This window comes from Hippoglossus stenolepis, chromosome 8 (genome assembly GCF_022539355.2).
Source record: "Hippoglossus stenolepis isolate QCI-W04-F060 chromosome 8, HSTE1.2, whole genome shotgun sequence".
Taxonomy (NCBI): domain Eukaryota; kingdom Metazoa; phylum Chordata; class Actinopteri; order Pleuronectiformes; family Pleuronectidae; genus Hippoglossus; species Hippoglossus stenolepis.
In genome coordinates this window covers 7,409,412-7,674,012 of record NC_061490.1, presented here as the reverse complement: position 1 = coordinate 7,674,012, position 264,601 = coordinate 7,409,412, and the positions used below count along the sequence as shown (strand labels likewise).

Below are 264,601 nucleotides of genomic sequence, written 5' to 3'. Positions count from 1 at the left end.
CACCAATGAACTGAGAGAAGAAGAAGAGTGGTATAAAGTTTAAAACCACAACCTTCACTCAGGGGCAAATATCAATCTGTAAATGTTAAAGAAATAATAATATGATATTTATTGTGGTAATTATAAATATCGACAAATATGAATATTTTTATCTTGATATAATGTTTGGCCATATGACCCAGCCCCAATAAAAAGTCAGTAAATCTACCAAAATAAAAGGCAATAAATTAGCAACATTGTTTGTCAATGCTACCTTTCGACAATTGTTTTGAAAAAGCAACGTATCAACAGCGTAACTTTTAGTCCCTCTGTGTTTATAGGGCTGTTGTATTCGAGCCAGAGCCACGACTCAGACAGCAGCAGCTTGTGTTTACAGGAAACACATCAGGACAGCGAGTCTCCTGTCACTCCCACTGAGCCGGGGAATACACCAGACAATGCAGTTCACCTTTCAAACAGCTAATTCTGCTTGGATATATATGTGTCACGAGTCTGATTGGTCTGTATCTGTGGCACCACAGCCAAAAAAACACTTCTCATTGAGTTTTTGGTTTGTGGTTAACACTGCCATGCTTTTGTTGCTGTGAAACATGAACCACTACATTTTAGTAACTGAAATGCTGCATTAAGTCATCAGAACACTTCAGTGACAGCTCCCCTGAGGGTCTCTCAAGGCTTTGAATGCAGAACTCACATAGACCATCTGTAAACAACAGCAATCACTTTATGCAGACTGCAGAGCTGACAGGGCGGGTTAGGAAGGTGAGTGGTTTTCTCACCCTCGACTGCGATAATCCCTCTAATCTCTTCTGTCTGGAAATAGCTGACAATCAATGGCCGCAGCGTTCATCACCATCTGCACAATGAAGGGGAGACCGGGGCAGCTCAGCAGCCACACAGCAAAACCATAATTACATTAGACCTAATGGCTTTTTTTTTTAATGAAGTGTGACAGCATTATTTAGTGCCGAGTATCAGAGGTGTATTCAAGCTGATGAATATAATTTAGAAAAAAGTTGAGCCAACTTAAAAAAGTAAAGCAACCAGCTGCAATGCTTTTTTGAGATTGCTCAACTTAAGGGCTTGTGAGTTGTGTCAACTTAAAGTGTGAAGTTTGCCCAAAGCGCTATCTTAAGTTGGTCTAACTTAACATTACTATTCAGTTCTACTCATGTATCTAAGTTAAAAGTACTTAAAATATTAAATAAGGTATACTGGCATGTGTGTATTCTTATAAATTGAAAACATAAGTTGATGGCACTGCATAGTTTTAGTTGAGAGAACTATAGTTTAAACTTAAAATATTGTATTAATTCAACTTTACTGCCCATAAGTTGAGGGTACTAAAAAAAATTATTTACTCTTTTGCCTTACTTTTAAAAAGGATTAGACATTTGTCGTGAAAATTCAATACTAAAAGACAGCATAATTCTTCAAACATGATCTATTTATTATGAACAATTGGTAAACATTTGGTGCAAACCATTATAAAATCAATAACTTAACTGCCAACATAGTCAACATTGCAATAGTAACAGCAGACATTTTGAGTGTCATTATTCATCCTTATCTTAACCTAATGGTTCCATCGCACAATTATTTTCAAAACAAAGCATATGAAAATGCAAGTCACACTGTATATGTAACAGAATAACACATTACAACTTAAAGTGATAGTTCGCAGAAAAATGAAAATTCAGTCATTATCTACTCACCACTATGCTGATAGAGGGGTGGATAAAGTGTCCAGAGTCCACAAAACATTCAGTTATTTATTTTTTTAACATAACATGCCTCCATACTGCTCCTGTGGTGTCATCGACGTGTCCAGAAGACCCAACATTCACATTCGACTAGAAACAGCGTCATTTTCTGTTTCGGTTAACTATCCCTTTTAGCAAAGGATCATTACCTCATACCTACCATTTATGTATTAACTCTTTTGAGAAACAAATCCAGCAGTGAAGAAACACTGAATACAGATAGGATGGTTAAAACACACTGACATGAATGTATGGGTGTGTGCGTGTGTTTTCATGGCTGGCTACTACAACAAACTGTTCTTTAGAGCCTGATCACGGGCAGAGCACTCGTACCAAAGTTCATGAAAGGCCTCAAGTGTGCAATCCTATGGGGTAGTCCAAGTTGAGAGCGTAGATAAGTCCAAACAGAAGGATGAAGGCAGTTGTCAAGTCACAGATGACGATGAGTTCAACCCCTTTGACACACATTTCCTCCGAGTCTGTATCCTACAGAAAACAAACAGAGACTAAAATAAATATTCTTTAAAGTTTTCATCCCCCCCATTAATAGGTCTAAGTAAACATTTGTGCCAAATTTGACATTATTTTCTTGAGGTGTTCTTAAAATTCCGCTGCTCTGCAGTTTCCAGCTTCCAAGGTATACTGATCTTGCTCACTAGTGGACCAATGATTTTAGTTCTTAAAAGTGATAGAAAAATTACTTATTATTTACACACCACTATGATAGAGGGATGGGTGAAGTGTTTGAGTCCACAAAACACTTTTGGTGTTTCAGGGGTAAACAGCGTTGCAGGCAAATCCAATACAATTGAAGTAACTGGCAAAACAGAAAAAAAATGTAAAGTGCCTGATTACTGCTGCTATGGTGTCATCCAAGTATCTGTAAGCCCCATAAAACTTTTTCGACTACATGTGCTCTGATATCTTCCTCTATTGCCGCATTCACATCTGCACACAAGCTCTCGCCCCCGAGGGGCGTGTGGAGTGCGTGTTAGCATCACTACTTCCGCTAGCAGACTTTTAGACTTAAAATATGGTGTAAATGACGTTTCAAGTCGAATTTGAATGTCTGGGCTGAAGGACACTTGGATGACACCACAGGAGCAGCATGGAGGAATTTTTTTCCATTTGAAGGAGTCCACCAGTTACTTCAGTTGCATTGAATTTGGCTGCTGCACTATTTACCACTGAAACTCCAAAAGTGTTTTGTTGACTCAAACACTTCACCCACCCCTCCATCAGCATAGTGGTGAGTAAATAATGAGTGAACTTTCATTTTTTGGTGAACAATCTTTTTAAATTCAAAGATAAAAACATGGATTTGTTTTATGGCAAATTGCTATCAAATTAGTCTGTTTGCTCTCTAACCAGAGATTTACTGGCCCGTTGTATATTTATAATGGCCCAGCATTCAAAAATGAAAACAACCATAATGGCATAAACCAAAGTTGTCTTACCAGACATGTCTTCAGAAAGTTGTCTCGCTCCTCCCTCATATAGAATGTCAGACTTCTGAGATCTGTGGCCTTTCTGTGTGCAAGCTGTCTGAAAGATACAAAATGAAGATAAAGATACAAAATGAAGATAAAAAAATATCACATGGCCTGAAAATAAAATCAGTCTTTCATTTAGGCACAACTTATGTTTATTTGTTTTCTAGAGCAATTTTTATAAAGACAACAACATTGGTAGCATGTGTTTAATGCAAAGATATTCAACAACTACAAGAACAATGGTTTTCCCCATTTTAAACATGGGCAACATATTTTTTCTGATATTACTAACCATCATATTCCACAGGAAAGGTAAGGATAATGTTCAGAATGTTCAGTCACAGCATGAAGCGAAGTGTAAAAAAAGTGTTGCTTGCTTGACCACCTGTATATTAAAGCATCGTTAACCAAATATATGATGTATGAACGTAGGGGAAACCCTGCATTTATCTCCTACTTACATTTCCTGGTCATCAAAGATGTCCAGAAGGGCCCTGAGGTCTTTTCCAAGTGCTTCACGTGATCCGGACAGCTTTATCAACTGTGATGAGTGTGCGTCCAATGATAAGAACGTTTCCCAGTTCCACTTAAGTAATTCTAAAAAAGAGAGGAGACAGTGTTCAAAGATATGTGAAATATGGTTGCTGCGGTGGTCAAGACAGACACTCTGATCACTTTCTCGGCACACATTACATGACAAAGAGATCAAAATGCATACAAATCGAAGATCAATTTAACTATTTTAATTTTAAAACAATTTTAAAACTTTCACAAAAATTAAGCAATTTATTTTGTCAAGTAGTAATACCACCCTAGCTTTGAATAAAACAGGAAAGACATTAAAAGATGACTCAATTAACATAAAAAGTTACCATTATTTAAACCTTCATCGTTAGCCATTTGTAAGTCAAGAAATAATGTTTTGATCATAATATATAACTTACACAAAAGCCTCACTGCAGCCCTCTCCTCAAACTTGACATAATTTAGGGGGTGAGGGGTTAATTAAAAAACAATACATCATTATACTAATTAAAATTAAAATCATATACAAGGTTTTTATGTTGTATCACAAGGGAAGGAAAGAAAGATTACTTTAGGGTCTTATCAGTACCAGAGAGAATAGTGTGTATCACAATAAGATGAGGGGTAGAGTACCTGTAGATCAACGCCACATGCACACGGGCTAACTGTAACGTCTGGAAGTGGCACCGCTTCAACTAGCACAGCAGTTTGCAGCTAAATGTTAGCATGCTAATCAAAACAGCTAACGCTGCAATCGTCGTCAGAAAGTTGTGCATGTGCATGGAAAGTACAACCTTTAAAACACACAACAATGCGCACACTCCTTCGATAAGACAATAACGTAACACGTGGGTAGTTTATTAACTTAAGCACGGTGAGGTTGGTCTACAGGTAGTTTCTACAGGTAGCTAACAGGTAGCTAACACAGGTAGCTTCTACAAGTAGCTTTGTAAACGTTGTGAACCTTTACATTCAAAAGACTACGGGTGGCAGAATAAGCAGTAAACAAGCGGTAACTGCAGCACAGAGTCTTACCTGGTTCACGTGAGCTAGGAAAGCGAGGCGGAGCGCCAACAATACGGAACATGTGCGGACATGCCCCGTCGGGCTGACGGCGCCGGTGTTTGAAAATGCGCATGCGCGGTGATACTGACTAGGTTGTGACTTCACGTCACGCAAGTGCACTCTTAAACACACTTAAACTTTTCAGTGAGCTGCATTACTTATCTGTAAACTTGGAACTTTAAGTTAGCTCAACATTTTTCAAAAATAGTTGCTCACTCAACTCCGAAAACAAAGTTAGAACAACGATTTTGAAGTTGGGCTTTTTACAGTGTACATCAAACTTAACCTGCAATAAATATGTCATCCTTTCTATTGAAGATAATCAGGTGTAATAAAACAGCATCATTTTCATTGTTTGATTATTCCAAAACCAGATTCTTTGCTTGGTTTTCAGAAAAAAAAAGCTAAGAAAACACATCCATCAGTCGTCAGACTTGGGCAATGACAGTTAACTTCCTGCATTAGCATTAATTTGGAGCCTCATTTTATTTTTGAATTTGTCTCTTCCAACTCCTGATAAAAATGTCTTGCTCTTTATTTGCTAAATGCTCCACTACGTTCACCATATTCACGAACTGTGCAGTAATTTTATAATTCTTGGAAATTCACTTAGAAAAACACAATAAACATTATACCTGCTTAACATCAGCATGTTAGCATAGTCATTGTGAACGCTGTACAATGTAGGTTCGCCGCACTGGGTTGAGTTTGCATGGTCTCCCGTGTCCATGTGGGTTTTCTCCAGGTACTGCGGCTTCCTCCCACAGCCATGCAGATTAAGGTTAGGTTAATTGGACACTTTAAATTGTGAATGTGATTCCCTGGCGACCTGCTAAGGATGTTCCCCACCTCTTGCCAATGTCAGCTGGGATTGGCTCCAGCTCTCCCCCGGGACTCCCTAAAGCATAAACTGTATTGATGTAGGCTGTCGACTCTTATTTTGAAGGACCAGTATGTAGAATTTAGTGGCATCTAGTGGTGAGGTTGCAGATTGCAAACAACTGAATACCCCTCCCACCATCCCTCTCTTTCCAGGTAAGTGGAGAACATATGGTGGCCTTCCTGTTACATATAAACACTAAAGGGCTCTCTGGTGGCAGTGTTTGGTTTGTTTGTTCAGGGATTTGTAATTTTGATCTCATCAGAGGTTGTGAAGATCCGCTCCTATCGTGCCTCTGATTGGCTTATCCTGATAACTCTCCATAACCCCAACCAATTAGCACCCTTTTAATCTTAATTTGACCCAATCGGAGGAAGGGTCTTTGTCCTCCCTGGGTGGGAAAAAAAACCCAGCATGCCAATGAAACATAGTGGTCTCAAGACACATTCCCTATACAGATTGATTCTTGGTTTACAGATAAACAACAATTGTTAATTTCAGATCATACAGTAATGAAAACTTTATGTGTCAGTCGAGTTATTGAATATGTAGCATCTCTGCCAGCTAATAAATATTGTAATTATTCTTGTTAAAAAATCTTTATCCTTACAGTCAGAACTGACTACCAAAAAGACAGTACTTATACAATACTTCCACACCAAAGCTTTGGTAACCCACATTTGAAAAGTAGGAAAAGTAGAAATGATGTGTTTGTAAGACATTAAACATCCTAGCATTTCATCATTTAGAAAAGTGTGGGATCAGGTCTTGAGTAAACCCATCCTCTCTTTGACCAAAACTGAGCTGTGCTATTTAAAGGTGGCGTCTATAGATCACAGACACTTTTAAAATCCCTCAACTCATCTGCCACAGATCACACCTTCACTATGAGGAGAAATCAGGAGCAGATATATTCCATTTTTAATTGGGAAGGATATTATCAATTATCTGATAGAATGCAGCCAGCCACAAGCAGGACACTGCTAACCCCTGTTGGCCAACAAAATAAACTACAGCTTACTTGGTAAATAAAATAAAATAAAATAAAATGTATACCATTTAGTTGCTGTAACAACAGACAGAAAATAAAACTATAACTAACCCGTGTGAGAATTACTTTTCTTTCACAGTCTACCAATCCTATGGATTGTACTGGAAAAGTAAAAAAAAACAAAAACAGCCTTTGACGACAGCCTTTGGCTTGCAGGCAGACACAGATATTTATGAGTCAGATCAACTGACTGAAAAGAAGTGAAGCAAATAAGAGCAAAGAGAAGGTCATGGTTGACAACAACCATGCAATGTTAAAGGGATAGTTCACCCAAAAATCTAAATGAAGTCATTATCTACTCACCACTATGCTGATAAAGGGACCACAAAACACTTTTGGAGTTTCAGGGGTTAAACAGCGTTGCAGCCAAATCCAATACAATTGAAGTAACTGGCGACCACAATCCCTTTAAGCATGTTTGCACAGGAGGATTTTGGGCAGCTCAGTCAAAAGAGGGAAATAGTTCTGTCTTAACCCATCAAACTTTAAGATGTGTTAAAAAAGCTTTTGGAGAGATATACTGTACGATCTAAAAAGGTTTTCAGAGGATTTTCCATGCTGATAATATAAAATAAGAAAATGAGGAGAACCAGCCTAAGGGTGAACTTTCAGTCATGGAGCAAACATTATTTAACTCACTCTAGAAAACACTCTAATGTTCCTCAACACTGGAAGATCCAGTGACTGTGGAGAAAGGTGCTATTATCTCATAAATCCACTCGCAGCAAATGTTTCCTTTAGACCACCGGGGGGCAGTGTTGCTCTAATAAAAACGAGCTGACAGAGTGGTCAGTATTACTGCACAGCTGACTGTGGCTGCAACAGACCAACCGGTGATGAGTAGTTCTTAGTAGAGAGTTTATACAGCTTCCAGAGAATAGAGGATGTGAAGCACTACACTTAAACAGTCCTTCTCAGAACACCCAACACACGACAAGCCTTTTTCCATGTTAATCTTTCATTTACAGCACTAAGGCATCTACTACACTTCTGTCCGTCCTGGGAGGGGGGGATCCCTCACGTGTGGCTCTCTCTGGGGTTTCTATCTTTTTCCCGCTGTTTTTTTCTGATAGTATTTGTTGATGTCGCACCTTGTTAAGCCCTAAAAGACTAATTGTGATTTGTGAATATGGGCTATACAAATACAATTTGATTGATTGAAGATAATATGTTTGTCCTCTACCTTGTAAAAATGAAAGCATGAGTCATATATACAATAGAAACAGTGCACATGATGCTGCACAGCGCCTCTGTCAGCAATGTCATTAAAAAAAAATATATTATTGTCACATGTTTAAAGGTTACGCAGGATATTCTCTGCCACCAAAAGTCACACTAGCACAAATCAAATGCTTCGTCAGCCACACCACTGTCACGACTCCAGAAGCAAAGTGTCCCCGTGCAGATATTTAGACTGTTTCTGGTTTAACAGCACTGTGGTGGGCAGGTGACATCAGCAAGGAGGCAACGATTAACACGTCCAACTGGGTGTCACATCGCTGCTGAGCGGAGCTGGGGAGTGTTTCAAGAGAATTTAGGGCCAATTGATAAACGGGAACTTGGGGGCCATAAAATAAACCAAATACCAAGGAACTGATATGAAACTTCACCATTACAATCGTCAAACGGTTATTTTACTGTCACAATTACAAACAAAGCGCAAAAATAACAGTAAAGTAACTCCCCAGCACCATGCCAGGTACAAAATTATGAAGCTTCTGGCAGAAAGCTAGAGGCATGGGGCCTTGTTAGGGGGTTTCCTAACATGGTGTCATCGCAGCCCCCTGCAGGAACATAGCCAATCAAAGCATTTGAGGGTCGTTGCTATGGACTAACATTCAGCCGTTCTCTGGTGTGACAAGTGCAGAGATATTCATACATTTATACATTAAGCTTATGCATTTTTAAAGTGAGCTTACATTTAAATAAAATGTACCACCATAGAATCCAACCATACCGTATAGTTCATATCATCAAGTGGTCATTTGACCTGGTAGGAAGCCTGTCAACATCCACATCCTGATGTTTGAAGGAATTTATAAATAATTAATCTTGATTTTCTTAGGTTTAGACCTAATTTCTATGTTTTTAAATTGCATTGTTTGCTGTCATAGATTTTTTAACCACATTAAAGTACAGATTTAAATGCACCTGACGGATTATGATCCATTTGGCCACACTCGAGACTTGACCTTGTCTTGAGAAAATAAGACACAATTACTCCACTATATCTTTATACCTATAAAATAGATAAATATAGCTGCAACATTCATGCATATTGATATATCTACATATATAGTGTTTATGTTTGAGTTGTGCCGTAAATTAAAATATCACTTTGATTTGGAGCGTTTGGATGTGATTCTAATCAACATAATGATGATGTGCTCGAAAGAAACATACGTGATCTCCCCAGCAAAATATATATGTTACATCCTGCTTCTGCCTGCTGCACCCCCCCTCACCTGAATGCTCTGGAGATTTCTGTGTTGTGGGAAAACCTCCACATGTGTGAAAGCCAATCTCTGGACAAAGTCCAGACACAATTTTTCGGGACATCCTCCGGAGGTCATGTCTGAAAATGGCTTTAGTGCCCGGGAGGGTGGGGGGGCACTCTGGCAGGTCTGTGGCTTCTCATCTCTCAAGGTTGATGTGAATTCTGATCAGGTTTAGCTCAAGTTTACAGGCGCGTATTATCCGATAACACAAGTGACCACTGATTGACCTCAGAAATACGGCAAAGCTGCGTCTATGTGTTCTGACTACCACTCTGCATTCCAGACCAGAACTTGAAAAGAAGAAAAGTGCACTTAATTAATTGCCTGACATATTTTCCAGTCTTTCATGCAGCCAATTTAGTGGAAGATGTCAATCAGGCGGATTAGGCTTGTTTTTCTGTTAGCCTTGTACTGACAGTGGAAAATGATTAAAAGGGGAGATTATGTGACAGCAAATTTGTGTTGATATCATTAAACTTTCATCATGGACTGGGTTTAAAGCTCTAAATTGCTTATTAACTCAGCTTTTTGTGGCTGCTTGCCTATCAACACTTCAAATGAACCAGATACAGAGCAGCCCCCCCCCCGCCAAATCCACCACACTCTAATGCTGCTGTGGAAATATCCCTTGTAATACTGGGAGGAAAACATGTGCATGGATTTTCTCCCCTTTCACCCCCATTTCTTGTCCATGCAGAGGCTTTGCAGTCTTTGTCTTTTGTGAACAACAGAGAGATGTGTGTGGTTGTAGATCCATTCAGTAACAGTATTCCGTAAAAGTGATTCTGGGTGTTTTCGCTCAGAAAAGGTGAATGATTTTACAAAGAAGGGAACAGATGACTCTCTTTAGAATGACTAACTAACAGGAGTGTAAGTGATCATTTATTGTTGAGGATTTCTGTATAACCTGCCTTGCATTTGATTTGATTTTCTAATGTGTTAGATTAAATATGTAAATATGAATACATTATATAAACATGTTTTTGTATTGTATGTTTATATATTTTTTTTTCTTCAAAGAGGCATGTTTCTTCCCCTATAGACGACCAGCTGGCCCATTCATATAGCTGTCCATACAATGCCAAAGGGAAGTACACAGGAAATAAACCTCACCACCACGTGAACATACCAGGTTCACCAGCTGCCTGTGCTTCCTCCCTCCAGGCTCTGATGTTTGATCTCAGACAGGACCTGTGTTTGCATTAACATGATTTGATTGGCCGGTTCCCGCACTGCCTACTTGATAAATTGAGCTTTTCTCAACTTGGACCACAAAGTGAAGCCAACGGAACCACAATGCAGTTCAGCAGCACATGACATCACCCCATTCGAAGTAAATAGGTAGGAGCGGGTAACCAGACGTCAGAAGCAGGACTTACACACAGAGAAAAACATGGGTAGACATGATACAAAAGAAAGGAGAAGCAATCAACCCTAATTATTGGTTTGGCCCTTCTGCCTATTATTAAAATGATTATATATTTGACATCATTAGATAATTAATGAGAGCATTGGCATGTATGCAGCATGTTTCTCTTGTAGCTGCAGGAGGTAGAGTTACTTTGAACAACAGGTTTTTTTTAATATACCGGGCCAGTAAATCTGAGATGACTCACGTGGGAGGTAATAAATATTCTGAAACAGAAATCAGTTTTCAGTTTCTGGACTATTTCTCTGACCTTCAAGGTACAAGTTCTCCAACATTGTACAGTACTTCATGTATTTAGTTAATTTCCACCACTACTTTATGCTGAATTATTATTGTTATGGATCATTCTTCAGCAGTGCTGGTTCAAATTGTGCCTGGATGTGTATTTACAAGGACAATTTACAGGTAAGCTGAACCAGAGCCACACTGAGCCAAAGTAAACAGCCTTTACTCTCATTCTTGTAATCCCACCTTGGCTAACTTGCAATTAGCTCTGGCTGGTCTGTGTGTGGTGTATTCAGCCTGCAGGCCAGGTATCCTACACCATGGGAATATGACTTTGCCTTTGTTTGGTCTGTCAACACATAATGTCATAATTTACTAAAGACAAGAGAGCTTCAGACAGCAGCCAGCCCAGCCTCTGCAGAGGAGTTCCTGTACTGCAGGCTCAGCTTCGCCACCTGGTCCACACACACACATACACACAGACACGCACACAAATACACACACACGATGGGGTGGGTTCATCCTCAGGATATATACAGACACAATGCAACATTCTTTGAAACGTAACAAAGAGCAACAAAGAGCTTTTGTTACACAGTCCCCCAGTGACCATATACAACAGGGTTCAACAAAGACTGAACAACTGATCACATTTCTATATGTGCAACATGGCTGTGTGAACGGAGGGTTTCTGTGCCTCAGTCAGGACCGTAACTAGACCCGACGTGTCTCTAATGTTGAGGAAGCGCTTGAAGGAGGTGAATGCAGGGAGCCTGCGTGGTAATGTTACAAGGGTATCGTTACTGTGTCGTTGCTGTTTCACTCACTTTTTGCAAGGAACTAGGACATAAGCCCCTCAAGCGCTTCTCACTTTCTGATATATGACAGAAAACCGTGGCACTCAAATGCTGATGTGTTACCAGGAAATCTTGCATAAATATGTAAATCATTGACTGTCTGAAATCACTCGCTATTTTCTGTGTAAATGCACTTTATGAAACCTGCCATTTTATTTAAGTGTCCAAATTCAAGGTGTGTAACATAGTGCACATATCATGCCCTCAAACATCCACAATGAGTGCTGGCATCTTTTACATTTGCAGTCTGCGTACTAAAAGATTGGGGTTATTGCTGATACTCACTCGACCATTCAGTCATGAGTCAGTCTCAGTTGTCAATCTTTCAAACTTTTGCCTACTGAGGTGAAGTGAAATGGTGGTGAATGCAGTCAGTTTGTGGTGTGAATGTAAACGGGATGTAGATGTAAATATATATGTCAGATACATGTAACTGTAGCTGTGTCTCAATTCAGGGGCCGCGTTCTTCGGAGGACCTGGTCTACGCAGCTGATGTCGGCTGAAATGAGATGGTCTGGTCTTCTTATTGGATCACCGTTGCGTGGGGATGGAAGGAAACATTCGGAGGAGCCTTCAAATTGCAACAGTCTAGTCACACGACTATCACGCGATCGGTCTTCAAATGCAGCCTCAGAAGGACGCGGCCCTCGAATTGAGACACAGCTTGTTTAAGCAGCACATATTTAACCCTAACCCATCATTTGGTGACCTTCGTAACCCACGTGCATATTTACCTACTAATTCCACAACCTCTGTCTGTATGTGGAACGCATATCTCACAAACCGTTCATCTGACCAGCTGCAAAAGTGTATCGTAAATTACTGGAGAAAGCAGGGCGGAGTTTGGTGTGATTTGACACTCGATACTTTCAATATCAATAAAAACTGAATAAACAGGTGACCGGCACAAAAACTACTGCAGTGGTCGGTAGCTGGGTCAAAAAAAATGATTGGGAAATTGAATCCCAGCACCAGAGCCATTCTAAAAGTGGGCGGCCCACATTACGCTCTATACACAGTCTACAGGTTGAACAGTATGCATGAATTGAAAAGTGAGAACAGCTAAATTGCTGTGTGGTTGAAATGAATGTCGTGTACAGCAAACATGCAACAACCATACTTGACCTTGATTTTCAAGCCATGTTGGTATTTGACTTCATTTGAAGTGTATTGTATCAGTGCATCAGAAAACTTTACACTAACCTGCTCTGTTCATTTTGTCCAGAGTTTGCCTTTCACACACAGCAGGAGAATCTCCGGTCAGATGCTTTCACAACAACCCAAAACACTCCGAAGTATTCATGTGAGTGGTTGTGCAGCAGACAGGACGGAGCGTGTGAACTCTGCTACGGGATCACTTGTGTTTGTTAACAGCGCATCAACACTGGCATCGGCCGTTATCACCAAAATCTCTAAAATCTTGTTGTCTTTCCAGGTTAACATCATCCTTGATGTCTTCAACGTGTATGACTCCTCTTTTTCATCCCGAGATATTCTGAGGTATGCTATTTTTTTTTCCTTCAGTTTTGCATCTGTCAAATGTTCGAAAAGTCATCAACACGCCCACTCGCTTGTGATGAATCCTCCAGATAATCTCCTGCTGTATACGGGCTCTTTCTGACATTTTACTCAGGGGCTGGCCTGAGAAACTCCAGATAATGTCCACCGCAACTGACTTGGACATTTGCGTTCTCCCATACAGTCCCTCCGAATCATTCCAGGAGATTATCCTGAATTCAGCTCATGTCTGAAGGCAGCTTCAGACTCACCCATGGTCCAGGTCTACAGCTGTCTGTAACAGCATGTAGACATCATCATTCCTCACCTAGCAGACAGGACTGATTTTACCCAGAGGAGCTGTGTGAAAGGCAGGAGTGCTGACTCTGCAGCGGTTTCTGGGGACTGACATGTCCCCACAATAACACTGCACACCGAGCACCCAGTTAAACTTGAAGACTCTCAGTCGACTCAGTTGATCTTTTACTAAGGATTTGAATCCCTGACTTTCAGGGGGCAGTACTACACAGCTGAAATAATACTAAAATGTTCTGCATATTGTGGATGCAGTAAAAATAACTGCTTACCTGTAAGTGTAATGTATGTAGTGTATGTGGTTTTTTTTGGGGTCGGTGATCAGTGAGAGAAAAGTGAGGTTTTTATTTTCTGTGACAGAGACTGGCTAAGGGCAGGAACTCTATCAAGTGTGCCCTGTCTCATTTGCATGCATAGATGGCATAGTATTAGCATAGTGATAGAGAAAAAAAGCAGAGAGAACTAACAGGAGATATTTGACAGCTGATACTTAGGGCCCAATTACAAGCATTCGCCTGCATTCTCCTTTACTCAGGGGCTTTCTCACAGCCCTCTGCTCGGCTCGGCTCGGCTCGGCACAGTGGGCCTATCTTCAAACTGTCAGCCTGTTTAGAGCTGGAGATTGTGTGTGTGTGTGTGTGTGTGTGTGTGTGTGTGTGTGTGTGTGTGAGAGAGAGAGAGAGAGAGAGAGAAGGAGAGAGAGAAGGGGGATACCAGCTCTGCACTAATGAGGACAGGGACAGAGACAGCTAGAATCCTCTCTACTGCCTCACCCCTGCAGCTCTTCCCGCAGGATGGAGGAATGTAAATCAGCTTTCCATATTCTAACTCAGGGGGCAGGCTGGAGATCTGGAAGGTGGACTTGTGGTTCAAACCATTTCATAAGGCTAACTCAGCACTCCAATTACCATGATGTCATTTATACCACATTAGGACAAATGACGGGTTAATCGAATTATGCTTTAGATCATGTTAATTATAACAATCAGTCAGACAGAGATTAAATATGAAGGTTACACAACTGTTCCCGGTGTCTCTCTCTTCATCCTCTCTCTCTCTTCTATCCCCTCTTTTCCACCCTCACCCCTCTGTCTCTCTCTCTTACCCCAACCGGTCGTGGCAGATGGCCGCCCACACTGAGTCAGGTTCTGTTAGAGGTTTTTAAAAATGGATTTGATTCTCTCCATAGTCGCCAAAGTGCTCATTGTGGGAGCGATTTGGTTTTTCTAATATAATGTAAGGCTTTAACCTTATTATGCAAAGGGCCTTGAGAAAATATACGTTGTGATTTGGTGACACACACACACACACACACACACACACACACACACACACACACACACACACACACACACACACACACACACACACACACACACACACACACACACACACACACACACACACAGCGAGAGCCGCAAGGGAGGGATCCCTCTCCCTGGACGGACAGAAGTGCAAAAGATGCCGCTTGTAGCATGCATCCAATTTATTCAATAATTGCAAGTATGTCAAAGAAGGCTCCATCTCTAACCGTTTGTACCAAATTTGTGCCAAAGAAAGAAAGAGAAGGATGAATTAATGATCCGCTGATGCTAAGGCCAAAACACACCGCTGCCGAACAGTGCACATCTACACAGCCTCCCCTATTATTTTTTATGTACAACCCCCACACCAGCCGCAGCTACACCACTCTTCTATTTCCAGCCTTGTCGCCTGGTGCTACATGTGGTTCAGACACACACCAATCACATAACTTGTATAGCGGCCCCACATCTATTTAGTTTTCAGTGTTATCACGTGACGAGAGGAGAGTTGACTGACAAGGCGGAGGATTTGTTGTCAAAGCAAAAGCACCTGTTTAACGACAGGAAAACCTGATAACATTCATGCAAATTCTGTCTGATAAAGATGGCATCAACACTCATCTACATACACCAAGTGCAGCACAAGACTCGGGCTTCCCACAGCGATCTAAGGTTAAACATCAACGTGGGAGCTCACAGATACTGAGCCGACGTGTGTCTTTTCTTGTAAAATGTCTGGTGTAATCAGCAACAAGTTTAATAGCTGCTGGGAAAATGTTCACATCACAATGCTTCCTATTGGTGCATATGTGACACTTGACATGAGTCAAATGATGCGCCATGCTGTTTGGCTGCAGTGTGCTTTACAACAGCGTTATCTAGTGTAACAGCCTCCTGCATTAAGCTATTGACCTCCCAGCTTGATTTTTAGTTCTCGCAAAAATTTGTTTTGTACCTGTCACTTATATTAATAACCTTCAATTTTGTATTTTTCTTGCTCCCTTCAGCACTTCACACTTCTGAAACAAATCAGGAAGTCACCATTCTCAGCACTAATTGAGTCAATCAAATGTCAGATAAGATGCCCAAGTGAAAACAGTAAGAACAGGAAGGGGGGGGGGTCAATGCTCTTGCAGGACATGCCACCTCCTTTGTATCTGCTACAACTCAGACAGGATCCATAGGCTGCATCCATAGGATGCCTGTGCCTGTGTAGTATATAAATAAATGGACATAAAATGTAGTTTTGGATCTTTATCCAGACCAGCGTTTGGATGGAATGTTAGCTCTGTGTTTTAGTTCTGTATCATTAAAAATCACACAGCACAAAAAAATAAATAATCACACAACCATTCATTTACGCTCATGTGTAAGCTGATGTAAACAGGAAGCACATGTCTACTCCGCAGATGGTTGCTTGGTTACAGAAAAATATACTTACGAGGAACAGCAGCAGTGAAGAGTAAGATCAGGGATCTCATTTTTTGGGAGGCGACGATTATGGAGTGGTGGAGACAAATTAAAACTGATATAGTGTCCGTGGCTCAGGAAGGGAAGAAGGTCGTCCACAATCCCAGTCTCCCCCATTCCATGTGCCCCTGACAGCTGTGTCAGCAGTGCATGAGGGATGTATGATAGAGAAAGAATGTGGGTGACTGTGTCATCATTTCTAAACATCTCTGTTTCTCCCTGTCCAGAATAAAAATGCAGTCCCGTACTTTTCAAACTGAAACCGGTTCAGCAGCATTTCCGATGCTCAAAAACTCCGGAGGGACGTGGATACCAGGTGTAAACGAAGCAACAATGATTTAAAGCTCTTAAAACTGAAATCAGAATCAGTATCAGGGTTTATACATACAAGGGATCTGCTGTGGTGTGTTTTGTACAAGCGTAAATATGGATTGCGCAACATGTTGTAAACAATAAAAAAGGGTTGTGCAATATGAACGATAAGATAATAAAATTATGAAGTATGTACAGCATGTGGGGGAATTTAAGCCACGCAGGGATTGGGTCCTGAGCCTTGTTGATGAGACCAGCAGCAGTTGGGGGATGAGGTTTTGGTCCTGATGGTCCACAGCCTCCTGCCAGAGGGGAGTGGCTCTCAGAGTTCATGTCCAGGTTATACAGTGATTAAGGAGGTGAGGATGGACTCTATGATGGCAGTGTTGAAGTTGCCCATTATAGGCTTTGGTTTAGTCTTAAACATAGAAGTGTGGATGTAGAAGCACTATATGAGAAAAACATGTTTTTGCTCTTGTTAATACTCAACTTGTTGCAGTGATTTAATTTGATTCACCTATGTGCCCCTCAGAGGATCTTTTAATGGTGAATCTTGAATAAAGGAAATCATTGGTCTGCATTTATATTGTGCTTTTCCAGTCTTCACCCCTCAAAGTGCTTACTTGAACTGTGTTCAAGTCTCTGCTGGCACAGGACACTTCGGCAGGCAGACTGGAGGAGCAGGGATCAAACCACCAACCATCTCGTTAGTGGAGAACCCGCTAAGGCAGTGTTACCTTTTGTATCAGACACACTGTGGTGTCAAGGCCCAACACTCGGAGCACGGAGAGACACCGTGAGAGCCCCGCCACCTCAGGATTAGTCCAGAGAGAGTGAATTCTTAAAAACTGGCTTTTCTCTCTGTGACACTTCTCCTCAGTGTTTACCTTGCCAGCTTCAGCAGCTATAGTCTTGTAACAACTCAATTTAGTTTGGAGCAGAATATTAGGCTATATCTAGGTCTTCTAGATGATGATATTTTTACATATTCGGTTGTACAGTTACAGTTAGTTGTGTTTTGTGTCTGGTCTTGACTTATTTAAGCTCAGTCTCTATTGGGGGAAAATGTGTTTGCTGCTGCCTGTTTTCACCCTGCTACAGTTCTCTCAGAAGTTTAATGAGTCTATTCGATAAGGCCTCCTCAGCTTCCCACAATAAATAAATCATGTTGATGGAGAACGAACACTTCTCCTCTCACATTTTGAATCTGTGAAATGAATTCCAACCCTCATCACACAGCCATACATCTCAAACAGCTGTTGTAGGTAAGATATAGATGAAATTAAATTTGATAAAGACGACCCTCAAGTATCTCAATTACACAAAACGCTCTCCTTCACTCCATCTCCCTCACCTGGCTGTACTTTCTCTACTTGTTGGAGACGAAGGTGTTTGATGAACTTGCAGCAGTAGGGTGGTCTCTTTCAACATACAGCCATGTTGTTTTTCTCTTTCAACATACAGCTATGTTGTTTTTCTCTTTCAACATACAGCTATGCTGTTTTTCTCTTTCAATATACAGCTATGCTGTGGGGTAAGTCAGAATCAACTCTTCTGGGCCAAGTCACATGCTACAACTGCTCCATCTCCATTTGAACAACAAGAACAGCCCCTGCAGCCCCAGCATGGAGAGAAATGATTGGGTCACCTGGGATCTCAGTGAAGAACAGAGAAAGAAGCTCCCCCAGGACCTCAGGTCAATATCAAAACAGACAACTGCTCCTATTTACACACCATCACCCTAAGGCAACATCAAACTGACCTAGAAAGCAAAACCTGGAACAAAAAATTGGAGAATAAAAACTACTGAGTGGTATTCAGACTGAGGGCTTTATTTCAACGAAACCGGGAACAAGTGCAGTGGCGAGTGCAAGCTTATGGCACAATTAATTTTCGCAATTTTTATAGCCCGAGGCTCAAGTGAGGCCCCTGCTTTGAACAAAGGGAAAAAGGAGCTGCTCACCAATTGTGCATCGCTCTCACCCCATGTATCTCTTCTGCTATTGTTGTGTGTTATGGCCTTTTCAGACACAATTAAATTTGCACTTCACTGACTGCTAGGTTTGGTGCACAATGGATTTTCACAGTTTGACGCAAGCTAAAACCACTGGGGTGCAAGCCATAGGAAATAATGTTTTTCATAAGTGTAGTGTTGCACTGTTGTTTTGTGTTTGGAAACCCCATTTTGTGTTTGAAAACTGTTTAAGAATTTATTTAGTAATGGTGCTAGCTTACACTACTACTGGTAACATGAACATACCTTGTGAAATCTGTCTGAATGTTTGTTAACAGTATGTTTCCAAAACTTTGTTTGAATTGGTGCAACCTTAACTGTTTTTCACGATAGCCATATAGGGCATGGCCCCAAACCAAGCCGAGTAACTCACAAAAAACTTCAGCAGATTATTCACATGATAATTCTTCTTCGCCTCCCCTGGCTTCTCATTAGCGCTACAGTATATTTATTCACAGATTACGTGATTACAATCATTATATAAGTGAATTTCAGATATTTTTCCTGTATAAGGTTTAGGGAAGAGACTTTCAACACAAGAAACAAACAGCACAAAGTAAAGACAAAAGACAGGTCCTGAATTGAAGAGAATTGGGATCTGTTATCTAGGAGTTTAGAATTTAAAATCTAGTGCCAAAGACCAGTAAAGTTGACTGGTTAAATTATTGCTTCCATGAAATTTGGTACAGACATTATATTGATTTTGGTCATCTTTAGAGGTTTCCTATACTTGCATTAAAGGTGACATATATGTTTTTTGTGTGAAATGTCTCATAATAATTTTTTTCATGATCTTCTGACTTTTCAATATGTCAATTTGTCCAGTGCTGTTACCTGACATGCCATTCTGTGTTGTAGTGCTCATCTGCAAATGTTAGCATGCTTAACTAAGGTGATGAATGTGCTAAACCTAATATCTGGTTTGGACTGTTAGCATTGTGAACGTGTTCATGTTAACATGTTGACATTAGCGCATCCTATTCCTGTGAGAATCTTTTTTATTATAATATTTTTGTTCTGTTCTCCTTTAGGCATTTTTCTCTTTAGTCCAGTGGTGGCAGTTCACAAAAAGCTGCATGCTGAGTAGTTCAAACTGTTTTTTATGGTGAAAATGATCATGACCATTTCTGGAAATAAAATGGGAGTTAGAAAATCTTTCAGCATCTGTGGCCTGTCCTCAAGGGCGTCTGGGGTTCAACGTATTATTTTAATCTGTAATCTTCTGTATCCACACTAAACTGACAATAAATACACAAATGCTGATACTCCAACTTTTTCTCAAGAGACAAGTATTTTATATGAAAGAACAATACAACTGTTGCCTTAAAGCAGTTAAGCATATTTCCACTCAGTTTCAGCATTCTTCCTTTGGCGTGTTTCACATGAAAACATATAACTTACATAAACAATGGGATATTTGGTCTTCCACTGCTGTGTGGAAATTGCTGCTACGATTTCTAACAGATCATATTTTATGTAGTGCTGGGCCTCAGCCCCTGAGTGACACACATGTTCACAATTAGCTGGGAGACGAAGGTCCGGCTGTGGTCGGCCTGTGGGGAAGGAAATCATGAGTTCATGATAGTTAAAGGATTAAGGCTGTGTCTTAGGAGATGTGTGTGTGTGTGTGCACGCGTGTGTGTGTAAGAGAGAGATATGACGGAGATCCCATCTGTTTCTACATTTGACTGTCTCCTTGTTCTTGTCCAGGCTATATTGCACCTAATCATAGCATTCTGTAATTCACAACATGGGCTGCCACTGCAGATCTGTTTTACACTACATTGCAATCCACAGTAAACCTGTGTATAAACATCCCATTCATACACTAAGTGTGTGTGTAGATTATAAGTACGTCTTCATTAGTGGATGTGGACAAATGCGACTATGGCAGCTGCAACAGTCTAAATAATACATGGAAAAACTATGAGAATTGGCAACAACTGGCTCCTACTTCAGTCTGCACTCACTCACTCACTGCCACTCCCTGTTTAGCAACCACACTATCGTTAATGTCTGTTTAAAAGCAGAATAGCCCAGTTTTTTCAATGAATGTAGAGTACGAGTGTGCCTTAATAAGAGCAAACTCTCCAGAGAAGTCCTGAACTAATTATAACATCAGAATCCGGGTTAGTAAAAGTCATTAATTATGATTTGAATGTTAGCAATCATAATTAATATTAGATTTAAAGGTAACTATAGATTTAAGAATTGCATTCATGATCTTTTTTATTTCAGTTACATTTTGTGAGGCTTGATTACTGCTTCCAAGGGCACCGCTCCCATCAGAAAATGAAGAGGACAAATGTTGAGGATGTAAGACAAGGTAAGAAATACAATTAGAGATTAAACTTGCAAAAAAGTATTTTAACTTAATTTAATTATAATAATAATTATTATTATAACATAGCAAACCTGATACTGCAGACGACAGCCAATCAAATATCAGCTCCCCCTGACAGCAAAGTTGGCTCACTGACTCAAAACCCAGAATAAGTTCAGTGATTTACTGAACTTCAGACAAATACAAACAATGTCACACACTGGAAAATCAAACAGAAGAAGGACATAAACTGCATTAAACAGAAGTTTTCCCTTCCTCTGTCTTGAAAGAGACCAAAGAGAGATTTTTTTTTTTTTTGATATTTACTAAATTTTTGAGTGTGAAAGTCTTTACTGCGTTTTGTGTCATTAACGTTGGAGTTCCTCTCCGCTCAGTGCGTGTGTGCATCACCCCTCCCCACATACACAGACGGAGGAGACACATGTTGACAAGTTGTTAAGTCGAGTGCAGACGTCAACACCAAATATCTGATAGTCTGTTTGGCAACATGCTAGTTATTGCCAGAACACTAGCAGCCCTACTGTTGCTTCAGCCACATTTTTCTTGCACAAAAATTCCAATATGCTGATTGTCTTATGTGGAATGGTGAGACCGCCTGGATCCCGAAAGTAAAACACCCCAAAACTAATAAAAACTAAAACATCAGAGGACACTAAACAAAACGAAGGCAAGCGAAGAGCCATTTTACTTCCCTGACAAATCCTCTGCTGGATAACTAACTCAAAAACAAAACAAAACTGAGGGCTTTCACGTTACCCAGCAGAGGTAGCACCACCACTGATAATAAAAACCTTTTATATCAGGGACAGATTCCCACTGTAACAGCTGAGAACACATTGAGTCAGTCTACAGCAGCTTAATCTGCATTAAAAATGTAAATCTGATGTTAGCCTCCTCCTGATATTTCAGTTTGGAGGTAAAAAAAAAAAGGATTTGTTGTGGAAAGCTTAGGTGGGCTGCATCTATGGCTTCCCTTATGCATAACCTGTTGGAAACCCAAATTCATTGAGGCATTGCACCAAATATATGTTTCTTCTGTGAATGCACTGGTTCATAGTACACTTACTTCACCCCTGGCTCAACCTTACAAGAATCCGCGATGGGCAAGCGCCAAATTTGAGCAACTGCAACTGTTTTTCTTCCGTTTCACATGCTGTATGTTGCAATTTTCGACCGGCAACATGATCCATTTAGATGGTTAAATATATCAAATTTACCACTGCGTGCAATACGGAATAAGTGAAATGCATCCTGCTTATGTTTGTGACATGGAGCTGGTTGGGCTGTGCATTGTTAAATCAAAACAGATGGAAAGAACACATCCTTCTTCTCAGTGCCCACAATGCCAGCCGGGTTGGTTTGTGTTGCAACCCTGAAGGTCAGAGTTACACAAAGCCAAAGCTTAAAGTGACTGGGAAGACAGACGAACGCCCCGAGGGATGCAGTCAACTGGGATTGCTGGGCGAAGAGTCCCAATATCATGTTGCCATTTCCTTGTCAATTACTATTTACTCCTGTTTAAACAGAGCTGCTTAAACTGTGTGCTGAGACAACCGACACATATCAGGCCATGCAAGTGTGAGACTGTGATTTCATGTAAAAATAAATAATAAATAAACTTTATTTAAATAGCACTTTTTAACAACTGAATTTGCAAAGTGCTTTGACAACAAAGCAAGAAAAGTAAATTAAAACTTGAACAGGTAAAAGCAGTAAAATGACGATAAAAATAGGTGAACAATAAAATAAAAGGTGAAAAGAAAACGATAAAATCACAGCATCACATGAAAGCAAGTCTATAAAAGTGGGTTTTAAGAAGTGATTTAAAAGAAGTCACTGACTCTGCGAGCCTTATCTCCTCAGGTAGGCCGTTCCAAAGCCGAGGGGCCCTGATGGCAAAGGCACGGAAATAAATTCATTGGTCTCTTTAGCCATATTATTTCACTCTTTATATTGCTCTAATTCTGCTCACAAAGATTGTCACATCCTGGGTAATCTATATAATTATTCCAGAATTCTCTATTTGTCTGTATTTGGGACGCATATTTTGCGCACTATTCATCTTATCGTCTTCACACTTCTTAGTTGTCATGGGAAGTGCAGTTCCGAGTTTTGTGCGATTTGGACAAGCGACACATTCAATATTCATACAGTTTTAATATCCAAGTGACTAGTGCTCTGTAGTAGTCAGTATGTGTGTGTGTGTGTGTGTGTGTGTGTGTGTGTGTGTGTGTGTGTGTGTGTGTGTGTGTGTGTGTGTTAGTTGTCAGTCTGCAGACCCAGTTGAATCTTCTTCTACCTCAGATAAACTGCAGCAGTGGTTTGATAACATGTATTTTTTTTGTTTGTTAGACATAGCGGATGTAATAGTGATTTTGTTGTAATTTTAGAGGTTTGGTTGAAGGCTAAGTCTAAATGCATATGTACAATGTTGCCGGAAGATGGTGGTTCGATGTAGAGCCCAAAGGTCCTTATTTCCAGCGACCCTTGACTGAAACGCTTCTGTCATTCTCTCTTTCTACTGTGTCGCTATGGCAGAGGGCGGGACAAACTGCTAGATGTACACAATGTGATTGGATGCTGGTCATTACCTAATATCTGTAACAACCACCAAAAAATTGATGAAATCTAATTATCAAGAGAATGAGAGAGGTTGGCCATCTTAAAGAATTGAATCGCCTTTTTCAGGTCAGAGCACCATCTCGTCATTTTGTGTGACCATGTGTGCTGGCTAAACACTCAATTCCAATAAACGTCCTCTGGGACTCCTACCATCAGTGGTGTGTGCGACACATTTCTGCTGTTCTTGATCGTCCCTGTTGTGACTGCAGAGCTCACTCGGCTCAGTGATTGAAAACTTGGAGCAGCTCAGTGGGACAGAGAGGCTCAGTGGACTGCTTCTACTTTACATTGATGTTGATGGAGCAGATTGTGGAGAACATTTCAGTGCACAAGACTCACATGTAACATCCAGACATGGGTGTGCAACAAATGACTTGTTGTAACACACTACAGAGGATAGCATTAAAAAGTACTTTGTTGCCTAGCAACATGGTCTTTTGCCAGCTATGGAGCTTATGTTGTTTATACACATCCAATTTTTTTGCTGCTTTTCTTTGTTTATGCTATAAGTGGCAGACCATTGGATTTATGTTGGTTGTAAAGCTGTGTCCCAATTCAATGGCAGCCTCCTTCGTACGGAACCGGTCTTCAGCCTCCGAAGGATGCAGCCCCTGAATTAAGACACAGCATAATATGATGTCTATAGGTTTGTAGTTATCAATTATCACTTATATATGGTGGCCCCCTAAGGGCAAACAAAAATGACAAATGGGGAATCGCTACGGAAAATAACAAAACACAAAGACAAAAAGGGAAACACAACGGCAAATAGGGAAACATCATTGTCATTTGGGCCACTGTAGTTGTATGTGCAGGCTACAAGTTGCATATGAATTGAAATATTTATGCATATATATATATATATATATATATATATATAACACCTAAATCTATTATTTAGTTTATTTTTATCCAAACGATTTTACTTCTACTTAGGTCAAATGTATTTTAATGAACAGTTACTTGAGTCATTTTCTAGTTCTTTTTCCACTCCTGGTATGAATGCAGCATCACAATGAAGAGTTAGTGGAAAGAAAGCTTTGTTCATGGGGAAGTCTGCAGATGCACACTCATGGAACACTGCCTCGACAGGAATCTCACATCTTATTCCCTTGTTCTTCATGTAATTACACATTTCCTGAAAATTCTCCAACTTTGTTTATATGAGAACAGGCCAAATATGCTCTTGCAGCCTAAGCAGTCATGGGGAAATGGGGCTAATGCACATGTGGAATGACAAACATACAATCTGTCACCCCAGAAGCAAGCAATGGAAGAAACTGGAAACCTGCTGTGTTTTATTGCTCGTCGGCAGACAACATACACTTTAAATACATATATCTCAAAGATGGTCTCTGTAGATAATCTGAATTTGTTAGTAGCTCTAACACACACCTCCAATCTTGTTTCATTGATTGGATGCTAGGTTTGCAGACTCCTGAGAGTTTTTGTGTAACCTAAAAGGGATGAGGGGACAGAGAACCACCGAGTCCACAAAAGTAAAGCAATCAAAAACTTTTTGACATTACCCTACGTGATTGAAGAGCAGTTTGCAAGTTAGCCAGAAAGCTATTGTGACTTGCAGTTAGCGCCTGAGCCACATTAGTTAGTACATCTAGTACTACAGCACCAAGATTCTAGTGTCCGAAATCATTCACGAACCCCTACTTTACTATATATGGTCCTCTATGTAGAGTACTATATAGTGAGCTCAACAGAAAAAGAATAAAACACTTTCGGACACTACTCGGCACATTTTCTCTGCGCCGGTAATGACGTCACTGACGCAGGATTATGATGTACAACAATAATGTCAATAATAGTGGAAAGTGACAATACCTTTCGGTAAAAACATGTTGAATGATAATCTTTAAATGTTGAAATAAACTTATTTGCTGCAGTTTCTGCTGTGATGGTCTGCTCTGCTCGTATTTACATTTGTCCGACAGGTCGGACTGTTCCTGCTGCTCTTGCTCCTCTCGCCTCTGCTGCGAGCACAATGCATGATGGTATATATTGCTCGGGTAGTGACCATCGGTTGTACACTATTTTTTCATGATGCATTATGGGAAACAATGAGTGCACTAAATAGGGAATAAAAAAATTCACTAAACATTTGGACACAACTACAAAATGATGATTATGTAGTGGACTATATAGTGATTAGTGAGTGATTTCGGACACAGCCTAAGTCACAGATACAGATGGATGAACAGCCAATTCCTAGTGTAACAAAGGCTTCACACAAAGGCTCAGACACCCCTTTTCCATCAAGGCAGTTCCAGGGCTGGTTCGGAGCCAGTCCCTAATCTCGAACCAGTTCTTTGTATTACGACCGGCAATGAACTGGCTCTTGGCCAGTAAAACTGGTTCCAGGGTTGCACCATGTCTACGCTGGTCTAGGAGAAAGAACTGCCTACGTCAGAGGCTGGGGCAGGATTATAGTGAACAACAAGACCAACCAAAACTTTATAGTGAGGACCATTTTTTTAAAAACAGCATATTTTCTGCAGCGAAATAATTCTATATATTATTGGTCAAAGAACAAAAAACTACATTAGTGATAAATGTGGCAATCCCAGCAGATTGAGAAGTACCAAGGGCTGGAAGAACAGCTAGAACAGATGTGGAAGGTGAAATGCAATGTGATAACCATGGTAGTGGGAGAATTAGGGGCTGTGACCCCCAAACTGGGAGAGTAGCTCCAGCAGTTCCCAGGTACAACATCTGAAGCCTCTGTCCAGAAAAGCGCATACCTAGGAACAGCTTGAACAACCGAAGAACCCTCAAACTCCAACACCTAAAGAAAAGACATACCACCACATGTAAAAGATATATATATATTCATGAGTTGAACCAGTTCCTGACCAGCTCCAACAGTTGGTTCACTTCTGTGGAAATAGGGTAAAGATGTTCCATCAACAGGATTTGATCGATGGAACACTATCCATCAATAAATATTAGTGTTAAAAATTCTTTGGACCATGGACATCCGAATAATCTAATTCTAAATAATGATCTGTTACATTAAATTACTTTTTCCATAAAACCTTCAAAACATAGACTGTATGACTAACAGATGATAGATGTGATTCAGAGGGACAGATTTTCAAACTTTTGCTCCAACAGCAGCAGCCCATTGAATTTCACCTTTGTGTAAGTAAAAGTAAATCTGGACTTCTATTTCAGTAAACGTGTTTTTAGACTCTCCAGCCATTCTTGCTGTGTTCAATGAGTTTCCAGCTTTCTCAGGGAGAAACCAGCGGAGCTAGGGCTCAGTTCACTTTGACAGCCCGGCCCCAGAGAGAGGATCTGGGTTCTGAGCGCCAGATAGGCCAACACTGTGGAAGTGTGGAAGAGACAGGGCCTACAGGGTGAAAGAAAAGGAGGGCTAAAATAAAGCGGTGCCGTGAAGCTTTGGCTTACATTTCACAGACGTTGTAGAGAAACACAATACACCAGTGGGAACACCACATAGGGAAAGAGATGTGTATAGGTGTAAAAGACAGTAGACTGTTACTGTGCCTGACACATCAAAAAAGCACCAGAAAATATTTTTATGAATTGAATCAAAATGAAATCATTTTCATACACTATGTATAATATTAACATACAATAACAGTATTACCAAAGGCCAGGATAACAGCCCACCCCAGATAGCATATACGGATATGGGCAAACATATCGTGTTTTTTGGCAAACACACGGTGCTCTATAGGTCAGGTGTGATCTGGATGTGAACTTCAAGTTGCCCTTGTAGTAAATGGTGACTATGCCCCAAATAGCACAAAACAAATTTGGCCAACTTTGGCACCTTTGGTTGACATGCAGTACTGCTATGGCTTAATTGTGGCCCGGATCTGGCAAACGGGAGCAGACCGTCTAAGTGCCATCATTCCATGCGGTATGTGGGCTGGATGTGGGATGTGTGGGATGTGCGCCAAATTTGGGCCAAAAGAATTTTGCTTCGTGGGACTCAAAACAAACACTGAGCTAGTACTCAAAAATGGCAAAAATAACACCACCATGTCCCAAAGTACTGCCCATAGGCTTTACTTGAGATATCATGTATCGTTGTCCATGACTGAGGAATCTTACATTTGTAAGCCTGCTGTAACTCATCCTATTGCTTCCAAATTTGGCTGACCTGTACAAACTGAGACATAAATAAAACTACTGAGTTTGATACCGTTAAACGGTAACATTTTTAACTTGACAGAAACTCCCAGTAGCGCCACCCCATGGCCAGTTTCAGAACGTTGTCACATTCAGGAGCATATGAGCCACATTTCTGCATCAGTAATGCAAAAAATTGTGAAACAATAAGTTAGCTCAATATGTCAGAAATTAAACAGCAGCACTAATAATATGGATTTTTATCAGTAAATGCATTTGGAGGTAGATTGCATTTGGAAATTGTTATTTCGATTAGTTCGTTGAATTGGTGGTCTCTTGTCTTTTACTGATTATGAAATGCACATGAAGGAATATTATTGGAGGTGTAGTTATATCTTGAGTATCTATGATTGCCTGTTTTTGTTATTCTGTAAATAAAGACTGAGCTGTGCTACTTATACTGTAATATACTGCCAACTGGGACTGTACCCGACTAAGAACATTTTCAGCTGTATCAGATATGGATGTTGAATATAAACAATTTCTTCATATAGAGAATTATTTATTAAACTGCCAGATTTGGGGGGATGTTCACTGAGCTCTGAACTAATGCATGCTAACGACAGATGAGAAAAATGCAATGTACATTTTTTTTCCCACACTAGATATCAAAGAAAACAGTCATCTGTAGTACACATAAAATACAATAGTCCGATAAAATACAATACTTGCAGTGGTATCACATCACTGAGGCTTGCTGATGAATTTTAGTAATTGCCTCGGTTGTATGGGCCTGCAAAAATATCAAAGACTCGTAAAGGAGTTATGGAGGTTCACCTGGGAATCTGGACTGCACCATCCTGTGCAGAGCTCAGTGAAACTCATGTCATTCTAATAGCTGGTATACATTTAATAACTTTTGCACAGCTACAGCATCAGAGTTGGAGCCAGCACATCTAACACAGTGTTGAAATTACATGCCCGTCATTCTCTGAGGTATTGCGATGTGTTTGAAGTTGAGCAGCTCCAAATCGTAATTCTGTTCTACTGGAGAAAATCCTTGTCCCTGACACATCTCAGCCTCTTGAACCTCTTTTTTTCCATAATTCACAGCATGATAAATGAGCCATGCATCTGCATCTCTCCTTCTTACCTAAAAAATGCATCCTATAATTTATCTGCTTTCTACACATATGCCCACCTTTTCACCTTTTGAGCTCTACCACTGAGAGTTATGACTGAAGACATGCACTGCCTCCCCCCACCACGCCGCAGTACCCCCACCCCACCCACCTCCACGTTTAGCCCTGGGGCTGGATATCTATAATTCATCTTTTATCTGGCACTCACAGTCTTGCTTGCTGTTCCACCCAGCCGTTGCCCACTTCACAGAGTAAAACCTCCTGCTGCCGCTCGCTTTAATACAAATCTCACAGGGCACCTAGATATTGATTGTAATCCAGGGTAAACAGCCTGTTTGCATAATCATGCGTTTCACAACCGAGCATCGGCGCAAACGAGGCTGCGGCGCTCAGGCTTTGGTTTCAGGGCAGTGTAGCGTGCCAATCGGGCACCAGCACCACTGATTTAAAGGGTCTTAATATCAACGGGGGGCCTGACCCTGGACCATTTCAAAGGCAAACATGTTAATATAACAACTGTGTTGTGTGTGGAAGACGAAAGAAGAAAAGGCAAAAAGCTTGACCTCCATGTGGGTTTTCAGTGTATGACTCCCAAGCTGAGAGCACATGCAGTGTCCTGAATGCAAGCCAGGTTTGCACATGCAAATCAGGCTCCACCATTACCCTCCGTCATGATGAAGAAATAAAAGAATGGTAGAGTTGGGACGGCACTATTACTACATGAAAATGTGAGTTCTAAGAAAACAGTCGTAGGCCTATTTAGTGTGTGATTGGGAGACTGGTTTGGCTAATATGTGTGAAATGTAATGAGTTAGTCTTTTGTTGTAGTGGAAAGGATCTAAATGTATAATCGGTGTGATTCTTTCTGAATAAAAATCTCCATATGTTGCCAAACAATGCTCCGCTCATCACGTTTGAATAGCGTCACTTACACCAGCATTTGGGGTGGTTTCTTTTTTTTTCCAGGTAAGAGCACAGATAGTAGAAAAGTAGACAGTGGTAAAAAAGAGGGAAAGATAGATACCTTTAACCTCTAATTGTTGTTATGTTCCAATTATGTTCTACTGAACATAATTGGCCACTTTAATGAATAGGCAGGATTGGTATGTATCTGAAATTATTGCACAACCCTAACACTAACCCAATTATTGCACTTACTGATTAAGCCGTATATTGCAATAGACAATATATTTTCATTACAAACTTAAGATGCACGTCATTATGCCTAAGCATGTCCCACTGACGCTCTTTGTCACACTTTGCAGAGTTGCAGTTATAGAGGGATGCTTGTAAACCCACATTTCTTACCATGTTTATCAACGAAAAAAAAGTCCATATGCTGCACTTTATCCATTATGCCTGTTTTAGGACTCTTGTATTATAACAATTTCCTCCCCAAACAAATCTATTCGTAAATTCTTACTTACATATAAAATGTGAAATCTGAACTGTCTCCAGCCTGTATGAGGTCAAACTTCCATCCGTGATATGATTAGATTGTATGAGATTGTAAAGACCCAAGTACAACCAAACGACTGAAAGCGATATAGTGTTGGAGGCAAGAAGAGAAACAGAAAGTAGGAAGTTGAACTTGTGTCTTGACATGTTACTATCTCTTCCAATAATTGCCTGCAGAGCTTAATTGTTTGGTTTGGCTCAAATGAACGCCTGCTTGTTTATATTGGTTTGTTGAAACTGGTTTGAACAAGTGGGACAAGGCCACTCATCTACTATTCAATCCGCTGCAGTCATTGATAATAACAAGTCAGACACCAAAAAGACCCAAAACTTTAAAACATATGTAAACCTTTTGATTACAAAATGGCCAGATACTGTTACTGTGAGGGTGGCCCAGCTTTTCTCGCAGCAACAAGGCTCTGGCTTCAATCCTGTTGGCCTTTCTGTTTGGACTTTGCATGTCCTCTGTGTGGGTTTTCTCTGGGTACACCAGCAACCTCCCAGGGTCAAAAGAAATGCAGCTTAGGCTATTTGGGGACTCGACATTCCCCGTTGGTTTGAACGGTTGTTTGTCTCTACGTGTCAACCCAGGGTGGACTCTGCCTGGGCAGGTGGTCAGCTGTTGCCCAATGTCAGCTGGGATTGGCTCCAGCCTCCTGTGACACTCAAAGGATAAGTGGAATAGATAATGGAGTATAGATGGATCAGATGGATGAATTTTACTGTTAGGACAAACTGCTCCTTTTTGGCCCCACTAGTGGTAAGGTTTCAACATCAACTGAAATTGTCAGTATGTTGTTTCTACTTCTGTATCTAATGACCCACTAAGCCTTCAGGAGCTGCTGACAAGGACAGGGGACATTAATGGCCATTGGTTTTGTGTCACCCTCCTGTCTGCTGATCCTTGTGTGTTTGTTGTGGTGCATGAGTCTGCTTCACTCTCCATCTCACATCATCACTCAGAAACCACAGTGAAGATCAAAGACAAGTCTCCACTGACCATGAGCTCTCCAGCACATGTAAGTCAAAGTAAATGGGAAAAGAAACCTTTAAACCATGGTGTGTTTCGAATTTCAAATCACGCGAGTAACATGTTGGCTCCTTGTGTGGTTTTTACAGAATAATATGTAACAATTCGCATTTGAAAATATTTTACACCCATTTAACAACTAGTGGGGATTGTTTAGGTTTCAATGCAGAAAAAAATTGCTACTGTCTTTGCTCCAGCTGCGTACAAGCCATGACCTTGGGTGGGCTAAATTGGTTTTCAGTTGGCCTGCTTTGTTGCAGAGATTGAGTCGCTGTGAACTCCTGCCAGATCCGTTTGGCACCCTAACCCCTTCGGTGACTCTGTTTTTGTCCTTGTGCTGCCCTGCGAAGGTCAGATGGATTAGCACATACCTTTCAACTCCACAAGAGTACAAGTCGTGACCTCAGTGCTATTTCCAGTGCCGTGCATTTGTGCCATTGTCACAAGGACACACGCACACAAGTTGACTCTGGAAAACTATCACACAACATTCTATGACACAAGCACAAACTATTCAGGGTGAATGAAGTGGACATTATGTTTAAATTGTTGTAATAGTAGCATGAATAATACTTCCTGTTCTTCTTGTCCAACAAGTAAAAGGGTTCACAGTTAAGGCAAAAACTGACTGATTGGGAAAACATGCACTGTGGGAAATTCTTGGCATGTGCTACGTATTGAACACTAGAGGTCAGAGTTGAAAGGCAATCTACATCCTGACTGTACATCATCCACACTACCACAATGTGTGTTTAACTGTGTTATTGTGCAGTGAGTTTTACACTTTGTGCATATAAACCACCTATGTAACTTACTTTTTAACTTCATAACACTTGTAACAACTTTGGTCAGGCTCCACACAGGACGAGCTCCAAAACAATCTGATAGATCTCCTTGCATATCAACAGGGAGTTACCCAGCTACGGGGGCAGATGTTGCCTGATGCTTCACCGAGCTTTGACCTCAGCCCTTCATCTGCTGTTCTGTGTTTTGAATTAAGTAGAAATACACCAGGTGCTGAGGTTAAAGGACCACAAGTCAATGTCAAATGTCAAATACTTTAACGTTTATTATTTATGCTTTATTTGGTGGTAAATATGCATTTATAGAATAATCTACCAGGAATGTGTCTTTGCATCATTGGTCAATGCAGTGCCTAGCGAGATAACATCATGTTGATCCAACAGTTGAGACTGTGTTGCTGCTCTTGTAGACTGGCTCCTTCTAAGTGAATGGCAGGGCTGTGGGGGGGTTTTCACACAGGGCTGTATTTGGTCAAAATGGGTAACGTGAACTAAAACAGAAATACATTTTCTTGTATGATGCATCAGCATATTTTGTACACTATCACATATTGTTCTGTGTGGCAGGATATTGGCTAAACAATTTTATCTTCCTGAAGAATTTTCAAGATAAACACCATAAGTCTTCATTGTTTATATTTCCTCACATAAAATGTTGCGATGATTCAAAAAAATTGTGTTTGTCTTCACCCCTTTAGAGATACAGCAAAGTAATGCGATCAAAATGGTAATATGTTGCCTGCTCTGTTTCAATTCAACCTTCCATAAACTCACAGTAACTGACAAGTTGAATTACAATAATGAGAAGCAGTGCTGAGCAAACTAATGAATGATGAGGCAAAATGATGAATTTTTACATCCAAGTGGCAGCGTGATAAGATTTTTTCAATTTCATAAAGAAAACCTGTGTCACTGAACAATGAGCCATTGAGCTGAGACCAGACTACAACTGTCCCTAAAGATAAACTGATGAGACACACATGACATCCTCTATTCCAAACACTGCACTTATTGAGTTACGGGTTCGAACGGTGAAAAGCAGGATGTGATTAGAAAAGTACAACATTAAATTACACAAAAGCCAAACTGTCTGGAGTACAAGTGTTTTTTCTGTTCATGTAAAGTTCAATCTAAAGAATATTACTGTTTAAACAATACGCGATCTATACAATGTATGTACTTCGGTTACCCAAGAAGAGTTAGTTCACAACCTGCCTAATAAAATCTCATTAGCATGTGATTCTTCTTGGACTTGCTGCTAAGGAAAGGAATATAGAATGTCTCTTCAAGAAATTTATAGCACGTCATGCCTGAGTTCATAAAGAGGCCAAGCTGCTGGTTTTCAGAAAACATAGAAAAGGGAAAATCCCAGGGAACCTATATTGTTAAGTTGTGTTATATAAAAGTGAGATGAAAGGGAAACAATAACAGATGGTATGAAGTTGCTCAATATATTTGAAACAAACGTTCAGTTTACAGACCAAACATTTACAAGATGAAGCAAGATAGCAAATTAAAGACACATTGACTTTATATGCAAACACATTGCCTATGAAATTGTCAGGTTGCTCATTGGCTCTTGGCCTGCACATTACCCATGACAAGGAATCCTTGATTCATTTCTATGAAGTTTTCAGTGGATGATGGTGCCATTAGGATGATGTGGTTTTGGTGATCCCTGACATATTTGGGCCAAACGCTTTGAATTTCACACAGTAGCTGCTGTACATACTGTATATTTCCCAGAAAACAAACATTTGTATTTTTTCACTTAAGCAAGTGTTAAGTATGGTGTTCCACAAGGAACAGTTCTTGGTCTCTCTCTCTCTCTCTCTCTGCTTTTAATTTTGTATGATGATGATACTATTTTATATGACATCAGTTCACAGTTGATACATAAAATACAATTTTGTTAGTGACAAAATGGTGACAAAACAAAAAGTAAGATATTTTTAAGGACACTTAAGAGTGTAAGGCCTATGGTGATAAACAGACCTCTCACTCCACCTTAAATCCTCCTCAATACTGTATGTGTATGGCAGTTCACTGTGCACTTTATCACAGGTGAGCAATTCCTCACTCACCATTGTATCTGACATGAGAAGGAAGGATAGTCGTACCTAACTAAATTAATTTAATTGGGTGTTATTAATCTATATATCTGCAAAAAACTGACACTGACAGCTTCCTGGTGTCCTGTAAACATGTTTTGTTTTATATGAAACTCTATAAACTGTTTAAATATTCTGTGAAATGTCACCGAACATTTTAAAATACCTATGCCATACAATAAAATTGAGCTGGTTTCAGGTGCTGTACTCTTTACAAAAGAGCTACAGAAAATATCTGCCTAAAAGATACTACATGGCTTATTAATCAGGGTGTGAGAAACAAATGGCAGTTCTGCTGCCTGTGGCGGCTCAAAAAGAAGGTTGGCGGCTCGAAGCCCAGCCCATGCCGCAGTGTCCATTGGCAAGATGCTGAACCCTGAATGGCCCCTCATAGATGTTGAATGCACTAATTGGTGTCGCTTTGGATAAAAGCATCAGCCAAATGACATGTAATGTAAAAACATGTGAATGCTCCAAAGAGCATGAACCTATTTGATTTTATGACCCCACATCCTTTCCTTCAACAGCACCCTTAGGATTAACTGTACATTTTATTCTTAGTTGGCTCAGGAGGCAGCACAAACAGACACTGAACCCCAAATTGCCCCCGACAGCTATTCTGTCTGTGTGTGAATGATGAGTGAAAAAGTGTGACATATAGAAACGCTGTATATATGTGTGTGCGAATGGGTGACTAAGTGTAAAGCGCTTTGAGGGGTTGCTGAGACTAGAGAAGTGCTACATGCAGTCTATTTAACATTGCAGCATGTTTGTGGGCTGGACAAATTTAGTCTGAAGGGAACATTTACTGTGGTCATTCTTTTTTGATAATGCCATGAAAATTAATTTTAGTATATTTAATTAATTTTGGCTAGTGACAGCCAATATTGACTCTCATAAGGTTATAGAGATAAAATGTGCACACACCACATATGATACCCTGTCACTCATGAGTTTTCTCATCTCATAGTCACAGTTGTCTCCTGGTTTGCCTCTGTAATGTTGAGGTCAGGTGTTTGTTAAAGCCCTGGTCAACTAAGCTCTGTGGCTGTTTCCAGATGCATATGTCCATACTGAATAAGAGAGGCACAAGGGTGGGGGGGAAGCCAGTGTGTCATCTATCCAAGTCAACCTAGCAGCTGAACTAATAGATGTGCTGCCAAATAGACAGGAAGGCTGGATCATTCAGAAGTGTCTTTATATATGCAGCTGGAGCTGGGTTGGAGAAAAAATGTTTGGAGCCTGTGCAGAGGAGTAAATGTTTCCTTTTGTTGGGCAGGTTTATCAAAGGGAGGCCTTGATACAAATCTTAGACCCTATAAAAAAAATCACATCTGCAAACAATTTTTCAAATGTTGCTCCATGTCTTCAGTTTTCATTTGTGTTTCCAAAATGGAATCTGTTACAGGTAAACACACAGCCAGCTGCTTGGAGATCAAAAGGTATTTGATTGGGGAAAATGGAGGGTGTAATGAAGCTTGATTTGTACAACAAAGGTTTGTACACACAGATGTGAGAGGTCGGGAGTTTAAGGGTCATTTAATCAGATCATTGTGTGTTTGATAGACAGGGAGATTCATTGGTGAGGATGAACCTTTCAACAATGTGAAAATGGAGTATGATCCAAGCACACAGTATAGATGGGAATGATTAGCTCTAATGTGTTGACTGATCAGATGAACGGTTTGTTCTGCTACACAACACACACACCTCAAACACCTGTATACATGTCAAAATGTTGCGGAGATGCCCATGAATTAAAGATGAGAAGCTTTAAGCTCCAACAGTTATTGTTTTGCCATTTAGTGGGAAACATGATAGAAGTTCACACATCCATAAACATATATTCAACTACACTTACAATCGCAAATTGACTGTTCACTACCTCCGACAGCTTTATGGAACAGTTGTCAAGCACATGCAGGTTACATAGATGATGATGGAGGCAATGTTTTACATGTAGTAGACAACTAGCATTACTAACAAATATGCCGTAAAATGTGTGTGTGTAAAATGAAGCCACCCACCTACACCCTCAGGCTTGTTCTGACATCATAGAAATTCAACAATATTGCACCAAAACGCTCTTGTCTGACAATTTTTATTAAAATTTGGGTTCATGATAATGGACCACACAGAACCTTACTTTTTTCCATAAGTGTCAGTTTGTCTTGTGAATCGTGGCAGCGGCACACTGATTACTGACATGGAAAAAAGCACACAAAAAATCTAAGTACCTTACAATCAACAACAAGCAAAAATGAGGGAAGCCATCAGGCTGAGGAAGGAGGCCTTTAAGTGGCTGTTTGGCCCTGGGGTCTATACTGAAGGGCTGCAGCTTCAGCAGTTGTGGAAGCAAAAACTCAGGTGTGCAAGTAGTTCACAGGCTATTGAGAAAAAATCATTTGGTTGGCCTCAAGGAAGGTCTGGGAAACGATTAGTTGACCCTGGTATGGAAAGGCAAAAAGATGTCCAATACATCTGTGGATGAGACAGATTCTCAAGACTTGGGGGAGGCTTCACCCGTACCCCTTGTCGAGCTTTCTGAGGTTGGGGACAGTACCTGTGGAGTGGCAGAATGGGGTAATGGTTCCTGTTTTAGAAAAGGGGGACCAGACCCAAAAAGCATAGAGATATGGGCCAGTTTCACTTTGGCAAACATGCAGTGCTCTCAGCAAGGTGTAATCTGGATGTGAACCTAAAGTGGCCCATGTGGTGAATGGTGAAAATGGGCCAATCAGCACAAGCAGAATTCTGGACACTTTTGGTTGACATGCGGTACTGCTATGGCTTCCTATGGGCCAATCTCGCCAGATGTGGCAAATAGGAGCAGGCCCCAAGTGCCATCATTCCACATTGTATGTTGGTGAGATGACAGTGTTGCAGTGCGACAGTGTGGGCCAAATCTGCGTTCATAAAAACAAATTTGCTATGTGGGCAGGGTGGGGTCTAATTATTGGGAGTATCATATTCAGCCATGTAGGGAAAGTTTATTCCAGGTTACTGGAAAGGAGGCTCCCACTGATTGCCAAACCTTTGATTCAGGAGGTGCGATGTGTATTTCATCCTGGCAGCTCTTCACAGCCATGTCTGCCATCATTTCTGTAAGTAGATGTAGTGTTTTTTCCACATTTTGTTCTTCACACACTGCTCCCCATTGTACCTGCTTTATGTCTGTTATAAAGTAGTTCTCAGAAAATTTTAAAAAAAAATCCATAATAAAGAACTCTGACTTTTTCAGCATCTACCATCAAAACAATTGTGGTCCCTGAAACCAACCAAAGCTGGTTTATTTCAGATTTGAACAAACTTTCTTTGACATATAAGATAACAGATAAGGTCAATGCTTGTGTCCAATGTCCTTCCTAAACTATTTAACTCAAATTTTCTCAATAAACTCAATATACATGTTTTTGATCTTTTCTTCATCTATGTTGAACTAATTTAAACTTTATTTTTCCGTCAATATTAAACACATTTCCTCTCGATTGAACTGTTATATGATTTTGAAAATGAATTGCAACGCCACCGCCATAGCTGTTTCAAGCTTTTCTGTAAACGCAGTAACCTGATGTATGTGTACATTTTCACTATTAAACACAAAAGTCTTGATAAATCATGAGTAATTGTATGAAAAGGTAACTACCATGAATATTGAACCTGTTTTGCAAATGCCACATCTCTCATTGGTTTCAATAAGAAGACAAAACATTATTAAATGCAGTGCTTAGTGCTTCCTGCATCCTTCTTTACTGGTATGCTCCTCACGTGGTTGATGCCATTAACCACTGCTGTAGTTTAGCCTTTGCTCTGGTCATTGTGAGCTGCTTGTCAATAAACCACAGGAGTGAATCCACAATCTTATAAAAATAAAACAATAGGTCAGGGCAAAGATTTGATCCTATGTTGAAGGCTAACCCTATTTGTACAAGACTAGTTATAAATCTGACCGCTATGTTCATCTGGGAGGAATGTTATCCAGATGACTGAACACTTTGGACTAACCACCATATATGTTATATTTTTTAATTAATACTTTTAAAAATTGCATGTTATTAACGGAGGAAGTCAACATGTGTACTAGTCATAGCAGAATTCCAATAAACAGTATAATTTGGCAATTTATGTTAATAAGTTAACAGATCATTAGCTAATGGATAGTAAATAAATAGTTTTCCAGCGCTCTCCCTTTCTCTGTGGATGAGGATAAACAAAAACCACATGACGGCTTTCTAGTTACAACTCTTCACTTAGTGAAATTGAATCAAACATTCTATCACGATAGCCATTAGCCAAGTCTGTAGCAAGTCTGCAGACTTAAATTCTGCTTAAGTTAAACATGCAGGACAAAAGGCTGTGCACCATTGTGTGTGCATACAAGTTCTCTGCTGCTTGTATCTGCATTGAGCCCGAAGGAGAATAGTTCACAAACTGTTGTCTCAGTACAAGTCAGGTTGAACAACCAGGTTGTCATCTAGGTTTGTTTACACAGGCTGTCCAACCGCCACTTCAGTCATTTAAAGGCACCTTCAGACGAGTTTTTGAGGGTTATTGGCAAAATCATTCATGTCCTCTGTGTCTGACTATGTTTAAGTTCAGACATCACAAGTCCAGATTGATAAATGCACTGAAGAAAGCATCTCTTGAAGGTTTAGTTGGGAGGATTTGATCACATCTAGTGGTGACGTTGCATGTTGTAACTGAGTACCTAACCATCCCCTTCAAAATGTGTAGCAACACCAATGGTGGCTTTCAGTTATGATAAAAAGTCAAAAGGCCTTTTCTAGAGCCTGTGATCAGTTTGTCCATTCAGGGCTACTGTACACACATGGTGCAACATGGCAGCCTCCGTAGAGGAAACCTGCTCCCAAAGTAAATATGAAAGGCTCACGTTAAGGTAATGAAAACACAACAATTCGTACATTCAAGTCTTTAAACACCAATGAAAACAACATTATGCTATGATTATTTTCTTCTTAATTTTTGCCAATAGATCCCTTTAACCTAAATCTTACACACTGGACCTTTAAGATCTTATACAGTGTCTGAATCTTCACTTTATATTTTGTTTTTATTGTTGCACCTGTAAATTACCATTACTGCCATACCAACAACAAAAATCAACATGAACAAAGACCATTCAGATCAATTCACATTAGATTTAAAATATCACTTTTCATGAGGCTCTTATAAATTGAAGCATTGAAGAATATGGATGACAGGAGGCTGATGAGGTCACAGCTCACACTGCTGCCAACAGGAAGCAGGGAAATAAAAGACTTTCCTTGTTGCAGGTGCTGGTAAATATCAAAATATTGTTGATTAGGTCAAACTAAGAGAAAAAAAGTCATCAGGACAGTTTGTGTGATTTGTTAGTGATTTGCTAAACTCCGGTGCACATTCTATCTTGCTCTGTAAGAACAAAAACATTTGGCTGAGTGGCAGGGTGTCTTTGGATCTGATAACAATCTGAGCTGGCTGGAATTCCCAGGAATTCCAGTTGAGGAGACACAGAGGAGCCATGTCTCACTGGGCAGGTTTCTCTGTCTCCCTGTCAGCGGCTGGCTACGCTGACAGATCCCATCAACACTCTGCTGTCCACTTACTCGCCAACACACACACACACACACACACACACTCACACACACACACACACACACACACACACACACACACACACACACACACACACACACACACACACACACACACACACACACACACACACACACACAATCATTCACCATCCTCTGACTGCCATTGGATCTTATCTCAACAAGGGTAGAGATTAGGAAAATCTGAGTGTGGCATGAAGAATAGTATGCGTAAACAAACATACATCACATGTCGTATCTAGAACGTGCGAGGCTGTAATGTGGGCAGCTTGTTTGCGTTGTTTTTCTGAATCCGACACTCCTGTGGTTTCTCACTCACTTGGTTTGGCCCTCTCCATGTGCTGCGTCTCTTCTTCCTTATCGGTGGATTCCTATCGGGTCAGTCAGAGATGTCAGCGTACAGTGATCTAAGACTTTTCTCTGCTACTCTGCTTGCTGACGTTCAGTGAGGCTGGAGGAATGAAGCCTCGCCATCTCACTGTCTTCAATGATTACAATGCAGTGTGCCTGTCTGGGTGCATGCTTGGTATGCAGGGCAACAGGGTAAATACATCATTGCATAACATTGCATGCATAATGCTGTGCCATCCATGTCATTCACAAGTGTGACCCCTGCTAGTGCTTATTCATTACTTGTTGTTTAACAGTTTTTCTTTTATTTACACTCTAAAAGCAGGCAATTGTGTTCACCTCTGTGTGTGTGTGTTTGTGTACAAAATAACTCAACAATGCATAGACACATTCTCACCAAACCTGGTGGGAATATTAGTTGTGGGTTTATTTTTGGATTATTAATTTGTGGAGCTGATCGGTGAAAGTTCAAGGTCAAAGGTCAACACACATGATCTGAAAAATACATTTTCCGAGGTACCTCTACAACTAATAGGGAGTCTAAAGCTTTTTGGTCAGCATGTGTTCCCCATCGTATGATGTCATGTGATAAGTGAGGTCATGAAATCTCACAAAGAAGTTAGAAAATGACATCATGCATAGTTCGAAATGCATTTTTCCAGGTATCTCTGCATTCTATAGGAAATTATACAACTAACTCTAACGATTAGAGACACAATCTGCAGCTTATTTAGATTAACCACTCATCCTTCATCATCTGGTTTAAATGACATGATGAAATCATTATGAAATGGAGTAATTAGAAAGTAATAAGTAAGCATTCCCTGATTTCATGCAGGGTATGGATTGCACCTCTCTTGCTTTTCATGTCACTTTATTTCACTTGTGTTTTTTGTGTTCTGCTGAACACCACCAGACATTTCATGGTGGTTACAAGTAGATGGCACCGTTCAGAGTTTTAGCAGAGTAGAACATCACATTTTTTTATTCAGGCGGCCATGACACTCATAGTCAAAGTAATTAAAGGGTTGTGTCAGCAGCACAACCAGACTTAGTAATGCACTATAATTCTGCTCTGAGTTAATTTCTCTCCACTCCTCCATGGTATTTGCCACAATCATTCACCACCATGCTTCTGCGTGTGCATACACCCCATGAGCACCAACACACACACATGCATCGTGGTTAAGCCTTTGCACAGTATATCTCCAGCCTCGTCTGCTTTCTGTCCACATATGCAATCAGCGTGGTCCTCTGAGAGACTACAGTCACTTTGGCTTCCTAACAGGGAGAACACACACGTCTGTAAACACACACAAACAAAGCTTATCTCACTGGGAAAACATGCGCAATACTACTGAGCTACCTCCAAAAAGCAACCCGTTTGATGAGCGTGCCAAAAGAGGGGAACATTAAACACATAAAATGAAGTTTGATTCTGTTCCAGGTAAAGACAAACAGACGACCAGGACTAAAGGGGCCATATTGAAAGTCTCAGACAGTCATTGTCCCTTCTGGCTCTGGTGGTTCCACCACAGACTGACAGTAATTGAGCCTTGATTACAGCAGTGATATTGAGCTGGACACACAGAGACATTTCAGTCTGTCCCGAGGAAGCTAGAAAAATCACTCATTACTCTAAAACTGATATTTTTTTCAATGTCTTATGAGAACACTGGCTTCAGAAAGTATTCACTCTTTGCACATTTTATTATGTTGTAGATCATTTTTTAAATGGAATTTATAGTACACTCAGTAAATCATACCACCAAAGTGAAAACATGATTAAAACTTAATAAAAAAATGTATATTAAAAAAGGGAAATCTCTCATTTACTCAAGTATTCCCCTTTGTTGTGTCTCCAAACTGTGGATGAATTACCTCCGCCAGGGAGGTTATGTTTTCATCTGCATTTGTTTATTTATCTGATTGCAGGATTATCCAGGAACTACAGAACACATGACCACATCATTTAGTGGAAGGATGCTTTATGGGTCAGGATCACGTTTTGGTTGAGATCCTGAACATGGGGCAGATCCATTTTTTTCTTTTTTCACTTTCTTTAACAATGCGAGAGGCGTTTTTCAAAATTGTGAATTTCAAAAAAACTAACAAACTGATCTTTATGGGTGTGTCAAATTTGGTGCGGCTCGATTCAATTTAGGGACTGTTTGGCCTCGGCGGAGGTATGCCCTTTCTTAATGCCATTTCTTTTAATTATCCAAAAATATTTCTACAACTTGATTGTAGATTGAGTTTACCTGTGGCAAACTGAATTGTTTGGATAAAGTTGAAAAAAAGGCACATACGTGTATATATGGCCCCAAAATTCACAGTGCATTTCAGGATATACCCCAGCCATAGATTCCAAGGAACTCTATGATCAAATGAAATATCAAAAATATTGATATTTTATCAATTCTATTGAAACGTTTTTTCAATTATACTGTTTGCTTCAGTGTCACAGCTTTTATCAGGCCTTTCTACAATAGCAGCAGAAGCTGTTTTCAGTGGGAAAAATCCATGGTACACCTGGTCAGTATCAAACTGCCGACAGACGCTGTTAATGGTGAGCCAGATGTTTTAAAATAAAGTTAATGGAAGTAAAACAAAGCTAAAGGGAAAGTGAATATTGGACTTTTGTCGGATCTGCACATACATGGGAAACACTTTACGATGTGCCACAAGAAACTTGTGTGGGGAATGACTGAGGGATCTGTCAATATGTTGTTTGGAAGTATTTCAATAATGACTCAGACCTGGAGTATGAAGCAGATAATTACAGGTGGGACACATGAGCTCATTTCTCAATAACTCTGCAACACTTACTCTTTTTGTCCACTGTAATGTAAAGTGATAAATCATTCAGACTAGTTACAAAGAAGTCTCTCATTACGTCAACACACTGTTTTCTCGCGCTGACGGAGGTGATGTATCCCACAGAGTGGTTTCTGAGTAGTAGTTCATTACCTCATGGTGGCGCTATACTCAGGGATCACCAAACTCAGCATTATTCAACCTGCATGGATCATGAATCGTGAATTCCTGTGCAAAATGTCATCGCAGTGTGACTGCAGTGGGAACACTTTTTTGCATCAGATTTGTAGAATGACTGGAGGCATGTTATTATGCCCTTAAACAAAACCAGCCAAATCTCTGCCGTGACAGATCTTATACACTTCCTAAAGGAGCGGCATCTATTCATGCAGGTGTTGTCACTCTGTCATTGCATTAACATTCCTGTGTAAGCCTTATGTCAAGAAGCGGAAGAAGCATGAATTCTCCAACAAAGAAGAAGAAGCTTGATACACTCACGAGGGAACAAACAAGGAAACATTCTGGAAGTGAAAACAGGAGATTAAGAAAAGTATCATTCCTCCCAGAATGAGATTAATATCGTATTAGTGGAGGTAAAAACATGGACAAATCAGGTACAAATTACACTGACAATACAAATACAAAAATAAAAAGTCCATTTAGAGTATAAAATGCACAGCATTACATCAAATTGAGCTGATCTGACAACTCTAAACTGCCCCAAGGTGTGAAATACCTGTATTTACATATTTAAAGCTTCTCTTTATCTATTACTATTAATAGACGTACACATCACCCTCTTATCTCTCTGCAGGGACATTCCAGATGTTCCTGTCATCACCAACTGGAACAAAGAACAAGTCCACTGTTTCAGAGGTGATACACTCTGGCTCTGTATGTGTGCTCTGAGTCTGAGGACACACATTTTGATCCTGAGGTCATCTTACTGAAGGGGCTGGATGCTCGCTGGTTGGATATCCCCATTCGAAAAGTAATCAACCAAGACTGTAGCTTAAGAATCACAAAATGAGTCTATTGTGTAAAGTGTTCATCTTGTCCTCTTTCAATTTGATACTCAGACAAAAGAGGTGGGAACATGACGTATGACATCTGCCACATGACTGACTGACCTGGAAGAGGATCCTTCTGCTGCTTTTCAAATCCAAATCATGGGTTTATAGGTAAAGGTTGGACCCCCCAAAACTAATGTGAGATTTTAGACTCGAACAAAACTCAACATGCCTGGGTAATGCCCTTAAACTCTGCTTGTTTCAGATCAGGTTATATGACCTCTGACACCACCACCTGTCCGTGAGGACGCAGACACCAAGTAACAGTGAGTCCAGATGAAAGGTAGATCACAAAAAACCAAAACAAATACACTGGCAGACTTACTGTAAATTCTGTGTGATTTAGGAAAGAGAAAGGTTTATGTTCCTACAGAAAGAAAATTTGACACACTCCATAAATTTGCTTAAATGTTCAATAAAATAAGATTTTTTAAGACTATTCAAATAACAAAAATGTATTTATATCTATATTAAAAAACCAAACAGTCTTGGACAATGTTAAAACCATCTTGATCTTTGTGAATAAACTATGATGTCTGTTAGACTACAGCCATACTACAGGCTGGGCTGACCAAGAGTGAAGGGATAACCAAAGATTAATCTTCCGGGGATCAATAAGCTGTGCACAAAGTTTCATAGTAGTCCATCAAGTAGGTTCCAAGACATTTCAGCCTGGAGGAAAGTGGTCAAGATGATAGGAGATAAACAATACCTACTTCGATGACACCGACACACAAGCAGTATGGAGACATGTTATGTTTTTTTTCGGTTTTTCGTCTGAAGAAGTGGTCCCCACTTAGTTCAATTGTATTGGATTTGGCTGCAAGACTATTTACCCCTGAGAGACGCCTTAAGTATTTTGTTGACTCAAACACTTCACCCACCACTCCAAAAAAAAAAAAAATCAGTTTCATAATGAATATCTGGGGGGAAAAATATAGTATATATGGTGTATGTTATATTATATATTACATAGTAGCCTATTGTGTTGGAGAGAGCCACATGTCTAAAGGTTTAGTGTTACACATTCACCCACATCACTACCACATGTTTAGTTACTTTAATTTGCAGTCACTTAAGATCACAAAACAGTTCAGGTTTCGAATACGTTCACTAGCACCTTTACAACAAATTGTTTTCAACATTAATCACACATGTAGTTAATCTTATTTTTAATGGATAGTTTAAATAGGGGGGGATAGGGGGGGATCTTTGAGATTTAGTTACTGTTTCTGTTCTTGTCAGGTTCGATGAAGCAGGTGGACCCAGGATGCAGAGTTTAAACAAAAAGTGTCCTTTTAATAGGTGAATGTCCAACAGGAACTAAACAACAAACAAAGGAATCTCGAAATGTCAAAACAGAAAAAAACAAAAGCACATAGGGGAAAACACCAGAAGCTTATGTGGAGATGCAGAGGACAGGAGCTCAGGAGACAAGGGACACAAAAAGCACAGGAGATTACGACAGGACATAAGACAGACATTTAGACAACGAACCGACAAGGACAAGGGGAAGCACAGACACTTATATACACACAGGGAAGGCAGGGGCAATTGAACACAGGTGAAACACATGAGGACTGGTGCAGACAATCACAGAGACAGGAAGTGAAGAAAACACACTAGGAACAGAGCCCTACAAAATAAAACAGGAAACAGAACACAGGGGAAACATGCGACACCGAAACAAAGCATATACAAACATAAACACAAGGATATACAAGAAACACAAGGTAATAATTAAACAGAAAACACTCTTAATAAAGAGGCAGACAAATAAACACACTCAGAATACAAAACCATTACAGTTCTCTCCTGTGTTTGTTTATTGGTTTGGTCAGTTAGTATATATCTTGCCCTTGCCATTTTGTTAGGTCTGTTAATTGGGTTGACTTCTTCAGTTTGTATATTGTTAAACATTTTTGGAGAAATAAACCCAGACCTTTTTTTAAACTTAAAACTTGTGCTTTGTGCCTCGACTGCTTTGTCCACAACACCTTTGTTGCTTCATGTTAACTTGTAACTGACAGTTTTGAGGGGCGCAGTATGTTTATCATTGTAATTAGAAGGTTGTTTTGTTGACAATGTTATCATTATTAATGTAACTGTAATAATGATTCATAAAATTAAGTTAGTGACAGCAGAAATAAAAGGTGACACTACCCTATTTTCACAGCGGGATTAAGTACTTGTGGAAAAAAAATGCCGACCTTGCAGTACCCCCCCCTGGCATTTGTGCCCTAGGCAGCTCCCGTATGGCCTATGCCATGGGCAGCCCCAGGCTTAGCGAATACTATAATACACCCTAAACCTGCCACAAGGAACAAATCAGTAAAATCAGCTGCTGTGTATGGAGTTCCTATTTTATATTTAAACAACTTTTACGCCATCTATCCATCATGTGTATGTGTGCATACCGAGACAATGAATTTCAATAATGTCCTTACATTTGAGTACTGCATTTGTAGTGAAACATGGAGCTTCTCTTTCCGGCTTCTCTTTCATCTTCTCCCTCCTTATCACATCAAAGAAATGAATGTCTCATCAATACATGTTACTGACTTGACTTCTTCCCCGGAGTCCCGATGCCTTATCGGTCGCAGATCCAGGGCCACGGCTGCGGCCACATCGTGGATTATGATGGTGATTCGTGAATCAGAGATCATGATAATAATGGCGGATCCTGTATCGTGCTGGCATCTGATAGTGGTGGTGGACCACGATCGAGGTGGCAGCTGATGGTGGATCCTGATGGCAGCAGTGGACAATGACTGTGGACTATGGTGGCAGCCGATCGTGATGGTGGATCATGATCGTGGTGGCTGCTGACGGTGGACTATGATTACAACAAGACTGCTTGTTATACAATATGTCTCCTCAGATACTCGGCCATTACTGACAATAATCCATCAATTAATTTACCTTCCATAATGCTACAAACTGTTTCTTCTAATCAATGCTGTAAATACCCTTTTCTTTCTGATGTTCTCCATTACATGTGGCATCTATTGCACTTCTGTCCGTCCTGGGAGAGGGATCCTCACATGTGGCTCTCTCTGAGGTTTCTACTCTCTTCTTCCCCTGTTAAAAGTTATTTTTTGTTGTAGTTTTTCCTTACTCTTGTTGAGGGTTAAGGGCAGAGGATGTCACACCTTGTTAAAGCCCTATGAGACAAATCGTGATTTGTGAATATGGCTTATACAATTAAAATTTGATTGATTGATTGATTGATAGTGGCCATGCACACTGGTTTGAGAGGTCACAAACAATATTAAGTGAAACAAAATGCCGAGCTAATTCTAGGACAAGCATTTCCCACAGGAACATGCATTGAATGGTATCATTCACAGAACAAAGTACTGACAACAATACATACACCATCTATTTAGTATGTTCAACCTGTACTGGCATAAAGCAGGACCGTATCAAATGATTGCAAGATAAACAAAGTCTTTTCTCTTTGAGACAGTCCACAACATTCATCTTTGATATGCGACACTTAGGTCTCTCTTCTGGTGAGGCAGTTACTATAGCTACTCTTGGTTTGGGTTGTAAAGAACACAGCAGCCTTTACAAGCAGCAACACTCATGGGAATGATAACAAGAATATCTAAGAGCTCTGTCTTCTTTGTGTCTCTGTAGTTATGACACTTAATCATACGAATATTGATCATGTTTCACACTGATAAAGATTGTTGGATTTTTAGGTGCCTCATCCAACGATGTTTGTGAGATAGTAGATTCTGAAAACTTAAGAGTGCTCCACCAACATTCCATTGTTGGACTTAAATGAAAATAAGGATCAACATCAATGCTGCAGAATCAGAGATATCATCTTTTTCATTCAACACATTCTTTTTACTTGCCAAAACCTGTCTTTTTCATTACCCACAATGCATCTCAACTGCCAACAGTATTGTCTCGGATATTGCTTGTGTTATACTATTGGGATCTAATGTAGCCAGGAGCCTCTAGCCTCAAGCAGAGAGGAGGAGTAAGCTACAGAGACATGATAAGCTCACTAACTCCACACCTCCAGATTTTCTTTATTTTCATACTTGTAGACCTCAGCCCCAACCCACGCTGACTCCGATGACATCACGGATGTCTTTCAGACTCACTGAGACACTAAAAGCTTCATCCAACATCTTTTTACATACGCAGTGGTAGCATACTCCCCAACGCATTAAACTCAGAGGACCAGTTGTAGCCGGTGAGCTCATTTAAAAGACAGTCAGAAGTGTTTTAGAGCTAGACATGTGAATTTCCGACACATTAACGCATAAACCATTGAGTCACTGCTAAGATCTACCACTTGTTGATTTTCTCACACTTATCTGATTGTGTTTTATACTGGACTTTGGCAGGAATGAATATTCAAAAAGAAATAATATAATAATAATAAAAACACAATTTACCTATTCGTCATTCAAAAATATATCATTCTACATGATGCTGCAGTAGTACTATTGCCTAACAGCAAGAAGGATCTGGGTTTGAATGTGCCTACAGCCTCTTATGTGGAGTTTGCATGTTCTACCAGTGCATGAATGGGTTTTCACTGAGTGCTCTGGTTTCCTCCCACAATCCCAAAACATGCAGCTCGGAGAATCTAAAATTGCCTGTAGGTGTGATCGTGAGTGTGAATAGTTGTTTGTCACTACATGTCAGCCCTGTGATGATTGACTGTCCAACTGCCCATGCGTGTCTCCCAACCCTTACCCAATATCGACTGGGATTGGCTACAGATTTTGAATGTTGTTGTACGTGCAAATTGGTTTGAATAGCCATTTTCAGAATTGGAATTGGTTTCTCTGAAAATCTGGAGGCTCTCGCTCGGACAGTTGCATTCATTCACACATACAGCCCATCCAAAGAAAGTCCGGAGCATCTCTAGAGTTCCAGTGCATGTCTGAAAGCAGCCTATGACATCATCAAATTGAACACCACAGTTGAAGTAAAAATCTTTTACGTATTTTACGCGATTATTTGTTAAGTTAGAAAATCAGTAAACACAGTGCTGGACAACACAAATATTGAATGCTAGAGGTAGAAAGAGTTTTTAGGCAGAGGAACAGGTTTGGAAGTTGGTGGAGGCTGTAGTCTGATGGCTGAGACTCTTGTTTGACAGAGTGATGATTGTTGTGTTGTAACATGGAGAGCTGAGCCTCGAGGGTAAGCACAGCAAAAACGCTGGGAAGTTGACTGGCAGCGAAGGATCACAGTTACCTCAGACATGGATCTGCTTCTATGCAGGGAGAAGAAGTTCCAGTATTCCTTCAGTTCATTCTGTACTCTTCTCCAGGTCAGCTGTGGAGCCTCAAATGTGAGCATATGAAGGGTCACGCAGATATGTAATTACACATGTTAACACACAAATAAAGTGCAGTGTAATTAGAGTGCAATTACAGCAGTGGAAGTCAGTTATCTTCAGCCTACAGCTATAAGCTCTTAACACAACACCCTACCTGCGGTCTCATCTCCGGAGCTGTGATGGTGGTGAGGGACACACTGACACATGGAGGCCTATTCCTCCTGTGCACTGGAACATCCGGCACCTTGCTATGTGAGAGGGATATACTTGACTTTGCAGTGGCAGGATGAAAGATAACCGCATATCCAGGAGTCCCAGGGTTACTGCCACAGACCTGATGAGAGGAAGGAGAGGCTTTGGCAAACGGGTGAGAGATTTGTGCAGGCCGGTGAGAGGTGTGGGAACACAAGGACAGGGGACTTACGTTTGTGTGGTGTGCAGTAGTGGTGTAACAGCTGTGAGCAGCCAGGCCCCCCCTCTCTAAATGCAACTGGAAGAAATTAAGTGTAAAAAGGGAAGCTTGACTGATGCTTGCTGCCCACCTGTTCATGCTCTTATACAAACATCGGTGTGTGCCTCTCAAACAGGGCAGCCACGTCTCTCAGGGGTCCTGGGAAGGTTCAAAGATTCTGTATAAGTGTCCCAGTGTCACAAAATTCTGTCTGCACAGGTAAACTGCCCCTAAAAGAGGAACAGGTGGTAAAGGGTTACAGCAGCACTGTGCTCATCGAGGAGAGGGTTTTCTAACAGCTCTCTGGCCAGTGGACAAGAGTACAACACATTGTTCAATCAAAACTTGTGCTCATGCTACTACAGATCCAGGATTGAGGCGAGAGTAAGCGTATTGATGTCCTCAGCAAGCTGACATCCCATTATACACTAACTATCAACCTCGGACAAGACTGTGTGAAGTTGATCTAACCAAACAGCAATCAGAGAAAACTGAGATACTCCGGTTTAGAAATTCACACAGTCACACCATCTAGCCAAGGCTTTTCAAGTGTTAAGAAATGTTAGATTGCAGCACAATGAATCTCTGGTGTCTGATCTCACTTCCACCCGGGACTCTTATTATTCCTCCCCTCCGCATGTATCCACAGTGAAGAGAGCAACTCCCAATGCTGAGCTGTAACCTGAGTCTGCGCAGCTGCACTTTGAATTACACTCTTTTATCAAATCACTGCTTCAGTCCAAAGGAAACAAGGACAGCGCAATATAGTATCCATATACTGTGTGAGGAAGAACATTTATCATATTATGAACCTGAAAATTACCACAATATATCTCCTCTGAGTAAATAATCGTATGAAACAGGCCTTAGTTAGATAGAACCCTGAAAAAAGAGCTTAATGTATTCAGAAAAGTTGTAGTAAAGATTAAGTTTGATCATATACTACCTTCATACAGGTCAGTATGTCAGAGCTGTGTGGTCACAGTCTGAAGTCTTCACTGTAAATCATGTCAGAATAGTGTGCTACGAGCTCCTTTGAACTGAGTAAAGTAGAAGAGTGGTAGGTGGGGAGGATGCGTGACTGCATTAAGGATAAAGGAGGGAACAGGACAGTGGGAGGGAAGTTGAAATAAAGGAGGGGTGAAGGGGAGGCTGGGGCAGAACATATCAGATGACATGACTTCCTCCAGCAGGAGATGACCTGTCCTGATAAAGCATTGGTTTCTGCTCAGGCACAGGATCTTCCCTCTGCTGTGATCGGAGCCTGCTAGTGTCAGTGACTGACTCCAGCACCTGTTCATTCACACACAGATCGGAGGAAAGACAACAACAGACAAGCATGGACTAGCACAGTCTGCTGCCAGGCCTTACTAATATAAGGGTGTACACGGGGGGTTTACTACCCAGGGCCCTTAAAACCCTAACATGAAGAAAGTTTATTTAAGCTGGCAAAGAAAAGAAAAAACAGAAAGCAAAATGAGGGAAAAACTGCTTTTGGTATTTTTTTCCACGGTAAAGTTGAGCACAACTAAAATAGGTTAACAATGGGTTGAGCTAATGTCATCAGTTGTTTTGATTGAAGACAGTCACCCTGGAATCCTCCCTGCAGCACACTTAACATAAATGAATCAGTTTCTTACATAAATCAGCATCATCATAATTTAACTTTTCGTTTTGGTTCATGTGCAATTTGCTAACATGGAAGGGGTGGGATTTATGACCTTTACTGCAGCCAGCCACCAGGGGCCGATCCAGATGTTTTGGCTTCACTTTCAGGAGCAGTAATGTCGCCCATCTGTCTGTAACAATTCTTGGTTGTACCTAACTAAAAGCACAAAAACAACCCAAAAACATTGTAGCTCATTTGTATTGTTTGCTGTTTTTTTGCAGGTTCTGTTTACATGCTTTTTCAAGACAATTTGAATAATGCAAAGAGAGCTGAGGAATTTATCACACAATCGGCAGATGCCATTATTATTTTTCCTGCATCATGTAAGCAACAAACACATTTTTTTAAAGCCTTTTCATATCAAACTAACTATGAAATAAAATACATTTATCCATAGCTGGCACTTCAGCCAAAGACGTCAGGGGTCAGACTATGGTCTGGTTCACCACTACACTCATTCATAAGTTGATCAGATACACTGGTCTGCCACTCAGTGACAGAGACTGACTGACTGACCTCTGAAGTCTGTGGCCCCTCACTCTCCTGCAGGGCTAATGACACCATTAACCTCTGACATACAACCGTCACTCTGCTGTGTGGAAGCAGGATGTATTGCATTTCAAGGTAAACATAACTCAGATGGCCTTATCAGGCACATCTGCTCAATATCCCACTGATGTTAAAACATGCACATTTTACTGAAGGAATCTTAAAGCCAGAATGCCTTAGTTCCTCCAGGCTCAATCCTCAAACCAGCTCCTCCAGTAGCTGTGGATCGGACCTGAACAATGTCCAGTAGAACCTGTGGATCAATCTTCCTACAGAACAGCTTCAGCAAAGCCATATTTTTAGGATGTTTGGGATGAAGTGTGCTCGGACTGGTTCACCCCAACAGGAAGTACATTTCTTAGTTTGAACTAATTCTGAAGATTTTGCAAACGATTTAGTCTTAATTTATTCAGGCCACAACACATTTTCCCTCTTGTGTAGTATCCGGTTGCTCTTCAGCAGACTACAGCCCCACATGCTCCATGCAGCCAGGCACCTTTATTCTTATAGACTCATGAACAGGGCTGTTAACCACCTCTAGTCATTCCCATAATCCTTTAGGTTCTGTTTCACCTCATTGAACATTTTGTATTTTGCTTTTGGAAGCATCTGACTGGGCTCTTGCATGGTGAGAAGCCCCAGAAGAAGCTCATTTCCATTTATTAACAATTTGTCTGACTGTGGACTGATATATAATATCTAAATTCCTTCGCATTACTTTATAACACTTCTCAGCTTCATGCAAATCATCAGCTGTTGTTCATCTGTCAGATATTTGCAAAGCTATGTTGTGAATGTTTGTCTGTTGAGTTCAGTATGTACGAGAACAATACATTGTAAACTATTACTTGTTAAAATGGGTTGTATTTGTTCAAAATGGTAGAGCTAGCTTAGATAAATATATGATCATAGTTTAAGACAAATGTAAACGTAAATGCAGATAATTCCAAAGTGTTCACTTATTTTGATATATTAAATATATCAAAATAATTTTTGTACTTAAATATTTCTATCTTCATGTGAGGCACTGTAAGATCAAAACTGACACATTTATAGTTCTTAGACCTTCTTCTTAGACCATAGCACTTTATCAAATTGAAATATGCTCAACAACATATCTTAATGTGGAGCAGTACAGACAGGTGCTTCTGTGAGACAGTAAACAGAAATGCAGGTAGTCACAAAATGATTAGTAAGCTTGTTCTTCTAATTAATCAGATAAAGGCAAAATCAGGGAGCTCACAACTGTCAATCAATTCATGAACACATTTCACTAAGCATTTTATCTTACCACGAAGAGCTGTACCAAGTTCCACTAAAAGATTTTCTCAAAGCTGCTGAGATCAACTTTTACTCAGGAAAGGTGAGATCTCTTGAGCTAGGCTCGGTTGCTATGACTGACATCAGTTCTCATGGCGAGCTTGCTTGCAATAACCACATTAGTGCCAGTTAAAACACACGTGCAGTAATAAATAAAGACAGTACTGTAAAATAAAACTGTGATTATGAAACTAATGAAATAATAACATTTTAGCCGTTGTTCAAACAACAAATTCAATTCGCTCAAGAAAATAAAAACAAATGTCACAGAGTATAATCTAATTGGCAGCCTATTAGCCAAAATGTCTGGTATCATATAAAATAATGAACACAATGGATTAAAGTAGCTTCATGGCAATCAAGGTGGGATTGTTCCAAACACACATGAAACCACAGCTGGGCACAAGACCTGCTGCTGCTCCCATCTGGTGTTTCAAATAAAACACCAGAAAACAAATATCTGACACTGGTGCTACATACAAAACAAAACTCAAAGCATGGGAAGAAATAGTTTTTTATTTAAATGCAGCGTTCCCACTTGGATACTGTGAGAAGAGGTTGTACAGTCTCAGTAGAGATACTGCAGCACCTCTAAATGAGCAACAAGTAGGCATGATAACATACAAAACGTTAAATTCAACTATGATTTTTGTCATTATTTCTATGAAAGCAAATTTAATAAACATAAAGGTTTTTATTAAAAATATTATGTAATACAGACAGATCTGATAGGTTGATTATAATGATTATGTTTTTGTTGATCCTACAATGCAATTACTTATGGAGGTGCGTGGGTACTGGTATGTTCACGTGATGATTGCAATCCTGACTAAAGCATTTTGTTGGGATTTTAAATCAAAGCCATCAAGTAGCAGAAGGCCATAGCAAGCAACAGCCCCCCATGAAATATAAATGCTCACAGATTAATAGGAAATGTTTAACTGATGCTATCTCTCTCTCTCTCTCTCTCTCTCTCTCTCTCTCTCTCTCTCTCTCTCTCTCTCTCTGAGGGTAAATCAAGACCCTGCTCCTGCTGCTCTTCCTCTTCCAGCTGCTCCTCCTTCCATGGCTCCTCTCCCTCCTGCTGCCTCCAGCGGCAGTAGCTCATTACCCCTGATGGAGCAGAAGATGAGGTTGGATGATGCTGATTATGAAAATGAAAGAACTTGAACAACTCCAATAGCCAACAATTTGAATCTTGACTCCATATTAGACCGTTTACTCAAAGCATAGGTGATCCCTGTGAATCCGCATTGTTCCATGTGACAACTTGGTTTTCATCTTTATATTCATCATCATCGTCGTCGTCTTCATCAACATCAGTTTCCTGACTTTCTCCGGAGGTTGCCTTTCACACATGAACAACTCAGGATTTTCTGCTCAGATGCGTTCACAACAAGACAGAAATCTCTGCTCATTCAGGTGAGGGGGTGCAGCAGGCAGAGACAGGACCTAACGTATTAATTCTGCTCACGTGTTTTTGTTTATAACACATCGACACCAGTGTCGACCCCAATCACCGACACTATCTTGACATCTTTGTCTGTGTCTTCTATGTGTACGGCTCTGCTTTTTCATCCACAGATATTCTTTTTGTTTTGTAGTTTTTTTTCATTTTTCCATCTCTCTTGTGTTAGAAACCTCATCAACATACATAAAAACACATACACATACACATACACATACACATACACATACACATACACAAAACATACACATACACCAAAACATACACATGCAGCCTCTCTGGAAAATTGAACTGAACCCCACAGATCCAAAGGAGGAGGTGGGGGCGTGGAGGAGTGGATTGCTTTGGAGTGGCAGCTTCCTTTCTGGCTGATGATGATGTGTAGACCAGAGCATCGCATAGCGAAATGTACTTACTGCCCAATTTATTCAATTTATCTATTCATTTTGCAAACAGAGAAAAACTGCATAATGTGAGGAGTGAAAACACAATGTCTTAACTTTTGCAATGCATGTTTCTCATTTGGCTTTAATACAATATTTTAGAGCATATACAAACAAAAGGACAAAAGGGAAACATATGACGACAAGAGAGTCAAATATATTGGAATATTAGTTTATGAAACTGTCTATGCTGTACAAGGATGTATCCAATAAAACTACAATTTAAGACATATTCCCTCATCAATAAGTTAGCGTTGTCAAATGAAAGTTCCCAGTGTAACATGAAAAAAGGAAAAAAAAAAGCCAGCAGTCAAGAGTAAACAAATGTTATTTTTAAATTTTTTCCAATGTGGTATCTTAAACATGCAGATCCAGACAAGGTGTTTTCCACCTCCGGCTCATCCCACGTCTCACCATAAATGAACACAACATTAAAGTGCCCTTTAAACTGTCATGTCATGGCCTTTAACTGTGATGTGTCCATGGGGAAATCACAAGGATCAAAGACGGTAAATTCTAAAAATAAATCGCCCAAGATTTTACCCTGGATTTTAAATATAATTCAAAATAGATGGAAAAACTGTTTACGTTCCAATCTGGAACATTTTCATAGGTAAACACCAATAATGTTGATTCTGACCCAACAGCTTGTGAGTAAATACACAAATGCACTCGCAAACACACACCCACACACCCACACACACACACACACACACACACACACACACACACACACACACACACACACACACACACACACACACACACACACATGCTCACATAGAATATCAGTTAGCTTTGGGGAACTTGTGAGGGATTATCAACATCAAAGTCAATAGAAATGTCAGCCTGGCTATCTTTGGAAATGCCAGCAACCCTTTGCATATCCGCACCACGCAACCAATACTATGCACACACACACACACACACACACACACACACACACACACACACACACACACACACACACACACACACACACACACACACACACACACACACACACACACACACACACACACACACACACACACACACTGAGACTGACATACACACACACACACCTGCCCCTAGCAGAGGAGGTGATTAAAGCTGCTCTGGCGAGTGTGGCTTTTGATCTCTAAACATACTGGAAAGCACTTAAAGGCAAAGCCCAGTTAGGCAGCAGAAACAGATGACATCACACCCAATCAGGGTCTCCCATAGCACCTCGGGGCCCCTCCCTGCAGCAATATCAACTAGATTAACAGGATTAAGCAAATAGGCCCAGCTCAGGTCGGTACTCAGGCTGAATGTATTAGTAAAATCCAGGCATTTTCAGGTCATCTGAATGAGGTGCATGGACTATTAGTAGGTAACACAGTCAGGGGGTTGAGGAAGGCTTCCAGCAAATGCCAATGCTGTATGCTATGAAATACCAAACTCAAGGAATGCTGTGAAATATCTATAATATCTATATTGTTATGATTTGATTTTTAGTAAAATTGTGCACATAAAGTACAAACATTGCTCACTGGATGCAGAAAAACATAAAAACATTCTTCATGCGTCTATGCCCATGGCACACTACCGGTAAAACTCTAAGAAGAGAAACTACAGGTTGTCAGAGGCTTCTCATCACCTATGATTATCAACAGCTATTATTAGCAGTGGTTAGTTTCCTCAGCAGGATAATTGGTCAGTTCCTTGACATAGCTGTCTCTGAAATGAAGAATTAGTTTGGAATGCTTCACTGATTGAAAACCAAAAACATTCAAACCAGTTGTTCCCCATGTAAACCCCATGTAAGATATTCATGATGGTGCCATTATCCTCGTCCTCTGCACCATCGAATGTGGTTACAGTTTCATCACACTTTCCTCCACTTCCTGGCTATCGTACCTTGACGACTGCTTGTAAAGCAGCTTCTCTTTCCGTAAAGCACATGTGTTCAATTTGAGTGTAAGATGACATGGATGGTAAGTGTAACAAGGTGTGGTAGCTGGAGTGTTGCAACAGCCCACGCTTTACTGAGGGAGACCTGCTTCGAGCTCAATGCTGACACTGTGTATCCTCTGGTGACAATGAATCGCTTTACCAAATGTCATGGAAATCCTACCATTAGTTGTGGACATTGCCATCTCCAGATAAATGAGGCAAAGTTTGATGAAGCCTGTTTCATATGTTATTGTACTTATGTGCACAGGCTGAAAGGATCCACCAGACCTCCTCATCTCCTCCCTGTTTGTTGACCTCTGACCTCTGACTCACTCATCTCCATCCACAGACTGGTAACAGGAGACTGTGGAGTTTCTCACCTGGGACCTGCACTGCTCAGAGCGACCAGCCCCAACACAACTCCATCAAACATCTCCCATGTTCCCCTGCAGCTGCCCTTTCAATTTGTCAGAATTAAATAAAAAAAATTTGAATATTTTTGTATGCAGATTATATGAATTTATAGCTGCACTAATCAATACTTTTTACATGACAACAAATGGATTAATGGATGGAAAAGGATGACTCAGTATGAAAATCCCACAGAAAATGACGCATACAGTTCCTGTAATCTTGATGGAGTGTATTAGTATCTTGGCTTTCAGCTCATTTTAGGGTTTTATGGACCACTGTTATGCTTCAGTCTAATCAACGTTGTTTCCAGTGACAGAAAAACCCACTCTACGCATCCACCCATCAGCAAACAGACAAAGTTGGTAACCAGCTGGTGAACATAGAGTGAAGCATTTAGCAGCTAAATAGTCAGATGTGTTTCTCAGAGGTTGTTGGAGATCAAAACAGGAGAGTGAATACTTTCCATCCATTATATGACTTTAACTGAATGCCAGTGTTACAACTGTATGTGTCTGCTGGTCAACATTTAAATACAACCAGAATTCAATTCGTACATTTACTGTAAATGAGTAAATCATGATACCACCACAACTCTCTCTCTCTCTCTCTCTCTCTCTCTCTCTCTCTCTCTCTCTCTCTCTCTCTCTCTCTCTCTCTCCCCCTCTCTCTCCCCCTCTCTCTCTCCCTCTCTCTCTCTCTCTCTCTCTCTCTCTCTCTCTCTCTGAAACACACACGCACACACAGTATTTTATCTAAATTGAATATGGTGATATCACACTGCAGCCCGGGTTGGAAAATCCTGGGGTCTGCTCTGTGTGGCGGCTGTGAGATTTTTTTTGGAGAATATAATTGAATCCAGGAAGCTGGGAAACCCAAATCCAACCAGAGTGGTTTAGAGTTCAAACAGGTTTACCATGACACTGCATGGAGCGGTGGCCCAGCTCCTCAGTTAATTAAAATGGACTACGAGAAATTGCTTTACAGTGGTGGTCATGGCAGGTTCAAGTACAGTCTAAATCATTAAAATCTCAGCGTCAGCATGTGGGTAGAGCAAGGAGTCTCAACAGTCCACATCCAGGAACCATTTAATGTGTTAAACAGAAGAAAGGCAGTGGAAAAGTGGATATAACATACATAATGTATTTTTAGCTGCATCAAAAACCCAAGCCCAAGTCTTCGAACGTGTGAGGAAATAGGATTAGATTCGTGCTTGTCGGCCTTCACTAAGTTGTTGATATTCACAGTCACTCAGCGATGGGTTGTGAAGAGACAGAAACAGAGATAAGAAAAACGTTTACGTCAAACATGATTAGAAAAGAGATGATTGGCTGCATTTGTCATTAATAGTGACTGGTTCAGCCAAAGACAGTGACAATTTTAAAAATCAACACAAAGTTTTTTTTTAAAAAGGTCTAAATTTGTAAAGTTGGTTCTGACGGTGGGGGCCATGTGGTCTTAAGAATAGGTTCATTTCAAAACCTCATCAGTTTTAAACGTTGAGTATGATAAAAGTGTGGGTTTGATGATTTTTCTAAAAGAAGAGTCAGTGGATCACAACACAAACATTCTGAGCAGTCACAACAGGAGTCCTTAAGGTTAGGTTAGGTTAGGTAACATTTCAGAGTAACTATGACTGAGAGCAGGGGCAGACTGGGACCATAATTCTGTAATTCAGGCAAGGGAGCCAGTCTTTTTTGCTAAAAATCATTCTAAAATTAAGAACACCAGTCTCTGACATTGCTTATTTGTTCTTGCTCTCCTTTCTTGATGTGTCATGTTTGTTCCTAATTAAATCATTTGCATATAGGGATCTCATCAAATTAGAACAGAGGGAATGGGATTTCTTTCCATGAGGTGTAAACATAAAGCAATGATGTATAAACATAATTCTAATGATCATGGACATTTTGAGAAAGTGGTTTTCTGGAGGAAAATCATGGAATGGCTGGAAGAAAAGATTTTATGGGCCTGAAGGCCTGACCACAACAATGGAAAATTGCTTACCCCATGGGTGTTTCCAGAGTAAGCAACAGGCATTGGTGAGTAGGAAGAATTCCACAGCCACAATTCAGAGCGGAAAGACTTCGAACGATCCCCCTAACCCTCAGGGCAGAAAAATATCAAATGAGCGGCTGTATAATGAGAGGAAATAGTGCTTGCTCAGATTGATTAAGACTTCCTTCTTTTTATAAATGGCCTGATGTTGATATATGGGTAATTTGCTATTTGAGTGAGTGCAGAGATTTGGACGAGGTATTGTGCCAATGGCCCCGAAGTTCTCAGGTTACAGGAGATGGATGAATGAGTTTCCTGTCATTGTGAAGAAGCAGGGCCTCAGGCCTGTGCTCCAAACAAACACAACACTCAGCTAGTCATGATAAGTTTAACAGCACCAAAGATGGCAAAGGACGCCCCCCACACAAACACACGATGCTCATACGCTAATGCAAGAGAACAAAAGCAAAGATAAATCAAAGAATTAAATGCTGGTAAACCTGTAGCCTCTTAAACTCTTGAATTGCCTACATTTGCATGTTAAGTTTGAGAAGTTTATGAGGCTAGATTCAATACTCTGAACGTGTCTCATTGTTACAATGATTGATTTCAATTTTATTCAAAATACTAAATCCATTCCTCAAGGGGAAACTTAAGGAACAATTTTGTAAACAAAAACCAAGATAGTTACTGGAGGTAACTCCAGTTCTATGAATATCTACCAATCAGGGCGACCAATCACAGTAGTCCCCCAAAAACCCAGAACACAAGCTGCTCAACTCCTTTTTGCAACTGAGAAATGTATACCAAAATCGTACATGGAGTTTTGTCCAGTACATTTTCTATTTTGTGTGTGCTTCATTCTCTAAAGGGCTTTGATATTGGTTATCAATGGAAGGCAAAGGCCATAGGGATACATGTACTCCCAGCTGGACCCCAGCCCTGACCCTTTAAAGCCGGCAATATAGAAAGTAAAAAAAAAAAAAGGTCTAGTCCCAAATCTTGGGCACCACCCACCTAAGGGCCATGAGATCCACCTGCTAGGCTAAGTGAAGATTACCCCTATGTGGTAATCCCAGACCACGGCCCATGCACTGAATGAGAAACAGAAACAGCAATCATGCCTCTGAGGTACGAACCTTGGGAGATGAGAACCAAATCCCAGCCAAGCAGTTATCCACTGACACACCCCTAAACAGTGCAGACAAAGCCACAACTCCCCTAGTGGAATACGCCCTGAGGCCCACTAGTGGGGTATCATATGGTCTTGCAGGTCCTGTAGATTGCATCGCATATCCAATAAGCAATTTGCCAAGCAGACAGCTGAGCCCACTGGGTCCATGTGCCACAGCAAAGCATGAAAGTTGGGTTTAAAATGTGGAAGTGCCTCCTCTGTTCCCAATTGTGAGGTGCAGGGAAAAACTGGTCAGTTAAGTCTTGACCTTGATGACCTTGGGCTGAAAGGATGGATTAGGTTGCAGTTCCATTTCTCTGAAGACAATGAAAGGCTTCAGTGTAAAGAAGTAGCCACATGAAGTGGCTATCTTCCAAAGTTGCAGCCTTTGCAGAGCAACTTTCCCTCTGTTACACCACAACTCAAAGGGAAGCACTGTCCAGGGAAACACAACAGATTCGTGCTTCTACCTGTGTTTTAGATTGGGGAAAAGAGAGAGAATTTGTTGGGTGTCATCTGCGTAGCTGTTGTGGGAAAAGCCATGTGAGTGAATGAGCTGAGAGAGTTGGTGTACAGAGAAAATAGGAGGGGACCCAGGACGGAACCTTGAGGGACCCCAGTAGTAAGTCGACAAGGTTCTGACACAGATCTTCTCCAAGTTACCCGGTAGGTACTGTCTTTGAGGTAGGATGTGAGCAGGGAGAGTGCAGAGCCTGAGACACTGGTTGTCTGTGTCAATGGCAGCAGAAAGGTCCATAAGGATGACCACAGAGGAGAGAGGCCGCTCTAGCGGTGTGAAGTTGCTCAGTGACGACAAGGAGGGCAGCCTCAGTTGAGTGGCCTGCTCGCACGCACGCATGCACACACACACACACACACACACACACACACACACACACACACACACACACACACACACACACACACACACACACACACACACACACACACACACACACACACACACACACACACACACACACACACACACACACACACCATGGCTTCTCTTCAGCGTCTTGGAGCAATTGTTGTGAGGAATTGTTAAACCCCTAAATAAACTTTTTATTTAGGAAATGCCTGTGTGCACTCACAAAATAACAGTCTGCATGAAAATCAACATAGTGTTCAGACAAAGGAGGCATTAAATATTTCGAAGAAGCTGAAGAATGGAAAATATCAGTTCATAGCTAAAAATCTACCAGTCTGTAGGTCTGGTGTGAAGCAGCCTGGCTCACTCTGTGTTTTTCTCTTTCTTTTCTCTGGGCTGTGGCAGACTTTCTCCTCACCAGAGCTAATGATGGCCTCATTTTCGGCTAAGATTTGGAAGGAAAATCGGTCTGCCTTGTGAGAGGTGGTTATATTACTGGGACAGCACCAATAAAGGCTGGCCTGGAATTCCACTTCTTGCTCTCTCTTCCTCTGAAGTCTCTCTTTCTTTCCTCTCTCGTGGCAGAGAGAGGGGCTCATCGGAAAGCACGTCCATCTCTAATAGAGAAGACACAACTAAAATAAATAGGTCTTTGTTTGCAGAAAATCCCTGACTGCTATGTTAGCTATGATTTGACATCCCCCACCCCCCTTGACAGCTGGTCTGTATAAATAAGAACAGTCACATTGCAAATTGTTCACTTCCCAAGCCTGTGATGAAGCTTCCAGCCGCACTCTGGCACAGTCTTCTGGTCAGGCTCACACACACTCTTAATACACGCACAATCCATCTCCCTCCATCCAACTTCTTCCTGCTAAGCCAAAAAATGATATCTGAGGGATAAAGCTTTGTGAAGGAGGCCGGCTCTGCCCTCCTCTCATCTCAGGCTGGTGCAGGATATTGGGCTGCATCCCCGTCTGGAAAGTTACTATAGTCCTTAATCATAGTCAAATTCCATTTACTAACTTTTTCGTGGAACTTTTAAAAATAGTATTTGCCGGGGAAGGTCCATTATCAAGCATAGAGGTTCATGCTCAATGTTTAAATATATGAGACACAAGCTAGAAATATCTAAGAAAACATAGAAATAATATGGCCACAACTTAAAAAATAGGTTCACTAGTGCAATACCCATTCTAAATGTGCCTGTTTGGAATTGGCTGTTTGTTTGGCCTGGTGATGCTGGTTGCAATTTTCTTTCTGAAACTATAGAAGTGACCTGCAGTAATTGAGTCATGGAAAGTAAAAGACCTGCTGCGGGACAGACTCCTGAAGCTGCAGCACGGCTTCTGCACAAAGAGCTGTTCACCTGTTTATTCAAAGTTCAGTCAAGCTCAACTCAGTGCGCAAAACCACGAACTGGAGACTCCCAGCTGCCACGGCTACAGAGTGCAGGTCGCCTACAAATTCTGTCATGCCAGTTACAGTCTAACGATGTTCATTCACCTGAAGGTGAGTATAGTTTGTAACATTATGTAAACTAATTATGTACCTTTCTCCCTCGGGTGGCACACACGTCAGTCGCCAAAATTGAACATGTTAAAAACTCTTCATGGGAATGACTGGGAGCAACTGGGTTTGATGATTTAACATTACAACCTTTAAAAAAAATCTCACACTACATGGTTTTATCTGCTGATTGACTGAATGAATGAATGAAGGAACACCAACTGTCCCACTTGGTCTGATCATTTTCACAAACAAATCATATTCATAATCAGTAGTATGTCCAAAAAGAGCCAAGATTTTGAACCTGCAAAGAGATTCAGACAGGGCTGTTGATTCCCAGTATAGCATCAGCAGTTTGACTGACTCTTTCACTTTATGGGGAGACATTTTCTGCTCTCATAATGTGTGAAATGCAGATGAGGTTAGCTGTACGAGCGAGGGTAACAATCCTAACATCCTTGTCTGTTACTTCTGCTCTCTAAAGAAAATCATTTCAAAGAAACAGACTTGCTCTCTGTGCTTTCCTGTAAGTAATTAAGTTCAATCAACAGTCTATGCTGTTACCTCATTTGATTGGATTGCAATTAGATCTAACTTGGCCAATCTACATGGAACAATACGGGTGGAAAAAATAGTCGCATTTCCAAACCAGACAGGTTGCAGCCATTAGCCAATAAACACAGGAAACAGTCCTCATGCCAGACAGACACCTGTGGAGGGTGTTGAGAGAAGACCAATTGAAAATCAAGAAAAACAATAGTACAGAGTCACAAATGGCTCCGACAACATTTCCTGCTATTCTTCTATTTTGACCTTTGCTGTTGTTGTTTTCTGGAGCTGATCATAGAAGAGGAGGGTGAAGCATGAGCTGGAGTGATCCAATGTCAATGTGGGCACTGGAAACATGTAACAGACAATATTCAGGTTAGAATCATATCCAGAGAAAACATGGATACAGGACACATTTGAATGACAGGTATAAATGTAGTTTCAGATGCAGATGCTTGTCACACTGGATGTCCCCTTAAACCACATTGCAAATCTGACTCGAAAATATTAAGCAAGGAAGTGAACTGACTGCTGTGAGATCACGTCTATGATCCCACACTCCATTTTGGGTATGAACATTGTTATGGAGTGAGTCATTTAGCAAGGTCTAACCCCCACCAGTGTAGTTCTCAATACCCCTGCCACAGCAGTGACTGTGCTGGCACAACCCCACCCCTGCTCTTCCCCTTTGGCACACACACACACACACACACACACACACACACACACACACACACACACACACACACACACACACACACACACACACACACACACACAGGGGTGTGGATATTTATACCCAGGTCTGTGTTTCCCATTAGGGCGGCTGTGCCTCAGCTCCACCACACAGTGCTCACATGAGGAAATGGAGCACTAGGTTCAATCTACAACATTTATGCAACAACAGAAATCCTTCTTTGGTGTGAAGGATAAAAGACGTTAGTTTGACTTACTTCATATAACACAAGTGCAGATGAATAGAAATGTATTGTTCAATGAAAAAAGGAGCATAATGCAGCTGAATTTTAATACTATGTGAATCAAAACATTTAGGCAAATATGAAATATTATATATATAATATACTACTCTAATTCAATATCATTAGATTAGCCCATTGCTCACGCTGACTGACACTGTTTAAATACCCTCACAAACAGTGTCTGCTTGTTACAGGACCCAGAATGATGAAAAATACCGTAAGAACATTTTTATTCCAACAATAACGATTTACTCACAAACTGTTGTGTGTTCTGTGCAGAACACAAAGTGGAGGCAAGTTTACAAGGTTTAAACCCAAAAGCTCTTAAATAGAATGGATGAGTCAACACAATAAAATGTTCTCAGAGTTCCAGGTTCCGGTCGCTGAGTTTAAATCTCAGAGTCTCGATCCAGTTGAGTGAGTGCGCTGACAGAGAGGTAGACAGGGGCACCCACATGAACATTTGGCCGAGACGTTCCTTCTGTGATCTGGTGGAGTCTTGGTGTGGAACAGGTCCCTAAACACAGCAGAGTCTCGATCAGGAGATGCAGCTCAGGTGTATATTCTATTGGTGGGGATCAGCAAACCAGAAGCCTCAGCCAGCAGTGCACACAAAGCTTTAATTCCTGCTTCTTGCTTTGCTTGTTGACTGGTAGCAGGTGTAAATATCCCAGCATGAGCATTCTGGACAAGCTGCAACATAACTCATCTTCTGGACCTGCACTATAGACCATATGTGAAGATAGACGAGGCATCTCCACTTCCTCCCACTGTCCAGAAGTGAAGGCAAAATATCCCAGATATGTACGCCACCATCTTTGGAGGTAGACTCTGCACTGTAGTCATCCAGGGTTGGAGCAGGGGTAGCAATGTCTTGCCGATACACATGCTCGACCAATCGTGAGACTGACTCAGCTGTCAATCATGCCGGTTACCGCATTTTTATAGCATCAAACAAGTAATTACACCAAACTTGACATACATCAACTAAATAAGAATTACTTAAATTTACAGAAACTGTCTTTGAGAAAAAAGGATTCAAATCACTGTCACGTAGGGTTTAACAAGGTGCAACAGCCTCTGCACTTAACCCTCAGCAAGAGTGAGGAAAGACTTCCCAAACATCAAACTAAGCTATAGGCAGACTTTTCTCTGCAGGGTTGAGCATCTGTCCCACTTTGTCGCAATGGTTTTACATTATTCCCACTGAAATACCAAATGACCTATATCATATAAACTGAACTCAATGACATCAAGAAGTTTCTCTGGTTCTGAAGCAGTGGCAGCAGACATGGTAGCGCGCACACACACACACACACACACACACACACACATTGTGTATAGAGCCGCTCTCTCTCAGAATCTACACCATCGCACACTATTACAAACCTTCATTATGATTTGAGCTGAAGAATTGCCAACAATTGCCAGAATTGGTATGTTATAACCACCACGCCGGCAGTAGCAGAGAAAACAAGTCTGCACTTGGGTTTATCTTAATTGTAATTCTAATCATATGTGAACACGAGGCATGCAACCCTTGTCTTTCAGTGCATGGAAGGAAGGGAAACAAGATAAAAGGGGAACAGGTGAAAGGCAATGATCTGACTTGTGCTGCATAGTCTGTGACATATGTGGGTGTATGAGTGAGAGGCAGCCTAAGAAGTATATAAAACAACAGATCTACAGATGGAGACAGTGAGGTGGAGTTCACAGCATCAGGCAGCATGGTGTCAGCTCATTTGCCAAGATGCTGCTGCCGTAGCAGCGATGCGGCGGCAGCACACAGCTGACCTTGAGGCAGCTTGAGATTCAACAATGAGGAGTAAAATACAAATCTCTTGGGGGGTAAAAAAGAACAGTGGGGGTCCGTTTTCCTCAGGTCTGCTGTTCTTATTTATAGCTCATTCCACTCAATGTCAGGAGTACCCACATGTGTTCAAAAGATCTGTTTCATGTATAAATAGGCAACGTACATTTAGAGAAAAAAGAGGCTGGCGAGTTGCAGTTATGAACATTTTAAAGTATCATACCCATATTGATTATGTTTTATTGTTTGTAACAAATAAAGTATATTTACCTTATTTCTGAAAGATTTCCCACCATTATTTTAACATGCAGACGCTTCCAATTTCCATGAGGTAATCACCTTATGGAAGTTTATTTAGTGGTGGAAACTTCTGAAATATTTATATTTCTATGTATATGCATAATCCATAATCCGAGGTAGGCTTGTTCAGCACTAGAGGGGTGATTTCTCCTCGTCCTGACTGGGATTTGTTTGCCCATCAGCAGCGGAGGACATTTCTGACTAGCAAACAAACAAACCCTGTTGATTGGGGAGTATCCCGAAAAGAAAAAATATTGCATCTACTTATTGCTTTAAATCTTCAATCATATATTTTTTGAAAACATTCTCCTCCTGTTTTATAGTCTAAATGATCCCGATTCATAATTTCTATTTGAGTCTGCTTGTCTATTGTTTAGGCTCCTCTCCCTGACTGACTGAGGATTGTTCCACATTTTTCTCCTTGTATACTGAGTTATGCTTGGCAGCTGCTGATTGGACCAGAGACTGACGGCACCCACTTCAAAATGAAATCTACTGATGGCAGCTTCCCTTCACTTTCTCCCTGACTCCCATCCAGAACCATGCTGAGCTGATCTGCCACGTGGCGACTTACTGTTAAAATTATAGAAAATGTCTTCTAAATGCAGCTCCAGTTTATGTTGTGGAGGCAGGTGAGATTCTTGTATGTTATTTCACTTTTTCTTTTGTGGTTTAGGTAAGTTAATGGACACTGTTACAAATGGTTTTGTTCGGTGTTTTGTCCATGGTCACCCTGATGTCTATTTCTACCCTGAACGATCAATAAATCAGTTTTGTTAGGGCGGATGTTTGCTGTGGTACTGGTCGTCCTTGGGAATGGGTAAAAAGGAAGTCATTTTTTTATGTTATGCTTGGTTTTCCATATGTGGGGCTTGACAGTTGCTCACAGCTTCCTCTACACGGACAGATACTCTCACAGAGGACTTATAAGGAACACTGTACTTCCACTGGCCTCTGTCTGCTCTCAAAACAGTTTGTTCTTTATGTCAAGGATTCATCAAGATGTTGGAAACTTTCCTCTGAGATTCTGTTCCATATCGATATGACTGCAGTTGCATTCTACTGGATTCATATCTCGTGACTGTGGAGGTCACTGAAGTTCACGGAACAGCATTATCCTGCTGGAAGTAGCATTTAGAGGATGGTCAACTGTGGCTATAAAGGGATGAACATGGTCAGCAACAATAGTCACACTAATGATTGATGGTATTAATGGGCCAATCCCAGAAGAGGTGATACATCCTGCACACGTCACCAGTCCATCACAAGGTGAAAATCCCAGATGAGCAGATATACTCAAATCAGACTGTCTGGCACCAGCAATGACACCAAGGTCAAAGTCAATGAGATCAAGTTTTTCCCATGGTGGCTACAGCCCTCAAGAATTCAAGAGGAAATTGTTGTAAAGCAAGATTGTCTTAAAATAAAGTCTAATTTCCCCTTTCTTGTTGCTCTGCTTTTGGTCTCCACCAACTCTTCCGGAAAATATACGGCTCCATAGCTGCTCAATGCGTCACTATGGTCACCAGTTAGTTTCTCTGTTTGTCTGTGTGCTTCTTTTACTCAAGACAGCTGCGTGTTGTGGCCAGAAACAATGTTATGAGAGTGCTGAGAGTAACCACAACGGAAAAGCTGTGGTCTGAACAGAAAAACTGTACCTACTTCGCTATTTATTTATTTATTCAATAAATATCAACTTCAGTTCTGTCCTTGAGCAAACACTAATTTTCTTGACTAAAGTGCAGCGACCTGACACTTCATTCAACACAGGGGCATTTTTCCTAAAACAAGGAAAACTCCAATAAGAGCCATGGAATTCTCATGACCCACTGGCAAGAAAAAAGTACCCTAGCTGCAAAATGAGCTACTGTTTGATAAATGTTTGTCTTTATGCAGCAGCGGCCAGGACACGGATACAGCTCCCTGATACCCAGAAGCATGACATATGTAAAACAATATTCTGCATGTTCATATCCAGATCGTACAGTGGAACCAGATGTTAGTTTTAGAAGCTACCGAGCGGAGCAGGACTGGGAGCCTCTGACCCGACCACAGCTTCAGTTACAGGTTACTATGATGTGTACATTAGTGGAGAGAAAAGTCTAACAACAACACAGTCTTTCCAGTGTTTTCCTTTTTTCTATCCACTGTCTCTCCCAGTATTGATGATTAATTCCATGTGGGAGATGAAATTAACAAGAGGCCGTACACTGGTGGTAAACTTGTAATGAAAACCGATCGGCCACAACATTTGAACAGGCTGTGGCAGCGACTGGTTCGGCGTGACATTTCAGTGTTGCTGCATGAGAAATGTGCTCCACTTTCTAAGAAAGAGGGGCAGTTTTCACAGTTGTCAAATGCATGTGTCAATCCATGTCTGGACTCAAAGGGCCGTGTGCTTTTACAGGCTGTGTAACTGATAAAAGGCGAAGCGGCCTGGAACAATGACCCTGGCAGGGTCACCCTGACCCGTGAACATGGCAGCAACCCAAGGGTGGAAAGTTTTAAAGCTTAAAAAAAACAAACAAATCGCCCTCTCACTACATTACTGTGAAAGAAAAACATTTACTCAAGCGAGGTACTGTGCAGGTAAAGTGAAATATATTTCAAAGAGAAATGTACTTTTACCACTACATTAGATATCCGTTACTGTTCAAGTAGCGAACGTGTACAATCCTTTGGAATTTCCTTTTTATGCTTTCTTATTCTTCTGCACCTTCTTTCAGAGGCAAAGACTGTATTTTTTAATTTTAACTCCCTCTAGCTAGTTAGCTTGTAGCTTCTGAAATTAGAACAGGTACAAAGTAATCACATTTCTTACATAGCTGTATAAGTAACAATAAAATAATATAATTCTAATATTAAACCCTAATTCTGTTTAACTACTTTTACTTTTGATACTTCAAGTGCATTTAGGTAAAACCACACCTTGCTTAACCTTTACTTTTAGTGATCTATTCTGCTCAATGTGTTCTCTTCTTCTACTTCTCGATCTAAACCCTGTACATTTTCACCACTGCTGCTACAATAACAAAATTGCATGTAAAAAAAAATGTTGCCCTCCAACAACAGTTTGAGTTGTGCCTCTCCTCTGGTCTTTGAGCCAATCTATGCCAAGTTTATCTTGAAAGGGGAAAAAAAGGAGGTGAACTTGGTATCGATGTTTTCATTCTCATTTGATTTTCCAGCTTCAGGGTTTCTGTTTGCTGTTACGTTGCCCATATTGACCTTGGAGCAATCCCATCTTTTACCTTAAAATCTTTTAATAAGATTTAAGAAAAAAATTGGAATAGTTTAAAAATACCTATAACTTTTTTGGTAGGGTATGTGAGGTTTGTACATATCACACAGACATATATAGAATATACATTATATAAATATATAATTATATAGAAATCTGCCAAAAAAGCAGGTTTATGTTTCTTTGGCATTTTTACAGAACAAAAGACATTTTACAAATCATCGACAGTTACAAGGGTGAGACTGTTTTTATTCTCATAAAGAAATCGATGTAGTGTATATATATTTTTTTCTATAAATATAAAGGTTCTCTTCATAGCAAATGCAAAGGAAATTACTTCAAAGCCATGACTATTGTAGAGCTGTCAACACAATGAAAGGATTATTATGAATCGGAAGCACCATGTGGAAGAGCATTTGACAAGAACACAAGTCATGATGTGTGTGTGAGCTGAGCTGCACTGACAGCAGCTGCTCTGCATTTCAGCACAAGGCTTCCTTTCTCCTGCAGTGGAAGACATGCAAGCTGCTGGCTGCTCTTCAGTCCCACAGTGCAGACACACAGCTACGCTCACCGGGATCATATTACTCTGCATGCACCTCGACCCAAGTCGCCTCGCAGCAATAACTGACATATTCACCCTCCAGGTTAAGATCATATTCTGGAAAAATAAAACAACAATTCAAAAACATGTTTTGTTACAAACATTTGTGATATGTGCAGGACAGACAACCTCTCCTATGATCAGCTGGAGAGCCATATTCACAATGCCATGTTTCAGTCTGGACACCCCCTAAGGAAATTCTATTACTTCTAATGACCGTTACTGAATTACACTAATAGTAAAATGCTTTTAAAATGTGCCATGAGGATTTTATAAGTATATTACCTTAATAAAATAAAATAAAAAAAAATTGCAAATGCATTTACAGCTCAGTATCAGACAACATGACCTAAAGTCATCTCTTATGTCATATAAAGCAATGCCAGTGTTGCTTCTTTTCAAAACTGATCTACCCTGACCCCAAAGTTATCAATATAGCTGACATTCCTCAAAACTATTTTTTTTTTCTACGCCCCAAAATATCTCATAACTCTACTGTGATTAGTTTTTGGATTTTCCCTGGCAGTAGTCAAAATCGTTGCACATGACAGTTATGCATCATTTTCAGCACCTGCAGTTACAGCTTCAAAAAGACGTCAATAGTTTTCACTGACACATTTCATCTGATGAAGTCTCGCTCATTTTCATTAATAAATCTACAAATTTACTTATTTTATTATTTTCTATGTCAGAATCCTGACACAAATGCTCACTGAAAGGCCCGAGGTTGTGTATTGAAATAGTTTTTTTTAGTGCACTGACAATCAAAGAGCCCAAATTATTCGGCTCATACGTGACAAAAACAGGAGCAGACAATTGTCACATAGGAGAAACCAGAACCTGCAGATGTTTGGAAGTTTTGCTTGAGAAATTACTGAAATAATGAATCATTTATCCCAAAAATAGTTGCAGATTATTTCACAGATCAATTCATTTACCGATGATTTAAATTCTACACTGATGACACATTGTGAACCTATTTTTGCTCACACTACTTATTTGAATGCATGAAAATATTTTGTTCTCAGTGCTGTGGTTTTATAGAAAATTGTAAGAAAAATGTGAAATTTTAAAAACATTGACTAGTAAAACAAACTGTAAAAGGCTCAAAGGGTGTCCAATGATTTTACATAGCACTGTATGCAGAAAATGGTACAAGTTATACATGTGGTTAAACACACAGATGTCTTACGCTTTGTTTGTTTTCCAGTTTTGTATTTTAAGAACTCAAATTGCCACTGCAGTGGCTTTTCTAAATTCACTAAATACAAATACACACAGTGCTAATGCTGTTTCAAACACTGTTGTTAAGGAGCACAGTGTGTTTGCATGTTTTACACCATCACTTTCATTACAGCTGACATCACAGTATTTTTACGTTTTCCTTCCTTTCAGAAAGCCCCTGGTTCCTGCTCCTGTCATCGCAGGAAATAAATCAAATGGTCACTATAAACGTGTGATTTTTTTTCCCTATTTTGGTCAAAGTTGTGTTATTGTTGTGTCCTAACGCAGCTTCTTTTCAGTTTGGTTTGATTTGACACATGCACTGTAATGCAACAACACAATTTTAAACAAAATAGAGCTCGGCCATGAGGGACACTGTAAGCAGATTTTCATATCTGACTGAAAAAGCTGTTTCCAGGACAGCGGGAAAAAAACGCAATAAAAATCTCAATTAAAAAGACACAATCCAAAGGATTAAAACATGCAACAACACTGGTCTGGTCCTTCGATCTGTCATGAATACCTGTGTTTTATTTGGAAAGGAATGTTTTAACCGTCGCGACCTGAGCTACAGGCCACAACCCATCTGTCACAACGACTCCCATTCACAACCTGTGCACCGTCGCTTGTCCCAGACTGCTGACATTTCCCTCCAGACCCAGACAACTGCAGCTCCAACGTACAACAGACACACTGCAGCTGGTTAATCAGGGTGAAGGATGAGGAGGCAGCCACGAGGAAGCACTTGGGTTTCACGGGACTCTGCTCAGAATAGACCCCACTGCTCACAGGCAGCTCTCTGATCAAAGACGCAAACACTCAATGTGAAATGCTCCCAGTAGTGTCCACAGTGAGTCCGTGAAAAAAAAAATGTATTCTTTGAAAAAGAAAGAATCATAAAAATCTTTAAATACAAATATATACTTACAAAAATCTCACAAATGCATATGTACATTTAAAAAACATACCGAGTGTCTCAAAGACAAGTCAGATGGAAATAATAAAGAGGATTATCATTCAGTTTGTCAGTCTGTGTGCGGTGACACCACATTACACTGTGGTCTCACCCTGTTTACTGTTGGCCAGTCTCGTGTAAAACCTCCTCCAGGAGTTGAGTGTTTTCCCAGACCAAATCCAAAATCCAGACGTGATGCCCACAATGAGTGTCATGAGATACTTTATCATGAAGACAGTGAAGTCCGGGCTCATGTTGGGGTGGTTCTGGACAGGACATGGCACAGCGTACGTCTTACACGTCTGGCTGATCCACGTCCTCTCCCACTGCTCTCGGAAGGCCTGCTCGTAGAAATTGCAGGCGATGACGATGGTGGCGGGCACGGTGTAAAGCACGCTGAAGATCCCTATCCGCACCATCAGCTTCTCCAGCTTCTCCGTCTTGGTGCCGTCGTGCTTCATGATGGTCCGGATGCGGAACAGGGACACGAAGCCCGCCAAGAGGAAGGAGGTTCCGATGAATAGGTAAACAAACAGCGGTGCCAGGACAAAGCCCCGCTGGGCGTCCACACTGTTGATGCCCACAAAGCAGACGCCACTCAACACATCTCCATCTACCTGCCCAACAGCCAGGATGGTAATAGTCTTGATGGCGGGCACGGCCCAGGCTGCCAGGTGGAAGTACTGAGAGTTAGCCTCAATGGCTTCATGGCCCCATTTCATCCCTGCTGCCAGGAACCAGGTGAGAGCCAAGATGACCCACCAGATTGAGCTGGCCATGCTGAAGAAGTACAGCATCATGAAGAGGATGGTGCAGCCCTCCTTCTTAGTGCCCTGCACCACAGTCCTTATGTCGTTATCAAATCTGTCATTGCAAACCACCTTGTCCTCCAGTAAAAATCCAGTGATGTAGGCGATGGACACCATGGTGTAACACCCAGAGAGGAAGACGATCGGCCGCTCTGGGTAGCTGAAGCGCTTCATGTCCACCAGGTAGGTCAGCACGGTGAATAAGGTGGAAGCGCAGCACAGCACCGACCAGATGCCGATCCAGATTTTGGCGAATTTGAGCTCTTCCTCGCTGAAGTACATCATCCCGTGGGATCTCTTTGGCTCGCACGGGGCACCGCAGTTCTCCTGCCCGAGGAAGCGGTAGTTCAGATAGGGGGGCACCTGGAGCGAGGCCGGGCACCTGAACTGACCGCTCATGGGGTCTGCCTGCGCGCGGTCGGTGGGGTAGGGAGCGGGGGGCTCCGGCTCGGTGCGGTCAGACATGTTCTGGCCGACGCACAGCTCCCCGGCGCCGTGCACCGGGAAGGACTCGCACGCCAGGCTGTCGGGCCACTGGAAGCCGAACTTGTTCATGAGCGCCTCGCAGCCCTGGCGCGCCCGCTCGCACAGAGAGCGGCACGGCGGCAGCGCCTGCTCGAGCACCGTGCACACGGGCGCGTACATGGAGCAGAGGAAGAACTTGAGGTCCGGGGAGCACTGCACCTTCACCAGCGGGTAGAACTGGTGCACCTCCAGCCCCGCGTCCTCCTGGTTGGTGTGACCCAGCAGGTTCGGCATGATCGTCTCGTTGTACGCGATGTCCGTGCACAGCGGAATGGAGATGGGCTGACAGAACCCGTGCTCCGGTATCGACATGCCCCGGTCCCCGTACTGCCCGTTCACCCGGAAAATCCCCACGTTCAGGAACAGCAGACAGCACGACACCGTCAGGAGCGCACGCAGGAGTCTGTTGCGCACCATGTTGACGCGCGCGTCCACCGCCGCACTTTCTATTTGTTGCTGAACTAAGTTGCGTTATCGCAGCGGGCTACTTCCCGAATGCTCTTTGTTGGCGTTTCTGTGCAGCGTAAAACAAAAAGCCGCTTCTTCCACGGGGTGTTCCAGCAGTCCTCCCCCCGCCGGCTGCTTCTCAACCTGGCGGACGAGGCGACAGGAAATAAAAAAAATCCACCGGTTTTAATCACAAACGCTGAAATCAACAAAAATAACCCATATTCCTCCAGGAAAGGAGTCTCCAGTGTGCGCGACGCAGCGTCAGTCTGCTGTTCCAACCTGTTCTGCGCTCCCTCACTGCGCCTCACTGCGCTCACACTGACATCTCTGCAGCCGCGCTTCCGCTCAGGACTTTCGAAATAAAAGACCAGAACACAGAATAGCAGTACACAGTTTGGGGAAGACTCAAATAGGTTATGAGCTGCATGTGACATTTGTTCTAGCTGTGTTTGTGTATCATTTAATATCACACACACACACAGACACACAAATTTGTTTTGTGAAGCACTTTGTAACCTTGTTTAGATAAGAGATTACAAATAAAGTTATTATTATTATTATTATTATTAGTAGTATTATTTATTACTATCTATCTATCTATCTATCTATCTATCTATCTATCTATCTATCTATCTATGATAAGATAAGATAAGGAAAAAACTTTACTGATCCCATACCAGGGACACTGACTTTAGCAGCACCACTAAAATGTGGCACACAAGAGATGGAATGAAAATAAAAATGTAAAAATTTAATATATGTACATATATATATATATATATATATATACACGTATATAAGGAGGTACGCAAAAAGTTTAAAATGCTATCTATCTATCTATCTATCTATCTATCTATCTATCTATCTATTTATCATTATTTTTTTTGTTTTCCATCCCTTTTAAGAAGCGCCTGCTTCCAGCTCCTTTTAAAGCGGTAAATAAATCAATTGGCCACTTTGCACGTCTGAACCTTTTTTCTCATCTTATTTTGGTCAAAAAAGTTTTTTATTTGTGTGGCACATTGCAAGCTATTTGTGTGTTTTTCTTTAAGTTAGTTTTAAATTTACATATGCGTTTCAAAGAAGCAACAACACAAATTTAAATAAACAGAAAAATCTCGAGTAAAAACACATAAATCTAAACGATTAAAACATGCAAACACACTGGTCCTCCAATCAATCAATCAATCAATCAATCATTCAATCAATCAATCAATCATTCAATCTACATGTGATGGACACTGTTAGCAGATCTTTCATATCATACTATATAAAACTTTTTCCAGAAAAGAATCAAAAATAGACAATCGCCCGGGTCAAACTGCATAAACACTTGTCCTTTAAACTGTCATGATGACCTGTGTTTCATTTGGAAAGGAATGTTTTCACTGTGACGGCCACAACCACACACAATGACTCACATTCACAACCTGTGCACTGTCACTTGTCCCAGACTGCTGACATTTCCCTCCAGACCCAAACAACGGCAGCTCAAACGTACGACAGACACACTGCAGCTGGTTAATCAGGGTGAAGGATGAGGAGGCAGCCACGAGGAAGCACTTGGGTTTCACGGGACTCTGCTCAGAATAGACCCCACTGCTCACTGATCAAGGATGTGTGTGTGTGTGTGTGTTTGTGTGTGTGTGAATATGTAGGGAGAGAGAATAATGAGACAAATTTAGAAGCATCATGATGGAATGAAAATTAAGAATGAAAAACATTTGTGGAAATAAAAATTGAATTGAATTGAAACATTTTTAGGATTATTGGTTAATGAAGAAAACGTTTTCAATGAAGAATCGTGTTAATGATAATAAATGATTTCAACATATAGTCTGATGATGAACATGTCTCCACATTGTACCTGAAATCAATAGATAATGAAACCTAAATATCTGAAGGTGAACAGGTACTGTCATCAGTAGCAGCAGACTAGTAGATGATACAGGGAATACCCCGTTAGCTTCACTGACAACTTCCTGTTTACATCTGTCTCAGTGCCTGTAGCTTTACAGCGCTCTCTCTCTCTCTCTCTCTCTCTCTCTCTCTCTCTCTCTCTCTCTCTCTCTCTCTCTCTCTCTCTCTCTCTCTCTCATCTGTTTCCCAGTAGGACCTAACAGATGGGGGTTAGGGAGGGTCTACAGTTTCCCTGATGTTTGCCTGAATCGCAGAGGTTCATTTCAGTTCACCTCTGCACTGTTATTAGCACAGCGCTGCCGAGCCAGTTACTACCCATCATGTACACTTCTTTCTCACTGCTCATTTTCCATTTTCAAACAGGAATTTCATGCTACTAGATTGTTTTAAATGTATCCATTCATTTCTGCACGGCATAACAAAATAAAATCAACCTCTTAAAACCTGCTTGGATTGGTATAGCATTATTGTTAAACTATCAATGTGCAGTTAGGGGTGCTACAAACTGATTCATTAAGAGTTTGCGTTCAGAGTCAAGGTTTACAAAACAAAATTGTAGTTACTTCAGAATTCAAGGTTCATTGTGGACTTTGTCGTTTCGTGGTGTCCCTCTTCAAGCCAGGGTTTGGTTTGTTCATTCTGGGCTAGAGAGACATGGAGGTACAACCTGCCAGACTTTATCCAATCACGGATCTGAGATCTAGAGCTCATTCTATGGTAACAAAGCCACAATGATACTAAGTTTGAGGTGATGATACACTAATGCTAACATGATTATCAATAATATATTCCACTGGACCTTTAAATAGAAATATTGATTAAATATTAACTTGTCTGTCATCAGTTCCAAATGTTGGTACTTTAGTTTCTCTCATGAGCCTAAAATGGAAAAAATATTTGAAAGATGTATTTGAAGTCAAATATTTTGTGATCTCAGAATTAAAACTGTAAAAATGACTCACATGATTTAACAAGACATTTAACATCTGAACTCAATTTGACAGATTAAAGACAACAGTTTTGTTGATGGCAGATGATTACACAAAATGTCCACATTCAATATTTATAATTTTATAATCCAGCATAGTTATTGGTAGCTATAAGCCAATATTAAATAACTAACTTTTTAATGAACTGTGCTATTAATATTTTTAATATGAACAGTTTATTGTTTGTGCCTAAGAATCAGTAAATTCAGCTTGAAAACAGCACTTTCACAGTGTTGTTGTCTCTCTCACATCTGTAAACATTGTGTGAATTGTGTCTTTATTGGACGATTCCATTGGACTGACCTAACTTCCTCGACTCTTGCTTGCAATTTTTTTCCACACTCAGAAATAGTTTTCAGGATTTGTTAACTCGCGTTCCAAAATAAATAATTTGTTATCTTCCCAGCCAGTGTTTCCGATAAATCAAATGTGGACAATGTATCAAAAATCTGGTAAAATTTCTGCATGTGTACTTGTTATATTTTCTCTCTTCTCTATACTGCGGTGTTGCATGATTCATTGTTAGCCTGTGTGCGTAGCATGTTTCATGTCTTTTCCAAGTACCATTTAAGGCATAACTTCCTGTAATCAGCCCCTGCACGGAGAATGTTTATTACTGCGCAAAGAGAAATCAGCCGAAGGTGGAAAATACATAAACTGTGTAATGCAGACAAGATGAGAGCAATGCATTCCAGCTGTAGCCAGTCTGTCTGTGAGTGAGAGGGAAGAGGCAAGTAGCACAAAATGAACAGTGACAAAGAAACGTTAGAACTTAAATTAATATGACGTGAGACATGCCTCATTGATATGTAATGCATTATGTTAATTGCTACCTGAAGGACCACACCACCATTTTGGCATAGGGCTTATATCACAGAGGCATAGAGCGCCAGTCTACTGACTTCACCTCCCACCTACATGTTGCATTAGCTTCTTGTGAGTAAATTATTCCATTGTTTAGACATGAAAAACCTGGCTAATGACAGAATATGACACGTAAACCAAACACTGTTGAATGAAACACACTTTTCAGCTGTAAACTCTGCTGTTTAAACAAACCATATGCCTTTGTGGTCTGAATGAGGCGTGCACATTTAGTCGACACTGTTTTGTCCTTATTTGTTGTATTGATTTTGTATTTATTCAATTTTCTAACTGTTACTGCTGCTCGAGTCCTTCTTCCTGGTTTGGCCCAAAAAAGGGTGGAGTCCAATTAAATATAGAGGCCCAGTAAATTGGACAAAACCAAGGGCTGCATCAGCATGGGGGGAGATTTCTTTGTATGGAGCCAGTTTTAGGTCAGTTGTTTGAGTTAATGTCCTGTTTTGTTTGCAGTAGGTTTGACTGGAAGTCGGTGGTTGACGTCTTTTAATGGGCCATGGTCTGTACTTAATTTGCTTATTTTTTCATTCCTTTGTATTTTTGGGGAAATAAATCCCATCTTTTGAAAAGTAATCCTGTGCTTGTTTCTCCTTTGACTGCCTGGTCCGTGACAACATCATATGAGATGGTGGGTTAACACTCCCACGTCTGCCACTTTTAAGTTGAAACCCAGACAAGTATGCTCACAGAGTTGATAGTACTTACTCCTCCTCGTGCTGAGTTGTGCCTTGAGTAGAGCCAGAGTTTGCCAATGTGCTCTGTCTGCTGCACATCGCTCCAGGGAGAGCCAGGTCCATCCCTGGTTCATTTCTTTCCCTACTGTCCTCCAAGTCTCATCAGGCCTCTGTCTCTGCTGCTGCCTGGAGTCCACCTGAGGGCCATGCTCCAAAGTAACGGGGGCATAAGATCCTGAGTGACAGGTCCTCTGCAGCTCATTGCTGGAGATGGTGTCAGGTGGGACTTCCAGCTTGTGACTGATGGTCATCATACTCTACAAGGATGTGGTGTTATCAGGACATTGCTTCTGAACAGCTTTGCCCTGACTAAAGGTTAAAGATTACTATTTATAGCTTTCTACCTACTGTATATAGAGGGCAAGTCATGTTTTTTTCTTCGTGTTCACCTACTGTGTAAATAAACAATACTGGGCCATTAGTGAGGCACAGGACACACTACTGAGCCAGGTTATGTTGTAGGACTAGATTTTGGTCATGTACATTTTTTATATAAGTAATATAAAGTTTTTTAAATCGTAGTGCAGACGTTCGGATCCCTTTTATACTTAATTTATATCACTATGCCATGAAAATGTATTTGCAAACTTGAAACCAATTTAATGCTGCAATAGAAAGCTTTCCATACCACCATCTGTTTATAAAAATAAGTCTGAAATAAACTTGTAATAAAGAAGCAGGAACATGCAGAGAATACAAGCCTTGTCTTTTCAAACGGTTCCAGCTTCAGTTGGACAGATGTTGACAAAATCTTACATTCAGTGTGAAGCTGCAGCAGCAGAGGAAAGTGAATTGACGGACAAAAACCTTGTCTAATTTAATGACAGTATTTCACTGTTAATTTAAGGGTTACATTATCAAGAAAGTAACATGCTCTTGCAAAGGAGGGTGCACACAACACACACTGTACTTGTCACACACACACAGGGTGCATTTCGTAAATCCTAATAATCTCCTTTCCTAACCACTATTACTTTACCCAAATGGAATACGTCACGAGGTCAAGGAAAGATGTGAAGGAGATGCTGTAAGGAGTTAGGAAAGGAGAACCACTGTGCAGAGGAAATATAGTGTTAAAAAAAAAAAACTTCACTTATAACAGAAGATACACACAGACTAAGTATCTGTGCTATGCGCTGACAGTTTTAATGAAGTTCCCAGTCGAAAACAGAATGGTGTCGTGAGAAAATATCTTTTCAGTTTACTCAGTTTAATTTAATCATCACAGGAAATAACAACAAAACAGATTTAATTGAAAATGAAAATAAAACAAACAGGACTGAAATGTTGAAATAATAATGTGAGGGATAAATTTGGAGCAAACTTTATAAGTGGAGAAAAAAAATTAATGTGTTCATTCCACAGTCAGGGGGCTGAAATAACTTTTTATTTAGTTTGATGAAGTAAAATTTATAGAATAAAACAGCTGTTCTGTTTTTTATATTTACGTAGGTGTGTCCAGGTCCTACTACGAGGTTGTGTCGCTTTAAATGTTGCTGCCGCAAAGAATTCTGGGGCGCCATTTTCTCCTTTTCTTTCATAAAGGACGGTCCGGTGTTTCCTACGCTAAAGGAGATAATTTAGGAATTATTGAAGCTCCTTTCCTTATCATTTTGAGAATTCAAGCTCTTATTATGGCAACCGCTGAAATACTTCTGGATTATTTCACTCAGGAAGGTTCCTAAGAAAAACAGACTATTCAAATACACCCATGATCCGGTTACATGCTGTCTGTCATTTCCTCTGCAGAGAAGCTCTCTTACCTGGCAAGTCTGCCACTAGGTGCACGCTCACCTGACTTTTAAAGAGAACTGGAGATGGCTCTCTGCTCGGTTTATTGCATGTTACGCCCTCAACATACCCATGATTCATTAAGAGTCTTGAACCAAGTGCCTGCCACAGTAACCTTGTTTTCTGCCATTACACGTGTGCTGAAATTTACGCCGCCTACTTAAGACCATGAGCTTAGATTGTACCATGAGCTTAGATTGTTAAAATAGAAGTAGAGTTATATATATATATATTAAAACCGCTGGTAATATACTTTAGAAAAAAGAGAGGCAAGTCAGTGCTCCACTGAAGCATCTGAATCATATAATCAATTTTATTTCAGGTAAAACAACATTAAACAACATTTACAGAAGGACATTACATCTTCCATAATAACATTACATACAGGTTGTACCAAATAAATGCAACAGCTATTCTACTGTATAATATATTGTTTCAATTGATGAAGTGACTGATGACACTTCTGTTTTCCAAACCACATGTCAAAATGGTGAATTTGTCAGTGCAGCATACAAGAAGAAAAATAAAACGAGAGAGAAGCCTTGTTGAAACATAAATTCTTTGCTCAGCACAGCGAGGATGCAGGCTGGATGTTTCTCAACCGACGCCCCTTCTATCCACATGATAAAGAATGCCAAAAATATCTCATATTTATATTCATCATATATGTATATCCATATACGACTTCTCTTTGATAGCAGTAAGAGGACATTTGCAACCCTGTATACAAACATGATGGAAGCATCTGTGTTTCACTTCATACAAAGTGTGTCATTGCTTCTTCAATCTCCACCTTTGACATTTGTGTTGATTTTCTAATGTCTCTTCTCACAGTGCTAAATGTGCAATGTCACACAGTCTTTCCCTTCACTGGACTTTATATGAAATACATGTGGAACATTCAAGGGTTGGACCGAGTGCCATTAAGAACTCGGCCCACTCAGGAATCCAAAGTTTTACACAAGACTGCAGGCTGACAGAGCTCCACAGAAGTAAGAGTGTCGTTGGGGTGGTTGTGGGGGACAGGCGTTAGTGTGTGTGTGTGTGTGTGTGTGTGTGTGTGTGTGTGTGTGTGTGTGGGGGGTGGCTCACCAAAAATAATTATTTAGTTGCTAATACTGTCGGCAATCCCTTAAAGCCACGCAAGGCTGGGTACAGTTCGATGGTATTTAGTGTGTACTGTCACGCCGCTTTACTGGCATTACCCGCCACCTCTCCTCCCCATTTCTTTTTTTTTTGCGCTGCACAATCACAGCCTGGGGACGACACTGGAAAGCCACGAGATAAGTTCGAGAACAGCATTTCTACAAGCTCTCCTCAATCTGTGCACACGGTTCAAAACCGGGTAGAATATTAACATTTGTAAGAGGGGCTGGTTGACTCTGCCTAAGGCAAAGCAAGGGTGCCTATGTGTTGCATATACAGTGGGCTTCAAATTTTTGAGACCAGGAAAACCTATATATATTTAATTTGATCAATAAGGGCAAAGGAAGTGCTTAAAACTGACATACAGGCTGGAATGTAAGGGCTAAGTGATTTATCTTTAAAGTGCATTTTCAAAACACTATTGGGGAGAGTTTATCCCATAATTATAAAGTTTTGCCCCAAAGCCGCTGCTCTCTGTGGTCAAAAAAAGCAAGACTGGCCCACATTTATGATAATGTGTTTTAAAACTCCAATTGTATATCTTTGCTTTTCCTACTTTAAAAGATAAGTTACTCAGGATAAGAGTTAGGATAGAGGACAAAATCCACAGTCCTTGTTCTGTGACAAATGCATTCAAAAGATTAGTCAAATTTAATATTCAGCAGCAACGTTTCCATGCAATGGTTTTTGGAAAATCAGCACAACCAGGGCTGCAACCAGATTAAGAACAGTTGGTGGTAACAGTTCTCCAGTGCGGTGCCGTTAATTCCAACCCAAACTCTGGAAAAGCATGAGGAAAGTATGATGGAAATATGACATTTATGTTTCTTTCATGTAGTAATCTAGTTACTGTGTGCCACTCAGATGTAACCAAATAAGCAGTAGCATGAGAATTTCAAATCAAATCAAGTTATTTAGGACACCACAGGGTAGAGAAGAAACAAAGAACATCTTAGATTTGATCCACTTATCACGTTTTCAAAGCTAATATGACTGCCTGCTGCCAGCCCCTGCAACAGAACCACCTGGGCACTCCATCACAGCACCTAATAAAATCCAATTCCACCTAAACCCAGGTGAGTAACAACTGGCTGCTGAAGCCTCATCTGAGCTACAGCTGAACTTTGGAATGTATTTTTGAACAGCTCTCGCCTTGTAGATTTTGACAACATCTCTATATCACAGAAGAAGAGGGATGGAATTATGTGATGTATCGAGACGGACGAGTAAAAATCTGAACCTATCCATTAAATGTGACAACTTGCAAAACAAATACCAGCTGGAGGGGGGTTTGTGGGGGGGCTGCAGGGTTATACTGTACTGTAGCTAAAAGGACAATGTAGGTGAAGGTAGTTTATCCAAGCAGGCAAGACATCTATATTATAATAGTGTGTGTTTGTGTGTGTGTGCGTGCATGCGTACACACGTGTGTATTTAAAAGGCCATGGAGTGACATGACAAGTATCCACAGTTTCCAATGCTCCATTGCCTCCCATTTGCAGCCTCATCTCTCCGGCTAATCAGCAGTGTTGGGCCAATATTGGTGTTTCAGTCAATATCAATCTGATTGATAAAGAGGAAGCCATTGAATTGATAGTACTTCACAATTATTACCATATGTCTAAGCTGTAATATTCAGATATATTCACACAAAACAGCAAAAGAAAGATCAAAAACAGTATAAACATCATTGCAGATGATACTAGGTTATACCTTCATTGTAGCGTCATAAAAAGTTTAAAAACACTGAGAAGATGTAGGATGTTGAGGGGCACACATATGGGGGGGGTGGGGGGACATGTTGGCGATGGAGTGACTGATCAAAGTTACTCACCGCCGCAATTACTCATACTGCACATACACACCACTGTACAGGAATCACCTGTGCATTTGCCTAATTCATCAGAAAAGAAAAGCACCAGTTCAATAGAACATGTGACTCATGAGCTGGACGCAGGGTTGGGGTTATTGACATAGATCATCTGTTTCTGATAGAATATTGCAGATCTTTTGATGGTATCACATAAAGTGAAGGGGAGGATTGTCGTGGGCCAAATCAAACAACACGCCGCACAGCCTATTGCCTTGGTGTTTTACATTTTGTACATTAGCTCATTTACATGGATGGAAGCACCAATGCTTTGCTATTGCCCATGTTTAATACACTCACGAGGACACACACTCTCACACACACACACACACACACACACACGTCTCTATCAGACGCACACGCTTGCAGCTGTTGTCCATTACGTTATTGCGTCTATAGCCTATATTCTTACATATACAGGTTGGTGCAGTCCCTGGTATGTGTGCACCGTCAACATCTCCTGCAGAGATCATTTATGTTGGAGTGGCTTTTCGTTTGCAACACAAAGCTCATATCAGCCAGATGGGGTTCCATCATGGAGGTCCATAGGAAATTTAAAGGACAAATTGTATTACTAATGTTTTTTCCTACAAGCAAGTTCTCACTTGTGTCCTCTGATTCTGATCGATTGAGATACCATTTTAGTACCAGTATCAAATCAGATTCAGAAATAATAAATCCATATTCACTAAATTGTCCATTGTAAGGAACTGTAACTTAACTTAAATTTGACCTGTCTACTTACCGCACCCAGTTTTTAGTGCAGTATCTCAATCTCAGCATTTTAAAAACTGATGAGAACGATAGTGAAAACTGTAAAAATGCATTCACTCAAATGTCCAGATATGAGACCTTCAGCCACTCAGCTTGGGACAGATACAAAGTTTAAATCTGAGTGATGCTAAAATGATGATCTGACTAAAGCAGATGCAAATCACCCACGTCTCAACTGCTGGGTCATCCAAGTTATACATTTACAGCTGCTTTCAGGTACCAAAGCACCATGGACCTCCAATATGGCTGCCAGAGGATGTGTTCCACCCCCTGAGAGCCCGCCACTATTATTAGAACCGTAGCTTTTCCACTCACTAGAAATTAGATTAGAAAACGGAAAACTAACCAATTTGTCTTTCAATCTATGCATCTTATTTCCAAGATGCATTTTTGCTCGTATGCATGTCTCTGATATGTGTTTGTCGTGTTATGTGTCCTGGCAGAGCAGTTTAATGGTGAGGAGATGAAACAATATTAAAACTGTCCATTGTATAGTTTCTAGATGAGTATATCATACGTACAAATATACATTCTTAAATAGGAGGCTAGTTACAAACACAAAACACAATATGTACCAATAGTAAAGACCTTTCGCTTATACTGTGACAATGATATATGAGTTATTGGAGCCTTATAAAAAGTAAACAAAATTTGCAAATAATAAACTGAAATCTTACGTACCCTTCATAATGCAATAATGCATTCATATCTTCTCAATTTTCTTTCTCTCTCAGTGTCTCTTTCTTTCTCTCACACACACACACACATACAAACACACACATAAACATTGTGAAGGTAATAAATAAAGAGAACTGGGGCTCTTTCATTCATCTGGATCCTCAATCTCAGCATCTTCAGGTTTTTTTAAACCGGCAACCTGAAACACAGAAAAGAGAGAAACACATTCTGTTATTAAAACATTTGAGATTGTAAAAAGTACAAGGAAGTAGTGCACGCTGGAAATCAGCAGTTAGCTCCAAGGTTTTGGTTTGTTAGTGAGACAAAAAAAAGATTTTATGATGCACTGGCTGATTAGACGATGTTACCGCGGATTTCTGACGGTCTGACTCATAACTGATGTCGTCTCATGACAAATATTTCAGCTGACTTTTAGTCAGAGACTTTTTTTTAAAAAAATTTTAAACTCTCTTTGTCTTGGCCACTGGTCTCTCATGTTCCTGTCAGAAGTTGCAGCCGAGACCAGATGATGGAGAAATAAAATATTTTGTGTTTTATTTTTAATTGCTTGAAGATTCAGTGATGAAACGTAACTAATTTCAGTGTATTTTGATTTACATTGGATATATTGACTACATAAACACTATATAAACACATACTATATCACAGTGCACAAGCGAACATTTTTCTCTACCCCATTTATTTGATAACTTTAGTTGCAATTTGCAGATTCACATCAATAAAAATATGCACAATGATAATGATGATGTCACTGTAGTAATTCACAGTGGGGGGCTTCTGTCTGTGGTGTTGCTGTTTTCAGTATAAGTACAAAGAGAAGCTTGAGAAAGTGGAAGATGACCAAGAGTGAGTTGAATATGAGGAGGAGGAGGAGGAGGAGGAGGAGAGGAGGAGAAGGGGGATTAAAAGATTGAAAGGGAAAGACTTGGGGATGTCGAGCAAGAGGGAGTAGAGGACTGGGAGGTGGAGAGAGTCCAGCACAGAAGAACAAGGGGAGGCGTGAGCAGAGAAAGAGGAGGAGTAAAGGATGAAGGAGGGAGCTGTGGATTGATAAATAATGCATTCCTCTGTCAGGTCCCTTTCCACCCTGACTTTCCTGTTTGCTCCTTCACATTCTCTTTCTCTCTCTTCCTCTGGTTCTCTCTCTCCCTCACTTTCTCTGTGTGTCGTTTGCCCAGGCTTGGGAAGTCAGTTCCCAGTGGAAACAGGCCTGTATATGCTGGGAATCTCAAGTGTTGGATGAGCACCATGTTAATCTGCTGCTCCTGTAGCTATCTGACTCCAGACATACATTATGTGTCCGTGTGTCCATTCGTGTACACGTGTCTCTACGCTCACAGTAAATGCAGGGGAACATTAACACCCTTGTAAATGTCTGAAGGTCGGGATTGGACAGATGTGTTTGGGGATCATGCTACAGTTTAATTAAGGCTGTTGGCTGGTGAGAGAGAGAAGGTGACAGGTTAAGGGCAGAATTTTAAAGGGATTATGTATTTTAGATTGTTTTTAATCTATGGTACGAATAGAATTAAGACTTTGTTTTGCAAGTCAAAAGAAAGTCTGACGTCAAGGATCCGGCCCAAGTTTCAATAAAGTCATTATTCATCTGTGCCGGTGTGTTTCAAAGTGTATTTGGTTTATATTGTACAGTGTACTCTATCCTATATAGTAGGTACATTCTGTTAGCATTACAGTAACCTGTATGATTTCTTACACTCTTTTTCTCGAAGCAGGACAACACTAACTTCACTTAATATCTTTATATAAAACCTCTCATGGAAACTCAGCTGTCAGATTGAAGGTCAGTGAAGCAGAGTAGTACTGTCCTCTGTGTGTGAGTGACAGGTGTCATCTCCTAAATCCACTGTCATAGACTCTATAAGTCAACACACATTTCATTGTTTTATAAGGGATCTGGTGTAACAGATGTACGCATCCACTCGCTTGAGCTCAAAGAGCGCAGAATATTCTGTGTGTGTGTGTGTGTGTGTGTGTGTGTGTGTGTGTCAGGGCGTTCCACTTGGAAAGCAGATGGAGCTGGTGGTTGGGTTTTGTCGGGAGGACTTAGCAGGCGTGGCCAGCTGCTGGCTGTCCTTTGACAGAAGCACCCTCCCCCTCAACAGTGAAATCCCTAAATTGCTCTGTGTTGAAAAAAGCAACAATAAAGAAAAACTAAATTACTAATAAAAGTCATAATTTACAAAATGTATTACTGAAAGTAGTGTTATTCTGACTTTTTTTCCCACATGAAGTTAGATTCTCATCACCTATTTTTATATCTGCAAATGTATTTGTATTTTGGCAAACATTTATAATAATGCAGATTCATTTAGGAGCAATTTAAGCTTGAAGAGCACAAAGCAATTACTTAAGTATCCTCAGTACTGGTCTTCATGCTGATGCTGTATGTTATGTTTTTATAATAATCATTCTTGTTCATATTTTCCTTATTTTACCATTTATATTAACTTATGTTATTAAGTATTGGATGTCCCAGGTAAACATATATGGGAAATATTTTTCTACTAGAGTCTTCCAGTTCCTCTCCATCACTACCGTCTTTTTCTTTTGCACTTTTAAATCCTGCACTTTCTCTTTTATATGGGAATGGGATGTGTGAGTGAATCCTGTGTTCCTGAATTTATTGTTCATTTGAATATTTGATCGTTTTGCCACAAAATCAAGGAACATTGATTAGCCCACTAACATGCAAACAACACTTTAAGTTACTGTTATGTGCCATCAAACAACTTTTTAGTATATTGACAAAAATTATTTGGTTGAAATGTACGGATTTATTGTGATTGTTTTTTTCTATCCACTCAATACATGTAGACAAAAATAAGCAACAGATTTTTTACTTGTTATGTCCTTTATAACATCAGTGCAACCACACACATCTTTGAACAGCTTTGAAACAAAGTCAAGTTCTTTCCTTCTCGTTTGGCTGTTTCTTGCAAAACACGGCACAGTGGGAGTCTAAGGTGGGAAGGAATTTAATAAAGTAAATCTCTGGATGCTGACCTGCAGGTCAGTACATCATTGCAACAGACTTGTTTCTGCTCTAAATCAAATGTCTCTGTAGATACCATGAACTTTAATAACAGGTCATAGTGAAATTCTGCTGTCCACAATACTCATCTTCTTTTTTCTTCTGCTCCCCCCCCCCCCACCCCCACCATTTTCTATCATTAATCACGTCTTTTTTAAGCAGGCACAACTTCCCCTGATTTCTGATTTATTAAAGAGCTATCGCTATCAGGGAACAGCACTTGTGGAAATTTTAATAAGCCCCAGATGGGCAGCATACAATCTGCAGACAGTGGATCAGTAACATGGTTACTGTTGATTTTCTGGAGCAACTTGTTTTTAAAAAAAAAAAAGAAATCATGAAAATGTGAAATCCAGGCTCAGCCATTTGCAGCATTGGCTTTACTCTGTTTTTTTTTCAAACTAGCCGGACTGAATAAAGACCGAATCTCTCTACATCCCGACTATTCAGGGTCGGAGGTCATGCCTGGGGTCGGAGGTCTGACCGCTGTCCCTGCAGGGAGGTCCCCTTTTGTCTGATCTTGTTTAATGAACTAAGTCAGGCTGCCCTTAAATATCCCACATGGCAAACCCTGAACTGGGAATTGATGGTTCAATAAGCTGCTCTCTGACACCTTTTTGTGTAAGTATGTGCGTGTGTAACCGAGGGTGAATAGGGCTTCATTTAGGATTTGATGTGGGCGATTACACATTTAGGATTTGGAATGATTGTAACATAAAGATACTTTTCCATATGTTAAATCTGAACTTTCTGGAATTTGAGTTTTTAAATGTTTCCAGTGATGTTTAGAAGAATGTGAGCAGGTCTGTGCTGAGCTGCTTCATGCACAACAAATAAACGCTCCACTGTCTCCACAGCATATTTATAGTAAACACAATCAGGGAGGGAGACACAGTAAATGCTTCTCTTAACGGTTAACAGGCGAGAATGTTCAGTGGTCAGTGCACATGGTCGGACATTGTGCACACAGTGATTTTCTGCAGCTTGTTGCCGTATTTGACTGCTTATATGAATCAAGACAAATATGTTTCTTTAGTAGAAACCTCACTGACACAGAGGCCACTTATTTAACAAGGAAAGGACCCTTTTTGATCAGGCGTAAAGCTAACACAGTGGCACACAGACGGGCCTGGTTCTGAGGATCTGCTGCAGTACTGAACCTGGTCATTGTGCAGAGCCCAGCTGCCAGTCTAAACTGAGCAGCAGCAACAACCAAATACTGACCATGAATTGAAATGACAGGAACATGGATAAAATGAAGACAATTAAGACACACGAGGACCAAACAGTCAACGTTAAAGCTGCTTTCAGACTTTCTGCAGACTTTCTCCACCCGTCACCCTAGTGTAGAGTCTGCAGAAGGTCTGTAGAATCCGATGTGAGCGCACAGAAGGGGATCACCCGCTGGATTCAATGCGAGCGAGTTGATGACACAGATGCAAAAATTTATAAAAAAAGGAAACATAAATATCTCCAGATGAAAAAGAGGAGCCATAAAGATTGAAATCTAATTGCAGAGAAAGTCCAGACCCAGTTCTCCAGAGAGCCTCAGCAGGACACGTCTGCAAATGGCTTAAGATGCTACCTTCTTTTGACCTTTCACTGACACATCACCCTAAACCTTGTGTGCCATGTAAAAATATGCACTGTCTACATCGGACGCCTTAAACTACTGGCCGATGCCCCCAGAGACTAATTCATCATCAGACGATAGCCAATGGCCTCAGAGATTGACCAATTACATTACTAACTATGAGCAAATGTGTGGGAACAATAAATTGATGTGGAAGGTTATCTGAGATATAAAAAGTCTAAAAAACCAACAACAAATGGATGAAGAGAAGCAGACAGATGCCTTCGGGTTACTCCTGATTTCGCCGTAGTAAGACAAAGCAGAATGAACAGGAGGGCTTATGGTGAGGCAGCACCTCAGGGGCCTCCTGCTACATGAACAACAGATTCCACAGAGGCTCTGCCCGTTGAGCCACACTTTGCTTCTTTAGCTGGGAAAGTTGTTTTAGCTTCATGCTCATGGCTTACAGCGCTAACACACCAAAGTGGATAGGAGTAAAAATCAAAGTCCTCCCCCTGTGCCTGTGCCTCTGTGTTCCAGACCCAGTTGGTAGGAAAAAGGGAAAATGAACACTCAGCTCCACAGCTTGCAGACTTGCCAGTTCTCTCTGCTCTAACACAAACACTTTCTTCTTGGGTTCTCTTGCCTAAGTGACTGAATATTAGCCTTTAAAGTATGCATAGACACAACACACAACGCATGCACGCACACGCGCACACACACACACAGGTTTGTACCATAGACAGCCTACTCTACAGTGTGCTGCACATTCATGTGTTTCCTATTACCCCATGTCCTGGCAGCACACTCTCTGTTCCATTTCTCCAGAATCAGCAGTTAATAACTGGAATGGCATCACCGAACAAATTCTGCACCGACACTGAATCCCTGCACATTCACAACTATAAGTTCAAGATTCAAACACGAGTTAACAAGTGGTAGATCCAGAGAGCCTCTCTGCTCAGACACAGCTGCCCTTTGAACACATTACGGAACATTGTGGACAAGACTTTCTACTGAGATGGTTCAAACGATGAAGGGCATCCAGTGAAAGATTTGAAAGTACGATCAGTGTGTTTTTCCTGCAGAAACACATTTGTATTGCTGGTTGGTTGGGAGTGGTTCTTAAATGGAAGGTAGACCACAATGGCACATTAAACCCAGGGTACTGATATTTAACACTATGACCCATTTAAAATGCATGGTAAGTTCCTATGTGCTGTTAAAGCAGAATCACCACCATTCCACAGCTCAGCTTGTGTGGTGCTGTGGTCATGAGTGTGCACTGAGGGTCAGAGAATGCCCTGAGTGGAAACTGCAAACATACACATTTCCTGGGGTTTGCCAGGTTCCCATTCCATCAAGCCTTGTTTGGGGGTCATGTTTTTCTTGTCTGGGGCCTGGATGACTTTCCCTATACAGGAGTTTACGTGAGGTGATGGAAACAGTGAGAGGAGGGCGGAGGACGCAGATTGGAATGTGACAGGGGAAGGAAAACAAAGGGGAAAACGCTGGGTGAGTGCATTTGTCACATAAGAGGCAAGTATGGGTGATAGATGTTAAAGCAGAGAGGAGCAGCAGATAATTTGTCGAAGTCGAGATTGTATGAGAAGCCAGTGTCTGGCATACACAGCAGAGGTCTCACTGTTACTGCCTCTCACGCTGTATACCCATATATGTACACAGTATATATTCAATATTTGTGTACACAGTCACTGTTCAATGGAAAATTACAGATTGCGTTCATTTTTAAAGGAAAAGTGGAAAGAAATTGTAAGGGCTTTAAAAAATGTGCCCTTAGGAAATGTCATCTGATGAAAGTTCCACAGCTAAACTTACAATGTGTTCATAGCAGACGTATAGCATCAGCATGTTAGTGGTATTTCGGAGCATGGAAAGTGGAAGCACTTTGATAAAGCTGGAGCTTTTGCTCTACTGACAAATGGCCGTTAAAGTAAACTGTGGAGGTCATTACACTATTTGGAAGAACAAGAAAACCTCCAGATGAAAGATAAGACAAAGCAAAAACCGTACATGACTACAAATGGTGCAGGTTTATCTGTCATGGGAGTGTTGGCACACCATTTCACTTTCCAGCATGATGCACAAAGGTGGTCTATGTGGAAGAGGCATCATAAGTAAACCTTATCTGTGACCTGTGAATCTGCAAAGCAACATCTGGATAAGGTGATTTTGGAAGAGGTGCTGTGGACAGATTGAAAGATGGAAGTTCAGGAGATCTCTGACTACAATCACCGAAATTATGTTTGGCGTTTGAAAGGTCACATTTGATGATGATCCTTGTAACACTCTTAAGAATAAAAAAGCAAACCATAAAGGAAGTAATAATAAAACGATTTAGCCAGTCAAACACTGCTTTTGGAGCCAAACTAGGATGAAAACCTAAGGTAAAGAAACGGAGAGGGGTATTTACAGCTGGTAAAATAGCGGTCGTGTAGACATAAACGTTTTTACAGTGGCCCTAATGCAGAGAACAAATAACCCTGTTTTGTGTATTTGATCCTGGAGATGTTCCTCTGGTGCATTGCTCAGCATGGGAACACTTGTCTCTGCAGGGGAGGTATTTTCAATCGGCCTGTAAATCAGCCTCAGTACAATTCAGGTTTAATGAATGGTAAGGGCTTATGTTTCAGGTCTGAGTCCCGGCGGGCTGCGGGGTCTATAGTGTCTGTTATCTGAGCAGAGGAGACAGTATATGGTGCATGTAGAGCTGATGTCCTCTTACAGCCTGGGTGTGTTCGACTTCCCTATAAGACCATGTTGACAATACAAAGAGACACAGTCAGCCGACACCACCTCACCCCTTCCCTTACCCCCTCCTAACATTCGCTCCATCAGCAGCCAACTGATCATTTTAACTTCTTTATTAACATTCATAAATCATATTTCTCTGGTCAAAGCTCAAACAAAAAGATTTACTTAGCTGTGATTTCATCATTTGAGAGCATGTGTGTGTCTGTATTTTTAGCACAATAAAGTTTCTACTGGCTGCAACTCAGTGAGGATCTATACCTAGATCCTGCAGAGCTTTGAATTGGAACCTTTGGTCATAACTGAAGTGTTGGACAAACTGAAATGTTGTCATTGATTGTGCAGGAAGAAATGTCAGAGGATCCTCCAAACGGATCGCAAAAATGTCTGTGCCAAATTAATTCAACCCAGTAGGTGATGTGACATTTTACTCAACAAATTAATATAAAAAAAATAATCTAAATTTTATGCAACAAAAGAAAAACTTGATTTTTAAGGACATTTTTCATAACAGAATCATTAATCAAGTTATTTTAATTTGGGGCATCACCAAACAAATATGATTGCATTTTGAAATTGTTCTCCTGACTTCGGCTCATTTAGGATGTTTTGTCATGTTTGTTGTTAAGAACAGATTATATTGTCTGTATGTTTACATCTTGACTGTTGGAATTAAAAAAGAACATAAGTTTACTGCATTTTCGTTACATATTGTCAATTCACAAGAATCACTGGCACACAGGGCAATAACATTCTATTGTGATAACTGAAGAATTGAATCGTGCTATTTACTAGTTATTATTTAGTAATTACATGAATATTTGTTGAGTCCCTTCTGTTATAAGATACGCCTGATTGCAGGCCTTTGGCTGCTATTGGGTAGAACAAAGCCCTCTGGAAACTTGGCTTGGTTACAAGTTAGGGTGTTTCATTCGAGGGCAGTTAGTTTTGTTGAGCCAGCTGAGCGTTTGCCAAGCTTGTAGTCAAAGGCTCCATTAAATTCATCACCATTCCCATGACAGATTCAGTAGCTGTTTCAGTGTGTCGGAGCAAAATCTGCATCTTTCTGCATTTCACGCAACTGTGCCAAGAAAAACAGTCCTGCTACAGCAGCCCCTGGAGGCTGCAATGTTCATCACACCACACAAGATTAAAGAGTTGGACAAAGTCGGCAACCACTGATGATTTTTCTATAGCCTTACCATTAGATTTGATAAAATAAATAAACTGATAATTAAAAATGTAAAGGTTAGTCCTTGCAATTAAAACATTTCATCCTCTTCAGCTTACAAATCTGTTAATTAAATTGTATCTCAACCTCTTTTTGACATTTTTACATTTTTCATCTTGTGAGTTGAAATATTGGCCTTGATGAATATCCACAGCTGATTTACTCCTTATCAAAACTTGAGCCATCTCAATTCATGTGAAAGCCAGTGGATTGTCCAACATGTTAAGGGTTCACCCTCTGGGGCTCAAGAATATGCTCAGAGAAATACCTGGCAAGGTGATTCTTTACATATTTATAACATATTTTGTAATTAAATGTGTGATGAGGGTGAATGTCTGAGAGCCTCCAGTGGACTACGAGCACCTGCTGATCTACACTGTGGACTGTTTGATGACTATGCTGGTTCATCTGGAGGAGGTCTTTACTCAACATGCAGCAGGAAAGTATCACGTTCAGTAGAGAGGACACATCTTTAGATTGTTTGTGGTTTTATAGCACATTGAAACTTGTGATTCTGCTGCTGAAGAAATCCACTCACTCTGACAAGAAGAAAACAAATAACATCATAAAATATTTATATTGAAGTGAAGACTTTGCAAATTCAAATTACGACGGCTTAATATTTTATAACGCACCACAAACATGAATCAAAGATCTCAATGATCCTCTGAGTTTAACATGCATTAAACTAACTATCTACATGTGCACAACAAATTACTATAGATATTCCCTTTTGTTTTACATTGAATGTTTGTTATCAATAAATCATGTGATTGTATCTATCTACAGTATATCACACGTATTTACTTTTCCCCCTCAGAATTGACGTTGAGTATAGCTTTATTTGCTCGGAACAATCTGTTAATGAAGTTTAATATATATATGTTTGCTCAGTTGTAGTTTACTAACGTGTAATCTTACCACTGCAGGTGCAGTTACATAACTTTACATAACTTTACATACATTTACATATTTGAAATGAGCCACAACTTAACCGTCCACATGCGAGGTGTGCATTCTGGTGGTGAGATCAATAGCACTGCATTAGCTTTACATAGAGAGTTAGCACAAAGCAAGATCTGTTCTGGATAACTCAGCCAGTGAGTACTAATCAAAATAAAGTCGGTCGTGTAATGCACAGTGAGGTGTCCTGACAAAAAGCAATCAGCCGCATTACCTATCTTTGTCTAATAGAATGTATCAAAACGTTTTTTCCATGTTCACACAGAGTTGACTGCTATAAAAAGCTTCATATGATTGAATATGGTTTGGTTTAGGGCTAAAATAAAGTTTCATGGTTTCAATTTGACTTGTTGGAAAACAGAATGGGCAGAATGTGTCAGTTTCTGGTGTTCAACCAACCATTTGCTGCGATCTCCTCCCTGAGAGGTTTTGTGGTGTTAAAGTATCACCATGCTGCTGTATTTCGGTGTCAAGACGAAGAAAACATTTTGCAACAATGCTGTTCCTTTTCTGATGAAAACCCCTAAGAGGTGAATGTAAACACTGGGCTGTTGCAATCTGAGCTCCATAAAGCATTGAAATGACAGTGTGGAGAGGAGAGTCCCACTGCAGCCAAGTGCTCTGGGGTTGTATGGCCAGGCGAAGAGAGCCAGGAAGCCAGGAGGTTAAATTTGGAGCTCTGTGGTGTCAGTGGGAAATTGTGACTACCCCACTGTTAAGGCTTCTTGTACCGGCTCCACATACACACGCTGAATATATTGCACACATCAGTTTGTTCCTAGTTTCTGAAATATGTAATAGGTGGTTGGCCCCTGAGAGGACAACTGCAAGATCAGATAGTTGTGGTGACCTTCTGGCAGCTGTGGTGTCGTTTTGCAGTGAATTACAGCTTGTGCTGAAGAGACTGAAGTGCCTGGGTGGTGCCCACACTGGAGCATGGTTACCACATCTTATTCCTGAGAAAACATTTTTTGAAAGCCACCCTGACATTTTGAATTGTTTGGCCATACATGGTATCGACGGGCCGCTGTTCAAGCTTGAATGTGTAGAGAAAATGTTCCTGAAACATGCAACACAGAATATTTGTATTTTTACACATTAAAAAAAAAAATTTATATGTAGCATTTCATATACATACTTGATTGAAACAGTGATACTTTATATTATTATTTTCTAATTATAATTATTTTAACCTTATTTCAAGTTATTGATGTTTTTGATACATTGTTTCTTATGTTGTGTTTTTTTATCTGCCGTGTACTCAAGGTGACCTTGAGTGCTCTGAAAGGCGCCTATAAATAAAATGTATTATTATTATTAAATGCGTTACTGCAGCACATGTGCTCAAAACTCAAACAAGCTTGAGGTAAATCATATGCAGCAATGGCAGCTTTCTTTCCATCACAAAACAGGCTTTCTAACATGGTGTCTTCCTCCATCACAGTGGAGTAGCTGCAGTAGGTAGCTGTGCAAGCTGCTTTGTTGAGGCCTAAACGTTACAGTTAATGATAAAATAAGCTTGAAAATACCTATTTCTATCTATTTCTACACGTTCAGACCAAATGTTTTCAGTAGCCACTTGATGTTTACTTTACCATCCAGTTATGCCAAGAGTTACTGGCCCAACCCAAGTCTATTTCATTTGTCAATTATACTGGGTAGACACAATACAAATACTGCGTCTTTGGCTGAATGCTTGCATAACAGGGCTGGTCTCTTCAAGTTCACAGAGGGTTCAGAGACGCTGTGGTCGCGAGCAGACTTAACAATAACAAATAAACGCAAGACACTCTACCAAGGAACCAAAAAGTCCACCGACATATCCATATTGGGGACATTTCTATTGGCCTGTGTTTGCGTTGCCCAATAAATGTGTGGTTTGGCAAGTCAACAGGTTTCTCCCACTGGAGCAGTAATTAAAGTCTAATGTGTGGGAGTAAACCTACAAAAACTGGTGCGTTCTCTTATGTAGAGAGAACTGCAAAAACTCTCCATTCAATCCAATCACGTAGTCGTGAATATCCTTACGCCTTTTTTTTCCTGCAGAAAATAAGACTCAGTGAATTTACATTAGATTCATCCTCTGTCCTTGTTAGATGTTTTCAAGGGGAGAAGAAAGTGCAATGAGATAAGGATGGTCATTATAACACACTATGTAATTAGATAGTCCAACACCATCCCCTCCCATCAGCCATACATTCCATAATCCATATTCATATGCAGCACTGAGGAAGATGGTGTTATGGAGCAGCACTGGTGCTGTTGTGCTCTGGCCTCTGGGACGTGTTTCTGGAGTTTCTGGAAGGATTTGGACGGGTAGGGACTGTAATTTGAAGGTTTGGATAATGAGCTCTGTGTTCCTCTCTCTTGCACATAGAAATGCAGACAAACACAAAAACAACCAAATGAGAAGCTGCAGCGCTGGTCTTGATCCAAATCCTTCACTCCTTCTATTTTAACTCCTCTAACTGTACAAGGAACACTGTGTTATGATTAAACAGGGGACGTTTTTTTGAAGGCATGTGATCATCTTGTAAATTCCCCATCTTTTGTCCTCATGCAGATTCCACAAGAGAGCAGTTCGACATGCTGCTGTTTGGCCTCCGGTTTACGATTCTGTGTGATGAAGATTTAGTTCAGCCGCCCCCCCCACTCCCCTCTGGAGAACACTATTGTCAAGTGTATTAATTAGCCTATTTTGTGTAAGTATAATGATCGGCATAGTTTAGTTAATTTATGGGGTATGCATAAGAATGATGGAGGAGGATTGCAGAGCTGGAAATCTGCTTGGGAAATTTGTTTCATATTTACATAATTATTTAGAGGCTCCTGCTGATGCTGAAGCTGAAATATTGGGCTTTAATTTATTCCAAAAGGCTGGTGTTTGCTCAGGGATCGAGCGCAGGGACTCAGCTGGTTAATCAAGCATATGTATAATTCATTTTCCAAGCATGGGGTCTGTCACTGAGGCTGTTAAGATGAGCATTTTTAAATATAATATTTTCACTTTTGCCCAGTGAAGTTGGAGCCATTTACTCTAAAGACTTTGACTGTATCAACAGTAAAGACCTAAACATCGTGTATTAGGAGGATTTTCTGGTCGATGAGAATATGGCTCTGCTACCGCCTCTCCCCTCCTCCTCCTCCTCCACCCTCCATACACCCCTGCTGAGACCCCCACGAGTCAGTCTGAGGCTACTTACACAAACAATTAGGAGATATTTTTGGCTTCCAAAAAATGGAAAAAATCAGTAATTGTGCCTTCTGTTAGAGCAGTCACTTTGTTTCAAGCCCACGGCGCTGACGCATGCACACACACACACACACACACACACCAATCCAAAGACTGAAGAGCGAATAAACCCTCACGGCCCATAACAAACCACCAGAGATCCCGCTTACACAAAAAAATCATTATCAGACAGCACCGCAGCGAGCAGGCAGACGCACTTTCACTGATAACACTTTGTCAAGGCCAACACTGCTGCTGACTGAAGGTCCTGCTGAACAACTGCTGATATTCAATAAACAGAGGAACCAATGATAATCTGGGATTTTAATAAGGGAGCAGGTCCTAATAACTTTATTATTATCACAATTAACCTATTGTTAAATATATATAAATATATTGTTTTTAACTGACGCTGCTATCATCACTGCTGATGATAAGTATCACCATTCTTATTGTCATATAACAACCAGTTTGTGCTTTCATACAATTACACATCTGATCCTGGTCTCTCACCCCCCGTCTGGGCCTTGAGATAATATGTGATGTGACATACAAATACAATTGAAATGAATTAATCCTAAATAAAGAAAACGATTGTAGTTGTAGTGTATATTGATTATACAGTTATAGAGTATATATGTACAACCCTGCCTCCGGAATATAATGCTATTATACAAGAAATAGAATGTTGGCTGAATTACTTTTTGTACAAATATTTATATGCAAGATATCTGTATGCTACTGTATCTGCTAAAACCATTGCCGTCATTCTCAATGCATTACTATTGCTGCTTGGATAACATCCAGTGGCAACATTCTTTCCTAATCCAGGAAGTGTGATATCCTTACACTGCTCAGGGTCATTGTGAGGAGATCAGGGTCGGTTGTTGGGCTTAAAAGCGACTTTGACACTAAATACCAGGTTTCGCATCTCACATGTTTTAAGTTTAGGCCTCTGAAGAACTTGGATAAGTTTTGAGAGGTCTTGGCTTTTGTAGAATACTGAGAGAGTCAACACTGACTGAATTAAAGTCTGCAGCAGCTGGATACATTGACTTTATTCATATTTTACCCCAAATCACACTATTTCCTAGTCTGATGAGCGCGGGAGCTGCTGCAGTAGTTACTAAGACCAGATGATTTAGCAAAAACATATGCAAAGAAGTAATCTCATTTCATGCTTCCAAAACCCGTCTGTCTGCTAGTGTTTTGTAGTCTGTTTTATAGTTGATGTTTAATACGATCCACGCTAGTGTTTTATGTATTTTTTAGGGATGTAAGCTCATCATATTTGGTTCTACATTTCATGAAACTAGTGCAGTGGCTGTTCTAAACCTGCCTGTTTGGAATGGGCTGTTGCTTGGTCTGCAGTAGTGCATGGTTGCACCTTTATTTATGAAAAGTGATCTGCAGTAATTGAGCCATGTAGCCCTGATGCCTAACCACCGCTGCTGCACAAAGAGCTGTTCACCTGTTTATTCAAAGTTCAGGTGAAGAATCAGTTGTCGTTGCTGTTGTTGTGAACGCACTGTTGTCATGGTCGACAACACGTCACTTACATTGTGCCGCAGCTCTGGTCGCCTGTTCATTCAAACTGTATTAATATTGAACGTATCTCGTGTCCAAATGGCCCTTGGCCCTTAAACAATACACAAAAAAGGGAAATTGATAAGATGAAAGATTGTAGCGTGTAGTGTTCCACATTCAGAGATAGACAGATGTTTATTAAATAAGTCAATGCTTATCTTATCAGACACTTGATTGTTCTCTTCATATTTTATTAATTCTGATGTTAGTGCTCCATGTTTCCTTGCGTAAGCTCCATGTTTTATGTTCTATGTGCTGCTGCTCCTGTAAAACAGATTTATAATCTCACTGAGGGGATGCGTTATTGTTACATACACTGATACTGTGTGATTGCATGTGTCTGTTACAACAGCCTGGACCCTCACATTGTTTTATACAATCAATCAATCGGCTTCATATCCATTGTAAAAGAAGTAGGTCACACTGACTGGATCATATGATGAGATTAAAAATAACTACCATCATGATGAGGCATGTTATGGGTTAGAAAGCAGGAACAATTCTTCGGCTTTCTCGATTCATATCAGCCCATCCACCATCTTTACGTTAGCCTCTGGCTGCAGGTTAAAGAGTAAGGCAGTGACTTCTGGTGAGCTTAAAGTCAGCAGTGGAGAGGGAGGTAGTACATAATAACTGTTAAACTCTAATCTTTCATTAGAAGACGCTGAGCTATTCGGAGGCAAAGCATGTGAAAATGCCAACAATTCTGTCTTTGGATCAGGAAGTCAGCTTAGCAAGTAAACAGAGTAATAACATAACAACATAATCAGATTACCCAGGACGTTGGGTTGCTTTGTAGGGATAATCAGCTGCTGGGTTTTTCTTGAACGACCAAAGACTCGCTGCAACTGGGTAAACACTGCAAAGGGTTAATAAGCTGCCAAACAAACCCGGTGCTGGGCTTCACAGGAGCCTGGACGGTACTGGGAGTGGGAGGATACCCCCACCCCCACTCTCCCACTATACCACTCTCCTCTCTGTCAAAGTGCTGGGGCTTTAAGTCTGTCTCCCAGGTAACACACACACAGCTGATGACACACACACACACACACACACACACACACACACACACACACACACACACACACACACACACACACACACACACACACACACACACACACACACACACACACACAAACACACAAACACACACTTAATAACAGGCCCTGCAGTGCAGAAAGCGTAGAGCCTTGTTAGCCAACAACCAGGCGTGAAATCACTGCTCCGTACTCCCACCACGATGAGTCAATCTATACCTCCTGTTTCTCTTTGTTAGTGTGTGTGTGTGTGTGTGTGTGTGTGTGTGTGTGTGTGTGTGTGTGTGTGTGTGTGTGTGTGCGTGTGATGAAGATGAGTGTGTTTGCTGGTTTTCCTCCAGGCCACGCAGAGCTCTATCTCTGACTGTGTTGGCTGTCTTTTGTTTAGACTCCTCTCCAGCTCAGCTCTGACACACACCTCACGCTGTGCATCCTAAACACAGTATCACAGGATTAAGTTAACTTTCCAGACTTTAAATGAGAAGGTCTTAATTGAGTATGTTTTCATACACTGGTGCATATTTTGAATCCGAGCATCGAGAAGCTGAGTTAGGAAGTAGCCATATGCAATCGGAAAATACATCAACATCCTCTTCTTCCTTGCAGATGTCGATATCCTTATGTTTGCTGAAGTCTTGACATCATCTCTTGAAAGCTTTAGTTGCTATTTCATTAGCATCTATGGAACTCAAACCATCTAAGCTTGTTTTTTGTTTTCAATTGCTACATTTATGTTGTATAAAAAATGACTATCCTTGTCTAGACCATGCTGTTTATAGAGATTGACGACAAGCTCCCAAACGTGAAGCCAAAACATCTTCATCAACCCCTGGAGGTTGGCTGTAGTATAGATTATAAACCCCGCCTTCTCTGTGTTAGCAGGTGGGACATGGACCAAACTAAAAATGTCAAATACATTTCTTCGAAGATGTAATTTTAGGTAGTTCTTATTCAGGACTGCAGACTCACTTTTTACATTGGTTGCACAGATGCAACTAACTTTATCATGTAGACGCACCAGCACATAATTTAGGTGTACCCCAAATTTGTCAATGTGCCTTTTGGCATCGCAACAATACACCTATTATACCTTTTCTTGACAGTTCCCATATGCATCGGTAATATCTTAACTAGGGCTGAGTTTGATTCGATTTGATTTGTTCAAATATTGATTCAGTTCAGGATATTTCATTGTACAATACCAATTTTTCCTGGATATGAAATACATTTTCAGAGAACTTAAGCTGTAAACTGAACAAGGAACCCTCTAACTTAGTGCATTCTTAAAAATATATTACCAGCTCAGTAAACTGGTGTTGGTGACTATTGTTAGAGTGTAAAGTGAGCGCAGGTCAGCAGGAGTGTGGAGGGAGGACACTCAGACAGAGACTCTGATCCTGAAGTAGCTAATCATTTTACAGTGGTCCGTAGTGGGAACCCTGTATTCACACTTTTTGTTGCCACTGTTCCGACTTTTACCGCCTCGTTCACCTTCTCTCATCTTTGCTCCACTGTCCATGTGTCTGTGTATGAGTGAGTGGGGGCTAAATGCTAAATGCTACGCACTTCACAAATGTTTGGTCACATGAACACTCTGGAGCCCTGTTATTACATTAATATTTGTTCAACTGTTTATGTTTCTGGTTTGGTTTCTTGGTTTTAATAAGTTATTTGATGATATAAGAACGGAATCAGACATCATGCATGACAGCTGAAGGTGACTCGCAGTTGGTCAAGCACAACGAGGGGTCCCACCACTACATGTGATACTGTGGCTTCACTCCATTTAGCTTAATTTATGCACAATGAGAGGGAGTGTTATTTACTGTCTACGGGGCAATCCTGTGCCAAATGTGAATTAATCTGCAGCTGAAAATAGTCACCAGAAAATACACAATTTTCTTGTTTGAATAATAGTTACGCTAAACGGCAATAGGCTTATCTGATGGGCCTGGAGGTGAGTGCCACAGAGACCGTGGAATGACAAAATAGAGAGTTTTAGCCACTGAAACATTCCTGGTATCTTCAATATGAAAAACAAAAATGGGGCCGGCCTCATCTTTTGAGGCTTTCTTAGTTTTGGAAGAAAACCAAAGAGATTAGTTTGAGTCCATATTGCTGCCATACACCGTTACATACCTCGACTCTACCAGAAAGACAGAACTTATGTACAAACAATTTATCTTTGACAGTAACATGTATACATTAAGTTTAGGTGTGAAGCACCAGTGAAGAGTTTAGGCACTTTATGTCATCTTCTGCAGTCTGCGTCAAACTCATGTAACAATCAAACGTTTGACAGACTTTTTGCAAAATTAATAAACACTGTAAGTTGTCCAGTGTTTGGATGGAAGCATACTCATAATGATGCACTGTGTGGATTCACAACGTGAGACAGAAACCCAGCATCAAAACATAAACACCTCCTGGTATGGTCCGCTGTCATGTGCCACTGGAATTCTTTGCAGAGCCGAGCGAGCAGCAGCACTGACTGCATTGAAGCTATGTGCCGCTGGTTCCCTCTCAGTAATCACAAGGTTTCGGGCCGCACCATTATGCAAACTTACACCGGCAAAGGGGAGGGGCCAAGGGGCCGCTTTGATAAGTCGAGCATGGCGAACGTGAATGAGGCAGCGACAGGCGAGGCAAAACACACATTCATTCCTCTCACAATGCCGAGCAGCACTTTTAATTAAACCTTATCCAACATGATGAATAATGCAACAGCCTCCTTGCAATCCCCCCGTCTCCTTTCTGTTGCTCACCACGCTGTGTTCCACCATCTCACCCAGTCACATGCATACATTAAACAGAGGAATGGCAGGGAAGAAAGGATCTGCTCTTTCTGGTGCACAACATAAGAAATATCTAAAAATGTTTCATAGTTTTGCTGACGGGGGAAAAAAGTGGCGGTACATAAATGAGCAGGAAGACTTCAGATGCTCAGATTGTGTACGTGTGCATAAAGTGTCTGATGGCTGCTGTTTTGTTGCTTTGTTTAGTGTCAGAACTGACGTGGAGGGAACTGTGTCGTACAAAGTTTACACATGTTGCTGCTCAGAAAGCACTCACACTCCGAGCGGGTGTAACTTTAGAACTTGATTCAGCTTCCATTACGAGGGCAAAGGGCTCAGTATGAAGCTCGAGGAGACAAAGTCAAACATAACGTGCTCTCCGTGGGAGAGAGATGGTCTCACTGCATCAGACAAGACCAGCCGCTGAGAAACACATCAGTCCCCCTCTTCTCAACTCATGGACACAATCCTAAAAAGGGATAGAGAGAGAGGGGTGGAGGAAGGGTGAAAGGACTGGGAGGGAGGATGGGGAGGGGGCTGTCCATCAGAGAGAAAGGCAGCAAATGGGATATTCAGGGCATTGAGGAGTGAAAGGATTGTATGGGAGAGTGAACCCATTACAGGGCAGACTGGCTGGGGCATGGGAAGACATGGAGAGGGCCACAGGGAGGTGCTGGGTTGTATTTAGCCCAGAGAGGATCAGCAGAGGGAGGCTCTGCCAGGAAACCTTTGGCCTCCGAGACTCTACTGAACCCAGACAGACCACAGTGAAGCAGGAGTTCTGCTGAAAGCTCTAATATAAAACATGTATATTTTTTTCTCCTACCCCCGCTCCTGTCTGCACAGAGGTTTGGTTCTGTATGCCAACATGTCAAGCCATTTGTCTCACATCCACAAATCACACCTATTTTCAAACGGTCTTAGTTTCCAATGAAAAGTGCACACAGAGGGTTGGGGATTTACTTTGAGGATAAGGAACATTTTCTTGAAACAAAAGTGGATTTCTTTTTTTCCAGGGTAATTTTTCAAAGCTTTGAGGACTACATGCTAAACTCTATTCACCTCCATTGTATCGGGGTGAGGACAGATCAGTGAGGAAACTTCAGCCAATTAAACTGAAAACTGCATGACTCACACTTCACTGGAGCCCAGCACAAAAACACTGTCTTTTCAAGTCTGGCTTCTATTAATTCGATCAAAGACGTCCAAATAAAGTTATTTACATAACATTATTCTAATGTTTTATAATGTATTTTGTTAAAATATCATTGCTTCCACTCCACAGCTGTTAAGTTGTTTTTTTGGCATTTTAAAGTTAAACTTAGGTAACGATAGTTAGCTTCTGTTAGGGTAAGTGGCTAAATGTAAAAACATTAGACAAATTAGTTCACGTAAACCATGATGAAGAACACATTTCCTTACATCATGTCCATATTCTGGGAGGCTTTATGGGACAGATGTGGGACTTTTAACCGTGCAACTATGGAAACAACATATGAGAATTCCAAACAAAGACCATCAAGCTCATGGACTCAACAATGAATCACGATTTCAAGGCATTCCTTCACCTGAGTGGTTCAAACATGTGGAGGTTCAGGGTTATTTAAGACATATGCAGTTGTTTAATGGGTACAGTGCATTCAGTGGAGATGTTGGCACCTGCTTTTGATTTAGCAGGTTTCAGCCAATAGAAATAAAACACAATTTAGTTTTTATCAGTGAGATCTTTGGCTTGTATATCTTAGCTGTTGCTATTTTTGTGTCACCATTTTTGTCCAGCACTCATATTGTTTAAATAAGGAACACACTTGCAGCCACCTGATGACATGTGTTCAGGTACATTGTGAAAGCAAAGTGAACGTGCACATGCAGATCAGTTGAATACTTCCTAAACATACTCCATGTCCATCGGATCGCTAAAAAAAACAACCTTTCTGGATGCTGAAAAACTAGTCCATGGATCTGTTACCTCTTGACTGGACGACCCCATCTCCTCACTGAATCCAGTTATCATTGTGAACTTGCTGTGTGAACACAACCTCTCCCTCTCTGTCGGTCCAGCTACAGCATTAACCCAACTTCCTGTTCTCTCCCCAAGACAGCAGGGAATCATTCACTCACTCACTCAATCACTAACATGCTCACTTTAATCATCTTCACTGTCTGATTGGAGAACTGATATTTCTTTGGGGAATATCTCGGAGAAGATTTAGATCTCTGGCTGCTGACATTAACCACAAGAGAAATGTTAATGTTCACGCTCTACAGGACGTTACATGAGCTCACCTTCTTAAAATGTCATCTTCTGTCTCAGCTCTTTCGAGCTGATGATGTCGGGTTACAGTCAAAACAAAGAGCTACTAAATGTAAGATGCTTCTTATTAACAGTATTGCAACAGGTCAAGAGGATAAATTATCTTCTGAACTAACAAGGCAAGGAGGATGTGCTCTTACTAACTGCTAGAGTTGCTGAAGCCAGAGTCATTCCAAAAATCACGCAGGTCACTGATGACATTTTTAACTCATCTGTCCAGATTACTGTTATATTTGTGCAAGAAAAATGGCCATTTTGCAATTTGTTTTGCTTTATCAAATATTAAAAATAATATATTTTGTTGTCAGTGTTGCAGCATATTTGACACACAGATGTTCAGAAAAGGAAAAAAGGGATCAAGCAAATTAGAATGAAGCTGTAAGAGAGAGCAGAGGGATGGAGGAAGGGATGGAGGGATGGAGGAGGAAGATACAGGAACCAGACACGACAGTGGCTGTGAACCAAAACCCTGCACGGCCATGATAAACTGTGCACTGTCAGGTGGCTCCTGGATCAGATAGTCAGGCACCATACCAGGTTGGTAGAGTGTGTTCAGATGGGTGAGGACATGTTACTGAGAAAGGCACCGAATGTGTTCAATCTTTTTATACCATGTTAGTAGCTAAAGCATTATAATCCTGAATTGAACAAATATTAAAATATTGCTTTATTTTATTGTCAATTATTCTTCTTATTTTATCTTTGAAAAATGTCATGCAGTCTATCTTCCATTGATCTGTAGTTCATCCGCACGGCACATGTAATACATATTTTATAATTTTCTTTATTTTACGGACTGTAAGAAGTGTATTAATAACCTGAGTAACCCTTTACAAGTAACCTTAAGTCAACCAACAGCCTCAATGAAAAATGTGTGAAGCATTCATCCACATGTCACAGAGTGAAGGCTGATCTCACCTGCTGGTAAAATAAGCGCTCTTATCTCACTGCAGGGGCAGGTCCACTGAACACAACTTCAAAAGGGCTTTTAATAATCATAATATTTCCTTGCAGTTTCTCTAAACAGGCCAAATGGCAGGACAGCTTTCCCCCTGCTTTAACACTCCTCCCTTTCATGCACTCACATTCATTTCTCGCCACTCTCTTCTCCTGCAGTGTGGGCTCATGTATACTGGGGCCAGTGTTTCCAGGGCCCTCGCTCATATACAGGGCTGCTGTGTGCTGTTAACACGCAGACTCCCCATGAGTGTATAATTTGTGAGTCGTGTCCAATTCGGATCAAGTCAGTCTCCTGCTGACTTCCTGCTCTGGCTCGCTGATGAACGCTGGGAAAAACAGATCTGGTGCGGTACAGCGGTCACAAGATCCTCGTGCTGCGAGCCAACATGCAGCGTGAGACACTGAAGAATGACTCTTTTGGGTGAACACGTTTTGTGCTGAAAGCTGCAAAATCAAATTCGACAATTTCCCACCGTAGCTTTTGTCATCATTTTTTAGCTTTTTAAAATCATGTCAGGATGTAAAAGAACATTTTGACCGTCAGGGGGATTCCCTGTTGTATCAGAAATAGTGAGCCTTTAGAAAGCTATTGTCAAAATGACCATGAACACATCTAAAGTTCTAAGACAAGTGAGAATCAATGAGGGATGAGTGATACATTCGAAATCAAGAACTGGAAAATAGATTTTGAGTTGAGATTGTTCGCCAGGACAGAACATTTACATGTATATACATGTATCCATAAGAGTCATCAGATGTCAAAACATTTCAGAGCGTTTGATCTGTAAATCAGGGTTTTACAACTTTGTAAAGTTATCATTTTGGAAAACATTAGATTTATAGCTGTTAATGTTACAAAGCAACATCCCAGGAATTGGTGCTTATGTTTATGACTTGCCCCCATAGCTTGAAACGTGATCACAGAAACCACCAAAACTACACTGAGGAAAAAACGCGGACCATATTTTCCTGGTAGCCAATTTCAGTCAATTATCCACCAGAGTGAACATATCAGTTAACAAAACCAGTCTTGCAGCAACATCAGCTCCAAGTTTTATTATCTTAGTTGGTCGACCAGGCTTTATTGTCACTGCTTTATTGACTGTGTCGTTTTTTGTAACACCTTCCTCTGTTTTGAGCTGCAAGTCACTCCATTAAACTACATGAGGACAGTGGAGCAGCTGAAGTGGTTAGGGTTAGGTAAGCTGAGTAAACCCACACTTTGGTGTAAATGTAGATATTGCAACATACATTAACCAGATTACTATTAAATTTGATAAGACATCCATCCATCCATCTCGAGACAGGGTTCCTACATCTTAAGACAAATTAAAATGTTTAACTTCTTGAGTCCACTGAAACTCTCGAATGACATTTAAGACCAACTCGGAACTGCTTGTAAATGTGTGCACGATTTCCGACTCTGGGAACATTGCGTGCAATACCCCGTCTGATACGACCCACAGCTGCTTCTTTTGAAATGGCAGCACATGCAGCACAGTGAACAGACTGTGTCCTGGATCTTCATATTCATTATTACAATTATAAACACACAGGGTCATCGGTTTCACACGCGTTTGAACAGTTCTGTTTCAAAGTTCTTTCGGTGACCCACCCCCAACCTGCTATAACGTGGTCTTTGTCAATTTACTGCATCAGCTGACTTCCTCCGCTCCCGTCCTATTACTACGTTGCAAGAGGTCAAAAAGCCATAAAAGATGACAGTTTCATTAAAGAATTTAAAATAATGATATCTTGATTTGTACTCTTCTTCAGTGAGACTCATGCCAGCCTCAGATCGCACACTGACCAGAAGATCACGATCCAATGAGCAGATAACCCAGAACTTTGCAGAGCACATTCATGCTCCTAAGAGGACGAACTCATGATTTTGATGCTGACCTTGTGACCTCTCCAGCACCACCCTCTGGGCAAACGTTAAACTTCTGCCCTCACTACTACTAAGACCCTGAAAACATAAAAATCATCAGTATGTTGTAAACACTCATGTCCCTTGGGACCACTCCAGGGTCTTTGGGCTTTGAATCTTATTCATGAAAGCGATATAAACAGTACACACTCTATATTAGCAAACTGATGAACATGTATACATGCACTGCTCTTCTAATTGGTTTTATAGGCCCACACACACACAGAGGCAGACATAAGAGCATGTCTGCTCTCACACACACACACACACACACACACCGCTTCTCAGTTTGTTCCAACACGGAAGCTAAATGTTAAAAGGACAAAAGCTGCTCTGTCCACACGCTACATCCTTCAGACTCCTCTCAATCTAATTTTCACGTGGAAATATGTGCTGCTATGCTTTATGGAATATGGTGTGGAAGGAAAATCACATTCTTCCTGAGTGTGTGGCCATATGTGAATATGTGCGTGGGCCTGTGTCGGGGCTTTATTTGGCAGTGGCACACAAAGAGATCTTCAAAATCAAAAACTACCTTTTAAATTCAAGTGTGGCCTTTTTCCGTTTGATTCACTTTTTTCCATCTGCTGCAGATTGAGAACTATTATGAACAATATAATTCGCACTGGCGTAATCTCTGCTGGTGCTGCACCAACATGCATCATCTGTTCGCTAATTCTCCCAATTACATATCCGAGGTGAGATGTATTCATTTTTCGGGTTGTTCAAACTTTTTTTCTTTCCCTCAGAGCTCAATGTTTCTCCGTCCTTGCTGCTCTTGAAGCTGGTGGGAGGAGCTCATGTGATTGGTCCACCCGCTGGTTCTGTAATCCTCCTAATGATGCATCAGCCTTCCTTCCACTTTGTGCCCAGCTGCGCCTTGTTGCACCTGGTTTGCACCAGGGCCTGTGGTCACAAAGATTACAACCATTATTGCTGGTCACACACTGGAGATTCTGCCTGGGCCTGCATCCGAACCATATTTCACATATTTCTCATAATACTACAGCATTCGAGCCACATATCCAGTGGGGTGTGATGTTAGCAGCTATATATGATAAAGTGGTGTGATACAAGGAACATTAGGGCTTATCTTCACACCTTCACACACCAGGGTTGCTATGAGCTTGACTTGGCGTGTTGTTGGTTTTTAATGCAATTCATTGACAAATCATGAAATTAGATTGAGATCTAGTGACTGCACATGATTCTTTCTCTCTCTCTTGCGTTGCAGTGCAAAACATGTGAAGAGACAAAACAGCCAAACTGCTGTGACAAACACAAACCAACACATTGCCATGTGTCCTGTCTCACGGCCCTTTGCTTGGTGCTCCTGAACTAAAGCTCTCAGGTGTATTTCTGTAAAGTGGTGATGCTCCATTTCTCAAATTGGACCTTGCTACTACGCTCAGACAGAAAATGGGCCACTGCAGTCTGAGGTAGACATTTTGATGCTCGGGAGGAAGCTACTTTCATACAGTCCATGCAAAAACAAGAAGGTACGTCCCTCTTTGTATCAATCCGAGCCGGGCTCATTATCCCACAGCGTTTCAAATGGCAGGCAGACAAAGTTAAACTCATTAGCATCCTTCATTTGAAACTAATTCACTCAGTTGAGACGAGATGCTCCAGATCTGCTGCTGTAGAGGAGCTGTTGGCTGCCTCACATAAGAAGGAGCTGCATTTTCTTTTCTTTTTGGAGGCGCAAAAAAGAGGAGGTGCGCTGCTCATTAGGGAGAGCCATATGGCGGAGGGAAGAGGAGGAGAAGAAAACTGGGAGAAGGGGTGGAAAAGACACAGTACTTTGTTTGCATCTCTGGAAAAACATCCCCCATTGTTGAGACTTGTTAACAGATATTTGAATAGGCACCCACCAAACTGACATCATATTATTTAGTGTTTTGTTTGCTATTCTATCAGTCTTTTCCCAGATGGTTAAATGTATGGAAAAGAGGTGATCATCAGACACGAGGAGAAATATATCAAGATCAATAATCTTAACATTTCAGTGACAGATTTGATGAAAGGGGAAGGACGGATGAAGGGATGAGGGGGAAAAAGAAAGTCGTATTGTGACTAGAGGGCAGCTCATGATAATGGGAGTCAGATCACCTCCTACATGTCGGCCTGATTGTAACTGCTGCCTCAACTGATCAACAGATTAGTCATGAAATCAATCCCTGCGCCTCCTGAAACACTCCTCCCTCCTCCTCTTTTTCAGTCTCGGGGCAGCTGTGGCTCAGGGGGTAAAGCAGGTTGACCACTAATCCTCGGCTTCGATCCATCCCTGGCTCCTCTAGTGCTGCTGGTGTCCCCAAGTTGCCCCTGGCCGCTGCTCCTGCAGTGTGTGAATAGGTTGTATGATAGTGATGTGGAGCATAGAGAAGAACTGTGTGACTGTGAATGTGATATCTAGTGTAAATCCAGGCCGTCGTCCTCCTTTGCTCCATTTTCACCTCCTTTCATTCCTGATTCCCTCCTTTCTCCTCTCCTCCTTGCCTCTACAGTTCAGAGAATTTCTAAGAGGTTCACAGATAAGTCTCGGTGTGTGCTCAGGGGGAACCATGAACCGACCACAACCCTCCTCCACCTTCCCATCACCCTCTCTTCTCTTCTGTTTCTTTCTTTCCTGCCTAACTCTGCCTCTCTCCCAACCATCTGATGGAGCATGCTTCATCACATCCAATCCCCTGACCTGTCAATCATCCCAGCCCAGAGAGTGGGAGAGAGAAAGTGAAAAACAAAGAGCAGCACTTTGTTAGTTACATTTTTTAGCACTGCTACTAATGGTAATGCTACTACATCAATACTGCTGTTACTCCAACTATAGCAAGCTTGGATAGCTCTGATTGTTCTCACACTTTTGTCACCACTTCTACAAACCTGACTGCTGATACATCTTATCGCTGTTACATCCCCATTGTCTGACTACTATTACCATATTGGTAGATTATTAGGTTATCATACATAGAGGTCTTTTGGTACAAAATGTTGGAGTTTGTTTGAATGAGACACAGAAACCTACATGAACCTGATCTGCATAAAGCTGCTTTCAGACATGCAATGAACTTCTGAGGTTCTTCTAAACATTCTACAGAGGGGCTGTACGGCAAAAAACTAAAAACAAAAAACTAAATATCCATTTGGATCAACTTTATTTTAGTGTTTTAGTTAAGAGGACTGGGAGCAAAGACTTAACACACAAAGGAGGAAGGGATAATAGGATGCGGGTGAAAAACATCACCCAGGCAGTGTGGACCAGCGTTAGACCAGGTTTCTGCTGGCCAAAAATGGAATTGCGTCATCCTGCCTCAAGATACTAATGCGCTTACAATGACCACATTTTAAGACCAACATGCCCAAATGTTAGTTCATAAGCTATTTAAGTGATGTGGGTGCTGAACAGGAATATGACAACTACTTCAATCTGAATCCATCAAAGACAAGTGCGTCACACTTGGCGCCATTTTGCACCAAGTGTAAGATAAGGCCTGTCATCACAGTTGTGTCACGGACATTCTGGCTTGGCACCAAAATACCACAGAAGATGGGTGAAGCTAATTTTAATGAAAGTGTTGGAGCGCTGCTTGTGCACTGCCTCAAAAATAGGGTCCATTATCGTACAAAGGTTATCAATGCAAGTCTTCAGCTTGCAACAGTTTCCTTGTCTCTATCATCCTTGTCTGTGTCTTTACTACACTTTCCTGCAGTCTCTACTGGCATTGAAACTGGAGGTAAATTGTGAGGAGTGGAATCTCTAAATATGAAAATAACTCCTGGTTTAAGTAAAGTCAATGAACTCATCTCAAAGAATAACTTGCATGCTGTTTTTTTACATTTCAACTCCCTGCAGCATACTAAAAGTTAAAATTGAAATATGCACAAATAACTTAATTAAATATAAATGTTCAGCTTTTCCACGACACTCCACATCTCCTTCACATACACGTTTATTGAGAGCCTGTGGTGCAAACATCATGTTCATAAAAGCAGAATGTAACTGCTGAGTCAAACATAGGCGCAAAGCGACCACATAGACATACTGTAGAGGTGCAGTTAACATCTAGTATCGTCACACAGCTTTTCCATGAGGATACGTTGAAGTGAAGGCACTGAAGCTGTGGGGAGAGTAAAACCGGCTGCTTTGACTGAAGGCTCTCCATTTCTCAAAGATACGCCTCTAGTTATCTTTCCTATAGCCCCACTTCCACATCCCCACCTCCCTCAGGCTCACAGCAGGGATAGACTTGAAATCACTTTGTCCTTTACCTTGAAAAAACTTCCTGACAGGTCGTTTTGTGGACTGCACAAATCTATGTCTCCCTGCTACAGAGCCAAAAAGCTTTTGAAGCTACAAGGGTTTCCTGCATTTTTGCCCAAAAAACTGAAGCATGGTCAGTGATATGATACCTGAGGCAAGTATTAGTGTGTGTGTGTGTGTGTGAGTGTGAGTATGTGGTTAGATAAAGAGCTGGCACCTCTGCATTCCAGACACCACTGTCCAGCTTTGCCTGCAGCTGTTATCTTCAAAGTGACACAGTGACGCTTCAGGGCCTGAGTGTCCTGTCACCGACCTGCAACGGCTGACTGCACAGAAACAGTGTAGAAAGGCTGCCACTTTCTGTGAACCCCGGCCAGGCGACCAGCCGACGCCTGGAGACCATAATGACATCAGCAGTCAGCGCAGCTCGCTCAAAAATGATTTATATTTGAATTAAATTAAAGATGCCGCTTGTAGTCCATGAAAAGAAAGACCCTGCTTATGCCTGGTATTAAAGGGATAGTTCACCGAAAACGAAAATTCACTCATTATTTACCCACCACAATGCAGGATGGAGGGAGCATCGCTACCTCCTGCTAGCATCGCTAATACCGGTAGCGCACATTTAGGCTAAAAACATAAATAAATGTTAATGACACCGTTTCTAGTCGAATTTCAAAATGTCAGGCCTTACAGACACTTGGATGACACCATAGGAGCAGTATGGAGGCATTTTATTAAAATTTTTACGTTTGAAGAATTGGTCACCATTTACTTCAATTCTTTTTTATTTGGCTGAAACACTGTTTACTCCTGAGACTCCAAAAGTGTTTTGTGGACTCAAACACTTCACCCACCGCTTCATCGGCCTTGTGGTGAGTAGATAATGAGTGAATTTAATTTTTCGGGGAACTATCCCTTTAAAATCCTTCCTGAGGGATCTGATCACAAGTGTTCAGCTCCAAGTTCAGATGTGAACACACCCATAGACCAATTTGAGATCTGATCTCAGACCACATTCAGAGATGGTCTCGAACACGTCGCCCCATTCTTTTAGCGGTGTGAGCGTCATGTGACCTGGCCATGAATGGTCCAAGCTCAGAAATGAGGATGCTGCATTGTTCACGTGTGAAAAGTTAACTTCGGAGAAAGCCCGGACCCTTATCTCCAGACATCCTCCGGAGGTCATGTCTGAAAAGGGCTTGACTCATTGGACGATATGTTACACAGCAGTGACTTTCAAGATGCTGTTCGGCTAAAAAACTGAGCTGTATTTCTAAGTAACATGATCACTCAGAAAGAAAGTGAAGGGCTCAGTCACACAGTGTGAGCTGCCACGCATTCAATTGCATGATATTCATAGAAAAGTGTGCCATAAAGTCTGTAGATGTATCCTTTAAAAACCACAAAACGTGATTATATTGGCCTGAAAAGTCTTAAAAACTCCTGACGAGGTTAAACACTGCTTGTTAACACCCCCTGAAGATATAAGCTAATATAAACAGTATGTGCCGGTTCTATAGAAAAACAAACATGCCAGACAACCACCAGTGTAACTTCATCATCAGTCGTTTGGTCATTGATTGGCTCCCCAGCTGTGGCGGGCCAGCCAAAAATCACAAGTTTCACATTATATTAGCAAACCGCTGCTTGTTGAAGCATCAAGCAGACTATGTACAATATTACCATCTATTTGGACACATGTTTATGGAAACATAATGAATGTAAGTTCTGTCTTCTTTTCGCTCCTCCACCAACACTGCAGAAAAACAAGAGTTAAGCTGCTTTAAAACCAAAACAATCAGCTGAAATAAGCTGAAATGCTCTGTGGAGCGGAAGCTGCAGGATTGGATGTTAATTCTTTCAGGCTTTCTCATGATGAGCAACTCTTCCACTATTACATGTACTCATTTGACTGTATGGTCATATGAAGATATTAGCGGTGTCTCAATTCAGGGGCAAATTGCGTCATGGCGGCGCAACTAGGCTGTCACACTTTGAAGTCTCCTTTAAATGCGGCCGATAAATGCGTCCTTCTCTCGAAGAGAAACAAAGGCTGCGACGGGTGGATCCTTCCCGGCCTAACCCATCCCAGAATTCATTGTGCTTTAATGACCAAGCATTTTTTAAAGCGGTAATGGTGCTGGGAAATGCAGAGACTTCTGATGCTGGAGTATCGCGCTTAAACTTAAACAGCTAATGACACACGAGGTAAAAAACCAAGGGGCATTAAAAACTTTCTCATCGTGTCCAACTCCGGCTTTGTTGCTAGGCAACAGCAGTAAAGGAAGGACGGGCTGATGACACCGACCACGGAAACCCTCTGAAGACCAGACCGTCTCATTTCAGCTGGGCCTTCATGGACTACCCTGCTCACGAAGACCATCCCCTTCCTGGTCCGGGCAGACCGGGTGCTCTGAAAGATGCAGCCCCTGAATTGAGACACAGCTGAACATTACAATGACCTAAATCTATTATTATAAGACACCAGAATAGACCGCATTACACAATTATACAAATATATCTCAGTGAATGATGTGCAGCAATGCTTCGAGGCCTCTGAAGATTTGCTTTCAAAGTACAACCGAGTGAATTTCTGTTTGGGCCGAGGAGCTGTTGATTTTACCTCCTTCGCGTTGCTTGTTGCTCCCTGATTGAATCAATGTTTCATGTGTTGTTATGTATTCTGACTGTGAGCACGCTGTCATACAGAGTATCAGTGCACGGTGCTGATGCTCTCAGACAGGGCAGCAGGCTCCCACTTGTTGTTGTGACTCACGGTTGAACTGTGGTCACTGAGAGGATTGACGGGGGGAACCGTTGCCTACCCTCGGCAAAGAGTTGCCTCAGCTAATCTTGTGAATAATGCATAATCATGAATAAACATAGATCAGTGCGGCGCAGTACTGTAAAGGAGACCTGCCTTTTTTCCCCCCTTTCCGCCTCTTTCTTCTCCAACCCTGCCTCCATTTTGTCAATCCACTCCTCCTATCTCTTTCTGGCTTTCTCTTCACTCGCCACAAAACCCTCTTTCTTGCTTTCTTTCTTTTTTTCCCTCCCTGCCAAAATCAGACCCTCCCACTATTCCCTCATCCTCTGTCACTCTCCCTGCATCCTTTTCTTTTCCTCTCTGGCCGCGGCAGTGACAGACATTGTCGTGCTGCAGTGTTGCTGTGTCTCCGAGCGGGCGAGTCAGGCCCAGCCTTCACTCTCAGCTCAATAGCTGCCCGGGTTTCCTCAAAGGCAGCCATCCAGCCAGCACAAAGTCTGCCCACTGGGAATAGACCCACAAAAGAGAAAGGGGCTGCTCGCCTTCTTTGCTCTACTCTGTCTGAAGCAGCCTGCCTCCACCACCTCCTATAAATAATACAACGTTGCCTCAACAAAAAGAAACCCTACACTGCTCCTGCAAGCCTCTGCTTCCATTCCTCCTTTATTCCCTCGCCCTCTACCCCCCCTTTAGTCTGTTTCCTTTCTCCTCACCTCCTTTAACTCTAATTCTACTACACCAGAAAAACACTATTTTAAGAACAGGCTTACACACATTAAGTTGAATATTTTTGATATTTTTTGTAGTGCTTATAGTATCTAATATAAGCTACAGGAGAGCAGAGGAAAATACTTGTTTCCTAATGGCTTGTTAAAAATATATACATACACACTTCAAACTAAAGCTCTGCAGTCCGTACCACTTCTCAGAGGTACTGTATCTTGCATGATAGGTAACTATAGCAACAATATTTTGGTTAATGCAATTCTATAACTATTCTATTTTCCTTAATAGTGATATTACTAACTATACTAACCTAGTCTGTGACTGGAATCACTCACTAATCACTATATAGTCCACTATATAATGAATTTGCCATTTTGTAGTGCTGAATGTTTAGTTACATTTTTATATATAGTTGACTCATTCTATCCCACAATGCATCGTGAAAAGTCGTGTACAACTGATGGTCACTAGCAGAACAATATATACCATCATGCATTGCGCTTGCGGCGTTGACAATAGGAAAAATGGCAGAGAGATCTGTTTTAGCATACGTCCATAATATTTCTGAGGGCGTAGTTTGTCTATTTTATGACCGACACAAATCTGAGTTGTGTCGGTAAAATATATAATAAGAGCAGAGCATCACATCAAAGCACTTACCGCGGCAAGTAGATTAGAGCATTTAGATGCCTCCTGAATATTATTTTTAACAACAAAGTAGGGAAAACGTTTTTTTATGAATGCTCAGCATGTGCAAATGGATTTAGTTGGTTTTCCTCCAATTTCTGTTTCTGGCAACTAAAGCAAAATTAATATGTTTGCATTTATGTCCATAGCAGTTGATTAAGGTCTTTATTGGTTAAACCTGCAGTAACGTTTTTTGTTTGTGTTTCAATTTGGGGTCTGCACAAAACCAGCTGTGAACACAAATCTGACCCATCGTCACCTTTTAAGTTGATGTGATGAATTTGGCAAACAGCTTCTTATTGACACATCGTTTTCATTCATTTAGGGAGAGGTGTTAGTCCATGTGGTGAAAGTGATGGAACACACACTTGTGCTCAGCATTAAGGTCTTTCTGACCGAATATCCGCTAAATGCTCCACTATTTTCATGAGCTCGTCTCTGGCTGGTGCTCAGCAGGCAGTGGACAGTAAAGTCATGGTCTTAACTAAAACTCTCTATAAAGCTCCGTAAATTCAGCTGATCCTTCTCTTTAGATTCACCTCTTTCACACTGTCGCCCTGTTCTCACATCCATTTCTCATTGGCTGCATTGTTATTGTCAAAATCAGTCATAGTGTTGGTGTGTGTCTTGGTGCAATTTGTCGGTGTATTAAGGTGAATGTGTGCACAGGGATTAGGCTGATATCGGTGAAGCTCTCACAGTCTGTCAGGCTCTGGGACGGGCCGGGACAAAGAGACTGATTTCAATTTAAATGCAGCAGCTGAGAGGACACGTCTCTCCCAGTGGGGTGACTTCCACCCTTCACACACACACACACACACACACACACACACACACACGCTCACACACACACAGAGCCACCCACTTCAACATATTCACTAGAATAGTAAATACCGGGTATTCAACCTCCACCTCCTCCTTGTGTACGATGCATGCAGACTTTGTAGATGAAACATCAGGACATAGTTTAAAAAGCTGCAGATCTCTGTGTGAAGAGCTGATGTGTCTTGCTGTGGCTCTGCACCTGTCAGTAATTATAGATATAATCTGGTCCTCAGTGCCGTGTTGTGGCCCCACAGTGGCCCTCACAATCCAGAGTCCATCATTAGATCAGCCATTGTCACCATGCATGGCCTCTGCACCTCTTATTACATGCAAATAGTGCGGCTTTATGCGAGCAGTGAATGAGACCCCCGCCTCCAGTGAATGGGACACCCTCCTCACCCACTTAAAGCCATTCCTCCATTTATTATTGCATTCTCTGCCTCAGTGCAGAAAGCACAGATCTCATGGCGCCAGTGTTTAAAGAAACACTGTGGTGGTTGGTGGGATGCAGATAAGTGCTCGACACAGTGCTCAACATGACTACTTTACACAGCTAATGGTCAAATATGTACATTCCTGGTATATAGTACAACATGAATGTTTCCTAACATTTAATATGTATTGTAAGTTCTGCTTCTCTGTTTTGTAGTATTTAAGCTTTTTAATACTAATTTGTCCTTTAAGATATAACATGAAAAGCAATGCACAAATTGGTGGTTGATGTTACTCCTAGCATATGCTGTGATAGCTTATTAATATTAATATGGGATTGTCTTATTTTCCAATAGAAGCCGCTTTCCACCAACAAAACACAAGCACCGGGGAAAACAAAACCTTCCAAAGATCACTTTTGAGTTAGAGTCGCAATTATAGCAGATGTTGAATGATTGGTTTAATCTTAAAAAGCCTTAAATCATGTTGGCATTAACTTCATAGTGATATTATTTTAATTTGTACAAGCTGTAGATCATGTCTATAATCTTATTGGTTGAAAAAGTCCCTATCGGATGCACCTGTAAATATGGATTTGTTTAAACTATGCATGACACAATTTTGACTTCAGGGTGGTAATCAATAATCATATGACGTCATTATGAGGAATAATCTTCTGATCAATATAAATGATAAACCGTCTGTAGCTTTTCTAGTCTCTATGACTCATTTTAAAGTACAGTTGTGCCATCCACCCATTCATATACACAATCACACAGTGCATCTACAGTATGTGCAGCACTTTCTCATCATACATCACTGTTACACTGCCTGCACAGCCTTCAGGGGGATTTTTTTTGGTTCAGTAGCTTGGGATCGAACCGCCGACCTTCAGTTTAGTGGATGAACAGCTCTAACTCACCACAGCCACCAACAATATAAGACTGAGATTGTCTATTATTTGTATATATATATATTTTTGTTGACCTTGAGCTTTCCCCAATCAGCTTTGAAGGTTCGGAATCTGGAGATAAACTCCCACCAACGTTAGTATGAATCTGTTCAAACACACATGGACGAACAGGGGGGAAGACAACCCCCTGCTTGTGCTGCTATGTGGTGCAGAGTAACAAAAGACTTAACTTATATTGATTTCAAGGGCATGCAGTAGTTTTGTTGTGCTGAACCAGTCAACATCTCAGTTCATTACATTTTCACCTCAGGTTTGCTGCTCGTTTCATTTTCTCTGTGTGCTGCTGCAGCAGCTGCATAGTGTTTGTGTGTGCTTCTTGCATGGTAATGAACACATACCTGTCAGGCAGTCATGTGCAGGATACTGCCTCAGGTCAGTGTTTGCTGCCAGAGGAAGCTTTTCCATGACTGTTCCTCCGTGCACACACCTGTATGCTGTCCCCGCTCTCTGTCTGCAGCTTGACATTTGGTACAGTGAAGATAGAAGACACTGCAGGGGGAGAAGACGCAAGCGGATCAGGAGAGCGTACGCTGACATTTTCAAGGGAGCTGTTAAATATAGAGATCGTTATTCAAAAGTCTTCAGAGTTGCAATATTTTTGTCATAAGTAGTTATTGGAAATTGATACATGTAACATTTTAACATTGCTCATTTGCTTTTTGATTATGGAACATTAAGATATTGCTAAAACAACCACAATTTGAAGAATCAGAGCAGCAGATCGTAGCAGCAGGAGAGGCTGAATGGTTGGACCTAATATAAATTCAGACAATGTTTGTGTACTTTCCGCCTCCATGACGCCAAATGTAAGAACAACTTTAAGTTGCAGAAAAAACAAACACATTATGCAACATTTCTCTGTGGAATATTCCCAAAAAGAATGAAATCTATGTCTGTGGTCAAACAAGTTTTTAAAATCGGTCAAAAGTTGGAAATCTTCTAGCGTGCAGCAGCCCTAAGAGGAACCAAATGCAGTCACGGAAGATTGGTTGTTGATTGGTAATTTAATGTGAAAAATGAACAAGACAAAAGAGTCTTACAATGAAACAGCAATCAGCAAAGAAACAACAGGTAAATCCTTAGAGGAAACCAGAACCGGACCATGGGGGAAAAGCATGTGTAAACAGACAAACTGACAAAAACAAAGGGAAGCACAGAGGCCACACACACAAGGCAGGCAGGGTAATTGAACACGTGAAACACATCAGGAACAGGTGCAGATGATCACAAGGACAGGAAACAGGAAACACAAGGAGCACATTTTCAAAATAAAACAGGAAACGGAGTAAACAGAGTGCAAACACCAAAACAGAATAAAAATCCAAACACAAGGAAAAGATGTCTAATATAAGAGATCCATACAACAGAACAACTTTGGGTCGAAAACAGTCTCAATAGTTCAGAGGGCAGAATCATGACAGACTGACCTGCACCTTTAATGTCTGACCAAGACTCAGTGCTCAGGGCATTTGTGGCTATGTGGTATACGTACTGACCTTATAGCTGATGGGTCAGCCCATTCTTGATTCTTTCTAATGATATAACTTAACTTCTAAACCTGTGCCCCCCCCAAAAACCTGCACTAACCTTTCTCTTGCTTTAGGTTATTCCTTATATTCTTATATTCTATAAACCAGGCCGTTTAAAAGACTCTCCTTCATAAATACATAAAAACATGTTGTTGTTTGTCCAACAGGCAGTGTCTACTCATTCTTTGTTGTCCTTACTTATTATTCATTGGCAAAAATAATGATAATAACAATGATTCTCATCCAAGTTCTGGAAATAAAGATACTGTTTTTTCTCGGATGCTGATTTATGAACATTTATCCTCTATGGACATCAGAAATAATGTTATCATATCTGTGTTTGATGAGTTGTGACAATGGCTGTCAAACGTGTTCTGTGTTTCATTATATAAGCAAATAGGATTTTACAAAAATTCTAATCATTGTTCAACTGTACTAGCAAGCATTTTCTTTTTTAGATATTTCTCCCCCTAACTATCTGCTTAGGTAAGGCAACGAGTAAGAAAAAATACTAAAATACTATTTAGTATTTATTTGGTTTATTCTAATAAATTGCAAATTAATGTCTACATTAAACAAGTTGATCAGAGTGCATTGTATTGCATCAGGTTGTTCCATATTAAATAGTATCTATTGCATTGTCCAATAAAGGAGAGATGCACACCCCTAATGGGTTTTGTCATATTCAGAGCTATTCAGCAAGCCAACGTATTGGAGAACCTGAGTTTTCTTATAAAGTTATTACAATAAACAGATATGAAATGATAGTTTAGAGTCAACACTACCAGAACCAGTGAAACAATTAGGATATAAAGCTGTTTACTTAGCAAATCACAAATGCCAGTTGGGGCAAATGGATTCACACACTGGATCTGTTCTGAAAGGAGCACAGCCTCTTCTCTAGTTTGGAAGTTAAGACAGTGGGTTTTGCCAAGAGAACTGGAGGAGAACTGCTCTGTCTAAACACTTTGTTCCACTTCCATAATACACATAAATCTCTCTGCGAGTCCAGAGAAGCAGGAGGGTTTTTTTTTCTTTTCCGAGGCCCTCGCTCTCACTTTTTCCACTGCCAGACACCCACACACACTCTCACTGAAATCAAATTAGAAATGTCACAATCCAACCCTCACAGCTCCAGCAACCTCAGGAGCTCTATTGTCTCAGTAATTCTGTCATTGTTCCCTGTAATCTGTCTGGGTATTGTCTGGATAAATCCACGATACACATGACAATAGAGTGCACAGTGGGCCACAGACAACACTCTGGTCATTTCTATACGGATAAAGGGAACATTAACTGGAAAGTATATATAATATTATATTATATATTCAACTACAGGGTGAGTTAACTAAAGAGCAGTGTGCTGTTACTGAGCGGTTTTCCCTTTGGCCCCAGTCTTTTCTGCTGCAGGAACCTGATTACTATGCTGTGGTTGTAGCCAAATAGAACTGGAGTAATTAGCCAGTTCTTTATCTCACATTCATATCTCACTTTGTATCATTTTGACACTCGTTTGCAAGAGGCACACACACACACACACACACACACACACACACACACACACACACACACACACACACACACACACACACACACACACACACACACACACACACACACACACACACACACACACACACACACACACACACACACAGAGAGGGAATGGAGGATACTTTATGTTTATCCACTCTTGTCCTCATTTCAGGAAACTTTTTTTAATTCCCTCCCATTCTCCCTCAGTGATTCTGCTGCTGTGTCACATGTGCATGCAGAAAGGAGAGCGTCAGAGAGAGAGAGAGAGAGAGAGAGAGAAAGAGCGATAAAGAGAGCGGGGAGGGAAAGAGTGAGCGAGCGAGCGAGCGAGCATGACAAGAATCAAAATGAGCCATCTCTCTTTTCTCCCCCTCTCTCTCAGTGACCGCCGCTTTCAGACATGACAACCTGCTGGGTGCTGATAACGGGATTAATAATGCTGAAAAATCCTAATCGGGGGGAATTAAAAATGGAATTCTCCCATTAAAATTACCACCATGTCAGTGGCAGCACAGTCAGGTCTGCAGAGCGGGCTTTTCACTCCACTAATGAATAACAGCTTAAGGGATTGGTTATGTATGCATGTATGTGTTGCCTGTCAAATGATATGGATATGCAGTCATCTCTGACATGCTGTCATGTAATAACCCAATTCTGTAGCATTAATTGAAATACAGCCGCACTGTAAAGTTGTGGCTAAAGCCTCGGCACAACCATAATGTACACTGAGAAACCACTATTAATACCAATGTGCTTCTAAACTGAAGATGTTGAAAGCTAAGATGGGTGTTTTTAAGGTACTGTGCTTTTTTATTTTTTTGGAGTCAGGGCTCTTATTTAAAGAATGCCTCAGTGTGCTGTAGCTCTGGGCAAACAACAACTCAGGAAGATAGAAAATCAAACTGAGCATGTTGCAGCGGCTGAGCTCACTGTCCCACCGGCATCCACATAATAAGACAGGCTTTCTCTGCGTGAACAAAAACAAGCCAACCCCAGGTCACTGCTCGCTGCCTCCTTTACAGAGAGAGACAGAGAGAGACAGAGAGAGAGAGAGAGAGAGAGACAGAGAGAGGAGGATGCTGTAAGATCCAGTGGAGCTGAGGGAGCTAAATAAAAAAAAACACAAAGGAGAGAGGGGGAGTCAAAGCAAGAAAAGGAGAGAGAGTGGGAGAGTCAGAGCGAGAATAGAATTACTGCCTCGTGGATATATGTCTCCGCCTTACAGTCAAATTTCAGTCCAGACTCATCTAATATATACAGTGAAGACTATGAAGGAATTTATCAAAAGGTGTTATTGTAGAGTTTTCCGCCGACATAACGTACACATTCTTGAGTTGTGTTCGCAAATGTGTGATGTGGGGTCACGGTGACCTTGAACTTTTTAATATAAATTCTAATCAGGTCAAATTTTGAGACAAAGATTTGTGGAATATTTGAAAAAAAGTATGACCTTTGACAACCAAACTCTAATCAGGTCACCCTTGAGTCTGAATAAATGTTTGTGCCAAAATGCAATGAAATTCTTTCAAGGCATTCCTCATAAATTGGATTCACAAAATGTTTACTTTGAGCTGCACATTCTAATAACTTTATCTCTGAGTCCAAGTGGTTGTTTTTGCCAAATTTGAAGGTTTTCCCTGGAAGTTTGCTTGAGGTATTTGATTCTTAGGCTAAAAACCTGTTCTGTGAGGTCACAGTATTTGATCATTACAAAATGTAATCAGTAGATCGCTGAGTCCAAGCAAAACTCCCTCTTGGAGTTCCTGAGAGCGTTCAGGGAAGTTCGACACAGGTTTTCAAAGCTTTGAATGAAAAATCTAAACTGACACTGGGTCAAAGAAGTTGCCGGCGTCGCAGCATTTTTGTTGTATCATCTTAAACCAGGAGGCCAACCCGTTTGCGTTAGGATGCCCCTTCAACTTGAATGCTTCTGGCTTTGAGTGTGAACATATCAGAGTTGACATATTTCTTTGGGTTGTTCTGAACAACCTTCCAGGCAGCCTTAGTTGTTCACTGAGTTTAATTATCTAGAGCTAACGTGCAGATTCCAGCGAGTCATTGAACATCAGCTATTTTTCTATCAACTTGCTATTGAAATGAATCACCTAAATTATAAAAAAAAACTAAATGTTGTGAAGTGCAAAGCAAGATATTGTTTAATTCTTTAACAAACAAACAATTCTATATATGGCACTTATGCTGCTCGTGTACATAAAGACAACCATCCCTGTGTTGCTTTCATACTGAGGAAAACTTCAAAATAATGATTCTCTTCTTCTCTGCAGTAATAAAGAAGGAGCACATATTTTCTATGATTACTAAGTAGAATTATAATTGTTTATTTGCTGTCAACACAGTGATGTTTTCAGAAGGGTAAGTTGTGCCTGAATCTAAAAAAATCTGTCAAAGTTATGACTCACAGAATGAGGATGTGTGAGCTCATGTGTCACATCCACTGCTGCTGCTGCATCTGATGAGTGTGTTGATGAGCGGCTCAGATCACTGATCCCACCTACAATAACTAACTGCTGTTTCTAAAACACCAGCATGAACCGGCCTCGGCCTCATGCAGTGTCTTTCGCTTGCAGCCCCGCTTTTGTCCCCCTGGGTCGACCCCTACGTGAGGTGCACCTTAATCATTGTATTATGATCATTTACGTATGATGACCTGTGAACACTATTTTGAATAAAGCAGCATCAAACTTCACGTAGCATCATATTATGACGGATTATTTCCATTTAGAGTTTCTCACATTCTCCTGATACCTGCAAAAAAAACAACTGACAATCCAGAAGAAACAAAGCGGCACCTGGCTTTACAACTTGTCAGCACAGACAGGTGTGAGAGTGACAGTGTTCAGTGCGCTGGGGGACTTACTGTCCTGCAGCTCCCAGAGCCGTGGTGGAAGGTTACTGAAGTATTCCTGGTTCAACGCTGCCTGGGCTGACAGGCGGTTCTTTGGGAAGCACTGGAGGAATCTGGAGGCCAACTCCTCAGCATGGTCCACGTAACCCAACCTGCCACACACCAGCACACTTTATCAGATACAGTGACCACAGACACATATATACATACAGTAATACAGTATACACCCATCAGACGCACACACACACACACACACACACACACACACACACACGCGCACTAATGGTGATTAGTCTTACAGGCTTTAAACCGAGTATGACCCAAGGAACCACTGCTTCCCTTTCATCCAAATAAAATATAGAATAACCTTCTTTCCATTCATTCATCCCTCTGAGAAAACAAATTATTCTCTCCAATTCACAGAGCTGCTGACAACAAAAAAAATAAGCTTTTTAATTATGTTCTAGGTTTGCTGACTCAAGAGGAAAAACACTTCTCTGACACACACACACACACAAAGGAGCACACACACACACACACACACACACACACACACACACACACACACACACACACACACACACACACACACACGGTTACACCTCGAGTTTGATGACTAGGTCACCATAAGAAACAAGATGCGTTCATTAAAGCAGGAACCAAGACATGAGGAAACTGTGTGTGTGTGTGTGTGTGTGTGTGTGTGTGTGTGTGTGTGTGTGTGTGTGTGTGTGTGTGTGTGTGTGTGTGTGTGTGTGTGTGTGTGGGTGTGCACACGTGTGTATGAAGTGCGTTTGTTCTGGGAGTCACTGAACTCCTGAACCAGCCCTACCTAGCAGCGCTGAGGGGGAAAAAAAGATTGAAAAAAAAAGAAGAGCAACAAATTCAGTCAGTAATTAGGCATCCACTGCATTAAATAAACATGATGTTATTCAGCGCAGCTCGCCGGCCCGCTGCGCAGAGCACTCAGAGTGCTTCTCATGTTCTGCAGGCTTCTCATGGCTGGCTCCCTAGTCAAGCTCTCTGACAGACACTCCCATGGCTCTCAATAGGGATCTCGACTCAACTTATCAGCAAAGAGACAGAGGGAGGATAAATCTCAGTTCAGCTCATCATCGCCACTCAGCAAAGAGGCAGGGATAAAGTTAACAAAGTCCATCAGGGCCTCTTCTCGCCTCTCTCTCACACGGCTGGGATATTCTGTGGAACTCCACCGCAAAGTTTAAAGACAAACTAGTGGCTGTGAAACGATTCAGTTGGGAGAGGGACCACCCTTTGAGGTGGTTCAGTCCGATCTATCGCTAACCATTTACTTTAAAAGTTCTGCATCTGTTATTGCAATGAGTTGAATTATATTGTACTTTTTAGAACTATCCTCTTTTGTTGAGGCATGACATTGAGATTCCAAGATCTAAGTCAAAGGCTGGTGATATGTTACAAGATGTTAAAAAAAAATGGAAAGACTCAACAGATAATCCCCTGGTTCCTTCTGGCCTGTGATGGAACAATAGACATAACAAATACAGGCCAAATGGACATTTTCATGCACGGCTGGACTGTCTTTGCAAGGCATGCATGGCTCTATCCAAAGGTGGATAAAACCAGGTAAAGCAAAGCAATTCAATTTATAAAGCCCCTTTCATACAAGAGGTTGATTCAAGGTGCAGGTGTTTATAGCATCCTCCTCATCATCCTTATGATCATCATCATCATCATCATCATCATCATCATCATCATCATCATCATCATCATCATCATCATCATCACTACCATCTGACATCAGCCAAAGAGAGGTTGTTCCAGCCATTATATTGGGTTAGTGTGATACAGTATAGTTAGTATTGGTAAAGTTTAATTGTATGGCAACTTACACAAAATCACAAAGTTCTTTATATCAATAAGAAAATCCCTACTATAGAAACAATACTGAAAATAGGAAAGGTTAAAATTGCATGTATAATGTTCCCCATCCCTGCACTAAAGCAAAAACATGGCAGTTAAGGCCAGTGACAGTGTGACTCACTGACAAAGGTCTTTTGAGGTAATGTTTTGCATCAAGTATGGATGAAGGAAGGGATCATCTGCTGGGAAACATGAATGTTCCCAATTCAAAGAAGATATTGACTCCTCTTCTAACTCTTTCATGTATTTTGGTCTAATGACAGCACTAGAGGAAAGTTATATACATATAAATCCTCCTGTGTGGATGGATTAACAAGGCGTCTAAATAAGTGCAGGTGTGAGATCACGTGGAGATGAGCATGTTGGTCTCTGAAAGCTGTTGGTGCAGTGTGTGCACATTCCGTGCTGCCTTTGTGGTCAGCTAGCTTGAGTGAATAAGAGCACATCTGCGGTATGATGGATGGTATCTACTGAAACTATCAGACAGCTCCAGGTGATGACACATTCACTGCAGAGAAAAGCATTCCTTCCTCACTGGTGCATGGCGAGTGCTTCTTCATACCACAAACAGGACCAGGGAGAGGTGAGGCAGAACAAGCTGCCTGTATTGTCCCCTCACCTCGGTGGAAAGTGGCATCTTTGTTTGATCAAAGCTCCATCACACAGCTCTCAGGATCTAAGCTCAGGGTCCAAAGTTCATGGCGTGACTGATTTTAGCACGTGTCCAAATCGACTTTTGTTTTTTGGTCTAACTGTGAAGAAGGTTGCTGTGCCAGGTGCATGGGGCATGAGGGTTGCATTTAGTCACTAAATGAGTCATGGCTGTGTTTTGGGGCATAACGTGCACAAAACCAATCAGCTCCCATTCTCTGTAAGAGCCAGGTGCACTTGCACACTGGTGGATTAATATTATAAGGGCCGATTTTCGAGATAGTGAGAGAAAACACTTCTCTGCAGAGGAAAAGGTTTCACTTGACCCATGAGTGGATCATCTCTGTGTACACGTGTTGTGCACCCACCCGTTGATAATGTTTATTAAAATTTAGCCTTTAACTAATGAAACTATCTGTTGTAAAAATCACTTTCTGCTCCCGCAAGACAGCAATGTACCAGTTTTAATGTTGTGGATGATTGGTTAACATAAATCATTGCATTGAAGTTTTTGTGCAAAAAAAAGATTTAAAATGTTCCCAGCTGTGAATGTGAACTTTCCGTGGCAAATAACAGTACTGCTTCAAATTATAAATATCTATCATACTGCCACAATCCCTTTATAGTGTTTATAATTATTAACACTAGAAAAAGGAATGTGCAATATGTTGTAATTTTAATATTTTGCATTTTTGCTTGCACAAACACACCACAGCAAATTCCTTGTGTGTTAACCTACTTAGCAATAAACCCTGATTCTGATTCTAATGCCTTTTACCATTACTAACAGCAGCTACTTTATAAAACTCCTTAATTCAGATATATTGATCAGATGACTCCATTCAAAGGATAACATCAAAACCCTCAATCTTCTCAACTAAAGGCTGAACGATTCTCGGCCTGGGGCGAGGAACACAACCTGAGATTACTGAGATGCTGATTCATATGACGATAGAGTGTTAAGCTCATTAGGGTCAGTTTTATGTGGTCATTGGTAATTTTAACTTCAAGTTTACAGGTGTAGCATCTTACTCACGGATTAAGAACACAGAAGACCTTTGATAATATTCTAAATCACTCGAGGAACCAAGGTCTTGTCAGTGCTGTGTGATGGGAACCACCTGTGGCAGCTGCACTGAACTGACTCAATAACTGGAGTTTTATATGCATCACTTGCGTGGTCCTGCTTTTAATTTCCCTGTGGAAGAGAGACATGCTCCCCCTCCCTCTCTGTGGTTTCCCCTCCAGATGTAAGCCAAGAGCAAACAGTGGCACACTTCTAGTAGAAGCCCCAGACTGAACCACCGTGCCCTTTTTCTACCATCTACATAGGATGTCGCATGTGGAGCCTCACATGTGGACTCTGCAGGAAGCCTGTGAGTTAGTGGAAGAACATGTGAGCTGTACAAAGTGTGTTAAGTGTAAGTTCACACAGGAGTTTGACTTTGAAGACAGCAATGGTGGTAATAGTGTGTCTATCAGTTACAGCACCCCGTTCTGGGTTTAACAATAAATGCACAAACATTAATACGCCTGCGCACGCACGCGCACACACACACACACACCACGCAAAATATGAAGGGTGAGAACTTACTTATTCCACGCTTGTCTGAGCTTCTTAGCACTGTACACTGTAAAGCGATCTGGAATGAGAACAAACACATAATGAAGAAAGTGTGTGAACTAACTTGCTGCCTGTGCATTTATCTCATCACATTACAGTTACACATGTGCTGCAGGGGGAGCCCATCAGGAGGACACCATGCCGAATGTTAAAGCTTTTATTCATTCTTTAATGATCACATGTCATCTTGGTCTTTATGTAACTAAACGATGGAAACTATTTGAAGAAGAGACAAAATGTTCCCGTTTGAGGATCAAATATCCTCCATCTTTTCTCATCTGTTTCCATTTGAACTGGTTAGTCTTACAATAAACTTGTATTTGCATTGTTTTAACCCTAACACACCTTACTGGGTAATTATTAACACATTCTGCTGCCACAAAATGAAATGTCTGCTGTAAAAGAACGTGTCTCATTGTCATACAAACCAATTATCAAAGACTTAACAGCTTGTTGCTTCATGTATAAGTTGGTGAAATTGATGGGTGGCATATATGAATTGAGAAATGCTACACTGGGAGCTGTGTACATCTCTTTCAAAACCAGTCCACATTAAATTGTCACATTCATGAGAGGAGTTCTGTGAGGTAGTTTCTCCATATTTCCACCGCTATGTTTATTATGCTGCACTGTTCTCTCCGTCTCGGCCAAAACGGCCATGTGGACACACTGTCAAGCTGAGCTGCCAACTGACCAGCTTCCATACAAGCTAGCCAGCCACCCAGCGAGTTAGCCCACCTCTTACACTGCCAGCCTAATCCGACTAGCCGGCCATCCAACTGTCTGTCAGCGTCAACTTCCAGTCTGCCAGCTACTCAACAGTGGGTCCAGTCACCCAGCCCAGTGCCAGGAGCGGCCTGAACTGACCACAGGTCCCTGGGTGACAGAGGTAAAGGCTGCCAGACAGAGTCCTCACATGGCTCCTACCATGAAGTCAGATTGAGCCATTACCAATGCCATTATGAAAACAACATACAATCGGTGTGTGCGTTTAGTATTTGTAATGTGAGTGAGTAAATCCCATAATAATACATGTACTTTTCAGCTTTTTGGTCTTCATATTACATTTAATTCTCTCAATTTGCATACCAAATAAATGTTGATACAAAATCCAGTGTTAGAAGAATGTATTTGATGTAAAATAATACATCTGAGGTTATGTTTGGTATCTGCAGGCCATGATTTGAATGATCTGATGTCTGCATCTCCCTCAGCCTGTAACTCAACCTGACACTGTTCTTCAATATAGGTAAATATATCACAACCCCCCCCCCCCAGTCCATCATTGGAAAAGGTGGGATTGATGTGTTTATAGCAGCAGTGTATGATGTATCTGTGAAGCTGCACTCGCTGTGTGATCACATCAAAATACAACACACCGGAAAAACTTGTTTAAAAACACCTGATTGAATTACAGTAAATGTTATATTAGCATTAGCATAACATTCAAATTTTTAATTTAATATCTAAAACAAGCATTGAAATGTCACCTGCAGTTGTTTTCTGCAGTGAGCATACATGTTTGAATTGGGTCTGTCTATAATGTTAAACTGTATCTCTCTTAAAAACAAGATCTTGATGTCGGTTAAATAAACATTTATGAACTCTGACAAGGAAGTTATATTTTCGTTTTGTTTGTTTCTCTGTTGATTCACACGATTACGCAAAAACTACTGGACGGACAATGGTGTAACTATTAAATAATGGATTTTGAACGATAAACATCAGGCATGTTTAGGGGACTGATATTTAAGCGTGTGTGTAATTTGGTGCAGATCCCCCAAAAAATCTGGATCTAGTGAATTTAAATGTGGTTTCATAAGGTCACAGATGGTCCTTGGTGGAGGTACTTAACTATTTGATTCATGAGAGATGTTTGCCACATTCACCTTTTATATTCATCTGTTAAATATTGTATGTTGGGGTTTCATACTAACTTTTATATTAGTGTTTGCATTATCTTTATATAAACTTATACTGTGTTCTGTTTAATAACAAAACCAAACCAATGAAACTGTCATGATCAAGTTGAACTCATCCATCACTGATAATAGTGATGAAGTGATAAAGATTAGATTTAAAGGCAAAATGTGTCCAGCTCTGAAAGCAGTTTGACGGTAGAGTGGAGTTAAAGCAAGATATGACAAGAAGTGAGGAAGAATGTGTAGAGTCTTTTCACAACCACAGAAATGTGAAAAATAAGTGCTGCCTCCACTCTGAGGTCCAGCCACACGGACATGACTGAGATCCAAACTTTAATGATGTATTGCAAAGACTGGAGTAAAAAAAAAAAACAAGGGGAAAGTATTATGCATGTAGAAGTGATGATGAAGTGTGATGAATCATGAGAAGAGGAGTGATATAGTCACTGGGTTTTGGAAAAGTGTGCAGATAACAGTCAGCTCAGAGGAGCTCAGGGCTGCTTTGGAAACATGAGCTCAGTAGGTTTTCTTCCTGCTGCTATACTGCCATCTGCAGTTCAACGCAGGCTCCACAAGGTGATGCATTTTGTTGGTCCTGTCAAACTAACAATTGACAAAGCTACGGTCTTATGTTTGTGAAAGTAAATGTGAAGATATTAGGATGTAATAAAGGTTCCAACCCCTAACCCTAACCCTTTACCACAAATTACTTAAGGTCAAAGATATATACTAAAATAAATACAGAATAATATATTTCCAGTGCAGTGCTCAATGTGGGCCAGTACTCACTGATACACACAACCAGCACTTCCAGTATGCAGGGTTCAGGGGTCAGCATGACCTGATGATTTCATTGCACCACTCTACCAGTGTAGATAGTAAAACACTTTTTACTCTAACAATTTAAAAGGTGCTCCCCTTAACTCAATAACTTCCTGTTGTGAACATCAGCAAAACAATTTATTCATCATTAATTGGGAAGATACTTAATGATCTGCTGATAAACACACCAACAGGTTAATAAGGGAAGTACTCCTGGCACTTTCCTTACATAACGTGTTGTCCTTCCCTAGCTGCGTTTGAAGTACATTCAAATAGAAGATTCAAAGATAAAAGTACATCGTGTATTGTGATGTATAACGGGGCTAAGAATCTGACCATCTTAATTTTGGATGACGTTTGGTCACAAAAAAAACCGACTAAGCAGTTGGATGAAATGTAACAAAGAACCAAAGACAATAATGTTAAGAACAAAAAGAAGAAATAAACAAGAACAAAACAAACTTAGAAATACAATAAAATGTATTTTACTTGCATGTCCTCAGAAATTAGACTCTGAATAATAATTAACCATCAGAGAGACAATTAAAGAAAAATGAATGACCTTTATTCTTACCATAATGTAACCTCCAGGGAATTTTACTCTGAAGAGCTACCAGCTGATTATGATTCTGTTACTATACGTTTTTCATCATTCTCCCCCTCTGGTTACAATCCTTCATGATCTCCCTGCTTGATTATATGATACTCTGTGCACTGTGAGGCTTTACGCTGCTTTATGAAAACCACCATGTGGTTACATTTAACCTGATCATCTCATTCCTTCTATGTATGTTGATAACAACAAGATCAGATCTGCAGACACCATATAAACAAATGCAATGCTTAAAGGCAAACACCGGGCCTGTGTGTGTGTGTGTGTTCAGCTCAGACAGCTGCACATCTGTTCAACCCAGTGTGTGAGAGGCTAACAAGAGCCAACTGTCTCCATGGCCACGGGACCAGAGATTACATTTGTATGTGTTGTGTACATGTGTGACCACGAGGGTCACCCCAGTTGGTCCCTAATTGGCCACTGGAGATAGGAGGCTGGGTCACATAGCTCTGTGCTGCCTCGCTGCCCCGCAACATTATTCTAACGCTCTTTATGGCCGTCCTCGCCTGTCCCCTCTCCTCCACTCCAGCTCTTCTTCCCTCCATCGGCTCCAACACTAATCTGCAGTCTCTATTCATGTTCCCTCTAAAAAGCCCTAATGAGCTCCCAGAGGGCATGGCTACCCTGGCAGAGCTGCCACCCCCACTCCTGATGCTGCTGCTGCTGCATTAACATGGAGCAGAGAGAGACTGCCCCATTGGTTGTTTGTGATGGTCAGGTTACTGAGTTTATAGTCAAGTACCTGATGGTTCACAGGTTGTAGAATAGAGCCTAAACCTCAGGTGTTCACTGTCCTGGTTCAAAAGATTCTTGGAGCAAATTTTCTTTCTATACTTCTAATACTATTTTTCCATAATGTTCAACAATTATTTCCACAAAAGGCTATGTGCAATATTTACTTTTGAAATCTTAAATTAAATGTTAAAATGACCTTACTAAGAACAGCAAAGCAGTTGATAAGGTAGGTTCCATGCTAACAGTTCAGCATATGCAAAGTTGGGGGGAAATAGGCTTCATACACAGCATTTAAAGCAGCATGGCACCATGCTACTTCTTACACCATTATTTGCATTGCTCTAGGGATGAATAATTGATGATTATTCCATGTAGTAAGGATGGAAGTAAGCATGTTTGTGTCATTCAAAAGGTCTCACCTGGTTTGAAGTGAGGCAAGGAGGAAACACTTGGCCAGGTGTCCTCAGATGGAGTGCCAAGGACCTGAGGAAGAGAGTGGAATGTGAGACAGGGAAGTGAACAAGTGGGGTTAAGGGAAAATCTCACAGCACCAGTTAATAACGTGGTCACAGCCACTACAATTATTTCATCCATCCATCCATTCGCTCCTCTGAAGGTCACAGGGAGGTATAAGGGGCTGGAGGCTATCCCAGCTGACGTTGGGCAAGAGGTGGAGTACATCCTGGAAAGGAAGCGAGTCGATCACAGGGCTGACATGTAATGACAAACAACGCACAATCCCACCATGGGCAATTTAGAGTCACTAATTAACCAGCATGCCTTTGGACTGTGGGAGGAAGCTGGAGGATGTGGAGTGACCCCACGGAGGCACAAAAAGGCTCTGGTTGAATCTCTGAGGCAACAGTGCTAACCACTGCACCACTGTGCCGCCCCCTTCACTAATGTCATTCTAACCATGATTTGCATGATACGACAAACATGAAATTCAAGCACAAAAAACATCTCGTTGTTTGTGCATTACTCCTCCTGATAAGTTTATCTTTTATGGAAATGCTGCCTGAGTTCTCACGCACACGGCCCGGGGTTTATGATGACACAACCCAGAGCGGCGGACATGCCTTCGACATGATCCATCACTGCTAAGCAGCATAATAGTTTCCAGATTGTGCAGTGGTCCCTGATCTACAGCACACTCCGACAGAGTAGCTGAGCAGGGAAGTTTGATTTATACTTTCTGCTAAAGGATAATGTATACAAACACTGGATGTTACGGATGTGTTACAGGAACTTTTGAATGAAACAGTTTCAGGATAATGGTGAAAGCAACAGTTGAGGGAATCACAGTTAATGTTTCCCTAGCAGAGTATCCAGGCAGTGGGATGTTTTGGTCTGTTCTAGGTTAACCTTAACATCTGTGACTGTTTCCCTGTCAGCACATATTTAACAACTGAAAAGACTTTATTTGAGAAGTTAAAAATGATCATGTACAGAAATTAATTCTAAGTAGACGATGGGTTGTGTGTCTTCAAGTGCATCAGTGAAACCATTTTTTAAATCTAAGTAGTGGAAACTATAGGACTGTTTTAAGATCAGATGCCTGTTTAACTTATTCTATGTCAGCTTGTCTCTTACACAAATTATGTCATGGTGGTTGTAATAACCAAACGCACCACCAGAGGACAGTACAGCACCATGAGGCGGACCTCTGCAGGACTTCAATAAAATCAGTCAGGACCGAGAAGATTTTAATTGGCGAGCTCAACTTCAGCTGAACTTCACTCTTGAAAAATCCAATATTTCAGTTCTGAGAGTATATAATTATGGCAAGAAAGAGGACGATCAAATGACTACAGAGTCAAGGAGATTCAGTCATTTAAAAAAAGTTATTTCCACAAGTTTTCATTAAAAAAAAATAAGTTAACTACGAGTGTTTTTTCAGGACAGGACTTGGAGATCACAGATGAAGAAATCTGGCCGACTGTCCAACATTTACTTTGTGTCCTTGAAATAACATTCATCCAGTCTACATCTAAACTCGGTTCATGAAAACGCAATCATTACTTGAGCTTTTCCCCTTTTTTGAATGAATGACAGACTAGATTTTTTTTAACAGCAGCTGAACAAAGCACATAACTGTCACACCAGAGACCCTGAATCACATCTACAGTCCTGTCTGCTCTGATTAAGCCAAAGGAAAGATCATATTTTTTGTTAAATGTCAATGATCATGTTGTGCTGTGAGTGCCTTAAAATACATTAACTATAGCTCAATAACTCAGTTGAATTATTGTGTAGTAGGTAGATATCATACTGCAGGAGGACGCTGCAGAAAGCAACTACACTGATTGTGAAAATTAAACTTCATTAACAACATATCATCACGTGTAATTGTGTAATCCAGTCGCAATTAAGATACATTTTCTACATATGCATATGCAGTGAATGTAATCTCTAGGAGACCTGCACCTTTAACAAGCAGGACCATGAGAGGACGGGTGAATCTTTCGTGGACAAGAGTGGGGAGGATGAGTTATGAAGGAGGAAGAAAGGTTACAGAGTGTTACAGGGTGACGGAGGAAAGATCGGGCATGTGAGTGAATTATTGATGGGACAGTTCAGTGGCCTTTAAAGAGGAGAGAGGAAGTGCAAGGTGGAGGGTGGATTCGGGACCAGCAGCACTAGCCCTGAGGAAACTCTTTCAGGTTGAACTGAACTAACCTAACATTTAAAAGCCTTGTTCAGTCTTAAAAACACAATATAAAAGACCTTATCTATGCTTGGATTATCGCCATTCAAAAACAATATCTGTTATAATGAAGAAACTCATCATTGTCTTGTCCTGACAACATAAAACAACCACTATTTTTTAAAGATAAGTTTCTGAAAACAAATATATTGTTATATATTGGAGCTCATATGGTTTTTAATCGTAGGGACACCACTGTAGTGAACATATGATGACATGGCGGTCTCTCAGGGAGGGGAGGGCTGAGTGTGTGTTCTTCTCAGAACATGTGTGAGTGTATGGAGAGACAGAGATCAAACACAGAACGTCCTGCCGCAGAGGGATTTCACGAAAGGTCACAGGTCATGACCTTGAGCTTTATAAGCAAATTCTGGTGGATATACATACTCTGACCCCCCCCTCCCCCCACAACCAGCTATGTTACAGACCACCCACCCAGCCAGACACAAACAGTATGTCTGACCTTTAAACTGGAACCTCTAATCATGTATTTATATATATATATACTTGTTTCCTGAGGGGAATGAGATTCATCAGATCTGGACTGTCAGTGAGGGAAGACCCATCACAGTGACTTAAGGAGCTTCATAACGAATAATGTGATACAGATTATATCCAATCTTTAGGAGGGAGCTCTCTGAGCTCACCAGACAGAGATGTAGCTGTTTAACAGACTCAGGTTTGCTGTTCACGTGCTGCAGGAAGAGGAGGCGCTGTTGTGCTGCCTTGGCGAGACAGGAGGTATCTAGGGTTCAGGTTAAGTCATCTGTAAAGTAAACGTAAAGTAAACTCCTGACCGACGCACAGAGTTCCCTTTGATGGAGAAAGGGATGTTGGAAGACCTCAGTACAGTTATAATATCGGTGGCTCTGAAGCATGAAGAGACAGCAGCCTGGCTCAGGGACATGGTCAAAAGGTTTGTGAGAACATGTGGTAGTCGGTTCCAGATGACCTGTCACCACGGTGTCATTTCAACACAGATCAATTACTTACTCCAGACACTGACCCCGTATCCCACCCCTGCCTAATCCACACTCCTACCTCTACTCTTAATGCTGACCCTGCCTTCATCTTCTTCCCTACTCCCAAAAATCCCAGTGCCACCCCTCTGTCTCTCCCAACTCCGGTCACAGCCAGGCAGATTGGGGTCACCTCCAGGCAGGGGTCAAACACATCAGAACCAGAGCCAAGTGGATCAGCTGTCTCCCGCTGTGAGCCGGTGAAATGTGTTCAGTAAGCCCTGACTATCCAGTCTGGCTTACAGGAGATGGATGGTCATGTCACAGACACAGCGGCTGTCGGTGAAATGGCATTATCTTTCTCCCCAGCAGCCTCTTGCTCTCCCCTGAGAGGAGATCAGCTCGCATGTGCACTGGCTTAAGCTTCGTACTAGGAATAAACAGGCTTCTCCACAGAGAGAAATGGGTCTTCGCACCAAGCATCCAAGCTCCACGGCAGCTGTTGTAGGCATTTTTTTTAATGAATACAACAAAGAAAGAGTTTTTAAAGATAGATGTCTATATGGATACAGATATTGGAGATATTGTTTTTTATCTTTTATCCAGATATTTTGACAATAGTAAAAATTCAGTAAAAAAAATTTAGTACAGGAAATTGTAGTATTTTTACAGGTATTTTGTCCACAGTGTTAGACACATGGTGCTGCCGGAGGAAAATTCAAGATTCAAACTTCATATCAATTGTCACTATGCAACCCGTATGCAACAAAAGATTGTGTAACAAAATGACAGATTTAGTCCTTTTGTGCTACTTCCAAAAAAAGTTATATAAGTGAATGAATAAATAATCTAGTCAACTTTGTGTTGGAGTGTGGAGGATGGATTCAGTAGTCTCACAGCCTGAGGAAATGAAAACTGCTCTGAAGTCTGGATACTTCTATAACTTCGCCAGACAGAAGCAGAGAGAGCAGACTGTGGCTGTTGTCTTCTTTTCTGCACAGACACCTCATCTCGCCATCATCACAGACAATCAGTGGAGGGGTGAACAATGATGGTGCTTTGAATCACTTTGTGATGAGTCCAGTTGGATGCTTTGAAAAACTTAATTTAGTCCATTTTGTCCATTTGTTTGTTTGTAAGCAAGATTAAGCAAAAACTACTTGACGGATTAGGATACGGAATGGGTAAGGAAAGAACCCATTCAATGTTGGTGCAGATCCAGATAATGGGGTGGATTTCTTTTTTGCACTTTCATTTTCACTTATTTTCCGAGAAAATCCGCCAAATTTAGGGAACTGATTAATATGTACGTGTATGCAATTTTGTGCAGCTTGATTGAATATAAGGGGACTGTTGGGCGGAGGTATGCGCTCTGCTGAGTGCCATTCTAGTGTCTAAAGTCAACTTTTTGCTTCTATATTTGATGGCCCATAGGGTGGTAGGTTGCTCTCTCACATCCGCTGTGGATGCTGAAAGTGGCAGGTCCTCTGGAGGCGGAGTAGACTCTCCAGCCGACTCTTTGTTGACGAGATCAGAGCCAGTATAGAATGTAATAAGCCCAGCTGGCAACATGACCTCATATATTGTGGGGGCGCTGCTTCTTTTGTAGCCTGTGATGTTATGGATTGCCTGCCACATATCCTTGGAGTAGGTGGTGTTGAGATCTCTCTCCGGTCTCGGCTGATGTCTCTGCTTTGCCTCCTTGGTGCCAGCTTTCACTTTTGCTCTGGCAGAGCTGTCCATGCCCTTGTCACCTGAAGGACACCTTGTTTTGGCTCTGGGTAGATTCATTATAATAGTGCCATGATGTTACTGATGATGTATATTCCTTAGTGTGGATGTCCAAGTCTGTGCACTCAACACAGTCCTGCAGAGCAGCTGTAGCTTCCTCTTTCCATACTTAGTTTTTACTGATGTTTTGGGTCTTTTATCAGATGTGAGAGGAGAAGTAAACACAGTCTAATAGACCAAATGATGATAAAGGCAGGCTTTACAGCTGCCAGCAATGTTTGTTTAAACATGGTCCACGGTACTTCTTGTCCTGGGGGAGATGTAAACATGCCAGTGGAATTTAGGTAAATATTTCTCAGGTCTGCTTGATTCAAGATGATTTTCTACAATAATAAAAATACCTGCAAGTCGTAACCTCAGCCAAAAAAGTTATGTTTCACCCCTTTCTGTTTGTTTGTTTTTTGATTGGTTTATAAGCAAGATTACACAATAGTTAATGGATTGGCTACTGCAAATCTTGGTGAAAGGATGTGGTATGGGTGAGGGAGGGTCTTGTTCAAATTTGGAGATTGTGTTGGCATTTTTTTGGACATTTTCACCGATTTCCCAGGGAATAATTAATGGATTGGGAGTGTGTCAATTGGACAATTGATAAAAAAAATCAGGCATATTTAGGGAACTGATATGAGTGTGTACAATAACAGTCTCCCATTTCCTGTCCCAGCCGTCTTCCCTCTCTTTCTGAGTCAATCATGTTGTTTGGTCTGGCTGCTCAGACATGTGTCTTCCTATGCCATCATTATAACTAAATGAATAAAGGCAGTAGTAAAGGCAAAACAACTTACAGGATGGCACATGCATTACTTTTAATCGTTTGGTACCCAATTACTTGTATTTATGCCATAAGCTATTTGCTATTACCTATTATGATTAGGTACAGTTAGCCAACAAGTGAGTCATAAATCTTGTGTGGATAAATGCATAGAGACACACACACACACACACACACACACACACACACACACACACACACACACACACACACACACACACACACACACACACACACACACACACACACACACACACACACACACACACCTCTGTCTGACAGGCTATTTCCTGCAGATAGATCCGTCCATATTCATATAAGCTCTTCCAGTGGACATAATCCTCCGTGTGCTGACAGCTAGTTAACCAGCTGGAGTGAGCGTGGCCTCAACCACCACGACTTTAATCCTCACAGACATTCTTAAAAGGTTTGTGCGAGAGAAACCGGTGCAGTACAGAGAAACACAAAGCCATGTTTACACCTGTCAATGTGGAAAACCCACCACTATTTCATAACTCAGGACACCAGCACTCATCTTAAAAATGACATTTTGAATTTATAAAAGTGTGCATTTACACCTGGCTCACCTAGATGTGCATACGCATTGCTGTCGGAACGGTGATAAGCCCAGGAAATAGCACAGCCTTAACGCTGTCAGGGATAATAGAACTGCAGATGGGAAATTTACCCTGTTAAAAAAGGGTTTAACTCTGGCACCAAAGACAAAAGCCATCTGAGGAATTATTTATTAATCCATTTGCCACAGGAGCCTGATCTGATGTTTAATTGTTAATGGAAACAAGAAGGGAGGATTGGGAGGAAAAGGTCAGTGTTGCTCTTTCTTCTCCCTCTATTGACCTGTAAGCAGAACTGGAAGTCGGTGTGAATGGGTTTGTATCCATCAGGATATGAATCAAAATCACTCATAGGGAAGGAACCTCCTGAGAAATCCACCGTAAAGCACAAGGTGTCTGACAGGACAGGACGTTAATCATCAGAATGCTAATGACTGCAAAGATACAAAATACTTGTAGCTGTAATCAACACTCAAGAAGAGGGTTGCCTCCTTCAGACAGGATATGAATCCCTGAACGGTATGGTACCTGTGATATTGCAGCCCACCGCCCCTTGAGGAGTAAGTCTGATGTAAATGGAGCTTCAGCCTTCTTTATACTGCCAGGTAATTATCACTAGTGGAGTTTGATTATGAGAAACATGCAGTGAGTACTGCAGTGCACATCGGCCTTCAACCAACAATTTTATTCAAAAGACTGTGTTTAACAGCCACGTCCTACTGTGACTGTTTTCTTTGTTTGATCAACAAAGGTTTCACAGTAGCTGGAGTACTAGGGATTCAACAGCCGGCTCTAGCTAAAGGACATTCTGTGTTTTTTGTTATTTAAGGCATGGTACGATTTCACACTCCATAATCGGTGGAAAGATGAAAGTTGATATGAATTGTCTAAGTTGTCCTCCGGTCTAATTTGACCCATGCTTAAATGTTTTTATATCATGTTATCCTTTAATGTTACCAACATGGATGGTATCTTACTACAGAATAAGCGAATAAAATGAACAGCATTGGCTTGGAGACACATTGTATATACCCCAATCCGGCAATGTTACCTTATAATATTGTAATTCAACCATTTCATAATGATGTCATGATGACGTCACTGCAGTGTTTCCCTTTAATTATTTAGACTGTGGCGGTTACCAGTGTCTAATTTGTCTCGCCAGAGTTTCATGATGATATTCTATATACAAAATAAAAGATCTCTCATGTTGTGACATGTTGGGACATGACCCCTAGAGGGCTCAGATAGTGCTCTGGCTATATTTGATTGAAGCCTCATTCATAGATGGTTTGACTTAATGTATTGATTATAGATGAATGCATTTGTAATGCTACAGAAAACCATGAGTTGAATGACAGCACTAAATGGACAACTGAATTGGATTTTGACATGTATCTGTGGCCAGTTAAAACATCCATACACTTTTCACCATCTTCGGCAGGCGGACAGGATTCAGCATATACTCTGGATATAGAGGTTTCGCTGTGCACATTCACAAGCATACTGTTCCTGGCAAGCACACCTCACCCTAACACCTGATCTTAAAGTGTGTAGTATGTGCGTCTGCCGTCTGCTCTGCGCACACAGAGTAATGAACGATGACTACTCTTGAGTTGCATATTCACATCAAGCTAAAATAAAACATCTGCTGTGAAATGTTATAAAATGAGTTTCTGTAGTGAACTGATGGCTGTTGGAAACATTCACAATCTAGCCTATGGGTCAGAGCAGGTGATGATCACATACAGATATTTATCACTTATTCAGCACACAAAATTTCCCAGAAATCTGCCAGCGGACAGACCATGTGATATCTGTGCAAACGTTCCATTACACTGAAGGTGTGGCTAATCGCAGAAAAACTCCAGGCCACCTCTTGACATTCCAGCTCTGCAGGCATTGTTCAATATGCCGACCCAGCTCCTGGAAGGGTGCCTCTCAAGCGGTGATGGAAGCTGACCTTTCCCTTCCTCTCTTCAAACAAAGTGGCCTTTGAGATGCTCCTGACTCTGCATAATTCATTGACGGTGCCCTTCACATGAGTCTCTTAGACTGTGCATTCAAACTCTGACCCGTCTGACAGCCAGGCAGCAGACACACAGGCCCGCAGAGCTGCCGGGATGGAAATGTCAACATCAGGCCAACTCTGACAAGCAGGCTTGTTTTGTAATCACACACTGCCTTACCAAGCAGCACGTCTCTGCATTAACATATTCATCTGTCTTTTACCTCGAGCTGACGGCTGAATACACAACTGTGTATTCAGCCGTCAGCTGAATACACAGTCTGTGCTTCAGAAAGAGCAGAAAAGAGAGACAGATAAAATGTGTATGTATATAAATATAGTGTGCTGTTATAAACAAAAGTGAATATCAAGTAAAAATCTGTCAATATCAGTATATTCAACAGGATTCAATTTGAATGTCAGTTATAACTGATAGCTTTGATTTCACTATAATTATCTTTCAGTCATGTGACAGCTATTTATCATATTTAAACTTAACCATAGTGCTTTTTTTGTAAATCTTGATTCTGAAATTTCTAATTCGGCTGGTCTTAGATGAATACAGTTCAGAAAATGTCAACATTTTTGTATTCTTATTGGTGTTCATACTTGATTGAGAAATGTGAATACATATCATATCACTGGGTTTTAAAGGATTGCAAAGGTGGCGGCTGTGGCTCAGGAGGAGAGCGGGTCTTCCCCTTATCAGAGGCTTGGTGCTTCTATCCCAGTCTCTAAAAATAGTACTAAAAAGTCCTTGGACAAGATACTGAACCCCAATTTACCCCTGACGGCTTTGTGTGAGTGATGTATGATAGAGGAAGTGCTGCACATAGATGCACTGTGTGAATGTGTGGTGTGTGAATGGGTGTACTGTGAAGAGCTTTGAGTGGTCATCAAGACTAGGAAAGCACTATATAAATACAGACTATTTTCAAACTACTGTCAGTATCTACTATAAGTGTATATAAAAACATTATGATTTGGCTATATAACATTATACTGGTGGGGGTGTTGGGGAGACCACAACCAACTAATTCCACCACCAGGAGCAGAGTTTTCATTACTACCCTTTACCAACAATCAACAGCATCGTCAGCAGAAACCAACCAAACACAGACCATAGTCTGCTCAATCAGCATGTGTCACTTGTCACTATGACTTCCACAGAATGGATCATCAGCTCCTCCATGTTTTTCTTTAGGTACCCAGGCTGTTTCGTATCTGATTCTCCAGTGAACCTCCATGATGCCTGCAGAAAAAAAGATTTCTGAACAAACTGGAAAGCCTCTGTAGGGAAGCAATATGCAGCTGAGCCTCATTGTGAGTCTGGCCAGCGGCCATCCCACTGTTGGGCTTCTTTCCTCTCTCACACTATGATGGTGTGTCTGCGTCTGGGAGTGGAGCTGGGATCACTTAGTGCTGGAGGCTCTTGTAGATGTGTGCAGGAAGTCCCTCTTTCCCCTTCTGGCAGAAGAGACAATCAATAAGAGGTGTTTTTCTTCATCTTACTTTCCTTCTGCTAGTTTTTTTGTGCTTTGTGAGTGATCCCCTGCCTGCAGGGCTCTCTTCACCGCTCCTCATCCCTTCATTCTCATTCCACTCTCTATCTCTCGCATTCAACCCAGAGGCCAAACGTGAACATGCTTTGTCTCCATACTTGACTTTTTCTCTGGTCAAACCCCTCTCATACTCTCATCTCTGTAATTGTCTGAATTAATTATTCAGGCCCCTCCAGCCTATGAATATAAATCCATTATGTCGGCCCTGTTACATTCTGCTTCAATTAAGAGATTGGAGATGGAATTATGTCGAGGGATGGCAGATCAGGCGATGAAATGATTCATGAGACCTCACTTGACTTTAAAATATTAATGCTAGTCATCTAAGATAGATACATACATAAATGTAATTACTTATTGGAAACTGTCCTGTATTGTTCATCAGTCAAGTGCCTCCAAAATTGTTCCAGCCATGTTCCTCTGGGATTTTGCTCCACGCTGACTCAGTACCATCGTGGTAGCTGTGCTGCAAACCCAGAGTTTCCTCCCACTGAAGAGACATTCCCGAGAACATGGCTACTCTACTTTGTGACGTGGTGTGACATCCTGCTGCAAACAGACTGTGGCCACAGATGGATAAACCTGCAGTGCCTATACGTACACTGTAGAATTCAAATGAGTTTTGACTTATATTAATGGGCATAATTTGTGTGACGAAAACACATCATTAGACTCCAGCATGGACCTCGGGGACAAGACAGGATGGAGGGAATGATTCATGCTGTTTTTATCACATCCTAACCCTGGCATTAGTGGGTGATGTGAAGAGGAACCAAGATTCACAGTCCAGGTGAGATTTGAACATCCCACAGAAAATATTTGAGCCCAATTAACCTGTATGTTATTACATTTTTTTTAGTACTGCACTTTTACACAAGTATAACAAAAATATTGTATTGAACAGTTAATTCAAATGATAACATATATTGAGAGCCTGCTTATTCATATAATTTAAGTTTTGGGTGCCAGCTAAACATATATGAATCGATTACTCAATAATTTGAACCTTATTTTCTTTTCAGCAAGTAACATGGCAGCTCTGTCATGTCGCACATAACCTCACTGCGATGTTCTGTGAGAAATAAGGGAGAAGGAAGGCAGAGGCACATCCTGTTCCTACATCACCACAGTGGGGCTCTGAGCTCCACACTACTTCTGAACCAGCTCACACGCTGGCACCACTTCCTCTGTGATCAACACTTCTGCTGACAGATCTGCCCGCAGAAGGAGGATAGAAGACGTAGGAAGGTTTTATCCATTACAATTTATTCATGTTGAGTATATTAGGGAGCAAATTATTTCCTATATATCAGCGGATACATATATTAAAAAGAAAATGGCAATGATTCCTAAAATGACGCTATTAAAAGCTTTCCGACAAAGACGTGTAATTGAGGATTGATATTTCACAGTTTAACCATGAACTTCATTATAAATAACGTTTAATAAAAAAACACAAATACAACCAAAGTAGCCAAAGTAAAATAAAAATTCTCCCTTGCATTCTGAGGCAAAACCTTTGACCCTCAATACTAATTGAGTACTGATGAAAACATCATCGTGTAAATGCTCATTTAGAATTAACAACTGCTGAATATTGGAAGTTGGCATTTCTTAGTACTCAGCAAACAAGGTGGTTTGCTCTTTTTCAGGTTGGAGCAGCAGCCTCTGGAAATGTCTGTGCAGGTCCCTGGGTTGCATTGTGTCAATGTCAGTCAGTCCAATCCTGGTTCCATTTGTAACCAGGGATAATAAGGGCATGTTTCATCATTATGGTATCTTTAGTGAAATGTATTTCAGTTAATGCTCAGCCTTGTTGGACTGAAAGACAGGAGGCCCTGCAGTGCTGATGCAAGCTGCAGAGTGTGATGTTTTCTGAGACGCCTGTAGCAGAACACATACTCATTCATACACATCACACACACTTAGGCATGGCAACATCAGTGACTCACCAAGAATATCCTTTCCAGCTGGTCCTGGATGTCCTTCATCCCCGGAAAGGCAGCCACTCCTTGGATCATCTCAATGAAAATGCAGCCCACTCCCCTAAAAGACAGAGGGACACATAATGAGACCTCCTGTTTCACACAGGCTCAGCTGAAGCATTCCAATCATTCATCTCCATAATAAACAGGTGGTTTCTTAAATTTGTTCTGATATATGATTCGGATTTCCAGCAGCAAATGCAATAGTATCATCATTATAATAATTACTATACAAAACTGAAATTTAGTAAAGACTGGTTTGTTCTTCATATTTGTTTGATTTCTTGTTCCTAAAGTCTGGACTGAATTGGGAAAGAAAGCTTTTAGGTTGATGGCAGCATATGGAATAAGTTACAGACTGATTTTCAGTTTCAAAACCTGGCAACGTTGAGCAAGTTCAAAGCTCTGGTAAAAATCTCTTGTATATGATTGTTATATGATCGATTTTTAATCTGGGTTTGTCTGTTTAATCTCAGTGGGACAAACCTGGTTTATACAGGTTAACACACAAATAAATACATAAATAAAACAGAGTAGGTTAGATTGAGAAAGTGGACAATATATACTGTATGTATACAGTTTGTCTGTGTGGGTGTTCCTGTACTTCTACCTTTGTGAGGACCATTTTAAGCATAGACCCTACAGAGTGAGGACATTTTTGGAAAGTGAGGACATTTTGGCCGGTCCTCACTTCTTTAAAGGGCTGTTTGAGGGTTAAGACTTGGTTTTAAGGTTAGAATAGGGTTTAGGTTAGGGTTAGGCATTTAGTTTGGATGGTTAGGGTAAGGCGCTAGGGAATGCATTATGCCAATGAGTGTCCTCACTCCCAAGATAGAAGTACAAACGTGTGTGTGTGTTGTCAGAGCTCATTCATGCTGTTGTTTCCTCCCTGACTTTCCTTTCCTGCTCAGTGCACACTCTGAGGTCAAACACTAGACATGTGACAGGGAGGGTGAGAGAGAGATCACCAGAAATACATTTTACAAAATACTTCCCCCTGCACTCTGCCCATGTGAGAACTACTGAAGCCTGCAGTGAATGAAAGCGCTCCCTCCATCTCCAACACCCAGCTGTAACCTCAGCTTCCATATTTCTCCTGGAACATACTGAGCAGCTCTGTTTGCTGAAGTGTGAATGTGAGGGTGAACAAAGGTCATTTTTCATACAGGTTTAGCTATTTCTACCAATTCACTCTTATAGTATATCACTCATATGTTCAAACATACTATACGACATAAAGTAGATGATGAAGTTACAACCTGACAACAGTAACTAGATGAAAATCCAATTAGCCAAAGTTTGAAGTCGATCAGTTGAGAAAACCAAAAGACACACAGACACACAGACAGGCAGGCAGACACAGCTTTCACTATTCATTAGCAGGATATTACTAATATAATTGTCCTATTTCTAATTCAGTTCACGTTGCTCAATGCGTTTATTATCCTGGACACACAGTGTGTGTTTTAACCCTGCTGTTATAGTAATGATACAGTGTCAGAGGGGCTGGGACTGTAAGTTCTCAGTAAACCAGTCTGTCACTGGTTAAGATTTAGCACACAGTAAATTAGCCTCAGTAAATACAGACCGGTTTGCTCACAGACAGATAATGAACCCTCCTGCTGGCAGCAGGGTTTACTGAGAGGAGATCTGTGACAGGACTGGAAAGCCTCTGCACAGACAAATAGCACAAACAGAGAGATTCACACTGCAAAACACCCAGTCTCTACAAGTGAAGATGTATCCTGGTCATGCATAGAGACTTATGACTGATTACTTGGGACAATGCAGAAAAAAAGAGACCTAATTCCATCATAACTTGCCTTTGTCTTTTCTAAACGTTTGCTCTCTGTCAAGCTCATCTACAAATTCTACTTGTTCTTCATATTCTGACACTATCATCAGGATCATTAGCTCATGCTGCTGGGTGCACTGGTAAATGATGCTTGTGAAATGTGTTATTAATCTTCTGTGTCCCTCCCTCCCTCATTATCTGTGATGAGACAATCTGAATGATTGCTCTGCAGGCGCAGCAGAGAGAAAGGATAGAGCATCTCTACAATGTATATTTGGTTTATTTTCAAAAGAATTTCATAATAAGACCAAAACCAAAAATGAATGTTTTCTACTAACAGATATTTTTGTGTGTATCCAAAGCCAGATGTATTATTATGATATTCCGCTGACACAGAGGTCCATTATTGGCCGACAAACCCAGCGAACTCAGCCACACAGTTGCACTGGGTGACACGTTCCATAAAGGGAGAACTACCAGCATCCAAACTACTAGACTTGTCATTTAGTCGGTTTGAAATGAGACTGAACATTCACACAGTTTCTATTTTTTCTCACAATCTTACAACATAAGTCAAACACTGCTTCGGCCTGTGGTTATACGGTCGATGCTAACTACATTTTCAACAGCAAGTCCCAATGACTGACCTACTTAACAAACATTGAAACTGTTGGCAAGACTTAGATTTTAACTCTGAGATGATAACATTAAATAAAGAAATAAAATCAAGGATGCAATCCTGTGATTAAACATTTAGTAATGTGGTGGTTAGAGCCTAAAATATTACTAATAAATGAGCAAAATACAGCTTCTGTGCTGCACAGCCCCGTAAACTAAAATAAACTGTCCCGAAAAACTTTTCTGATTGAAATACGTGCAGAATGTCAAAAAAACAAATATTGCATCCAGATACACAAATTCCAGGAACTTCCAAGAGACTGCGTTGTAGTGTGAAATCTGGTGGCAGCGAATATCGTTTATATAACCTTTACAGTTGGAGATGTTTTGCAGAGCAGCCGACCGTAACTAAACAAGTACATTCAACTGAGCACGATCACACTTGACTGACTTTAGTGAAGCCGCTGTTCGATCATGTGCTTCAGAAGGTCAGCAGCTCCTCACCTGTCTTCCATCATATCCTCCCTCCCTCTTCTCAAAGCAGTAAAACAGATCTGCACAATCTCTTAGTCCTTTAGTCGTCTGTCTCATCAGACTTCTTCCTTAGTGACCAGTTGTATGTGAGTACACGTCACAGGGTGGCTCTCAGTGGGATGGAACACCACCTTGTGGATTTGTCCACCTCAACTCATTACAACAATGACATGATCTAGAAATAATGTTCTGACTGTTACAGCATCAGGACCCCCCATGGAGAAACAGTTAATTATCACTAAGATGTGAAACCTTCCTCTCACAACATGCACTAACCCAACATGACATGTCTCACCATCACTTCCCAGAGGGGGGTCGCTAAATTACTTACCAGACTGATGTCATGAATTGCACTGTATTCCAAACTGGACTGAAAACTAGCTTTCTCTATTTTCAACGCATGTATGAAACATCTGAAAATTATGTTCAACCCATTAGTAAGTTGCTCAATATCACCATTTTGAAAATAATATCATGCAATACTTGAATCTGTGGGTCTCAGGCATGGGGAGATGCAGACTGAGATCTGAACCACTGTTTATGGTACCAAAGAGAGACTGTACCAGTGTACGCATTCTCCCTATAAGACAATAGACGTAAGATATAGTTTATGTTGTGTCTTTGTTTGTCTCATCTGTTAACATGGAGGAGGAGGGGTTATACTGCAGCCAGCCACAAGGAGCTGTTTTGTCTTCCACCATTATATACAGTTATTGACACACATATACATTTTTGTTCTGCCAGCCACATGTCAGTTTTTACCATTTGCATAATTAGGAGAAAACAGGCCCAGGTCTGGGTGAGATGCAGATAAGTGGGTTTTAATAAGTTTTTTTCCACCTCAGGATTTGTTCTGCATTCCCCCTTGAACAGACATATCTAAATCTTAATGGGAAGATCTAAATGAGTCAAGGATTTATTAAACAAAGAGTGATGAGTATAATGAGTGTATGAGGGGATCTCTGGATTAGAGGTGAGGAGTACCCACCACATGTCCAGGCAGGTGGAGTAGTCTGTGGATCCCAGCAGGACATCTGGAGGCCGGTACCACAGGGTCACAACCTCGTTGGAGTACGTGTGGCTGGGGACCGACTTGGCTCTGGCCAGGCCTAGGAGAGCACAACAGCATAGAATGAGAAGGCGTGATCACTGAATGACCTCCATGGGAGAAGAAAGCTGGAGAGTGCTATGGTCCTGGTATCATCTACTTTGTCTCCAGGACCACAGGACTTTCCAGTTTTCACTTCTGATGATGACACACACAAACACAGACTAACAAATTGAAAACAATACGACAAACCACAATGCCATGCCTGGTAAAAACAATCAAACTTCGGATGAATCCTGTAAATACAAAGACTATTTATAGAACCATGCCTTTGTATGCTTCCACCAACCAGTTGAGCTGCAGTTTCCCACAAAATGTGAGTGTCACAGTGAAGTTGACCTTTGACCTCATGGATATGAAATATCATCACTTTAAAATTGTATCCTATGCCATCATCAGCAAAGTGGATCACTGACCTCCAGCACAAATACTAAACATTTGCAGTGACTGGTCCAGATGAGCCACTGTGGATACTGGTGGTTTGTATGGTACTGGTGTTGCAGCTGAGCAGTTTTACTTGTTGTCATGCAGCAGACCGCACATCCTGCAGTGATCTTTTTCAAATTAAAATCGTTCCATATTCCTTTAATGCTATTTTTTCCCCTTTATTTGTTCTGTCAAAACCTGATCATTTACATGATTGAGATTGACTGCTACTTAAGTCCCATATTGCAGTTCAATGAACCAAAGATGAAAGAATGAGCATGCTTTTTCTTCACACAGGCACTGATGGAAGAACCTAAAAATAGAGCCCTCTTTTCTGATGATTGAACTGAGATCTGTTGAATTATAAAACACTCAACACTAAAATTCCTAATATTTTCACCTGTATATTACATTGCTAATCTGTAAGCAGCAATTTTAGCCCTCAGGTGGCGCTAAAGGAAAGGTCTCGACTAGGGATGCACCGATATGGAAATTCTTGGCCGATACCGATATTTAAAACAACAATCTAGCCGATAGCCGATACCGATACCGATATTTGTTTATTACTTGCATGTGGCCTTCTTGGTGTGTAACGCCGGGTTTACACCGGGCGCTGAAGCGCCGCCCCGCGCCGCGCAGCGTTATTCTCAAGCACGCAGCCGCCTGGCTGTTCACACCAGACCCGCATTTCTGCGCGTCGGTCAGCCCGTGTTTCTCCGCTGGTTGTTCTATGTAACCCGTTCAATGTCGGGTGTCGGGGGTAAATGACGTATTCTCCAAGCAAGCCTTTAGCCCCCCCCTCTCTCTCTTTTTATCTATATGACTGCTTGTGTGGCTGTAGTGGATGGGCAGAGGGGGACATTTAATTATGTGATTGGGAAAATTGGGAAAATTAAAACTCCAGGACAACAGAAGGGAAACAAAGTATGGGATGCATATTTGATCATTTATATCATATCAAATATGTCATTTATATCATTTAAAATCATTTTCAGTCTGTTTCCTGGCGCGATACGCCGTCGCCGAAACCATCGGTGGAAGAGGCGCTGGCGCGGCGCGGCGCATCGCAGCCCATGTGAACCACAAAGGTTTAACAGGGGGATGGGAGGCGCCTGGCTTTCCTTGGCGCTGCGCGGCGCTTCAGAGCCCGGTGTAAACCCGGCGTCAGTGTACCATAATCTGGATGCCAGATTGGCAGGCTGCAGAAAACATACCAATGAATATCGGCCAATGTTATCGGTGAAAGTCAAGTTTATTGCCGATACGCCGATAGCAGTAAACGAGGCGAATATCGGCCGCTACCGATATACGGCCGATACATCGGTGCACCACTAGTCTCGACCCAACTACTATGAATATCAACTGCAAATGTCATCGATTTAATCACTTGTGTCACCTGAGAGAATCAGTGGAGCAGAGGTTGTGTAATTCCCAGATATATAAGGTTTCAGGATAAGGGCACCAATCCACAGCTGATGATGGCAAGGTTTGATGTTTGCTTGACAAAAAGCTTAATGGTCTGAATATATTCTTGTTAAATATCTAAATCTTGCAATCTCTATAATCCAATGTGTACATGTTGAAGGCATCATATTCATATCTACTTTTTGCTGTCCTGTCTTTGAACTGACTTCTGTTCATTGAACTGCGACCATTCTGTTGTTGCTTTTCCAAATGCAAAACTTGTTAGAAGATCTTTAACTTGAACAGGTGAACCCAACGGACAAAAAAACGTATTTTCCATCCAAAACGATCAGATCTAATTCTTTAGTATTTTGAACTTTTGGCTTTTTTTTTCTGGCCAACACTGTGGTAGGATTGTGTGTGTTTTTCCTGTCCTCTCTGCTCTGCCCCCTGTTAGTGTGTGCTGCTGGCTGGGCCTGACTCCAGGTTCCTGCTCCTCCAACCTGCTCCTCCATGCACCTGATCCTCATTCAAGAACATCCACCCACTCGCCCATTCAACACATGCGCCCACACTTTAGTTTGGTTGGACTTGTTGTTCACTGTCACATTTGTATTTTTGTAAATAACTCTTTCTCGACTTTCATCCACCTCCTGTTTGCCTACTGTGTTCTTCACAAATAGTCTTTCTGTGAATCCTAACACATTTGCCATTTTTATACTAGTCTGTGTTTAATCCTTGGTGATACGACAGCTGGATACATCTCTCTTTGGGAAATACACAAAGTTGCTGAATTTCAAAACCTTCTCCAGGGTTTTTATAAATGCACAAGCTTTCCCAGGTTATTCTAACCCCATTCTAGCATTTATTTCTGCAGCAACACAAAGGCAGGTTAGTTAAGTATCTGGTGCCTCCCATGGCAGCTAATTGTAGAGCAGAGTGCAGATGCAGCAAGGTTTAATGAGGCTGATGGCATTACCTCTTTGGCTCTTCCCAAGTGGTCAGAGAGGCTTAATTAAAGCATTTAGCTTGGTAAAGAAAAAGTACTTCCTGCCCTGCTGCTAGTCCCCTGTGTGTGGGAGGAAGAGGAGCACAGGGGGGAACAAATGAGATGAGGGAAGGGGTATTTAACATTTCCTTGTGTTTGAACACCCACGGGAGAAAAAGGGGTTTCAGACAGAATTCATCAAGGCCAAGCCCTGTAATTTCCACACACAGAATAGACACCATCAATACACTCACACTGAGAGGTTATCATTTCCATTGCAGGAGTTCTGTGTGTGTATGCAGGGGGCGGTGTGTGAGTTGAGACAACATGTACTCATAAAACAAGGTTCAGTAGTAGGAGGCTGGCTTGTTTGTAATATGGACAAGTTTATTCCAGAGTAAAAGGGAACAAAGCAAAATCTGTGTGAAATTACACATCATGACAAATATTATGGTTGTAGGTTAGAGGAGGTCAATGTGCAACAAACGTCAGTGTTGATCACTGACAGAGATCATATCCAAATTTGAAACACAACATTAAAAAAACTAAACTAAATTTGTTATGTTGTTTGGTAGTGATTTGAATAAGTAACCGTATGGGTTTTGTTATGGTTATTACACTCACCTATTGTGTCAAAGTAAACTAACAGGTCATATATCGTTATGAAACTATTTAACACATTGCACTAGTGTTCCAATATTTGTGTCGTTGTAGTATTTGTATTTGTACTTTCATTGTACTGGCATGCAGGTACAGCATGGCTAATGCTAACAGCAGTTCAGACGCAGCGTGGATATGCATATCAGGGATACTTGAGGGGCTTTCATGAATAAATCGGTACAGATGCAGATACAGGATCAAATATCTGCAACAAATTCAAAATGATACATTGAGTTGAAGCATCTGACCAGTCTTATCTATATTATCATTGTCAATAGCTTTCTCTTTTTAAGTGTGAACTTGCACAACACTGCCTATGACCATGATTTACGTAAAGAAACAATGTAAGCCAGATAGATATAGTGGTTCAAATACTGATTCTTTCGTACTAAGAAGCAGAGCTTGTTCTGGTGTCTTTCATGTGCTTTGACATTTGGATCACCTTGTTGTTCGCTAGATAAGTTAGCAGGAAAGGGACAGTGGTGTGGACGCTACTACTGACCTTCCCCCTCAAAACCCCACAAGTCCAAAGAGCACTACTTCAAAGACCTGACCTATGGATTCATGCACGCACACATACAGACACACACGCACTGCTCACGGGTCTCTAGTTTTTCACTATCATCAATATCTCACACAAAAACACGGGTAACAAAATATACTTCACAGTGGAAGAGGTGGGCTGGAAACTGGAGTAAGACAGGATGAACAGGGATAGAGAGAAGGACTAAAATAGTCTCTTTCCTCAGGGGAACCAGCCCAGTGTTCTTTTGAAGTTCATTTGGATTTTACCGGCAGTTTGTAGCTCCTGCCTGCTTCTCCTCCTCCTCTTCTACCAGGCAGCAGATTGGGAGCTAGACAGTTTGCTGCCAGCAGGTATTTAAATGTTGTTTGAAATCATTTCCCGGAGGGAAACAAAAACATATTCTGAACTAATTCTGACTCACTGCCACCCCTCCTAAACACATGTAGCACAAGGCACTATTTGTTGTAGTCACACGTTTGTAGACATGGGGGAAATCAGTGTGATTTCATCTGTAGGCCAAAGTAAAAATCAGACCTGAGAGCGACACTACAGGTTCACACCACAGACTGTATTTAAAGATGGACGACAAGACGGCTCCCCAATACTGATGCCAAAACTTGTTGATCACCATCTGGTGGCTGGCTCAAGTATATGTCATAGACCCTGCCTCTTCTATGTAAGTGGATAGGACATGGAACAAACTATCAAGTCAAAGTACACATCGAATTGAAGATGGTTTGGTAAGTTTGGTTTTAATTACTTATTTAATGCTATGAAAAATGTTTGACAGCGACTGACTCGTGATTGGTCGAGCGCCCCTTATCTGCATGACCTTGCTAATGTGGCTCGCTTCCCTAATCGCCACTGTGCAGACTCTGGCTTAAAATGACATCCGAGAGGTAAGATGGCAGCATTTCAAATCCAGGATATTTTGGCTTAAGGATAGGAGCAAGTCAAGTTATTCATCCATATGAACAGTTTATGGTTCAGACACTTTTGCTCTGACCTCGATTTACGAGACTCATACCCTCATATAAACCTTTTTTTGTGGGAAATACACTTTCTATTTTCTGAGTGAGCCTCACCACTGCTTCAAGCTGCACTGCTATTTCTCACTGGAATTCCATGTGCCATATCAATCTATCGAGGTAATGACGGGTGTCTGTGTAAAACTCATTAAAATGATTAAGTGTCAATGAATGCTGTGGATATGTAAATGAGAACCGTGTCTTTAGCGTAGCGCAGGTTGTCTGATAAAAAAACAGCTTCAGCACGATACTCCTTCAAAACGTCAAATAACTGTTGACAGGCGCAGGCTAACAGTTTCCCCCTGTTTCCCGTCTTTATGCTAATCTAGGCTAAAACCACGTCATGACTACGGCTTTAAAGGAACCATGCAGACAAGAGATATTGATCCTCTCAACCAACTTTTGTAAAGACAGTGAATAAGTGCTTTCCAAACTTTTGAATTACGTCTTTAATATTCATGGACCAGTACCACATCCCACATTATATCAAAAAGTCTCAACTATACTTTTAAGTGTTCTTCATTTTCAAAGCCATTTCCATGTCTGAGTAGTTTCAAAGTCTGAAACATGTGTCTCCAGGCTGCATGCAGGCAAACCGCACCAGGCTCATTCTGAGACGCTATACACCTTGTGTCCCAGATGTAATGGGAACACGTCCCCGCAAACAAGACAGAATGGCTTGTTTTTACATCTACAAAACAATCATTTTCTTACATTTTGTGTGTTATTATTTTTTCTCTCTTTTGTCAATTGTTTTGTTCTCATGAATTACCTCGTGGTCCAGATCAAACTGGCTACAAAGCTGTATTTGGCCTGGTGGCTGGACATTCCCCAGCCTCATCACCTGACCGACCAATCCAACTACTCACCTGTTTCCCTTTTTCAGTCAACTGAGCTTCCCTGTCCATTCTCCCACCTCTTCCCAGTTACCTCATTTATACTAGGAAGAAGTGAAAACCATACATTTCCATCACCTCGTCACCAGATCTATTTATGTCTCTGTCTGTGGCAGGAGGCTGGAGTTCCCCACCCACTGGATCTAAGTTTACTGTTCAGACTCAAATACTCCCATTTACTTACTAGGAGTTTATATATATGACCAGGCACAATGGCTACATCCTTGCTCCATCTGAACAGGAGAGAAGAGCAACATGGCAGGAAAGCAATAGTTTGCCCTGTGGAGGTTTCCTTGCAACATCCACCATCAGGCTGCTCAGAGATCTGGGGATCTGTGGACAAGCCCTGTGCATGACCATAAAAGAAACATCACACACTGCAGAATGCTGCAGCCAATGGCTCTGGATCAGGAGTAAAGATCCCAACTGGGCCCCACGATGCTAGGGACATGCACCCAGGTCTGATCAACCTGTGGTGGGCCTGCCTTAGAAGAGGGTGTCTTGTGATTAAAAGGCCGAAACACCTGATGACGCTAAGGTACACAACTGAAGACTGTTGGTCACTAACATCCGCCGGTGGTCACTAACATCCCATGACATCAACTGGCGGAAGGCATTAATCAGTGCGGTAGAACATACAAGGGATATTCTCCATCTTGTCCTATGTTCTAAAATGGGAAAGCGTTTAGTTTAAAAAGGCATAGAGGTAATGTTGTCTGATCTACTGAGCAGCCACATGGCTTTCATAGTACTGTCAAACAAGCCAGTAGCCAGAGTTACCTTTAGCCTGAGCGTACCCTCAAGTTCGGCCCGGATCATTGATTACGAGGCCAAAACACTTGATGATGCTAAGGTGCTCAGGGAAGTTATGTCCCGTACATCTGCTGGTGGCCCCTAACACCTGCTAACATCTACTAATAGTTAGTAACTTAAATTGTGCAGAAAACTATCAAACTTACAAGGGATATTAACCATCTAGTCATATATTCTAAAATAAAATATAAAGGATATTGCATTTGGCTCACTGAAAATAAATGTGTGTGTGTGTGTTTACACCACCTGCCATAGTCCCAGCTCATTTCCCAAAACAGAGTGGCTGGTAATGAGCTCTGCATTATAGTTGCCTACATGAAACCAATCAGGTCATTACACACACACACACACACACACACACACACACACACACACACACACACACACACACACACACACACACACACACACACACACACACACACACACACACACACACACACACACACACACACACACACATTATTTTCAGTCTGGTCTCAGGTTTGGACAGAAAAAACACAGATGCACACATTTGTAGCCTCTATTCATCTAATGGACTTCAAACGACCATCTGCAACTTCCAAAAATCCACACTCCACAAACACGCGCTCACACAGCCGAGCACCGGCCCACTCGCCCTGGTGCTACCGTGAGGCGCAGGGTGGAACAGCACACTGGGGAGAGGCGCGCAGTCTGCTGCAGATGCCGGACAAATTCCTCCAGCACCATTGTCACATTGCTTCACTCCTCACACATCATTATCCCAGCAGCTGTTACTTTACACCACAACCACGGCCCAGAAAATAAAACACACACATCTAAACACATTAGCTACTTTAGCTGTGATCATATACTGAACTACCGTTTACTTTCCTTTAATCCAACACCTGTGTCCTAAATGGTTCATAACCTATAGATTCATAAACATATTACTCTTATTATCGTTGGTGTGCAAGAAATAGAACAGGGCGATTGGCTGGTTGGTCTGTGGAAGCCTTGAGCCCTCATTCTCTCTTCCACATCCTTTAAAAGCACATAAGCAGACAGACAGCCAACGGTCTTTCAAAACAAAAATGCCAAACCAGCTTGTTGGTTCTTGGTACAGAACACTGGGTTTTTTCTGTAAACCAAATCTAACCTTGACTTTAACATTTTACATCAGTTAAATGATGTACTTGCCACATATTTACAACTTCCCAAATACCTAAATTAATAACAAATCCTCGTGAGTTTAATAGAAAATGTAATTTGATTGCAATTACGTTCCCTTCAAAACATGCTTGCTGACGCCGGTGTCATCATGCTTTAAACCAATTTGTTGCATGTTGCAGCTCAACATGCTGAATGGTTCTTGCTGTCAGGTCCAATTAAAACAAACTGGATGCTTACAGACCATATGCCCACCCCCATATTCCCTATTACTGAGGCAAGATTGTCAATTTACCCCACACATCTATCTGTCAATCTTTCTCTAGTTATGGGTAATGTACTGACTACAACAATTAGATTGTGCATTTGATTGAGATGCTGTCCTGTGAAGGTACTGTGAAGGGAGGAGACCCTGAAACATGTTTCTTACCATATTACCGGAGCCCTGAGGATTCCAGCTACTATTACCAGTGGAACTGTGAAAAGTATTTGTTTAGAGTCCAAGGAGAGAAGCTGCAGGTGGTGTACAAATTCTATCCATTACTTAAATACCAGAAAAGACCATTGTTGACACTGAAATTGACAATTATCTCAAAGCCATATTGACCTGGGGTCGACATTCCTTCCTTGTCATCTTTCAAGTCATCTGCATGTTTGTCGAAACAGTCAATGATCACATGCTAATGTTGAGCAGTGAAAAAGTTGACCATGTTCATCATTTAGTTTAAAACCTGTGGAGCCCCACACCTGTCAAACACGTTTGAGGTAGAGTGGCATGCCTTTTCCATTTTTATATAATTAAACAATCTATCAATTTTATTTATTTAGCACAAATTTAGCACCAAAAGATAACAGTAAAAATCTAATCAATGAATAAAAATTAAAAAAATGTTGTTAACGTCGATCATAGGAATTGAATAGGAGTGTGATTCTTGAATTAGCAAACACAGTGTTGTAGGTAATGTTAGTATGAAATGTCTGATCCACACCATGGTAGGCGTTTGTGTGCAGAGATAATGGTCCACACAGCTCCACTATACACAAACAATATAAATCAGCCCCCACACGCTGCTTAAGTCAGCTAGCTGCAGCCTTGATATGAAACATGTGGTCACATTTAAGTCTCTTTATGTGTTGGTTGTTTGTGCAGCTCATTAAAAAGTGAGTAAACCCACAGAAGAACAGAGGGAACCATCTGGATCACCTCCGCAACCAGCAGCAGGGGTTTGGAACCCTCACCTCTTTGGCTGAAGAAAAATTTGCCATCCCGTTAAGTCAGCTAATGGTCGGCCTAACTACTATTCTGTAAACATAAAACTTAAAAAACATCTCTTAACAGTGGAGAATGGTCAGTAGTATCATTATAAGTGTGGACATGTTGCTGCTCCTCTCCTCTTTCCAAATATGTGCAGAAAATGTCATACAAATCTGAATATACATATTTGAAACACGCAAAACATTGTTAACGTGGACATTTTAAGGTCAAAGAGGTCATTTAAAGTAAATGCAACAAGAAGAAGAATCTGCCAACTAGAGGTGAACTCCCCCATGTTTTATATGGCCCCACTGGGTGCGTGGTATAGTATACTAGCTGAGCACGCTCACATAGGTCAGGGCAGCACCACTGTTCTTCCATACATCTCGTTTGATAAGAATCTTCTGGGAACTGCAGCTTGTGGTCGAACTGTCTCTTTCGCTTCGGAAGGTTCCTGACTAAGTGCAATGACTCAGAAGTATCTAAGTGGCAGCCGTGATAAGAGCTAGAGTTCTCTAAATGCTAAGGAAAGCAGCCTCGATACTTCCTCTCTTATCTCCTTCAGCATAGGAAACACTGACTCATCATTTATGAAACCATAGGAGATGATACCGTCCCACAACGGCTTGTTGTAGCAACATTTAAAGTGATGAACCATTTCCTAATAATAAGCCTTATTAATGGACAGTTAACAATATCATCATTACAATAGACACTAAATACTATTTTGTTTCATCAAAGCCCTCTGTTTAATGCATCAACACATTTATGGATTCAATGTAAGAAAAATATCAAAAGTGCCCATGCCAGTGGAATTCTATTATGTCTGAATATAAATTACTTTGGCTCCTTTCTCTGTTCCTTATTTTCTATCTAATTTCTATTTAAATGACTCAACTTTCTCTACTTGTATTTTCCTTTTATCCTATTATATTTATTCAATCCTTTTTGTTTTGTTTATCTTGTCAACAGTCTCTCTCCCTTTTGTTGCTGCTATCTATGAATAATTGATGGTTAAATGCACCACATTTATAAACTGAAAACGTCCTGACTTGTGTGGTTCAGTTTTGCACAGAAAATTGTACTTTTATTGCAAGACTATATATCATTAATTGTCACTGTTCTTATCTTACAAGTGTTATAAAGTGTATTTAAAGAAAAACCTTGTGTAAGTGCCGTCAGATTCTCTCGGCACTGCAGTTGACTCTCCTCTGGAATTCTCCTCTCAATCCTTCCGTGATCTCATGATATTTTCCATCAAGGTCAAGGAAAAGTGGTAAGAAGAATTTTGTTTTTACTTTTCGACCACAACCAACATTTTATCCATTCTACCAGAATCCTCGTCTGTCATTTGCCCGCACAATAACATTTTTCACCAGAGCCATTCCTCATCTCTGTATCCTCCCTGCTACCAGGCTTCTTTCACACTGAGTGCTCTCCCCTCCCTCATTATACCCCTCAGCCCCTCATTTGTTGATACTCTGCCTCCATCCCTCTCAACCAGCGCCACTGGCCTCAGCTGTCAGCCGTTAGTATTCCTGCTGCCAAGGCCTGGGACCACAGGGAGCCCTGGCGGCCACACAATGCACACTCACACGCACACACACACACGCACACACACTCCCGTGGCCTTCACCTTCGTCATCTGGCACCCCTCAGGCAAAGGCTGATTCTGTGTTGTGTGCGTGTGTTTGTTGATGAGCACAGCTCCAGCGACAGACCAGGGATTTCCATTCTTGCTCTCATTTTGTATTTTGTCCATTATTTTCTCTTTCTCATTTCCCTCACGGTAATGTTTCTGCACTAATACAAGGTTTGCATTATTAATGAAGCCTCCTCCCAGCAGAGGGCGGGAGGGTGTGAGGGTGTGAGGGTGGGAGGGTGTGAGGGTGTGAGGGTGGAGCAGATGAATGGGTAAAGGAGAGGGAGAGTTTCAAGGATTTATGGATGGATGGATGGATGAAGTGTACAGAAGGCTGGATTGTCAGTCTGTCTGCCCCCCAGGATGCCAGAAGAGCCTTGTAGGCAGTGTTTACCGAGCATGGATACAAGCCATATGCTGCCACTTCAGGCAGGGTTCCTAACACACCCACACACAAACATGAAGAAACACACACACACTTACTAGGCTTTGACTCAAACAGACAGGTGCATGAATGTGCTCACTAACTTTCATGGCAATCTGCAAAGTTTATTTACATTTTTCATTAAATTTGTTGTCTGAGTGGAACACCAGATGAAAAGTCAGTCAAAGAAAAGATCAAGACGACAACTAAGTTTTCAAGATATTGTCTGGGCCAACATTTTGGAAGGATGGTCCAACAAACCACCCAAAGCCACCCCAGTTCTGGGAAAAGAGAAAAAAAAGTCTCCTGAAAACATAGAATCTTCATATGGCTGAATTAGACAAGAGGGTATTTTTAACTTCTGAGATAATCCATGTATCCGATTCTGCAGCTTGCAATCGCTCAGGGAATGGGTCACACTACAGGTGATCAAAATGTAATTACCAGGGGCTCACAGGGGAACCAACAACATCATTCCTCCTTATCTTCACCATGTTAACAGTTTTACACGGAAGAGTTTAGAGGTCTTTATGCGTCTATGCAAACCCAAGGAGCCATGACCAGCCTGGGACCCATAAAGGTTTGGAACCATGCTCGGATCCAAGCCCTTGAGTGAGAGACGGGTCTGTTTTGGGTTCAGGTCAAGCATTTCTCTGTTCTGCATGGGTTTGGATCCCAGTTTTCAGATAATAGGCAGGCTCGAGTGTGGGTGTGACATTTCCTGGTCTTTTTGAGTTAGGGCATGAAACTTTGGACCCATGAAGACTAGAGGAAAATCTCTTTGTCAGGATGTGAGGATGCTAAACAGAATTATCAGTCATCATACTGTACCATGGGATGAAATTAGTGACTAGTTGATATTGTGCAGTCTTATGCTACCATTATTACTGGTGTGGCACACCAAGCACAGTGACAGAGTTGACTTTCAGCATCATTTCCAGGTTTCACAGACACTCTAACATTTAAAATCTAAAAGCTTCCCAGAATAAGAGCACCAATCGCCTGCATAATTACCAAAGTCAGCGAGCTTGAGCTCTCCGGTGTCGCCGATGAGCAGGTTCTGTGGTTTCAGGTCGCGGTGAAGGATGTACCTCTGGTGAATGTAGGACAGGCCTCTGAGTAACTGGAACAGGAACAGCTGGAACATATACATGAACAGAGAAGAGGAAATACACTTTTTATAGGAGGAGCTTTGACTTACAAACAGACAGATTTTATAAGTAGGGCAATATTTTTCCATCACACTCTAGATAATTTCCATGAATATAAATGTTACTTTAATAACTAGCCTCCCATTCCTCTCTGGCCTAATCTACATCTCTCTGTTGAGGCACATTGACGTGTGCAGAGAGGTGTAGAAAAACCTATTGATGGATAAGGCTGTGACTTCCCTCTATTCTAAATGAGAACAGACGTGAACACCACATGTCATTTACAAATACTGTCATGAAATGCTCTCTTTCTTATAAAAGGCACACACACACACACACACACACACACACACACACACACACACACACACACACACACACACACACACACACACACACACACACACACACACACACACACACACACACACAAACAACATCTTGGAGCCATCATCAAGAACACACCCACCATTTTCTGCACTTGGACTATTGAAGAGCCATCAAACAGATGAGACATTACAGCACGTCTGATTTCACAGCTGAATCCCTGGGAAGCGCCGCACCGGTCCGAGTGATAAATGAAACTGTCTATTCCTGATTCAACACTGCCTCTTCCGTATATAAATCTTGGCTCATGATGTTTTATCGGTAATTGCCTGGTGTAGAAAAGTGTGTGTTTCTTTTTCCCGATTGCGAGACAGAGAGGTGACTGTAGAAATGTGTGTAAGTGTGAAAGACAGAGATGGACAGGGCATGCTGCCTCCTTTTTCATTTTCCGTGCGGGGCAGCAAATCGATTCCACAGCGCGTGGCAGGAACGCTGACAACAGGGGACAGGAAGGCAGCGTGGGGGGGAAAAGTTGGAATCACTGAACCTTGACCCAGAGTGGTTCAAAAGAAACACATTTTCATCCTTCATCAAAGGTGTTTCATTTGAGTTTCAGTGTATGCTATGAAGCAGAAGGAAGCTGTTGGAATTTTGTGTTGACTATCCCTTTTATACCAGATAATAAGGAATTGTATCATTGCCACTGAGATGTTTGTAAAAAGAATCCTGTACTGGATGTAAAAAAGAGCTGAAGTTAGTTACTGTAAGGCTGGAGATATAGCAGATGTGTCGTGAGAGTAATTGTCTCATACTTCGTTCTAGTTGAGGGCACACCACAGAAGTTAGACCATAAAGAATTTCAGGATGAGCATTCTGTGAATAAAAGAACCACAGCGACACTGGAGAAGGTTAGCCTACGGTTCATGGCAGATCGCAGCAGATAGAGCAATCTCAGAGCCAGATTGTGTATGAGGCCCCTATAGCAACAATGTTGTGACAATTGCGAGTATCTGCCCCTACAACAGCCCTTCTGTTCCTGTGCGTATTGCATCTTCAGACGTATAGCGTCAACTTCTGAGGATGTACACAAACAACTCATCCGAAGCAGGATACACAAGGCAGCCGTATGCCTACACATACACATAGTTTCATGTATTGTATGAAAAGGTGAAACATTTTCCTGCATTGGGTTTACAACACATAAATAAATATGCAGGCAAGAACAAAATGGGTAAAGTAATCTTTTAAATATTGTGTTGTGGATATGTTTGGCCAGAATACAGAATAGAACTGTAGCCCCAAAACACAAACTCAATGCATCAAAAGTGAGTGCACTTAACTAGGCTAGAAAATAACCTGTGAACCCAACAGATTCCTCGGTTCTGACCTGGGTTGTGTGATATGGAGCGTGACTCCACATGGTCGGGAACTGCCTCCACAAGACCTTCAGTCTGCTACTGAACATGGCGCAGTGGCCATCACAAGCTTGAAAAACAGACAGGTAAGATCCCTAAGACTTCTAACTTGGTACCAGGCTGATCGGTGCAAAGTTGTGCACTTAACCTCTACGGACAGCATCCAACAAGAAAATCATTGCTCACAAGACATGTGGAGGTGGGAGAGTGTGTTGACTGGCTGATACTGGGCCGTATGAGAGGGAATAGGTGAGAGACTATACTACTTACTACTTATGACTAACACCTACTTTGTTGGAGTGTGAACCAAAGAGTTACTGCATCATGATGGAAAGAAATGGAAATATTTTAAGAGATGCTGAATCATACACAAAATATAATATGCATATGATTAACATAAGGCCTTATTGGGGGATAATGAAAAACTCAAACAAAACTCAACTTGTATTGATTGTTCCTTTAAAGCAGAACAATCATTACTGAACTGAGAATGTATTAATTTTGCCTATCTATCTATCTATCTATCTATCTATCTATCTATCTATCTATCTATCTATCTAGAAGTCCAGTTACACATATACCTTTGATAAAATCATGTATTTCAGAGCACCCATGGGGGAACCTCTGAACCTGACATGAATAACAATAACTAGATATTTAACAAAACATAAGCTTGATTCAAATTATAGCAAATCCATTAACAACAGCCAATTATCTTACTGGTGAAATTAAACATTGTCCCTCCAACTACGTACAGAGCTCAAAAACACACACTACATCCAGAAAACAAATGTAGCTAAGAAATATGCCATAACGTGTATTTGCTGCTGTTGGGGCAAGCTTTTAAACATGGATATCCCAAAAAACCCTAAATCTACCAAATGTCAGGGCTAGAAAAAAAAAGAAAAAACTTGTTTTGCGTCTGAGATTTGATAGAACATGTCAATCAACAAATAATGAGGATCAACAGTTCAGTTTTATTCTGTTTTCAGCATTCCCCTCTCGTTTCTTTCGTGTAGTTGTGGCCAATTAGGCGGATTGAAGCACCGAGGAGTCCAATCAGGGACAGGCCCTGTCTGGCATCCAGAGTCACCGGGTCAGCGGTTTACCATACTGGCACTCAGCGGGTGAGAGATGAACTGCGGCGCCGGAAATTAGCATGAGAAATGTGTGTTTACTCATGTATATCAAACACACATATGAAAAGCCTTTGCACTGTAAAAAATGCAGCTGCGAGGCAATAATAGAGAGAAAAACAGGCATTTATTCTCTCCAGTCAGCTCTTTCATCCAAACATCAGAATCTCCTTGAAGAGGCCTTTTTTCTTTTTTTGTTTGGTTTCGACAGGAGACATCTCTGCATTCTAATGTTGAGGGGGAAACTGAGGTGCTCAGGGCTTTGGAGGAGACGTCAGAATAACTGAATTGTGACTGATTGTGACAATGATAATAATAATATTAATAATATTAATAGTGTATTGTCAAGACAGGGCCATATTCTGACAATAATTGGCCAGATTTAACCTTCAGCTCAGAAATGAAAGGGAGGTCTCCACTCTTCGTACAGGTCAAACAGCCTCAACATGGTCAGCGGTGAACGGTAGGGGTTCTTGAAACATCAGACATCTGCTTATCAGACAAACTCACTCAGCTACAAGTGAGGGGGGGTTAAAATAATTGAAAGAAACCCCTGCAGTCTAAGCTGTGAAAGAAACAGCTGGCAATTATTTTCATATCTCAAGCAAAAATGCCAAAATCCGTGGTTTCTGATGATCTAATCTGAGGATTTGTTGCATTACCAGATTGAGTTTGGGTTTTCACTTGTCAGTCAAACAAAACAAGAGCAGCTGGAACAGATGTTGACAGCACCAGGCCACAAAGCTGGTTGGTAAGTGGAGCTGTAGCCATTTCACTGAAAAGTAATTGTTTTACAGTTCAGCATTTTGATGAATGTATTTTAATATTCAGCAGGTCTTTCAGGGTCCAGCAGTTGCAGCATGGGGGATAATGGACCTCAAATATGCTGAAGGTCCTTGAACAACCTTAGGAAATTGTTCTCTGAAGCACCCTAAACATTTCCAGACCATGCTGTAAAACAGGGTTCCTCAACGGAAAAGGTTCCACAGAGAACTGATGTAAAAAGTGAATGGGTTTCTGGAGGCTTCCAGCAATGGGACTGAACCCTGAGAGGAGCCATGAGTCACCTTTCATTTTTATAGTGCAAGTGTATTTTGTTGGTAAAAAATACACAAGTGATGTCCACAATCCTTAACATGCACAGCGGCGTTATGCTCAGGGGCCGATTCCAACTGATATGCTCCATAAAAGCTGTAATTTGCAGCTGTTCCTCCTGCTTCACTAATCAAAATAAACACAATACCTACAAGTTAGTCATAAACATGCAAGGACCCTACACTACTTTTTATCTACAGTCTGTGAATGACAGTCATTTGTGAAAAGTGACAGCGCCACTGTTTGATATCTGCATATAATATTTTATATTATATCACAAATTGCTTCTGAGAAACAGGCTCATATTTCACACCTAAGATATCACTGCATATAGGTTGAGAGATTACCTTTCAGTAATTCCCTTCAGAAAGAGTACAAACTTTTCTTCAGTTCTCAATCAGGTTTTCAGGAAAGCGGTCTGCAGGAAGTTCACTGGCCGTCACTATGGAGAATATAGCGGTGGTAACGGTGTGGTTTCCACAGGTGTAAGATTTTTGTTATAAATCCAGGTTATTTCTCTCAGACTTGACAAAGCCACTCCACATTTACAGAAGACAGTACACAGCTGTTGTCGGTGGCTGGGTAGCCCTCCTCATGATCAGTTAACTGCTCTTCATTGAAACATTAATGACCCAATTCACACTGCAATTAGCTGCATAGCGACAGAATGTTAAGTGATTTGATATTTCCTACTGCAATGCGCTCTGTGACTTGGCTTCTCTCCCAAAGTTGTTAAGTATACACTGTTGTACGTTTTACTTTTTTTTTTTTTACAGTTTTTCTTTTTCCATTGCAGAGTCTCACTGTCATCAGGGGGAATTTAACACGTATCTAAGTGAAAAATCCTTCAAAGGTTTTTCAACAAACATCATACAAGGCTAAAAATCTCTTTGTCTAAAACACAATCCTGTGCTCAAATAAGAATCCTGCTAATGTGAACCTAGCTCATCACATCAACAACGAAAATACATCGTTCTGTCACTGCAGAGAAAAGCCCTGCGGAATCTCTAGAATGTGTCTGTGCATGTGTGAGAGTTTAATCATGATGCAAATAAGCAGCATGATCATATTTAAATCATCCATTAACATAATCTATCACCTGAGGAGTGACCCTACTGCCTGCACACCAATCTATCATCAGCACACCGATGAACACGCAACCATTTCTTCTAATGACGGAACTGCCATCATGCCCAGGGCCAACAGGAAGATAAGTGTTGTGAAAATGTACGGATCAGATTGGCTCTGTGTTACGTATCAGCTGGATGCAGCGGAGCTATTTGTCTGATATTCAATGAGCGGCGACGCATGAGGCAACTTATCAAAGTGACAGCGGCTGAGTGGGGTTCATTCAGTTTCACGTAACACGGGATAAAAAGAAAGGTTCAGGAGTTGTGTTAATATGCAAGACACTAAGCTAACAAGCTTAGAGGCATCAGGAATGAAGGCTGACTGAACTGGGACACAACAAAGCGAGATTAATAGTCGAAAGCTCCACTAGAGGTGGTACAAAAGTGCCGATGGACAAAACACCACTTAAATGTTTCTTCTATTAGAGCCTGAAGTTGAAGTGTATCCACTGGGGAACATGAGCACTCTCAGTAAACTCAATGAAACTCATTACAGATTAGACTTGAATAGGAGAGGAATGGACCTGATGATAAAGTCATGTGGTCATCAAAAAAAGAATAGAAAACTTACAACTGACCAACTGAAAACTTAATGAAATCAAGTCCTTCATTAACTGTCTGATTGTACCTTTTGACACGGTCACAGATAATGTTCCCCAAAACATTTTGTGTAATAGTCAATGGTAGTTTAGAGTTTGGGCTAAATGCTACATCCAGCATGGTAACATGACAAAAAACAAAGTGTGCTGATGTTTAGCAGTTATGTCTTAGCTTAGCGTGTTAGCGTGCAGGTTTTGTAGGTATTTGCCTTCAAACCAGTACAAACTGACTAATGTGAAAAAGGACACCTGACATCTGATAAAACTCATTAAGTCCTTTTAATAAAACGCACTGGCCCATAGTTGACCCTGAGTGATAACTCCTGCTGTAGATATGAATTGTGGAATACTACATAGCTGCTTATGGTTATGAGAAAAATTACTGCTAAGTAAATTATTCGTCCATAATGATGATCATACATATACTTGCATTGGAATTTTATATGCACCTCATTTAATTTCCAATTTATCTATTTTATTGATCATAATGAACAAAACTGTGCTAATGATTGAAAAGATAACTCTTCGAAACATAATTGCCTGTATGTAACAGCGAGTGTAGATTAAAATGATGTGCCTGATATCAATGTGCTTTCCTGGCATGAAACATAACATCAATGTCATTACAATATTATAATACTATTTTTATAGAATTTTGTAACAATTTAGTTTTGGTTTTGTTCGATTTTTTAAATATTCATGATGTTTTGCGACATTTACAATAATACTAGACTCATAACTGACTGACAAAGTCACGTGTTTGCCCGACTATCTTCACTGAACTCTTTCCTAGGAGGCTCATATAATGCTACACTATCAACATCACTCTGTCTCTGCCATCGCTTATCAGAAACAACTGTCGTTATTTGCAGAGCTGCCAGATATTTGAACAACAAAGTCTTGTTTTTTGGCAAGGACGTCTTTACAAACCTAGTGACAGAGAGTGAAAGTCTAATCATCATCGCCAACAGACAGACTGATATTTTGAAATTTAAGTTCACAATAATTGAGTTCAAACTGTATCAAGGAGAACATTTTAGTGAGGCCATTATGGATTGGGAAAAATTCAACATTGACAAGAGTGCTGCTCAGAGCACACACCTCTGCACCACAAACCTCCAAAGCAGCATTTTGCTGTAATGAGTACAAGTGAGGGAGGACTAAAACGAACTAGTGTTAAATGGAGTGAAAATATCCAACCATCTGCCAGCAGGCATGAAAAGATCCCTTATCTTTCAGCTCCGCCTTTACAGTGTTGTCCTTGATGGCCTGAATCAAGAGAGCAGCGCTGTGGCACTGGGCTGACACGACTATAAAGCTCCAGATATGGGCAGAGTTGTCATTGGCTTGTGTTTTAATGAGCTGCTGTGTAGTTGTACTGCAGGGCCTCTGTGTGTAAATATAGCACGACTGAAACACGACGGCACAGACCACAGAACAACACCGACTGAGTGTCTTTGTTGTCTCCCATATGTTTCTTCTTGGCACTTACTGAAGCTAGTGGATCTAGATTCGGTCAGAGTGTAGGCTGGATGGAGAGGCCCCATGCAAACAGCAAACTGATTGGATGAGAGGCCTGTCAATCACACAAACAAGTACCACGACAAGGTTCTCTTGAACCTTTAACATTCTGCATGTTTATATTCACAGTAATATCCCACTGCCTATTAGATTATCTCAATACTCATCTCCTATGCAAGACACGACTGTGAAAAGTATTAAGAGGGCTGTAATATGTATACTGAGACTCACAGATACAGGCATTTGCATTTTCACATGCATTCATTTTTATTTCATACACATGTATGTAAAGTTGCTCTTACACACAGTACATACATGTACACACACACACATCCCAGTCGCCAAAGTGCTGCTCATTGTGGGAACTGTTGGGTTTCTCTACAATGTTTCAGGTCTTCTATGTAAACTGCCTGGAGATAATGTACAGTATGATTTGGCGCTACACAAATGAAATTGAATTGAATTGTTTCAGTGAGGTGTAAAGATATTAATCAATCAAGCTAATGTATTTGTACAGCCCTTAATCATTTAAACAACCCAAAAAAAAAGCAGATAATTATGTTCCTCATATATCTGAGTCTCAGGCTACATCCACATTAACAGATTTTATTTATTAAAACACATCACTTCTGCTGTGTTCACACCTGCTGTCTACACTACACTACTCTGGAGTGGTCCAGCCCCTAAAGCGGATTCTTTTGGAAACACTGCTGGTCTCCTTTTAGTTATTAAAACTCTGGCTTCAAATTACTCTCAACATTTTCACATCGCCATCCATCCAAAAAGAGATTGATTTTTAAATCCTATTTTGTAATGTATCAGTGCGGATGTAGCCTCAGGATGCACGGACTGGCCGTCATACTGTTGATACTCTGTATATGACTTTAAATGAATTTAAACTAAAGTAGAATGGACTAGATTCCAAAATACATATTATTAATCATTGCGGTATTGACACTAATGGCAGTATATGTGAGAATAGTCTTATTGTCTATCTAAGGAATTTATTTGTAATCATAATCCACAATCAGCTGCCACCATGATCCATGATGAGGTCACTGCAGCGAACCTGGAACAATATCAACACTTAACTCTCGTACATCACCCAGATCCCTGCTGTTATCTGTCCTTCATATTGACAGGACACTGATGACTCAGTTGCTAATGTAATTATTAGAGTGGACGCTAACTGTTATTTGATCCGTGGACATGTTTGTGAGTGTCAGTGTCTCATTGATCTATAGAGATGTCATTGACATGTGGTCCTTCGGCCACAATCTAATCAGAAGAACACTTCAGCAGCAATCTGGATGAGGTCATACTCGCTTGTGTTCAATTAGAGCAGCGCTGCTAACAAACTGCAGCCAAGTTCAAGGGTGAGAAAAAAAAAGTCAACGGTGCTGAACGAGACAGTTTCCAATAGATCTGACTCTGGCTCATCAAACAGAAACTTGAATCAATCTTAAACTGCAGTGAGCAACAGAAAGACACGCACACGCGCACACGCACACGCACACACACACACACACACACACACCCCTCTCTGGTTCTTGACCAATGATTATATTAGCAGTGAGAGTTAATTTGATTGAGCAGTAGTGATAGTTTTTATTTTACTGATGACTAAGAGAGTCGAACACAAAATACACAAATGTAAAGCATTGGGGGGGCGTAATTTGCAACTTTTATATAATGTGTAAATTCAATTTCACTATGAAATCATCATGACATCATATATCTGGATAAAGTCTATAACGACTGGTTAATCTTAATAATCTGTAATCCTGTCAGTAATCTGATTGATTGCAAAATTTGCATTATTTCACTATATCATCATAGTGAGGTTTAATGACATCATTCTCATCATAAAGAATCATAAAATATTTTTGAATCCATAAAAGCTTCAGGTTGTTTTCAATTTTCTTATAGGACACCTGCAAAATACATTTTTCAACAATGCGTGATGTGAATTTCTGACGTTTTTATGACATGATCATATGGTTGTCTCTCTGTTATTCCTGCAGCCACGTAATGGATCGTGATGGTGGATCAAATCGGGACCGTAATGGCAACTGATTATGGATTATAATTACAACTTGATTGCTTAGATAAACTATATCATTACAATTGTCATCACTGCTTCCTTCATCTATGTCAGACTTTATGTTTCGTATGAAAACATTGATACACTTCTCCGTTTATGTTAGACACTGTCCTTTCTCATCCATGTATTAATAGTGTTATTTTGTTGCTCTGTTACACATGACATCTATTACACCTCTGTCTGTCCTGGGGGAGGGATCCCTCACATGTGGCTCCCTCTGAGGCTTTTATGTTGTTATGTTTTGGGTTTTTTGGGCAGTAGTTTTTCCTAACTCTTGCTGGAGGGTGAGGGCTGAGGACGTCACATCTTGTTAAGCCCGATAAAATACATTTTGATTTATGAATATTGGCAACACAAATTAAATTTGATTGATTGATTTCTGGGGAAATGTTGGAAAATGTGCTTATCTGACCATAACTTTGTTGACTTTAACCATTGACCAATAGGATTCTCAAGTGATATTCCCACCAGGTTTGGTGACAATAATAAAATGTGTATCAGCACTTCTATCCATTGACCATGTGATGCCCTTAACTATATATTTTACAATGCAATTACATTCCAGTTAGATTCTGTTGGCAATCAGACAATTCAATTCGCACTTTGAGAAGAGAGGAAGTGCCACACTCATCGTGATGAATTAACACATCCACTGAATTGATGCTGAGTGGTGTCAGCATTACATGACTGCACACAAACAGAGCCGCACAAACCCTTTAATCAGATTAGAAGTCACAACGCAGACATTTCACCAGAGAGTGACAAAGTCAGCAGGGCCCAGCAACACCTCTGCTGCACTCTCAGAATAATCCTAAATTATTCATGTGCATCTCAATGAGGCTGCTGTCAGCAGGAAAAACACAGATTACTTATGTAAATCCTCAGTGGCAAAAGGTACGAGCTGTTATTGAACAGATGAAGTCTGAACTGTCACTTCCCTGCATGACAGAACATACTAACACCCCCCCACACACCATCACATGGCCTCATTCACTCTGACACTGTTTCTTTATACCTGCTCATTTAAATGCCTCCTACACGAGAGACTGATCCCTCATCACACGAGAGAAAGTGAACGATGAGTTACACTAACACCATCTCTCTGAGTTCATGATCTGCTTAATGTCAGCTACAGAGCCAAAGTTATCATCAGGATGACGGGATTTTGTAAATAATAGAAAATCTTTGAATAAACATTTAGAAAAGAGATCTAAAAATATTTAAGTGAGGTTTAAATTGGTTTAAATATTAAGTCACTTAAGTTTTGTCCTTTAGTCAGACATTGACGATGTCCATATGATCTGTTCTATATGCTCTGAGATGTTTTCCTGACCCGTGCACTTCCACTTCCTGGAATAGGTTTTTTGTTTCAGAATAATTCAGAACAATTAGTGGCACTTTCTAAAACCTGAATTCCAAATGGGCAGTGAGGCAATTACACTCCCCAAAAGAGACATAACTTAAAAGTGTCTTTAAGCGCTTTGGATAAAAGTGTCAGCTTAATTACATGTAATGTAATGTAATAAAAAAGAAGAATACAATGGATGGAATAATGTCTAAGGCCTCAAGTTTCACTTTGGTAAATGAGTAATAATATATAACCAGTGTGTGCGGGGTATATTATGAAAATCTGAAAACTCTGTTCAGATTTGATTCCTGCAGCAGATAATTATGTTCCTCATATATCTGAGTCTCAGGCTACATCCACATTAACAGATTTTATTTATTAAAACAAATCACTTCTGCTGTGTTCACACCTGCTGTTCACACTACACTACTCTGGAGTGGTCCAGCCCCTGAAGCAGATTCTTTTGGAAACATTGCTGGTCTCCTTTTAGTTATTAAATCTCTGGCTTCAAATGACTCTCAAAATTTTCACATCGTCATCCGTCCAAGAAGAGATTGATTTTTCATATCTTTTTAAATCCTCTTTTGTAATGTATCAGTGCAGATGTAGCCTCAGGATGCACGGACTGGCCGTCATACTGTTGATACTCTGTATATGACATAATAAATTTAAACTAACGTAGAATGGACTAGATTCCAAAATATGACAGTGATAACAAAATACATATTATTAATTAGAACACTACATGCAAAAAATTGAATTGGTAAAAAAATGAGAGACTAAGACAGCATAGTGGATACATTGTTTTGCTTTCAGTCTATGGAGTCTGGGTTAAACTATGATGGGGTTCATGATATCAGAAGCTGGAATGAAATGCAAGCTGCAAGATACACCAGATGTTACTGCCTTATTGACTAATTGACTAAAAACACTCCTCCCTAAGAGAGGGAAGGCACCAGACATCTGGAAATCTAAAATGACTGTGACAGGTCCACTGCACTTTTTGGCTTGTCTCAGTTGTAGCTGTGACTCCTCATTTAAGTGACGAGTACGTCTGCAGTGAAAGCTGAAAGCAACTTTCTCCACACTGACGTAATCTGAAGACTAATCACAGGGTTTTATATTTGAAAAAAATTTAAGAAAAAAGTTTAAATGAAAGAAAAAGACAAATCTGTCATCAGACGACCATCAAACCATCAAAAAGACCAACTGCTTCAAGGTCAAACTAGTGCCTGTTTCTACTCATGCGTTCATCACGGGAGAAAACTCTTTTTATATTTAGGGACTTATTATTAGACCGTAAGATAATGTTCTTATCATGTAGTTATCATACTAAACTTCTTGAGAGCAGCATGATTAAAGGTACCGTACCTTCACATTGTCTGGATGGAGGCCCCCAGGGTGTTTGTCCATGTACTGACACAGGTCTGTGTGCTGTGAGATAAAAACAAAACAACCAAATGTTAATACAGTAACACGGAAAAGTTTGAATTGATATGGTCTGTAATTATATAAAGCTTTATAGTCTTGATGACCACTCAAATTACAGTTTTTCTCACCATTCACCCATTATCACACACATTCATACAATGCATCTATGTGCTGCACTTTTCTCGATCACACATCAGTCACACACAGCCAGCTCAGCCCTCAGGGGCAATTTGGAGTTCAGTATCCTGCCCAAGGACAGTTTGCCACTTAGAGAGGGGGAGAATGGGGTCTAACCGTCAACCTTAGAGGACGACCCGCTCTACCTCCTGAGCCACAGCATAAGCCAACATTAATCTTGATGTCATGGTGGTTGGGTGTCATTTCTCCTAACTGTGAGGCAAAAGAGGTTCTGGATGTGGAAACTCCAAATACAAAAACCAGTTGCTCTTATTGGAGTATCTGTGGGTGATTTCCTTGATAGCTGAGATCATTTATCAAGATAATCTCCATCCACTGACATGCATGCAGTGTTACACTGGCCTACCCTTCACCCCAGTGTATTGTTAACAGATTAGCATTCTCCACTGAACAAGTCACACAGATGCTTCGACGTGGATGGACAGTACCTGTCAGTGTTACTCAAACAAAGTTTTTTATCTGTTTTCATTTCCCTAAGATACATTGCATTGCCTTTTTCCCTTTGTGTCTTTATCCCCTTCCCCATATAGTTCACCCTCTTCCTGTCAGTCATAATTAGTCGGAGAGGAGAACAATAGACTCATATCTCCAGTCTGAAAAGCCCTTTATATGTAAAACAGCACAGGGTGGTTACAGTACTGAGCACAAGATGATATAACAACATGAAACCAGCAGTTCAACACATTTGTGTGGTGGAAATTCAAAAGACAGTCTTTTTGGGATTCATTATCACATGTATAACTGGGTAACTACAATCATTAAAGCATGCCACTCCAGTCCACCAGGGGGTGGTAAAGCAGAAGACTATACAACAATGATGATGGTATTTAAAATCAAGGAACTCTACAGCAACAGGAAACATTGAGTATTCAAAAACCCAAAATGCAAAACTGAAAGGAAGGAATCAGATGTAATGAGCTACGGCGGAGATTGGCTGAAATAAAACACACGAGTACTAAACCAATCAGGAATTTTCACACGTGGGGTCGTACGTTAGTATTTTTGAGTGTGATAAGTTTTCCCCAGAATTTGATTCAGACCCTGGTTCCTGCATTTGAGTTCCTGCAAATGTTTTTATTTCCTGAGGAAAGTTCCCTCGGTGGAAATGTAGCTTATCGGTTGCTCTCAGGCTGGTTTATCCATTTTAAATAGTATGTGATGTACCAGATATCAAAAAACGTAACTCATAATTTTTGACAATACAGTCTCCAGCTGTATCTTTAAACTTAATGTTGTCCAGGCTGATACAGGATGTTCCAGGCAACTTTGTATATGGGCGTTCTGCGGCGCTATGCTAGTACAGTATGGTGGTGGTGTGAAAACATGTAACTTAATGTTTTACAAGGGTTAAGGTTTAGGAGTCAGTATCGTCTTATTAAATAAACCTTCTCGTCTATATTTCAACCAGATTTGCATATTTAATAAAACAAATAGCCATAAGCCACCAGCCACCGGAAAAATTAATTCCATTCAAAGGATTATTTATTCAAATTTATGAAAGGAGTCTTTAATGAGTTATGATAAGTGACCTTGTGTGAACCAAACTGATCACTGCTCTCATTCTTCATTTAAACACGACACACCGAGCTCCACGTGAGTCTCAGCAGATCCTATTTCCAAGCTGAACCTTTGACATGTTGTTTTATCTGCCAACAAAGGCCATCACACGATCTCATTAAATGCACGGAAAGCTGAGTCGGCGAGTTCTTGTTAAGGGACTTGGCCTTGTTCAGCACTTCAGGATCAGCGACTGACCTGAATATAAATGTGACCATCACAAGTTGTTTTCAATTTGCACAGATGCAAGGAGACAACAGAGGGCTTGAACCTCTGGAATTGGAAGTCTAAAACTTGTTTTCTTTCTCAAGTCTGAAGTGAAGTGTAATTTCAAATATGAACAGGTGAAGATGTTGATTAAAATGTTCTGCGTTTGAGGCAAAAAATTGTTTAGATTTTCAGAGGATTGGGTAGAATTTTGAGTAAAAGCTCTTCATCTCAAAAGGAAAACATGAGCCCTCTTCAGACATGAACCCCAGAGGATGTCCACACAATTGGGTCGGGACTTTCTCCGGAGTTTGTTTTCACACATGAACAACGCAGCAGGAGATTCTCCGCTCAGACACGTTCATAACAGCACAGTAAGCTTCACACAGTCGACTGACAGTTTTGCAGCTTTAATTTGGTAAATACAGAATTATGGCCCATATTAATTATGCAGGATGAACTCATTACTTTTTTGGAGACACTTTCTCTAACTTTACTAACTCCTTGATCTTCATGTGGTCTTCACTGTGTGTTTGGGGTCCACATCCTGCTGCAAACATGTGTCCCTGGTCTGGGTGAAGTCTATTCATTGCAGGTGAAGGCTAAAAGAAGGCTAAACAATCCCCCGACTTGACAACTCCCACCATTTTTTCACCATCACTGATACGTTGTGGTAATGTTCTATCTCCTGCATATCTCTTTACATACAGTGTTCTGTTCCTGTCATAACTCTCAAACTCGTATTCCTCATTAAATACGACTTCTTCCACTCATCCACTGTGAGATGCTGGTGTTTTGTCTTTCTTCAAGAGTTTGGCCTCGTTTTCCAATCCTGAGAAGTGGGTTAGAAACAGCTTCTCGTCCTCTGAGACCACTTCGAGTCTTCTTTTACTTTTGCTGACTGGAGCGTTGCATTGTTAATTTAGCAGATTCTGTGATGAAGTTGCTCTTCAGTCTCTCAGAGAGCTGAGCTTGGTGTATTGATCTTGTGATGATGGTGTGGTCACTTCTGGTCTGCCAGATCGCGCTTTTGATAAAACTGATCTAGTTTCTGCAAAGAGTTTTACACGTCCATCCGCTGCCCCTTTACAAACCATTACTGTAGCCATGCTTTGAAGTTTCAATGATGCCATTTTCCCACTATCACTATCATAGAGCTACCTAATAAGCGCTGATCTAACAGCCTTATTTATTAATGGTGCTCCAATTTTTTGGGCCAATCACTGGAAGCAGTACTGGTTTAATTTTCAAAAATCGAAACTAATTTAATAATCCCTGATCATAATAAAGTGAGATTACTGTTGCTTAATTCTAGAATGGAATAAATACATTTACGAATCAGTATTGCATATAAAAACATTATAAAAAAATGTACATTCTTTAATGTTGTGTATTTTGTAGGTTATGATTAACTCTTGTTTTAATTAGTTTCCTCGTGGCATTCTCTAAATAAACATTTTTATTCTGCGGTCTTATAATAGTCTCATACAAATGTTTGTTTTTCAAGGCGACTTTCATGTATATGTTTCTGCACCCTCACACTTTATATCATTCTACAGTTTTTATTATACTAAAACATTGAATTTTTAATAAAAAGTCCCCCTGCCTTCCTGTTCTGTGCACAGACACACCAGCCATTGGTCTGGCTGGTACCGAGCAAAGAGTGGAAAAAGCAGACTGCGTTTACATTCTTCAAGTATCCAATAAACAAGAGTATGCCAGTTAAAATATCCACAGCTCACATTTATGTGGGTCAAATATTAAAAACTGACACTAAATCAGTGAGAAGACAAATCAATCAGTCATCAGTTTCTCTTAAAAGCTGGGGTGACTTTTCCTTCTAAACAAATACAAAAAACAGATTCTCAACCTGATTTCAACCCTCCGCGGTCCCCACATACGTGGCCCGAATGGGAAACGTCACTGTGGCAGATTGCAAACTCACCACATATTCAAAGACCAGAGTCAGGGTTTCCTTGGTGTGGATGATGTCATGGAGGAGCACGATGTTCGAATGCTTCAGGCCTTTCAGAAGAGACGCTGCGGTCACAGAACAGAGGGAGACAAAGAGTTTGGGTGAAGCACATTTCCAGATACCAGAGAACCAGCTAGGATCCTTCATTAGCAGCACCATCAGAATTCAACCCTACATACAGGGGATTAAAACTGATTAAAACAGACAGAGAAAATACAGGGTGGATTTACCGCTGGAAGTTCTCATACTCATTTGTTCAACATGGTTATGATGCAATAGACGGTCATAAGTGGAGTAGTGAGGTGGTGTCCAGGGAGGATGATCTAATCACCCATTACTTTACAAGCAAAGCTGTTACTGAGAAGGCCGGGTGTGATCAGCACAATCTGGGACAGACCAACTAAGACTTTCACATGTAGTTCCCTTCATCTGCTCCACAATTAGGGAAGACTGAGCAAACAATAAAGATTTCATGGATCTCACTCATTGTACCATCAACTGGATTTACAATCCAAAGGCTTATAGAGTTTACAGGGGTCAGTTTCTTATTGATTCATTAAAATGATATACCGCTCGATGAGACAAGTCTTTACACCAAGCAAAAGCTGTGTCCCTTCAGGAGGCATTGTCAACATTCAACAACATTGTCATTCAACACAGAAATACTAAAGTCATGATGGATGAATTGACGTTTTGGAAAACGTTAATAATTGTGATGATTTCATTTGTGAGATTAAAATTCTTAAATCCTTAAAATCCTTCTTCATCAAGATAATCAGCGTCATATTTATATCAATAGTAGATGGCCAAATCATTGTCATTATTTCACTCTTGCCTAGGTAAAGGTTCAAGAATATCATGCTACTTCATTAATAAGCATCTGTATTTCAATAATACTAATTGATTTGAAATATTCCACCAATACTTCCCCATAGTGGTAATTTTCAGGCCCATGAAGTTGTCGTTTTGAATGATAAAGAACGGAAAATATTTCCTAGTGCATTTTCAAATACTAATCATGCAACAAACTGAACTGTTTTGCTTCCAACAATTACCTGGACATATTTACCAACAAATAACGGCTTGGCCACAGTGGAGCAATTCAGGGAATAGTTTGACTGGGACAGAATGCCAGAGCCGCATAATAAGTTATATTTTTACTATAAGACATAAATTGGATTTTCAGATGGCTGCCAATGTCGTTAATTTAGCAAACACAAACTTCTTTTTCAAGGGCATAGGGGAGCGTCGACGGACAGATCCTCAGAGAGCTGGCGAGTAATGGAACCTCATGAATACATTCATCCTGTATGAGAACCTAAAGGTTGTTAAAAAAAAAATCACATAAGCAGATGAAAGGCAGGAGAGAAAGACACCTCAAAGATCCTGTCACCAGCTTGAAGATCATACCCTCTCCCCTGCTCTCACACATCCACCCCATCTCTGGTAATGGGCACGAGTGTGTCTAGTTTTAATAAGTATGGAGACGCACACACTCACATACACTCGCACACACTCTGCTCTCCTCTACTTGATACATTATTTCATTCAGTAGTGATCTCTCCAGCTCAGTAATTGCTGAATTAGTTCATTTCAAAGTGCCTTTCTGATCTGCTCACAGGGGAAGTGTGTGTGTGTGTGTGTCTGAGAGTGTGTGTGAGTGCATGTGTGTGATTGTAGGCCAACATCTATCTTTATGAGGACACATATGAGGTATGGACCTTATAGAATGAGAACAAGACAAAGAATTGTTTTTAGCCCAGGATGATTCTAGTTCTATCACACCATACAAAGCTCAAACATACAGAATCCTTTTCATATCTATTGTTTATTTTCATTCTCTGAGATACTTTACAGTTATTCCTTGTCATTAGTGAGTCCTCCTCAAACAGTTCTACAATATATTGACAGTTTGGTATTATTTGTTTGCTGGACACTTTGTGCAGAGCTTTTTAGAAACAATCTATGGTGCAGAGTGAAGTTAGAAAACGTTATGTTCATCCGGTTTATCTGCATTTTTCATAAAATAAAACAGAATTATCTTTGTTATAGATCACGTGTGTGGTTTAAGTTTGAATGATTGAACTGCTGTTATTTCTTCATACATGTCATTACTATTTCAGATGTTTGTTAAGCAGTTAACACAATCTTCAGGCCCAAGTTCCCAACTTTTCAAAATAAAAGCTGTGTAATTCAGCTCGGTATCAAGCATTGCAGCAACAAAATGCCAGACATAGTCTGATGGTCTGATGGACCGACTCCAATCCCTGTGCTTCCTTCTGATGTTGATGAGAGTATTTTTGTCGAAAATAATTATAAGTAATACAAGATTCATTAATAGATTCATGCGTCTCTGTCTTCATGTTCGCAACTAATGCGTCTCTGTCTTAATGTTCGCAACAACATTAGGCTGCGGACAATACGTAGATATATAATAAGAAGATTAAGGCATTGTCTTCGTGAGCATCACAGATTTAACCTTTTATCAGCTGTTGTTTGTGTAAGATTTTAAAAAGGTTCGGCTCTGAGCACACGCCTGCCTGCATCACTTCTGGGCACCTTGGATGCTGTCTCCAGTAAACAATAAAAACATAGACACACTTAAGTTCCACTGATGTAAGATGTAATAAAGATGTAATAAAGCAGGGATACAGAAATCCAGTAATGATTTATTTCTACTTAAACCTTTTACCTTCTCTTATGGCTGTGAAGGGCGTTCCCTCCTCCTCTTGTAGACGAATCACCTTCAGAGCCACCAGTTTGCCGTTCACCCTATCAGGGACGAACACACGGACAAACTTTGAGTAGGGTAATTTGGTGTTTTTGACATAATATGAGAATCTATTGAAGAATCGGTGAAGCTGTGGCACAGTAAGAAACGGTTAAGTTGATGGAATGTAATTTAGCAGCGGTGGAGTGAGACGAGGGTACGAGGCCACAGGGTTACACCTGAATGACGCGCACCAATCAAAGCTGCTGCAGCAGAATAAACATGGTTAGAGAGAAGATTAGAGTGTGGAGCTTCATACATTAAGTGGGTGGACTGTCTGGGATTTCATTAGCACAGCCTGGGAGAGGAGCACCCACAATAAAGTGGAACATAACCATAACCATCTATAGTGATTGAAATAAAAGGAACTGCAAGCAGGCAGTATACAGAAAATCTGCATAAAACTATGAAGAGTTACTGTTGTTCCTTTTTCCATTTAATCAATGTATTCAGTTATAGCAGTGCTCCTGTATAATTAAATGTAATATCCACCGCCTGCATGAGTGACTCTTATGAACTGTGAAGAAGAGAGACTGGATTAAACTGTGATTTGACATGCACACACTACTTACTTGCTCTTCCCCTTGTACACTGTAGCATATGATCCCTCTCCCAGCTTCTCCAGCTTTTCATAGGAATCTGCCTTCCCAAACTTGGGGCTTGTGGGCTGAGAGAAGAAAAAAGAGGGAAAAAAGATATGATATGAAAATGTAATATGATAGGATCAACTCAGTAACCCAGAAAAATACAAGTCCCCGAGGATTTCCCAGAAGACATTACATGCCTATGAGTGATATTAAAATCGGGAGGCTTCCCACCGCATCACCAGGGAGGTGTAATGCCAGAGAAGAGGAGGAGAGATAATTTCACAGTCTCCATGTGAGAAATATGAAGAGGACTTATAATTTATTAGTCAACTCGTAACTTTTAGCACGTTTCCCTGTCTTGATATTTCACCGAGGAAAGAATCAATAACTACAGTTCTGAGGAAATAAAACCCAAGACTGAATATCTTCATCCCAACTGGTAAGAATGTTGATTATTGTATCTGACGTAGTGAAACACAGCTGAAGAGTTCCTTTTTTTACACCTTAGAGTTCATTAACTACTTTAATCAAATGATATAGGTTGTCACGCAGAAGTTCAAAGCATTAACATGAGTGAAAGTAGAGATTTTGTAAAATAGGCTAGTTCCTTGCTTAAACTTCAGCCGATCTAATCTTCTGCTACTACTGCTGCTCTGATAAAAAATAAGATGCCTGCTGCCTAAATGTCTTCACATTGGTGTTTGACATAAATGAAGAGTACAAGATGTGTTAGCATTGTAGCTTAGTGAATACTAAAATGCCATTTGGTGGAGCACCTACCTCCGCCCAGGCCCAACGGTCCCCTCACATTCAAATCCACATTTATGTGGGTCTGCACCAAATTCCACACACTCGGATATCTGTCCCTAAACAGATTTTTTTTTTATTTGTAAGATCCATGAATTATTCCCTCGTAAATCTTACAATGTGCACAGAAAGTGATTCCTGGATCTGCCCCTTTTGTCCGAATCCATGCCAAAATTTAATGGAATCTTTCTTGACCGCTACCACACCCTTCCACCAAGTTTCAATAAAAACTGTTGAATAGTGTTTGTGTAATGTTGCTGACAAACAGACATACAGCGATGAAAACATAACCTCCTGGGTGGAGGCAACAAGCAAGTAACCTGGGAATCGGATGAAGAAAAGGAACAACATATCCGAGGAGGTCTAAATGAGGTTGTTGTTTTAAAAAGCCACGGGACTCTCTAATGGACGCCTAATGGCTAAAGTGAGAAAAGCTGGGGTGAAAAGCACTTTCTACTCGGAAGCTTCCAACTTGGCCAACTGACAGTAAGTGTCCGTGCTGATTAAAACCTGATATCTCCTAGTAAATCTGTCGAGGAGTCCACTATCCCTCATCTCAACACAAGTGCTCGTCCGTGAACTGCTCTGAGAGAGTAGAGTCGGTTGCACTGCCTGAAAACGACGGCGACAAGGCCAATTTACACATTTTCATAATCCTGGCTGAAGCTATTCATTAGTGTCCTGCAGTGATGCTGGCAGGCAGTCAGTCAAGCCTCATATCACACTTATTAAATCTTATTTGTGTGCACATTCATTAGGCATTTCCCGTTTGGTGCTAAATTAAAAGGGAACCAAATACGTATAAGAACCTGAAAATCTCATTTGCATGATTGAGAAAAGCATATTGTTTGCAAACAGACTTTAATTAACCATGTGAACGACCACAGGCTGGTACATTTGTTTCAGATGAAGAAAAGGTGCCAAAAAAAAACTGAGACCTACAGAAAGTAATTGGCACCTCGACAGCATTGGAAAATCCAGGTCAAAGCCAAAGCAAGTGCTGTGATATTCCTTTTAATTAATCTGTTTTGTAGTGATAATTTGAGCTACGGCGCATTGCGAAGCCCCATGCTAAAATTGTGTCAACTCTTTCTTTTCTTTATCAATCTACGCTCAATTAGATGGCAAAAACTATACAGAACTTTGGAAATGTTTGCAAATTTTATTAGAGAAGACAAATTAAAAGGACCTTCTGCTTCATGGTAAGTCTATTCCAGGTGTAGAGAGACAAACGCTTCACAGCTGACAATGCATATCACAGCAAAAACCAAGACATGAGGTGAAGCGAGGAGCCTGCAGAGCTCAGAGACAGAATGGTATCGAGGCTCAGTTACCGATTACAGTTATAATCGTTAGCCAATGTGAGTGAGATCAAGTAGAATAGGCAGGAAACAAACATCCCTCTGCTGAGCTGTGGAATTTTGTATTGAATTGAGCAAGGGTGTGTTTTATTGCCTCGGGAATCATTCATTAATCATTTAGAAGACAAACAAATTATTATTTTGTCTTTCAAAAGTTAAATTGGTCTACGGTAAATTTAGCCTGATGATTTAGGACATTTAAGGACAGCATAGTCTGAGATGAACCTAGATGTCTGCTAGGTTATATGGTAGATATGAGAATCAGGAATCTAAGCCACTGTCAGTTTGGCTGCAGCGTTAGTGACAAAATAACTCGGAAGGTTGAGCCGAGTCGTCTACGGACCAGGATGTCGGTTCGATCCGAGTCTCTTTCTTTCGATGTGCTGAAAGTGTCATGGGTCAAAATACTGAACCCAAACTGCCTCTGACGGCTGGGCCAAAAGTGTGATAGAGAAAGTGCGTCACATACATGCACTGTGTGAAAGAGTGTGACACTGAACTGCAAAGTGCTTTGAGTGGTCATCAACACTAGAAAAGCTCTAAATAAATGCAGACCATTTACCATGATAAATAATCATTTGTTTTCTTGAGTATTTTCTTGCTACTGATTCACGCATCATCAGCTATAGGAACATGCATGTGATTGCCATGTTTACTATTTTAACAAGCATAAAGAAAGAAAGATGCTGAATTTGTTGACTTTCGAGGCCACTTGGACAGTCACACAAACACTGTCCCGTATACGATTCTGTAAAGTTGCACTTACAGAACTGGGGCTGGAGTGTCGGCGCAGTTTGGGGGACTCCTTGCCGCTAGAGGAACTCTTGGCGCTGATGCAGGCATTGTTCTCGGAGTGGACCCTCTTCACCTGACTGGCAGGCTTCTCGAACGGGTCGAAGCCGCTCTGCGTGCGCTGAACTCTCACCTTCTTGTCCTCAGGGATGGTGTCCAGGGGCTTGATGACCGAGTCTGTTCCCTGGCAGCTGCGTGTGGACATCTTTGTGACACATATCTGTCAAAAAAGGAAGACGACAGGGAGAGAAGAAAGGGAGAGAGAAGATAAAAATGAGCATTAAAGAAAAGAAAAAAAAAATCCATCTGCGATTACCAGCGTTCAGCCAAAAATTTACTGTGCCCCTGTCTTCTGGATGCCGCCTGTGTTTCATCTCTCTGTCAGCCTTGGTCTGTTCCCTCCCTGCAGAGCATTGCTGCTACCTTTCTGCTAAGATGAGAGTCTTTTTTATCTCCATCTCTCTTTTCTCTGATCAAAACAGCTCCAGTCTCACTCGGCTCTGCTCCACACACACCACTGACTGCTGCTGGTGCTGCTTCCATACTGTGCATTCACAAAATCCCACCATATCTCTGACACACATCTACCCATCCATACGATTGTCTCCTACAAGCCCACCGGGCACACACACAAACACACACACACACACACAGCACTCCACACTCCACACTCCACATCTACTCTCCAGCACAAAGCACCTTGCCCGCCGCTCCTCCGCCATGGACTGTGTGCATTGAGCACAAAAGACGCAGGCGGCATGACATGTTTTGCCACGGCTCCCGTCAGATTAAATATTTAGGCCTAAACTCCCCTGCAGGAAGAACTTCTAATTACCCTAATACACAAGGAGGAGTCATCTTGCAGTGGGCTTGCATGGTATTTAACTTGGGCCAGGTTTCAATAGACCAAATGGAGCACAGAATTCTTTCTCTGTGACAATGTTATGTTTTTATAAGAGTTTTTGATAGTGATGATGATGATGATGATGATGTTAAACTGATATACTGGAAATTAAAGTCTTTGCTTATTGTATGAAGAGTGGCCAGTTGTGGTATTGACTGGATCTACATTTTAGAAAATTAACAACAAGTTTTTGTGTGTTTCGTATCAAGCATCCACACAACTGTTAATGGTAGACATGATAGAAAGTCAGCCGCAGGGGTGGGACATAAAGTATACTTACTAGTAGCCTACTGTTAAGTCAAATTATTTCCTCTATTATTTATTTCATATGTGTGTCCATTTTATCTTAATTCCTACTTCTACACCACTACATGTCAGTACTGGAAGATGTAGACAGAAGTAGAAGAAGATAGATTTATATTTATTTTTAACACAACAACACCGAAGTGGACATGTACTTGTTATTTCGCTGACATTTACATAAAAATAATATTATAAGCTTTTACTATGACACATTGTTACAGGTTAAACAGCTCAACAGTGTGTACATATTTAGAATTAATCTCCACCTTGACAACATTAATTTGTTGTTCACACATTAATGCATCAGTAACAATGATTTCTTAATATATATTCTGATATGTACGTTTAGCTCATAATATTATTTTAACTTAACTCAATTGAGATTTCAAATGAAGAATGTTGTAATGGGCTGATTTTATACCATGTATAACTTCTTTTAGTTATGTAAGGATTTTTAATATCCTACTTCAACTGTTGTCCAGCACATGATAGTCACATTTCCGCTGTAAATGATTTAACCTGGATAGAGTGCCAGGACATCCTGCTCTGAGTGTCAGGTTTCCAATAAAGTTCACTGCCTTTGGCGTGGCTGGGGCGTTCTCTTTATTTTATTTTATTAAACTATTTATTCATTGTAAATGACAGTAACACCATTCCGAAGTAGAAAATAATTATATTGGTTTGTTTTGGTCCTCTGTTCTGTGGCTTTTTCTTAATAACAGCCTCCGTGCTGTCTTTGGAAGACGATACCCCTGTCAGCTTCATTGTTGGTATTCATTATTGTTCTAAAACACACCTGAGCTTGGTTACAAGCGCCTGTTTGCATGAGGGATAACGTGTGAGTGCTGCGTTAATGATCAGGCTCCTTTGTATCTTAAAGAGCTCGTTGAACCCTATTATCCAAACCAAGCACCTCACTCTCAAGAGGCTTACTTCTGGGTCTCCAAGAGTAGAATAAGAAGCACAGGCCGGGGCAGATGCCCCCCCCTCCCACCTGAGACTGGTTCTCGTGGAGGTTTGTCTCCACTGTCAGTTTTTTCTTGTTTGGGGAACTGATGGGATTCTCTAAAAAATTGTAAGGTCTCAACCTTACTATAGCTGTGTCTCAATTCAGGGGCTGCATCCTTCTGAGGCTGCATATGAAGACCAAGTTAGTCACAGCGATGCGACTAGACTGTACCAATTCGAAGGCTCCGCCAAATGGGGACGACAAATGTTAATGGTGGATCCTTCCTAGCAAAACATATCCCATGATTCATTGCGCTTCAGTGACATACTGTTTTTCAAAGAGGTAATGGCGGCAAAAACTGAGGCGAAAACATCAAAAGAATTAGTTTTTAAATGTAAGTACTAAACCGAACAGCTCCTGGTACACACATTAAAAACAAACATATTTTCAACTTTTTTAATCAACAAAAGAACTTTTTCACTCGTAGCTCTGCTGCTAGACGACGCCTGTAAGAGCGGGAGATGCTGGTGATGCAATAAGAAGACCAGACCGTCTCATCGCAGTTCAGCAGATTGAGACACAACTTATCTAAAGAGCCTCAGGATAATGTACGCAATACACAATATAGGCTATAAACATTACATTAAAATAAGTGGAAGCAAAAAGTCAGTCCAGGGCATGGATTATGGGAAGGCCAAGTGATTTGTGGGAGGAAGCAGGTGCTTTGCTACATCTGTTTTCCTCTGTTGCCAGGATGGGAACGCCCCACCAAGACAGCCGAGACGCAATTACACCATATCGATTCTGGTTGAAGGACGGCCTCTTTAATCACTACCTCTCCCACCACCAATGCACACATGTACACATATAAACAAACTGTGATACATGGCATTGTTTCCCTATCTCTAATTTATTCTGTGCTGGAGCAGTGACCCTTTTGCCCCAAAGGGATCATTAAGGATTAATCTTATCTTAGGGTTGTCATACAATAATGGAAGAGGAACACAGTGGGCAGGCCCAAGCTAATGCAACTATGTCCAGAGAAGTACTTACTGATGACATTAGCTTGAACGATGACAAGAACCACAGAGGCCATAAAAGACCAATCAACCATGGAGCCTACTTATGTGCTCTGCTTACTCAAGGCTCTCAGCCATGTTAACTTGGCCTCATTCAGGGCTTGCACCCTGTGTGAACGCATTTCCATTTTACAGAGACAGAGCAGGGCTATCAGCTTGCCTGGGCTCATCATCCTGGGCTCAAAACGATTGTGAGACGACACACTAGAGTAGAGATGGAAAAAAAAAAAAAAATCCTGCCTGATCCTCCTCTCCTTCAAACCTCACTGTCTGGAGCGCACAAGCCTTTGTTTCAGTGTTCTACAATACACAGATAAAGCTGTGTGTATGTCTTGCTAAAAATAGCTGGTGCTTGCTCAAACACTGCAGCTTTTTGTGTGATGCTTCGGTCAGGCCTTCTGACAGAGATGTGAACCACAGATGGGTGAACAGAGTGATGGCCTGGTACAACAATGACTGCCTTTAACAGAAGATCTGATCCGAGGGTTAAGCTGACATGTTAGAATAGTGACGTTTCAGAAAGAATCATATCACGGTGCGGTCTACATGACTGACACACTGCTAATCACATTCCACATCAAGGAGAAAATAAGGATCAGGCATGTTGAGTAGGAATAATTTAACTTCATGTGGTGGACGGCAACATTATCATTAATTTGGAACCATGGGTCAAATTAATAAGGCCACATATTCACACTCCTTTTAGCTCTGCTTTGGTCCCCGACCTCTGGCTGCTACATGTTCCAACATGGTTGAGAAACTGTATTTCCACCCATCAATTGCATGACAATGAGGATTGCATTTTGGACACTTTGGGCTTGGGACCAAAGGTTTCAGGTTTGAAATGAGGTGGAGGAAGTTAGTAAACGACACGTTTCCCTCTCCCAAAAATCAACAGCTAATGTCCCGCTGAGCAAAGCACCAAACTTTCCAACTCTGTGTGTAAAAGTGACTATGAAGAATTCTTCTTCTTAAAAAAATCATTATCAGCATTTCACCAAATTTTCTTGCACATACAGAACATCTATATAATTAGTTCTATACACTGGACACAGTTCGATATATTGGACACAGTTCAACATACCTGGTCAACCTAACTCATTTACCAGTTCCCAAACCTTGAGATATGGGTTTGGGAAGCGACATATCACGACTGTTTGTGATGACAACTTGTGTCTCCACACAGAAACATAAATTATGAATTTGTGAGTTTTCATCCATTTTGTAATGGAATATCATAATTTATTTTTTGGCACACCTTCGTACAAAATGTCCCATATCCTTGAATTATCTTGGACTCCATTCAAAGCCAAAGTGACTTCTCTCTGCAAGTCACTTTCAGTGGGTGTACCAGCAAAACAAAATATCTAACTGCACTTTGCAATTTTTCTGCTGTGTCTCTGTATCCTTTTGAATATCATCCTTAGGATATTGGATGAGACTCTTAATTACGGGGATGAAATAAAATATTCCACAGCTAATATCCCGATATCCCCAAGATAAGAGGCTTTTCATTACATCAGTATGTGAAGTACCTCACCGCTGCAGAAAAAGCACAACTGGCCCCCCCCAAAAAAATATATACAGGTCTATACAATATTTTCAACTCAACCTTATTGAATTAGCATAGAAATGGCTGTTTACTGAACAATTTATGGTTCAGTCTCAAACACAACTCTCAAGAATGAACTGCATCACACTGCTGGTACTTGGTGATTTCTTGAAATTGAGACATTATTAATCTCTAATTCCGAAGCTGGTTGTATCATTGATATGTTTGTGATATGCATGTGGAGACTGGTGCACTTGATATTACTAAGACAGAGAAGTGGAGTGGTGTCTCGGGAGCTTCTGCTTTCTGTCGGGGAGAGGAGCTGACTTTACTGCTGACTTTGGGCTTTTCCAACTCTGCAGAACCACAAAAAAAACTATAAAACACACTAGAGGAAAGAAACACAGAATCAAGCAGACAAACACACACACACACACACACGTGTGTAACCTACAACAGAGAGAAATTACATAATGATTCAGAGAGTGTTAATATCATCTCCCTCCTGCACGCTGCTTGCATTTTTCATGCATTCCTAATGACTAAGCATCTACTGTTGGTGTCCTGACAGAACAAGATTAGTTAATAGCCCGATACATCACTGCACATCACTGTTTGTTTCTTTTAATCACAGAGACATAAAGTTAGCGTCCCTGGTCGTAGGTCAGTTAGCAAATCCCTGTGTCCCTTCTGCCCGGTAGCCGACAGTGTTGTCAGCCACTGTTAACTCAGCACAACACTGGTAGCTTCCTCTTTAGCTGTGTGCGCTCTCGTGATGGGCCTCCACTTTTACACCTGCACACTCAGCAAAAGCTAAAGCCCGGTTGATCCCAGAGGTGAAATTAAATTTTACACATTCCAAGTTGAGCTCTGTTAAACTGTAATAGAGTATCACCATGACACTACAGGCTGCCTTTGCTTTGTGATCACTACCTCGACAAGTATATGTACCTCTAAGCTCAAACTAGTTTCATAGTTGAAAGTCAATGGCAGTTCTATACAGTGTCTTCACTCAGAGGAAACTCCTGAAGGAGGTTTCTGAGGTCCAGCCACGTTCTTGAAGGATGAGGTGTTTGGTCACACATTCAACCTCCTCATTAGTACAACTGGCCATTGCTTTTGATTGAGATGCTAGAGACTAAAAAACACAGGCGTATAGATGATTAAACTGGCCGGCTTCCCAGCAGTTTCGACTTCAGGGGAGGACACAGCCACTCAGGAGAATGCTGTGGACAGACTTGATCTCACCGACTACTCTCCTTACCTCCACCCTTGCTCATCTTCAACACCACTGTCACGTATAGGACTGTGAAACCTGAGCCAGGAGCCCAGACGTACAGCGAAGATACACCCCGAAGCAGAGCAATCTTTCACTCTGCTATAATGCAAAAGTGCTGGTGGCAATTTTCTAATCCTGTCTCCCATACGACGAATACTACTCTGAGGATTCATTATAGATTCTCGGCACACCATTAGGCTGGAAAAGTATCAAAATCAGTTCTCATTACATTACAGCAATTCTGATATGAAGCTGTGCTTTTTTTTCAAAGTTATAATATTGAACTTTACACTTTCAGCATCACTGTATTTCTTTCAGAAAGCCATCCATGTACTACTCTGGTGGTCCAGCAGGGAAAACCACAGAGACTAATTTGATTTAATTTGCTTTTGTTGGGTGTTAGAAATAAAAATAAAAAGTCAGCAAATGAATCGATTTTTAGTATCACAGTCCGCTGTTCTATATAGACCATATTCACACATATTCCAAATAGACTTTGATTAAAGTTGCAGTTCTTATATTTAATTGACATTGAATTCAATGTTTATGTGTTAACATGTTAACATTAGCACTTAACACAAAGGACAGCTGCAGCCATTAGTTGTTTTTGTATTTGCTGGTAAACTGAACAAACTGAAGTGGTTATAATTCTAAATGTAGGGTGTATGAATATGGGGAGGGATGAATGTGACGAGAGGGAATTTTGCCTCAATGCCACTATTTAAATACTTTGTGACCAACTGGTGGCACTAGATGAAATGTCACAGAACCACCAAAGTCAAATGGTTTAATCCTCTGGGGACCATTAATATGTGAACTAAATTTCATCACAATTCATCCATCTGTTGTTGAGATAATTCAACCTGGACCAAAGCTGTTCACCCTCTGACAGGTCTTTTCACAGAGTAATGGCACAAGCACAGCTAATAATTAAAGCACATTTTGCAGTCCTCGTGAAATCAGCATAACACTACAGCAGTAACTGGAGCTGGTTGTCATGTGTAATAGGCCACTGCCGACTCATTAACACGAGTGCCACTTAAGCAAACACCTTCATTTTGTAGCCACTTGATATGAATCACATCACGTGCCCCCCACTGAATCTCTGGGGAATCTGAATAAAAGCATTGCTGTCAGAGGCCTGTGTGCAGGTGTTGCACTGGAGCGATCCTTCCAGAAGCCAGCACATGCTGCACCGAAGCTCGTCTGCATGTATTTTGGTTGTAACCTCAATATGAAATGAGTAAAGCATGCTCAGAGGGTGCATGGCATGAAGGGCCAGATAAAAACAAAGTAGTGGTTCAAATACAGAGCACAGACCAGTGCTTTTAACTATTTCCTGCTTGTACTGAGCCTTACGAATCCATTCTACATCCCAGAGCTCGGGTTTCACAATGTGGTAATTGTCTGGAAAACATCCACTGGAACTGTCTGAACTTGGCCACTTGAAATTCAGCTCTGGGTAGATGAGTGGCTCCTAACCAGTTTGGATGGACTGCTCCTTGTGACCCATAACAAACGGAACAGATAATGGGGCCTATAGTCAAACATCAAGTATCAATGTTTTAATCATTAATAAACACTAAAAGCAGTGGCTGAGCATCGATACTAATGGCACTAAAATAAAGCTGTAGCATCCACAGTTTTAGTTTTTGAGCAGCACAAGTCCTGTCCAGTAGTTCCCACACCATCAGAGAGCATCATCCCCAGAGCACAGACCTTTTTTGGAACCAGAGACCAGAGACCTTTTGGTACCCAGGTCCCTTGGCTTCTGGAAAAGTTCTTGCAAATCGAACAGGTCAATTGTTATAAAGCAAAGAGACATATAGCCAGAACATTGGTTTCAAATATAAATAGTGTAGAAGAGATATATACTGACTTTAGGTGCTGATATCTATAATGACTGATTTTATATATTTCTTAGTGGTTTTCATTAAGCAATACATGATCAAATATGACGAATATCTAAAAAAATTAAAAAGCTACAAGACTGGTAGCAATAGCGGCAGCATGTGTTGAGAAATGAGCCAACAGTTTTGATTTGGCTAACAGCATCCGTTAGGCCTAGTAGTCTTGTGTCTGTGGCTTCAAAAGATGATGCAAAAGAGAATGATATAGGCCCTGCCCATTTGCATGCCATTTTGATTTTTTTTTTTTGCAACACATATTTTTGACTTCCTCTCCTACATCTTTCATTCAGGCTTCAACAAACTTCAAGTAACATAATGTTTGTGCAGCCCTCAACACTAAGCAGTGTTTTCACCGCTGCAGCATCATGCATGCCTTCCAGGGGAGATTGTCTCAGAGAATGCACTCTTTCTTATTCCAATTTGTACTGTTCATCATGTCAGGCCGCCAGGAGGTGGCTATGACAGCAGACTTTTAGCCCTGCCTTCCAGTGTTGACAACAGGTATAAGCATGGTTGTTCCTTTCGAAGTCTACTGAACACTTGAGGCTAAAAACTAAAATCTGTTGTACAGCCCATTGGAAATACCATCTGTCCCAAATAAACTCAGTACCAGGCTACAATGGTAGCAACCTGAAACATGATAATACAACTGTGAGACCAAATAAACAATCTCAAAGAGGAAGTAATGTGGTTATCGCTTGTTTAATGCTTGTATTAAAGCAACCTTGGGATCTGAAGCTCAGGCGAAGACATCCTTTGTCACTTCTTTGTTACACTTAAGACTTGGCCCTGTATCCTGACAACACTCCTGCTCTCTCAAACACATGACACCCTGCAACTCCACTCCTCCTGTTTCAGTCCTCCTTCCTTGTTCCTTCCTCTCTTCTGGCCTGCTGTCTTCCCAAGGAGCTGCATATGGCCCTGCAGAAAGCCTCACTACGCGTCAACAAAGCGTAGCCACAGATGGTAATTGGCCTGTCCCTGTCTCTCTACACCTCGTCCTCCCTCCAGTACCCACGCTCCATCCTTCTGGGCACGGAGCAGACCCGGGAGTCAGTCATCACCTCCTCCCCATCGAGATGCACTAGGACTCAGGTGGCACATCCACTTTAAAGCTGTCATGCTAGCATAGAACTCATCATCACACCCCGACACCCCCAAAACAAAAACACCAGACACTTGTACACGCACAGTACACACATAACGACAACCCATATCTGCTCTATAAATGCACATGAGCTGAGATGTCTGCACATCGCCTCGTACAGTAAGTGTGTGTGTGTGTGTGTGAGTGGTATGTCTGGGGAGCACTATTCATGCTCAACGACACACACACACACACTCACACTCGCACTCAGAGAAGCAATGCATCCAAAGCAAGAGAAGACGGGGATAGGGGAGTAATGACAAGGGATGAAGAATAAAACGAGCAGCAATCTCAGTCTCCCTCTTACCTTCCAGGAAGAAAACAGCACACCTGGATGTCTCTAAAGAGCAGACAGAAAGCATTCAAGCCAAGCTCTCTCCCTGCAAACCAGCTCAAAACATCTCCCTCCCTCCCTCTCTCTCTCTTTCTCTCTCTCTCTCTTTCTCTCTCTCTCTCTGCCTCTCTCTCTCCCTCTCTCTCCCTCTTCCGCTCCCCTTTGCAAGCTGGAAATGATGAGATTGTACTATAAGCAGAGGGGGAGTGAAATCCGAGGCGGCGGAGGGTATTAGGAGGCTTGTGTTGTTTCTGGCCGACAGCCCTGAGAGACTGTGAACTCGTGGCTCGTGAGGGACAAGGGGGGGGCGGGGGTGAGGGCACGGAGGGTAAAGAATGGGTGCGCTGCAGCTGATGCGAGAGAAAAAGTCCGCCCGCCGTGACATCCTGAAACCCTCAAGGACCCCTGCTCTGCCGGAGTGGTACAGCCCAGAGGAGTTTAAGGAAGCAAACAGTGTCTGCAGCAGAGATGGCTAGCAGCTGAGGCTACAGCGAGGCAAGCACGGCATGAATGTATGTGAATGTGAGCTGGGCTCAGTGAAAATGAGCTGCGGTGGATGAAAGGTGAGAATGTGGGATTCTGGGCACACATTGGGCTGTTTCCTTAAGATGCCCCGAGACAAGACGAGAGGAGATGAGAGGGATACATACACCCAAACATCTTCATTAAACCCCCATCGTCATTCAAAACCTCCCTTTGGAATAATGCCATGTTTTTTGCTGTCATTAAGAATGTGTTTTTTTTTCTTCAAACAGGGCAGGAGAGAGCAGCATCTCTTTAGCAGCTCGCTCCTGACTTCGGAGCAGCTCCAAAAGAAATTCAATACTTTGATGTACAGCAAATATACTGCAGCATATAGGAACGGAATCATAAGTGGTCCATTAAGACAACCAGGATCATCGCATGCATATAAGGTCTCTCTGCAGAATATTTAAACCACTGTCGGAAATATTTTGTTGGCTACTAAAGCTTTACAGTAAAAACGCAATAGAAGAAGTATTTTCTAAGGCAAATAACTATTGCATCACATCACACATGAGATGCCATTTTTCTCTGTTATTGTAAATATGAACTTTTTTATTAGCTTTCATTAAAACTTGATGCCACTAAAACATTCATGATTGTGACAGTTAGAGTTATACAAATATTTTATCCACTTCCGACTCACTCAAATGTTTGGGTCTGGTCTCATCACACAAGGCAGAGGAGGTTTTCCTGCAGGTTACCTTTCCAAACCAGATCAGGGTGAAAAGATTTCTTCATTGTATATGTAGAGAAAGTTCGCAGGGAGAGTCTGGAGAACAGCTTAATGTGTTTAGTCATCATACATCAGTGGCATGTCAGTCTGCAGCTCTGCTGGCTTACATCTAAAAGTACAACACGGCAATGACATATATTGAAAATGAACTGCAGAGGGATGCAGAATGTGATGGTCACCACATTACTGCAATACCGCGGTCATGTGATGCCTGCCATATGATTGAGCTCATAACCGTCATCGCCACAACTTTTTTTTTTTTGCTTGCTGGTGAAAGTTACAGGAGTGCACATGCAGGGTTTTTCCTTGCCGGAAAGTAGGCAGGGGGGGTTCTGAGCCGTCAGACTGGGGAGGGGATGGTTGTACCAAGCCCAGGGCACGGACACAGGGACCCATACCCAGCTCCACTGGGTCTGCTTACAGTGTTCATTTTGGGTCTTTTCATACATGTTTGGACATTCAAAATGTATATATGCTCTGTCAGTAATTTACTACTCCTCTCTGTGCCTCTGTCAGCACTCCATCCAATGCCTAAGTTAAAATGTTTAAACTTAGGCATCAGTTCATCATTGAGTCCGTGTGAATGTTTGTGCTAAAATTGGAGAAATTCCCTCAAAAAGTTTGCTTCACAAGAATGGGAGGGACAGACAGACAACCCAAAACCACGGTGCCATATAACATAAAGGCATACAAATATCGCTTTGATATGAGAGAGAATACATTTACAGGCTGATAGAATTGTTTTTTGTAAGAATTCATATGGACTTCAATGAGAAGCACATCAGGCTTCCCACTTTGTCTTCACAACACAGATTATAGCAAACAGACATAATCTACTCAGGAAATGTAGGCTACTTAACCCAAATTAACTTCAGATTCACACTAACTGCACTGGACTCTTTCACAGCATTGCTGAGAGTGCAGCTTACTTTATTCATGTTCCATTACTGCAGCTCTGAGATACATAATAGTTCACAGAAAATCCTTCTGAGATTTCTGTTATTATATCCACTCTGCTTCTGTTTTCAATACAGTGTTTGGTGCTTTAATACAACAGCCATTTATTCAGAAGACAATATGGACAAAGGCTTGAATAAAAAATGATTATTCTATTGAACAATTGCATATTAAATTACTGGCATATGGCACATATGCATTAATAATGTGATCAGGCTACTGAAATTCTATTTATCTTGTCATACATTATCTGATTAGAATACTGATTATTGATTATCATCCACCCGAGGCCTGTACTATGAGACAGGATTTGTGGTAAGTGAGGTAACTTGGTGGTTTATTACCTACCAGTCGCCATGGTAACTCGTGTTGAGCACCTAACCTGCTCCAGGGCCAGATTATGTTTGAGATAACAGATCAACATGTCTCAGAGCACCACCTACTGACCAGTCAGTTGGAACATGGTGTCACCATTCGAGGAAGATGGTGTGGAGGGTCTCTTATAGGGCACAGTGCTCATAGACCTGGGAACCCTTTTGGCTTCCCTAACAGTCTTTACATAAGTGACTCTCATTATTGCAGAGGACCAGCTCCTCAGCAGGAGTGCACTCCTGTGTGGGAGGGCCCCCTCCTGTCTTCCTTATTTCATTTTTTTTATATTGGCTGTAGTAATGTCTAAGCTGCTGCATTGTGCTTTTCTGTATCCACATCATCAGAGAGTGACTGAAGCACTAAAGTCATACGTGTACTTGTTTTATTGTTGCATTCAGAAAGAATTCAGACCCCTTTACTTTTACTCACATTTGCTTCTGTTGATTATGTTGTATAACTGAATGAGCTCAGTCCCTTCAACCTCATGGTATGATGTAAGCTTTTCGGTCCCTCCCTTGTGTTTGCAAATTTACAGCAGTGTCAAAATACATTTAAAGAGAACAGTGGAATTTACTGGTCCGCATATTTGATGTAGTATGAGTATAAGCCCACTCTTAAGTCTCTTATTTTTTTTTCAGACATGACCTACGGATAAAATCCAGAGAATTGGTTAAGGAGTTTAGCCGCAGTTTGTCTTTCACATATGCACAACACAATGGGAGGTTCTCTGCATGGACGCGCTCACAACAGCAACAAATCCTCCGCATTATTCAAGCAAGAGGTGGAGCAGAAGGGTGCAGCAGGCAGAGGAAGGAAGTGACGTATTAACTCTGCATCGGAGATCACGTGACTTTCTTGACAAAGCACAGACACCCGTGTCATCTTATCACCACAAGCTCTCTACACATCTTCGTCTGTGTCTTCTACGTGTATGTCACCGCTTTTTTACCCGGAGGTATTTGTTTTCTTTCTTTTTCAACCCCGCACTCACTCACGGTGAATCCAGTGTGGGATCCCCGGATGTTTTCACATATCGACTCTACGGACTTAGGAGGCCAGTCCGCAGAAACTGTGGAGCTTCTCACTCTGACATTTGCGTTCACGCATGCACCTTCTCCGGAGAAAATACTCCGGAGCTCAGTTCATGTCTGAAAGCAGTTTTCCTGTCCTCATCTGGGCATCTGGTTTGATCCCCAGCTGTGCCAATACTGTATGAATGGTGTGTGATAGAAATGTGCTGTGTGAATGAGTGAATGCGACCTGTACAGTAGATAGACCAACCCAGGTTTTATTTATAGGTACATCTTATCTTCGGTAGGAAGCCCGTGTTTTCTGACCTATTTCCATTTTTTCATTTGCAGTAAATACAAACTAATTCTTAGATGATTGCATGTTGTCGTATGTGTGCTATGTTCCCAGCACTAATTCCTACAGTACAACAACAGAGGTTAGACTAGGACAGGTTATACGACTGCAGGAGTTATTGTATATATGAATGTATATGTTAATTGAGTACAACTACTTGACCTGTTTCCTCAGCTCATCTGCATCATCAGGCTTGCCTCCCAAGTCATCTGCCACTCAGCATACAAGTCATTAGACACAGGAGACTTCTCCTTTGTTCACAATCTCTCTCACATTCACTCTAACCCCTGCTTGTTTTTTTTTCGCCTCTCTCCTTCTTTCTCTCTGTCATGGATGACCTTGACTGACAGGCTTGTTGCCACAGGAACCACACTATAGCTGTTGTGTTCAGCCGAGGCAGGAAGGTGTGAAATCCTCAATAAAATGTCTCAGATTGGATCCGAACAAGAGCTGATTTCCAATCCACAGCAGACAATGAACAGTTCAAACCATGACACACACACACACACACACACACACACACACACACAGTTTAATGTGTGCAAGAGTGGTACAGTGGGGGGAAAAGCCTGTAGGTCATTCATTATTCAATGTAACACACAAATGGCTCTGCCAGCAGATGGAAGTAGAGGCCGAATACACACACACCACCACACACACACACACACACACACACACACACACACACACACACACACACACACACACACACACACACACACACACACACACACACACACACACACACACACACACACACACACACACACACACACACAGTATACAGGCCACTGGGCTGAATGGGGGATCCATCGGGGGGTAAGAAGTGAGACAGGGCAGAGAGACAATGCACAGCTGCCCGGATGTACTGTATTTTGAGCACAAGACTAAGACTCTAGCTAAACAGGTTACATACAGATGAACATACAGCGGCAGGCCAGGAACAAATGTAGAAACTGAATTAAAAATGTGCCTGTTAAGAATACACATACACAAAAAATATTTAAAGACCCCAACCCACTGCCACACTGAAATACATCACATGGCCTTAAGTATGAGGAAACCCCTGTCAGCATGATTTGGTTCAGTCCACACACTATCATTTGAATACAATTTAAATGATGCAGCATGCAAGTCTGTTTTGTTCCTCCAGCTTTGTGGAAACAGTTCGGTTTTGTGTCAAGATAACTCCAGTATATGTAGTGTACAGCCCAGACAACACATCTGGGATAAAACAGAATGCAGAATGATGTGATCAGGCCTCACCACTCAACAACAGAATAGGACCTGGAATGAAGATAGTAATGCATTCCTCCTTCTATAAAACTGAAATATTGTTTTGACATTTGTTTTCTTAACAAGCAAGATATGTCTCAGCAAAGAGCAATAGAGGTGCTGTTAGGTGTTAGCGAGTTTTATGCAGAGATCCCAGTAGGTTTCAAAAACTATTTCTTTGAGCAAAGCACCAACACAGTTTTGTATATACATTTGTGTGCATTGATTTAGTTCAGCACTACTTGTATCGGTAGCCCAAGGATATGCGTGCGTGCGTGTCCACAGTATATATGTTTTCCTGTCTTAGCCATGGTTTTTATCAATTTGCAGAAAGCATTGGAGCTGCATCATCTATTACACCATGTACTGTTTACTGTAGATATATTGTTCCCCTTCATTCTGTCATTGTATGGTAACACAAATGAAAACACAGGATCATTTAGAGTTGGCTCCTCAACTATATTGCAATACTGCAATAACCAACATGGAAGTATTATGGATTTTACAGCAGGTTGTAAAAAACTTTTGATCAGTAGGTAATTGATATCATAAGTGTTATTTTAGAATGATTCTTTTTTTGAACGCACACATGTTATGTGCATGACATTAGATACTGTCTCTACAAAAGCATTTTTGTAAAAAAGCAACATTCCTGACTTGCTTGGTTCACTGCAGTGTTCTAACTGGCTCAAGTGTTTCTGCTTAATGCATTCTGCAGCTGGAGCCTGAAACTGCTGAATTCTTGTCACTGCTGAATGTCATGAGGTCACAATGACAGGAGTCTGTGGGGGACCCAAAAAGTTGAAAAAGGTGGCGGCACCTCGCCACGGTGAGAAAGAGGAGAAAATGACAAGAGAGAGAAAGTTAGATTTAACTGTATTACCATTGATATTCAGTCTGGCCACCAGCATGCATGCACCACTCAGGTACAACAACTCTCTTCCCAGTCACACTGTCCCTCAGGAGCATCTTAACAAATACTGGTGGGCCACTACATCAACAGACTGCTGGACCCTCCACTGACCCATAAAGTTTTTACAGGCCCAGTGAGCCCCTCTTTGTGCCTATCACTCAGGGTGGGCATGAGAGCACCTCCCCACCCTCCCATCACACACTGGTTTCAGTGCAGTTTTGTACCTTGGTTCATAAACCTGAGGGACTTTGTTAAATATGGATCCTTGTTAATGTGAGACACTTAAGTGCAGTACCCATCCTAAACCTGCCTGTGTGGAATGGGCTGTTGTCTTGGTCTGCGTTAATGCTCTGGGGCTACTTAAGAATTATTCCTTGTCATTAGTGAGTCATAACAGATGTCACTTTTTATTGTTTGTGTGCTGAACGTTGTGTGCAGAGCTTAAAGTCTATGTTGCAGAGGGAAGTTAGAAGACATTGCGTACATCCTACCTGGTTTATCATTTATTATTGTTATCAATGTATTTCATTAAAATTTAACTGAATTTGCTTTATTGTTCAGGTGTGTTGTTTATATAAAAATTATTTGTACCTACTTAACTGGTATTATTTTATCATACATTGCATTTCGGCTATTTCAGAGGTCTGTTAAGCAAGTAGCGCAATCTTCAGACTCGGGTATAAAGCATTGCCACAAAAGAAAAAAACATGTTTTACTTTTACTTTGTAGAGAAATTACCAAAGAGCAAGTGATACTATGGTGCTGTGACGAAGCTCAGCTCTTGCGGCGCATGTAAATGTCTGTGTCAGTCTGATATGGTGATATAAAGATAATCAAATTATCAAAATGATCTGGATGGCCAGTTTTGACCCAGGGGCAGCAGGGTGTCACTGCCACTGCTGTATTTGATTCAAGGACATAGAAGAGAACATGTTATACTCTATCCACAGAATGACCGTTAAGCCCCGCCCCCCATGACTGCAGGGTGCTGGCCGTCTGTTCATTAACATTTTATTAATATTGAACGTATCACATGTCCAAGTCACACTTCATCATCCATCTCTGCTAACGTCATTTAATAAAACATCAAGACATTTTCTTGTTCCTCTCACAAATGTCCACTTTCCCCTGGAGTCTTTTTTACGCCGTCTCTCATGAGCCATGACGAACACCACGGACTCACAGGGTCTCGTGTGCAGAGGCTTCTTTGCCTCAGCAGCAAACAGGCCCACATCAGCTTCATAGTACAATTCATTCAGCTGAGTCACATGATCACACAGGCTAACCCCTGGTCCACGTCCATGACCTGAAACGAGTGATGAATTTCTCTGACCTGGACATATCCCAGTTTTATTGGAGCCTGTCAAATCACAGCCAGAGTTTCAAACAAAAACAATCTTTTGTTTTTTCAAGAGGACTATCAAAAGATAGCACAAAACACTGTTTAATCTTTTCCATTTAATCTAGTGACGGCAGCCAAACAAAATACATTTGGCTTGTAAAGTGTGTAGATCCCCATAGCAGAATGAAAATGGTTTACTGTCTTTTCACTCAAACAATAGGCGTGTGCGTTGCATTTCCACATGTATTCATCTTATTGAAACCAGCATCCTTGACGCCTCTTCTTTCGCGAGAAATCTATAAATCCTTTTTGAAAACACTGCGGATGAACTTTGTCTAATTAAGCCTTGTATTGCTTCAGAAGCACAGTAGTGGCTAATTTTCCTCCACCTCCCACAAGGCTCCTGTTTATCCTCATCAAGCTAATTGGCTCTTGAACAGTGATATGTTAATCCTGCATTAGCAATAACAATCCACTTTTATTCTGAAATCAGAAATACTGCACAGAAGAAATAAACGCAAGATAAACAATAGAGAGTTGACAGCATGAATTCATGTGACACAGTGTGTAGTTGTGCTCCGAGCATATGGGGCAATATTTTCCGTGTTCTTTTATTGTACATTCAGCTCCACAGCGTTTCTGCCCTTTTATCACTTCCATTATTCATTATTAGTTGAAATGTTATTTGTCCTTTGTGATGCACTTTGTGGCCGCTCTTTTGAAAGGTGCTATATACATAAAGTTATTACGATATTATTATTATTCCCAGTGAATGTGATCAGACTACAAGTGGTGTTGCTTGCATGGTTGTTGGGGTTCACCCCCACAGAAAGACTGGACACTTTTCAAAAGATAAACTCATGAACAGGCTATAATGATGATATCGTTGTAGTTATCATTTTAGTATTAATCATGAGTTCTATTATTATCATTACTGTGCTTCGTAGTAGTATCTATTATTAGTCTTCTGCCATGAGGTGGAATGAGCTCGAAACAGGAAACTTGGCCCAATAGCTTGAAATGATGATGCATGTGCTTCCAGAGAAATGTGAGACCAGTTGACCAGATGGTAGCGCTGTAATTAAGGTCCCAAAATCCAATTTTGAAAAGGCCACGCCCCTCACACCATGTGTGAAATTTGACACAAGCTCACGAAGACAGCATTTCTTTCAGTGCACACTTTGAACTTGGTGAGACAGTGTAGCGAGCCTAAAAGAAATGTCATAACTAAACCCATGTCCAAATGCAGCTGGAGGCTACTTGAAAGGCCATAAAGACTCACATTCTCATCAACTACAGATAGACATTTTGTCTTGGCTGGTCTCCCACTGTATAAACCCAAACATCACTGCTTCTACAATCCAGACACTCTTCACCCGAACATCAACTGCTCCACTTCATATTACATAGTACTATAGTACTATAAAAATGTCTTTTATCACCATTAATCTCTTTATTATTGTAATATGTTGCTCTTTTAATCCCTTTTATTTTGCTTGAATATAGTTTTAAACAGTGTTTTCGGATTTAAAAATGATTTATTTTCATTTTGACTGTGTTGTTTTCAATGTCCATGTAAAGCCCCTTGATTTACCTCTGTGCATGAAATGTACTTTATATATAAAACTGGTTCCACCTCTGATGTTCTGCATTTTTGGGTCCAAAACTGATTTTCATTTAAACAACCAACCTCCCTCTGCAAATGACTTTAACATAAAATATATTATATGGGACTGTAAAAAAGTATGCACAAATAAAGTTTTGTTACTGCTTTGAAGTGACTAAAAATTTAAGAGCAAATTCAAGATTCATGAGATTTAAATCACATCAAAAATTTAAAGAAACGCATGCCTGGGATCCGATCATGTCAGACAAACAGCTGCTGCATGTTACCCGAGGAAACTCTGCACTGACTACATATCAACTTTGTGTGTAGTCAACAAGGTCAAGAAGCAGAACATGCCAGAGAAATTAGACATCATTACAGGAGATAAACCTGAGCCGGAGAAGTCCGGAGTGAGAGCACAGAGGCAGAGTCTGCCTCAGGTGTCTATTAAAATGAGCGGAGTGTTTTCAAACTCAGAGCGGAGGCATACCTCACGCTGCCTGCATGGTATAATTGGCTGCAGACCCTGCATGGGCACGGACACGCTGAGTTGTGAAACCCATTTCATCAGACTCTTTAAAGAGTGTGTAACAGAAACTACCAAGAATACACAGGAGTCTTTTTTGACCTGCTTATGACATTGACTCCTCCTTTTTAATTTAGAAAAGAAAAAAAGCCTTGACAGCAAACCGGCACCTACCTCTCGAAGAAATGTGCCAATCGATTGACAAGGACAAAAGCGAATAATGCCGCAGAAGCACCATATCCAGTTAACGCTGGCCATGACGAACAGCTGAATGACCTAGAGAGGATGAAGCGTGTTGCTGCTGTTTGCAGAGCTCCAGATGTTTATATGGTTTTCCGTGTCTGCGTCTTTTTGTGCGCATGATTGTGTGTGTGTGTGTATGTGTGCGTGTGTGCGTGTGGACAAATGTTCAGTGATATTCACACCCCTGCCTGGCCTAAATTCCCCTCGAACTGAGACGGCACATCTGTGCACTGTCCTTCCCACCAACTGTCTGTATTAGAACTGGATCCCGCTGATGCCTGTGGCTTCTCTCCAGAGGAGAGCGTCCATGTTGCTTCTCCATCACTCTATCATTATAAATCATCCAATGTGTTCCAAATTGCCCTGCCACCTCTGGGCCCTCCCGATCAATAGAAGAGGAGAATAAAATCAACACACACAAACACACGCACACACCCAGAAATGAAACTTCTCATTGGAAAACATTTAGTCTCGCGAGCTCAGTGTTGCAATTAATTTTAGGACTAATTCATAAAACAACAGCCAGCCTGCAGGGGAATGAGCCTTCTGACGATTACTGCTTCATAGCGGTGGTCAAACAGCTCATCAGTTTGCATTGCCGTGAGGGATAAACTGCAGCTTTGTGCTGCAGACAAGCATCAGAATGCAAATCAGTAGGATGATACAGCACAAGCACATAAAACAGACAGGGCTGCTGCAGAATTTAAAGAAGCTCTTTAATCCCCAGTCAACATTAAACACATTGCTTCAGGCCCTCAGATTAGAACGCACATTTTACTGACGCCAACCAGCACAAAGTGGCGAAGTCTCAAAGCGTATTGGTGATGTAGAAGTGTGACTTCTAAAGCTAAATTGACCTTGTTTTGACTTGCTGTGTTTACTGGCTGCTTGTCAGTGATGTAAATAATGACTCCCTGACAGAAGCATGGACAGGATTAGGCCTTAGCTTGGCCAGCAGATGGCAATGAGTCTCCTGCAGGATTGAACAATGAGCCCTCAAAGACCTGATGCATCAATACACTGAACATCAAGAGTGAGGTGAAACCATATCTTCTGGTAGGATCAGATTCCTCCACCACAGTAAGTGACCATAAACCCTTCAGCAGCATCTGGACAACAACAGAAACCAGAGGGAAGTCTACGAAGCAGCTGAGGCAGACAGTGAATAGACGACTTAATGAGCCTGTTTCCTGATCAAAGAGATGCTTGGTATACAACATGGCATACTTCCATCTCCCCATCACTACACAATGACCTTCTTAAGACCTCAGTATCATTAAAATGAAATGCATCGCAGATTATTACAGCATCTGAAACTTCCCTTTGAGAACAGTCTGACGGCCACGTTACACAGCTATTGGTCGGGTATGTGTAGGTGTGAAGAACTGCAGGTTTAGAACTTCTCTCTCGACTATTTATCATTCTTCATACAACAGTTTGCGTCATGTTTTCAGGTGTACAAATGGGTGACACATTATAAATGACTTTGGGGACACACTGTCATAAAGAATAAATCATTGCCTCTTGGACAATCGAGGCCACCACAATGATTTTATTTTGATAATTTACATAATGTGAGAAACCGTCTTTAGGACACAGACGTGCACAACTGAGTTACACATTATATAACCTATTATACTTGTGTAAGATCATTAAAAAAACATGGCTGCCATCAATCACAGTATTTCGCGAAGGGCAAATCAAATTTACCATAACACTGTTTTCTTATTGCGACCCAGTGGAGTCATCCAGAACTGTGTATAGAACATATATACCAATACACTTTAGTTATACACAAAAATGTGGACCAATTGTAACTGCAACAGGGCAAACAAACAGCTTACCATCATGACAGCCACTTCCATTGCATTTAAAGTTTTAAGCATTCTAAGTATGTACTCATGTAAATAACTTGCTAATTCACTTTCAGCGGAAATATATATAAACAGCACTGAAGTAGTTTGTTTTTCTTCAATGAGCTCCTGGTGCTTGTTCATGGTGTGATCCCTCTATAAAATTACCTTATTCTTCAAAGTGTCTTGAGATAGTGTACATTATCATCTGTTGGTATACAAACTGAATTTATTGAATACTGTCAAAGATAGGAACAACATGAGGAGACATTAAAAAACCCTTTGATGTCTTATTCCCAAAAAATATTCACACACTGTTCAATATTTCTCATGATTATGAATGAACGGTTCAGACTGACCTCATTTCTCCTTCTCTCTTCTCTGCTTCGGCAGCAGAAACACTCTGATATTAACATTTTATCACATGTTCATAAAATGTGTTCATCATGAGACAAAAGAGCAAAACTTACTCACGAATGAAAACATCTAATTATAATAACAATCATAGTATTATATAATGCATCACTAACCTTTACTAACTGAATTATTTCTAGTGTTTCCTTTGTATTCTAGCTGATCACATTGTTTATGTTTCACTTCGTTGAACGTCACTTTAGCCTGTGTTTGCTCTCATATCATATTAAGTACGTTATTCATGGTTCTGAAAATGCTGCTCGTAATGAACAACTCCTCGATCACTTGATAAACAACCAAGTGACAAGAGCCTGACTATGGATTTTTTGGGGGCTGATGCAAATACTAATATTAGGGAGTAAAACATTTCCAATACTAATAAACTGCCAATATATACATTAGAAATAAAGTGGCTGTGATTCCTAAGATGCTGATTTCAAATCCTTATGACAAAGAAACACAATTGAAGCTTGACATTTGACAGTATAACCATAAACTCGATTATGAATAACTACAAATAAAAAGAAAGCGTGTGTCTGTGTGTGTGTGTGTGTGTGTGTGAAATAGACTGCAATAAACAACTTCATAAAAAAAGACAATGAGCTACTGCCACAAATATTAAGTATCTATAGAGTTTCAGTCACATTATGTGTGTCGTAATGTTTGATTATCGGTTGTAATTTTCAGACATTCAGTCGTATTACTGTGGGATTTATAGGTTATTGGTAAGAGTGAGTGTCAGTAATCTATATCTTTGTGATATGTAGATGCTAAATTAATATTATCTGAAGTATTAACTCTTCAGCTGTGAATCCAAGTCTGGATTGATCAGCTGCTCGGCAGTGGAGAAATCAAATCGTTGCTCCTGTCACACAGAGCAAAACGCAGACTGGTTACTTGTTTATCCTTTCTTAAATACATGTTGACTAAAGGTAAAAGAGTGATCCAAATGAATAAAATATGATTATAACAAACTTATGACTAAATCAAAAGCAGTTGCCTGAATGTGCCCCGGAGCTTAAATCCCCATGTGAGATCCCACAGGCTTAAACAAAACATATTTTTGTTGTTATATTTGAGAACCCTCTTGCTGTGAGGCTACACTAACCACTGGGAGACGAGAAAGTGTCTGTAAGTGTGAACGAATGAATGCTTGTTTTTATCTGTATGTCCAGGATGTACCCCTCCAATGTCAGCTGGGATTGGTTCCACCACCTTGCAACCCTCAAAGGATAAGCCACAAAGATGAATATGGATGGATGGATAAATGGATGGATGGATGGATGATTTTAGAACTATCAGTTCTTCCTTATTGCCAGTATTTGGGCTAAAAAAAATGAGTAAATTCTGTGAACCCAATTTTAAAACCTACAAAACAAAAGTTCAGAAGTTCATTGGCCCCAAAAGATCCAATCTGAGAGAAAGATGTGTCGAAAATCGACTACTTTTAGAGTAAAACCAATACAAACAACAATGTTCCCATTTCAGTGACAGAGGGACAATCTAAAAGCAGTTTGGGTTTTACTGGGATTGTGTGGCTATAAATGTGAAGCTCTGCATCTCAAATAGCTGTCCAGCCTTGAATCCTCAGGCTCTGGTAGCAGGGAAGGGAAGGTTGCAGCCTCCTGCAGATAACAACACAGTCACTGAGGATGAAAGACATCCTTTGTTGCCAACCCAGATTCAGCAAGGGAGCCCGTCAACAAAGCAGCTTTTACTAGTTTTCTGCAGCCGACGAGAAAAAAAACAGTGATTGTCATATGGCCCGCCTCACTCCTGTGTGGGCTTATTGTGCGGATATGTGATGTGCAGAAGTTAATTCCATTGGGCATATGAGAAGTGTTTACCAGTCAGAGTGAGTTAAGTGTATCCTTACAGTCGTGTCCCTGACTTTGTCAATTATACACCAGTATATCAGCTTATTTATATTTAAATATTTGACAAAATAATAGAGATAAGTTTGGTTAAAGAAATGTTATTTGTGAGTCAAACAACGATAAGATTGTGTTGATATTAGTGATACACAATTTCTTAGGTCAACACAGGTCTACAGCATCAAGGAGACTGCTAAAAAAATGTTAACACAGTGAAAAGTAGAAAAGGAAGACGTGACTGAGCTGTGGATGATATGAGAATATACAGCATTGGTGTATTTTTTTGGTCCGAGAAAGGAAAATGCTTGCAGCCTGTTGCAACAGGACTCTTACCCTTGGTGATGGCCGCAGTGTTTCCCACGGGCGAGTCACCTGTGGCGGGGGGCACAGCGTGTCACCAAAATGCATAGAGGGACTTAGAGGCTTAGAGTATCGCAAAGGTCGTTTTCTGTAGCTACAATTCCCAGAAGTCACCTGAATGTCTCACATGCAGGATATTCAGTAAACGCCATTTGGGCCGGCTGTGCAAAGAGCAGCCTCTCCTTCCCACTCGGTTACTGCAGTGTTTTGCATCTTAGACAGGTGTGTGGGCAGAAAGGAGTTTGATTGAAAAGCGTTAAATGAGGTGTTCTAATGTAAGATTTACCTAAAATGAAACCAAGTGATTTCATCTACATGGTGGGACCTGATGTAAGTGGGCGGGCCGCCTACGTCTATGCTGATCCACTCAGGGGCCACGTTCTCTGGCTAAAGAGATTTTTGACGTTGATTAAGGCTCTGTGACATGAATTATAATTTTTTTGAATTTGAAAATTAATGTAGCAACACCTCATTTAGCTCTAAATAACACCGGCTGTACATGTTATAGTGCAGTGGTATGCAGGGGTATGCCTGCCTGCAACCTAACACACATGCATCGTGTTTGATTTATTGAGCTGCCTAATTAGCAGCTCATATATTCAGCATTCTGCAGTCGTGTCAGCGTGTGTTGCAGTGCTTATTAAATATTCACACTTCTTTCTGTTGTGCGTTTGGCGCGTTTACAGAGTGCAACAGTCTGGGGCCATCAACACATATCGTCCATGTTTACGCTTGTTGCTTTGATTTAAATGAGCTTTGAATGAGGAGGCATCGTGTGGCTCCACCATCATTCAGGGGTGATTAGATGCTTTAATATAGGCACCAGCTGCTGCATACCATTTAATCATCAATACCGACAGGAGAGCTGTGCACCTCCAGCTCTGCACAGCGACCCATCACCTACAGGGGTCTGCCAGGCTGCACTGCCCCTCACTCACACGTCCAATCCTCTCTGCATTACAGGCTCACCTCTTTGGCGACATCCCAGTCACATACTATTGTTGGTTAGTCTTTAAACTGTAGACACACAACTTGCCAATAAATGTATCATAACCAGTATCTCATAACACTTCCAATGTAGAAATCTGGAAACATTGATCTATTTAATCTGCTCTACAGTCTCTCTTTTCCGCCTCGATCTCCTGTCTCCCCTTATTCAGCTCACCTGCTGCTGTTTTTAAAACAGCAGCATAGATCGTTCAGCCACTAACATCTGTGCTTACCTTGGTTTTTGATGTCCTGCCAGTTTACCTATCTGCCTTTGAGTAATTACTGCTTGGCTTTGCCTCAGGTTCAATGTTCATGCCAGTTTTCAGTCACATCCAGCATTGTCTTTGTCTCCCTGCTTAGTTGGTCTTTTAAAGGAAATGTAGGTCAAATCAATATATAGTTTTTTTAAGAGTTTGGAACATAGACTGTGTATCAAGATGCACCACATAACAGTTTTTCCCAAAAAGTGAAGCCAAATCATTTCACCCCCTTGTGGCTGGCTGCAGTACAGGTTATATACCCCACCACCTGTGCAGTGGATGTAGTTAAAGCAAATGTTTTCTCAAAAAAAGGTTTCTCTCATTTTAGGTAGATTTTTATCACACTAATGAATGTCCAAGTGTTTAATGTTTTCAATATGTTTGGTTTTAAATAGTTGATGCGATTAAAAACATCATCCACACACACATCACTACTGTGCAAACTCTAGCTTCGGATGTTGTTAATTGTGCAAGGTGGTGGCAACCATATCTGAGATGTATTAGCTTTGTTTTTGTACGGGAGGAAGTTGTGATGCATTGTCCATCAACATCTATCTATTAATATCATCTATCATCATTATCGTCTTGAAAGCCTTTAGGCGGAGCTTCATTTTGGACTTGCTTGTGTTTCTTGAAGATGTTTCACCTCTAATCCAAAAGGCTTCTTCAGTTCTGAAGAAGAAACACAAGCAAGTCCAGTTGCCTATGTACACTTGTACAACTTCTGAAGATACCATGACTTGGATAACTGAGAATCTCCACAGATACCCTCGGACCTTTTAAAAAACATCCAAACCAGCTAAGCAGAGATCTGACAGAGATTCTCAGTCACTGCTTATAAAACGAGCGATGGGGGACCATGGTGGCCTTTGGCTTTAGGATGCTGACCACATAATCACGTACTCAGTTTGTGTGTGGCGAGGGAATTGTTGTTTGTCATTCACCACATTTCCTGTCAGCTCTCTGTTTACTATCTAACATGGCGAAAATGCTTGAAAAATGTACAGTCCAAAGTTAGGGAAAGCTCTTTGTCTGGCTTTAACTAGATCTACTAAAATAAAGCATGGGATTGTGCCTGTAGTCAACTTGCAGTTTACACCCAGCACAGCCCACAACAGAGAAGATATGTATAATCCCCACAGTTTCAAGGTGGGACCTAAGATTACTGTGACCAACAATCAGTAGCCAACCAAATGTGAAATGAATATCAAACTCTCCATTTGTTCCTGAGTTATGGTGCTGAATAATGTCCAGAACAGTGTTTTTGCAGAACTTTGTGATGCTACAGTGGAGTTGACCTTTTGGATATAAATGTCAGCATTTCATCACTTAAATCCTATTTCTATGAATTTTTATATTATATATGTGAATTATTATGGTCAAAACATATGCAGTTCCTCTCCTATCTTAATTTTAGAGCGTGAAATGAAGAAATAGTAATAACACCATAACAACTTCCTGAGGTCACAGTGACCTTTAACCAAAGAATTGTTATCAGTTCAATGAATCAAAGTGAATGTTTCACTAGACTGGGATGGACTGGGAAATGCCTCCTTCTCCAGCCAAGGCTATTGCTGGTGTGTAGCATAAAAGGTTATGTAGTTCCACTGATGTATATTTACATATTGATCATGGCTGAGACATAGTTGCTCATGACAAACACAGAAACAATGACAATCCAGCTCTGCAGTTCCCCTCAGCTCTACTGAGAATCTTTCAGCTTATTGTTTTGTTTTTTTCGTTTTTTTGCTCAGCAATAAATGGCAGACAAAGTTAGCATCTTGCTAGTTTACCTAGTAGGTAAATAGCAAAGTAGAGACTAAAATCAGCTAAAAGAGAACAAATACTGGACTTACGCTCATCAATTGACTAGTAACATGGCTCCCAATTAATGTATATGATGCTATGTGTATATCGGAGAATGTTTGCTTATGTATTCACCATATCAACTCTAAGGTTATATTTACATCTCCAAAGGCTGTAGAATTAGATCAATGTGTCATAATCCTATTGTGAAGTGTAATGAACATTATAGACCAGCAGGGGTTACGACATTCACTCTCACTTCAGCAAGGGTAATGAGCATTCTGCATGACTGCCAGCCCAACCCACTAAACCCAGCACATAACCGTCAGGCTGATTCACAGTTATCTCCCATTCCATTAACCTTATTATATCTCATTTCCTGGAATCGCCTTCCTCCATCATTTCTTCATGTGAACAGTCAGAGCCGATTCCCTGCTAGCAAACACCAACAACATTGAACCTGGGAGCATATGGGGAAGCTCCACAGCCTTCAACATGATGGATGTGACATCACATTCGACACCATCATCGCTGCAGGCTTCACGACAGAGGCCCACCAGGCCTGCCCCTCATCTCCATTTGCATTTTAATATCTCAGCAGAATTTAATCCATTAGGTTGCCCCCAGGGCCGATTAGTGGAGGGTTAATTAAAGATGCGATTAAACCACGTAAAATTTATAATGAGATGCTAACCCTGCGAGGGATGGGCGATCTGACGATTCAATATCATGATCGATCTTGAAAACGTCCACAATCTAGTTTTCTAACAAATTGTAGCATTGGTGACATTTGATGTCCTACTCTTAATACTCTGTCTACCATGATAATGTGGATCAATGCTACTCTGACGTACTAACAGAATCATTGGCTAATAGATGACTATGCTAATTGGCTAAATTATGTCACACATCTCTATCAGAGGGTATCTTTAATGTATTTGTTGTTGCCCAAAGTTGGTGCAGAGACGACTCTACATTAGTTGTGTTGCAGTGGTTCGGCTCTGCACACGCACATATTTCTCAAAGGAAAGTTTTTCCATAAACTTTGTCAGGCAATGGTCGGCACTCCCAGAGGAAACATGACAAATCTATTGAGGCATCTCAATGAAAACATGCACAGGAAACTTTCTAAGTGTTTCCCAAGGTCCTGACACATAAACAGTTATAATTGACTCACTCAGTACAACAATAACAACTACTACAGTTTTTTCTACTGATTACTCTTCTTTAAGTGGATGCATTATCTAAGACTGCCGGTTACAACTGTATACATACATACACACATTCAAATTAAGTTGTGTCTTAAATAGTGATAACAGATAAACCCTTCGACTGGTTAGTATGCATATTCTCGACAGTACATTTCAAATTTGGAGAGCGAGATCACAGTTCAGATCAAATTGTGGGTTAAAATGATGTGATGGGATATTTTGGGAAGGTGTCCCGTGTTGGTCTATGTTGTGATTTGATTAGCCCACGCTTTATCCCTGCCTCTGCAAGTGCTAACACTCATGCTGACCATGATGCCGGATCGGACTTGTATTCTAAATCTCTCCGAATTAGCTCCTCAGGACCCCGAGGCCGATGTGAGCGTTGGTAGGAGACGTCTTGCTAATTTACACTGATAGTGCTAATCCTCATATTCTGTGGGAGGGAAAGTTAAACTGAATGAAATTAAATTGCTCCTCAACGTGGACTCCTCCAGAAGGAGGTGGGAGCTTAGTGAGCGAGTACATGGAGGGCTTTCCCTCATTCGATTCACTTTCAACTCAGCCATCAACCTCAGTTTGGGAGAATTTCTCACCCGGGAAACATGTGCAGATTAGCCGGCAGCTGTCACAAATCAGACTGACAGAGGCAAATAAACATGGCCAGTGGCGACTTCAACTGTGACAGTCCGTCAGTCAGGATTAGCTGCCACAGTGGGAGTCATATGGAGGCAGACACATGCGCTAAAAGTTAATGAGTTCACTGAAGCTAAAAGGCTATATGCTAAAATTGGACTCATGGAATGGGACAGCACAATATCACATGTGTATTTTTAACCTCCATTGAGTATTATAATTTGTTCATTTCTACAGTCCTAATCCCCTGCTACTCTGTTCCTGACCTTAGCTGTGGGCCGTGAGGAGAAGTGATGCCGGCTCAGTGATGGATGCTTTGGAGCTTAGATTTAGACTAGATCAGTTACTAGAGCCATTCAAATGAGATCAAAGGAACGACAGTCTGGCCGGACAAGCAAGCAGCAATCACTCTGAGTCAGTGTAGAGGTTTTCAAAGAGAGAGACGTCCTTCCCCAGGAGTGCTCCAAACTGTTTCATGGAAGGCTCAGTGAATGCAAGTGAGAAGATTTTACACAAGTTATCAAAAGGTGATCACGAAGAACAGCCTGTAAGTGCGATGTGGTTTAAGACAGCTCAAACATACACGTTTTTCCACAGTCAAAAACAAATAAATGCCATTGGACTTTTATTTGGTTTTGATATTATATCAAACCACAATATTGGTCTCTCTTTGTTTAGTTGTTCAGCCCCTCGTACTACTTTAATTCAGTCTCACTGTAATAATCTAATTTCCAGCAGACTGATGTTTTAGGTTAAAAAAGAAGCTCAGATAAACCCACTGTGCACAACCTGGTTAATACAGTGAAGCATTTACCAGCTAAAGAGTTGAATATATCCCTGAGCTACAAGGAGAGTTGAAATTGGAAACTCGACTGGAAATTCAACAAAACTCTTAATGAATGTAAATGTTGGTCTGTGTTTGCTGAGTGTCTAACCAGACAGTGGTTTGTTAATGCGTTAGCCATGTTGACTTTTAAACATGTGGCTTCAGGAAATGTTTACCAGGATAATGATTGGTCCATGTGTCACACTGTGTGTTGATGAGTGTCGTTTTCATTAGTCCACGTCCCAAACCTGAATGCAATAAATGCATTACACAATAAAAGTTTTACTATTTACATGGATTAGAAAAAGTATAAAGTGTGGATCTAATTTAAATACTAAGAGAGAATCTGGGACCTTTTGATAAGTGGAATCTGGGCCTTTTGCTTTTACAGCATCTTGCAGCCATTAGTAAGCTTCAGCTTGTGGTCTTCTACATCCTGGTCTTTACTCAAACCTAAACCTAATTGCAGTCCTAACCTTAGGGCTGACAACAGGTCGTAATGCTTCATAGAAAGCTCCTCAAGCTGTGAAAACCACTCAACACCCAAGTAAACATATACAGTATATACACACAGGCACACGCATGCAAACACACTCTCAAGCCATACAAAAATACATTTGTAATCCTCCCCATCCTGGTGTGCTCAGCCACAGAGGGGAGTGTGGAGTGTCGTTTCTTTGGCAGCAGCATGATGTGGTGCGCACACACACACACACACACACACAGACACACACACACCATACCACACCACACCCAGCAGAGAGGAATCTATCAATATCTTCCTGCAGTTCAGGGAAAATTAGAAAAAATGAGAGAAGAGCTCAGAGGTCAAACAAGAGGGAACACGGAGAATCTTGGATATATTTTCACACACAGACCTAAAAGACACAGATCCAGGGCGTCAGTGGCATCTGGTGACTGCCCTTAGACTCATAAACACTGATGTCACGTTTCTATACAACTATTAATCTGATTTGGTAAAAATGTAAGTTTATAGCTCAGTGAGACCGATCTCCAGTAACTCAGGTACTTCAGTCACTGAATGTCTCAGATAATGTAATATGGGAAGAATGTTGAAATTACAAACTCATCAAATTAAAAGTTATAAAAGGGCATTTTCAAGGTCCATAAAAATCTCCTATAAATATTTACTGGTGATGATTTTAATAGAAAAGGTTTTCTTCTGCTAGTAAATCATTCCTAACCTTGGAAGCAGTAGTTTGACAGAAAATAAACAAGTAAAGGTCCATTTATAAGCACTGAGATTTTAAATGAGTCGTTAAAGGATTGAAAATCAAATTGTGACTGTTAGTATGCTTAGGATCAGAATTAGGCAGATAAAAAAAAGGACAATATTAATAAGAATGTCTTATATCTATACCTTGTTTCCAAGAAGCAGCAATATATTCACTATCACTTAATGTACTTGTTATTTTCTCAACTAGTGGATTCATGTTTTGCTTTCTCAAATGAAATAGTTAAAAAAAAAAAAACTTGCTGCGGACCAAAATTCAGAAAAACCAAAAGATATTGATACAGTTTGGGAAGCTCAGACACGGAAATGTTGATGTTTTTATTTGGAAAATTACTGAAGCAGCTTATTGATATCAAATAGTGGACAATTAAATTAAAATAGATTCGTTAATCAAAGTTATCCCTAATACATTTATTGTGATGACTTTACAGAGGAGGCAACTTTAGAACAGGGAATGTGTTTATTAATTAAGTACCAAAGTATTAGTTGTGCTTTCAAAATGCAGGGTTGATGCTTAGAGTATGAAAGAGTAGAATGGGAGGTAGTAGAGCCTTCAGCCATTTGGCTCCTCTCTTGTGGAACCTGCTCCCGGTTTGAGTTTGGGAGGCAGACATCATCTCTACATTTTAGGTTTGACTTAAAACATTCCTCTTTGAAAAATCTTACCTGCTTATAGCATATGGCTATAAGGTGAGCCCTGAACCACCCCTATAGTTATTTTACCTTGGGCCTTAGTTTTTTGTCCAAACTACTTGATTGATATTATAAGTTGTAGTATTGTCTTATTAGCATTTTTATTATTATCACTGTTACTATTATAAATAGGTGCTGCTATCATTGCTGTAATGGTCATAATTGCATCTATAAGCATCACTATTATTATTTTCATTACGACAACCAGTCTGAGATTTTGTTTAAATAAAACAGTTACACAACTGATCCTGGCCTCTCTCCTCTCCCCTCTTTTCCTCTCTCCTCTCAAACCAATTGGTGGAGGCAGTTGCACCCCCACTCTGAGCCTGGCTCTGTGGGTGGGGGTCGTTTTCTCTCCACTGTCTCAGAGAGTTTGCTCATTGTGGAGACTGTTGGGCCTCCCTGACAATGTAGAGTGCTATTGGGATTTTGCACAGCACGCCACAAATACAATCAAATTGAATTAAAACTGCTGAGTGTTCAACCACCGTGCACAGAGTCCTAAACTCCATTAGACATTCGATACTGTGCTAGATATTCAGGGGACCACTATCTCCAAGCAGGCGCAGGAGTCAAAGGTTGCTGCTGACAGCTCAGAGCTCCCAGGCTTGCTGTTTGACAAATTCTCCTATACAGTGAGACTGCGGCGATCAATCACACTCTGATTGTCTCTCCATAGGCCTGATGGAAGAGAGCCAGGCATCAGCTGAATTCTATAGAGACTGGCAGCGAATCAACCATGCAGCCGAGGCAACAGTATTGTGGAGTCTGGGAGTTAAGTGTAAAGAAAAAGACATTAGAAATACTTACTTTTTAAACATTAAAAGATTGAAAAACCAATATTTCTCATCTCTCAACAGTTTATCTCAAGTCTATCTCATTCTGACTCACTTAGACATTTCTTTTTTATTACTGGAGACTTTTTGAATTGAAGTGACTGGCCGCAGGCTTATATTAGAAGCACAGCATAATGATATCTGTGAATTCCTGGCTGTAGAGTGTAGACTGTGACCTGCAGCTCGTTCTAATCCTCTGCTAGTTAGCAGGTTGCCGTGTCACAGGCTGGGAATGCTAAGTCTAAGATGTGACAACAAGCATCTGACAGTAGCGATCTGATATGTATTATATCCTCAGCTAGAGTGTGCAGAGGCTGCGTGTCCTTGAGCAGATACAAACTGGGTCATTGCTTGTGGTGTTTATGTATGAACACAATGTAATCCCATTAGATGATTCCCAATTGGGCTATCTTCCTTCAGTAGTGGACATTAAAGGTCTGGTCCTCGTGATGTAAATGTCGTCATTCACCTACGTCCCCTAGGATACACATGGACCCCGTGGACGGCAGAAAGTATTCTAAACCCTTAAGGGTTCAACCAGCAGCAGCACACGTTCTAATGTTTGGGCTACGTCAGCCATGCACACCAGTGCGTCAAGAGTGGGAGCAAGATAAAAGAGAAAATGACAAAAGAAAATGTTAACAAAAACTCAAGCGACAGCTTTACGGAAGAAGACACCCCATAACGGACAAGACGAGGACAGTCAGCCAAACAAGGACATTGTTAAAAAGATGGGTCTGAGGTAGTATGGAGATATTCTGGCTAAATAAAGTCCGACAAGAAGCAGAGTAGCGTGCACTGCAAATTGTGTTGAAAGCATGTTCCCACAAAGACTGGTAATACCATCAATCTTTTTTACCATCTGAAGCAGATATTACAGAAATAGTTGCTTCATATCTGGATATATATCGATACCGACTGATATCGCCCAGCCATTCTACGTTATCTCTTCTCCATGTTTGTGTTGCCTTCATGCAAATGTCCTATCTGAATCAATGTCATGTGGAGGAACACAAAGTGTCACCCAGATTGAAAACAGTGATTTGTGATACAACATAATGGAAATTGGAAATAATTGAGTCTTCTTTGGAGGATGCGACTAAACATGAGCTGTGGGTCTGATAAAATGGACGGACTGGAATTCCAGACGTTTGATGTGGAAAGGTAAGATTCCACTGCAATGATCTGAGCCACAAACACTTCCATCACTGGGGAAGGGGATTCCAGTCTAATCAACACCACAATGTTATCCACTCCGCAGGTGGAACTGCCTCCGACCCATCTCATTCATCAGAGGTCCTTCATCTCTGCTGATTCATCGGATACGTCCTAATGCCTTTTCTCCTCCTCCTCCTCCACACTCATTCTCCTGCTCCTGGGCTCCACACTGTATGGAATCTAAGTCCAGGTTTACATCCATGACCATGAAGCATATAAAAGCCAATGGATTTGCATAATGATAACCAGAGAGAGCTTTCATCAGCAGCCTTCACTTTGTCATTTCAGGGCATGTTATGCACCAAACTGATTGTGTTGGAAATTTCAAAGCCCTCAGAATAGGGATTGGTAATAGAACTTCAACCAGACAAAATCAATTTGAAGAGACTCTGCCTCCACACACACACACACACACACACACACACACACACACACACACACACACACACACACACACACACACACACACACACACACACACACACACACACACACACACACACACACACACACACACACACACACACACACACAGTTACACGGATAGCTTTACAAAAAAACTTTACAAAACAGCTTCCTGCTGCAGCTTTAAAATGATGTGGGAGCAGAGAGTGGAAAAAACATGATACTTGTAAGGACCAGATTCCAGACATCTAAATAATGAGTTGAAACAGGAGAGAGCTCCATAAAACTGAGAGGAGCTGCAAATTCCAATGGTCATTGTAGCTTCATCACAACACATTTTTTTTTATGTTGATATTTAATACATTGTAAATTATTGCTTGAAGTTATATAGGTGTTTTAATAATTGTGACCAATACATTTACTGGCTGAATATCGTACAGCTGAAAATATATGGTTACACTTTTTCGAAGCAAATCTTTTCCACAAATGTATACTTTTCTTTTATAAACTAAAAAATGAAATATAAGCCAATACACAATATCTGTAATGATCTAGTATCAAATAATACTTCAGCCTGGCTGATGGATTTACTGGTTGGGTTCTAATAGAATGTTACCATAGTCAGAACCAAACTAAAATAAGTAAGTAAGTAAATTAATGAATTAATTAATAATGAAGATCTTTTTATTTTCAATTACAAAAGAGACTGTTCTGTTTCTTTGATAAGAAACTTTGAGATTCCTATGAAAAGGAAATATAAAATGTTTTTTTTTTAAATCACATGAAAGAAACTCCTGCTGACGGCATGGCATTTTTTTTCTTCAACCAACTAATTGAAGTCAACAGTGCAGCAACGGTTCCCACAGCAACTACTTTTCCTGGGTTTAATGGGCAGTAATGTAGCAACAAACTGAATTTGGCCAAAGACAATAGCCCACAACAACATATTCACAGAGAAATGTGGTTAAAGGGACAAGTTAAATACAAAGCGTTTTAAAGAAGCTATTCACTGGGAAAGGATGAGTTTTTGCTCAGATTTCTCAGTTAAACATAGACAATGTATGTGATTTTCTGTCTTCAAATGTGATTTAAAGGTAATAAAACAATGAAAATTAACAAGGTGGGGTCTCCTTTAATCCTTCATTGAAAACCAGTGAACAATATAATTCCATACTGAGACAAAAACTGATGAGCGCAGCAAGATTCATGACACGGAAGCGCAGATAAAAAAAACAACAAATGACAGCATTTTGCTTTTAATGGATTCCCAAGGCCTTCCATTAATTAAGGAACACATTCATTGCATTAATTTTTGATTATGACACCAAACATTAAAATCATTCGCCTCAATTGGACTGAGAATAGATAATGGATATTGTGTACGAGACAAAGACAACATGGAGAGCAACAAAGAGCGAGAGCACACAATGAAGAGAACAAAGATTCAAAGATGACTGTAACAATCCTGATGTCCCATGTCATTTTGTACCACAAGATTCACATGAAGCCAGTCAGGTTCCAATGCCTGTTTCAGTTAAATACAGAGTAAAACACAGGAAGAGACAAGGAGAAGAGCTCATGGTGTTTTCATCCATATACAGACTTCCTTCCCTGGTCAGAAAAATCGTCTTCAGTTCAAACGTCTCTGGGCTGTGTAGCTGCTGACTAGTCAGGCGTCCTCACACGCCACTACATTACATTACCCTCCAATGCACCAACACTAGCACAGGATATGTGCGGTAAAACTCCTTGTTAGTATTGAGGAAAGGTTCATAAGAGGTGCTGCAGTAACCCGCACATCCAGCGTGAGGTGTATTTGTATTAAATTGTTTTATCGTCACATTACATTACACCTCATTTCTCTTTGCCATCAGTGGGTTCGTTGTCCAAGCAAGTTTACACTCAAACACCCGGTTTCAAACGATTCACTGTACACATTACCTAAATAATATGAGCTTGTTAAACTGGATGGATGGATGGATGGATAGATTTTAAAAGATTTTAAAAACTTACATAATACTGTATGTTGTACATATTTTGTCATAAGTGCAACTTTCCTGTAGTGGAAGCAGAGTGAGATATAACTTGCCAACTCTGCCTTTGACTTTGCTTATAGCACTCATCAATATGGAAGCTTCCAAGAGAAAAAAAGACAGTGTGAGTGTGTATCAAATGCAAAATCTTGAAATCTAAAAGTAGTGTAGTTAATAGAGGCAATAGAAGTGTAACGTTAAATAGTTAAGGAAAAAAACTAAATTAGGCCTCTTTTGTTGTGATGCCATTAGCCTGAAAAGAGAGAAACGTGTCCTGATGTCTGAGTGTGGGCTGCTGCCTCTCAGTTTGATCAGCCATCTTTATGGTTTGAACAGTCACATAGTTTCCTCTTCACCATGATAAATGATCCTCAGCTCAACAGGCACCAGTAGAATACAAGTTCTCTGAGTCGGTCTGCTTCTCTCAGGCAGACCGAAGGTATGAAAGCATGCACACACACCATCACGCTCCTATATGTCCACATACTGTAGCTGCACACCATCATCCACTTTCCAACAAGCATCATGTTGCAGGACAGGAAGGAGTCTTTTTCCCCCTCAGATTCTTTACATTCTTCCAAAGCAGAAAGGCCCATTTATAGCCAATTGCCCGGATAATTCCCATGGCACTGACGTCTAGAAATGGTCTGCTTCATGTTGTTTCACCACAAAAGTCCCGTCCTCAACGAGAACATGGGATACTAGCTTCTTGTATAAATAAGCACAGGAAACTTGACAAAATGCCCAATTGCCAGATATATATGTGACATTTGTGACATCGGAGCTCTCTTCTGACCCTTTGTCAACTAAAATAGAGACTTTCCCAAAGTCCCGTCAGTGAGAAACTGTCATAATGCAGCATTCCTCATCGCCCCATCAACACCTTCACACTACAGCTGAGGCTGCAGCGTAAGAGCAAACACGTTCTCCTCCAGCCACAGTGAAGAACTGACACAAGATATCAGCTGGAGCGGAAACAAGGCCGTGCTGCAGATGTCAGGTTTCATAGAGCTGTAAGTAGATAACGGTGAAAAGGTTGCTTCCTCTGAGGTCCCGATAGAGTACACAAATGCTGAAACTAACAATTAACTCGTCAGCCAAGTTTATCTGTCAGTATGAGCATATCACATCCCAGTACTGCCAAAGGCATGTTTCTTTAATAACCAAAAAGCAAAAATCTCTATTAATGTTATTTCACTTTCACATATCGATGTCAGGGTATTGCCGTCGGCCCAGAAACAGTAATATCGGTCTGTAAAGGTTGTTTTACGATGACATTTGCTCAAACTAAATCTAGAAACCATCTGGTCAGACTACAAGTAAATCAGTCGATTGGCACACGGTGAAGCTGCAAGGATGTAAAATATTCCTTCATTCCAGTTTCTCCCTTGTGAACGTTTGTCGAATGCAACAGAAATCATCGGATTGTGAAAGGAATTCTTCACGGTTTCCATCCGCCATACAGCCCCGGACCATGAAGCGAGAACATCAGCAGAAAATGAATCAATACTGAAAATAATTGTTAGCTGCAGTCCAAAAATAGAGCAGAGAAACAACATAATGGCAGCATCCTATTTCTTTACCACTTCAATGATTTTAAACTCAAACCATCTGCCTTTGTTTCTGACTGGCAGGCTAACTGATCTCGGAGTCACCTTGAAAAATCCAGCTCTTAATTGCTGCCAATACGTCTGATTACATCCATCCATCCACTATCTGTACCGCTCATCCTCTGAGGGTCACGGGGCAGGAGCCAATTCCCAGCTGACATTGGGTGAGAGGCGGGGAACACCAGACACTGGGGAGGTCGCCGGCCCCACAGGACTCTCACATAGATACAAAAAAAAAACCTGAACACACAATTCAATTCAGAGTCTCCAGTAAACCTGAAGGTCTTTGAAGGAAGTAAATGTGTGAGGCAACAGTGCTTACCAGCGCCCCCTGCTGGTTATACCGCTGATTCCGATTTTTTGATGTGAAGTGAATTGTTGGCTCAATGAGTAGGTTGGGAAAAAACGACCACAACAATCATGGCTTTGCAGGCAACATTAAGAACGGAGATTTGAATCACAGCTGCACGGGTTAGTGTAAGTACCTACCGACCAACCGCTGCACAGACATGTCTGCTACATCAACACAAAGCATGCTGCTGTCTCATCACTTATTCATGAAGGGATGCCGCCGCCTCATTTCACACAATACACTGTTACTTTGAGTCAAAAGAGCTACGAGGCAGGATTTCCCTTTCAACACAAATCCAATATCCCAGTATCCTCAAACCTATCGTCTGCCTCATCAGCCAGCCACCTACGACGACAGCAGACTGAGAGGATGTGAGAGAAATCAATGGTCTGCCTAGTAACAACCCCCCAGTGTTCCTGAGACAATACACATAATGTACAGGATGAACTAAAAATGGTTCTAAGTGATTTTTTCACAGCATTAACACTGAGGGGCTTAATATTTCTGGTTGCTTTATATCGACATCATCACTAATCAGACTCTGATGTGATTGGTGTCAGGTTTACAAGATTGGAGAAAAACCATGAAACACAACCATGTCTGATTATTTTAACCATAAACAGTCGATTTTATTTTCTTGCCCACTCCTAAAAGCATCTTCAATCATTTCTGGACTCCACATTGAGTCCCACGATCTGAAGCTGCAATAAAAGACACAGCTGTTCTGGTACAATACATTCTGGGAAACAATACAGCTGCAAATTATGGCGAGCATCTGCTCCTGAGACCATAAAGCAGTGCTGATCAATATTTAAATATCAGCAATGGTGCTACCTTAACTGAGAAGCTGCTCACACATACAGAGATTTATCACCAATGTTCAGCCATATTTCCAGCAGCAGGCAGCTATTTTCATTAAAGCAATAGAAATACTACCAAACATTGCAGTTTGGTCATTCCTGATATATGTGTCATTCACGTCGTGACCTTGACCTATTGACCTTCGACCACCAAATTTGAATCAGTTCATCTTTGAGTCCAAATGAATGGTTATAACAAATTTGAAGACATTCCCTCAAGCTGATCTTAAGATATCACGCTCAAGAAAACATACACATGATTTGCGAGGCCACTGTGACCTTAACCTTTGACCTTTGGCTACCAAAATCCAAATATTTAAAAGCCCAATCCAAGTTAGAGTGATGCAAAATGTGAAAGGATTTCCTCAAGGAATTGCTGAAATATCGCATTCACAAGGCAGAAAATGTGCTTTGTGAGGTCAGAGTGATCTTGACCTTTGACCTTTGACCACCAACATCGAATCAGCTCATCCTTGAATTCAAGTGAGTGTTTCTGAAGAAATTCCCAAAAGGCATTCACAAGAATGGGATGGACGGACAAACAACCTGAAAACACAATGCCTCTGGCTACAGGCTGTTGCCGGCACGGAGGCAAAGAAAACATAATAAAATTAACAATGGACATAGTTTGCGAATGAACAGAAATCTTCCCCAGGAGTTGTCTGACAAGACTTGAAACAAATGCATCATGTTTGTTGTTGAGAACAGGGAACTTAACAAGGCCAATATGTCACACATGTGATGTCATGCCATCAAACACTAGCTACATTTTGAAAACACAGTTAATTGAGGTCCCACATTGGAGTGATGTAAAATGCATATGGAAATAGCAGTTTTTCAGCTATTTTAACCATCTGGTATTGGTGCAACTCTATAGCATTTGTAGCAGTGAACAATTGTGATATTTGAATGCTAAACAGTTTTTTATTGAATGTCCACTTTGCTCTTTCACACAACACATCATCCATTTCAATTGAATCACACACTCACAATGTGTCAGGGGATCAGGGCTGTTTTTACCAATGTCCCTGCATAACACTGCACTGCGTAGAACAGTGGGAACATGGAGACAGATTCAGCAGAACACTGTAGCTGCTCAAAGAGAGCAAGAGGAAAACATTTGACTATTTCTTTACAGTCAATTATCCCTTTAGGACAGGGAGTACAATGTGAAACGAGGTCGGACCCATGGGTACACTCATACAGAGGGAGTGTGGCTGAGGCATTAGCTGATGTCTCGTTTGTCAGGGCAGAGCAGCACTGGGATGGTGACGTCTCCGGTATGAGAGGGGAAACCACCGTGTTCCACACATGAATGTATCACACGGCAGAGCCACTGAGCTACGGCACCGTCCACATCCAAAGAAATCAACTGTGGTGCAGAATGTTTTGACAACATCCGACCAACAAGGCCTTGATGAATAATTGTGGTGTAAAACACTCTGGTGTCACAGCCCTGGAACTGGGCCGGTGATGTCACAAGCACAGCAAAAATTCACATGCGTTCGACCTACCTCATCAAAGCCGCTGTCTTCTTTCTTGAAAGCTGAGGGGGGGGGAAAAAAGAAGAAAGAGGGAGATAATCAAACACTGGTTGCAACGACATCTTCTGAAGAATTAACAAACTAAAATGTCTCGTGGTGGAGATGCAACACGGCCCACAACCTCCTCGCCGTGCCGCAAACTGTCAGGAATTCGTGCTGTGCCCATTGAAGCGGCGCGGCTGCTGGTGAGGTTTGAGCTGAAGAGCAGTTCACTGGTCCACATGACAACTTTCTCAACTTAACTACCAACATGGAGTTTCATTAGGCCAGAGATATGACATACTCTACCCAAGCAGAAACTTGGTAAACTTAAATGTGGAAGTAAAAACAGGGATCTTTGTGAAGAGAGAGAGAGGGAGGGGGAGGGGGAGGAGAGAGAGAGAGAGAGAGAGCTCTACACTTTTAAACCTATGATCATATCATTCAGCTGATGATCGATACAGCTGATGTGTTACTGTAATGTCACAGTCAGTTAATCCGCCAGAGGAAATGTAAGCCAGCGTCAACGGCGTCAGCTCTTTTCACCAACAGCTCCGTTGACATCTTTGTCGATGTCTTCTGTGTGTGTGGCTCCGCTTTTTTCATGCGGAGATATTTGCTGTCTTTTTTTGTGTGTGTTAGAAACGTCATCAACAAGTCGCTCTCAGTCAATCCTGTGGAGAATCTCCTGCTGTGGTCTCACATCGGCTCCTTCGGACATTCTGAGGGGTTTTTACTCGGGGGCTGGCCGGAGAAAATCAAGAGGCTCTCACTGTAGCGTTGACTCATACATCCTCTTACTAACTATACTCAAGCTCATGACATCACTCTTTTCACAAATTCACATGACTAATGCGAAAAAAAAAAAGCTGTTGACCCTGACTGAAGAATACCTTATTTACACACGAACTAGATGAACTTTTTTTTTTTTTTTACATTGGAGATGAAATAATTACAGTAGTTAATTCAAAATATGCCCATCCACAGAAAACGAATCAGCAACGAGTTTTATATTTTGCTGCTTTTCTTTGTCGAAGTAAATTTAATATTTCGGGGGTTTGGACATTGAATGGCATCGCTTTGCGCTCTTTAAAATCCTTATTTGAACTCTTGTCTGAAAAATGACAACTCGTCAATAAGATGTGACATGAATGAACCATAAGCTGCAGCCCTCATGAATACCACCATCAGCATTCTGTAGTGAAAATATATTGTTTATAAAAATAAAAGAATAAATGGACTGACACTTCAACATGTGACCTGTATTTGGATAATGACATGTGATCACAGGCTTTTGAGGGTCAAACATCAGGTTGAGCAGAATTGAGGCTGAAAAGCATTAGGTTGATGCGATCATATAAACGGCTTCATCAAAGTTTTTTTTTAAATCACCATTTATTCAATGAATTGTGAAAAACAGCTACACATCATGTATTGTGTGTTCACATTGTGCCTCTCTGCAATATTCACAAACCAGTGGAGTGTTAATGGCCAAATGCACTCAGCGAACAGAGCTAGAGGTCATGTTGGATAAAATTGACCTGAAACTCGATGCCCAACTGTGGCAGTTTTAAGCCATTTGTCCAAAGCTCGTCCAAAACCATGTCCTTATAACCGTTTCCATTAAACCTGGTTATTAAGATTTTTTCCACACAAAACCGCATAATCAGGATCTCCCATAAAATGTCATCCCAATAGTTCTTTCAGCCAAACAGTTGGAGACACAGAGGAAAGAATCCTCCACAAGCCCATAAAATGTACGATTATCCCTACAAAACTGACATTGTGACATATGTTAATGATTGTTTTATAAATATGTTACACTGATTGTGTTGAAAATTGTTGGACAAATGTTATAACCAGAGAGGTATTTCCTGCACAGTAGGAAGCACAAAGCTACAAGCAGAGCTACATGCACAGCTAAAGCACACATTCCCACTGTTACATTGATTTCTGCCAAGGACAGTAAAAACTTTTAGGATAGTTTAAAGATGCTGCGTGATTCTCCCTGTGCTTGCGATGGCATTGATTAAACAAATGAAACATTATGTTCTAAATCTTTTATGTTAATATGACAACTACTGAGAAATGTTGCAGTTCCAAAATTCCACTGTAGGGACAGAATTATTTGATATAAATTGTTGTGTTTTTTACATTTACATCTTTTGAAGCCATTTTACTCTTTACTGATGTCAGCTTCTGTAGAAGGACAACAAAAAAGGTATAGAGGAAGTAATAATTCAATTCATTTTCAGGAATATGCCTTTTTGTTTAGCTTAGCATAAAGACTGGAGGGGGAATAGCTAGCCTGGCTCTGTCCAAAGAAAACTAAATGTGCCCCGTCAAAGGTCACAATGTTAAACATTTTATACCATTTATTCAACATACAGTTTCCTGCTGGAGCTACAGTATTTCTTGGCAGAGCATCATGACATCACAGTGAAACGTATTCATTCATTCATATTCACAGAATCACAGAAAATCCTTTGTTTCCACCTCCTGATCATTGCGTTGTGTTCGCAGAGCCATTGTTAGGATACTGAAACATCTGGGGCTGAGCACAGTGCAGACATCGTCAGATTTTCACCTGACATCACAGAGTTAAATAAATCTAAGAGGTGAGACACTGTGCTGCTTCGAACTGTGACAACTCCTTCTGCTCTGTCTGTCTGATGCTCTCCTCTTCTTCACCTCCCCACTAACTCTCTCTCTCTGTTGGTGTCTCATCTGTCGGTCACACTCCTCCTCACCTCTGCTCTCTCCTCCTCTTTTCTCATCCTCTCTCGGGTCCTGCTCATAAAACGGTTAAATCAGCATATTCAAACCAAAATCGAACTGAATCTCTCCGTTATAGGATGTGGTGATTACATCACAAACATGTTACATGGATCTATACATAGACGTCATCAATAATTTGAACATATCATACAAAGTAACGCATTAATGCACTATCCCATTCAATTGGAATACACATTATTCAATATGAGCTGACAGACACGCAACACAGCAACACAACTGGATGCCAGATACAGATCAATATTCAATGCAATCAGGTCCTTGGTGCTATTTGAAGTTGTGACATACTGCAGTGTAATCAGTGGATTGTGTGCTCTGGTAACTTCTGTCTTCCTCAACATCATGTAGCCTCATCCCTTCTTCTTTGTGCTCTTGTTGCTCTTTCAAGTACTCTCTCTCTCGCTCTCTCTCGCTCTCTCTCTGGTCAGAAGTGAGGCAGACAGCTGAGATCGTCCCCTCCTCTTCTCTACCATCCCTATACACTGCATTTGAATACTCCACACTCACAATGTAGTTGTGCTAATCTACCTGTTTTTGTGCCATACACTGATCCAATCACCGTTCATGATTGTGTCCGTCAGAATCAATCAAAAACATGTTCAGGGCGATGGGCAGTGACTCTGTGGACAGGGGTGTGAAGGCAGAGGGGCACGATGCTGCAGGGCCAGAGTGTGAGATTTGACGTGACCTCCAGAGAATGTCCTGAAAATTGGGTTCGGACCTTCTCTGGAGTTTGCCTTTCACACAGGAACAACACAGCAGGAGATTCTCCGCTCATTCACAACAACACAGAAATCTCCAGAGTGTTCAGGTGAGGGGTGGAGCTGCAGACAGAGGCAGGATGTAACATATTAATCCTGCTGCAGAGATCACGTGATTTTGTTTAGAGCGTATCCACGCTGGCGTTGGCTCTAATAACCAAAAGCTCTCTTGACAGCTTTGTCTGTGTCTTCTACGTGTACGGCTCTGCTTTTTCAGCCGGTGTTAGAAACGCCATCAACACACCCACTTGCCTGCAGTGAATCCTGCGGAGGAATCTCCTGCTGTGTTCTCACATCGTCTCCTCCGGACTTCCTGCAGACTTTATACTAAGGGGCTGCTATACAGTTGTAGGAATTCTTGTTCCATACATTTTCACTACTGTTACGTATTTGGGAATTTTGCATTTCTGTATTTGGAGTGTGTTTCCGTAAATGTTTTTGTTACTTCTTTGTCCTTAGGGGCCACCGTACGAAACAGAGAGGGTAAATAGATAGGCTTTCTAATTAAGATGGCTTTGCAAGGATGCACCCTGAAACTGATCCACACACTGATATCATGGCCATCCTCTGCAGCTCCTGACAAGCAGTTGGGGGTTAATGGCCTTGCTCAAGGGCACCTCAACGGCAGAGGAAAGTTATCAGATAAAGAGATCATTATCATCAGATGAAGGGATTAATGTATGTGTTATTTGTTGGCTTTGTTGAGTCACTTAATTACAGCAAATTAACACAGTCCACAGTAATTTGATGTATCAGTCAGGGGGTAGGAAAATAATTGATATTTAATATACTTTTAATAAAAATCTATTAAAGGGGGTTTGAGATGTTCCATCATTTCCATATAATCCAACTGGTTCCTCCTCCATGATCCTGAACATCCCATGCTCACATCCACATGTCAGACTAACAGCTCTCTACCTGCCCAGCTCACAGAAACCCTGCATCAGTGCTATTAGAATAAAAAAATATCATTGACGCATTATGTTGCACATTCATAATTTTGACACGCGGTGCAGCCTGACCCACTGGGACCCGTTGGATCAACACAAGGACATAGACAATAAAGCGTTTCTTCAATGTGCTTTGTTAAAGCATCTGTCGAGCGACGCGAGAGGCCGATCGATTGCTCAGATGTGTGGATTTAGATGAGAGGGGAGATGGCCAATAGGAGATGGGCGTCAGCGGGGCAAAAAAAGTCAATGCCAATTTTTCTTCCCACGCAACATCGACCCAAACTCACTTCTTATGTGCTGCATCAAGCTTTTCATTCCCTACACACACTGATTCAGCCCTGAAGCCTGTGAAGATCTCTGCTCGAGTGGCCAATACATTCTCCTGTAATCACATGAAAATTGAATAAGCTACAATAACAACAACCATTAGTTTTTGTCCTCACAACGAATACCTTGTAAATCTCGTCGAATATCGTCGGATTTTTTTAAAATCAGACAAAACCAGCTCTTTGAAGACGTCACCAGAGGCTCTTGGAGACTGGAATGGACATTTTCACCCCAATCTCTGCTTTTGACGGGGTGAACAATTAATTACTCTATTGAAAAAATATTATTCGATTATTCAACAATTAAAACAATTGTTACTATCCACTCTGTCTGTTTTTTTTGGAAGTTTAGTTTTTTCTCTCCAAAGTTACCAAGTGTTCGCCTATGGTTGGAACTATTGGGTTTCTCTATGATACTGTAAGATCTTAATCATAAGACTTAATCTATGATGTGTCTTGATGCAGTGAAAATAAAATGCAACGACTTGAATTGTTTCAGCTCTTTTTTCCCCCTGTTATTATGGGTGTTTTTTTCCCTCACTCTTGTTGAGGGTTGAGGACAGAGGATGTCGCACCTTGTTAAGCCCTCTTACACAAAAAGTGACTTGTGAATATGGCCTATACATATAAAATGTGATTGATTATTATCAGACATATATTCAGAATCAACATATATGTCTTACAATATGCAACGTGTCCCATGTAAAACACAGCTTCATCACCACAACCAGATATAACAAATTCATGAAATGTAGAATAACTGTCAACTGCTTTGTTTCACCTTCTTTACAGACGGACATTTAAGCTGATGTATTGATGGATGTTTTTTTAATTTTTTAATTTGTACTAATAAGTGCAAGTATATTCCAAGATCAAGCACAATCTAAACATGACAGTGGAATGCAATGTTAAACATGATGTTAAGTATTTAAACTTATATGTGCTGATATCAGAGATACATCAGTTCATGTGTCGGCTACTAAGTAACAAGAAATCCATTATAAACCACTGCTGCGGAGTTGACTTTTACACTGTAAAATTCTTTAGTCACCAAATTTAAGATATTTTCAACAACAAAATAAGATTTTTAGATGCTATTGTGGGATACATGGTTAAATGAATCAAATAACAGTTGTAATGGTGTATTTTCATTTATACAGAAAATACAGAAAATCTAAAAACTGTTTGCAACATATATTTATGTCTGATAATAGACTGATCGGTCAATCAACCACATTCAATAACTGCATTTCTTACATGTGGTAACCAATGGATGAATTCAATTTTCCTCCTGATAATTTTGAATTCATGTTGAGTTAAAGCGTACATATGTAAGATCTTACACATGGGATTGGGACTTGACAGAGTGACGATGAAGATGATGAATAATGATGATATTTATTTGAAACTGTGGCCTGATGTTAAAATTTAAACCACAAGTTCAACAGCAAATTTGTATGTTATACTCTTTTCAAGCACTCTCTCCTCAGAAGTGTGTATCAAGTTTTTAACCGCATGAACGTGCCAGTCCCATAAAGGGTGAGGTACATTCTGCAAAAGGAAACATGGACAGACCAAGTGGCTGTGAGGTCTCCATGTCTGTGAAGCTCAGCGAGCAGAGGATGAAGCAACAGTGTGCTCTGCTGCAGCTGCTGCAGCTGGAGGCAGCTCCTCCACCAACATTCCGCACAAAGAGGCTGGAAAATGGGTTCATGGAAGAGAAGGGGGGAAAAAAGACGCCCCGTTACTCACCAATGCTCCTGAAACTCTCGGACAAAGTTCTCCTCAACTTTTTCATTTTGCCGATTTTCTCCGCGGGCTTGGAGGCTGGCATCAGGTCGCACATTGTCGTCTTCTTCTCCCCCCGACTTTGGCGGAGGACTGGCGGCGGACTGGACGCGGTTTGCAGCGGGGAAGCAGGACCGCTCTTCGGTCAGCGCTGCGGGGCTTCTCCAGCCCAGCTGCTGCAGCGCCGGAACACAGGAAACGGAGGCGCAGCTCCTCTCATCAACTAGTCACAGCAACTGTCCTCTGGTAGATTTTCTCTCAAGAAGGCAACTACATTTCCAAAGAGACGATAAAAAGTCCGCGCTGAAGCAGGAGCATCCACAGGGAAGCCGTGCGTAATCGTCTGCGTCTTTCTGCTGCGTCTTTTGCTTTTTGGGGGCTAAGATCCTGAGGATGAGATCTCGCTCGGACTTCTTTCTTTCCTCAGGGTCTCGGTCGTTCCCTTGCTCCACCGCAACCGAGATGTCATTTTTGGGATTTCTCTCTCCGGTTTCGACCCCTCCAGGCCCCGCCCTGGATGCGGATTGGAGGAGTCCCGGGGTGAACCGGGTTCCTATTCGCCGCGGAGAATGGCTGTCAGCGGAGCAGCGCCGCCCCCCCACGAGGAGGAGGAATATGCTCATGAGCAGCCGGGTTGGTGCGTGCGCTCCTGCTGGAAACTGCTGCCCCCCCCCTGCAAGACCCAGGGCGAGGTGTTCCCCAAACATCAGCCCCATCCGCGTTCTCCTCACTTCAGCTCGGAATCCACGCCAGCTGCTTTTTCCACTGACAAATGTCCTGCAACTGCCATTTGTATATACAGGAATGATAAACAATCGAGGCAACGCAGATGTACACAAAAAGATTGAGTTATCCTGACCCTTTGTCCTCCTTGTGCGTTTGGTGGAAATATTTAGGTTTTAAGCCAAGAAAACAACTCAACACATGAAACCATCATTATGATACGTCAGCATCATTTTAATAGTTCTCCTCCAACAACAGCCAGTGGCCGGAGGCATGATGTTTTCAGGTTGTCCGTCTGTCCGTCCGTCCGTCCGGGTCTTGTGAGCGCGATATCTGAAGTACGCCTACAAACGTTCACTTGGAGTCAAGGATGGACTGATTAGATGTCGTTGGTCAAGGTCATGGTGGCCAAAGCACATTTGTTTGCCTTGTGAACTCAATACCTCTGGAACACCTTTAGAGAACCCTTTCACATTTGGCACAAACATTCTCTTGGACTCAAGAATTTACTGATTTGATTTATATAGCCAGAGGTCATAGGTCAAGGTCCCAGTTAATGTGAAAATGTTTCTTCAATGTGATATCTTAAGATCAGCTTGAGAGAATTTCTGCACAACTAGTAAACATTCACTTGGACTCAGGGATGACCTAATCAGGATTTGATGGTCAAAGGTCAAGGTCACTGTGACCTCTCCAATCAGCAATTATCGAGGTAATTCTTTCCGATTTGCACACGTGACACAAATTTGGACTCACGCATTAACTGATTCGATTTTGCAGGTCAAAGGTCACAATGACCTTATATGAATCTGGAAAAAGAAATGATGTAGACAGAAACTGCACGAGGCAAACAACCAAAGTGCAGTATTTCTAATTAGCATGATTATCTACAACATTTTTTCTCTCTCTGAAACAACTTATTTTTTCTCAACCTTCCTTTTGCCCCAAACTCTCCTGACAATATCCAGCTGCCGGTTCGGCAACGACAGTATCATATTTAGTCAGTTAATTTGCAGTGTATAGTCAGGATTAAAAAGGCCTGTGGGATTAAAGCTATCAAAGCTATCCAAACCCTGCATCAATAATCTAAATCCTGCAGTGTTGAGCTCGTGCAGCTCTGTTCTGCTTTTGTCACGTTCCCGGCTGACATCTCCCAAACTGCCAGTGTGCGTCTGTCCTTCAGTCACCACAGCAGCCACATGAGTAATTCAGAGGCACCATAACATGGCTCAGTGTTTGGATCTGGCCCTCGACTGTTACAGAGCAACACAGTCTGAAAATATCTCTGGAATGCAGAGGGCTGAAATGTTTTCATACTGCTCCCTAATTGGTTTGACCAAACCCTGCAGATAATAGAGACAAATGTGCAGCTCCGTTAGTTTAGAATCTGCCCTTCATTACAGTGCGGCACACACATTTTACACAAATTGTAACAGTTTACCTCAACAAGAGAAAGTAGCCTATGTCTATGGTGGGGAATGTATTCATAAGTATATTATCCAGTGTATTAAAAAAGTCAGACTTGTGGTGTTTATGTTGAAATGCTGACAAGAATCAAGCATTTCCTTCAACTCGTGTGTGGTGGTGGCACCAGATGGCAGCAAGGTAACTGTATTTCTCAGCCCGTGAATCCTGTCAGGCAGCGTGAGCAGAGAAACCTCCTCTTGTGCAGTAACTACCCCCTGGAGGCTGTTTGAATACACACTGTAAGAGAGAGCAATGAGAAGAGCACCTCCCCTTGTTACATACATCACGTATGACTGAGCCGTTTGACCAGATAAGTGTTTGTGTGGACTTTGTTAATCCCAGCAATTATTTGTGAGATCACCTCACTGAGGAGAGATCAATACGTGTGTATAAGAACGTGTATTCATCTCCACAACAGTGGAACATTTTTTACGATGAGACCCCGTCGGTGTGATGCTTCTTGGCATCAGGCCAGTGAGGACTGGAGAAAGGTAGAAGCCCCCGGAGTGTAAACACTGGTGGTAATGGCAGCAGATGGAAGACGGAAAATTTCCATTGGAAACAGTGGGATCGACCTGCGGGATCAGGTGGGGATGGGGAGGTGGGGGGGTTGAAGAAAAAAGGAATGACAGGAGCCAATCAGGCTTCAGTGACCGAGGCGAGGGAAGAACATTCAGACATCAGACTACAGGATGAAAGAGACTTTTGACAGCGTGTGTGGAAAATGAAATTCAGTGATCGGGACAAAGATCTTTCTTATTGAACTTCAACCAAACGCACTGTCACCAATGAGTCTAATGCGACTGGTAAAGCCCTTCTGTGTGAGCCTTATGTTCTGGTTGAGGTCAATGTTGGGGTTAGTGTTACTTGAGGTTATTTCAAGCGTTCTCCTAATTTTATGCTTACAAATGATACTGAAGTGGTTCATCAAAATGTGTCAGAAGTACTACTTTCTCCCCAAGCTATAAAATATCCTTGAACACAATTCATTTTCATTCTGAATCCTCAAAAGCTCTACAATCACAATCTAGCTAAAAGTATATAAAGAACAAATTTCCTTCTGAATTGTAGTGAGGGTGTAAAGCTGCAAAAAAAAGGAAATGCTCGACTCATATTAAGTGCACTAAAGTAGAGCACACATGTAAATACACTCACTCACATCCCACCCTGTAGTGTACAGTATATTACAGGAATTCATAACTGCACCAAATATTTGTTTTTAGTCAACAGATAATGAACAGGAAAAAGTCAATGAATGCACATTACAGCTTTAAGTCAACCCAAAATATTGATTTATAGAAAGGTGAAGTTCTCCCTGTAATTAGCCAGATTTTTTCCTCCTTGAGGAACAACTGTTTAAGAAGTAATATTGATAAACAGCTGTAGATGTAGATTTCTACACGTCTTGTCCCAGCTACCAACACTTAAAGTTTTAATAAAAGCAGCCTTCAGATGCTGTTGCCTCGTCACTGAGACAGGTGAGACGTCACAAGGTCCATGGGACCGAGGGGAGAAGCTGATAAACTGTGCTGCACTGTGTGTCCTCTGCTGTGCCCTGTGGATGCTGCTGTCATTCTGAGTTTATGGCCGTGTGCACTTCCACCACTGGAGGCCACAGCAGCAGTAGACGTTCAGTGTGTCTGCACTGAAAGCTCAGACCATAACAAAAAAAACTCCAGTTCTTATTTATAGATGAACAAAACCTTATTCTTAAAAGAGCAGAATTTTATTCATGTGTCACAACACACCTATGGTGCAATCATTATTGTGTATTTCATAAATCAACATTGCATTTATAAAACGAAAAGCCCCATATAAAACTACATTAACACACGTGACAAAATTTCAGAACACAAAAAGAAATTTGCAGGTTTAAAAACAAGCTTCAACATCCGCCCGACACAAACACAATCCTCATTGAGAATCAAAATAAAATCTAGAATCTCCTTCCATCAGGTTTCTTATTTAAAATGGTGATTTGTATCTGAACTGAATCATTCTGGACGGCACTCAGCAGTATTTGTCGAGTTGTGTGTGGTTTTTGTGAGAAAAGGGAATCACTCCAAGATATAAACGAAGACGGACTCCGAACGCTTCCTGTGGAACTCCACCAGGACAGCTGCTCTACTCGTTCTCAAACTTGCTGTACGGGTGGTCCGAGTCGCCCATGAGACCTGCGGAGGACACGGGAGGCAGAGAGAGTGGAGACAAAACGAAAACACAGACACGCATCAGTGAACATGATGTGCTCGGCTCTTCTGCTTAGCTTTGCTACTTTTTCCATGTGTCTCTGAGGCAGCGAGTCTCAGACGGAGAAAACATTGTTCAAATAACATCCATTGTATAAAATGACTTGTAAAACTAACCCAGTACAATATACTCTTAAACTGTTGCAACTACATTGTTTATCCAATTCACTCTTTTTCTACTACAGTATATCAGACCATCAACATTTTTGTTCGTGCTCTCCTGTATTTAGCAGAATGATTTCACAGTGATTTAACATTGCACTTCAGTAAAGTTGAAGGACTTGTGAGACACGGTCTTTAAATATAATTAAAAACACCAGCATTAACTGTGATATTCCCACTTTCACATTCACATTATGCAGCTCAGCTACATATTTCATTACACCCTTGCTCATATCTTTCAAACGCCTCGGCTCAGCATTAATTCATGGCCCCTTCGAAAAATCAGAACTCTAAAGCCCGTGCTGGGATAAACCTGATGAAATCCCAAGGGGATCTTTGCCATGACCTGCAGTGTGTTCAGTCTGAATAGATCTCTCCATTAAAATGTGTAAGAATGAGGAAGTACAACGGGTGAACAATGAATCTTTCTCCCTCATGTTAATGTGAAACAACAGCTGCTGATATTGATGATACAGTAAAGAGACATCTGTTATTGATAAAACTCCAATACATGAATGTGTTGCTTCGCTGAGTGTTGAAAATATCTGGTTTTATGGATGGTTTTTTTTTAGCTTTGAGCTACAGCACGATTCAAAGTCATCTGAAAGAGAAACACAGTTGAACGTGTACTCGCTGTGGCGTTGCACTATGTGTGTTGTTACGATCCACGTCAGTAACGGTGTGTGACGATACAAAAGTAAACTGGAACCCAGCAAAGCAGAAACACTGCTGACAAAACAACTGTTGGGCTGAATGACTTAACAAAGACAGCTGAGGGAAGCTGAGGAGGAGCTGACTGCAGGTGTCAGTGGAAGCTGCTATACGAAGAATTAAGAACTGTTGAATATCTCATTTCCTTTTTTATATTCATCCCTGTGATGTGCTTAGACAAGCTGCATATAGAGTGGAAGCACCACAGAGCAAGCAACAGGGACCCAGCTAACAGGTCGCCCACTAATTCGGGAGGTCGACCATTCCATCCCATGCTCCTCTAATCCTGTGTCAAATGTCCTTTGACAGCAGGTGGTGTATTGTAATCAGTGCTGTCTGTCTGTCACAGCGAATTTTAATCCAACTTGGCAAATTGATTGAGGGCAGGGTCGGGACCTGCACTATTGATTCCTTCACAGGTCAAGGTCACAGGATGGGATCAAAGTTCCAGCCTAATGCTAATGCCTCAGAAATACATTGGAAGCACATAAACATACATGTAAAACGAACTGCTCTTAAATTCAGTTATTTTTACACGTTCTTCTACTGCAATGATATAAATAGCTACGTTGCACACATCAAATCTATATATTCTGCTCATCAGATCTTATAGTCTCATTTTACAGTGACATTTCATGCATTATAATCGATGCTTATGATTTTCAAGTTATAATAATTTGATCATTGTGTCACATTCACCTGTGTTTAAAAGTTAAAACTTTGGATATTAACAATGTAGCACAAATTTAAAATGGCAGTCCTTATGGGGCTTAAGAATCTCTAGTGTTATTATGTTTGTATGTTCTTGTTTTCAAGTGTCAGTAACAATCACAGGTTATTGTTTAATAAACTACTGGAGATTTTTTACCTGTGTATCTGTTTGAATGACAGTTATTGATCACTGAGATAGAAATGATTTGGCATGGAGTTGATTCAATTTCATAACATCAATAAAGTAGCTACCGATGCAGTAAACTACCTTTTGTCATGTTGGTGGAGCTTAGCTCGTTTCATTTCTCATGGGTGCGCTGAAGCTTCATGTAAAGTATCTGATCTCTCATCTCACTTCACTTTCCATGTAGCTCATACCCAACACTGGATTTCATACTACAGGCTCAGAGCTGTTCTCATGTAGGTAGTAGTATATCCCAACACCTGTAAACACTGATGTGTTGGGAGAGAGATGGGAGATCTTTTAATTTCTCTGCCTTTATCTATAAAAGGCAGAAAAATCTATAGTCTTTATTTTGAATCCTTAATGTCTGTGTCAAACTTTTACCAAACTGTATTTCTGCAGAAGGTTTACATTTGCTTTCAGTCTGCGGGATCAAGATAAGCATTGATTTACTCCAGTAGAAATGTCTTACACAAGCTGATATTGCGCTGGGTGTAAAAATGCCTACAACTATAATTCATATTCCCCTTGCCGGGATCATTTTGACATGAAACTATTTTTCATTAAGCTGAATAACCTTGTAGTCATGCATTAAGGAATCTTCAGCCAACTTCAGCGATGCTCGACCGAGAGCTGGTGCTTCAGTAAAGAACGTGTCTGAGCGTTTAGCCTCAGAGGATGTATAACAGCACCGTGGATTACGTATACGAATAAGAATAAAAAGCGTACAGCCTTGTCAGTCAGTGGGAAGTCATCCCACACACACAGCTGACATGTATCCCACATCAGCAGCTGAAGATAAATGATTCCCTCTTCATCAAACCTGTTTGTAGATGTCAATCCCACCTGTTCTACTGCTCCACAGTGGGATTACAGTGATTTATTGTTTAGTCAATGTATTGATGGAAATTGTGAAATGTAGCAGAGCAGTGCTGTTTAATGTTAAGGTGCGAGAGTTAAATGTTTTCCCCTTTTGTACCGGCAGTTAAGAGATTAAAAGTGTCATATCTTAATGGACAAGAGTCATCAGGAGATGACGTTTACCTGACTGACCGAAATTGTGACGTTTCATGAAGTGTGCTTGGCAAAGCAAAAAAAATAAAATATATCCTGCCCCCAGTCATAAGGACTCGCACATTTGACACTAGCCTATGATAAATTATGCCTAAATTGACATTGTGCCTAAACTGAATTAAACAGACAGGAGTTCTCCTGGACGTGATTCGAATCGCCCCGCTCGGGGACCAGGCATTTACTCTTGAATAATGCATTTCAGGCACAGTGCATGGAAATGAAAGTCAATGCCAATTCAACATGCATCTGAGACAAAACTGACGCGAGCAGAGCAGAGGTCAGGCGGTACATCCTGCACTGTGTTCGACTTACTGATCAACTGGAGTACAGCAGGTTCACACGTCGCACACAGATGTGCACTGAGTAGGTCACACTATCATTAAAGAGTTTGAATGGAGTGGACAGGGTAATACAACGTAATCTAACCATGGGTCATACATACCATACTTCTTGCGGATCTCATCATGCCGCGCCTTTTTGTCCACTTTCCTGTAAAAAACACAATAAAGACAAAAGGAGGATTAAAGTTTGCTTATTCCACACATACAAAAAGTATTGTACACATGTAGTCCAGTTCATTTGGTCCAGTCTGTTATAGGTTATCAATAAGTTATTACAAAAAAACTGACAGGTGGTAACACATTCATCTGAGAATTTTGGTGAAGTCATAATAGATATCAGATAACCTTCTGCTGTACATACGTTTACCAAATACTTGAATGAGTATTTATGAGTACGGTGCAAAATATATGAAAAGTTTACATGTTTAGATTCTATGTTCGGCAACAAGAACTAAGTGTCTGGCAACAGATGCTGTGGCCCCCGCAGATCTCAACATCAGTCAGTGTGAGATCACATGAAGAGACAGAAGAACTGTGGCAAGTACCTTTTAAAACTGTGTACCTGTGGGGAGTGACGTTTTGAAGGCACAAGGTGGTGACAGCGAATGCTAATTCGATTTTGTTGTTTTTTTCTTGTTTACTGCGCTCTAGATACATCCTTACTTTGCATTTCCCATGTGCCTAAAACCTTACCACAGCCCTTGAGAATGAATGGGCAGAAGATGGATTGAATAGTAGCTGAGCTTTTGAATTCAATATAAAATGAGCGATTTTTCTATTTAAAATACCCGTGGTGAATCTGTTTTGATGTTACCCTCAATATGACCCACAGCAGAGTCTGCTTTTTACAGCAACCTCATTGTGGTCTCACACGAGGATAAGTGAAGCTAAACAAACAGAGTTCCTTTGAGCAAACAGTAAAAAAAAGAAAAAAGGTTTTATATCAACTGATCATTCTTGGTGCATACACTTTGTATCTCACCTTCATTTGTTCAGCTCCCCTTTGCACTACAGTTACACCTGACTGACCCATTGTAAGCACCTTCAAGTCAGATTCTGCAAATGAACATGTTTCCTGATGAGAACACGAAGCTATGGAGGGAAACAGTAGCGAGCAGACGACAGCCTGCTCTCTGTTATGGAAGACTTCTTGCCACCAGATTTAGCCGATGAACTGAAGAGGGAGGAAGATGATGACCATGATCAAATCATCTTTGGAGAGAGGCCATACTGGATATGTTCGAGCCAATATCCGAAGCCGGCAGTGCATTTTCATTGGAGGCAATATGATTACGTCCGAATCCAAAATGAGTCATCAAACATTTGAAACCATTTCTCAGGAGGAGAAAAGATATAGATTTAGGTGCATAAATATTATGTTGTTTTTTTGTTTTGATATATATTTGGCAAATTACACGTGATAAAAGCAGAAACTGAGACAAAGGATTACAATTCATCTCCTGGGGCCTTTAGAATTTTAAGGTAAACCATCTAACATTTTCTCAGATACATCCAGCAGACAGCAGATGAATTAGCAGTGATGGTCTCACACCGCAGCCAAGAACACGACAGCTCCTGCATATTGTATCTATAGCTACGCTTGCAGTTATATGATGCTCATAGTGCAGGGCCTGGACACAACACATTTTTCACTTAATGCCTTGATAGTGATAAATTGATGATATTTCTGCAGTTATTGCTTTTGCTTCCAAAAGATAAACAGAGAAATTATTATTATTCATGTTGCTATAATGATTACTTGGTCAAATTAGTCGTCAAGAACAACCATCAAGTCCATTATGTACTGTGACAAAGACAACATTTATATCACAATACAAAAACTTCCATTTGATATATAGCTTCATATCACACTATCAATAATGTATTGATATGCTGTATCATCCAGCTCTACACGCAATTTATTGCTGTGTTATTATGAGACATGAGAAAATGGAGGATGAAGAATTCCAAACCACAGAGCATGGGAAAATACTTTGCACAACTTTTCTTTAAAAGCCAACCATGTATGAAAAAAACATTCCTTTAGGATAATAGCATCTAAATCTCACTTCATTTTTCACTCCTTGCAGACCTCTAAATAACATTTTTTCTGGCAGCAAAACACAGTCTCTGAATTCCTTTAGAACCTTTTAGAGTTCAGTTTGGGTCCTTCTCCATCGGGGCTTTTATCTGTCTTTTGCAGTGTTCTGCAATACTCTCTGACCTGGCCTTCTTCTCCACACTCAGACTTTCTAACAAAGGTTTGGGAGGAGGTTTTTCCACTCTGGACCTCAAGGGGGGGTCACTTCACTTCATCTGGTCACAGGAGCGGGTGTAAATCAGTCAGTGTTTTATGGCCAGGTAGTGATCTGTGACAAATCAGGGTTTCTGAGCTCTGCCTGCCATCTGTCCCCCCCCCCCTGCTGCTGGCTTGTGGGCAGCTAATTGACTGACATGTTCAAACTGCCTCCACATATGACAACATTCAACAAGTGGGAAGTGAAGAGATGACAAAAGAGAAAAGAGAAAGAAGGACAAAATCTTTTTCAGCACTCATGTATTGAAATACTGAGGCAACAGAGATCCTCCCTTCAAGAAGCTGTTTAAAGTTCTGCTCGGACTTCAAGGTTTCATCGATATATTCAGACCCTGAGCTCTTTTCTCCCACATGTTGAGAGTAAGACACATCACTTCCAGAGTGTGGCAGATACACTGCAGACACCAGGCAACAGTTGATAACAAACAAAATAAAAATATTTTTTTTTAGATGAGCTTCACTAAATCAGATTGGTTGAGGGCTTCTTTACTATCAGAACATTCTGACCTTGTATGACCCCTGAACGTGCCTCTGGCCTAAGTTCTTTTTGAATTGTAGTAGTTCAGCGACGGGTAAATCTACAGCCACTGCTGCAATCTCATATAGTCAGAATTACACAAATCTGCACAGTACTTTTATTTTGAAGGGCAAATACATGAAGTGGAGTTATGTGGCAAGCAGGTTTAAGTATGTTCAGCCTTCAGAGAGTGGGAGAGAAAAAAGCAGGGTGAGAGAAAGGTAGCTAAACCAAATGATATACTTTAAGTTAGATATATTATATTACCTATATGCTTCTCCGAGGTGTACCCTGCCTCTCATCCAATGTCAGCTTACAGGATAAGCAGTATAAATAGTGGATGAAAGGATATACCTGTATTGATATTCACTACGTGCATACACCAGCTATGTTCCCGGGCTGCCCATCCGGCTTACTGCAGTTGTCACACACATGATCCAGGTGAAAAACTCAGGTGGACCTACATTAGTATGAACATGGCCAGTTGAGGTTTGGGTTATTAACTGAACTTGAACTGCTGAAATATAAATAAGAACTGGACAAATAATAGTGTTTTAATTTTGTGACCGGTGGTGTACACCTTTTTTGGTTTCTCTCTGTTCTTCTTTTCATTATGTTTCGCTTGTTGTGGCACACTTATGGCAGTGTTATCTCTAAAAGTATCAAGATCATGTGGCATTCAAAATAGTAAAATGGTTCAATGTTTCATTGGAATTGGTGGCGGTGATTCTCAGACTGTCGTCCAGCCCGGGCTCAGTGCGGTGAGTTCATGCTGCCGTGTCGACATGCGCTATAGTGTCTCCCATGATGGGTCTTATCTTTTCTGAATGTCCTGCTCGCAACACAAACCACGTCTATGTAGGTCAGTGCACTAACTCTGACTTCAGAGATTTGATCTTGCTCACCGCAGGAAACCCTGACTAGACTCAAGATTCTGCACGTGAGAGAAAAGCTCATAGAGGTTGGATAATTCAGCTTGCAGGCACATGCACACACATTCGGACACACACAGGGACTGTGATATTGCCAGCACTGCAAGTGATGATCATAAACCAGTTTCTGTGTGTATTTCTGCACGACTGCCTCGCTTACCAACATGTCATGGGAGGATAAATGCACTGAGAACACAGAAGCTGAATGGAAAGATGAAGCTGAAACATTTATGGAAACGAGGAAGAGGAGGATTTTCCAGGTCTACTGACAGACACTGCTATACGATGCAGGGACCACCACTGTTTCCTTGACAGTGGATGGTGCTCCACAGGATGTAGCCAACTCTATTTATGACCACATTACCAAAGAGCAGCTGCTCAGCCTTGCTGATCCAATTGGCGTTTTGAGATGCAAGTAGAGGAACACTGAGCGCCTCCTCTGGGACATGGACTTGCTGAGGCTGCACACAAACACCAGTTGCTTGACTCCAAAATATACAATTGGCCTTTTGTTGGGCACTATGAACTATTCTGTTGCAGGAAATCACTTGCAGGCAACACATGTGTATTAGCACAATGAGCCCGCTTTTGTTCGTTATAATCTGACATTACTTGTAACAGACATTTGAACTAATCACTAAAAAGATAAAGATATCTGCCAACACACAGGATTTCAATGAAACCCACTGGCAAAGGAATAGTTGTTTTTTCCAAAATTGGTTTTAGGTATTTGTTATAAAACTATATCATATATCAACAGTAACATTTTGCAGACACAGACTCTTTTTTTTTTTTTTAACTCACCCTAAAAAATGTTGATGTCGCCAAAAACACGTTGGTATCTTAAATAGTTTTCTGGGACACTGGAACTTTTTGTTCAGTTGCACTAAATCAACCTGCAGTTTGTGATAGAGTCACTGGTCTGGCTCACTTTTGCACAGTTCATCCTTATACATTTCCCTGATAGGGTTTTTTCTTTTTTCCATAAATCAAATTTTTTGTTTGTTTTGATAGACACATTATGTATCTGTTTACAACAGAGACACAGACGAACACGATGGGACCCTTACACTTTACTGAAAGTTGCTCTGTTATTCCTGAAAAGTTTTGAAATTCAAATCTCTTTTGTCACATTTAGCTGTATGCATTTGGGTTGCCATGGCCAGATCACAACAAACAATAGATACTGTACTGTACATCCAGCGAGCATAGAGCAATATAAGCGGTAATGTTCTCTTAATCCAATATCCTTCTACCTGTGGGGTTTCCTTCTCTGGTCTGCTCTCTGCTCATTAAATTAGAGAGTTATTATTTGCTGAGAAACATACTTTCATATGAAGCTGGTATTTAAATAAACAACTACAATCTGTGAGTGCTTCTTGAGCCTGTTGTCTCTTAAGCCTGGTGAGAAGGACTTACCGTTCTTCAGCGCGGTTTTTGATCTCCTCTCTCCTCCTGGTAAGTATCTCCTCATCTCTGTCGGGCCTTAAGATATGAGAAGGCACAAACAGTATCAGGATCACTGCTGTTCATAGAACCACAGAACAATCTTATCTGGATGTGACAAATTACACGCAGCCACAAACTGCAACATTTGCTTGAGGGATTATATTTTTCAAAGGCATCATCATCATTATTCTTACCCTGTGCGTGAGCAGGGTATTGTTTTCACCCCTGTATGTATGTATGTATGTATGTATGTATGTATGTATGTATGTATGTATGTATGTATGTATGTATGTATGTATGTATGTATGTATGTGTGTATAAAAAATAACTAAACAACATGGAAGGACTTGAGAAAGTATCTCCGTACGATTAACTTTTGGAGCGGATTTTTGGTAACACAGGATGATACACTCTGACACAGAAGGACTGGTGTTTGTATGACCTATTTACCCCCAAATCACCTGTTTATTAGGTACTATTTACAATATCACTGCAATTAATCTTTATTACACTTATCTGTTCCGTTTCTGTGTGTTGAAGCTGTAAACTCTAAAGTCGTCTACACTCTTAGTCAGCATAGCCTACTGGTATATAATTTCTAAAGTGTTGAAGCAGGGCTCACAAAGTTGAATTACATGTATTTTTTTACCTCACAGATGCAATTTTATAACTGTTTCACTATCTTACCAGTCAAAGTATGAAAGATATCAAAGTAAACCAACCAGGAACAATAAGGCTGAGAATTATACAACGATTAAATGCATGACTTTATTGAATGTTTGTATTTTTTGTCAGCATCCCCCAGTGTCCGCAGCAGTAATTTCGAATAATATAGTGAATAGGATCAAAAGTTCTGGGGATTTTCTAGCCAGTCCTAAAATCCTACGTAAAAACAAGTCATTACTACATTACTGCCTTTACCTTTGTAAATGAAATGTAACACTCTTTAACAGCTTAGAAAGTCTTTGTTTTAATGAACAGAAACCACAGTAAAGATACGATTAACACTTGCACTGAAACGCAGGAGCTGACTTGTCATTTAACCTTACCTCGACCCACGCTTCTTGCAGCAGCAGCAGCGGCAGCACCAACAGCAGCACACCATAATGCCGATCAGGATGATTCCACCGAGCACAGCCATGGTAATGATCAGGGCTTCAAAGTTTACTGAAACAAGCAAGAATGCAAGCAATAAATATTTGCACAGACATGTATTTAATACTGTTTACTCTACTAATTATAATAACACTATGTATTCTAATAATGATAATAATACTATTTGTTCTGCTGTAATACACAGATTAAAGGAAACCTGACACATAAACTCAAATAGCATTTTACATTTAACTTGTTTGGCAATGGCGCCACCTGCTGCCTTCTCTGCAACACTGCGAGTTATCGCCTGATTCAATTCCAAATCCAGTGAAAGCAGAAGTGGGACATGAAAAACACTTTTTTTTTAAGCCAAAAATCCCTTGAGCATGAGACTTATACCAGTTTTTGATGGTAATAGTCTGAAGTACTCACTTTGCCGAGTCAGTGGTAACGCACTGGATCTATCAGCAGTGAGGGTTACCACAGTGAGACAAAGAACGCAAATTAGTTCACTGACTTTGTAAGGCATTGTGGATTTTCGTTACCCGAGCAACATAATCTACAGTATTTGTTCTAATATTAATATTTTCTCAGAAATTCCACCTGTCAGCACATGGATAAAGCACAAACTCTTTTTGTTGTGCGCAAAGGCACTTGGTTAATATTACAGAGAAAGCAGAAACATTATGGGCAAATTAAAAAAGGTTGGAAACTTAGACCATTCTTACAAGTACATTTATAATTTATTATTTCTGTAAAGTATATGTAGTTCTCCATGTTTTCATAACTCTGTTGGAGCACATTCAAGACCTTGTATCTGGAAAAACGAAACTGGACTTCAATGTCGTCCTTTGTTTGCATTAAGGGAGTAAATATTCAACCAAATTGTTCCCACACTGCTGACTTTATTGTACAATAAAAACAAATAGCTTTCCATAACCTAGAATAATTTGTGACTGCCATGTGTTATGTGTTAAATGTACATGGAATTCAGTCCTCTACCATCTGGATTTAATGGAAACAAATCTTCCATTTTTTTTAAGGGATGTTCATTATCAAACAGAATTTTGACTTATAAATAAAGTTTTATGAACACATATTTGACTGTGGCAGGACAATTAAGATTGTGATGGACGACCACAGTCTGGGTACATAATGGGAAACACTGTTTTCACAGCAGTTGCAGTTGTGTGGTGATGTTTGAATCCTCAATTATTGATGCTGCTATTTGCACATGCAAACATTAACCGGTTGTTATAGAGAAAAGCTGAACTGGCTGAACAGACACACACAGAGTCCATTCAAATTAGGGTATTTTAAATCCCTGGTGGTTTTAGTTCCTTTTTGCAGAAGTGGCCACAACTTTCATATCACTGCAGCTAAAGTGGAATTAAGAGCACGGAGAGACTGGTGTCTTCACAGTTTGATCTATATATCCGTATATATTTTCTGTCTGACTGGAAGCATATGTTCAAGAGAGGTAACAGGTTATTTAATCTTGTGCTGTTATTGGAAGTTTGTAGGAAAACAATCTAAGCAGTTTTCTTTTTCATGTTGCTATTTTCTGGAAACATCCAGTGAAGAGCACCAGTGTAGTTGCTCTCTACACTTCCTGAAGATATCCTGATATGTGATCACACAAGCTGCAACGCCCAACAAAAAGGGTCATAATAATTAATCGGATAATTATGAGAGGATTTCAAATGTATATTGTTTCATATTATTCCATCTATCATTTTATCAATTATTTAAATTTGTATCCAAAATTACTCTTTACTGCAGCAGACTCAAAATTCCATAAACATATTTCATTAACTGGGCAAGATTCATGTCAAACAGTGTGGACACACAATCAAATGCTCTAAATAAGCATAAAGGGTAAATATCATTATCTAGATAGGAAATTACCTCCATGTGTACATGAGATTTTGGTCGTATCACACAGCCCTATAATCAATGTGTTGACAATCTGACTTGTGAGAACTCAGTAGACATTAGCACATTATTATATAAGTACTCATTACTAACTGTGTCAGACCACACCCATCTTTACACTCTGCCTTGAACGACAAACCTCTAAGTTTAGTGACTGTATGTTGCACGGCTGTGACAATATAACACTGATAGATGATGGCCACAGTCATAAAAACACCTGGCAAAGTACCCAAGAACACCGGCCTTAAGTATTTCGTCAAATTGCTTCCTCCTAAAAACTTTTCTAGTTTTGCTTTCCCTGTCGTCCCACAGTCGTGGTTTCACCACCTGTGGGACGACTGCCTGCAGTCTTTGCAAAGTAAGATGTAATCTGATGGATCAACTCACGCCAACACATGCCCCATCGGGCCTGGGACAGCGGGCACACTGTCGCTGGGGGCAGCAACCAGCGCACTGGGTATTCTGAGCAGTTGTTGGTGGAGAAGCACCAAAGACACTGTGAAGGCAAAAAAACAAAAAAACATTAAACCACTGAATGACATGTGATTCTCTTGCTTTCAAACATATAGTCAAGGACAGTTCCTCTTTCCAGTAAATCTGATAGGGCTGCAATTACTCATCATTTTCCTTTGGGATTAACCTGCTGAATCTTCTCTTGATTTAACTGAACAGGATGATATGGCGATTATATGACTCCTTGCTTGTGAAAAGAAGCAGAAGCTAAATCTCTGATGACTGATCTAATAATCTAAATGTTGTCAAACAAGAATTATGTTGAGTACATTGAACCTAACGTGGTCACACAGCTGGCATTGGTCCACTGCAGCTCATTTTGAGGGAGGATTTGGTGGCAGACAAACCATGAATCCAAAAAAATGCAATCCCTCCTCCCTGTCGCTGCAGTTCTGACTGAATGATGTGAAGTGAATATTGTGTTTAATCTGGTGTGGTAGGATGTTAATGTGCAGGCAAATAAAGAGCCATATAAACACAGACCCGAGCAAAGGTCCGCTCCTGCCCTTCTTATACTGCCCCACATCACTGATGTAATCTTACCCTGGCATGAGGCACGCAGGTGTCACAGTTCTTGTAGACGGAGCAGGCTGAAACACACGAATAGAAACTTTACCCACAGAAAGTGACGCAGAGCCAAGACAGCCACATCCAACTGTGACGTACTTTAAAAAAAACAACACTGAAGAATTAACGTCAAAGTCTCTTGTCAACAAGCTGGAACTAGCCGACTGTAAAATGTCGGCGCCACTTATCAAAGTATTCGTCAACTTACCAGTTGTTGGTGTTAGAGTAGGTTGGTAGCATTCCCCCAGGCTAGCGATGCTAACACACAGCACAGCGACGGCAGCCCACAGCGAGGGGCTGAGTGTTCGTCTGTCGGAGGTGAACGACATCGTGAAGCCCACAGAAGTGCAGCTGAGGAGCTGGACTCTCAAATAAACAAAATAAACACAGAACCTGGGCTCGGAGAGGAAACGCAGCGACCCTCCGTTGTTTCTGTTTTGATCCACTGCTGTCACTTCCTGGGTGTCTGGGGTGAGCCCGTTACCTCAAGCCTCGACACCCCGGGCGGGAGGAGTTAATCTTTCTAATCACAAACACAGAGGACCGCCCTCGCGGTGCTCGTTTTCCTTTTCGGTTTACTCATTTAGCAGCCTGTTTTTGATTCATTTATTTTGGAACAAGATGCTATTTCCCCTTTTTTTATTTTATCCATAAAAACATTTCAAAACATACATAAATATAATGTAAATAATATGTACATCTAACTGGAATATGTGCACTCCTCTTTTATTTTATTTTTATTTATTTATCATTCAGTAAAGTCAAAATTATAGTTTCATTTTACAGGGGAAATAAAGATTAGTCTGTTGCCTCCATTAAACTCTGGAGCATCTTGTTAAGTTATCTTTAACAAGTACTTGTAACTAAGCTATGCTATAGATCTCACAAATAACAAAATAATTAATGTTTTGGCTCATCAGCACCACATCATCGTAAGTATCAGGACTTTGAAAAGATTGTGTAAAAAACTAAACCTATTCCTGAGAAGGAAATTGCCTGCTTTGTGGAGGAGGAAATGTTTGTCCACGGTATAGTTGGTAACATCTGTGTGCTGTTCAAAGGGATTTCGTAGTTTCTCAATGAACAATGAGATTGGTTCAAGATTTTGGATTCAGAAGGTAGGGGGAGTGGAACTTTTTTTTTTTGCTTGATCCTTATAAAAGTACGTCTTTATTCAAACAATAGTACAACATTATTCTCGTTATATTACTAATTTAATCTAGAAACCTCAGAATTTAGTTTCCTTCAAGATGGCCCTAATACCGCATCATACTAAAATGCCATAGGCTGCACCAAAAACATACAGACTTTAATACTTTACCTTTGATTTTTATGTTGTGGTTTAATTGGATTATATGAAGAAAGAAAAGAATGAGACGGAGATAATTCAAATAGATTTAGTTCTCTTCTGTATCTGTGTACTTTATGTCTCTACAAGCTATTTGTAAATGATAAATTCATGTGTTTTATATGCACTATAAGATACTGTATCTCAACAATTTCCCACTATGTAGACTCGTAAATTTCATGCATGGGTGGTGATGAAATGTGGACCTGATTAAAAGCACTTTGAACACGATCTTAATTCAAATCTATCTGAAGCCGAGCATGCTCCATTTGAGCTACATCAGCTGACAGAGGGCGATGTCAAATATAAGGCGCAGTCAGTTTATCTTTGCTTTCTAACCTCATTACCACTCGTTTCCAGGAAGAAACTGAGACCTGCAGGGAAAAGGAAAGTTAAGGACACAGAAGTGGATCAGATGCTTTCTTATTTTATCACAAAACTAAGTATCCATATCAAAGGAAATTGTCCTGCAGCCATTGAACTTTAGTTCAATAATTAATCTTCCAACAACTTTCATGAATTTTTTTGTGTAAACCTCATGATAAACAAAACACACACAAGCAACAGGGGTGGAAACATAACCTCGATAGAAAAAATTACACTGACAACTGCTTATAACATATCAATCAGTATTCACAACAAAAAAAAGATGTATGTTTAACACTCTCATCTAAAGCGGTAACAGCTGTACACATCTGTTACAGACGCAATTGCTCTGGTGTGAACTTCTTGATTGGCCGGTTCTAGCTGTTCCCCTCTGAGGTGCTTTTTGATGTCACGCTGGGAAATACTTTCACCTGTGAAAGTGGTGACAGTGCCGAGCTTGATCCATCACTTAAAGGTTCAGTGACATCTAGTAGGGAAATTGCATGCTGCAGCTGAATACCCTTCACCTCACCTTCGTCTTCCAAACATGAAAGAGAACCTGTGGTGGCCTTCAGATGTCCTAAAAACTCAAAAGGTTTTTAGTTTGTCCAGTTTGGACGACTGTATTAAACATGGCAGCCACCGTAGAGAGGACCCCTTCCTGATATTTATATACTTCAATATAAAGGGCCCATTCTAGACTAAAGAAAACAACAATTTGTACAATTTAGATGAAACACAGAAAACAGCACGAGGATTATTCTCCATTTCACCAAAATCTAACACACTGGACCTTTAACTTCAGCTTATATTTTTAAAATTTAGTAAAAAAAAAAAAATGCTAGATCTCTAAAAGAGAAGATTCTCTAGAAGAAGTAACAGAAGTTAAATGCAATTAACTGCAAAATACTGATGACAGAGAATAATAAAGTTAATTTGTTCTCTTATCAGAGGAAGCTGAACTACAAGTAGTATTCTGACATCATCATCATCACAACAAGCCATAAGAGACCTAAAGATGTTGTCCATGCAGTCTCTCTTCTCCACATCCAGATGAATGGAAGCAAACACGTTGCTCCATACATGAAGTCTAACCTTAGTGGACACCAAGTGGAATATTGATCACGACTTTGACTATATCCTGAGTCTTTAATCTTTCAGTCTACATTGGAGTAAACCTATTATACAACCTGTGTATTTCTTTTAGCTTTATATCATAATTAACAGAAGAAAATAAAAGTCTTCAGCACTGTGTAACCAGACTGACTGAGGGTCATAGCTCCACTGAACCATTTATTCCTTTATATGACTTCATGAGCTTCTTTATAAAATAAAGCTGTGACCATCAGAGAGAAAATTCATCACCTCCTTCCCACCGCTGGCACGGATGTATTGTCCAGCACAGAACCCTTAGAATCTACTGTAGAGGCTGATTTATATTTGGACTCCTTCTCTTCCATAGATCTCTGAGCTGGCTGCAGTTTCTTCATTGAAAGCATTTTACACCCTGTTCCAGCTCGACTGTTAAACCAACACTTCCATATTAGATAAGATCAATTTATCTTTATTAACAGCCAGGTTACATACATCAGACATTTGCAGTAATTAAACCTCCGCTTGAAAAGTCGACGCTGGACCCAAATGTTCTAGCTAATTATAGACCCACATCAAACCTCCCCTTCATTTCTAAAACCATGAAAAACAGTTGCAAATCAACTATGTGATTATTTAAAACAGGAATAGTTTGTTCTAAGATTTTCAGTCAGGAATGAAAGAGAAGTATTGAACAGAAACAGAACTAGTTACCAATGACCTTCTCATGGCCTCAGACAATGGACTTGTCTCTAATTATTCTGCTGGATCTTAGTGCTGCATCTTACACAAGATTCAAAAAGACTGTAGCACGATATGAGGATTGAAGGAGCCGCTCGAGAATGTCATGATCTGTACCTATAAGGGACATTTTTACAACCTTTTATTTCCAGGTTTATTTTTTAATTTCTTACCTCGTGTGTCTGTTTTATTTCCTGTCTTTGTCTTCCTTTCCGAGCTTTGTGATTGTCTACCCTGCTCCAATGGGTTTTGTCTCATCCCAGTTGCCCTTGAGTACTTAGTCTCTGTGCTCTCAGTCCTCTTTGCCATTTTATCAGTTCATCCCCCTGGTTTCACTTTGTACTTCTGTTCGACTCCTTGGTGATTCCTCATGTCTTCAACTTTGTTCCTTGTTCTTTTGAGTGTTTGGACTTTCTGTTCGCCTCCCTAGAGATTCTTGTCAGTTCACATTAAATACACTCAGACTGCAAACCAATACTTTTCACTTTATAAATGCTACCTTCAGGCAATATTACTAGAACGCACCATATTATTTTCCATTTCTATGAAGATGACACCCTGCTGTATTTATCTATGAAGCCAGATAAACTAACCAAGAACTCAAACTTCAGGAACGTCTTAGAGATATCAAGAATCTGTAATTTCTTTTTACTTCTAAATTTGGACAAACTAAAGTCTGAAGTCATTGTATCACCATGGAGAAACATTGATCATATTGTATCTTGGGATGAAATTACCTTCAACTCTAGTTCTACTGTAATGAACCTTGGACTTTGTTTGACCAGGATGTGTCCTTTGACTACAGCACAAAGCAAGCCTCTATTATGAAAATCCCTGCTTCAAAGGCATTCACAAAAAAACGTCCATGTATTTGTTATGTCCAGACAGCACAGATATGATTCTTCATTATTAGCATGTCCCAATAAGTCTGTTAAAAGCCTCCATCAGATCCCAAGTGAGGCAGCATGAGCACTGACAAGAATTAGAGATCACAAATCTCCCATATTAGCTTATAATCCAGATCCCTCTCCATATATACAAAGACTTTAATGACCAAGGCTCACCACATCTTAAAGAGATCGTGGTACCATATTATCCCAAAAAGTTCACTGGACTCTCAGACTACAGGCTCACTTCAGCTGCCAGGCTCCTCTCCAGTGGAGTCAGCTCCCAGTTTGGTTTTGGGAGATAGACACCAGCTCTACAGCTTATGGACTTGGACTTGGACTGGTTCTCTGCTGCTGCACCTGTCATTGGTTGGGTCCTGTTCATACCTGTGTGAGTTGCTTGCAGAGCCTGGCTATGTATTCATCACTCCCATCAATTCATTTAACACCCCTGCAGGCCACTTCTTAATAAGCGCCACTACCTCTAAATGTGTGTATATAAGGACTGGTTCAGTCATCAAGCTACTGCCAGATAATCATTCTCCATTTGTGGTAGAAAGTTAACTTGGCAGAAGTCCTGTTGCCTGCCTGCCTGAATATTAATCACTGCTTTGTTTTGTTTTACTTGTGCTTAGGATTCAAGTTAGATGCCTGAATTCAGTTCCTGCTCTGCTCAGATATCCGCTTCTAGTTGGAGGCCACTTTGTGAATATTCACTCTGATACCATATTCAAACGTCTACCTTGAACTTTTCCAAACTACCCTTTGTCTTCACTCCTGTGTTCTGCCCTTTAAAACTTTACTCCTTGATAATGCTTCTAGTAACTACTGGCCCAAGAGAGCCCTGAACCATTCAATAGCAATTTTTGCTACAAGTTTAGTCTGCTAGGGAACAGCTCTGAAATTCAAATTTTAACAAAGAAGTCCTCCCATTTCATCTTTCCTAGATGTATGAAAAGTGGCAGAGATGTTTAACAAGCCACTTTGTAAATACTCTAGAAGTTAACTATATCTTTAATTGACAGGTGTTTCAGTAATCTCCTAGAGAACCTGAATAGCACTCATTAGAGTGCATACCTCCACCAAGGCCTAACAGTCCCCCTCAATTCAGTCAAGCTCAGCAAATTGTTTTAAAATTGTCAACTGTAAAATAGCAGGAGCTTGTGTTGTGTTTAGCTCTTTATATCTGTTTGGAGCAAGAAATAAAAGTGATAGCACTTTTAAAAAAATGATATGTTTTGTATTGTTTTCCCAAATGGTTTAATATTTTTAAAGTTTCTGGAAATACCTTCAATAAAGCTTAGAGCAGACTTTATGTTTCAAAGTTTGCCAGATATTTTTCAGAAAGCTTTGTAAACATGTGAGCTACCAAAGCCATTCAACACTTTTTCTGGATTTCTATTTTATAATTTCTGTCTTTCCATGTCCTTAAATATGAAACTGCAGCACAGCACACAACTTCCAATTAGACCCTTGCCAGTACCTCACATTGACCACAGAGAGGTGGTAGAGGCCTGCAAAAGGCAGCCGGTCATCTCATGGAGACAAACAGTGGTTCAGTGGTAAGAAAGAGAAAGAGTGGAATAATGGAAGCATCTGTTATGGGCAAACATGAGTGCCTTCTCCTCTACCGTGCTCCAGGCTTAGTCCACTACATTAACTAGCAGTAATTTGCAGAACAGAATTATAGGGTGAAAATGTAGCCTATGGAAATCCACCTCCTGTAGGGAACATGCTCCGGCTGCATCTGTTAAATACATGCACGGAACACAACCTGCATTCAATATTCATTCAGAGTAAATATGATTTTGTTTCATTCCAGGGACAACTGCAATGATACCATACTGAATAGAGTCATATAGCAGTGAATGATCTTTGAATCACTTATCTTTGAATTTATAAAGAACAAGTTCTTCAAAAATTGCTTCAAGGTGTCTTGATATTATGAGATAAAGCTGTTGTTCAGCATCTGTTCAACTTGAGGTCACACTCTGTTCACTTTCATAACAGCTCCCATCTGGATTCTTCTACTACATCTTTTTTTTTTACCCCTCACTCCCATGTTTTGGTTTAATTAATTCTCCTCATTACTTTGCTCAGTGGGGTGTTGACTGTTTTTTAAAAGACTGTTAAACCCTCAAAAAACAACAAAGGCAAATAAACTGGACATAATCCCATTTTGACCAATTCTGAGCAGATATTCTTTCAGTCAGTATGGCCTATTAAGGCCTATTATTAATCATATGATTCAGTGAGACATACTACTTCTTTCTGGTGCAGTCTAAAGTCACCATCATGTATTATGTCTTTGTGTGAGCATATCATCTAGCATATCCAGTGGAAATGAATGACTCCATATTCAACCAGAGATGTTTTTCCATATGAAAATATTTTTATGAAGCTGTTTTGGGACTCCATGTGAAATTTGGTGAGAACGCACCCTTCCTTTCTGGGTAATGACACTGAGAGGCGCAGTTCCACCACTAAAGACCTAGTAAGTTAATTTGATCCTACAACACGGGGCTGAGTGATGAAAATTTCCCTCCAGTGAGCCAACAAGCTTCTGTTCCTGAACCACGTAGTGGCATGCAGCACCCGGAATTAGCCCTGGTTGTCGTAAAGGCAACATTCAAGTCTCCTCAGGAAGTGCAAAGTCTTGTGATTGAGACACAAAGCTGGTCTCTATCATCAACTGTAATGTAAAGTGGTTTGAGTGGTCATCAGGAGTAGAAAATCGCTATGTAAATACAGACCATTTGCCATAATAGTTGAAACGGTAATGTTTTGTTGAACATGTGAGTGCATTGCATACCTGCTTCACTTAAACATTCAATACCTACTTCACTTAAATATTCAATGGTGGTTAACAGAATGTGGTTAAACACACACACACACACACACACACACACACACACACACACACACACACACACACACACACACACACACACACACACACACACACACACACACACACACACACACACACCGTATTTTCCCTTGTGGGAGGGGGCTATGGGTTATAAGAACACAACTCTCATGTCTGTTCTTCACTCATTGTGCATGTCACTTTAGGTGATGTGTATTTTGAGTCACTTACTGAAAGACAACTGTTTGACTTTGTGCTTTATTCACAGAAAATTGCCAGTGGCAGTGGTTAACAGAATGTGGTTAAACTTAATCAGCCTATATTCTCATTTTACTGTCTACTTTAATCATTTTTATGATGTTTTATTTTATCTTCTTTTAACTCTTTTCTCATTTATAACATTTATTTATTCCTGTATCTTGCTTTTAAATAGCTTCTTAATGTTTGCTTTTTAACTGTTTCCTACAGTTTGCTTTAAATGTGTTCCTTTTTATTGTGTTTTGGAAGGAGATGTATAATAAAGTTTATTATTATTATTACATGTGTAGGTTTATACTGTCTTTTTTGGCCTGGACCAATGCATTATAAATGTGTGTGATAGACGTTGGTTATATAGTTTAGTAATGTAGATTATAGGAATCCAGAGCATACATAACAACAGCAACAACAACAATAATAATAAACTTCATTTATATAGCACATTTACAAACAGACATAAAACAGAAAATACATGAAGTGCAAATACAATGCACCTGCACCCTGAGAGAGAGAGAGAGAGAGAGAGAGAGAGAGAGAGAGAGAGAGAGAGAGAGAGAGAGAGAGAGAGATGGTGGACAATAATCACATTAATTGTTAAAAGCAGAAATAATGGGGATGTTTGGCTCACAAATCTATAAAACAGAGTCCAAAGGCCAGACACCTCTCATCATGCCATGGAAACTGCTGATCTCACAGGAAGGCCTGACTAGAGTCTCAGAGATCCCCCTGACCAGGACAGGAACTGATTAGCCCTCGGATGTTGGGCTCTGCGGTGAACGCTGTCTTGTTCCAAAGATCCTCTTAAATGTGGCAAAGAAATAGGGCTTTCTTTACTGGCAGAGCACACAGATGTCATAGCCTCCCTAATACCTAACCCAAAAGTGTTTTTCAGTTTTGGTCGAGCCAGGAACACTCTGTGAAGAAGCACCGCCACAAATCCAATGCTGCTTCAGTTTTCCAGTCTTGATTGTCCCTGCTCAGGATTTGGAAATCTTCAGCTGAGTTTAAATCCCCCTCTGTTATAATCGACTATAACGTTGGACCCAAAAATTCTGAACACAGACAAGAGAGAGCTTCTATGAGATGGAGCAAAGAGGCTGGGGCGCGCTTGATGAAGGAGTGGCTGGTTCGATGGGAGCTGGAGCTTCAGAGCTTGGCAGGTAACGGAATCGAAACCCTGATTGGATCAGACAGTCGGGTTTGGATTCCAAACGGTATGGAGACAGGCTGGGACATAGGTGCAGGATCTGAGTCACAGGTACGCTAAAGGTTAGCGTGATCACAAAGGAACAAACTGAATATTGGTAGATAGGGGGAATGAGTGAACACTGAAGTGATAGGGGAGGAGGTGCTGGGGTCAAATAGGTGATGACGTGTACCTGCACAGGAGGATTGGTCGGAGAAAGAACCAGATGGCCACACCCAGCTGACACATCGGACAAAGACAAATTGGGGACAAAGAGAACGCACGGCAGAAAAGAGGACAGAAGGAAAACACAGGGTATAAGTAGGAGGCCGCCTACTCATGACACCCTTCTGCTGGCCATCATTTTTAATTCCTCTGAAAACTTTTACTTCTAAATCTTTTAGCAATCACCTGCCATCACGAAAAGTCAACAAGTCGTCTAATCATATCTCATATCTAACTGACCAGATATGAATTGAGAGATGAGATTAATGCCCTCTGGCTATATCACCCTGCTTCCCTCAGATCTCTCACCAAGAACGTATTTTGTGTGTCTCTGTTCACAGTGAATCATACAAGGGAGACGGCAGACACTTTTGGACAGCCTATCCTCAGAAGCGTTCATGGTGATGAATGATTGCACACACAAAATGTGTCAGAAATAGTTTGTGTAAAGAATAAAAGAAGCTTGAGAGAGAAATTTAAACAAACCCTCTCACCTCCACACACTGGGCGTAGGGCCTGATCTACTAAAGGTTTGCACGTATGCGCAATGAGGATTGCGTGCAGAATAACATTTAATATGTTTTCCTTGATGAATATGCAATATTGGTCGTATCTACCCGAGTGTGCCAAAATATTGGGAGGAGTAGATGCAAATACTTTAATTTAGCACACGCATTGTGATTTACAAAGCCTGATAATAATTGCGGTGATTGTGACTGCGTCTATATTTAATACGTTTGAAAGGTAGGTGCTAATAGGCACAGTTACGCAAAGATGGTTGCAGCTATTGTGGTGAGGAGGAGACGGCATGAAAGAAGATGGAGAGAACGTTTTTTTCAGAAAGGGAACTGCACCTACTGCTCAATATTGGTCAGAGGCATCTCTTCCACCGGCCCCCCACTTATATTATTTGTCGAGGTTTTATTATGAGCTATTTTCTCTTTTGTTGTTCTTCTTGTGTCCTGCCATCTTCTCTTAATTTCATCATCATTTCAATTTCATTCACAGCATTTACTGTCTCGCAGATGCTCTCCCATATCGCATTTCTTGGGGTAATATTAATATTTCTTTGCTGTCGCTGAACAACATGTTTGTTTGCCTCTTCCACTAACACCTCCAATTTTGCTTTGCTCTCCGTAATGCTCCATTGCAGAAACCAGTAAAGCACTCATTTAAATAGTACTGCCTCTACAATGTTTGCACCATTATTTTTAGTAGATCCCCCGCAAAACACCCACCAACCAAACGTGCAATCTGTTATAATGCACATGCAATTTAGCACTCTTTATTTGGGATCTTAGTAGATCAGGCCCTTGGTGCGCTAGGCGGCCATGATTGTTGATGGGCTGCTTTGGAAAGTTAAAAAAATTGGTGGATAAAGTTGAAGGTGGGAATTCAAACAGAATTATACACTTCTATTCAAGCGTTTTAATGTAGGCATAATGATGCTTTAAGCAGTAATAATATACACCAAAGATACTGTATTAAGGAAACTTTGAAGTCATAGTATGTTTATCATTCATGTAAACTGCCAGTCTCACTTCCTATTTCTGGAACAAGAGGCTTACGTTATATTGAAATCTCTGATAGTCATTCCAATGATTCTTCTCTATGTTTCAGTCAACAAGAACATCAAATTAAATAACACAATGGGCTCTGTTTTTGTGATGGTCTAATATGCAATGGTAGGTGTCCACATGCACGTGTCTAATGGCAGAAAAAGGTTGCTGGGTTAATCATTGGAAATTTGGTCTTATCATGCAATAAACCAATCAGAGTGTCATAATAAGAGAGAACACTTCTCTGCAGAGGAAACTGTTTCAGACAAAGCACCACCTCTATGTGTAAAAGAAATGTATTTTGTGCACCTGCCTCTGCATAGGCACCTGTTAGTATCATAACAATTTGTCCTAAAAACAATACTGCACCACTGTCTTTAGACCAGCTGTTAGTCAAATAGTTTTTTACTGCCTTAAGATAGCAATGTGCCAAAAATGCACCTGACCACAAGTTATATTAAGGCCTTAACAAGGATTTTTGAGTGATTATGAAACCCGGTGGATGATGAAGCCAGCAGCTCATCGAGACGTGCCCCCACCCTGAGTCTCAACCTCCGGGTTCTCAGCCGTCTTACAACTTCTACAATCGACCCCCTTCATCCCTTTCTTCGAATCCCTTCATCCCTCTCGTCCACCCCCTTTATCCCTCTTCTCGATTCCCCACATCATCTGTCTCGCAATACAATAAACAACTTTATACTCCACAAATTGCATTGTCTTTTTTTAGTGAACTGTCAGAAGGAGATGGAATTCATCACATTCTCTCTGGAGAGAAATAGACAAAGACAATGTTTTTCTTCTGTATCAAAAAATAACATGTCTGGTCCAAGGTTTTTACGACAGGTGACAGTGGAAACACTACCACTTTTGTCCACAGAGGCGCCAAAATCGATGAAAAAAACATTCCTTGTAGGAGTTTTGAGATCAACAAACCCAACACATGTTGGTCATTTAGGGCATTTGCTGTGTAAATAAACTGGATGATAAATTGTACACTAAATTGGTATGAAACCAGCAAAGTCATGTGTGTTGCACTTTGCATTGGGTATAAATCAAAGTCAAAATCAGCTTTATTGTCAATTCTGCCATATGTACAGGACATAGACGGGATTGAAATTTCATTGCTCTCTAATCCCCAATGTCAATGTATAAGTAGACAAAACATATTAAGTACTCAAGTGACATAAGAAAACCACATGCAGTCAAAAGGCACAGGGTAGATTAACGTGAGTAGTGCAAACCGGGATAGAGCAAAAATGGATTGAGAAGTGCTTAATACTTCATGAAAAGTAATGTACATGAGTTTAAGATAGGACCCACTGTGTAGTTTATAACTGTTCTCCAGAATAACTTTGGGCATGGTGAGCTCTGACAAAGCCATAATTAGGTGTGGCAATTTCTTTATGCCCAATTTCTCTGACCTAAGCAACATAAAGGTCACTGGTCCCTACCTTCTGATATGACCCATTCAATCATACACTCATGCAGACATACAGAAGAACATACCAGCAAGGATGGTTTGGACTAAAATAGCTTATGTCAGGATGGGGCCATGGTTCAAAGAAACCAGTGTTGACTGCTGACATGGAACAGCAATCTCCAGTGTCAAACACAAACTTGTCCTTACCCATAAGGTGATATACTGAACTTTTGGAGCATTATCGGTCGCTCGGTGTTGTGCTTCTGTCCACCTGGTGAATGCAGGTTTAATACTCACTCTATTCTCGCTCTGTTTTTGGCCTCTATGAACTCCTGAAAGAAATATCTGGGTCCAATGCTCCACTCCAGTCTCTCACTGTGACTGACTGCTGTTTGTGTGCAGAGGATTTTCACTGAAAATGGCTGCAGAGTACAGCAGCAGCGAGAGTGACCCAAAACAGGGAAGTTCAGGTACAGGTACTTAACAACAAGCTGAAATTCACTTTTAAAGTCTGAAAAGCCAAGAGGAGCTATTTATAGTAATAATAATAAACTTTATTTGTATAGCACCTTTCATACAAGAAATGCAGCTCAAAGTGCTTTAATATGAAAATAAAAAATGTAAAAATGTAATTCAAAAGAAGAAGAGAACAGAGTTTTAAAATATCTTAAAATTACATTTAAAAGAAAAGGATTGAAAATATGCATAGAAACAGAAAAGAACTTTGGAGCGTCGTTTACAAAAGCTGCATCTCTGATTGTGTTCCGGCTGTTGTTGGGAACCTGTAATGGACTTTCTGCAGATGATCTCAGTGTTCTAGAGGGGACATAGTTAACTAATCAGCCATGTAACTTGGTCCTAGCCTGGGTAAACATCTTACACATCACAACACTTTCACATGTTAATCATTTTCACATTGTCATTTGATTTATATTGTGGAGGGGGAAAAAAGTATTGCTGCAGCCAAGTGTGATAGAGGGACATGAGGTTGATCATGGTTCACAACTCTACAAGCCAAAGTCCAGAGTCATCAGCATGCACACCACGTGACACCTCCCTCCCTCCACCTCAATCTGCCCCCCCCCTTTCTCCTCCCTGCTCTCCCGTTGTGCGTCTCCCTCTCTCTCCCTCTCCTCTGGCTCAGTGGTGTGTTTCCAAGAGATAAGACCCTTGCTCATTTCACACATGAGCAGAGTGGAGTTGGGTAAGGCTGTCAGCTTGTGCGGGCGGGCGTGCGCGCATGTGTCTGTGTGTGCGTACCTGTGTTTGTGTCTGTATGGGTGTGTAGGTGTGCGTATGAGTTTGCACACTTATGTGTACGATGAAGGTTAGAGGAAAAGAGCGAGTGCAGACTCCGACTCCGAGTTTTCTCCACTTGCTGCTTCTTTACTTAAGCTTTTTGAGGTGTTGATTCGACTAGCCTCCATGGCTGCACGGCATAGGATGAACGTAACGTTAATTCCACCGTTGAACCCTCAGTTCACCTCAGTAATTTTATATTTTATATTTGTTTGCTATATTTATGAGGGGAGGTCCATCATGTAAATGTGCCAGATTTAGTCCCAGGCAGGTTTATGGCAAAAATCAACCACAATACTATACACATGAATATGTATCTATGGTGTTGTACATTTTTTTAGAGGACTGTCACAAATTCAGAGTTAGTTTCTGACTTAGATTTCTGACTTTTTTTTTTAGGGCTGGTACTGTCACATTTGGGTCCGTTTAATCATGATTTTGTGCGTCAAAGTTTTCTGTCCAATTTAGTGTTTGCAATTTTTACATGCAAAGACGTTCACTTTGCATCTAATCCAGTCATTTAGGGAACAACAAGCAACATCTCTATACAGTAATTTGTTTTCACTAAGCCCTTAAACAATGTGTTTCTCTTTTGCATTTATCTGTACCACTGGTTGCTGTGTGTGAGTCAGAGCAGCAGTGAAAAAACACTTACCTCACAGTTGACCGGCCTGCTCAGGAGCAGCAGCAGGGACCCGAAACATGGCACATGAAGGGTTTGCTCCATCTCCAGAGGAGCCTCTTTGTCTCGGCGACTCCAGCGTCTGTGAGAGCAGTTTGGCGAGAGGACAGGAGCTCACAACACTGTTCATTTGCCGCGACAGTTGAGTCCCAGGAGACCAAAGAGGAGGCGTCACAGCAGAGGAGCGCTCACACAGATTTGAGTGGTCTGCTCGGCCTCTGCTACACTTAGCTGTCTCAGTCTTGACCTGCATGTAATGGGCTGCATCAACCCTCATCGTTAAAGCTCGCTCTTCTGATAGCATCTTGTAGATTCATGAAAAGACCCAAAGGAACACTGTAAGCGGACTTCTTGATCAAGCTTTTTCATCCTTATAAACGGTTGATCACTGTATCTGTGATCACTATATTTTTGGCAAACATGTGGTCCTCTGGGCAAGGTGTGATCCGGACATAACTTAAAGTGGCCCATGTGGTAAATGGTGAAATTGGCCCAAATAAGACTGAACTAATTCAGGCCACTTTTGGCACCTTTGGTTGACATGTCATATTTTCATGGCTTACTTGTGGCCCAGAACTGGCAAACACGAGCAGATCATCATTCCATATGCAGATCAGACATCAAGCCAATTTTTTACCCAATTTTGCTCGGTGGGCAATGTTGGATGTAAATGTCACATCTTTCTTTGTGTTCAACTATAATTTGCAAATGTGTAAATTAACATTTTCAGTCTTGTGCATGTTTTACTTTCAGGTTATTCCCTCTTCTGCCATATTCCATTTTTGTTCTTGTCAGAGGTCTGCTTAGTTACAAAAGTGAAGGTTGTCTCCTTCAGGTGCGAACAAAGAAGAAGTTCAGTAGATGGCGGTAATGCACCTTGACGTTGGTTGCCTACTGCCAATAAACCGAATAGAAGAAGAAGACGGAACAAAGACGGAGTATGGGTGTGTATGGGTCTAGAGAAAAAGACACAGTGGATGCACCTTGATGTTGGTTTCCACCTGCCAAAAAACCAAAGAAGAAGAAGAAGGACGAATTGTTAGGCTTTTTCTCTTTGTAAAGTGTCTACATCACCAGCCATTGTTATTGAGGCTTCAGCTCTGTTGAGTCCCCAAGAAGGGGAAACGAAGTTGGAAAGAAGTTTCCTGATGCTCAGGGTTAAGGAGCTGACGCGAAGGCTGCAGAGGAATTAACACACAGGATGTGTCCTGCTGCCTTCATGTGGCTCCTGGGACTTAGTGACCTGCAGGAGAAGCTTTGCATACAGCATAAAGCAGCTGTGGACAACAGCATGAATGTCAGAATGAATCACATGACGTTATAAATCAATGTAGACCACTTTACTGCTTTAACCACATTAAACTTTATATTTTCTATCAGACATCTCTCTGCACCCACAGACTATCATGTATTATGCATTAGGCCAGGATAAAAAGGACAATATGGACACCTGCACATGTGGTCTCCTACAGTATATTGTTAAAGTTCACCGTTTGTCATTTGTGTCTATGTGTGCGCGAGAGAGAGAGAGAGAGAGAGAGAGAGAGAGAGAGAGAGAGAGAGAGAGAGAGAGAGATAACTGCAAGTATTTACAAACCCTTACCCATGCATCACTACAGCCTGTTAGCGTTTGCATCCTAATTACAATCAGCAAGCCAAGTCATTCACAAAAACCCACAGTATAATATGTCCACCTATGGGCACAGATATAAGTGGATAACTTCCCACCATAGATCTGGAGAGTACAACGTAAAAGATATTTAAAAATGTCTTGAAGATGAATCAATAAAGTAGAAAATTATGGAATA

At 40.9% G+C, this 264,601-nt stretch overlaps 3 protein-coding genes and 1 long non-coding RNA gene across 5 annotated transcripts; 1 reads left to right on the top strand and 3 right to left on the bottom strand.

Moving 5' to 3' along the window:
• Positions 1–31,063: 31,063 nt before the first annotated feature.
• LOC118113147 lies at positions 31,064–45,945 on the top strand. The gene is made up of 4 exons (XR_004697312.2): positions 31,064–31,140; positions 43,922–44,098; positions 44,187–44,288; positions 44,383–45,945. It is a non-coding gene; the product is annotated as an uncharacterized LOC118113147 (long non-coding RNA).
• Positions 45,946–70,275: 24,330 nt separating this feature from the next.
• fzd1 (frizzled class receptor 1) lies at positions 70,276–75,043 on the bottom strand. The gene has a single exon (XM_035164279.2). The coding sequence runs from the start codon at positions 74,683–74,685 to the stop codon at positions 73,030–73,032; it is 1,656 nt and encodes a 551-aa protein (XP_035020170.1). The 5' UTR covers positions 74,686–75,043; the 3' UTR covers positions 70,276–73,029.
• A 6,286-nt stretch (positions 75,044–81,329) lies between these two features.
• Positions 81,330–232,390, bottom strand: cdk14 (cyclin-dependent kinase 14). 2 transcript variants are annotated; one of them, XM_035163227.2, is made up of 15 exons: positions 231,879–232,390; positions 225,282–225,313; positions 184,939–185,184; positions 181,990–182,084; positions 181,340–181,419; positions 178,618–178,712; positions 174,651–174,713; positions 162,468–162,591; positions 150,141–150,261; positions 146,173–146,266; positions 134,266–134,329; positions 129,725–129,773; positions 125,590–125,729; positions 119,985–120,135; positions 81,330–85,701 (listed from the first exon to the last, which is right to left on the bottom strand). In XM_035163227.2, the coding sequence occupies exons 1-14, from the start codon at positions 231,970–231,972 to the stop codon at positions 120,020–120,022; spliced, it is 1,413 nt and encodes a 470-aa protein (XP_035019118.1). In that variant the 5' UTR covers positions 231,973–232,390; the 3' UTR covers positions 81,330–85,701; positions 119,985–120,019. The 2 variants fall into 2 exon arrangements, with proteins under 2 accessions (XP_035019118.1, XP_035019120.1); XM_035163229.2 differs by lacking the exons at positions 225,282–225,313; positions 231,879–232,390 and adding an exon at positions 194,395–194,674.
• Positions 232,391–235,811: 3,421 nt separating this feature from the next.
• On the bottom strand, positions 235,812–249,369 carry LOC118113990 (pituitary tumor-transforming gene 1 protein-interacting protein). The gene is made up of 7 exons (XM_035164168.2): positions 249,070–249,369; positions 248,838–248,884; positions 248,169–248,277; positions 245,801–245,918; positions 244,722–244,787; positions 239,638–239,684; positions 235,812–236,278 (listed from the first exon to the last, which is right to left on the bottom strand). The coding sequence occupies exons 1-7, from the start codon at positions 249,188–249,190 to the stop codon at positions 236,229–236,231; spliced, it is 558 nt and encodes a 185-aa protein (XP_035020059.1). The 5' UTR covers positions 249,191–249,369; the 3' UTR covers positions 235,812–236,228.
• Positions 249,370–264,601: the final 15,232 nt, after the last annotated feature.

Coding starts and splice junctions, on each gene's coding strand:
- fzd1 (XM_035164279.2), bottom strand. CDS start 74,685: ATGGTGCGCAACAGACTCCTGCGTGCGCTCCTGACGGTGTCGTGCTGT.
- cdk14 (XM_035163227.2), bottom strand. CDS start 231,972: ATGTGCGACCTGATGCCAGCCTCCAAGCCCGCGGAGAAAATCGGCAAA. Junction 146,267..150,140: donor TCCACCTGCCTGGACATGTG/GTGGGTACTCCT, acceptor TCTGTCTTTTAG/GGGAGTGGGCTGCATTTTCA. Junction 120,136..125,589: donor GCTCTGGGAGCTGCAGGACA/GTAAGTCCCCCA, acceptor CTCCCCCTGCAG/TGTCTTCTATCTTCACTGTA.
- LOC118113990 (XM_035164168.2), bottom strand. CDS start 249,190: ATGTCGTTCACCTCCGACAGACGAACACTCAGCCCCTCGCTGTGGGCT. Junction 244,788..245,800: donor TGCAAGAAGCGTGGGTCGAG/GTAAGGTTAAAT, acceptor TCATATCTTAAG/GCCCGACAGAGATGAGGAGA. Junction 236,279..239,637: donor TGAGATCCGCAAGAAGTATG/GTATGTATGACC, acceptor TGTCCTCCGCAG/GTCTCATGGGCGACTCGGAC.